Source organism: Mixophyes fleayi, chromosome 7 (genome assembly GCF_038048845.1).
Source record: "Mixophyes fleayi isolate aMixFle1 chromosome 7, aMixFle1.hap1, whole genome shotgun sequence".
NCBI lineage: Eukaryota > Metazoa > Chordata > Amphibia > Anura > Limnodynastidae > Mixophyes > Mixophyes fleayi.
In genome coordinates this window covers 6,096,556-6,370,677 of record NC_134408.1, presented here as the reverse complement: position 1 = coordinate 6,370,677, position 274,122 = coordinate 6,096,556, and the positions used below count along the sequence as shown (strand labels likewise).

At 39.4% G+C, this 274,122-nt stretch overlaps 5 protein-coding genes across 7 annotated transcripts in view; all 5 read left to right on the top strand.

Moving 5' to 3' along the window:
- The window catches only part of LOC142097183 (serine protease 27-like), a 23,057-nt gene extending 5,806 nt beyond the window's left edge, over positions 1–17,251 (top strand). For 2 of the 3 annotated variants that reach the window (XM_075178819.1, XM_075178820.1), the window contains 4 exons: positions 11,660–11,822; positions 12,346–12,620; positions 16,112–16,281; positions 16,859–17,251. In XM_075178819.1, the coding sequence (XP_075034920.1) occupies positions 11,660–11,822; positions 12,346–12,620; positions 16,112–16,281; positions 16,859–17,155 (905 nt within the window). In that variant the 3' untranslated portion in view covers positions 17,156–17,251. Of the gene's footprint in view, positions 1–11,203; positions 11,343–11,659; positions 11,823–12,345; positions 12,621–16,111; positions 16,282–16,858 lie in introns of those variants that run through there. The other variant, XM_075178821.1, reaches the window with a different exon arrangement.
- Positions 17,252–30,653: 13,402 nt separating this feature from the next.
- Positions 30,654–43,887, top strand: LOC142097182 (serine protease 33-like). Its single transcript, XM_075178818.1, has 6 exons — positions 30,654–31,041; positions 33,033–33,062; positions 35,064–35,223; positions 36,169–36,443; positions 38,933–39,096; positions 40,638–43,887. Exons 1-6 carry the CDS (start codon positions 30,969–30,971, stop codon positions 41,067–41,069), a joined length of 1,134 nt encoding a protein of 377 aa, XP_075034919.1. The 5' UTR covers positions 30,654–30,968; the 3' UTR covers positions 41,070–43,887.
- An 8,698-nt stretch (positions 43,888–52,585) lies between these two features.
- LOC142098427 (transmembrane protease serine 9-like) lies at positions 52,586–97,168 on the top strand. The gene is made up of 10 exons (XM_075181275.1): positions 52,586–52,754; positions 56,822–57,026; positions 62,768–63,042; positions 66,626–66,795; positions 71,924–72,121; positions 77,219–77,283; positions 79,942–80,148; positions 83,973–84,247; positions 94,459–94,628; positions 96,875–97,168. Exons 1-10 carry the CDS (start codon positions 52,586–52,588, stop codon positions 97,166–97,168), a joined length of 2,028 nt encoding a protein of 675 aa, XP_075037376.1.
- An 11,005-nt stretch (positions 97,169–108,173) lies between these two features.
- On the top strand, positions 108,174–195,905 carry LOC142097178 (transmembrane protease serine 9-like). Its single transcript, XM_075178813.1, has 9 exons — positions 108,174–108,355; positions 111,468–111,672; positions 176,026–176,297; positions 178,921–179,090; positions 183,242–183,476; positions 185,435–185,597; positions 191,071–191,342; positions 194,291–194,460; positions 195,417–195,905. Exons 1-9 carry the CDS (start codon positions 108,277–108,279, stop codon positions 195,699–195,701), a joined length of 1,851 nt encoding a protein of 616 aa, XP_075034914.1. The 5' UTR covers positions 108,174–108,276; the 3' UTR covers positions 195,702–195,905.
- A 41,630-nt stretch (positions 195,906–237,535) lies between these two features.
- On the top strand, positions 237,536–248,321 carry LOC142098426 (vitelline membrane outer layer protein 1 homolog). The gene is made up of 3 exons (XM_075181274.1): positions 237,536–237,688; positions 244,709–244,818; positions 248,030–248,321. The coding sequence occupies exons 1-3, from the start codon at positions 237,536–237,538 to the stop codon at positions 248,319–248,321; spliced, it is 555 nt and encodes a 184-aa protein (XP_075037375.1).
- The last annotated feature ends 25,801 nt before the right edge of the window (positions 248,322–274,122 follow it).

The following is a 274,122-nucleotide window of genomic DNA, read 5'->3' as shown; positions in this document are numbered from 1 at the left end:
TTCTGTCTTCCTGTGTGACCTGAGGCTTTTTCTGATAGGGACTTTGATTTGTGTTATGCACTGATACCTGGGATATTTATTCAGCTGTTTAGCCTTAAGGAATCTTTAACTCCTCCAAACAACACTTAAGGAGCAATGAGAGATTAGTGATTTGCCAGGAAACAAGGGAAAACACTATTATAATCACATCAACTGGTACTGCAGCAAGACAGCGGATTTACTCAGAGAGAGAATAGGGGAGATATACCTAGTCCCCTACACCCGAAAGGAAAAAACAATTCAATTCAAGATTCTTCCCAAATCATAAAACTGGCAGTTCTGGCCGGGTGTTTATATGAAGAGGGGTCATTGGCATCCACAGAGTTCCTGCAGAGAGAAGAGTTTTTGTGACCGTTCCAACAACTGTTGTAACTGGAGTTTGGAGCAGCACCTCCGATCCGGGTCTCCAGGTGCCCCTCCGAGTGTTGTTGAGCCTGATTTAGGGCAACCTGAGACCAACACTTAAGGAGCAACGAGAGATTCGATATCTAAGTGACTGGAGCACCGCTGCTCTCTGAGGACTGGTGAGCCGGCTGCGATATTGGACTGTTCAGCCTCAAACTATATCTGGAACTTTTATTTCACTGAATCACTTCACTACTCGCGCTCATCTCCCTACAACTGGGACTGTCTGTTCCTGAGGAAATTGCTGTTTGACTGTAATATTGCAAACCTACATATGTTTATAGGGATCTGTGTGATTAGTTTTGTTCTTTGAATTATTGCTGTTTTTTTATTATTAGGATTTTATTATTTAGTTATAGTACAATAAATGAATAGAGTGTAATATTTTACTCATCTTTGTGATGGCATTCTGGATTTCTTTAAATAGATACAATTAACTGGTTGAGTGATGGCTAGCACTGTCTGTCTCTCTTCTTACACTGTGATTGGTGTCTGACTGTCCCTGGAAAGTAGAAAGAACTGAAAGCTATCCTGTTATGGCTTTTGGTCACAGGTTGCACTTTGCTTTGTGTTTCTGCTAATGCAGCCAGCACCTTATTACTATATTCAGGTGGAGAGTTTGTACAGGAAACATTGGAAATGAAACTAGCCAGTAAACCTGCAGAAATGTAAGTCCAGATGCATCCTGTTTCATAATTCCCTGATGTAGTTCCACAACTGGCCAGAAGAGGTCAGTATTGTACACATAAACATTTTCAGTGAATGCACAGTACAACTCCCAGATATCAATCCTCACAATCCATTACTCTTATTTCTCGGCAGACAGCAGGGCAGGGCCAGTAACATTTGGCCAGGGAGATAGACACAATATACTCATGTACTTGGTGCAGCAGAAGGGCCATGGGCAACAACGCACAATATGACTTGCAGCCTCTTAAGTCCTTGTTCATTCTATAAAACAAGTAACAACATATTTTCCACCCTAAATGCCCACTAAACATTATAATACACAGCTCCAGGACACAGTACGAATTCCGCGTAATTCACCTTCTGTATATGGTACAAATCTTATGTAGACCCCCTCCGTATACAGTACAGCTACCTCGTATCCCCCCTCGCTGTGCGGTACAACTCCACCCCCCATATCCCCCCTCGCTGTGCGGTACAGCTCCCCCATATCCCGCCTCGCTGTGCGGTACAGCTCCCCCCATATCCCGCCTCGCTGTGCGGTACAGCTCCCCCCGTATCCCGCCTCGCTGTGCGGTACAGCTCCCCCCATATCCCGCCTCGCTGTGCGGTACAGCTCCCCCCGTATCCCGCCTCGCTGTGCGGTACAGCTCCCCCCGTATCCCGCCTCGCTGTGCGGTACAGCTCCCCCCGTATCCCGCCTCGCTGTGCGGTACAGCTCCCCCCGTATCCCGCCTCGCTGTGCGGTACAGCTCCCCCCGTATCCCGCCTCGCTGTGCGGTACAGCTCCCCCCGTATCCCGCCTCGCTGTGCGGTACAGCTCCCCCCGTATCCCGCCTCGCTGTGCGGTACAGCTCCCCCCGTATCCCGCCTCGCTGTGCGGTACAGCTCCCCCCGTATCCCGCCTCGCTGTGCGGTACAGCTCCCCCCGTATCCCGCCTCGCTGTGCGGTACAGCTCCCCCCGTATCCCGCCTCGCTGTGCGGTACAGCTCCCCCCGTATCCCGCCTCGCTGTGCGGTACAGCTCCCCCCGTATCCCGCCTCGCTGTGCGGTACAGCTCACCCCCGTATCCCGCCTCGCTGTGCGGTACAGCTCCCCCCGTATCCCGCCTCGCTGTGCGGTACAGCTCCCCTATATCCCGCCTCGCTGTGCGGTACAGCTCCCCCCGTATCCTGCCTCGCTGTGCGGTACAGCTCCCCCCGTATCCCGCCTCGCTGTGCGGTACAGCTCCCCCCGTATCCCGCCTCGCTGTGCGGTACAGCTCCCCCCGTATCCCGCCTCGCTGTGCGGTACAGCTCCCCCCGTATCCCGCCTCGCTGTGCGGTACAGCTCCCCCCGTATCCCGCCTCGCTGTGCGGTACAGCTCCCCCCGTATCCCGCCTCGCTGTGCGGTACAGCTCCCCCCGTATCCCGCCTCGCTGTGCGGTACAGCTCCCCCCCGTATCCCGCCTCGCTGTGCGGTACAGCTCCCCCCGTATCCCGCCTCGCTGTGCGGTACAGCTCCCCCCGTATCCCGCCTCTCTGTGCGGTACAGCTCCCCCCGTATCCCGCCTCGCTGTGCGGTACAGCTCCCCCCCGTATCCCGCCTCGCTGTGCGGTACAGCTCCCCCCGTATCCCGCCTCGCTGTGCGGTACAGCTCCCCCCGTATCCCGCCTCGCTGTGCGGTACAGCTCCCCCCGTATCCCGCCTCGCTGTGCGGTACAGCTCCCCCCCGTATCCCGCCTCGCTGTGCGGTACAGCTCCCCCCCGTATCCCGCCTCGCTGTGCGGTACAGCTCCCCCCGTATCCCGCCTCCCTGTGCGGTACAGCTCCCCCCGTATCCTGCCTCGCTGTGCGGTACAGCTCCCCCCGTATCCCGCCTCGCTGTGCGGTACAGCTCCCCCCGTATCCCGCCTCTCTGTGCGGTACAGCTCCCCCCGTATCCCGCCTCGCTGTGCGGTACAGCTCCCCCCGTATCCCGCCTCGCTGTGCGGTACAGCTCCCCCCGTATCCCGCCTCGCTGTGCGGTACAGCTCCCCCCGTATCCCGCCTCCCTGTGCGGTACAGCTCCCCCCGTATCCCGCCTCGCTGTGCGGTACAGCTCTCCCCGTATCCCGCCTCGCTGTGCGGTACAGCTCCCCCCGTATCCCGCCTCGCTGTGCGGTACAGCTCCCCCCGTATCCCGCCTCTCTGTGCGGTACAGCTCCCCCCGTATCCCGCCTCGCTGTGCGGTACAGCTCCCCCCGTATCCCGCCTCTCTGTGCGGTACAGCTCCCCCCGTATCCCGCCTCGCTGTGCGGTACAGCTCCCCCCGTATCCCGCCTCGCTGTGCGGTACAGCTCCCCCGTATCCCGCCTCGCTGTGCGGTACAGCTCCCCCCGTATCCCGCCTCGCTGTGCGGTACAGCTCCCCCCGTATCCCGCCTCGCTGTGCGGTACAGCTCCCCCCGTATCCCGCCTCGCTGTGCGGTACAGCTCCCCCCGTATCCCGCCTCGCTGTGCGGTACAGCTCCCCCCGTATCCCGCCTCGCTGTGCGGTACAGCTCCCCCCGTATCCCGCCTCGCTGTGCGGTACAGCTCCCCCCCGTATCCCGCCTCGCTGTGCGGTACAGCTCCCCCCCGTATCCCGCCTCGCTGTGCGGTACAGCTCCCCCCCGTATCCCGCCTCGCTGTGCGGTACAGCTCCCCCCGTATCCCGCCTCCCTGTGCGGTACAGCTCCCCCCGTATCCCGCCTCGCTGTGCGGTACAGCTCCCCCCCGTATCCCGCCTCGCTGTGCGGTACAGCTCCCCCCGTATCCCGCCTCCCTGTGCGGTACAGCTCCCCTGCAACATCCTAGTAGTTATGATTAACTCTGCCTTGGTATTTAAGGCCCACAGGTGGTGATGTGCTGTGATAATGTGATTGGATATGTGGATTACCTGAGGTGAGCCTTGCTCCGATCTTCTTGTCACTAGACTCTGCGGCACCACGGCAGAGGGGCAGAGATGCTGCCAGACACAAGATATGAGGTCACAAGAAACGGAGAGTTTTGGACAGTCCAATAACCAGTTTTATTCTATAATTTTTTTTAAAAACGTTTGATTTATTTAATAAACTTTTGATTTACTGTTGCTATAAATCTACCCTACTGATAACCAATTGCACGGTTCTAAATAAATTAATAACAACAAATTTCTATAATTTAAACACCCCTATTTACCCACGTAATTGCACCATTTCCTATACGTTATTTAATACCATATCCTATATCAATATTTACACCTTTTCTAATCCATAAGATTTTTTGCTTCTACGCGTACAAAGCAATATGGATTTTAACAATATAACTGTTATATTTACAACACTGTTCTTTACTATAACATTAATATTAGTTAGAATAAACTAGTTACCACATTTATAATGCTTTACGGCTGTTACCCCCAAGTAGTGATTCACTTATCCAATACTCCATTCAAAGATCAAGTGATGGCTCCCAGACATGTCTCTCTTCCACACACCCAATATAAACATTAATTAATTTAGCTATTATCAATATTATCTTTAGTTGGTGCATTTTGTTTGTACGTCGCCTGAATGATTCTTTTCACACTGAATTATAATTGTGGATCTTGGAAGCGGAACAGTATTTTCTTATAACTTATAACTCTTTTGATCTTTTATGTGTTTTTAAAATGCTTAACCACTGATATCCCTTACTTTACTTAGCCTCTTAATACTTATTTAGCTATTTTGAATGATTGACACGAGACATAAATGTGGCAAAATTAAAAGGAGTTTATTTGCAAATATGGTGGTGGAGGATAAGAGCAGTTAGTACGTCATCCGCCAGGCAACCAGGATATCCCAACATTAACCATGGGACATCTGCAAACGGGGGGGACAACCAAAACACATCCTAGGTTCACATATTTACTTAACCAGAACCACCTGTCACGGGCACTACAGAATCCGCAATCCTTCTGGGCCAAAGGAACCATAAGCTGGCCCACAGGGGTGGTACTTGCACCGAGATTATAGCTGTCTCCTCGAAGAGAGACTGATTCAGCATGCCCCCTACTGTAATGTGCGCCCCAACCCCTGGCCATTGACTGCACAGCGTTTTCCGGCAACTCGACATCCATGATCTTCATCAGCAAAGTCAAACATACCAGGAATTGCCCACCGTTGCCATAGAACAGCCGCCTGACAATCCATAAAAGGCACCGGAGTTCAGCCAACCAGGGAGTGTGGCCGGGCAGCTTCCTGAACTCAAGAGAATGTTTTACTCCCCGCTCATCAATCTTATAGACTATACCTACCTTGTGACATCAGATGGGCGTACTCCTCCTCAGTTAAACTTTTGACCACAGAGGACTAGCTACAGTTTAGTGACACAGCCTCAGCTTTTAATTTCCTTCATGCCTACTTCAGCCCTCAATTCTTAAATATCTCGCAATTCTTGAATTATGTCTTTATGTATTGTGTAAATAAGGGTTTTGTTAAATTAGCTCTCTTGAATGATAAGTATCTTGCATTTATTCCATATAACAGAAAGTTACTCAACAATATGAGAGTAGCACTATACATGTATAAAGGTGACATACGTGTCTGAGGTGTAATGTTTGCAGTGGTTACTTATCTGTCTGTCTTTTCTGTTAATCTCTCCTGGAAACACACCGAATTCTCTCTATCGCTAGATAGATTTTACTTCAGCTTCAGTTCTGGTTCTGTTTGGCACTGTACAACAGTATATATAAACTACGTCCAATAATACTTCTTTGTTTGTACTTTGTTTTCTTCTCTTCTTGTAGTTGTTCTTTCTTAGATAACTCTTGTGGCTGCTCTAACAAGCTTTGTAATCTTTATTAATACTTGTGTTACTCACCTGTACCCTTCATTCACGCTCTACTCACCAATGGCGGGCTGGGAGGAATCTACCCCCCTAGACCAGTCGCATAGTGGGCTACCTTGGGCTAAATCACTTGGCTAAAATTTGCCATCCCTCTCCTGCTCCTCACTGACACCTCCTTCAAGTACTCTCCAACCACATTTACTTCCTACTATTAATTACCAACTGCTCACGCTGAGCTCTGCATACTCCATAACTGTCATGGATCATGCCATCTCCTTCCTCCTCTCCTCCCCCAAAGCATATTGGGAATTGTAGTTCTGTATCTAGCTCCGGACGAGGCGGTGCATGTGTATTGTGTCACACTGTACAGACAATGTTAATTACATGATACCACAGTTCCAGGGTATCACACAATCATTGTGAAACAAGGATAAAATGGATGCATGAGCCTCAGTCTGAGGTTTCTAGAATAGTAGCTACTCCCCAATTAATTTGCATATATTCTGGTTCCAAATACGTCACTATGGGAAAGTATCATAAAAGAAATAACATGGATATTTGATATACAAAGAGAATAATATAATGTAATAAAACAATAATATAATATTGCATACCTTATTCTGTGCTGTGCACGTGTGGTGACAGACAATAGGACATAACTAGGAATAACACTATTTCTGTTTTTATTTGTATTTATTTTTTTTACTTTTCCAACTATGTATAGTGTAAACCCACACATATACCTCCTGTACAACTCGTATGTATTCCTCCCTAATACACAGTACAACTCTCATGTATCCCTCTGCTCAAATACAATATAACTGTCATGTATACCTTCAATAATATACGCATGTATCCCTCCCCCTCTAGTATATAGTACAACTCCCATGTATGTCCCCCAGTATACAGTGTAGCAGATGTAGGCCAGGTTATAGGGGGGATTTGGGTCTCATTCGAAAATCCCATTGATGGGCAAAACTTTGACCTGGGGAGTCTGTTCTGAGCCTTCCACTGAATGGATTTGGACGAAAACTTCACAGACTGGTGACTCCGGATCACAGAAGACATACTAGGGGGTTGAGGTCCCGGTCAGACCTCCCATTGATGTACGCTGGCTAGAACTTTAACCCAGGGCGTCTATTCTGGGTCTTCTATTGGATGGATTTGGATGATATCTTATATAAAAAAATGCATTGGTCTGTTTGTTTGTTTGTCTGTCCGTTTATGCATTCGGACATTCCTGCACCATTTGGTATAAAACCAATGTGATGTGCTCCAGTTGGATCCTGGCAGGGTTTTCGGGGGTTAGGGTCCCGGTCGGACCTCTTTTTGGTGTATGCTGGGCAGAACTTTTACTCAGTGAGCCTGTTCTGTGTCTTCCACTGGATGGATTTGAATGACATTAAATATAAATACAAAAACAACACTGGGCAGCCACCTAATGGGTGTTTTGAAAGAGCTGCTAAGCTGCTAATTATTTTTAAAATGTTGACAGTTACATCCAACTCATTGATAACTGAATAACTATAAAATTTAAATCAGGGCAATGCCAGATATGTCGGCTAGTGTCATATAAAAGAAATGTATTCTAAAAGTAACAAAGTTATTATTGATTGTTAGTGCCCACCGAAGAATAAAATGTTTAAGGTGTTTAATAAAGCTTAGTGCTTTTCTTTTATTATGTTTCAACATTTATTTTCACCTGTAGTTGGTGACTTGAAATTATCCTCCAATATGTTCCGTAGGAAGATGCAAAGTAACTCTGAGTGTATTGGTGTTTGTGCTTGTAGCCCTGTGTAGAAGTGTTGGAATAAGCCAGACCTCCCCATGTCCTAGAGGAACCATCACTTTCATTTTACCTACTGCAGTATATACGTAGAATTGGACCTCACCCAGTTTTCGGTAATTTGTATATCCTTGTCGGTGAGGTTACAACACCCTCCTGTATAAGCTGCTAATTGTTCCAGTATCTGAGAGTCTCCAACAACAATAACTGTTCTCCCAGGATAGCGTGTACTGCCGGCAGCCTCTGTGTGTGTGATGTAACTGTCCTATGTGCCTGTAAGGTGCCAGGGCGTGGCTCTGTCTACAGAAGCGGTATTTGCAATATTTTTGCTGCACCTGGTACAATTATAGATAATATTATTATTATTATTATTATTATTATTATCCTAATTTTAGGGATAATTGTGCAGATAAGGTTTGCAAACACCATCTCAGAATAGCATTAACAGAAAAGTAGCATAAAAAATGCATTATGTTTAGAATAATCTAGTAATCATACTATGTATATTTATTTTCCACTAGACACGGTACTTCTATCTTTATACATTTGCTATGGGGATCAATGCTGAATACTTTTGCAATATCCAAATTAACCACATTGCCAATAATGAACGTACAATTTTCACATAGATGCTGACAAGATTAGTTTGATTGATCATTTTTGTGTTGTCTCTGTTATTTATGTCACTACTGTCTGTGTGGTGTTTTTAGATGAATAATTTCAAAACTCGTCATACTTATAGTCTAGCTCGGTGTTCTTCATCCCAGGAGCAGTAGGATGTCCACCGGGCAGGTTCCCCCACTGTATGTGCAGGTTTACTGACAGGTGTTAGTTGGGTGTGGAGCTGACACAGTAGCACAGAGCAATTACAGTTGACATTGTATAAGACCATATCACAAATATCCATAGTGTCCCTTAATATAATCAGTAGTGTCCTTTTATACAATGGCCCCAGAACTGATGCTCTTTCCTCCTGGAACTGTCTCACATACTATTTCAGGGTCTCTCCTCTCTCCCTGATCTCATGCATTTTAGGTGGAGGATGAAGTTCTTACCTGGACACTTAAGGGGTAAAGTAAATGCTCTGCTCCTACCACATCACTTGGGAGAATCACATATATATATATATATCCATCCAAAAGGGACATTACATTTATTTTTAGTGATACTTTTATTGATTTCCACTTATGTCAGGTTCACTGGTCTATAATTTCCTGGATTTAATTTTGTTCCAATTTTAAGTGCTTGTACTACACTTCTTGCCTTGAGGCACTGATCACATTACGTAAATATCTATAAATTTGATTTTATAATACCTTATGTATAACTGAACATAGCTCCTTAAGCACACGTGGGTGTACCAGATGGTTTATCCGTTTTAATCTTGTTTAGTCGTAAATGTAGTTTCTGATGAACTGGACCAATAGTACTTAATGTTTAATTGTGTGCGACATATGTTTCCTGGCATTGTTTCTCCCTTTGTAAATGTATAAAAATTAAACTTTATTCCAGCATGTAAATATTAAGTATCTTTTAGCAACATGAGCTTCAGATGCAACATTCACTATAAGGGACAACATCCAATAAGATGCTTTCATTCCTTCTCTGATGTGCACTAGACGTAAGAAACTTGTTTGTTGCTGTTTCACTTGACATTTTGCATCAAGTAAATGGCCCCTGTTGTTTGTAGTACAGTTACAATTATTGAATGCAAATGCATTCATTGCTACAATTTTGGATAAATTATGCATGCAAGCAGAAATATAAACAAATAAAGTAACAAAACATATTAGAAAAAAGATTTCCTCATATTAATTCCCCTACTTTGTCTATTTGTAGCTCATTGTTAACTGGTTATATTTTTTAGCTATTTCTAACACCCCCCTGGTATTTACCTCTGGATCAGTTACTTTCAGGTTAGTTCAGTTTTCCTCATTTAGCAACAAGATGGTTGGTGATGCTGACACAGGTGTGGTAGCGCAGTACATACAAAGTTGATGAAAGTAAACAGGCAGCACAGTGGCTCAGTGGTTAGCACTTTTGCCTCACAGCACTAGAGTCATCAGTTCAATTCCCGATCATGGCTTTATCTGTGAGGAGGTTGTATGCTCTCCCCGTGTTTGCCTGGGTTTCCTCTGGGTACTCCGGCTTCCTCCCACACTCCAAAAACATACTAGTAGGTTAACTTGCTGCTTACAAATTGACCCTAGTCTGTCTGTGTATATGTATGTTGGGGGATTTAGACTGTAAGCCCCAATGGGGCAGGGACTGATGTGAATGAGTTCTCTGTACAGCGCTGCGGAATTAGTGGCGCTATATAAATAAATGGTGATGATGATGACTATCTCCTTTGTTGAAATGATAACTCAGTGTTATTACATTGCCTGTTTATCTCTCCAGCTCACTTCTGTTTGCTTACACAGTTTGCTACTAGAGCTGACACTCTCACCCTCAGGACTGGGACTTTCCGCCTCTCACCACTGCCAATCTCTATATCAGCATTGGGTCCTTCTCTCTGCTTGGGTTTCCCAGGGACTGACTTGGGGAAAAAAAGGTCGTTCTAATGTAGGTTGAGTATAGTAAATGCAACTTTTGTAGTCCCGCAGAAACACGCATATACGTTAGGAGGTATATCTTTGGCTCCCAACAACCCGATTCAGCCCTGGGTATGTCTGGCTCCTCGCCGTGTTTGGCAGGTTAATGAGTCTTCATCCTGGAACCCTTTACACTCATCTACCAGCTCACTCAGCACCTATCAGTCTCCGGCAGGTGAATGGGATTTTGTGGCAGATGTTACTGGAAGGGACATGACCTTGAGGTAGTGTCAATATAGACCAGCAAAGCTACAGGGTGTTCTGTATACAAGAGGTGTGGATGGGATGATGTAGAATGAAATAAAATGATACCCATAGTTTTCAACTGTAATTTAATTAACCGTAACAAATTAATTATCCTACGCACATCCCTAGTAATGGCCCTGGGCCACCAGAAGTCTGACCACATTTTATTTTCTTCATATGTCTTATAGCACAGTGTTAAGAACTAGTAAAAGTGAGTGAATGTTGTCCAGTGCTTGATGTGAAGTTACCAGGAGTCCATTTATATACTGCTCCTCATGCATTGGATATGTGAATGTGAATAAAGAGATGGAAGACTGTGGATACACAAGATATTAACATGGCATAGACACACACATATACTCATCTAATACAGTGGATCTACCTGTATAGTGCTTACACAGATTTAGTGTTTAGAGATATAGTCCAACACACAAACTAGACACACAGCCAGAGAGGACAATGGAGGTAATTCAGGTGATTAATTGCTTCCTTGTTGCATTTACAATAGACTATTATATAGCTGTTGGTTATTAGCTGTACTAATTAGTATTATGAAAGTTTCCGTGAGAGTTGTGCATTTACTGTTGGGATAACGTCCATCTACCAGCAGTAAATTCTATATGCATCAACAACCCCATCATTTAGCTGGTGGGAACTGTTATAAATTACCATAATCTACCAATACTTTGGGTCACGTTCGGCCAATAGAGAAAAGCCAATGTCCTCTCCCACTGATCTTGGACACCTAGCCCCAGACTGGACTCCTCAGATGGTATATTGAAAAGCACGGGTCACGGGAGGCATCTTTCCAGTACCTTTCTGTAAAGACTTAGTTACTGATGAAGAACATTTTGTTATGACGAATATTGTCTACAATAACCCTGTCCACTTCATTTCAAAGGAGTGTTGGTCTGGTAGGACACAAATAGCCCATTCTACTTGTCATTTTGTCAAGGCATGACGTATTCCATCTGTCTTCTAAACCTACCTATGGCTTGTTGGTATACTATAACAAATTATTACACAAGTGTCTTTGTACCCACTTAAATGCTAACTATTTTCTTCAAATTTAATTTCTTCTTGCCATAGAATGTGGAAAACCTCAGGTGGCCAATCGGATTATGGGAGGGCAGAGTGCGCAGCCTGGCCAGTGGCCTTGGCAAGTGAGCTTACGACTTAATGGCAAACACTTCTGTGGTGGATCCCTTGTCAGTGCAACGCGGGTTGTGTCTGCGGCTCACTGTGTTACAAGGTTAGTTACTGAACAGCATTATATAGCATATAGCAGGAAGAGAGTCCTAGTGTTGTGAGTACCCCGGTAGAGTCTGCTGAGTACAGATGGTGTCCAGTTTTCATAGTCTAAGGACTCATAACCTCTGACATTTTTACATGCATTGTAAATGGGTCTGATGTAACAACTTATTATTTCTAATGTGACCATACACACCGGTATTTTCACTAGTGTTGCTTCATATTGCAGTTTTCAAAACTCATGTATATATTTTTATCAACCTTAAAAAAAAAATGCAAAAAGACAACAGTGGCTATATGGTCATACAATCTGTGTATATGCCCTGCAATCTTTGTGCCTAGTGACTGACACCCAGTCATGCAGAGAGTCTTCAGGTTTAGCAGACAGAGAGTAGGACACTATGAGACCATAGAGAGATTAGTCTCACAGATAGCACACATTCATTTGCTCCATGATTTAGAGCAATGTGCACATTGGCAGATGAATTTTCCTTAATTTATTATTGTTATCATTCTGTTTACAGAAATGTAGTAACAACGTCCTCACTTACAGTCCATCTCGGTACATATCAAATTGACAAGCCGAATCCTAATGAGATTATTGTTGCTGTGAAAAGCTTCATTAAGAATCCTAACTACACTGAAACGGGGTCCCTGGGTGACATCAGTCTGATAGAGCTAGCAACCCCCGTGAACTACACGACTTACATCCTCCCAGTCTGTCTCCCGACAGTCAACGTAGACTTTCCTATGGGCCTGTACTGCTGGGTCACAGGATGGGGGAACACACGATCTGGCGGTATGTATCTCTATAATATAATAGTTATATTATATATGTGCTCTATTTATACCACATGTTCTTCACATTTAAAACACAATAAAGAGAAGCTTAGAATAAAGGGCAATATTTCTGTCTCTATCTGTTGGTTGTCACTGTTATCTACCTGGACAAATTGAGTATTTAATAAATATTTCTAATACTACACTCTTCCCAGTAAGTGATCTACTCTTGTGAGAGGAAGAGCAAGACTTTATGCCCCCAATGTCAGATTCTATTACTTGACTGGATTGATAGAAAATGGTAGAATTAATTTAATTTCCATGCACAATCATTATGACTGGATATTTTCCAGGGGCAGTGTCATTTTGAGAGGAGGGTTTGAGTAAAAACCTCATCACTTCCATAGTTGGAGGTTGTGAGGAAACATGTTAACCCATGTATTTATTATGTTTACAGATACATGGCCTGATTCATTAAGGAAAGTTAAGCAAAAGTAAGCAAGTAAGGCAAAACCATGTTGCATTGGAGGGGTAGGTCAAATTAAAATGTTATGGCATAATTATATTTTGGGTAGGGCATGTCCTAGATCAACTTTAAATTTCAGTGTAAAATAAGCTATCATGTATTTGTGTGCTACATGAAAAACAGCCAGGATTTTCATTATGTGCAAAATAATAAACTCATTTGCAACCCTTGCATTGTAACATGGTTTTGTCCAAAAAACTTGAGTAAGAAAACTTACTCAATTTTTTGCTTAACTTTCCTTAATGAATCAGGCCCACTGTGTTTCATGTTTATACTGATACCTGGTCTGCAAAACAGCTATATCCACTGAGAGAGAGAGTGATTGTACCGACATGGAGCCACGTACTGCCTTTTACATAGGAGCACAAAGTGACTGCTCCAAAACACTACTGATAGCCAGGTTAGGTTTCCAGAGGACCAGCTAGACTCTGTCGGAAGTGTCAGCCATCCAGAGAGTGATCCTCTGCATACCAGCAACAAAGGGGTTAGCAACTGGAGCACTGCCTCGGTAATCCCACCAATCAGTGATTAAGGTAAGAAGATCCATTTTGTGAGCCTAACATCTTCAGGCAGGGCATCTGACATGGAGATGTGCGACACTCAGATACGCTCCATCCTTTGAAAGAGATAGGTTCAGCCAATTGGGTAACTAAGGAAGGCATGATCTAGCCCTGAAAATTAACGACAGTCAATCAGGGAGTCTAGAACTGAAGCATTGTCCTGAAAGCTGAGATGTGAGGACCGCTTAAGAACCATTGACGGAAACAGGGGATTTTGGTGCTTGTGGGCTGAATGCCAAGACTGGTGAGGGGTTATGGCTGACTGAAGAATTGTGGTGCTACTGAAGAACTGCATGGATCTGCAATTCTTCCTTCTTCACATGGATTCCCTGAGAGTCTTGTGGATGTCAAAGCCAGATGTCAGTGAAGCAGGACCACTACCTTACCAGTAGCATCAGAAGAGAATCTTCTGTAGCCTATGATCAAACCCAGAGCAGATACCCCAGGATTGGCTACTCAAACCTTTTGTGTACCCCCTGTTTGTCATATGCTATTTCCTATAATATGACTTTAGCTTTAAGTTCTTTATCTCGATATTTGCTTGGGTGTGAAACTGTGTTCCCAAGTCCACAGTACTAAGGGCGGGTGGTATCCTGACGATAGCCCAGCAAGTGCTGACCTGTCCAGGAGCCTTTGCTGGAGTAACTCCAGACATGCTCTCCGCTAGTTGGCAAAGGTAAATAGCATGTGGTATTGTAAAAGAGATCCATTTTCAGGCGCTCCTATTCTTCCTGAGAATAGAGTCTAGAATATGATGTGGCAATGGTAGTCATTCCTACTATACAGCTTTCTGGCTTTTGTCAAAATCTGATTATGCCATGAATTCCCTCCTTACTGGGCCTCCCCAAAACAGACTGAAACCCCTACAATCTATTTTGCATACTGCGGCAAAATTGATTTTCCTTGCAAATCATTATTCCTCTGCTGAATCACTCTGTATGTCTCTACACTGGTTGCCTGTTTGCTACAGAATCCAATATAAAATACTTTTACTAACCTACAAGGCCATCAACAAAGCTGCACCAACTTACATCTCCTCTCTTGTCTCAAAATATCTCCCAACTCGGCAACTCCGTTCTGCACAAGATCTGCGTCTCTCTCATCCACTCTCATTGCAACCTCCCATTCCCGGTTACAGGACTTTTTTCGGGCTGCACCCACTCTATGGAATTCTCTCCCTCGCACAATAAGACTCTAATCTGGTCTACAAACTTTCAAGTGTTCTCTGAAAACCTACCTCTTCAGACAAGCTTATAATATTCCTCAACCACCCTCTTAACCTCACTACATTACCCTATTACCATCCGTTACACAATTTCACACAAGACAACTACCCCCTGACCAACATTGTTGTGTGACAGGATCATTTAGCTTATGAGTCACTTTTACCTTTGCAGTCTGGCTGGACTGAAATGCAAAATGTATACTTACCCTCATGTGTCAAACTCCCATTGTCCCATAGATTGTAAGCTTGCGAGCAGCCTTCTCACCTCTTTGTCTGCTTTACCCAGTTTGTTTATTAGTTTACTGTGTTTGTCCCCAATTGTAAAGCGCTACGGAATTTGTTGGCACTTTATTGATGATGATGATGATGATGCCCAGGACAGAGCCTTCTTCATGGATGGAACTGTAATGTTTGTTCATATGTTTTCTACTTTCATAATTCTTTTTATATGTCAATAACATTATTTTAAGCTTAAAAAATCTATTCATATTAGTGCTTTACAGTATTCTGCCAGGTTATGATTGCTAAACATTTTCTTTGCTTGATTGTGCCTAGCGCAGGGGAATGTATACCATAGACATAACCACACGGGGGGATACCATAAAACTGTGTCGGCCACGTCCTTGTCACACAGTTGTACTTTAGTACCATTTTGCAATTGACTCCACCCCCCAAATACAACATCTGCCACTGCCCATTATGTCACATATATTGTTTGTCATCACGCTTCAATTTGATTAGTTATGGGGAAAATAAGGTAAATAATGAATCCAGAAGGATGCGCTTGACACACAGACTTACTAGCACCATTATGGAAACTAGTGCTGGTAGGTTTGGTGGACGAGGGCACTGGTCAATTTGGTGTGTTTGAGCAAATTGACCAATCATTGTACCATTTCAGCTCATCAAACACCAAGCTAAATCTCGCCACATTAATTATATTTGATATTATTAAAAATCAGTTTGATCATTGACCCCCATTGCTGCATGGGTGAAGTTATTGTTTGAGTCAGCATCGTACGTGTGTGCCGAAGGCTACGCTATGAACCGCAATCTGGCTAAATTGCCCACTGATCTGGTTTTTCAGTAGTTGAGCTGATTATCTATATTGAATAGTAGCGACATTTTAAGCTGTCTCAGGAAGTGACAGGAATAAGACCCCGTCTGACACACTTGGTAAATTCACTTATTTCTTTTAGTGAGTCTCCCGAGCCCTCAGACTCTGCAGGAAGCGACGATCCCTCTGATCGACATGCCGACCTGTGACAACTTGTATCACATTAAGTCTGGCGTTAACAGTAGCGTCCCAATTATCCTGAGTGACATGATATGTGCGGGATATCAGGCGGGAGGTACAGACTCATGTCAGGTGAGTGTTGTTACATTACAATCTTGTGATACATAAAACTGTTCCTCCCACCAGAACCCCCAAGTGACTCATACAGACTTCTCACACACTATCTGTGAGTGACCACATTTCCAATACAGCTTTTCCAAATGTCGCGGTTACTGGAAATAGATTTCAAGCAGTTGTTGAATTTATCAGCCAGGGGTAGATTTACTAATCATTCTAATAAGGAAAATTGGAGGTGTTGCCCATAGCAACCAACCAGATTCCAGCCATCAGTTTCTAGAATGTATTAAATAAATGACCACTAGTATCTGATTGGTTGCCATGGGCAACACCTCCACTTTTCCTTTTTAAACTGTGTAAGGAGTAGATCATATAAATGTATTGTTTGTACATTTCAAGTAATAAAATACATTTGAATCAAAAGACCAGAAACATTACACAAAATAAAAAGTAAAAATGCCTTCATTCTCACCCAATAACAGGGGACCCTTATTTGGCTGGATAGAGTTATTCTCAATTCATTAGAAAAATGCATAATAATTTCACTCTTTACCTGTCATGTAATTGATTAATTTTTCCCCTCCCATTTTAGGGTGACTCAGGAGGCCCATTCGTGTGTTCTCAGAACGGACAGTGGTTCTTGGCTGGGCTAGTGAGTTGGGGAGACGGCTGTGGAAAGTTAAACCGTCCCGGAATTTATACCCGGTTGACTTCCTATCGGGACTGGATTCTGAAAAATGCTCCAGAAGTTGCTGAGAATATTCTGAATGTCACATTCACAGAAGTGGTAAAGAAAAATGCTTATCTGTCTAGAAGTGCCAGCAACAGAACAATACCTCTCTTCCATATTTTCCCAATCACATGGATACTAGTTCTAATGATCATCTAGTAAGGCTATACTATGTATGTGTTACATGACATTATTAAAGCATAAACAAATCAGATGTGTCTCAATGGTTGTGAGTAGAAATTCTATATCTGGTAATTTGAGGACTGAATCTGAGCTGATCAATCTATAGATTCTAGAGACTAAAGCTGGGTACACAGTACACACTGAAGAATTTTTCCAACCAACCTGTTATCTCAAACAATTGTAACTACAACTGAAGGTCCGATCAGTCTGACGATTCATGAATACACATTTACTTTCAGTTCTGGGCTCTTCATCTGGTCCTTCATCTGGTCCTCTAGTTCGGAGAATGACAGCACAATATTCATTCATTACTGTCACATTATAACAAAGATTAAAACCGCCTTGTTATATCTATCCACATGTCCTAACAATTTTTTTCAGCTTTTGTCACTCTGAAATGAAACATTCTGTCTTAGAACGAACAAATGAATTATTCCTTCTACATCACTCTCTACATTTATTCACTGTGACATTCATCATTAGCATCGGCTGAAAAGAGCCCGACTCTGTAACCTCTATGGAGATCATGAGCATGAGGGCATACACACTACATGTTCAGTCGGTTATTGGTCGAAATATATTAAACAGTGCGACCAACCAAATGAAACGATGATCGACACTTTAGATCACTATACACACTCACACAAAATCTGCCCGAATGGTTGCATGTCTGCTGATTGGCACGCAGATCGGATGAGAAACATCTAGTCTATACCCAGCCTTATGTAAATCTCATGGAACAGGACCTAAATACTTTGATTTGTGAGTAGATCTATCCACAAGCAGAAAAGAAAAGAATTGTGTCTATTGTGGTGTACTACTAGGAGTATTAATTGGTTAATATGTAACCGTTTGATGTGGAAGCTAACCTGATTAAGGTTCATTTTGCATCAATTAAGGTATAAGGTATACAGTATACTTATATTTTGTGTGTCCAATTCTGTTGTCTTCAGAATTCAGCTAGAAGGGGTCAAAAGTCGATATGGTCTGAACAGATGTATTCAGAAGGACAAACTTATTTACCTTTAGGTTTAAAGGACAATTTAAGATAAGATAATTAAGATGAAGTGAGATTTGCGATGTTGATGCATGTTGCTTTTTATCTCATCATCACCATTTATTTATATAGCGCCACTAATTCACATTAGCTACCTTGAGATGGGCAGCATGGTGGCGTAGTGGTTAGCACTTCTGCCTCACAGCACTGGAGTCATGAGTTAAATTCCCGACCATGGCCTTATCTGTGTGGAGTTTGTATGTAGTCCCCGTGTTTGCGTGGGTTTCCTCCCACACTCCAAAAACATACTAGTAGGTTAATTGGCTGCCAACAAAATTGACCCTAGTGTCTGTCTGTGTGTGTGTGTATGTTAGGGAATTTAGACTGTAAGCCCAATGGGGCAGGGACTGATGTGAATGAGTTCTCTGTACAGCGCTGAGGAATTAGTGGCGCTATATAAATAAATGGTGATGATGATGATGATGATGAATCTATGCACAATACAGCTATAGTGGGATAAGCTCCCTGCCAACATCAAGGCATCTCCTGCAAGGGAGTCCCTAGCCTGTAAAAGAAATATACATTTAGGATGTGCCATTTATTACCTTCCCTGAACCGCCATCTTATAAAGCGTACAGCACCCGAAGGGAGTAGTCAGCTCCCAAAAAAAAAACCCTAGAAAATAGTGAAAGAGTATAAGATGCGCTCTTTTCAATTATTTAAATGTTTCCAAGTGAATAAAATCATTTGAAAAAGTGCAGCCAGGACCATTAGAACTACAGTGTATGTGAGACCAAAAGAAAATGTTATCAGTGCTCTAAAACAAACCATATATAAATCACTATGTCTTAGCTATATTGTGAGCAAAATGATACTATTTATGTATATGCCGACACATAGTGATTTATATATTGTTTGCTTTAGAGCCGCTGGACAACATTTTCTTTTATTGTCACATACACAGGTTTTAATTATCCTTGGCTGCCTTTCTGCCTTTTCACATGATTTACCTGCCCTCTGGTGAAGGGGACAACGAGATAAGACTTTCTTGTTATTTCTCACCCGTGAGACTAATTTCCGCAGTGGTACAGTGACCGTATGGCAACTCATCCATTCCGATTTACTGCCAAATCTCGCTGTTGAATGGCTGGGTCCCACTGCAGGGGTGGGAACTGAACTGGTGTCTAAGACAAGTAAGAGATTTTGAGGTTGTTATGGAAAGTCATGGTCCATAAATTAACATTGGCAATATCATCTCTACTTGGGAGCCCTTTGCTCAAGAGGGGCAGGCTGGGTTTGTGGCAGAGAGCCTATGGCCTCTCAGATGTACTATTTGGGCTGACTTGGGACGAGCCACACATGACATCCGAGAGTCGAGAACTGGATGCTCCCTGACCGTGCCAATTGTATTTTATAATAAACACAATTAAAATGACCTCTGTTTGTCTCTCGTGCCTCCAGGCGCAACCATGAACTGTGTGGTCTTACAGTTACTGGGTAACCCAGTAGATGGCTCCAAGCTTGATAGGTGAATGGTCAGCACCATCCTCCAAAGTGTTGACAGTTCCCCACTTGTTGATTACTATCTGCCAATCAGAATGTTGGGAGCTATCTAGTAGGTATGATGGCATCCAGACACAGGCAATCTTGAACTCCAGAGAATCAACAGATGGTGTGGGACACCAAGAGACATCAATATTTAGTCTCTTTATAAGGCCACCAGAGATTTGCATTTTATAGTGGCCTCGAAAACAGGGTTGGCATTGCAAAGTAGTCACTAGTGTGTACTGTGTATTGTATAGTGGCAACAAAAATGCTCTATGTATTGTGTAGAGGTCACTAGAATATTCCCTGTATTGTATATCGGTCATTACAATATTCTCTGCATTGTATAGAGATCAGTGGAATAGTCTGCATTGAATACTAGTCAGGTGGTCTGTGTTGTGATTATAGCTCTTATGACAACTTTTTATACTTCACTGGCTATATAAAACCACAGCTACATTAGAATAACTACACTTGCATGTGTTTTAGTCACGGGAGTACTGTAGAAGATCCTAGTTGCTTGTTTGTGCTTACATATCAGGATAAAAGCTGGCAGTCCTGCCCTGACCCCACATAGCAAATTACTGAATCAATATACTCTATTTTAGGGGTTCTTAACCTATGGGTCAGTTTCATGGGATGCTATGATCCTGTATTTGTAAACTGATTTGGTGCTACCAGCTTATACATTTTCATTATACATAGCTTAAATATTATTTTGCACAAGTTCCATGTTGTTATATTTATTAGCAATAATGTACTTTATAATCAACATTCAAATTATTACACAGAAGTAGATTATTAATGAAAAACCGAACCGTGGCTCACACAGCTGATTCCTCCTGGGTCCTGGATGGTAATGGCTGGGAACATCCTTACACCCATTCCAAACTTCTCCAACTCTAACTGCCAAGTATGTGGAATTCTGGTTTAAAGCTGAGCCGGACGGATGCCGGGATAGCAGCAACAACACTCACTGGCCAATGCACCAGGCTCCGCAACCTGCCTGAGACATGGTGACACATTTCTACTAATTGTACCTTATTCCTGATTCTTCCTTTTGTTATGTAGATATTGTAATCACTGATATTTTCTCTATATAATAAAATCTGCAGCTTTATCTCTGTAATTATGGAACATGTCTACAGAAATTCCCTATCCTGGAGTGGTTTGCCTGAGACTTGTGAATACCAGGGGTGTAACACATTGTTAGACGCCTCGGACAATGTATAGTGATATTGGAGAGCTGCTGGGAGACAATGGATACGACTGCACAAAACACCTTATCACATTACATCAACCAGCAAACTGCTGTCAGACAGAAATGTCCGGGAGGGAATTGTACTAGGGACAGAGAGATGGTCGGTCGGTAAATCTCAAGTGGGATTACAGTCCAGAATAATGAACCAGCAATAAGTGGTCTCTGTGTGAAACTTTGTTACCAATAAGATCTAAGGCCACGAAGGATGGGTGTGCAGGCCGGACACATTCAGGACAACTGAGGGACCAACGTGGAACAACAGTGAGGAGAGGACTGACCAGTAATTTGGTAAGAAAACCACTGTGAATATGTTTGTGGGCCATATAGAGGACAGTGGTAGAAGTTGGGAGTATATGTAATTATGTGTTACTCTTTATTAAAATGTCACTTTAAAGGCAACAAACTAATGTCCATTTTGTAAATGTGTTTCTAGATTTCAAAATAGGACACAACTAAACGTGGTCATAAATTGAAAGACGAGTCGTGATGACCAGAGACACAAATGTTTTTTTTTTTTCACGTGGTTCTTACCTTCAGGACGTGAATGACTCATTTTATGGCAATAATATCACCTAAATTAGATTGTGTAATGGGAGTAATTATTGTATGTATGTTCTTGTACCCAGATGTTGTCATGATTCAAAAACTCAAGATCATGTTACAGGATCATTAGTAAATATGGTGCAGAGGAAAATATATAAATATACCAATAGATAAAGCTGATTCTAATATTGCAAGAAAATGATAAAATGTAATTAATAGAATAAAATGATATAGTATATATATATTCTGGATACTATAGGAAGAGAATTCTATGGTGGTGCATGATGATAGGAATACAACTGGGAGAAGATCTCTGACTTGGCAGATTGTTGTAACTTGACTTCCTTTAATGTCTCAGATTCTGACCTGAAAAGCATTTATCTCTTTGTAACCTCTTATGTCTCTCACATTTATCTCTATTACATCCATCTACCTATTACACAGATATCTCTATAACATCCATCTACCTCTTACACGGATATCTCTATTACATCCATCTACCTCTTACACGGATATCTCTATTACATCCATCTACCTCTTACACAGATATCTCTAGTACATCCATCTACCTATTACACGGATATCTCTAGTACATCCATCTACCTCTTACACAGATATCTCTAGTACATCCATCTACCTATTACACGGATATCTCTAGTACATCCATCTACCTCTTACACGGATATCTCTATTACATCCATCTACCTATTACACAGATATCTCTAGTACATCCATCTACCTCTTACACAGATATCTCTAGTACATCCATCTACCTATTACACTGATATCTCTAGTACATCCATCTACCTCTTACACGGATATCTCTAGTACATCCATCTACCTATTACACGGATATCTCTAGTACATCCATCTACCTCTTACACATATATCTCTAGTACATCCATCTACCTCTTACACAGATATCTCTAGTACATCAATCTACCTCTTACACAGATATCTCTAGTGCATCCATCTACCTCTTACACATATATCTCTAGTACATCTATCTACCTCTTACACGGATATCTCTAGTACATCCATCTACCTCTTACACGGATATCTCTAGTACATCCATCTACCTCTTACACAGATATCTCTAGTGCATCCATCTACCTCTTACACATATATCTCTAGTACATCCATCTACCTCTTACACGGATATCACTAGTACATCCATCTACCTCTTACATATATCTCTAGTACATCTATCTACCTCTTACACAGATATCTCTAGTACATCCATCTACCTCTTACATATATCTCTAGTACATCTATCTACCTCTTACACAGATATCTCTAGTACATCTATCTACCTCTTACACAGATATCTCTAGTACATCCATCTACCTCTTACATATATCTCTAGTACATCTATCTACCTCTTACACGGATATCTCTAGTACATCCATCTACCTCTTACACCGATATCTCTAGTACATCCATCTACCTATTACACGGATATCTCTAGTACATCCATCTACCTATTACACAGATATCACTACTAAATCCATCTACCTCTTACACAGATATCTCTAGTACATCCATCTTCCTCTTACACGGATATCTCTAGTACATCCATCTACCTCTTACAGATATCTCTTGTCTACTTCTTACACAATCTATAATACATCCATCTATCTCGTACACAAATATCTCTACTACATTCATCTTCCTCTCACACAGGTGTCTTGTTGGGTTCCCACCAGGCGCACTCATGAAGCTTCTGCCGCAGTTTCTTCTCACGTCTACCCTGATAATAGGTGAGTGTAAGCAGGTGAGATTTTATTTGAATCCTCTTTGTATGGTTATACAGTCTTATGATCCTGTATTAATAAACAGACCTCTCTGTGAGGTGAAGTGATCTCACCATGATGATATTTTGGTGCCACGGTTAAAACCACTTAAATGCAGCGTGTAAAAATCCCCTTTTTATGTAACGTGGTTAAATAGTAAACTGATCTGTTCCTTCTGTCATTGTGCTTAGAAAACCATTAATGTCCTGTGTCTGAATCTTTTACATCTTATAATACAGACCAGTTCTATGGTTTGTGGAGAAATCGTCATCTTATATAATTTGCATAAAAGAGCTGAAGGATGATTGTGAGATATTATCATAGAAGATTGTTCTAATTTATCTCACTGTGATGTAATATAGGCTCCAGGAAGCATTTCTCGAAGTCTGTTACTTGTCTGCTCATCGACTAAACCCATAATATATCCTTCTTCTATTTTATGGCGATTGCACAAACTTCATAACAATTAGAACAACATGAAATATTATCTTCCAGAAAGCAGTTACAAGAGGAACAAATGGAATCTACTAAAAACTTCCGGGATTTGTGGTGTTGTTTATTTTAACTGGTTTTAATCATACTTGCCAACTCTCCCGGAATGTCTGGGAGACTCCCGAAATTCGGGTCGGTCTCATAGACTCCCGGGAGAGCAGGCAAGTCTCCTGCCTCCCGCAACTGCCTTCCCGAAATGACGCCATTTGCGGTGAATCGTGTCATTTTGGCCACGCCCCGTCCCCCCTCTCCCGGACAGACATTGCCAAAAGTAGGCAAGTATGGTTTTACTATTCTGCTGAAGAGAGGGTCTCTGTGTTTCAATTACAGACAAACTAAATGGGCATCATATAAATGGTTTATCTTCATTTTAGATACTTTTTCCCCTCATTTGTGTGTTTATAGATTGTATTTATTTTTTTTTTTATAGAAAAATAACATAGGGGATATTCGATAAAGCAGCAATGGGCTACATGTGGCCCTTCACCTGTGGCCCCCAGCTGCTTCCTGCTGTATTGTCAGATCTGTTTGTAGTAGCTGGTAACACTTGTGTATAATTCCTGCTGATATGTTATTACAGATAGTGGTCTCTTTCTTTTCTTAAATGTTTTGCTTTAACTTATTACTGATTAAGGATAATGTGCGGCCAACCAAGTTGCCTGTCTGTGACATGGGACATACACGTGTAAGGTACACAATCACTAATTTAGTGTATACTCATTTGTCTGCTCTGAAGGCCATGGAGCTGATGAATACTTACAATTAAGCTTCCAAATACCGACATTGATACTTACACACAGCTAGAGATTAGCAGTATTACAGTGAAACGTCGCACAGAGAGAGTGGAACACACAGTGGAACAGGCTGATTGGCAGAGACAAAGTTCCCAGGATATCATTTTTGAGTTCTCTTTTTGCTTCGCTATTCAACAACCATTTCTAAATTTAAATTTTTCAGAATTTATAGTATATAAATTAGGCTGGAGTGACAATGGGTAATTAATTCTGCTCTGTGGTATGGTTGGGACACGAAAGCTTAAGGCCAAACTCCAACAGTTAAACGCGTTAAACATTGTGGCCATGTGCGGAACAAGGTGAATATTCTGTATGCCCTTACACACAATTATGAGCAGAGGTCAAGATGCAGATTAACCACTTAGTGGCTGGAATGACCAGACCATGATTTATGTTTTATAGAGATGTGAATGAAGCATTTTGTAGTCTATCTAAGTAAACTGTATATTGCTTATTTTGGCGACAGTTACATTTTTCTTCTGGTAGCATACTGGAGTTCATTTTTATTTTATTTTATATGGGGACAAATAGGCAAAAATCAGAAGAATACCCTATTCCAGAGTTATTCCCAAAGCTGCCTTCAGCCAATTAGTGCATCCTCAGAAATGTACCCCAAATTCATACATCACTTGTCCTAAATATAGGAACACTTTATACAAGGTCTGATGAAGTCACCGAGCCCAGAAACAAAGTTATACATTTTATTGTTAGGTTCTTTTTTTATCCTTGGTGTATTACAACTGCAGATGTAGCCAAAATGTGGGGTGATGGCACTTTAGGAAAAAATCTTTGCAGTTACATTCTTGGTGAGATTCATGCAAAATGCGTGAGGTTCACATAGAGCCAAATAATAGTAGTAACTGGAAAAGTGACCTGAATATGTATGTGTGTATGCAGACCGGGGCTGGGATGTTTGGTATCTCCCTGTCTGAAGCTTCACTACCCCCTTTCCTATGTGCATGCTCCTGAGGCTTCGTAAGGGAAAAAGGCCCTACGCCGGCCCACTGTGCCCAGAAAAAAATGAATTGCTGGAAAGCTGACGAGCTGCCCACCTGCCATGCTTACCATGTTTCACTGGCCTGGTGTTTATATAAATATATATTTAGAACTATGCAGATGTGCCGTCTCCCCTTTCTAGAGCAAGTCCCAGTGGCATTCAAATCTTCAGTCTCAGTGCTACACCTAGGAAATATTACATTACCTTGTGTTCAGTGTGCGTGGTTAGGCTACAAGGCCGGCATCACACAGATACCGCTGTCACCGGAGCCTTGTCCTGATTGTCTGGCTCCAGGTTCTATAGACACAGGGCCCTGAACCTCTTTCATTTTGATCTGGTGGGAAGTTTGCAGCTGGTTACACTAAATGACAGATTACTGCACAAAGCAACAAGAAAACACTAAAACTCCAATAACACAAAGCGCTGTCATTAGAGAGCAAACAATTCCTTATGAGTGCTGATGGTCTGAGCTCAACATAGCAAACCAGAGTTTGTTGAGAGATTCCTATTAATTGACCAATAGGAAGCCAGGGATGATCCTGGTGTAACGTCAACCTTTATCTACACACACAGCAAAGGCATGATGAACCAGGGGTACTCTACCCCAGTCCTCAAGTAGTACTAACAGGTCATGTTTTCAGGATTTCTGTCTGTAGAAACAGACAGGATAATTACTGTCCCGACTAAACAGATTGACTCACCTGTGCGTGATTAATGTAATCCTGAAAACATGACCGAGTGTTATACAGTATAGGTAAAACCTCAGACTTAAGAAAAGAGGTCATTTTGACGTTTGTTTGCTTTCCTGAGCTTTAATTTTTGTGGCTTTCAGATGTATTGGGCAAGTCAAACAATGTATTTATAAAACGCTTGTTCCGTGCAACAGATGTGTGACTTATTCAACATAAAGACAAGTTTTGTTATAAAGAGAGAAGATGTTTTCCTTACGCACCATAAAGAGATTGTCTCTAGTTACCGCTCTTTTCATTTACAAAATAAATCCGCACAGATTATGTCAGTAAACACACTGTCCGAGCGAAAACCCAACAATCATACGGAAAACGGTGATCTCTCTATTGTCTGTGGTAGGATTAGTCTCCCCCAGTAAATCCCAGCAATCAGTAAGCTTTGTATGACAGACTCATAGAAAGCTTTAATCATCACATAATGAGGCACAACGACTGGTAAAGACTGCTGCAGAGTATTACTACGCTCACTTAGTCCTATTATTAGCTGCAGAGTATTACTACGCTCCCTTAACCTTATTATTAGCTGCAGAGTATTACTGAGCTCATTAACCTTATTATTAGCTGCAGAGTATTACTATGCTCACTTAGCCTTATTATTAGCTGCAGAGTATTACTGCGCTCACTTAGCCCTGTTATTCACTGCAGAGTATTACTGCGCTCGCTTAGCCCTGTTATTCACTGCAGAGTATTACTGCACTCGCTTAGCTCTATTATTAGCTGCAGAGTATTACTGCGCTCACTTAGCCTTATTATTAGCTGCAGAGTATTACTACGCTCACTTAGCTCTATTATTAGCTGCAGAGTATTACTACACTCACTTAGTATTTTGATTAGCTGCAGAGTATTACTGTGCTCACTTAGCCCTATTATTAGCTGCAGAGTATTACTACACTCACTTAGCTCTATTATTAGCTGCAGAGTATTACTACACTCACTTAGCATTATTATTAGCTGCAGAGTATTACTACGCTCACTTAGCCCTATTATTAGCTGCAGAGTATTACTACACTCACTTAGCATTATTATTAGCTGCAGAGTATTACTACACTCACTTAGCTCTATTATTAGCTGCAGAGTATTACTACACTCACTTAGCATTATTATTAGCTGCAGAGTATTACTACGCTCACTTAGCCCTATTATTAGCTGCAGAGTATTACTACACTCACTTAGCCCTATTATTAGCTGCAGAGTATTACTACGCTCACTTAGCCCTATTATTAGCTGCAGAGTATTACTACACTCACTTAGCCCTATTATTAGCTGCAGAGTATTACTGAGCTCACTTAGCCTTATTATACACTGCAGTCTATTTGTAATGTGGTTTGGATGAGTTAGTTAGCATTTATGAATAACGTTACTTATAAAATATACTGTTCCTAATGGGGCCCTGCCCTGTGGTAGAATGTTTTTCTAGGCACAGCAGTGAATGGAGATCTGCTCAACACATTTAACCCCTTGAGTTCTGATGCTTTTCTCAACCCTGCGCTGAGCATGTTTGGGCTCAACACATGTTTACTGATTGCCAGCTGCTCAAAAACTATCAGCAGGCTATAAATAAACAGGGGTACCATCATTTGAAAGAGGGGTCTTTGTTTTTTTAAACAAGGGTCCCCTCAGCTTTCTACCTGCCAGGGAAAGCAAGATAGAGGCTCTAAAAGAGCTCCCCCCTTTCCTTGGCATCTCTCAGAAGCTACGATCATAATGCTGATAAATCTTGGTGGGAAATGATCTGTCGGGTTTCTTAACTTCTTAAATACAAAGGACGGATGGGACTCGACCTTAGCACTTTAGGGGGGTCATGTAGTTCCACTTGTTATTGGAGTTACCTGGACAGAATCATTTAATTGGTGAGAGAGGTGTTTATAAACACCAATTGATTAAGTTCACATGGTAATAGCTATCGACAAATAATGAGCAAAGTCGGTAGCAGATCATCTTGTACTGGATGGAAAATGTCCTTTTGGAGGGTCTATATGGCTGATAAGGTAAGCTGGGATTTGTAGTGTCACGTCAGCTGGGGAGTCACAGGATGTTTATTGTACTCTAAAATTTCTTCGTGGAAATATAGATAATTAACTATTAATGTTTTGAGGTGAACCTCAGAAGGACAACTATGATCATGGGTGTATGTAAGCAAACCTCACTAATGAACAGTAAGGCTAAGTAAACATTGGAGAAAGTTCCGACCAATCTGTTATCTACAATGATTGTACCTGTGAATGAAGGTCTAACTGGTCGGGTGCTTCATGCATACACACTACACACGATCTACCTTCAGATCTGTGCTCTTTATTTGGTCCTATAATCGTTTATAGAATGACAGCACAGTAGTCATTCATTCCTGTCACACTGATTAACCGCCTCGTTATAGCTATCCACATGTCGTAACGAATCTCATTAGCTTCTGTGACTCTGCAACGATATATTCAGTCTCAGAACGAACAAATGAATTATTCCAGCTACAGCACTCTCTACATTAAGTCAGCAGGACATTGCCGGCATTGGCTGAAAAGATGGAGACTCTGTAAACTCTATGGAGATGGTGATCATGAGTGCACACACACTGCATGATTGGAATGAGATTATTAAACAGTACGACCAGCCAAATTAAATGACAATCGACGACTGTCACTCAACGTGTAATTATACACACTAACGTTATATGTGGTCGAGTGGTCGTTTATAGAGTGATTGGCCCGATAACTGGCTGAAAAACCTCCAGTAAGTACCTAGCCAAAGACTGTGACCCCAGTTTAACACCAACCTCATGCTTAAACCTCAACCTTCCTGCAAGTCTTCTGAAGTGAAAAGCATGGGTGCCTGTATAGTTATACAATAATCCAGATTAGTGGTAACATTGTTCATAAAGATGATTCTGTCCAGACCAGGCTATAATCTGATAGACCATACAGGGCATATGTTACATATCTTTCACATTTTGGTGTGGAATAATTGACATGTCTTTGTAAAGGAAATTTGTGCAACATTGGGGTAGAATTCTGGGGAATATTGGAGTGAGCTGTAAATAAGATATTTGGCTCTTCCTTTAACTGAATGCCAGGGTGCTGGATGTGCAGAGATGTTTTAAGATCCACTAAATAGCACAATAGAAAATATTTTATGATTTAACTGTATCACACCAACCAAGAAACTTGATTTTAAAAAGTGTTTGACTATATTCAGAGCACTTTATTATATCCTGCTCCCAGGGCCAGTACTACCATTAGGCCGACCTAGGGATCCAATGGATAGGGGGAACCTAAAACACTGAGTTATCAATTGGCCACTGACCTGGAGGAGATACCTGTATCTTCTTACTTGTGAAGCAGTAGGCTGCTGCTCTACAATGTCAGTGATGGGCTGGACTATGATGTCACTGCTCTGAGTCACTATCCCAGGCTCAAGGGAGAAAGAGATGTCATCCCCACAGACAGTTTTCAGTGATTCCCAATATGTCCCCTTCGATAGTGAAAGCCATCCTCCGGGTGGTCAGCAAGGGCTGCTGGCACTGGAGGAGTCCCAGTCTTGTTCATTACACCAGCACCAACAGTGGTGTAATGGCATAAGGGTTGGGGGATCAGGAAGAGTTCCAGTGTGGAGTCGTTAGCCTCTAGTGTGGGTTCCTTGGTCTCTAGTGTGGGGCAGTGAAGGCATTTTACTTTACACCCCTAGAGACAACAGTCCTTTGTTAACTAGTCTGAGGCTGGCAGGGCCTAGCTGGGCAGAGGGTCATCTGCCCCCCAAGCCAGTCCCATAGTGGTCTGTCTTTGGCTGGGTCACTGGTCTACCTGCATTTTGTTGCATTTGAAAAGTTCCTAATAGGCTGTTGAGCCGAGCCTTGTCAGTTGGACTACAATTTGCCAGCCCTCCCCTGATGGCCGGCTTTCACTATAGCAGTGGGACTTCATTGTAGTGGGAATGGGCCCAGGCCCTCTAGGAGGATTTTTGGGGGTGGGCATGCTCCATTTTTTCAAATGACTAATTTAACTTCATATAGTTCAATCCCTATGAAATCAGGACCATCACTGAGGTCTTTGGAGGGGAGAAACATAGGTGGACCTGCCAGAGTGAGAAAAATGGTTGTAGTGATGTTCCAGTGAAGCGAGGACAGTATGGCCGATTCTCTAGGTGGTATAAACATTTCTGCAGGTTGTTGGCAACCTCTATTCACCAGAATACTCACCACAGGACAGAGTGTATCACTGGGTGTGCTCATCCTGCTGGATTGGTGATGAGGAAAGGGCTTCATGTGCCCGGGGCAATGGTATGGTGTGAGGATGAATTTCCACTGTGTATTTGGGAGACAATAGAGGTACAGTATAGCTGTGAGGACACGTTCCACCTTCTCTGCATTGTCACAGCCTCTGGGAAGTTTTAGAAGTCAAAACAAAGCTCAGATGCTCTTAGACTCTCAATGACATGGAGAGGAGGACAGAACATAGACTGACGATACAGAAGAAGGGACCAATACTGGGGACAGAGATAAAAATAAAAGGAAAGACATAGGTGCTCCGAGGAGATTACTACTGAATAAATCCGGGAGAGAGGTACATGAGAAGGTCCAGACAGAGACGCTGGCAGATAGTATTCTGTGTACTCGTTAGTGACATTAATCATGCAGAAACTCACATTGGGGATCATTGGCCGAGGACAATATGGAGAAATCTCCCTCTTACTTTTAGCACTTGGTGAGTTGTACAATAATAAATATTTGTTTATTAGTAACTGGACCTTTTAATCAATATAATACTGAATAATGTTAAACAATAAGCTGTGTTAAACCTTACACAGTCAGTGACCAGACCGATTTCAACATTTTTTTCTATCATATTCTATAACGTTTTATTGTCATTTTGGTTGGGTTTTAGTTAACGTCACAAATAAAACATCATGTTTATAAAATACATATAGTTTTTTTTTATGATTTTATCTTAAAACTTAATCAGCGTTATACATTATTAAGGGAGGGAATTTTCCTGGCTGAAGAGAATAAAGAACCAATGTCTGTTTTCACAAGAAAAGTAGGACGAAACAAACAACAAAATATATTTTAGTACATCCTTATTAAAGGCGTTCATAAAACTGTACAGTTATTCCATTGGGGATATTTAAGAACATTTTTGAGATTCCCCACTTGTCTATATTACCCCCTAAATAGTATTGTTGTTATATTTATTATAAGGGATCACAGTTCTCCGCATCGCGGGACAGCAGGGTAACAGAGCATACATAAAACAGGGACATATGTGCAGAATAAAGGACAAGGCTCTATATCTTTACACTTTCTCATGGATTCTCCCATCGTTATTATCAGATAACGGACACAGACACAGAATGTTAATAATCTATATGTCCTGTTATGTTGGTAGCAAATATAGGGAACATACTAATATTCAAAGGAAATTTGACATGTTTTTTTCACATCTTTCTTTCCCTTTCTATTAATAAAAACGTGTTTTTAAATAATGTTTTTACCTCTCTTTTTTTGTATCTAACCTCTCTGGTTCATGTTAATTATGTTTTCATGACACAATTATATGTACAGAATGTTTCTTAAAAGATAAAATAATATATTGTTTTTATACAACACAACTTTCATTCCTGCTGTGTAGAGATGAATAAAACTACGGACAAATTTGGTTTGAATTGATTTTCGCAGTTGAATATTTTTATTAAAGCTTTTTTATTTACTGCTGACTGGATCACTGTACATGGAGCACTAATGCAGTTATTACATCGCTTTATCAATATGTAGCTGACAGTGCTCCGCTTCTGCTGCAATATATAGTCGTTTCATATACAGACCCACATATATGCCAGTAGCAAATAAAAATGGGATTGCAAAAGTTATTATAGGAATATATGTGTGATGTTAAATACTTTTGTGTAAAAAAAAGACAAAAGTATTATAGGAGTGATACCTTTATTGGCTAACCCAAATTTTTTTTATTATACTTGCTAGCTTTCAGAGCACAGAGGGCCCTTCATCAGGCAAGTTTACAAATGAATGACTGAGAGAAAGGCACAACATTTAAGAGCTGTTACATCAAGAAATTTGTACAGGGGGGGGAATACATCATTAAGATAAGATAAAGTAATAAAAGAGAGGTTTTCCTTATGGATGACAGAGTAAAAGTCCTATGAGTTCAGAGGTCTGCACTCTGCTGTGGGGTGTGGTTAACCAATAAAGGTATCACTCCTATAATACTTTTGACGTTTTTGACACGAAAGTATTTAACATCACATAGATTTTTTGGGCTAACACGGTACTGCAATAATAATAAAAAACATATTTTTTGCTACTCATAGGAATATACACATAGAAAGAACAGTATACTATTGGAAAATCTATGCTCTAAACTTTATAAAGTACATTGAGCAATTAACGTACAATAACTGCCACCTGCTGGTCAAAAACTATATTGCATGTAATCTTCTTGTTTTAGTGTTTTAAATCTTTTAGGACAAAAAGGATTTTCAAAAATTAATATTTGATTGTAAAAAAATATATAAAAATGCTTATTTGTAATGCTTATCTAAACGATTCCATAGTAGAGTGAAATATAATGCAAAAATAGGTTAATTTTAACATTTGGTAACATACATTAGATTTATACGTTAAATGTTTGACCTCTATACAGTGTATATTATTTACCTCCTGCTTTCCCTTCTCTTCCAGGCATTGTGCTGGGAACAGCTACATATACAGGTATTTATTTTGTATGGTTTTATCTCCATAATTATCTATCTATCTATCTATCTATCTATCTCATACAAGTATATAATAATGAAACACATGCAACAATTATATTTTTTATGCATGTTGTCCCACTATAGTGTAGACATTTATTTGTGTGGTCATTCAGGACAATGTTTGTGGACTTGATGAATGCCAATCATTTATCCTTTTACTTTACTTGTTGGATGTCTTCAGTTACAGATATTTTACTAATGCTTCAATCCACCTTTGGGATTTGTATATAAGGTGATAAATGTAAAAATGTAATATAAACTATATAAAACACATATACACACAAAAATAAGAATAAGTGGAGTTGAAAACAATGGTACCCTGAACTGAACCTCCGGGTCCTGCAATGAGGTCTACCAGTAGTAGGAAAGACAGCAGTGTGTATAGTCTGACAATAGTGAAGTGCCTCGGTGGTGGTAGAGGAAGACAGATTGGGCAGGGGTACGGGACAGCAGGAAACACTCTGCTCACGGAATGGTTGACATTTAGTAAATCCTGCAGCTTGTGGACCATCCATGTTTGGAAAGCTCGCTAGAAACTGAACCTTCTCAATGATGTAAAACAGAATTATCAAAGCAGCTACAGGTAGCGCAACAGCAAATGCCGCATTAGTACCACTGGTGGTGGCGTCCGCAGAAGGTACTGGAACTACGGCAGATCTATTTCTCTGCAGTCACCACTAACATGGGGATGGAAGAGCATCTGTCTGAAAATCGATGAGGCCATTATTCAGCCTTCTCCCTACTCTTATAAAAAATACACTTTTATACATAAAAATTAACCTTTAAACTACTACCTAAAGGAAAAACTATCAAACAAAAATAAGCAAAATAAAATAATAACAAAACTTATTAAAAGAACACAAGCAAAATACAAACAATGAAGTCTCACTAAAATAACAGTTTGTGAAGTGTATCTTGCTTGAAATCCCTCTGCACATGCCCAGAAAGTGGGAGCACCCCTCTGTGCCTATACTTGCACACTTCTGGCACTTATGCCCTCCTGTGCCTGGAGAGACGGGATGGGGGAGGGAAGGGGCGTGCAAATGCAGGCCGAGCCCCCTAAAGGAGTATTCACGCAATTATGACTCATGCAGACCTGCAGAAACACACACATATATACACCTGTTAGGAGGTGTATGTTTTTGCATGGTGCAAAAGAAAATATGTGCTGACGATGATGACATATCTTAACCAGACACATATGCTGCTGATGTGGCGGTGGACACATTTCTAGGCGCACAAAGTTCTGCATATGTGTTCTGGACACTTTTGTTTTTTAAAGTAAATGACTCCCCTTTTGTGTCCAACTCTGCATCAGCCCCACTGTGTTCTGCCACCTACTGCACCAGAAACTGTAGATGGCCGATAGGAAATGGTCAGGGCATCGTCTCTAATCACTGATTCACTAGTTTTTAGATTATTCCTTGTGATTTGCAAACTTCGAGTAGAAAAATGGATGAGTAGAGGCTAACAGAATAACATAAGACCTATATTCCCCACTTCTTCCTCAAGAATCATTGTAATCGGCCTTGACATCCCGACACACCTTGTGCTGATGACCTTACCTTCATGAGGCTCTCAGACATTTGCAATGTATGGTCTCATCCTCCACTATTTATATCTAGAGGACAATTCTACTATGTCTCCTACAGGGGAAACAGAAGGACTTCCAACAGTAAGAATCAGAGAGGCGTTCTGGCTGTCACTAAGTAATTATTGTACAAGCAACTAACCAATCTATGAGGCTGGTAGCGTGGTGGGGAGGTGAGCTTGAGGGACCACAGACATTTATTGCCTCTTCTCTAAAATATGTACAGTTCAGTGAGATACACATTCAAAAATTAAAGTTCAGCCAAGATTGACATATACAGAAGACGGTTGAAGGCCAGAGGGAGTACATTTGGCTCTGTTTGGTACTTCCGGTGTAGTTTCCAATGCGAGTTCTTTTTCCTTGCAGGATGTGGTCGGCCAGCATTCAGCCAGCGTGTTGTGGGCGGTGAGAACTCCATGCTTGGGAAGTGGCCCTGGCAGGTCAGCATTGTGATAAATAACATCCATACATGTGGGGGGTCCTTAATCTCCAGATCCTGGGTTGCGTCTGCAGCACATTGTGTGAGGTAAGTAATGTAAATCTGTGTGCATTATAGTCTATAGATTATTGCATCTTAACTAAGTCACAATGGCTGCTTCCACCAATATCCGGGGTGTGGAAACAGGACTCCAGGTGAGCAGAGCTATGACACAATCTGCATTGCCTGCATGTCTAATGGTGGAAGCTTTGGGCAGACCTGTTGGCACAGGTCACATCTACAGTACCTATGGCCTTCTAAGTAAGTGTGGCTTGGTGGACAATCTACATGCAGTGTGTGGCCTCCTCCTCTTCCACCTGTAACCTCCACATGACTTTCTGAAGGTTTAAGGCCTCTACAGAGCTATAAGTAGCCCCAAATAAGTGCAGTTTATCTTAGCCCTTTTTAGGTTTTTTTTAATGTCCTCCCCCAGGATAGCTTTGTACAGGAGATCCTTTACCTGGATCACTGTCTGAAAGCCACAGGCACTAAACACAGATTAAGATGACAGCCATCTCCTGACTGGGTGGTTCAGGCACTCTAGGAGTCGGCTATCACTTATATCAGTAGGTCAGGTTTGGTTGCTTTTATCCACCTGTCCTACCGTGTCTTTGGTACACATGAGTTTAGCAAATGACTACTGTTTTTGATTTTTTTTGATTAGTTATTGATTGTCTGACTGAGACAAGGATACTGTCAACCATTTTCATGTTATTTGATGACCGAGTGCACTGTTCTAGTGTAATGTAAATATTCTACAATTTTACACGGTACAAGGAAGGCCCTACTCATGTAATATCATGAGAATTTCCAGGAAAATAAGTTATACAACCAGAATGACAACTGCCCATGTAAACCCTTTAGTTGGGCTGTTTCCCATGTTGGGATAGTGTGTGTTTTATGGTGTCTGCGAGAAAAAAGAGAAAAACTCTTCAATGAATGAATGAATGAAACGTTTATTATATAAGAGATGTGATCTTCTTCTCACCTCAGAGGCACAGATCTCAGCAAATATCTGGTGATGATGGGCATGGTGAACCTCACTCATGTGAATGATGCAGGAGTTATTATTGCACCTATAAAGAATATCCTCATCCACCCAATATACAAAGGAGAAGGAACCAGCGGGGACCTGGTGCTCTTTGAACTTGAGAGTCCCGTAACCTTTACCAGCTACATTCAACCAATCTGCCTTCCATCCCCCAACCAGGATTTTCCGGATGGAATGATGTGCTGGCTGACCGGCTGGGGTCAAATCACGGAACATGGTGAGAGAACAAAATATGGGGCTTCATTTACAGATAATTGTACATTTTGGCAAAACCATGTTTTCTTGCAGGGGGAGCAAGTTATTAATGTGCAGATTTTGGAGCGTATTAGCAGGGAGTGATGTGCATCATAGGTCAGCACTAAATAGCAGTGTTGAAATCTAGCTGACTAGTATTTGTACATGCGAAAGCATTTTCCCTGCATGCAAAAACAAATTTCATTTGCACCAATTGCATCGCAACATAGTCTGTTAAAGTGCTAATTTGTACCCTTTATCTGGGTTTGCTCCTAGCTATAAGAGAGGCACTTGGTGTTTATAAATTAGTCACATATATAATCTGTTGGATTAAACTCTTATTGGACAAAATTATTTTTTACCTTAATTACCTGACTTATTTCCACATGTATGAAATCTATTATCTGAAATGTTTGGGACATAAGGTTTTCCAGATAAGGGACTTCTCCATTATTTGGAGCACTATGCCTGAGCTAAAGGCATTTTAGAAGTAGCCCCTATCTTATACCCACATTGCTGCAGGTATTCCCCTCCTCATTATATTAGTTAGCAGCGCTACTCTCAGTTGTGCTCATTTGGAGGGTTTTGTTTTGCATACAATATGTATTTCTATACTGCATATTTGCACCATGATGCGTATGCATGGATCCTACATGGTTTATTCGTGTTTTGAGAGGCAGAAGAGGAGTTTGCAGGGAAGTGAAGGTTGAGTACAGCAAGGGTGTCCATTCACCACTATCAGCCTATCCTAATCCCATGTATCCGTAGATAGATGATGTATCTCTTGCAGATACTGAACGGCAGGTACAATGATATACAATGGCGGTGAAGACTATCTGCAGGACTATCTAGCTGCTTCTGATTGGCTGATTGTGTGTTGACCTCTCCAGTAGATTGTACTTAAATCATTAACAGCTAAATAAAATAAGCCATGGCTGTCGCTACTCATTATTTGATATTTCCATTTGAACTACTGAAGGAATGATATATGTATCTGTATAATTATATTTAATTTAATTTGTATTTTGCTTTTGTGTTTGTTATTCATTTTTTTTGTATTGAAAATGGGAATTTCACATTTATTAATAACACTGTCCAGACACTACTCTATTTTGTGTATATAACACTTCATTACATTATATACAAACAGCTAATTCTACGCTTTCTCTGTGGACTTTTTATACCTGACATAAGCGACTATGCACATAAATGCGCTTTTTTTTTAAATATAGCTTGTCAAGACTGCTCATTCTGGTGTTTAGCAGAGCTCCTCTTAGTGAATGTAGGCAGTGGCACTCAGTGACCATGTCTGTATGTGTCCCATTCCCCTGCTCATTCTTTTGTGCAGCAGAGCTCCTCTCAGTGAATGTAGGCAATGGCACTCAGTGACCATGTCTGTATGTGTCCCATTCCCCTGTTCATTCTGTTGTGTAGCAGAGCACATCACAGCACTGGGGTCATGAGTTTGATTCCCGACCATGGCCTTATCTGTGTGGAGTTTGTATGTTCTCTCCGTGTTTGCGTGGGTTTCCTCCAAGTGCTCCAGTTTCCTCCCACGCTCCAAAAACATACTGGTAGGTTAATTGGCTGATATTAAATTGCCCTTAGTCTCTCTCAGTCTGTGTGTGTGTATGTTAGGGGATTTAGATTGTAAGCTCCAATGGGGCAAGGACTGATGTGAATGAGTTCTATGTGTAGCGCTGCAGAACTAGTGGCGCTATATCAATAGATGATGATAATGAAGATGAAAACAGATAACATCAGGTAGGATACCTTCGAGTATGAAGCAAAACAGTACTACGGATTAATCTGTTTTGGGCTATTAAACAAACACTGCAATGTGTAAACATGTGAGAAAGGTAAAAAGCAAAAAAACTAAAATTATAATCCAATTTGAGAGCCAGAAAGTGAGGTAAAAAGAGAAATCCCTGCTCAATAAAAGAAAATCTGTTTGTAAAAGTCACGATTCTCAGGTCACACTCTGGGCATCTGAGGCTCCATCCCTCTCGACCAGTAGAGTGAAGAGGAGCCAGCAGTGACGAGGGATTATGCCAGTCTGGCAGAAGGATTTTTAGCGAGGTTGAGGATTTCACAGAAGGAGTCTACTTTGGGAAGACTGAAGCGAGAAGAGTTTATCATCCTGGGTCACTCGGATGCTCAATGTAAACCATCAGTGGAATCTAATAGAACGTTTCTTGAGTTCATTAGTGAGAGGGTGCAGTATCCTTTGCTGGAGAGCAGCCCATGAAAGGTCTTGGTATAGCTGGATGTCATGTTTCAAAGCAAAAACACATACATAAATCAGCAAAATACAGTATTTGTGGTAGACTCAACGCCGATCTACTAGAGAGGACACTGAGCTTTCACAGACTTATTCAAACAGACCAAAATAGCAGTTTGATCAATGTACATGAGTGAGCCAGAAGTACATTAAACACTAATGTATCAATCCATATGTGTCTTGTTTTCCAGTTAACCTGGCCGCACCCTATACTCTGCAGGAGGTGGAACTTCCTCTTATAAATTCCTCTGCGTGTGATAATATGTTCAGTGATGGGTTCATGTATCCTCTTGAAATGGTGAAGGATGACATGATCTGTGCCGGCTACCCCCAGGGTGGGAAAGATGGTTGTCAGGTAAGGATACCTGGCCTACAAGAGGCTAATATAGGGCTAAGTGCTTATCACCTATCTCACTGGTATCTGTCCAGAATGCTGTGTGATACGCAGGAGACCAAGTTTCTACCTAGTGTCCTAAACATGCAAAGATTAAGGGACAACCAATAGTAGCTGACTTCATTACATACACGCTATACGTCACGTTATACATAGACACGCGGAGGGGGCAGTGAAGGTTTCCAGGTGTGCAGTATAACCCCTGCAAACCTAAACTAAATAATGGGCTGTTTAAAATATGAAAATAAGTTGTATTTCTAATAATACTAAACTGTAAGTTCAATCAGGGTCCACAGGATAAACATAGCATTGTGACTTGTCTGTGAGCATAAAAGAAGGATAAAGAAAGAGAAAACATAGGTAACATATGCTATCACATTGTCAATATAAATCTGCTCTTGAAAATGTAATGTATTTTTTTGCTAGTTTGAACGGTCCTGAATTAAATACGTAAAATATCTAGGAATAAAAGGCTATAGCCTATTTTTTTTAAATTAGACAACCTACCACATCAACAGATGGTTATCCTGTGTTTACTGAATCCAGGTTGAGCGGGGTGGGGGGGGGGGGCATCTGGGCATTAGAGCCCTGCAGGAAAGCTCATTACGTGGCGCACTTCAACCAATGTAATAACATGCTTAACACATAGAAATGTGTCACCTGTAATAGGTGCAGCTCTGATATCCCACTCTATGATTATTTGAAGATATAAACAATGCTGGACCAAGCAGTATTTCACGAGACAATCAGAAAACACACACGTCTGTATTCAAATAGGAGCGGACCTAAAGAAATGTCTCTTGTTGAATATGGGTATAGGTACCCGCTGCTCTGACAATACACTGCAGGAAATGTCCAATACGTATGTGTAATATAAAGTCCCAGGAGAAGGCCGAGAAACAAAAATTATTTCAATGGCTGTCACCTGTTAATAAAATAGTCATTAATGACAAAATTGTTAGAATTTTTTTTTCCATTTTTTTTTTATCCAAAAATGTATCACGCTATTAATGTCCACTGTACATAAAATGCATTTTTAGAGTTGCTCCTGTATGCATGTTCTAGCATTCATACACAGCCGTCATCACTAGTAATCAACACTTACACCAAACCTGTAGCTGTTGCAAGTCATACGACAGAAAAACACATAACTTTGAGACGCCCAAAGCTTGAATCAGATGTTGCTGTGTGGACTCGTGTTTGGAACGCCCTTACTGTGCATTGACTACACGCATATGTCCAGGCCCCTCCGCGTTCCAATCCTGAAAACGAAGGCTAGGGTCCATTGCACTCGAAGATGAATGGGATGTAGTTGCATTCACTTGTGTATAGTCCGGTTCTGGGCATGTGCAGAGCGGTTTTTTTTATGCAAAATACGGCACAGATCGGTATTTAATGAATTCCTTAATTAATCAGGCCCCATTTTTCTGTGCAACCTTTACCAGTATATACTCTGCTGTTAGAGCACCTTTCTAAACTTGTATACTTATTATATTTTCTAGGGAGATTCAGGAGGCCCCTTGTCATGCCGGTTGGGTAACTCCTGGATTCTAGTTGGAGTTGTCAGTTGGGGAGTTGGCTGTGCTGAGCCAAACAAACCTGGAGTCTACACCAAGGTTTCCAGTTTTGCACCTTGGATACAGGAAAATGCTAAGCTTAATGACACTGTGACATCTGAAAATAATATTACTGTCACAACTGTCAACATCAACACTTTTACCACAGCCACCACTGTCAACATCAACACTTTTACCACAGCCACCACTGTCAACATCAACACTTTTACCACAAAGAAGCAAACAGAGTACGCTCAGAGCCTCACCCATTCGAAAATCCTCCATGAAGGTTCCACAGGAGCTGAGCTGAGACCTCGCATGTCAACGAGTCTTCTGCTTCTTGCTGTTTTGTTTGGCAGAATACTGGACATTTTGTAAAATGTTCCTGAGATATTGCAAAATTAATGTTTCCACAATGCTGAAAGCTAGAATTTAGAATAATCCTGCATTTCTAAGATAAGAAGTAAGAGACAATAGTCACATTGATATCAAATACTCTATGGTGAGACCTTTTATCTCTGCAAAATAATAAGGAAGAAACTCCACAAACGTGAAGCATTCCCATCAAGCCAGTTCTACAACAACATGATTAGCTGGACACCGGCAGCCTAAGGTCCCGGTTCAGACACCATTTTTGTTCATTTTCATTTAAAATAATTCACATACTTAATAGCAAAATTGAACGGTGTGTAACTATGATTTACTGGTTCAGGATTTCCTCCTCCTTGTGTCTACCAGACGTCTACCACTATATGTCCCCACCCAGCTCCCACATCCATCAGTACTGACTGCAAGATGAGTCACAGACTGATTACACCATGAATGAAGTTAGATAATGCCAGACAAGAGCTAGCTGATGGTAGATGGGTATGGGACCTCCAGGACATAATGTGATTTAAATTTACTCCTTATCTGAGTTCCAATTACAGCACAACTAAACTTTCACATATGAAATGAGGGACTGATATTGTCTCATGGCAGGAACACTCAGATTATATACACAGGGGCAAACGCAGGATTTGTAGAGTGGGGTTTCCACACCACGCCACCAGTGGGCATGACCAGCATGAATGGGGGTGTGGCTATAATATTAGACAGTGCTTGGCAGCTCTCCAACTATTCCTATCCCCATAATATACATGGGCAATGCTGCGTGCACTACTGTTAGGTGCACGCAACACTCCCTTCTAAAGCAGAGCCGTGTGAAGTGGGGGCAGGGTCCAGCCACCTCAATTATACAGTGCCCCAGGCTTGGAGAGGGGTTTCCAGGCACTAAGAAACCCCGCCCTATCGGTTTGCCTATGATACAGTACACAAGACCAACGTTTGAACAAAGTAATCCAACTCGTAATAGGAGCACACACTTTGCTTCCTGCTGAAATTGTCATTTGGGATTAGAAAAGGAAAACTAGTGATTCCTGCCACATAAAAGAATTCAGGCGAAGTTGGAGCATACATTCATCTAGACGGATCGGAGATACATTTTACTGGTAGATATGAGTAATAACATTATAGGGCCTGATTCAAGACTGAGCACACGTAAGTTGCGTGTTTACAAAATTGCAGATCCAAATTCAGGCGTATCTCAAGATACGTTTCCATTCAGATCTAGGTGAAAGCACGCTCTGCCTAAACAGTACTTTCCTACGTAGACACACAGAACACTCTGTGGTATATACACATGGTGAAGTATAATAAAAGGTCACATCAGAGCGCATAAAACTTTAATTTACCATAAAATAAAATAACTTGGCAATGTAATCTTTTATATAAATATTAATCTTCAAATACAATATTTTTTTTTACATTACATAAATATGCTTTAAATGCGTACTGTATATAATGCATCTTTGTGATCTATCTTAGTTGCATACAGTAGTTCTGTGAGAGATAGTTGCATGCATGAGTGTCATTTATATATCAAAGACGATGCCGTGTCAGTCACACTTGCACCTGCCCTGGAGGGACAATTATACAACTGACAACAAGTGCACTACGAGAAACACAAGGCTTACGTCCTTACTATACATGACCTAAATTAGTCCTCCACTTCTTCCCCCATACCGCCTCTCAAGTCATAGGCACTCGTGTTATTTTCATTCAGACATGAATTGCAGGCAGCTGCGTTCACTGGCGTAATGTCCGTTTCTGAACTTGAGCAGAGCTATTTCATGCACGACACTCTACGCAAACTCGCTTCTGAACATGAATCAGGCCCATGGGCAGCACGGTGGCTCAGTAGTTAGCACTTCTGCCTTACAGTACAGGGGTCATGAGTTCAATTCCCAACCATGGCCTTATCTGTGAGGAGTTTGTATGTTCTCCCCCTGTTTGTGTGGGTTTCCTCCGGGTGCTCCGGTTTCCTCCCACACTTCAAAAACATACTGGTAGGTTAATTGGCTGCTAACAAATTGACCCTAGTCTCTCTCTGTCTGTCTGTGTGTCTGTGTGTGTGTGTGTGTGTGTGTGTGTGTGTGTGTTAGGTAATTTAGACTGTAAACTCCAATGCGGCAGGGACTAATGTGAGTGAGTTCTCTATACAGAGCTGCGGAATTAGTGGCGCTATATAAATAAATGGTGATGATGATGATGATAGTATTTATAAAGATAAAGGGACTGATATAGAGTTGAATGTACGTCAGTTTGCATATTGTGAAAGTTTGCACTGTGAATGCCCACAAAGAGGATGAGTGCATAGGGGCCAAGGCAGACTGTATCTGGCACTTGTACCTCCTAACAACAGTAGAGACGGAACGGGGAAGGGGCCTGCAAGAGTAATCTGAGTACATTAAACATTTGTCCACCAAATGCGGCTCATGCAGACTGACAGAAACAGGTATATATGCCAGTTCTGAGGCGTATCTTCTGCACCTGTTAAAGGGCAGGTGTAAGAGGTTGATGATGACTTGGTGTAAACCAGGCACAGATGCTGCCAGACACATCTATAGATTTCTACAGCTCTGACCTTGAGGGGATAAACGCTTTATGTCTAAGTCATTTATTCTGCGACCTACCCTGCATCACACCCAAAATAGCTCTTAGCTCAGTGTTGTGATAAAAGTCTAAAATGTTATTATTTCTTCACTTTTTAAAATGTTAAAAATGTCTGGTATGAAGATGGCCTCATCTGAATGATGTACAATATATGAATGACGTGTGACAAACATTCCTTATTAATTAAAAATGTTAAAAATCACACATGGTGAATTATCTCATAGCTGAAACTCCCCCTTCCACCAAAAATATGTTGTTGATTTGGCTAATTGGTAAAATCTAGTTGTGCATTCTTATAGACAACTACAACAAGCAGGGCCTGATTATGGAATTAGTTTTAAAATATAAAAGAATAGTTGTTCTTCAAAGTAAAAAGAAAACATGAAAGAAAAATGTAGTAAGGTATCAATCTTCACGTGCTCCAATGGTAAAAGCAATGAATCATACTTGGTTGAGCGCTGGAGGATCAGTGAGTAGGGGAGACAAGGACGGCGACAGGCGCAGGAGTGACAGCCCCCTCCACCTTCACATCTTCATCCTCAGTACAGAGCCGGATAAACAATAGGGCTAAAGGGGCTACAGCCCAGGGGCCTCAGGCATCTGGGGGGCCCGCCGGCATTCATCGGGTCGGCTCCGACTGCCACCTGTTCAAGGAGAATGGCAGGCAGCTAACAGCAAATGTTATGCTGTTAGCTGCCTGCAGTCACTGTAATACTTACGCGGCAGTAATCTCCTTACTGAGGAGATCTTGTGAGATTATGAGTCATATGGGGGGCCTCAAAGTACCCTTAGCCCAGGGCCTCCCTTCGCTTAATCCGACCCTGCCTCAGTAACGTCGTTCATGCCTCCATTCTGCTATACATGAGTGAGAAAGATTGCCGGATCCTTATTAAATGCCAAGTTGAGCTGAGTTCTGAAAACACGAAACAAACATTTTCAATTAAGTTTGTTTTTACCTACCATGTATTGACCTGGCGTGGAAGATGAGGGGACAGGTGATTAGCCTAAGGTGGCCCTTTAATCAGACCTTGATAACAAGACAATAAAGCGTTACTCGGCACATAAAGTAGTCACTATGGATGGGTTGTCTCAGACATTTTCCATTTTTCAGACCAAGCTGTTTTATTGGGTAAATATTTCATCACCATACTCTACAGAGATCGAATGTTGCTCTACCAACAGAGAGGAAGTCATTACGGTGTGTAAGTTAGAGAACAGACTAAGAAACAGCAATTCACTTTTACTGCACAAAAAAACATTTCTCCTAAATAAATATGAAGATATTAAGAAACAATGTGTCACTGACGATTAACAGGTTTCAAAATAAATGTAAATAAGAGTAATATAGCAATAAATATGTAGAAATGAAATGATATTGTATGAACTTGTTTTACATGTACGGATACTGAATCAATTATGAAAAACATTACTAAATGATGAATCAGTGGGAGGGACCTGTTCCTGGAGGACAAAGATAGCAGTTGTGTGTAATAGCAATAAGTAACCCTTGTTTTTAGCAGTCAAAGTGTAAAACTCCCTCTTCCAGAGTCTACCAAGGACAAATTCCCTTGTGTCAAATACTCCTAAAACGTTTTTCACTAAACTCTGTAAGGAATTGTCCAGATGAGAGATTTCTCTCATTATGTTACCTAGAGAACACAACACAAGAAAGCAGCTGCTGAAAAACCTGAGTGATTGATATAATGGTCTCCGTGTCCTGTTGTGTGAGAAGCCAGGAAATATGAGGCATGGAGAGTAACACAAGAAAATATCATTCAGAAAACATTGTACAGTCCTGTCCATTCTCATCATTCCAATTTCCCTTTACAAGGCAGCGCCGCTTTAAATTTAAGCTGCGAAGACGCCGATCTCCCGCGAGTTGCAAAGACCGGGGTATGATACATTTACCCCCTGAACTTCGAAACAAAAATGCATCCACAAACTTGCATTGTAACATTTTAACATGTTTATATTTAAGTTGTACGTAATAATTTTTATCTTAAGATACATTCAACTAAAATTTCAGCTGTACAAAATTGTTATAAAGTGGCAAAGCAAACACTTAATGACGATTGAATAACTAGTCTCTCTAATTGCCCACTCACAAAGGTGGTTTCCAGTACATCCAGTAATAATGTTCGTTATCTGCTCAGATTGAGATCTTTGTATTACACGAATGTATCACAATTTACAATCCACCGGCACATAACAGCACAGATCCTAGACCAAGGTAATTACAATCATATGCGCAAACCTTCAAAGAGGGAAGCGCTCTGAACGGTATGTAAATTATGCAGCTCCACTAGTTTCAGATACTTGTTAGTTTGCAAAGGGCTGGGTGGAACACAACCTAAAAATTAAAGTGACTAAGTGTACAATGAATATGTGTAATAGAATATATAATAAAAATGTGCCAAATCGATTGAAAATATGTATACCAAAGGCTTTATGTGTTTGAATATTATGGATAATAAATATATCCAACTAACAGTAACTTTATCTATACTGGGTGTAGAATAGGCATATAAACAAGACACAGCCGGTAGGTAAATGATAAGTGTTTATATCTGTTTAGGAATAAGTGTAGAGTTCTAAGGAGCAGTCACTGGTGAGATAAAAGGAACATGAATCTGATCTTACCCTACTCCTTTCCCTATCACGTTCCACCCCAGGAAGTGATACAACAAGGGTCAGATGCATGTGAATGGTGCTCTCCGTCCTGCAGCATGGTGAGCCTAAGATGGAAGGCAAAAGTGTAGCAAATAAGGAGGCCGCTGTGGGACAAACTTAGTGCAGTGTTGAATAGGCTCCTAAATGTTTCTTGGGATATGGCCTTTCTGATAATTATGTCAGTGGGAAGGCTATTTAAAGCATCTTATTGTCAAATAATTGGTTGGACAAAATTATCTTTATTAAGTATGTTAAAAAGAGGGAATAAAAGCAATAAAAAGTGAAAAACAGTTAAAAGCAACAATAAGTAATGGAAAAATAGCTCATAAACTATAAACATACAATTATAACCTGCTGTTTAATATTGTTTTAGTGTCCCTTTTAGTGTCTTATGGTTCTATTTAGGTTTTTTTTTACCCGATGTATACTTGGGGTAATAATCTTGCTTTAAATTGTGTATCTTGTAACTGACACTAAAAGGGACACTAAAAAAATAAAATAAATTAGCTTCAGCAATAGGGAGATATCTATGATATTAACAAAAGACCTTGTGTAAATATAAAAGAGAAAAAGTTGTCAAAAAAATTTCAACAATTAAAAGTGTTATTTGGACACAAGCACATGCTTTCTAGCTGTAATTCGGCTGAAGGTAACAGGTAAAGATCAATATTTTCCTCCCCCATTCACGATAAATATGGGAGTAATTGGGCTAAACGGGAGCCCAAATCAAACTCCGGGTTCAGGCTGAATGGTGCCAGTGTCTTGAGTTTGTAAATTCATTCTTTCTCAGCTCTTGAAATGACTTCCAAATACTTACCTCCAAATACTTACCTCCCTCCAGTGTTTTTTCACATGTTGGATGCTTGTAAATTTCAAACCCTTGGGGTCTTGTTGATGCTTGATCAATAATGATTGGAGATGCTTTCAGCTGCGACTCCTTTATTTATATTGTTTTTGTGTTCTACAATGTTGAGTGTATGTTTCCTTTTGGTGCATCCTACATACCGGAGGCCATCGTAGCACTCTAACATGAAGATCATGCCTTCTATATTGCAGTTGATGGTGTGATTCATGGTACAGCTCCTTCCATTTGAGTTTGAAGTCTTCTTAATGGAATGTGCAGAACTCTTAATGCTGCTGTTCCTTCAACCTACGCGACTGGAACAATGGTTATGGCCAGACTGTTGTTAATTCCGATTCCCTATAACTTGTGGTGATATACTGCTGGTGAGGATACTTTATAAGTTCCATGCTCTCTCCTATAGATAATCTTTAGTCTCTCAGGAAAGATGGTTTTAATCTCAACGTGCTAATGTTTTTTAATTATCCTTTTTAGCTCCAAAGTATTGCTGCTATCCTCAGTAATGAATATGATTTCCGCTTTCATCTGTATTTTGTCCAATTTATAATTTAGAAGTTCCATCCTGTCCATCTTTTTCATCTTCTCCAGGGCTTCAAGAACATTTTCCTTAATATACATTATCTTAATAAATGTAAGTATGAGATTTTTGCCTTGTATTTCGAAAGTATCTTCATTAGTTCAGTTACTTTTTAATCTTCGGAAATTGTCCCCCAGGAGTTGTCTTTCCACTTTGGGTGTTGATTGCTAGTAGCCAACAAGAAGTTATTGCAATCCTCTAGTTCACATGTGTTCTTGTACTGATTTGTTTGTTTTCTATATAAATTTTGAGATTCAGCAAATTGGCTTGTTCCATGCTTTTTTCAGAGGTGAATTCTAGATTCAATGAATTTGAGTTGAAGTATTTCAAGAATTGTTATAAATATTTATTTTTGCCCTCTCATCATTGTTGTATCTTACCCAGCAAATGATTTTTTATCTCAGTAGGAATTATTAGACCAAATCATCCCATTTTGCCACAAAAAGATTTGCAGGTATCCATTGCCGTTCCTGTGCTCTTTTGTAGAAATCACCCTCCATCCAGAAATAATTGTGTTAGAGGATATACTCAATACCACTCAAGATGAAATTGATTTATCCATTCTGTGTATTGTTCTTTAGGGACCTAGTGAGAGAGATCATGGACCCATGCCTCCAGAACACCCAAACTAAAATGGAAAAGAAGCATAGGAGAGGCACCACAGGCTTGGATTCATATTTGTTCAACTTTCTACTAGCAACTAGTTGCTTAATTTGTCTTTTTACTTTTTTTTGGCTTCACTGTTCAGCCAGACCACAATCCTTTAAAAGACTACAACACACCTGGAGGGAAACTGACAGATATCCATGGTAGAGCCTTGCGATTCAGATTTATGATTTCATTATTTCATATCTGCAAACAATTAAAGGCAGACAGCAATGCAGATATTTTTAATATTTGACTAGCAATTGACAAAAAAAAAAACACCCGTTAAAATATAATTAGCCCGTCATTCTACATTCTCTACATAACTGTTGAACAGAAATTATTGGTCATAACAGTAGATCCTCAAGGTAGAACGTGTGTCAACATTTACACGCTACACAAAGAACATCAACATTCTCCTCTGGATGTAAAGGGGACTATGGACAGGGGAATATTAGCTGTGTTATCCATATTGCTACTTAGTGGTAAGTGATATTTTGAATATGTGTTTTATTACTGGCTTTTATTAATGCTCTCTTTTATTACTGTGGTGTTTTATTCAATGAACTTTATGGATATAGAGCTAAATTATCACATACAGCAAATATAGTTTCATAACGCTTCTCAGAGTAACTTCTAAATAAGTCCAATATTCATTGCTAATATTATTTGTCTTTGCATGGAAATGTTAGGCTTTATGAAACATTAACAATGTGTTTATTTCAAATGAATCATAGTAGAATATGACAGTATGTACATCCCATGGGGTACCAACATATATAACCCCAGAATCCAAATGAGCACACGGGGACATCTTTGGAACTGATACCATATTCTGCTTTACTAGGTCTTTACTAGGTCTTGGGACACACCAATGTAACGTTTGCCTGTTTAGCAAATTATTTGCACCTATATCTTATTCAGGCTTAAAGGTCTATACCTCGCTTTTGTTACTGGTAACAATTAGCTGTTAGAAGTTGGAAAAGGGAGTTGTTGGTGCTAGGGTGAGGTAGGGGTGGTATAAAATTGTTTCTGGGCAGTGGGTAGCATTTATGTGCCACATTCTCCAGTTTACAGTCAGATATTGACCTAGCAGACGTTTTTCAATCTTTTCACTGTCAACGCTGCAGTATGTATATACAGCAAAGGAAGGACATAACACTTGCAAGTCCTTTCTTTGGCGACTCCAAAAACATACTGGTAGGTTAATGGGCTGCTATCAAAAAAAAAAAAAAAAAAAATTGACCCTAGTCTCTCCCTCTCTGTCTGTCTGTCTCTGTGTGTGAGTGTGTGTCTATAGTAGGGAATTTAGACTGTAAGCTCCAATGGGGCAGGGACTGATGTGAATGAGTTCTCTGTACAGCGCTGCGGAATTAGTGGCGCTATATAAATAAATGATGATGATGATGATGATGATGACTTGTATAGTGTGAGAGAAAGTGCTCACAGGGATCATTGCTGCTGCCTTTGAAGTAAGAACCACCAAGAAATTGAAGTTTCTTCACATAAAGGAGGCAATAAGCAATATAAAGATCTCCCTCTCTCTTTCTCTCCCTTTCTCTATCTCTCATTCTCTCTCTTTCTCTCTCTCTCTCTCTCTCTCTATCTCTCTCTTTCTCTCTCTTTCTCTCTCTCTTTCCCTCTCTCTCTCTTTCCCTCTCTCTCTCTCTCTCTTTCTCTCCCTTTCTCTCTTTCTCTCTCTTTCTCTCTCTCTTTCCCTCTCTCTCTGTCTCTGTCTCTCTCTCTCTCTTTCTCTATCTCCTTTTCTCTTTTCTCTCTCTCCCTGAGAAAAGTTCCTCTAATGTACAGGTGGTACAAGCATCTATCCTTCATATGACTTAATGAGCCTGGATCCTTATGATTCCACTAGCTAATCATGTTTGTCTACATGCTTCTCCCACTAAGCACTTGTAATACACTAGTACAGTCCACATTTTACTGTGACTACCTATTAAAAAACATCGTAAAGCCTTCTCATCATACATGGTGAAAAACCAACATATCTGTTTCCTGACATATGATACAATCACATTTTCCATGTAGCACCAAACAGTCATGTTAAAAATCTTCCAGATCAACCTGCGTTCTGCTTTACTTGTAAGTGGGTATAGTTTGAGTGTGAGTGTGGGTGCGCTTCTAACACGGTTTCCTCTACCTAGTAAAACTAAAATACGGTAATACTAGAAATACTTACACTCATGATGCCACCAACGTCACACCCACACATGACTAGCACCGAGAGCCTACAACTCAGCTACCTAATCTCGGCTCACTATACCATCAACGCCATGTCTAAATTTAACCTATCACACAACACTATACCATCAATGACCAATAAAATGTCAACATTTTGGTGCCAGAAAATGGCCCGAGGATTCAAATAGGCGGCGTCTAAAGACGGCCAACCATTCTGTAGACAGAACCCAGTGAGGAAGCCATTACACGTTGTGAAACGGGTTTGGGACCTACCTACCTACCTACACTACAAAAACAGTTAGTAATTTTATTTCTAATTGTATTATATTTAGTTTTATTTCTAATTCTCCCTGTGTTTGCGTGGGTTTCCTCCAGGTGCTCTGGTTTCCTCTCACACTCCAAAAAACATTACGATAATAGCAAATGCAAGGATAATCCAAAGTCACTACATAGGCAAGTAATAGGTTACAAAAAACAAAGTTTCAAGATAAATGTGCTTGCTTGGTTCAGAGGTCAACCCAGGTCATTACACAGATAAATCAGCAGTACCGGCAATTGCTGAATTGGTGGCGCTATATAAATAAACAATAATAATATCTGGGGGAAAACACAGTATAAAAATTGTGGTATTGTCATGGTGGCTAGATATTCTGACACGGTAGTCTATTCCTGAACAGGTTCCCAATACTGATGACCCAATAGATATGTAATTCAACAACAATGATTATAGTAAAATAAATTGTTTTATTATGCTGGTCGCAGGGAACATATGCAGAATTATTATTATATACAGGATCCAGGATCTTTAGTATGCAAACTGAAGCACAAATGAACATATAAAATATAGTAGCATATAGTAGCATGTAACAGGAAATACAGCTGTGGCTATAAGCAAGTTCCTATGCAGGATAATGAGCACTGCAAAGATCTTTAAAATGAAAACTGGAAAATCAAGGAATATACAGAACATGGAAGTGTGCATCAGACAACATAACTATGGTTATTATAAGTGAGGGATGATTAAGCCCGAGGGAAATTAAAAGTTGAGGTGTGTGTTCATAACTTTATCTGTCCCCTCTCTAAAGGGTTTAAAGTGGGCAGGCAAAGGTTGCCTTGTTATGCCCATGTTGTGTCACTGTGGGAGGTCACTTAGGCCACAATATAAATATCCCTGGCTGGTTGTGTTCTGTCTCTTAGTCAGCAGGACAAGTGTTGTACAATTTCCCAGTGTCTTCTTTGTTTTTTTCTGTTTTCCTTCTTTCTGTTCTATGTCCCCTTTCCTTCTTTATCTTCTTACTTATTTCCCTGTATTATTGTTTTCTTCTGTTTTTTTCCTTACATTCCTTCTTTACCTACTTTTCCTCTTCCCTCCACTTCCATTCCTGTCTGCTGCCTTTCCCTGCTCATCCCTATCAGCAGTTGCTGTCCTTGGGTCCCACAGCCCCTTCCTGCTTAAGAGCCCTGCTTCGCACATTGATCCCTTCCCGTTGGTGAGTGCTCTTATGGTGTTCCCTGCCGGTGTACTAACTCTCCTCTTTCAGCGGGTGTTTCCATGGTATAGGATCAGGACACTGAGGGGTCCGTTGACCAAAGGGACCATGCTGGCTTGTTGTATGTAGACTGGCGTCTGGCTGCTGCTTCTGGCCCTGAGGATGGCTCTGTCCGAATGGGTGAGGATGATTTAATTTCTGTTGATTATGTTATACCTGAATTCTCTGATTGCCTCAGTTCTAGCAAGGAGTTGTCAGGGTCGGGCGCATTCTCCAACAAGCTCATTATGGGGTTGTGCAATCATTTTGTTGTGAAAGAAGTCCAGGGGGGGGGTGTCGCTGCGGTTGTGTGGTTTACAGGATTTCTGGATTCAAAGTGGTGCTCTGTGCCAGCCCAGCCATTTTTAGAGGAGCATGTCTGTCTGCGCATGATAGGATTTACAAGGGTCATTACGCAGATATGTTCGCCATTACAGAGAAGTCTAAGAAAATGGTAACCGCGGCTCAAGCTAGAGGGGGTGGTGTGGAAGTCGGTTACAAGACCTATCATATCTGGTTGAGTGGAGTGTATGTTTTTGCTGCCTGCTTCCTGGAAACCAGGCCTCACAAGTACATGGATATGTTTAAATGTATTCATATGATCTTTAAAATGTACATGATGTCTAACCCCAGGACATGGCTGGATTACGTTGAGGAATTCAGGGCCAAGTATGATGGCAACCAAGTCTTCTTCTTGGCTTCAAGGATGTTGAGGTCATGTTGAAGGTTTCCCAGGAGGATAAGGGGTGGTGTGCAAGTTCTTGCGCACCTGTCTGTGATGTGGTGTAGGTCATGTGATAAAGCCTTGAGGAGGGTAAGGCCAAAAGCCCTTAGGCAGTTGTCGTTCAGAAAGGTGGATTCCTGGATTCAATTGGAGAGCCTGGATTGATGGCTTGAACACTTCACGGATAAGGTGGAAGCTGAATTTCTGCTTCCCAGCTTTGTTTCTAGTTTCCACTTGCCAATAATGGGGTCCATTGGGTATTTGTCCCAAAAAAAATTTAAATCAGCTTTTGTTTTTCCTGAGGTGCTGATGGAAAAGATTAGCAGGGAGCTCTCGTTTGGGCGTAGAAGTGGCCCATTGTTGGATCTGCCTTTTCGGGATTTTGCCATGGAGGTTTTTAAGATGTTGGAGGCAAATTTCCAGGTGATGCAGCACCTGTCATTTCCACAGGGAAGGTCAGTTAACAGCGCCATCTGGGGTGATTCTATAGTGTGACTTATCAATCCTTAAAATCTGCTTTGCAGATGGTTAATATTTTTGTTCTGGGGCCTTGCTGGACAAGGTGGATATCGAATCTGCTTCTCTTGTCCTTCCACTGCACCCGATTTGTTCCCATTCATGGGTTTTAAATTGGCCGATGGCTTTTCTGTGGATAACCAGAAAATGCTTGGATACCTTGTTTTCTGTTATTATGCTGCTTCGTTCCCTGGAGGTGCCCATTGCTTATGAAAAGACCAATGGTCCCACTACTCATCTGTCTTATTTGAGCATCTAGTTTGACACAGATCAAGGGGTCTGCAAACTACACTCGACAATCGCAGAGGTTAGGGAATCCCCAAGGCGGTATTGAAGAATATGCAATCTATTTGGGGTCCTTTTAATCAGATTTTCCATTTGGGTAGGATTTTTTGCCGTAAGTTGGAACGGGCTACTGCGGGTTTTACCAGACCTCACTGACGGTTTTCCCTTCCCGAAGAGATAAGGGAGGATTTGGCAGTTTGTGTTGTGTTTCTCCAGGATTTTAACAGGGTACGCTTATAGCCTGAGCCCTAAGAAATGTGTAATTACAGTAAAGAGTTACAACTTTTCAATGATACTGTGTGGGCTATAGTGTTTGGAATGCATTTTGCTGGTGATTGGTGTGCCGCCTTGGCCAGGGGATTGGGTTAGTTCCACATGTACTGGTAACATGGTACTGTTTGAGTTGTTTCCATATGTGGCATTTTAGTTGTGGACGCATAGGTTTCGGGGCAAGCAGATCATTTTCTGGTGTGACAAACTAGGAGTTGCACAGGCCATTAATAAACAAAGTGCATCTTCCCCACGAGGGATAAATTTAGGGGTCTGGCACCAGATGCCGCCCTCATTGTTTCTCCTTGTGCTTCTTATGTCTGGCAGATTGTCAATCTGGCATAAAAGGTTTGGCGGAACTATCACTTGCCACTCGCACCCTGAAGAAGTACAGGACAGTCTGACAGGAGTGGGTCGAGTTTAAGAATGCTGTGGCCTGCAAAGGCTGAGGTTTGCACCAGTGCATGCTTTCTTTCATTTGAGCTAACTACTAGAGCTGGAAGTCCAAGGTGGTGATGTCCTCTGTCTTGACGGGTATCTCTTTCTTTGCTAAGCTCCACGGACAGGTTGATGTTTCTCAGAGCTTTCTCATCGCAAATCCTTGAGGGGTTCATCACAGGAGCAACAAGTCCATGCTGATCAGAGGAGACTCATCAGCCCTGAGATGTTAATGGACATGATAATGGTGGTGAGGAGGTTGCTCATGACACTTTTGAATGTTTGTTGTTTAGCGTAGCATTTACTATGTTGTTTTTTGAGTCATTCCTTGTGAACAAATTGATAGCTCCATCCAATTATGTTATTATTGCAGCTTCGTTTGTGATCTACAAAGTGTGCAAGTATAAAAATGATCCACTAGGCAAGGGGTGATAGGCTACTTTGTCTCTCAAGAGAAATAGTTCTATTTGCCCAGTAAAAATAAGACAGTAGACCTCATGTAGTTGGATAGTAGGCTGTTTGGCATGCATTCATTTCGAATAGGGGTGGCCACATCTGCAGTTGTAGATGCCGCATCAAATACAATCCACCCAGCAGTTGGGAAGGTGGAAGTCAAATGCTTTTAAGAAATATGTGCAGCCTTCTATGCTGTTCTGAAATTTCTGTTCTCTTTTTTCTTCTCTTTCTGCCTAAGGGAGACACAGGGCTTTAGTCGCTTGTTGCTTTTGGAAGCAAGGGCTATGGGATTTTTTTCCCTCTAAAAGTGGGCTTCATTGGCTGTTTGTCTCACAAGGTTTTTTTTCGATAGTTTTACCTTCTGTCCCTTTTCTCTGGCTGTTATTCGCCTACTGTTTGTTCTCCTCCTGTGCTTTGTTTCTAGGATCTTCTTACTTTGCCACTTTTTTCTGTGCACTGTTTATCTGCTCTGCTCCCACTAGCTTGGCCTCCGTTGTTTTTTTATATTCGGCAGCCTCCATTGATGGGATGTTTCGTCTTCTGCAACTGTGCGTTTCATTGTGATTGGCACTGCCCACTACAGGACGCTGGCAGGTTTTAGAGCAGTTTTGTCAATGGAAATTGTTCAGCTGGTAATGCCAAATATTTTGGTAATCCTTCTTGGTGGGAATAATGTTGGCAATGTTAAGCCCACGGATTTGTTGGTTGATTTCCGTCAGCCCAGGAGAGAAGCAGGTTCTAAAATGCTTGGTGTAAGGGATTCCCAAGTTTAACGATAAGGGTGCGCCTGGGTAAAATTGTTCCCCATTTATTGATATCAAGAGGGTAATGACCCTCACTGTGATATAAGGATCATTGGTCCTAGTCGAACTGCTTATCATTTTCCCCTCCACCATAAAATGTTTGTATTACAATGAACGCCTTTATTTGCCAAGCTCTGTTTTTTATTTATTAGTAGATTTGTAAAAGGGGAGGACTTAATAGTATGTGAAAACATTGTCCGTTAAGCATTTTACATCAAGTTCATATATAGGCTGTAAAATAAACAAGGTTTCAGAAGCAGGTTGCAAGCACTGATGAAATTACTGTGAAAAGGTTAATACAATCTAATACCAGAGTGATTCAGAGGCAACGTCAAAACTTGCAGTTAATCCCTTACTAGATTCGATTATTTTTATCATTGAATATTATAGGTTTCAGCGGAAGCATGGTACTGACCAAATATCAATGATCCGGCAGGGGTTGAAAACAGAGCCAAGGTTTAAAGGCCTGCATCAGGTGCTGATCATTAGGCTGGTGAGGAGATTAACTCCTCACAGCCAAATTTGAATTCCAAAATATCTGCACTTCTGAGAAAAACCAGATCCTGCAACAGAGTTCCTCTAGAATCATGACAGGTATAGGGATCATCACCAGCCCCATCATATTATCCAAGTAAAATTGCAAGCAAATTAGTAAAATAAAATGATTAGGAATTATTAAAATGTTTGATCTAAGAGATGAAAATTTTTCAAAAACACAATATGTTGTTCAGTAATGCAAGTGCCCCTTTTTAAAACCAAATGACTACATCTGTTCACTAGTTCAAACATTCCATAGTGTGATAACTGAGCAACTAGTCCAATGCATTAAAAAAATATATACTTTCCATGTTCTTAAACTTGACAGCTTTTGGTATCAGTTGTGGTGATAAGTATCATATATTATACCTTTGAGTATCTTTATTTATACATGTGTTTAAAGTAAACTCACTTCAACAGTATCATAGGTTCTCTTGAAACATCATTCATTGCTCCGCCACATGTGGCGATTGTCTGAGACACATGGACACTGGCTACTGCTGAGCTTATGAAGCACTTATGACAAATATTACCCGATTAGTAAGAAATGTAGTAGATCAATGATAATTGATGAATTATGTAGTGTTTAACTTTCTCTAATAACTTTCATCTGTTTACTCTATTTCAGTTACTGCTCCCAAACTCTTAAAAGCAAATACAACAGCACCAGTGTGCGGCTCCCCAGTTGTCTCCACACGGATCGCTGGTGGTACCGATGCTGTTGAAGGGGAGTGGCCCTGGCAGATAAGCCTGCGGTATGTCAAGCTCCATATCTGTGCAGGGTCCCTGATCTCCAACCAGTGGGTACTGACTTCTGCTCAATGCTTCACATAGTGAGTATAGTAACTACTTGTGTTTGTGCTCCATTCTTCTAGAACACTTTGTTCATCATTCTCGTTATCATCAACAGAAGATTACAGCAGCAGCTGTGTTTTCTTATTATGCATAGATAATTAGAAATTATATCAGTGGCAATAATTTGAACTCTGAAATAGACCTCATCTGGAGTGAAATTCTGAGAACTTCTTCTCTTTATAAAAAGTTACAAAAAAAAGCTAATTTTTCATGGTATATTTTTGTGCATTTTGGTTACCTGGTACCAGATGGTCGACAGTGCATGACCCATCGAAAATCATCCCTGTGTTTTATCCACCTAAAATCCAAGTGATGTGACTTAATGGGCAAGAGCCCCAGTGAGAATTACTGGTACATAATGCAAAGTTGAATTCCTCTTGTCTCTCACCAGATGCAATGGATCACAGAATCAGTATCATGATTCAAGACATCCAATCTGAATTATTTTTTAAAGTGATTACCAACCTCACTTCACTTTAGTGTGAGGCCTTCTCAATGCTGTGAGAACCCTGGATGAAATCCAGTTTCTCACACAAGAGGGCCCAATACACTCTGTTGGCCACAGCCTAGCTATGTGTGATGCCCATGTCCCCTCCATTTCATTATGCTGCCGCTGAACTGTGTGGCAGTGTTGGGACAATACATGGCTAGACTGGAACTCTTTTATGGAGTGCTTATTTCATCCACAGTTCCCACACCGTGACACTTTACACGTGCAGCCGTGCTTAATCACAGGCGTGTATCCTAATTGAATATGCCCCTGAGTATCTGTCCACAGCTAAGGTTCAGAGACTTCCATGGCCATATAGTGCTCAATTTTTTTAACCACTGAGATACTGTCCGAGGGGATGTAGACCTCCACGTACAAGGATGACAGTTCATGAAGTGTTTTATTAATTATATTTTTAATTTAGAAATGAGCATCTGCACTAGGCTCAAGGGCCTAAACTGAGTAGTGAAGGAAGTTTGCATGTCTATTTTTTTCAGAAATGCATCTAATATCATGCCAATGCCCTCTAATTTGGAACAGCGCCACCAGATGTATTGTGAAGAATTGGAAGCCTGGTTACATTCGTAACATAGGTCTGGGAAACCTGGTATCATTTTCTTCACTTCAACATCTATACCATCTGGTGATTATTTAAGCTGTCTCCAGAACAAGGATAGAATGTATGCTTGTATGAACAAAGATCTGATACCAATGTTCCTCATCTTGGTTTAGTTCCAGTTCTCTATTCCGGGCCAAAGAATATTTGGGAAGAGAGGAATACACATACACATTTTCCTCCATACACATTTTTTTGATGTTTAGAGATTTTTAGGTATTTAGACATAAAGTGCCTAGAGGTGACTTTAAAGGAGCAAAAGGCATCAAATGGAGTCAACTCTCTATGGACTGTGTGGTTATTACTATTTCTCATAGTGGCGCCTATGCAGGAGATATGTCCAGAATTTCCAATTAAGGGCATTTTTAATATCAGCAAAAGACAACTCCTCGTGCATCCACCAGTTGGTCAATTCTGATGGGCTCGAGAAGAGACCATTCACTGAGATGTTTGGAGGTAAGCCAAGGAGTGTAGGCTCCTGAAGTTTAGAAATCTTAGGCCATAGGCAGGAGCATGTAAAGGCTGTTCTTCATTTAGGGTCCATGTTTAATGCTCTTTCCTGGGACATGTCCACTATGCATATGAGTATGGCAGAGATGTAGTAGGCAATGAAGCTAGGAACTTGGAGACCTCCTTTTAGTTTGCTTCTAACTAAAATAGGCTCATATGTGAGTCTTGTTTTTTGCACCTCCTCACAAAGTTCCCGACAGCCTTCTGAAACTCCCTAAAAATGGGATACATGAACTGGGAGAGACTGGAAAAGTTACAGGATCTTGGGCATAATGTTCATCTTCATTGTATTTATCTTCATTGTATTTATTCTCCCCTGCCAGGAGATTCTAATGGTTAGGCAGTTCTGGATTTTGAAGTTGGCCAGCAGAGGTGGGAAATTTAGGCTGTATAGATTATTAATATCCTTGGTTAAGGTAACACCTAGGTAACATGTGGGATGCCATTTAAATTGGAATGCTAATTGGAGCCATTTGATGATGTCCTCAGGCATTGAGATGTACAGTGCCACCGATTTCGTAAAACTGATTTTGGAATTCGATAAATAGTCAAATCTTTGAAATTCCTTTATCAGGTTGAGAAGAGAGACCACTGGGTTAGCTATTGTAGTGAAGAGATCATCTGCAAACAAGTCAAGATTGTGGTCCCTCTCCCCAACCCAGACCCCACTGATATCACTCTTTGTTCTGATAATATTCACCAATGTCGGGGTAACAAGGCATGGTGCCCTCATTATCGATCTCTGATAACCTGATTTCCTATTAGCATAATTCTGTCGACAGGAGAGGAAGAAGGTGAAACACAAACAAGATGTTGCAGTTTCAAAATCAGCTCTGAGGGTCTTTTCAGACTGGCCCTTTATTTATACCTAGGGTCCAGCATTAACTGGTTAACAAGTACATATAAGGAAATCTCTTTAGCTCAGCAAATATTTCTTTGCAACAATAATACATATAAGGCAACATCCTTTGTTCAGTACTATGTGGTTTTCCTCCCGGCTGTTTCCTTCAGTCTGGCATCCTGCTATTGTCTGTTCCATAGGAAACACTTGTTTTTCTTCAAGGCGTAGTCCTGCATCTGAAGTATAGTTTTAAGGTATTTCACATATATATTTGTACATCTTAATAACTATTAATTGTTTTATACTCTCACACCAGGGACTTCTTTCAAATATTAGGGGAGAAAGCAAGCAACTCTGCCTCATAGGTACCTAAAGAGCAATGAACGCTAGGTTGGTCTGGAGGGAAGGTATGGGGCAGTAGGGCAAGGAAAGGTGGGTAGTGGAAAGCAAAACAAGCAGGTAATCTCAAACAATATATTAATAAATTGCAACATTAAATAGGTGAAGCATCCTCTATGAGATCATACCGGATGCAGAATGCTACAAGGTCTGGTTGTTGAACAAGTGGAATTACCCAATTGGGATCGGTGGTAGTCATTTTTGTAACTCAATTAAGTCCGACAGGAGATTGACTGACATGAAGATAGCGAATGCTGTAATAATGACATGCAGCAAATACTTCTATTTGCTGCATGTCGTAATTTCAGCAGTTGATGTAAAAGACTGACTGGCAACAATGCAGGCAAGAATACATACCAACACTGGCATTGATGTCAATTCAAAGGGCGACAGTTACATTACTGCTATTAAGGGGGCAATGCGAGGACCCGGCGGCTGTATAATGTTTTTTAGGATTGGTTGGACATAATCCAGCCGCTGCATTGTTGCCAGTCAGTCTTTTATCAAGTCTGTATTTGCTGAATGTCGTAATGACACCATTCACTATCTTCATGACGCTCAATCTCGTGTCTGAATTATTGCTTCGCAATGACGGAATTGAGAGGGAGAATGAGGGTAAACCCAGAAAGTCCTGTAACTATTTGTGTAAAGGCCAGTAAGGCGTTAGCAAAAGGGGTGTGAATCTAACATAGTTTTAGAAGAATTCTCCTTTTCAGTAGGGTAGGTTCTGCATTTCCCTCTGTACGTAATAATTTAGAGCCCTGTCTATTTCTTTGAGCCATTTCTCTGTAGTGGGCAGCAGGGGAGGATATAGGCTAGCTCCTACTTGTTGCCGGTCTTTCAAAGAAACTTTCTGAATCCCAAGGGACTTGCAAAACTCAAGATCTTCTGCTCTCTGTACTTTCTTTCCATTGTGAGAGGCTTGTATTCTCAGCAGAAAGCCCCACTGGAACTTTATGTTACGTCACTTAAGGATATGTGTTAACATCATGAGGAATTAATCCTGCTCCTGGCGTTTATTCCAGGGCAGATCCATAAATAATTGAATCCTGTTTCCATTGCAGACCTCTTGATAAAGTGTACTATCTGCCAGATGAAAGATTACCACATTGTCAGCATCAATCTCCAAAATGTAGTTAAATATTTTTGTTAAGGCATCAATAATACCTTGTCCCTGGATGTCTTCAGAAATCCCCCTCATTCTTAAGTTATTGTGTAAACTCCTATTGTCCATGTCCTTTAGGTGACACTTTATGGCTCTAAGTTCTTGCACATGCAGAGATATAGTGTCATGGAATCTCGCCTGGAGTTTCTCAGAAACTTATTTTTGCTCCTCTAAGACTGTAAGTGTATTGGCAACCTGGGAGGTGTCCATCTGCTGTGTTGAACTAACTGGTTTAACAGTTTTCCTGACACTTCTCTCAAGGTCTGAGAAATCTTGTTTGGTCGTCCGTGAACAGTTGTGGGAAAGTATCTCATATAAATTACTTTTATCTCTTAGACCCATTTCCCTTTGAATTAGCCATCTCACCACTCCTGGGTAAATGCTGTGGAAAGTTATTGGGTAATGTTCGCATGATTGGTGGAGGCACTACCATAGAAGAGGAGAGGTATTGCTGATTTCTGGATTGAGGCAAAACTTCACTTGATTTCCCCGTTTCCTTTTAGTGCTTCTTACTTCTCCCAATACAAAAGATGAGAATGTAAACCATTGCTTCTACATTAGCTAATATTTCAGGATGATAAACGCTGAATAGAGTCCCCAATTTGGTTGTGTTAAAAAATCATATTTAATAATTCAAGGACGTATTTAGGCCATAAAAGATGTTAGAGAAAGAACGACTGTCATAGGAGCTGCCATAGAAAACTGTAATTATTATTTCCACTCATTTAGTTTAGATAAATGTTATACTCCTGGATTCCGCAAGGTGGAATCAGATCATTTGTAGCAGAAATAATTAGAGCAACGCTTAATAGAGATTAATAGTACTGTATTTGGGACATGTGTATAATTTAAGTCAAAACTTGTGCTAGTTAATCAGAAAGAAATTAAAAGTGTTGTCTTCTGTCTAGGGCACCAATATTATAAAGTCAGGTAGATTTGGGACAGGGAATTCCCTGATGTGGGCAGATTTACGTATTCAGCTGTGGGACACAGAAAAAGACATCCACTCAATATGGCTATTAGGCCGCTCCCCCGGAGAGATATATTTGAAACTATTCTGAGAATAATTTGCCTCTTTCCACATCTTCTGCAACACTTTGCCATAACAGATTCAGATCCGTCCCCAACTGCACCGCGCAGCAGAAGAAATTGACCGCCACCAACCCCAGCTCTATTTATAGACCAACAAATTTATGGAAAGCAAATTTACAAATCTACTGCCGATTGGTGATGCAACAGTAGAACTAAAGTATTATCACTGGAACTTGGCAGCTCTGTTAAACGACCTGTCCTGATGCAAAACTCAGTTCACGCAAAATGTTACCTAGATTCCTCTCATCTTAATGATTTATTATTAAATTTTATCATTAACATTAACTTTTCACTATGTTTGTACAATAAAAAATTGCAAAATATCAAAGTATGATTCTTGATTCTCAGTATTATATCGCACTATAAACATGACATATTGGACATTTCATGTGCTGTGAGGTTCTCTTTGCACTTAGTATATACAGCACTGTACCGCCCACTTCTATAGGAAGCATCATGGCGGCCACCAGTCAGCAAAGGTTGAGATTGTAAAGCTGCTGCAAGTCTCTGTCACCTATTTATCCCATCACATGTCTGAATCAATGGCTCATACATGGTGTTTTCATGCATAAGTTGTTTTTAAAATATTGTCTCTGCTTTTCACAGTTCTTCCAATCCACTTGATTATACTGTGAAACTGGGGACATACCAGCTGGCTGTGCAAAACACTCACACGAACATAGTTTATGTTGTGAGTATTATTAAAAATACCTTATATACAGGGGTCAAAAGCAGAGGTGACATCGCTCTGGTAAAGCTAAACAGTCCTGTCACCTACACCGACTACATAATGCCGATCTGTCTGCCCTCTGCCTCAGTCACCTTCCCCTGTGGCATGGAATGCTGGGTAACCGGCTGGGGGAAAATTTCATCCGCTGGAGGTGAGTGCTCATTGGAAGGAGACTTATCTTTTATTTTATGTCAGTTTATCTTTCTTAGCCCTGGGGATTAATATAGTAGACTGTGAAGACAGCATTAAAATGGAATCAATGTATAAATTAAATTGTTGTGAGTGAATAATTACATTTCTTAGCGGTACGGTTGCCACACGTACACGCCATATGCCAGGTCTGTCAGAAAGACAAAATCATTATACCCAGAAATAAAACATAGTAAAAACACAGATGGACATGGTAGTGAGTATAATCATGAATAAACTCTGGTCTGGTTCAGTAACTCATGTGCACATATGTTAGCTGTGTGTGCATGTTTATACATGTAACTAATTGTGAAGAAAATCTGTAGCTTGCTTTATCAAAGGGGCAGGTACAGTGCCAACATACAGGAAATTAATTTGTGGCGTACAATTAAAGATATTGGGCTTGACTCATTAAGGAAAATAGGGTAAAAAAATGAGTAAGTTTTCTCCGGGACAAACCATGTTACAATTCAAGGGGTGTAAATTAGTTTATTATTTTGCACATAAGTAAAATACTGGCTGTTTTTTCATGTAGCACACAAATACTTGATAGCTTTATTTTTACACTGAAATTTAAAGTTGATCTAGGACATGTCCTACCCCAACTATAAATCTGTCCTCACATTTTAAATTTACCTCCCCCTCCAATGCAATATGGTTTTGCCAGGGTGCAAAGTTACTAATTTTTTTGCTTTGCTTTCCTCAATGAATCAGGCCCACTGTGGTAGGAGGCCATGTCAGAGGTCTTTTCCTGTGACCGTACTGATGCTATAAACATAGGGCCTGATAAAGCGTTATGCCATTTAGGTGGTATAAAATATAAAAATTTGCACTGTGCATGTCCTTTGACTGTGCATATAATATAGAATTTTGTGCTTTTCTGCTTTCATTTGCACATAAGAAGGAATTTTATATTTGCTATATTATATCAAGCCAAATAGTGAATGTGTTTTTTGCTATAAAAACAAATGTTAACAAACTTTCTTGTTCTTCTGACCTGGCTTTGTGCATTTGTATGTGTATGTATGTTTGTCTGATGCAAACTTGTTGTACATGTTACATGTGCACAGCTGGAAACACTTAGAGATGTCTCCAGCTCGGTATATGAGCGTCAATGCGCTATTTTTATGGGCAGCATATTTAAACATCATTTCCACCCAACTTGCATCAGACACCGTATTGGACCCATAGAGAGCATCCCTCAGTATACAGGAGACAGCTGGGTCTTTTGCTTTGTTGTAATTAAAGGGCTACGCAAATTTTCTAAACTTTCTCATACTCAAATGATTTATTGGGAAGTATTTCTGACCATGGTTTAGTGCTAGAAACAGGAAAGTTTAAATTATAAAAAGACAAAAACAGTATAATAAAGTGTGTAATACCCCGGGAAACGCTTTGCGTTGTAAGGAGGTGAATTCGCACCTTACCAGGCGAAGGCGATTCTCTTCACAGGTCCGATTCTTTGGATTCTCTTAACACCAGAGAGCTAAGGAGGGTTACAAAAATAAAGATGACAACAGTATCTTCCAAGATAGCTTCACTTTATTCAGACGGAGGGTCCCTGATATAAATTTGGAAAATTCACAGATATTGTAACAATTTCTTAACAAGATAATGTCATTATTAAACCATTCACATTTGAAAAAATTTACATTCACAATACAAGTAACAGTTTTCTTGTACTGGAACTCTGCGTCCCCAGACGAATCTGTCAAAGTAAATCGTTAACCCTTGCAGTGGCGCACACAGGGGGGGTTAATGGTTCTCCAGAAACTCCTCCCCTCCGCTCACCAACGGTACTGTACAGCAGCCGCGGCGCTGTCAAAGAATCGTCCGCAGCAGTGCTGTATTGTAGTATAATACAGCACTGCCGCGGCTGCTGTAGAATTCAGACTCACCGAAATGGAGCTGCTGCGCATGTGCAGCAGTTCCATCTCGCAATATTTTTTTTTTTTTTTTTTTTGGGGGGGCGGAAACCCCCCCTTCTAAATCCTGCGTTCGCCCCTGCCTTGCATAGATAATTGCATTATCTGACGCATTTAAACACGCTATAGATATAGATTTGTCAATATAACCATAGACCCTGTTTATATGAAAATTACTGTACAGTAAATATAAACCTAGACATTTAGCCCCCATTTTATAGTTCAGCACTTTTCTGTAGTGGGGGTGAACGTGTGGAGTTGTCCCTGATTTTCAAGTTACCCAGCTGTGGGGCTGATTGCGAATAAGTAGAACTCCGCAGCTTGAGGTTCAGTAGACTGAAGGAGTTGGTTAGTTCACTAAAGGAAGAGTTGTCCAATAAGAAGAGCAGAGAACCGAGGATTGATCTTTATGGGAAACCAATGGTCTGGTGGAGTGGAGAGGAGGAGTAGTTGGATGTAGAAACAGGGAAATAGCAGTTGGAAAGGTAGGATGTGAACCAGGAGAGAACAGACCTGTGAAGGTCAATAGAGGGAATGGTGTGTAGGAGGAAAAGGGTGGTTAATAGTGTTGACAGTAGCTGCAAAGGTGAAGAGAATGAGTATAGAGAAGTGATTCTTAGACTTGCTAGAGAGGAGATTGTTGGTGACTTTAGTGAGGGCAGTCATGGTGGAAAGAAGGGAACGGAAACTCAATTGCAGCGAGTCAGTGTGGAAGTGAGTGTAGCTCTGAATTTGGCTACAGTCAAGCAACTCTAGTCCTTTGGAAGCAAATGAGAAAAATTGGTCAGTAGTTGGACAGAGAGGCACGATTAATTTTAATAGTAATAATCAAAAAAATTCAGCTGTAATAGTAGTGCTCCTCTCCAACCATTGTCTTACCTTTGATTTGTCCTCCATCAGTGGTATTGAAAATCAATGGCATGAAGAGCTTTCATGATGGAAATTTCAGTATTAGGTCTCATCTGACTGTTTAAGTTAAAAAGTCCAGAAATACTTATCCATATTCTTTAAAGATTTCCGGTTGCAAAAACCAAGACTCTTTAGAGAAAGCAGGAGCAGATAGACATCTGGAAGACACTGATGTGTATATAATGAATGATGAATTGATAGTTGTATTGTCCTGAAGAATAATTATGGTTTTACACATGCCCTTTAATGAAGCCTGGTATGGAAATCTGCTGTGTGATTGCTTGTATGAGCTAGTAAGACAAAGGAAAGAACTATATTGTTACCAGGGGCAGACTGGGCTGGGGGCAGGGGGGCATCTGCAACCCGGTCAGGTCCCATAGTGGGATACCTTGGTCTGGGTCACTGGGTGACCTGCATTTTTATTACTTTAAATGTTCCTAATAGGAGTCTTGCTCCCCAGGCTAAAATTTGCCAGCCCTCCCCTGATTGTTAATATATGAAGTGGTTGTGTGCTGCTTAGTTCAGGTGCACTTCAGCAATGAAGGACTTTCTGAGGGGACCGGCCTTAATCTGAAATACAAGAGATGCCCAGGTGACAATAGCCCTCCTGCCCCCTTGCCAGCCCTCTGCTAAAGAGTTCATTCATTTTTTTTATGTTGCAGTATATTGTGAAACTTCAGTTTTACAGTAACATTTCCTGATAATTCACAGCTAACCTACAATACCCCCAAAACCTCCAGGAAGTAATGACCCCCCTAATTGATTCTGCTACATGTGACGTGATGTACCACGTAAGTTCTGCCGTCAGTACCAGCACCACCATTGTCCAGAAAGATCAGATATGTTCCGGCTACCGAGATGGAACAATGGATTCATGTCAGGTAATTCACAGATCTGTGTGAAAAATTAAACTGTGTCACGTTTTTAACATATTGTACCAATTCTTTCATTTTGCTAAATATTAAAAGTCATAAATATTTTAAGGAAACATATAAACAGGTGACACCTTTTGCTCTCATTTTACTCACTGGAATTTTTTTTAAGCTAAACAACACGGAAAAACCTTGTGTGAAAAATCGAGTTTTGCTGCGTGGTTTTGTTTTGGATCTACAATTACTAGCATGGCACTTTGTGTCCTAGTCAGATTTGGGGGGTGAGGCTGATCCACTCGCTCCAGAGGTCTTCACTCCACACTTCTCAGCATGTCTAGAGGCTGGTACATGCACAGTTATGTCCTGTTTGGGCTTTCGGTTTTGGGTCACAGTATGTGCGGCTCCCAGCCTATGCTCAGAAGAGTAGATAGAGTAGCATTACTGGGCCCTCCTCATTGCCAGGCCCGAAAACAGCCACAGCAGTAATTCTCAATAAGCATGTGGCATGGCCAATTGCAACTAACAGAACAGGGCCTATCACATGTGATTTTAGATGTGAATACAGAACATGTCTCTTGACACATAAAGCCATCTTCTGCACTTTGTAATCGATTTTATTGCAAAACATGAACATTGTGATTTCCTTTAGTCAGAGTTTCAGAGTTGCAATTTCAATGTAGAAATGACCTTGATACAGTTATTCACTTTGAGACCACCTAGGAAACTGCAAAAATAGATACAGGTTTGCAAATTTAGATTTTAATACTTTCCGGGCATAATCTTGAGTTCTACTTATCAATCTGCTGGGTCCCCCAAAGCATCCAATGGACCATCCCTGTTCTGCTCTCTATAACTAATATGATGTTGTTACATGCAAGCAGACATGTTGTCGAAGACTCTCCCCTGCTTTCTACCTGTCAGTATATATTGGGAAAATCCTCGTTCTGGGTGTCCACCTCTGGCACATCCTACATTTCTCTCCCACTATCTTTTGGGGATCCACAATGCTCTGTTCTTGATCCTTTGCCTTTTGCATTGCACGCCTCTTCATACATGAACTAATGTGCTCAACTTCCAGTACACTAATAACACCCAAATATATAAATAATCCAACTGGTTCTCTGCAATTTCCACATGCATGTCTCAACACTATCCAAAGCTCAACATGTCCAGTGCACAGCTTATTATCTTCCCTTACACTAAAGTCACTGCCTGAACTCAAATCCTCCTCACCATCAACAAGATCACAACTTTCTCAGTCTCCCATGTCCACTGCTTTGGTGTCACACTTGACTTTGTCCTCTTTTTTATTCCACACATCCTGTATCTCTCAGACATGTCACCTCCATCTTCAAGATATTGTTAGAATATATAATTTTCTTACCACAGGTAACCTAAGATCTTATACATTTTCTCATCTCCTGTCTCAACTACTATTACTTTCTGCATTCCCCTCATCCATCTGTACCTGTTCAACGCATTGTAAATGCTGCAGCATGACTGGTATTCCTTTCTCGCTGCTCCACATCTGCTGTACTGCTCTACAAATCCCTAAACTGGTTCCACACATCCTCCAGAATCCAATTCAAATTTCCCAACCTCATTACAAAGTACTCAACAACACAACCCCTTCACATATCTAAAACCTCTCTTCCAAATACTTTCTCTTACTCCCTCTTAAATTTGTCTCTCGACTGTGCCTTGCCTCTTTTCTCATAACCACCATTCATTACCGCCTACAAGACTTCTCTTGTCAATGCTAGCCACCTACCTCGATCAGCCTCTCTCCCAGCCTTTAATGGTAGTGTGAAAATCCATCTCTTTGTTAGAGCTTATCCTGCTCCCACCAAATCAACTCACTCTAATGTACCCTTACAACTGTCCCAATATCCACTGTGAGCCACACTCACTCCTCTTCTCTTACCTGTGCCCTTTTCACCAGATCGTAGGCTGAGGTGGAGCCCCATGGCGCATTACAAATCAATAAAATAAATAATGATAATTATGTAATTATGTTTTTGCTTTGAGAATATTCCACAGAAAAACTATGATATTGTAGGAGAAGAAATTACACAATTGTTATGTTACAATTAATGCATACATGCCCCTCAATGTGACTATTAACACCATAGAAAGTTATAACTGCTCATGGATCTATTAGTTTATTAGTTTATTTCCAGCATTATTTACCCACTCCTATAAATGACATGCCCGCATTAAGCTAAAAACTTCTTAATCCACTGAGTTACTCCCAATTAAAAATGCAGATTTATGCAAACCACAGTCATTGGCATCGTGCAACACAGATCAACGACAGTTCTGAACACACTGGAGCATTTTTGCAGATGTACGCATCGGCATCAGAAAATGTACATTTTATCCCAATTTTATTTCCCCCTTGCTGGTTCCTGTACCTCTGTCAGCTTCCTGTGACCTTGGATGAGTTGCTTTGCCTCTCTTGATGCAAACAGAAAAAATAAGACCCGTTGATCATGGAAGATATGAATGACCAATATGTGTATAGTACTATGTGTGAAATGTGCATGCTCTATATAAAACTGACTAACTGAAAATAAAATGCAACATGCTTAGAACCTAGAAACTTTTGATTCGGCACTGATGAATCAAAAATTCCCAAATACGGCTTTATCAAAATATTATACAACTTTGTGTATACCGCATTATAACACCAATAGAGATACGGGTATGTCTAAATGACTGGTTCACTTTCCACATTTATATCTCTCTACTATTCTAGAGACCTTTATATATTCTAATTGCACTTTAAGGGCAAACACATATTGTGAAATGTTTTTTAAACTTTTTATAGGGTTTACTTATCTCTAAAAAGATCCCATAATATAGGAATTAGTAAGAATTTAAACTGTTTAAAATGTAATAAATCTGAGGTTTCTCTGTTTCACTGTTTATGGGACTGTATATATATCTACTATATAAATGCCTAGTGGCGTGTGTGAAAAAAAAAAAACCAAGCTGCAGCGCCACCTGCTGGGCAGAGTTATACACTGACCTATATATTTCTTGAAGGAGAAGTGACAGTTGGGAGTGGTTGGTGGTTGCCGGGGGTGACAGTGGGGAGTTTTTAACACCTTAAGTAGCTTGATGAAGGATGTGGCGATGAAGATGAAGGATGAGGTGATGGAGAAAAATGATGAGGTGGTGACATGTGGACAAAACCACGTTAAAAAAGGGCGCTTGCGTCGGGAAGTAACGCTCTTCCCCTGAGGAGGCCTGGGCTAGGCCCAAATGCATGACAAGAACCTTTTTAACACCTTAAGTAGCTTGATTTGACTAGAATGCATGAGTATCATGCACGGGTTAACATGTATATATATATATATATGTATATATATATATATATATATATATATAAAATTATTTTGGATTTAAATAAAAGAATATGCGATGGAAGAGTTAGCAAATGATGTATCTCTATCTCCTGAATGGGAGGTGCTGGGGATCTTAGATAAATCTATTAAATATACAAAAGGGGTTAAGGAATTGGTTCTTATTAATTCAGCAGTTGCAAGAAAATGTATTCTACAATTCTGGTTGTAATCTCAACCTCCTTCTTTAAAGTTATTCAAAGATAAGCTGGCATATGTACTTAAAATGAATTGGATTGAAGCATCTATCTAAAGAGAAACAGGTGAAAAAAATATTTAATATATTTCATATATGGGTGAGCTATATAAACTCGCTTCCGGAGGAAATCATAATCCAATTTTACGAATGTTTTAGCACTACAGACTGGTATAAATGTAAAGTTCTAAATTATTTGCCTATAGATATGTAGTTAGATGGGGGGTCACGTTGGAGCACTGATATTTGACAATTACAAAGAAAATTTATAATAATAATAATATTAGTATAAGTTGTAAATGGAATTTTGATACAAGTTTGATATATCTGGACTGTATTGTTTTATCGTTCTTTTATTTTTCCTTTTTCTCCTTTTCTTTTGTTTTATAATAACACCATGGGGTAAATGTATGAAGCTCTGATTTCTGCAAGTCGCCGGAAATCGGCGACTTTGCGGGGGAAAATTTAAAGCGGCGATGGCTTGTAATGGCAAGCTTGCCGCAATAAATTTCCCCCGCATAGTCGCCGATTTCCGGCAACTTGCAGAAATACGAGCTTCATACATTTACCCCCATGAAATGTGTATGTTTTTAATGGATATGCATATTATATATATTTGAGTTCAATAAACAATTAAGAATGGAAAAAGAATCTAGAAACAAAATGATGAAGGTCACACATGCAGACATTAAGCAATGATCCAGCCATGTAAAATCATATATAGGTGTATGAAGTGACAGATGTTTTAGAGAGTTGCAGAGTTAGAAATTGGGGGGCCCAGGTGTGGACAAAAATTCCCTTTCTCCCCCTTACTCCATTGCAAAAAAATACATAAGTAATAACATGAATGGCTATCAAACCCTCCAGTTTCTGCCAAACGCTGGGTTACTTGGTCCCAGAACAGTCACACAAGAGCATGATGTGTCAGCCCTGAGGCTTCTCATTGACTCCTCAGCTGCAGATGACTGGTGTATATTTGCTGCTGTAAAGGTCACGCTCAGTGTGCACAAAAAACTGATCATTAAATGAAGTGTTTCACTAACTCAGTCATCACAATGGACAATATGCTTCTCGTTCATCTCCTTAAAAGTGCAGTCGCATCCCCCTAAAACAAACAACAGCAAAAAAAGAAGTGTGCTGCTCCCCTCATGCAATTATTACGAAAAGGGTCCTGTAGCTGAACCTACACCAGCGGCCATGTTAAACCATCACTATTTGTGCGCCTAACTGATGCGGTGCCCCAGTGCGGTTCACTGGTTATGTTGTTTTACAATTCTTTCTTGACCCCGCAGTAAAGTCCAAATCTGTCCACAGACAGGTCTAATAGGCGTTGGCTACATTACCTGTTATATCCTCTTCCTCTCATGAATACTGTACTGTACATCTAGTCATTTATATATAGCCAATAAATGTTAGTGATACGTGTTACCATATAATAAACACAGATCTATTTACAAAAGTTGTACATAATTGACAATATTTTTGTTTTAAAGTCGACCTCATAGTTGTTCAAAATTTTTCTCTGTTGTTATAGGGAGACTCGGGGGGACCTTTGGTTTGCAACGTGCAGGGTGCATGGTACCAGGTCGGCATTGTAAGCTGGAGGCAAGGTTGTGCTCTTCCAAACCGCCCTGGAGTGTACACGCTGACTACAGCCTACCAGACATGGATACAATCATATATACCAGAGATGAGGTTCACAAATGTGACAAATATTCCTCAGCCAACCAGAGTTTGTGGTGGTGACAGCACCAATGGAAGTGTCAAACTCCTGTGTCAAGATCTGTGGACTCTGATCCTTGTTATCATCATCCTAAGTCTGTTATAACCACAAACTTCATATCAAGCAATTAGTTAGCATACAACAATATGTTAGCGTGTCATTAAATGTGTTCATATTCAATATTCGCTAGTGATACATTGTTGTTATTCAGGATCAGATTCAGTACAGTAGTGTGTTACATAGTGTGAAATCAGTGTTATGGCAGTATGTTGTGTAACTGTGCTTCTGATTCAAGTTATACATAGAAACAAAAAATACAATGTATATACAATGAGTCTTTTATGATAAACATAAACTCGGCCCAGATTTCTCTTTTGTGCGTGAACATTTGAAACATGTCTTTCGAAACATCATTAACTTGATTAGCAAATATGTAGTTATGGCAGTGACAGAATCATCATCATCAGCTATTTATATAGCGCTACTAATTCCGCAGCGCTGTACAGAGAACTCACTCTCATCAGTCCCTGCCCCATAGGAGCTTATAATCTAAGTTTCCTAACACACACACAGACAGAGAGACTAGGGTCAATTTGATAGCAGCCAATTAACCTACTAGTATGTTTGTGGAATGTGGGAGGAAACCGGAGCGCCGGGATGAAACCCAAGCAAAAAAGGGGAGAGCATACAAACTCCACACAGATAAGGCCATGGTTGGGAATCGAACTCATGACTCCAGTGTTGTGAGGCAGAAGTGCTAACCACTAAGCCACAGTGCTGCCAGAATGTCAGTCATTTAGTCTTGTTATATGACTGAGTCACATTGAAAGTATCCATGATTCAGCAAGAAGTGATAGTGACACTTATGTGGATACAAATAGGTCATAGCAGATTCAGCACTATCAATAAGTGAGATTGCTGTCACTCACACAATGGTGGAGCTGCTAATTCACAGATATGTGTGATCACTAGAATACACACATACAGTCTATGCAACTGAAGGTCTAAGCAGCTATGTAGCACAAAAGATAGTCAACACATCCATCCCACTCAGTCCTGACTTATCAATGGTAATTTATATAAGTGTGTATGCAAATTTCAAATTTGGTGCTGAGATTTAGCTGAACAGAACCCCATATTGATGATTTAATATTTTCTACTACTGAACTCTAATTTGAGCATCATTACTCTCATTAGTTAATTTAAGATTTAATAAACCATCTGGTTAATTTTGCAATTAGATCTTATCCTATGGGGAGCTTTCATTTTTACAAGAGTAGGACTAATTTTCTTTCCTTAATTTTCTCTGAACATTTATAAAATCTGTGTCTATCTGTCTATGCTGATTTGAGCGCTCATCGCACTGGTTTAAAACACTTTATATTAATGTTGACTTCCATTTGCATAAAAGATTTACTGTATTAGTAGGTTGTCTGATCTAGGTTTTATTTTTATTTAAAAACAAACTAGTATTTATTTTACTTTTAATGTGAGTACATGTTATATTTTTCTGTATATATCGCTTATTGCTTTGTTCTAGCCCTCTGTGTGTTCTGTTTACACTACTGAGCAGTTTACTAATAAAATCCTTCCCACTAAAGTCTTGTTTGTTTTATGTATCCCTGAATTGATGTTAAAGTCAGCTTGGGGCTTGTAAGTGAATATAAAGGCAAATATTGCTCACAGATAACCAAACTAAGCAAAGTCTTCTACTACATAGTTTTAGGGACAGAGTGGGATGGATGTGGGGACTATCTGTTCTGCTACAGAGCTGCTCAGACCTTCAGTTGAATAGACTGTGTGTGTGAATTCCAGTGAACACACAAATCTGTGAATTAACAGCTCCACCATTGTGTGAGTGACAGCAATCTCCCTCCATGATAGGGCTGAATCTGCAGCTAACCACAGGATGTGATGACATACCATGTCTGTATTGTGTGAGTGACAGCAATCTCTCTCCATGATAGTGCTGAATTGGCAGCTAACCACAGGATGTGATGACATACCATGTCTGTATTGTGTGAGTGACAGCAATCTCACTACATGATAGTGCTGAATCTGCAGCTAACCACAGGATGTGATGACATACCATGTCTGTATTGTGTGAGTGACAGCAATCTGACTCCATGATAGTGCTGAATCTGCAGCTAACCGCAGGATGTGATGTATACCATGTCTGTATTGGCTTCTGCCTTATTTGTCGTAATTTCATTACTCTTTAGAGCATGAGTGGTGGAGTTTCAAGAAAGTTTTGTTACATTATACATTGTGTGTAAGTGTAAGAAGCCTTAATTGGAAACAATTAACACAATGGCAGAACTACCATTGGTTGCGCAGGTGCTGTGCACCAGAGTCCATGGAGATAATGTGGCCCACACGGCAGATGCAGAGGGTTGGGGCCCTGCTTCCTTCCTCCCTGCCTCCCTGCACCGGGGCCCACATCTTGCTAGTTCTGCCTCTGGATTAACAGTAAGGTTTTTGGCTATGGAATATCTATTATCTCAAAGTGCAGAAAACAAAAGAAACGTTCATATAATAATAAAAATTCATTGGACACCGATCATATAACAGTTTCCATTGTCTCAGAAAGAAACATTTTCATGATATACTAACGCTGCCATGATAGTAATCTGGGGAAACTGCAATGCAATCAAGCAACATTCCTAACAACCTACTAGCACAAACTAAGTGCTATACAATCACAACAGAGACTTTAACCTATATATTAAATAAACTGTGTATCCAAGTCATATGTATGATTTAAAACAAACCTACCCATAAAGGTCAATGGGTCTATAGAGAGAACCTGACTATTGTACTTGTACATAAAAGACAGTAAATAGCAACAAAGAGCAAAAACTGGAGGCTGAAACCAAATAAGTAATTGAAAGGGACAAAGCATACCTGTACCTGTACGCAAATACTTCCTCTATTGTATACTGTACATAAGATAGACGTGAGTTTCCAAGAACTCAATCTGCATAAATAGAAACCACAAGCCTAGCCCGGTACACAGCAGGCACTGGCACTAAAGCTGTAACATATGCAGGTTTACTCTTCTAATATGGTTACACTTATTTTAAAATATACTTTGTTGTGTTACAAATCAATTATGTACTTATATGGTGTCTGGCAGTAACACACAGAGGTAAGAAACCTGTGGATCTTCAGAGTTTAGTTTGTGTCTCCAAATTTTCATACACGCTTAAATAAATTACCGTCCATAAATCAGGACTGTGCGGGATGGATGTGAGGATTATCTTTTGCTCCACATAGCTGCTCAGACCTTCAGTTGCAGAGACTAAGGGGTATATTTACGAAACTGCGGGTTTGAAAAAGTGGAGATGTTGCCTATAGCAACCAATCAGATTCTAGCTTTCATTATGAAGAATGTACTAAATAAATGACAGCTAGAATCTGATTGGTTGCTATAGGCAACATCTCCACTTTTTTAAACCCGCAGTTTAGTAAATCTAGCCCAAAATGTGTGTATTCCAGTGAACACACAAATCTGTGAATTAGCAGCTCCACCATTGTGTGAGTGACAGCAATCTGACTCCATGATAGTGCTGAATCTGCAGCTAACCACAGGATGTGATGACATACCATGTCTGTATTGTGTGAGTGACAGCAATCTGACTCCATGATAGTGCTGAATCTGCAGCTAACCACAGGATGTGATGACATACCATGTCTGTATTGTGTGAGTGACAGCAATCTCACTACATGATAGTGCTGAATCTGCAGCTAACCGCAGGATGTGATGACATACCATGTCTGTATTGTGTGACTGACAGCAATCTGACTCCATGATAGTGCTGAATCTGCAGCTAACCGCAGGATGTGAGGACATACCATGTCTATATTGTGTGAGTGACAGCAATCTGACTCCATGATAGTGCTGAATCTGCAGCTAATCGCAGGATGTGATGACATACCATGTCTGTATTGTGTGAGTGACAGCAATCTCACTACATGATAGTGCTGAATCTGCAGCTAACCGCAGGATGTGATGACATACCATGTCTGTATTGTGCAAGGAACACGTCCATTAAGCTTTCTGGTAGTAATTTTACCATTAATACATTAGATTGTGGTCATCATTATAATTTTGGGTGAATGGATTTCTGCAGATATGTTGGGTATCATGGGAGTACAGCAAATGTGTGAAGGGTTTATGCTATCATGGTGCAATAGCTGTGTCTCTGCATGATTTCCCAACTAAACTCTGAAGATCCACAGGTAGCTTCCCTCTGTGTGTTGCTGCCAGGCACCATATAAGTGCATAACTGATTATAAGTGTATCCATATTAGAAGAGTAAACGTGTATATGTTACAACCCTAATTGCAGCGCTCACTGGCAGAAGGTCGGTAAAACCCTGTACAGTTATTCATGATCTCCCGCCTTGAATACTGTAACCTCCTTCTCGCTGGCCTTCACCTCACCTGCTTCTCCCACTTACAATCAATCCTGAATTCTACAGCCAGACTAATTCTTCTCCTCTGCCGCACCTCATTTGCTGACACCCTCTGCAATTCACTAGCTCCCAATTGCTTCCCAAACTCAGTTCACGCTCCTTATCCTCACAACATTGTCCCTCCGACCATGTCATCAGATAGACCACTGCTTGGCCATTTTGCTCCACTCCTCCCCCCCCCCCCAACCTACAATGCTTCAAACGTTCCCTCAAATGTCACCTCTCCATTCTTGTATAACATACCAACATGTTAAAACAAGCTAAATCAATTAAGTTCAGCAGCTGTTATTTAATTGGAAACAACAAATCAATGCAATTAACATTTGAACAGAGCTTTAAAAGGACTGAAGTGAGTGCTATCTCATCATCTTTGAAAAAGTTACCCTCTGTGCTGATGAAACGCGTCAGTTTGATATGCTTTACAGTCTTGAATTTTCACTTGGATCATATACTCTTTGGATGGATTGTCATTTCACATTTAATATTTTTTCTTCAAGCGGATAAAGTGCCCTACTTCCTAGCTATATGAGGATATATAAGTTAAACCTCAATCAGCCGAATATTCGGCGTTTTGGAGACTGAACATACTTGGCTGTAAAATATCCACAGGGGATCCGTTCCCCTACAGCCTGAACGTCTTCACATTTACAACAGCACCTTGAAGTTTGGAATACTTAGTGTCACCATTATTTCATCTGATCCTTTACAAGTATTTCTCACTAGGGTGCATTCTAAGATCGTCAATAGGAGTCTCAACAGCGGGGGACACAGTGCCCCATTCTCCACTAATGAGAGGAACAGCGTGTCAGAGTGAACATAATTAGAGATCCGGCACTCTGAAGATCCACACTTGGCTGTAATTATCTACGGGAAAAATGTTCCCTAACAGCTTGCATGTTCATTTCTCTATACTCTACACTTCGGAGCCTGGGTTATATCAAGTTTTTCTTTCTTCTGACCTTTTGCAAATATCATCCAATAAGGTGCACATCCAGATCGGTTATAAGAACTTTACCAGTGGGTGAGACTATAAACAATATATTATTTATTATTCCGCTTTTCCACACAGTTGTGGATTAAGAAACCATCTATTTGCTGCATATTGATACTAAGATCTTAGACCATTTAATCTATGTGTACTGGCCAGACACTGTTATTTTTATATTAGGACAGCTATATTTGTAATCCAAGTGCATTTTCATTTTTTATTTTTCATTTGCTATAGACACATGGGTGTCTTCATATTTGTGGTTTATTGCTATATGTTTTGTGTTGATTTTTTTATACTTTATAATAAATATTTTGAACAAGATCCGCCACCCTGTGTATATACATATTTCTTTTATGATCCACCTCTTGGCACACCCCATCATGTTATTTTGTATAACATACCCCCTTCAAGTATATACACTCCTTCTGCTTCCCGCTCCATCACATCCACTCATTTCATCATGCACCTACTGTCTTACATTACCTCATCCTTCTAGATTGTAAGCCTTTAGGAGCAAAGGCCTTTCTACCCTATGTTCCATATCTTTCATGTACGATCCTTACATCATGTGTGTTTTTATGCTTAATTGTATTTATCTATCTGTTATGATTGGTAATGTTATTATGTTTATGGCATTCACAAATGTCATATATGTAAGACTGTCCTGTGCTACAAAATCGTTGGCACCCTACAATTAACCAATAATGATGATGTTTAGCAGTCTTTTCAATTCTGGTCCCCATAAAGGACAAATTAATGAATTGTGGTGGAGGCTACCAACAATTTAATGATGTAACCATACCTTGTGCCCATTCCTTGCCCCATAATGATGCTCTCTTGGATGAGTTAGCAGGAGCCAAGTACATTTCCACCTTGGTGATAAGTAAAGGATATTGATAGATTCCACTGATCTCAGAGGGTCAAATATAGAACCGTCTCTAACTAGTTGCTGAACAGGAAATATTAGTCACATAAATACAATAGATCAACAAGGTGCAAAGGGTTTCAGTCTTTACACACTACACCAGTAACATCGAGACTCTCCTGAGGACACAAGTGGGAGCTATGGGAACGGGAATCTTAGCTACGTTATCCATATTACTACTTAGTGGTAAGTGACCTTGTGATCATGTGTTTATTCTGTTTTGGTACTGTGTTGTTTTTTTAATGAATTTTATGGATATTGAACTAAACTATCAGATGTATTTTGTACCACATGCAGCAAATAAAGTTTTCATGATACATCCGAGAGTGAACTTATAGATCCAATGTGTCAATATTATTGGTAATGTTAGTTGTCTTTCAATGAGAATGTGACCTTTACTGAAAAATTAGCTGTGTGTTTATTTGAAATGAATCATTGTACAATATAAAAATATGTACTTCCCATGCTTTGTAAATATTCGCTAAATACTTCTCACTGCTTTTGGTAATGATTGGTCATAAAAAGTTTGGAAAAGAAGTTCTCAGAGAGAGAATATATAAATTTCTCTGAGCAGTGAGAAACAATTACCAGTTTACCGTCATATGCTGCCCTGTCGGACACAGAACACACCTCCTCTTTCAATCAGATATTGATCCACAAACACTTGTTCTGAAGCATAACTTGCCAAACCCAAGTCTGTCTACAGCACAGCAGGAGACAAATTGTATAAAAAGAGAACTCTGGAGCAGACATCATCATCATATCCAGCTAGAGTTTATACTACTATACTAGTATAGATCTTATAGCTGCAAGGGTCACACTGCTTTTGGCCGTAGACACGGCTGCAGGTGTACTTCTGCCTGTTAGTGGCACAGGACGTGGAATATATGACTGTGATTTTGATCTATCTGTGACCTGCTATTTACATCAAGTTACCTGTCTACTTATACTGCACGTATCTGTGTGTCAGTCACCTACCTTTACCAGACACTTGCCTCTGATTGCACTAACTGTATTCTATGAATGGAACGGTCTCTGTATCACTCGTTGAATAGTTGGATAGTACTTTTATAACTGAAACTAAGTTTTCAGTCCCTATTATAATAATAGTAAATACCGCAATTGAAATATATGGTCACAATCTGAAGGTTTCATATGTGAAGATAGATGTTTTGTATTAACCTATGATTGTATCTAAGGCTTAATACTGTGCTATGTTCTGGTACACAAAGGCACATGTACAGTTTGTATATAGTATATTAATTCATGTATTATACATTACCATTCTGCAGTATAGTTATATATTCTCTTGTACTTAAGTATTCATTTATTATAGAATATTATATTTCAAACTAATACTAATTCTTATGTATTAAACTTGCTTTGTCTTTACTACCTCCAAAGAATTTTCTTTTTTTTTTCTTTCTTATATTACAGCTTCCTCTTCCTTTTCTTACAACACAACTTCATCCCCCCAAGTATGTGGCACCCTGGTAGTCTCCAGCCGGATAGTAGGTGGTACAGATTCTGTGGATGGGGAGTGGCCCTGGCAGGTCAGCCTGTGGTATAGAGGATCCCATATCTGTGGAGGGTCACTGATCTCCGACCAGTGGGTCCTGACTGCTGCTCATTGCTTTGCAAAGTCAGTAAAGTAACTTCTTGTTCCGTTCTTGTGTTTTACTCTTGTAGGACGTAGACTCTTTGTTCATCATTCTCACCATCACCAACAGAACATTAGAGCCGCTGCTGTGTATATTTATCATACAGAGAGGATTAGAAGAGATATTACTGGCAATAAGTTAAGCTATGGAATAGACAACACTTTTGGTGTTACCATTATTCTTGGTCCTCACCGGGGGTGAATTTCGGAGAATGAGATCTCTTCTTAAAAAAATTACTAATAAACCTGACTATTTGTGGTATATTGGGCATTTTGTGAACTGGCACCAGGTTGGCAACCCTAAAAGACCTCCAGAAACTCTGGAGATCTTATAGTAGATACAGTAGATATACACAGGTATATCACTACATAGTCAAACAGATCAGTATGTTAAATATAAATTTGGTAATAAAGTATATTAGTCAACAATACATATAAACTTGATATATTGTGTTACACACTTGGGGAGGGGCCTTAGTCATTAAGGAGAGCAAGGCAAAAAAAGAGTAGATTTGATTCTGGACAAACCATGTTACAATGCAACTAGTGCAAATTAGTTTAATATTTTGTACATAAAGAAAATTTTGGCTTTTATGTCATGTAGCACACATACTTGATAGCTTCATTTTTATACTGAAATTTAAAGTTGATCTAGGACATGGCCTAATCCAGTGGTTCCCAAACTTTTGTAGTTCGCAGCACCCTTAGAGTCTCCATAATTTTTTCAAGGCACTCCTCCAAAATAATTACAGAGCAGAACTGTTTTATAAGTAGTTGGGTCAAAAAAACATAATAAGTATTTAGGTCAGGACAGAAATACTTATTTAGTTGTATGCAAAAATAATACGCATAGATCCAAGGAAAAAATAATATTTTTATATATTTTTTTCAATTATATTTCTGTCAAAGAATAATTGACAACTAACTCACACTGTGACCTCCTTCATCTCCACACACTCTGCCCCCTCTCACGCTGCCCCGTCTGCCCTCTCACTCTGCCCTCTCTCATGCTGCCCCTCTGCCCTCTCACGCTGATCCTCTGCCCTCTCTCACGCTGCCACTCTGCCCTCTCTCATGCTGCCTCCTCTCACACTGTCCTCTCTCACGCTGCCTCCTCTCACACTGCCCCTCTGCCCTCTCTCACGCTGCCTCATCTCACTCTGCCCCTCTGCCATCTCTCACGCTTCTGCCTCTCACACTGCCCCTCTGCTCTCTCTCACGCTGCCTCCTCTCACTCTGCCCTCTATCACGCTGCCCTGTCTGCCCTCTCACTCTGCCCTCTCTCACGCTGCCCCGTCTGCCCTCTCACTCTGCCCTCTCTGTCGCTGCCACTCTGCCCTCTCTCACGCTGCCTCCTCTCACTCTGCCCCTCTGCCCTCTCTCACGCTGCCTCCTCTCACTCTGCCCCTCTGACCTCTCTCACGCTGCCTCCTCTCACTCTGCCCCTCTGCCCTCTCTCACGCTGCCTCCTCTCACACTGCCCCTCTGCCCTCTCTCACGCTGCCTCCTCTCACACTGCCCCTCTGCCCTCTCTCACGCTACCTCATCTCATGCTGCCCCTCTGACCTCTCTCACGCTGCCTCCTCTCACGCTGCCACTCTGCCCTCTCTCACGCTGCCTCCTCTCACACTGCCCCTCTGCCCTCTCTCACGCTGCCTCCTCTCACGCTGCCACTCTGCCCTCTCTCACGCTGCCTCCTCTCACGCTGCCCCTCTGCCCTCTCTCACGCTGCCCCTCTGCCCTCTCTCACGCTGCCTCCTCTTACTCTGCCCTCTCTCACGCTGCCTCCTCTTACTCTGCCCTCTCTCCTCTCTCACGCTGCACTCTTTCTGCCCTCTCTCACGCTGCCCTTTCACTCTGTCCCCGCTGCCCCCTTCTCACTCTGCCCCTGCCACTCTGCCACCCTCTCTCACTCTGCCACCACTCTGCCCCACTCTCACTCTGCCACTCACTCTCTGCCCCTTTCTCTATGCTTCTCTCTCACTTGGCCGCCACTCTGCCCCCCTCCGCCACTCTGACCCCCCCTTAGCTGCTCTGACCCCCCCTTCACCACACTGCCCCCCCTCCGCCGCGGGCAGCCAGAGGGAAAAGAAAAAAAAAAGAAAAAACACTTACCAATCCGAGCGGCGCCAGGATCCAGCATCCTTCTCTCTCCTGCAGCGCGCCCGACAATCAGTGACAAGCTGCAGGAGAGAGAAGGATGCTGGATCCCGGCGCCGCTCGGATTGGTAAGTGTTTTTTCTTTTTTTTCTTTTTTCCCTCCGGCTGCCCGCGGCACCCCAGTGACAGCGCCGCGGCACCCCTGGGAGCCGCGGCGCACACTTTGGGAACCGCTGGCCTAATCCAACTATAAATCTGTCCCCACATTTTATATTTACCTCCCCCTCCAATGAACCATGGTTATGCCCATGTGCAAAGTTATTTAATTTTTTTGCTTAACTGTCAGTCTAAAAATAAAGCTATCCCGTATCTGTGTGCTATATGGAAAGTATTTTCCTTACATGCAAAATAATATAGTAATTTACACCCCTTGCATTGTAACATGGTTTGTCCAGGATCAAATTTACTACTGATTTTTGCTTTGCTCTCCTTAATGACTCAGGCTCAAATATGTGTAATAGTGGACAGTAATCGTGTGATTCAAATGTGTGTATGTGTATATTTATGTATGTACAGTACATATTTGATGGGTCTGTTATGTGAAATTATAAGTAGAGATGAGATACATTTTCTAAACTGTTCCAAGAAGTATTCACCTCTTTTCGCATATTCAGCAAACTTTCACGGTGGAATTTGGCTTTAACCATTCCTAGCTCCTGACCACCCGCTCACACATCAGACTGAGGTATCTGTCCGCACCCCAGCCCTACTCATGGACTGAAAATTCCGTGAAATGCAAATTTACAAATACAATGTGGAATGGAGAAGCAAAAGTATATTAGTATAACATATAGATATAGATTCTGCTGGTTAGTAGATTAGTGGTCATATTGCTGGAACTTCACAACTCTGCATAACAACCTGAACTTGTACAAATCTCCCGCAAAAGGTTACAATAATGATTCACTATCACTATTCATCGCTAACACTATTCACAATTATGTACAATGTAACAGTGCAAACTATCAATGTATCTCTTCTCCTTGATTCTCACGTTGACGCACATCCTATGGTTTCAACTGATAGCTCTGTCAATGACACAATCTGTGCACTAAATACCACAGTGTGGGAATGAAATATTTGCCATCAACAGGAAATATATTAAGCACAGTCACACTGACTCTTACAAATAGTGTATGATATGAGGCTGCGACGTCTGATTTGTGAATGTATTTATTTAAAAACTGATTATATCATCCTCCAAAACATATAAAGGTGCCGAAAAACTGCAAAAGTTATAATGATATATAGGTATAAGAGTCATTAGGGTAATAACTATAAAATATACAATTTATAATAATAATTTACAGAATATGATTTTTTATAGTTTGATTTTTCTTTTCATTTCTCACATTTCTTGTCACTTTATTTCACACTTTTTCACTGTTTTATCCAGTATAAATGTTTAAATATATATATATATATATATATATATATATATATATATATATATATATATATATATATATATATATATATATATACACACACACACACTGTATATAGCCTAAGAGTGCCCTTAAAAGGAATATTTTTTTTCTTGTGTTGTTACACATTTTTAACCCTGTCACGTGTTTCTATATAAATGGCTGTTACACGTGGTTTTCATATAAGTTGTTTTAAAATATTGTCTCTGCTTTTCACAGCTCTTTAGACCCAAATTATTATTCTGTGTACCTGGGGACATACCGGCTGTCTGTGACGGATAATCATACGACCAGTGCTGATGTTGAGAGAATTATTAAAAATCCCCAATATACAACAACAGGAAGCAGAGGGGACATCGCTCTGATACAGCTGAACAGTCCTGTCACCTACACCAACTACATCATGCCAATCTGTCTGCCCTCTGCCCCGGTCACCTTCCCCTGTGGAATGGAATGCTGGGTAACCGGCTGGGGGACAATTTCATCCTCTGGAGGTGAGACCTTAAGATTGGTAAACAGAAGACAGCATTATAATGAAATCAATGTATAACTGAACTTGTTGGTAATGGCGTAAAACTATAAAGGTTTATAAACAATCCCATAATTATATTCCTGAGCTGTATGGTCACACGCACACAGAATATGCCTATCAGGTTTTTCAGAAATAAATATCAATATACCCAGAAATAAAATATGGTAAAAAGGATGGTGGACATGGAAGTGAGGATAATAATGAATACACTCTGGCCTTTGTTCCTGTGCACATGTGGCTGCTTGTTTCTGCTTGTCGATAGGCGGATATTCTGAGCTTTCCAATTTGCAATGTTAGAGTTGCTGCCACTTCTGGAATAATGGGAATCCCTGTCCTCTGAATTTAATTTACTAAGAAGCAGTCTTATTTCCAGGCACGAGGGTATAGGTACTGGATATGTGGAGAACGTGGTAGAAATATGTAGCAGGAAAATATAAGATTGCAATACCTAATCAAAAATAATACAATCAGTGAACTGGTGTAATCACATAATAATGGCACTGGAACAGCGGAGATGGCAGGAAGTAGTGTGACGTGAGATGATGTTGTGGGGGTGATTGAGGGCTTTGTATGTGACGGCTTTGTAGATTGAGTAGGGAAGGGAAAGCCAATGTAGAGCTTGGCTTAGAGGGGAGGCGATGGTGGCGGTGGAGTAGCAAGAATCAAGATTGATAGCCAGGAAGTGGCCATGAGGAACAGATGAGAGTGTAGTGTTGTCCATGGCGAGAGACCTCATGTGATGAGCTGTTTTACACATGTTGTGCGTTAGGTAGCATTGTGACATCACATAGGCAATAGCAGATAACTGGACACACCAAAAAATAAATAAGAGGGGATGAGAGGTAGATCTGGGCATCATCAGTGTAGAGGTGGTGTTGTATACTCAAGAATTTCATTTTACTACGAGAGGAAGTGTACAATGAGAAGAGCAGAGGACCAACTTTGGAGCTTTGTGGAATTCTGATGGGTAGATGGAGAGGAGAGAAGGAGGTTGAAATAGAGAAATAGCGGTTGGAGAGGTGAAATGTTATCTGGAGAAAACAGAGCCACGTGGGTTAATGGAGCGGAGAGTAAGAGGAGTTGGATGTATGAACAGAGATAAAGCAGATGGAGAGGTAGAATGTGAACAAAGCTATGAAGGCCAATAGAGGGAATGGTGTGTAGGAAGAAAGGATGGTTAATGGTGTTGAAAGCCGCAGCAGGGTCCAGGAGAAAGAGCATGGAGAAGTAAATCTTAGACTTAGCAGAGAGAAACAGTCCTGGAGGAGTGAAGGGGACTGAAACCTGAATGCAGCAGTTTGGAGGTGAATGGGAATTTGGCTGCAGTTGGAGATCAACAGCCAAGGTCAATAGAGGAACTGTCACGGGCACTAGGAGTCTTTACCCAGGGATCACCAGATGGTAGGCTTACCAGAGCAACGTAGATGGTAATAGGGTACTCTGGTAGCTGGGTGATCACGGAACATGAAATGATGGCCGATGAGATGCTCAGGAAAGTCTATGACTAGCAACACTGGTAATAATGAGGTAATGATACACAAGGAACTGTATGGACAAGGACACGTGAAGGTAGTCAGTGGTCTGCGATAGCAAGTTGTACCACTGCTATAGTGAGGTGGAATGTCCAACAGAAACAAGGAGGTGATGAGAGTCAGCGGTCTGCGGGTAGCAAGTTGTACCGCTGTCTGAGTGAAGGAATGGAATCCAAGTGGAGGTATCCAGGTAGTCAGTGGTCTGCGGTAGCAAGTTGTACCACTGCTCTGTGAGAGGATAATGGAACAGGTGATACCGGAAACAGGGATCAGTGGTCTGACATCAGCAAGTTGTACCACTGCATATATATGTGAGGAGGTGCACGGGGGAAGACTGCAACACAGGATATACACAGGCACCTATACACGATCCACAGTAATATGCACAATATAGGTATATATATATGTAAATGACTGATCAGGTCTGCAATCTAGAAAGTCTCTTGAAGTAGTCCAGCACAATGATAACACAGTCAATGATGGGAATAGACTCAGCGGATAGCAGACTCCAGAGAGAACCAAACACAGTCCAGCAAGATATGCAATACACAGCACAGTCAATGAGAAGTATGCATACCGTGGTTCAGCAGTAGCAGTCAGATGGGATTGCAGCGGTACCTGAGCGGCTGGAGGCCGACTGGATAGGAAGTCCCTGGATAGGAGAAGCAGCGGTCTAGCAGGTGCAGCGCACAGGTGAGTAGACCGACAGGGACACGAATCCACAGGAGTCAGCAACACGTGGAACTGGACTCATAGGAAACCCAGGAGAATGGAGATGATCCAGCAGAGGGTAGTAGAAGAGATACAAATCCAATGCTGACAGGAGGGTAGAGGCCAGTGGAACACGTGAAGGCGTGGAGAGTGGATCAGCAGGAGATGGACGATAGCGCTGACCACAGCGGCAGGACTCAGCGGCACACGGAGGTAACCAGTAGCAACCACAGGAACCAACAGCGATGGGAAACAGGAGTGCAGCGCAGGGCCGGAGCTGTAGATCACGAAGTGTAGCAGATGGTAATGAAAAGCGGCAGTCTCGAGGAAGTCACAGCAAAGATGAGATGAGAGTGTAGTGCACGGAGGCAGCGGATAGTAATCAGCTGGCAGTCACGATGTTGAACACAGGCGAGTTGCAAGCAGGAGACTGTAGTGCACAGAGGCAGCGGATAGTAGTCAGCTGGCAGTCACGATGTTAAACACAGGCGAGTTGCAAGCAGGAGACTGTAGTGCACAGAGGCAGCGGATAGTAGTCAGCTGGCAGTCACGATGTTGAACACAGGCGAGTTGCAAGCAGGAGACTGTAGTGCACAGAGGCAGCGGATAGAAATCAGCAAACAGACTTGATGAGAAGCAGGTGAGTGAGGTAAAAGCTGGAGTGCACGGAGGCAGCGGATAGCAATGAGCAAACAGTCACATTGATATAAAATAACGTTGAAGTGGTGTAGAAGACTGTAGTGCACGGAGGCAGCGGATAGGAATCAGCAAACAGTCATGATGATAAAGTTGATGGTAGAAGTGGTATGGAACCACAGTAGTAGAAGTGGTTTGGAAACCACAGGAATCAGCAGCACTGAATACACAAGTAATACAGGAACACCTTCAGAGACTCATGAGGAATGAGACTCCAAGATCAGGCAACGTGGTAGTGACCACAGGTGCTTAATATAGGGAGGTTGCCTGATCTGCCAATTAAGTTAAAGGGGTATACACTGAAGTATAGAAAAGGGCTGCGCATGCGCAGACCCTCAGGATGGTGGACGGCCACGGTTCCTAAATGTCCGGGAAGAGGCACTCACGGTCCGGTGAGTGACAGTACCCCCCCTTTTAAAGGTGGGCACAGAACGCCTGGAACCGGGCTTGTCCGGATTTTTGGAGTAAAACTTCTTCAAAAGGGCAGGAGCATTAAGATCTTCAGCTTTGATCCAAGAGCGCTCCTCAGGACCAAAGCCCTTCCAATGAACGAGGAAGTGGAGGACTCCTCGCGAAATTTTTGCATCTAGTACCTCGGTAATCTCAAAATCCTCCTCCTGATGGACTTGAACTGGCTGCGGAGCTGAGGGAGGAGTTGAAAAACGGTTGATAATAAGAGGTTTGAGCAAAGATACATGGAAGGCATTAGAAATCCGAAGACTCTTAGGAAGAAGGAGTTTCACACATACTGGATTGATAACTTGAATGATCCTATATGGACCAATAAAACGAGGGGCGAATTTCATGGATGGAACCTTCAAACGAATATTTTTTGTGGATAACCAGACACGATCTCCAATTTTTAGTGGTGGAATAGCCCGCCTCTTCTTATCAGCGAAAGATTTATATTTGACAGATGTCTTCTTCAAACAGGTTCTAACCTGAGACCAGATATTTTTAAAGGTCTGACAAACAGTCTCCACCGCAGGAACTTGGGTGGGCGGGAGGGCAGGAAATTCCGGAAAAGACGGATGGTGACCGTAGACCACAAAGAATGGAGTTTTGGATGATGACTCATGGTACATGTTGTTATGGGCGAACTCAGCCCAAGGGAGTAACTCTACCCAGTTGTCTTGATTGGCTGATGAAAATATCCTTATAAAAGTCTCAAGATCTTGATTGACACGTTCGGTTTGTCCATTGGATTGTGGATGGTAAGAAGATGAGAGTGCTAATCGTATGCCCAAGGTTTTACAAAGGGCTCGCCAGAATCTGGACACGAATTGTACTCCTCTATCAGACACAATCTCAGATGGACATCCATGGATACGGAAGATCTCTTTAATGAAATGTTCAGCCAGGATAGACGAGGAAGGCAAACCAGACAGAGGGATGAAATGAGCCATCTTCGAAAATCTGTCCACTACGACCCAAATAGTGTTATGGTTCTTACTAGGTGGTAAGTCAGTAACGAAATCCATACTAATATGGGTCCATGGTTTGGACGGAATGGGTAGTGGTCGCAGCAACCCTGCTGGGGTTCTGCGGGAGGATTTGAATTGCGAACATAATTCACAGGAAGCAATGAACTCTTTGACGTCTCTCCTCATTGAAGGCCACCAGTAACTTCGAGAGAGGATCTCAAAAGTCTTGTGTTCACCGGCGTGTCCAGAAAAACGAGAGGCATGGAACCACGAAAGGATTTTCCTCCTTAGAGTAGGAGGCACGAGGGTCTTCCCAAATGGTAGCGTTTTGGTGGATGAAGCAGCCAGTGAGATACATTTGGGGTCTAGAATGGTATGGTTGGAAACCTCTTCTATATCAGAGGACGTAGCAAAGGCTCTAGATAAGGCATCAGCTTTTTTGTTCTTGGCAGCTGGTTTGAAGGTAATTATTAATTCAAAACGGGAAAAGAAAAGAGACCATCTTGCTTGACGAGGGTTCAAGCATTGGGCAGACTGGAGATATGACAAGTTCTTATGATCCGTGAAGATCGTCACCGGATGGCGAGCTCCCTCCAACAAGTATCTCCATTCCTCTAATGCGGCTTTGATAGCCAGTAATTCCTTGTCTCCGATGGTATAATTCTTCTCTGCGGGTAGGAGACCCCGAGAATAGAAGGCACAAGGGTGGAATTTTTGCTGTTCCGAGCGTTGGGAGAGAATAGCTCCTAAGCCCACATTAGAGGCATCTACTTCTAGGAAAAAAGGGAGTGTCACATCAGGCTGACGAAGGATTGGAGCCGAAGAGAAGGACTCTTTTAATGTTTGAAAGGCTTGAATAGCCTCAGTAGACCATTGCTTAGGATTAGCCCCTTTACGAGTCAGGGCCACAATAGGAGATGCAATGGAAGAAAAGTCTTGAATGAAGCGTCTATAGTAATTGGCAAAACCTAAAAAACGCTGGATGGCACGAAGAGTAGTTGGCTGGGGCCAATGTAGTACAGCATTTACTTTGTCAGGATCCATCTTCAGACCAACTCCGGAAACAATATACCCCAAGAATGGAATCTGGGGTAATTCGAATGAACATTTTTCTAATTTACAGAACAATGAATTTTTCCGTAGCCTGGAGAGGACTTCTGCCACATGTTGGTGGTGAGAAGGCAGGTCCTGTGAAAAAATCAATATGTCGTCCAGGTAGACGACGACACATACATATAATAAGTCCCGAAAAATCTCATTGATGAAGCCCTGAAAAACAGCGGGGGCATTACATAGCCCGAAAGGCATTACCAGATATTCGTAATGCCCGTCTCTGGTGTTAAACGCCGTCTTCCATTCGTCACCGGAACGGATTCTGATTAAATTGTAAGCACCACGAAGATCCAACTTAGTAAAAATACGGGCTCCCTTAATGCGGTCAAATAGCTCAGTGATCAACGGAATGGGATACCGGTTCTTGATAGTAATGGCATTGAGTCCACGAAAATCTATACAAGGGCGTAATGATCCATCCTTCTTTTTGACAAAGAAGAACCCAGCTCCAGCGGGCGAGGTGGAAGGTCGAATGAACCCACGCTGGAGGTTCTCCCGTATATATTCAGATGTAGCTTGAGTTTCAGGTAACGAGAGTGGATAGACCCGGCCTCTGGGAGGAGTCTTGCCAGGAAGAAGATCAATCGGACAATCCCAAGAACGATGAGGAGGAAGACGTTCAGACTGAGCTTTATCAAAAACATCGGTAAATGAAGCATATTGAGGAGGGAGTCCCGGTGAAATAGCTGAAATGGAAGCTTGCTGTACCTTGAGAGGAATGACTTGGGAAAGGCAATGATGGTGACATTCAGGCCCCCAAGACGTGACTTGAGGGGTGCGCCAGTCAATCTGGGGAGAATGACACTGAAGCCATGGAAGGCCTAGGACAATCGGACTTGTCGTAACAGGAAGAATTAAAAACGATATCTCTTCATGATGCAGAGCACCAATCTGAAGGGTTACTGGAGACGTACTCTGGGTGATGAGACCGTTGATGAGACGTGATCCATCGATAGCCGTCACAGTAATGGGAGTTTTTAAGGTAATCATTGGTAGAGACCATTGATTAACTAACGATTTGGAAATAAAATTTCCTGCTGCTCCGGAATCAATCAATGCCTGTGACTCAAAGGTCTTGGTAGCAAAGGAAATAGTCACATCAAAAGCGCAGACTTTAGATTTCATAGACGATGGAGAGGACTCCAGGGACCCTAACTTCACCTCTCCAGAACTAGTTAGGGCCTGGCATTTCCCGATCTCTTAGGGCAGGAGCTGAGGACATGAGTGGAATCAGCACAATAGATACAGAGTCTATTCTTGACTCTTCGTTTCCTCTCCTCAGAAGATAACTTGGAACGTCCAATCTCCATGGGAATCACAGCGGGTGACACTGGACGAAATTGAGGGTTAGAGCGAAAAGGTGTTTTAGCAGAAGTCGTTTTCTCAGCCTCTCTTTCACGAAATCTCATATCAACACGATGGCATAGAGAGATCAAATCTTCAAGTGACGAAGGAAGCTCTTGGGTAGTCAGTGCATCTTTAATTTTATCGGAAAGCCCCTGCCAGAAGGCGGCAACTAGGGCTTCAGTGTTCCACTGAAGTTCAGAGGCTAAGATCCTAAATTGAATGACGTACTGGCCTACAGTATGAGATCCTTGTCGCAGACGGAGGATGCTGGAAGCAGCGGAGGTCACACGACCTGGTTCATCGAACACACTTCGGAATGTAGAAATGAATTTGGCACTATCTTGTAATATTGGATCGTTCCTCTCCCACAGAGGGGAGGCCCAAGCCAGGGCTTGTCCTGAAAACAAAGAGATAAGATAGGCCACTCTGGAACGATGGGTAGAAAAATTTTGAGGTTGGAGCTCAAAATGGACTGAACATTGGTTAAGGAAACCCCTACAAGTTTTGGGGTCTCCATCGTACTTTGACGGAGTAGGCAGGTGAAGCGTGGAAGCTATAGACACCTGGGATGGCAATGGGGAAACGGAGGAAAGCACAGGAGCTTCAGTAGTAGCTGTCACAGTCTGTCCAGATGTACCTTGGGAGGTTAATGACTGATAACACTGAAGTAACAGCTGTTGGCGGGCATCCTGTTGCTCCACACGGCTAACCAGATGTTGCAGCATCTCTTTGGCGGTAGGTTCCACATCTGGGTCTGTCATGGCCTGATCTTACTGTCACGGGCACTAGGAGTCTTTACCCAGGGATCACCAGATGGTAGGCTTACCAGAGCAACGTAGATGGTAATAGGGTACTCTGGTAGCTGGGTGATCACGGAACATGAAATGATGGCCGATGAGATGCTCAGGAAAGTCTATGACTAGCAACACTGGTAATAATGAGGTAATGATACACAAGGAACTGTATGGACAAGGACACGTGAAGGTAGTCAGTGGTCTGCGATAGCAAGTTGTACCACTGCTATAGTGAGGTGGAATGTCCAACAGAAACAAGGAGGTGATGAGAGTCAGCGGTCTGCGGGTAGCAAGTTGTACCGCTGTCTGAGTGAAGGAATGGAATCCAAGTGGAGGTATCCAGGTAGTCAGTGGTCTGCGGTAGCAAGTTGTACCACTGCTCTGTGAGAGGATAATGGAACAGGTGATACCGGAAACAGGGATCAGTGGTCTGACATCAGCAAGTTGTACCACTGCATATATATGTGAGGAGGTGCACGGGGGAAGACTGCAACACAGGATATACACAGGCACCTATACACGATCCACAGTAATATGCACAATATAGGTATATATATATGTAAATGACTGATCAGGTCTGCAATCTAGAAAGTCTCTTGAAGTAGTCCAGCACAATGATAACACAGTCAATGATGGGAATAGACTCAGCGGATAGCAGACTCCAGAGAGAACCAAACACAGTCCAGCAAGATATGCAATACACAGCACAGTCAATGAGAAGTATGCATACCGTGGTTCAGCAGTAGCAGTCAGATGGGATTGCAGCGGTACCTGAGCGGCTGGAGGCCGACTGGATAGGAAGTCCCTGGATAGGAGAAGCAGCGGTCTAGCAGGTGCAGCGCACAGGTGAGTAGACCGACAGGGACACGAATCCACAGGAGTCAGCAACACGTGGAACTGGACTCATAGGAAACCCAGGAGAATGGAGATGATCCAGCAGAGGGTAGTAGAAGAGATACAAATCCAATGCTGACAGGAGGGTAGAGGCCAGTGGAACACGTGAAGGCGTGGAGAGTGGATCAGCAGGAGATGGACGATAGCGCTGACCACAGCGGCAGGACTCAGCGGCACACGGAGGTAACCAGTAGCAACCACAGGAACCAACAGCGATGGGAAACAGGAGTGCAGCGCAGGGCCGGAGCTGTAGATCACGAAGTGTAGCAGATGGTAATGAAAAGCGGCAGTCTCGAGGAAGTCACAGCAAAGATGAGATGAGAGTGTAGTGCACGGAGGCAGCGGATAGTAATCAGCTGGCAGTCACGATGTTGAACACAGGCGAGTTGCAAGCAGGAGACTGTAGTGCACAGAGGCAGCGGATAGTAGTCAGCTGGCAGTCACGATGTTAAACACAGGCGAGTTGCAAGCAGGAGACTGTAGTGCACAGAGGCAGCGGATAGTAGTCAGCTGGCAGTCACGATGTTGAACACAGGCGAGTTGCAAGCAGGAGACTGTAGTGCACAGAGGCAGCGGATAGAAATCAGCAAACAGACTTGATGAGAAGCAGGTGAGTGAGGTAAAAGCTGGAGTGCACGGAGGCAGCGGATAGCAATGAGCAAACAGTCACATTGATATAAAATAACGTTGAAGTGGTGTAGAAGACTGTAGTGCACGGAGGCAGCGGATAGGAATCAGCAAACAGTCATGATGATAAAGTTGATGGTAGAAGTGGTATGGAACCACAGTAGTAGAAGTGGTTTGGAAACCACAGGAATCAGCAGCACTGAATACACAAGTAATACAGGAACACCTTCAGAGACTCATGAGGAATGAGACTCCAAGATCAGGCAACGTGGTAGTGACCACAGGTGCTTAATATAGGGAGGTTGCCTGATCTGCCAATTAAGTTAAAGGGGTATACACTGAAGTATAGAAAAGGGCTGCGCATGCGCAGACCCTCAGGATGGTGGACGGCCACGGTTCCTAAATGTCCGGGAAGAGGCACTCACGGTCCGGTGAGTGACAGGAACTAATGTCCAAAAAAATGCAACTGCAGGTATCCCACTTCCACTACAGAGAAGAGTCTGTGTACAGTGTTAGGTACACTCTGCTAGAGGTTGTATACAATAAATTAAAAATAGGCAGAAATTAATTTTTTTTTTTTAAATATCTATTTTGGCTATTTAAGTGGGAACATTTTAAAACACATATTTCTCTTTGAAGGTACAGTTGCAAAAGCCAAAACTGAGACAGCAGCAGGATATAAATGTCAGAAATAATGTTGATATAGGAATGATGAATTGGCAGATAATTCCTCCTATAGAATAATTATAGTTGTACATATGAGATTTGCTTAAGCCTGGTGGGGAAATCTGCTGTGTGATTGCTGGTAAGGCTCAGGAAACAACTATATTGTTTCTATATATAGTGCAGGTGTACTGTTTAGTTCATGAACTGCAGCAATGAAGGACTTTCACTGGGTCATCACATTAATTAACTAAACAAACTAAACAAGATAGGCCGATGTGGCAATGGCCCTCCTGCTCCTTTTCCAACCCTCATATATAGCTATGTAGTCTGGATCTTCAATCTTACAGTACAATGTCTCTTATTTCACAGTTGACCTACCGTACCCCCGGACTCTCCAGAAAGTGATGACCCCACTAATTGATTATGTTACATGTGATGGAATGTACCATATAAATTCTGTAGAGAGTCCCAGCACCACCATTATCCAGAGCGAGAAGATATGTTCCGGTTACAGAGATGGAAAAAAGGATTCATGTCAGGTAACTCACAACATGGCTGTGATATTTTCAAGTTTTTAGTCTAAAAAGTCAGCAACATTTTTTGTCCATTTTTTTATTGTAACTGTGTAGCTTGTTTTTTTTGTTTATGTTCTTTTTAGAATTCCTTATTTTGGAAGGTCGAAGTAAAGATACATACATTTGTCCAATAGAATAATGGGTCCAAAATGCAGACCTATATACAACGGAAACAGGCAGGATGAAAGATATCAGGAACCATAGAATTACAACAGGGAAATTTAAATTGACCAGTTTTTATAAGGGATACAAGAAGAGAACAAGCATAAAAGAGCAAAAAAGGTGGTTGAAGTGTACGGGGGATGAATGATTAGGAGGGGGGGGGGATACCAGACTAGTAGGGAGAAAGCAATATCCTTGTCATGTTACCATAAATGGGTTGGTCTGTGTAGCTTTTTAACATATTGCAACAATTGACAAATATATGCATTTGCTATCAGGTGTGAATAGAATAGAAAAAAGAACTCTTGAGTACAGCAGTAACTCTCCTTCCCATCCATAGACTGTAAGCTGTGAGCAGGGCCCTCTTACCTTTCTGTCTGTCAGTATTACCCGGTGTTTTATTACTGTGTTTCTTCCCAATTATAAAGCACTACGGAATTTGCTGCCGCTATATACATGTTGATAATGATGATGTATGTAAAAATCTTGAAAAATATACACACAGAATTATATAATATATGCAACAAAGCAACTTCAGAGGTGAATCCACACTCAGTGGTTCACAAGTGCTGGCATCTGGTGGCACATAGTTGAATGTAGTAGGGTTGTTGGCCTTGAGGTTCCCAATCTCCTGAACTTCATGATGTCACCTCCTAGGGGTGGGTGGTGGGGCAGAAGATTGGATGGTCTGAATTTGCCACACCCTAGTACAATTTTTGCATTTTCACTTTTTGTCATTATAGTGACAGAAAGAACCATCTCAACTTTCAATGAAAAAAAAATACTGCTTGTTTTGTGGGTATGTGCAGTACAAAGTTTTGGATTTTACACTACACAAACGGCCACAGATCCAAATCAGCATCAGACCCCTAATGTACTAACATCTATTGCTTCCATATCGTTCAGTATCTTATGACTATCATTAAAAATATTCTTCAAAATATCCACAATAAAATTACATAATTAGTATCGTCATTTTTAAGTTACATCTAACTCATACATACCCTTCAAGGTGACCAATGTAACTTTTACTTTACTAGTATATTTCCAGCATTGTGCGTTCATAAATGTCTGTCTTCTGGACCAGCAGATACTTGGTTTCTTTGTCCCAGACCTGTCACATGAGCACATGATGTGTCAGAACAGGAGCTTCTAATCTGCTGGGGACATCACTGCTGCTGCTAAGTACCTGGTCTACCTAAGGCCTAACAATTCATTAAAACAAGAAATGAATGAGAGTGAATTAGTAAATAATGTTACTTAACGTCGAAATATGAGGTATGACTACACTTCCAGCTTCTGTACCCAGATGAGACCCCATCCAGCATGCGTGTATCCCATCAGTGAAGTCCAAATCTGTCCAAGGAGAGGTCTACTGGGCGTTGGCTGCATAACCTGTTATATCCTCTTCCTCTCATGAATACTGTGCTGTACATCTAGTCATTTACATATAGCCAATAATTGCTAGTTAGAGATACGTGTTAGCATATTCTATTAACTGCAGTGCGTGAACATAACTATTGATTCGCCTAAGTTTCAAAATCACCTGCAAAATAAGCCATCTATTGTTTAAAATATGTGATAATGTAATCACCAGAGCACTAAAGAGACACAAAAATAAAACATTATAATTTCTGTCATCTTCCTGAGACTCCCACAAAACGTCTCAGCACCCCTGATCTAGCTTATCTCAGTGCTGTGTTCACTGACCCTCACTTTGTAGAAACCAATCTGCACAATAACATATTTGGAGTCTCTGTACCCATTTATTGTTTTCTGGTAACTTCTTCCACACTGTACAGAGCAACTACCCCATGTTTATGACTACAGATGAGGAATAGAGTTACAGAATGAGAAGGCTGTCAGTGATTAGATGAATGTAGCTGCCATGTTCAGAGTGGCTTGAACCAGTGTCAGCTATTTTAATGGGAGGCCGGATAGTAAGGTGTAAAATCTAGATATAATTACAAAGCTTGCATATAATTGACAATGTTTTCTTGCGAGGTTGACTTCATAGTTGATAACCATTTCTCTCTTTTATCCCCTAGGGAGACTCCGGGGGACCTTTGGTTTGCAAAGTGCAGGGTGCCTGGTACCAGGTCGGAATTGTGAGCTGGGGGACAGGTTGTGCTCTTAAAAACCGTCCTGGAGTGTACACACTTACTACAGCCTATCAGACATGGATACAATCGTATATATCAGAGATGACGTTCATAAGTGTGACGAATATTCCTCAGCCAACCAGAGTTTGTGGTGGTGACAGCACCAATGGAAGTGTCAAACTCCTGTGTCAAGATCTGTGGACTCTGATCCTTGTTACCATCATCCTAAGTCTGTTATAACCTCAATCTTCATATCAGACAATTAGTTAGCAAACAACAAAATGTTAGATTGTGTGTCTTTAATCGTGTTCATATTCAATATTCAGTAGTGATACATTGTTGTTATTCAGGATCAGATTCAGTACAGTAGTGTGTTACATAGTGTGAAATCAGTGTTATGGCAGTATGTTGTGTAACTGTGTCTCTGATTCAAGTTATACATAGAAACAAAAAATACAATGTATATACAGTCAGTCTTTTATGATAAACATAAAGTGATCAATAATTAATATTCACCTGTGTTAAATATTATAATATTATTCAAAGTCAGATTCAATACTGAGAAATGTGTTACATAGTGTGAAATTAGTGTCATGACAGTTCATTGTGTAACTTTGTGTTTTTAATTGAAATGATTCAATTAAAAACAAAAAAAAAAAATAAAATGTATATAGAGCGTGTTGTTTATATCTGATATACACAAGCTGCCCCAACTTAATTTTTCCTTTTGTTTGTGACAATCTAAAATATATATTTCTTTCTTTCTATCTATCTATCTGATATCTATCCCATAACTCTCTATATATCTATCTAGCTCATACTTATTTATCTCATATCTATCTATCTATCTATCTATCTAACCTACATTATTTACATAACCTTCTTACCACTCTCTATTTTTTCCACACAAGATAACTGCCCCAAGCATTTGGGTGCCCTGGTGTTTAACTACCTACATTAACTGCTCTTCAGCTCCTATATGTCTACCTGTTTTGTCAGCTACACACAATGTCATTATACCCTTTGGGACCTTCCCTTGTCAGTACCTTTTCCATACCACTGGGCTCCCTAAACAACAAAAGAGTAACCCACATACACCAAGACCCTTTGGCTGGAGGGTGGGAGATTATATGACTTTTAAAACTACTGTCTGAGACCACTCCTCCCTATCCAACTACACATAGTTCCACTATGAACCTAATCTCTCCCATTACTTTCCTCAACACAATCTTACTCCTTAAACCTAAATAATACATCTACATATTAAACCTTTACCTGCTTCCCCCCACGTCAGTTATGTACCTCTTCCCCATATCTTCACTTGTTCCAGGGTCTCCTGTGTGGGGGTGCTATTTGCCATGCAATCATTTTGTCTAGAGATAGTATTTAAGATCAAATACATAGTTCATTATTGTACCATAAAATAAATCTATTATAAAAAACCAAACAGATCAGAAACATCACTGCAGATACACAAAATTAAGCTTTGCTGTTCTAAAATTGGATTGATTTAGTGTCGCAAAAAGATTTATTCTACTTCTTAAGAGTTACGAATGATGTTTATGTTATTACATAATACAATATGTATTACGAGGTAATGTTGTGTAGTTAAAATTTCTTTATGCCACAAAATCAATGTTGTGTGTTGCAAAATAGATATTATACTTTCGAAATAATGTGTGACAGAAAATCAATTTTGCAATGCTAATTATTTACCTGATAGTACCACATTGATTTGTATTATAAAATGTAATTATATAACAACATGATTTATGTTTTCTGTTTCTTAAACTTTTTTTTGTGTATGTGTGCACAGAAAATGTTCTAAGCAATTAGCAACACATATTTTGTCAAGTGACAAAATATATCTTTTTTATAAAGCCAAATATATTTTCCCACGGTCAGTAAATGATTCATCATCAATTGTGTAGACAATGTTATTATTTCTAACCAATAGGAATGCAGTTATATGATAAGTGAAAATACTTTCTATATTATTAGATTTACTGTTGAAGTCTGATCACTGCATTGAAATTGATTATTAAATCTCATATGATCACAAGCAATTAAGGCCCTGCAGCTACATGTAGACTTGGTTCTTAATATCTGTATTAAAAAATTTATTTCAGTTGTTGACTAAACACTATCCACAATTTTGCAATATCACCTGATATTATATAATTATTTTATGCACTATATAATTTTATAGGAAAAAGACAGATGGAATGTATAGTTTTTTTGTTTGTGAGACAGCTCAGTAGTAGATATTGGATGTCAATGTTTTATAACAAACAATGTATTACTTTTATACCAGAATGTTAGAGCAATGTGGAATCTTTATCAGAAATAATGTTTGTGCTGCTTATCTTTGTCACTTATTTCACACCTACAAATTTATTTCACTTTTAAAACCTGCTTTGTGAAAGTTCCCTAAGAGGAATGAAACACTTCAGGAGTTGGCAGTGGAGGAAGCTTCATGTTACTTCTTAGGATCGTTCTGGTATTATCCATATACAGGATCGGTATTGGCAGCAGTTTTCTGGACATTTCTGCTTTCTATTTATTTGCCCGCCTAGGGCTTTGCCTGTATAATACAGGTAACAGGAGAAGTCTAGCTGTGGCGATGATTCTTTCAGGAACGGAGGATTATCAGTGCAAACTCCGTCTAAGGTATCGTGAATGTCAAGCGAATGATTGCAAGATTTCTATTTTATGCCCAGATTCTGGGTAAAGATATCACAGACCTTACAGATGTCATGAGATGAGACCGGGGGTTTCAGCGTCTTATTTATCTCATGAATGAGTTTTTAACTTCTATTTTGGACTTTTCTATCGAATTAACATTTGTCTTTAGTATGAACTGATTCGCTATCTTTTCCAGGAAAGAATTAATATTTCCTGTGTATTGGAAGGATTATTGATATCCAGACGAGAAGTGTTTATTTCATATTATGGGAATGCCCTGATCCTTGACTTCTCTTCATATTATATTATTATTGATGAATTTATATATTTACTATTTCTTATGTTTTTAGATTTTTTTTTACTGCTTATTAAATAAGGTTCTGGAGATTCTATATATCTTTATGGAGATTGTGTTAATTTATTATTTATGTACTGTTTTTTAAGGGAAAGTTTCAAGAGCGCTTTATTTTGTGTTGATTTTCTTAATTAGTTCACACTGGCATTTGGACAATGTTCATATCCAGTAATGTCCATCAGTATTACTACAGAAGGGAGCAACATTGTAATGATAAAAAGTGACCACAATAATTGTATATGGTAATTTTTCTATATACTGTACATTCTAGGGCTGATTCCTGTTTGGATGCAACCTGCACGCAAGTTAAATTAAGATTTATTCAGTTCGCAATTACATCAAAGTTTGGTGCCGGACATTTGTGTATGGTGCTGTGATCGGACATGTAGACCATCGTTTTGGAGGTGTTTAGTTAAATGCAAATCGTTTTATTACACATTTGGATTTTTACTGTAGGTGTCAGAATTTTCCGCACCGTTAAACCGTACCCTACCCATGTAATTATTATTTAGTCTATCAAAGGATGACTGCAGTTCCGGTACGTTGGGTTTTTTTCTGATTAGGATCAGACACAGGCAAAGTATAAATGCATTGCGCAAATCAATAATAAAATTACATTTTTTATTTTTCTTTTACGAAAAATCAAAATAACTAAATATACTTTGGACATTTGAGACTTTATTTAATCTTGTGGTGTTTTGATTTTGGAGTAAGATAAAAAAAAATGTGTTACTCTAACTCAACTTACATTTGGCATACATCTGAAATTTCAGATTGTATAATGTTTCTATAATTTGATTTTCAACTAACTTTTTAGGTCACTTTTACTCAACTCAGGTCAAAGGATTTATAATGTGTTACTATGAAAACAGATTTCCAGCTACTGTAAGTCCAGTAGGAAGGACAAAGACCATTCAGTGTTGAAAATAAAAATAAGCTGCAAAAGTTTGATGACTTGGAATAAACTCAGAAACTGCAACAAAATAGGGGATTGAATAAAAACCTGATCCACACATGTATATCATATATTGAAGGAGTGATAGCCTAGGATTGCCAAATACATTTCACAGTATGCAGACCATCCTGAGGACCAGGAGAGCCAGGACTTCAATGTAGCTGCTGTCATGAAAAGCTAAGCATATGGAGCTTGTTAGCAGATACAATGGAGTCCTATGCTTGGGTACCATATATTTGTACTTTGTTCATCTAGGCTTCCATCTACATAAAAATTACCATTTTATTTATTTTTTAGTACATTTATTATATTATGTATTCTTGCAAAGATCTTTGTTCTGCCTTCGGGTGTTAGCTGATATGCATTTTTTTTTAGTAATTATTGAACTACATTGATGTGTTTTTACTATACCACTTGTCCCCTTAATTAGTGTGAGAATCAATGATATGACACAAGTTTGACATGTCCAGTGATTGGCTACATTTGAACTTCGATCTTTAAACATCAACTATAAACATCTTTTGTATTTACTTTACTGGGTGCCAGTTGATAGTGCTGTTTAGCATTAAAGCAGTGTAAATTCACCATCATTTGGAGTTTACAACAAAGTTCTACTAAACTCAAGATGACAGATATATGCCGTTCCTTACAGGGATGGTCATTATAACCACACTACGTTGAAGTCCTGGTTTCACCTAAGATCAGCTGGTCACTCTGAATAATTTCTCTACATATTTGAAGCCTTTTCTATGGTCTACACTGCTCCCTGGTGTCCACTTAAAGGCACTGCATGTTAATCAGCATACTGACTGCTGCTATATGTCTCTGAAAACTTTATGACATCTGGCTATTTTTTATTAGTGGACTTAAATCTATTATTTGGCTAATAATTTGTACTTTAGTGTCTATCTTCCAAGGAACTGGTGTTTATGTTTTGACTTGTACCAATGGAATCTTAGCACAAATTCTCTGATTTCTCTAATTTTCTGTATTATATATGATGTAATAAATTTGATATGAAGTTGTATATATTGAGAGTGTGGTATATTTGTATTGTTGTCCATCCCTCCCCTATCCTCTCACTGTCTGGTCTCCTCTGTTTTCTCTTTGTTCAGCTATTTGTGGGGTTATATTCACATTTAGTGGCTGCACAGTGTGGAGATTATTGAAGTCTGGCTAATATCACTCTAATGTGCCAGTGATTCCCCTATTCATTATTTTATTTATATGTTAAAAAATTAGATTAAGGGTGATTGTGTTATATAGGGCACAGCATGGGTTTGGAGGTTTGATAAATTAGATGCTAGGAGCCCGATTCATCAAGGAACGTAACGTGTGTTTTTCACACCTGGACAGAAGTTGCTCACACATACACCGTAGTCAAGTACAAGTGCATCTGAAGAAACGTTTCCAATTAAACACGGTTATAAGTGCGCTCTAGCTATACGGTACTTGCTGTATGCAGGCAGAACACACACAATGCATATGTGCAATATAAAGTCCTATCAGAACACATGGGACAAAATATATTTAATACATTAACATCTCTTAATACTATAATCATTAATAAAAATATATATATTTTTTATATATATTTTTTACATATATATCAGGATGATCTTAATGCCTAACAAACACATGTTCTAGCAGGCATATACAGCCGTCATCACAGTCACTTAGCACTTGCACTATTAGCCTAGGCTGCTATCAGCAAAATCAAGGGAGCAAAAAATGTAAATTAAAGCAATTTTACATGGTAAATTACAGCTCCCAGAAATACCTGAATTGGTATGTTGGTGCTTGTAGTACTACAACTTCCAGCATACCTGTGGCTGCTAGAGCATGCCAGCACTCTCTGGCAGGGGCAGGCTGGGCTGGGGGGCAAGGGGACATCTGTGATACTCTTCTTTTATCCCATTTACCAATTCATGGGCTAAAAATAAAAAAAACCCTCATACAATGCCAAACACTCATTCTCAACACAGAGTCGAGAATAAGCCTTGTGCGGTCTAACTAATAGAAATAATGTTCTATTGTTACAGTGGGAGGTTCCCACGCTCTGACTTCATTGATGGTTTAATATTGACCATTCTGAATACTTTTAGCTGCCATGGTGTTTGATTTTTGTAGATCTGTGCTGTGTGTACAAGGTAATACAAAGAGAGCTGTTTTATAGAAACGTGTTATCATCATCCTCACTAAAGATCCTACCTCGTCCTTCTACCAACAGATAGGAAGTCATTACGTTGCAGAATTTAGAGAAACAGAGAAAGAGAAACTGCAATTCACTGTTACTTAACAATGAGAAATGTTGTTGTTATTATTTTTATTATTATTATTATTATTATTATTATTATTATATTAGGAAATAATGTGTCCCTGATCTTTAAAATTCTTCAAAATAAAATATGAATAATACAGTAATAAAAATGAAAATATATAACACATTTACATGTCTTAATACAGTTTTTTGAAGACATATATAAATAATAAGGTGTCTATGAGAGCAGTAAGTGTCTCTTGTCTTTAGCAGATAGCCTCCAAAGTGTATCAGTCATGGCAAAATTCCTTCTTCCAAAGTCTACCAAGGACATCTGTGATCATACTGGGTAGAGTTTAAATATTCCGATTTTTCCACTAATATCTGCGTTACAAAGAGAACAGGCCCAATAAGAATTCTACTACAGAAGTGGAAGTTGTTCAATCAATTTATAGGCTCACATCAGGTGCTTGAAAGGGTGGGGCTATCCTAAAAGGAACAAACACACAGAACATTCCCCCAGCACACTGCTGCACGTTTGTTCCTTTCAGGATATCCCCATCCTTTCAAGCACCTGCTGTGAGCCTATAAATTGATTGGGCAACTTCCACTTCTGTATTTGTCTGAGAGGCATGTTGGTGTCAGTAGCTGAGAGGGGGTACTGGTGCTGAACTGCTGTTTGGAGGCTTCTGGGGTACCTCTTTGGTAAGTTAGCTCTCAATTTAAAAACACATATGTATGGCCCAAATATATGGGACTCTCACTGTTTAGAGTTAGGACCACCCTATTAGCAAAAGCGCCGTGGATTGGCGAGTGGCTTTAACGTACATTTGCAACTGTGTACAACTAAGAATTTTGTATTTTTATCTACAGTAGAAATGGCAGGTCTATTGCTGGTTATAGCAGTGTGCTGGGGGTATTTTCTGTGTGCTTGTTCCAATAGGAATTCTACAACTAAATATGAAAAACCAGTAAGAATAACACAATAGAGGAAAGTGAGTTATCAAAACAAGAAAATAAGAAAATAACATGGCCTGCAATTATAAGAAAGGGGGAGGAATGGAGAAAAAAAAGAATACTCATATTTTCCATTAGCGGAGGGATAGGGGAGAATGTACTAATGAAAATTGGAGACAAGTCCCACGTAAATTGGAGAAGTCTGAAAAGAGCAATGCAGAGATACGTATATTAGGCTTCCCACCTTCAAACGATATAGGGTGGAGGAAGATCAAGACCTTTATTCTATCTTCCTTTCCCCACAAATTCAACAGAAGAATAAGATAAAGTATAAATCCGGTGAAGAAGATAAGTAAGAGAGGGGGTAGAAAGAGAAAAATAGTAATATCTTCTTAAGAGGTTTGAACCATTTTGACACTTTTACTGATATATATAGAAATGTTTGAGCAAAATATCTTTAAAACAGTCTTTGCCTCTCAAGAAAAACAGGTGGAAACGTTAAAGAAAATAATATTGAAATATTTACAATAAGTTCATATCGAATCCTGCTCGTAACAGTGGGCTATATTGAAACATTTGGGAAATTTGTATGAGATGATTTAGAAAACAGACAAATTAGACGGGGACACTCCTCCAAACTCAACTGCAAAGAGAAAACTGCTTTGAAGTCATTAATATTAATAAAAGCATCATCATAAAGCGGGGGAGGGGGGTGTATTGTGATCATGAACATTGAGGATTGCAGTAATGAGGTGTTGACATAGTTGAATGACAAACTGGGATTATTTAAAACAAATCCCATTGATGGTATTAAAAAGAAGTTAATCTCTAATATAAAGAATATATGGGCAGCACGGTGGCTTAGTGGTTAGCACTTCTGCCTCACAGCACTGAGGTCATGAGTTTGATTCTCCGTGTTTGTGTTGGTTTCCTCCCACATTCCAAAAACCTACTATTAGGTTAATTGTCTGCTATTAAATTGACCTTAGTCTTTCTCTCTCTGTCTGTCTTTGTGTGTGTGTGTGTGTGTTAGGGAATTTAGACTGAAAGCTCAATGGGGCAGGGACTGATGTGAATGAGCTCTCTGTACATCGCTACGGAATTAGTGGCGCTATATAAATAGCTGATGATGATGATGTTGTCATACACAAAGAGTCATTAATGCAAAAGAGAGGAAATACTTCATTATTCAAAATCAAATAGTTCTCATATTGCTTATTGTACTGAAAGCACATACAAGTTTAAAGGATCCAGTAGGCAGACCCATCCTAGCTGGTAGAAATTCAGTAACAGCAAATCTTTTTCATTACATTAATCATCATTTGCAGCCCTGGGACTGAGGAGGCGGAGATAACAAGTTAGAGCATATATCATTTATATTGCAAACAAACTAAATAATATAATTTGACAGGAGATTTACAGCTGATGTCAGTTACTTTTACTGCATTATTGACCATCAGTTAAGGATTAAGGGCAGTTAAATACTATTAAGACCAGGGTCATTATACAGAGGAACTGAAATTATTCCTACTGGAGAGTATTGACTTCTTACTAAATGACAACTATTTCTGGAACTATTTCTACATACAAAAAAATTAAACTGTAATGGGAACCAGGTTTGCCCTGAATTATGCCAATATGTTTATGGGCCACTGACAAGACTTTTTCATCTGGAGAGCTTGGTGTCCTGGGTCCACTATATCTCTAAAATTATTTTTATCTGAAATAGAAGTGAAGAAATTCTTGACCAACTTTGCTCATATCAAAATAATAATTAATTTGGCATTCAATTAACCTTCAAATATATATATATTGAATTTCAGAAAATATATAATACTATATAAATTCAACACATTTATACAGGCGACCAGCAATCAGTATTTAAATTTGATCAACAATATACCTAGTAGTTAACTAAAAAGGATTAGGAGGAACTGTACAGATATAGATTATTTTCTCCACACAAGCCAAAAACAATTTACTAACTAAGGCTATCAGTCTGAAATTGTGGACAAAGCTGTCAAAGAGGCCAACGGCATATATATATATATAAATTATTTACTAATCATCGACTGAAAAAAAGACTACTAAACAAAGAATGGAATAAGCATTTATCACACAATATAAAAGACAATACTGGGGCATAGAGAGAATAGTCATGAAATATTGGAATCTATTAACTAAAAATCTATCTTTGAAAATATTATCCATGTGCAACTCAACTACTTTTACAGCAACGGAGGCAACTTTAAAAATAAACCAGTGTGGTGTGCTATACTCATTACTTATAAAAGTGGCTTGATCAGGTGAAAATACTTTTAGAGCTTTGGACTTTGATTAACATGAAAGTCTTGTGAAAACACAGAAGTAAAATAAACAGAATTCCCTGCTGTAAAATGAAATAAATATGTATTTAAATATTTTATGACATTTAACAGTAAGAACTGCATTTACTAAGGTGGGTTGATCAGGTGAAAATGTTTTAATAGGTGTGGACTTTGCTTAGCATGAAGGTCTTATAAAAAAACACACAACTGAAATGTACAGAATTCTCCTCTATTGTAAAAGTGAGTAAAATACATATTTAAATATTTTATTACATGTAACAGCGAGAACAGCATTTAATTGTTAGAATGTGATTGTGGCATGCAGAATATATCAGAAGTATAATTACATAGTATTTATTAAAAGGTTATATTAAACAAGTTAACCCGTGCATGATACTCATGCATTCTAGTCAAATCAAGCTACTTAAGGTGTTAAAAAGGTTCTTGTCATGCATTTGGGCCATAGCCCAGGCCTCAACCACCAACCACTCCCCACTGTCACCCCCGGCAACCACCAACCACCCCCAACTGTCACTTCTCCTTCAAGAAATATATATATATTTTTTAAAAATCTTTATAAACACTTTTAACAATTAACAAATTAAATTAACAAATTAAAAACATCTTAGTATACCAAATTTCAGCCCTTTCTGAATTTTTTTCTACACACACACTAAGAATTTAGTAGGTCAGTGTATAACTCCGCCCAGCAGGTGGCGCTGCAGCTTGGTTTTATTTTTTCCACACACACACGCACACACACACACACACAGACAGACTAACACACGCCACTAAGCATTTATATTATAGAAGCTTATATATTACAATTATATTAAAAGCCTTGATAGTCACTCAGTTTATCACATTTTAGTAAAGAACATAAGCGGTTCCGGTGGCTGTAATGCTGGAAAGTTATGGCTGCCGCTGGCATTGCATTTTCTATGTCGACATTGTGACTGTCAACATCACTACTGTCAACAGTCATAATGTCGATATGTTAACAATGTCCACATGATGAACACGTTGACAGTCTGACCTTCGGCATTGTTGTCCCCAAGGCTTGTTTAGAGGACATAGTCAACTTTAGTAAGACCTGAAACAACTAAGTGCAACAAGTAGAGCAGGTGTCGGGGAAGATCCAGGAGGCAGAGCCAAGAGACAGATGGAGTTATCAGTAGTATAATACCTAGGTCACTATGTGTGGGAAGGACAGGTTAACACAGACAAGGGATGGTAAAGGTAATCCAAAACTGGCCCCTACCTATGACCAAGAGACAGGTACGAGCATTCTAAGAGACTGCAGGGTACAGACAATGTGTCCCTCACTCCAGTATTATAGAAAAGTATGTGACAAACGTCAGTAAGAATTAGCTCCCCAAAATGAAAGACTGAACAACCGTTTGCATTACAAATACTGGGGACTGTGTAGGCTGTGGAGAAACTTCACCTGCAGTTTTATGACCGGTGCTTCACTTCTCTTCACTTCTCTGTACTTCACTTCTCTCCACAGCCCTTTACAATAGCTGCATCATACCTCAGGGGAATGACAGATTGCTGTGATGGAGACTAGAGATTCAGATTTATGACGTTAAAAATCATATTTACAACCTAGGAAAGGCCAACAGTAAAGCAAATCTAACTGACGTGTAAATGACAATGAGAATAACACAAGTTAAAATATAACCAGTGAATATATAGGTCGACTGTCGTTATGTAGAATCATCATAACTGTTAAACAGGAAATATTGGTCACATAATTACATTAGATTATCAATTTTGTGGTTCAGTATTACACACAACAGAAAGAACATGAACACTCTGCTGTGGAAAAGAAGATGGACTATGGAAAGGGGACTATTGGCTGCATTATCCATATTGCTGCTTAGTGGTAAGAAAAATCTTGAACACTTGCTTGTTCTGCTTTATTACTGTGTTGAACTTTATGATATGGAACTAAACATGCAACAAATATAGTTTTCATGATGCTTTGCAGAATAGTTTTTACATAAACCTAATTTCCAATATTGTTGCTAATATTAGTTTTCTTTGCATGAGTATGTTGTCATTCATGAAACATTAGCAGTGTGATTATATGAAATGGATCATAGCACAATATGAGTATCCTATGGAGAACCAACATTTATCAGATATCGATCCACAAACACTTGTGCTGGAGTATAAGTTACCAATTCCAGGATGGGGATAATCTCAGTCCAAATTGCCAGTTTTTCTTCCTGAGAATAGATACCCCTAATGTGCGGGTGATACAAACATCTCTCCCTCGTAAGACTTCATGAGCCCAGTTCCAGAGGAAGAAAATCTTCCAGATCAGCCTTGTGTGACACTTGACAGGTATCTCATAGGACAGCATAATTTACTCTTTAATATTAGTCCCTAGCTGCAAAGTCTTGTCATGACTAAGGGATCTATCGAAGAACACAAGTTTGATGTGACAGGGCTCTGGTTTTATATACGGTTGCAGGTGTACTTCTGCCTTTTAGTGGAGCAAGACGTGGGATATTTGACGTTTTTGTGATATTTGTGTGTTTTACACCTACCATTATCAGACAATTGTCTCTGATTACACTGAATTCTATGAATGGTACTGTCTCTGTGTCGCTACTTGAATGGCAGGAAACCACTTTTATGAATGAAACTACATTTTTAGTCCACATTATAATAATAGTAAATAACGCATATAGACACAATCTGATAGTTTCCCGCGAGGAGAGATGTTTTGTTTCATACTGTTTTTGTATCTACGGCTTAATACTATGATATTTTCTGGTACACATATATGCATGAATTATATTGATTAATGTATTATACATTGTTATTCTGCAGAATAGATATATATTCTTATGTCTGTAATCCATGAATTTATTATAGTATGTTATATGTATGGTATTGGATTTTCAGAAAGTGTGTTCAAGTATAATACATTATATATAAGATGGTGATAGGGAACTTATGGATGGGCACTGGGTTTGGAAAGGTAATAAAGCATAAACTAATAGTTAAAGATACTGACACAGCAGACAAAATAGAAATGAAAACTATTAAGAACATCAAAAATCAATTTACAGTAAGAAAAATAAAACTTATAGTATTAGACCAGTAAATGATAAGGTAACTAAGAGTAGTTATTTTAAAGTCCGTATTCACATTAGTGGAAGAAATACAGAGAAATATCCTGAGTAGCAAGCCTTGTATTGAGTGAGTGTGGGATATGGTGTTACAGGTGCACTTATGTTACTAACACATTAAATAAAAAACTATTGGGTCCAACCGTGATGGGAAAGGACTTGGGAATACTAGATGACATAAAGCTGCACAGAGTCAGTCAGCAGCTGCCAAGGTGAATAAAATCCTTAGCTGCATCAGATAGGGGTATAAATGCATTTAATGCAAACATACTAATAGCTTTGTAAAAGTCATTAGTTAGAATATATTTTGAATATGGGGTACTGTTTTGGGCAGCATGGTGGCTAAGTGGTTAGCGATTCTGCCTTACAGAACTGGGGTCATGAATTCAATTCCCGACCATGGCCTTATCTGTGTGGAGTTTGTATGTTCTCCCTGTGTTTGCGAGGGTTTCCTCCGGGTGCTCCGGTTTCCTCCCACATTCCAAAAACATACTGGTAGGTTAATTGGCTGCTATCAAAATTGACCCTAGTCTGTGTGTTTGTGTGTGTGTGTGTCTGTGTGTGTGTGTTAAGGAATTTAGACTGTAAGCTCCAATGGGGCAGGGACGGATGTGAGTGAGTTCTCAGTACAGCACTGTGGAATTAGTGGCGCTAGATAAATAAATGATGATGATGACATGTCACCAAATGAGGGATATTAGAGAGAATTTGGAGGTGGGCAACCGCAGAAATAAAGACAATTACTGAGTGAGATATAAAAAAAAACATTTTTTCTTTTTTTTTGTGGGAAAGTGTCTTAGAGGTGACCTAATAAAAAGAAAAATATATATTTAAGGTCAATGCAAAGATTTGTCAAACAAACTATATATGGAAGTATGCCATACACCCCTTCTCCTGCTGCCTACATGGTAAAACTTTCAAATTCCATTCACTTACATTCCCATCACATTTTTCATACCGCCACTTCTAAATTTCCACTTCAACCACTGCCAAGAACCATACAAAGGACAAGGGGTTAACAATTGTGAATATAAGAGACTGTTCCACCATTAACATAGGGAGGGGTTCTTTGCAGTAAAGGTCATTACGCTGCAAGGCAGTGGTAGAAAGTTCACTAACAGAATTGTAAAGCATTTACAAAGAATTGTAAAAACAATTGGATGCCTTTTATACAAGAAATGGAATCTGTAGCTATATTGATTTTGGGAAATTTGACCTTAATTAACCTGGGACATTTTTGAACCTTTATATCCACAAAATCAATGTAAAAATATTTGTTCAAACAAAAAACATTGCTTAAAAAGATAGTATATTTAAAAACATGTATTAAATTCAGTTTGTTTATTGTCATTTATTTTTTATTTATTAACAGAATTAACATTTACCTCTGAGTGACTTTCCTGCTTGTATATCCTATAGCTGATTTGGGCCCCAGATCCAGACAAAATCCAACAAGTTTTAAACTGCACCAAATTGTTTGGCTCACCTCCACTAGCCCTTGCTATATATGTAACCTCACCTAAATTAAGGCTAGCCTCTCCAGTGAGGCCCATTCGACAGTCTGAAACATAAACATAATAAAACCACGACAAATCTTGGAGCACAGACAGGGGCAGGCTGGACTGGGGGTCAAGGGCGCTTTTGCCCCCCGGGCTGGTTCCATAGTGGACTACCTAATTTTCCTAATGGGCTCCTGAGTCGAGTCTTGTCCCCCGGGCTAGAATTTGCTAGCCCTCCTCTGAGCACAGAAGATGCTGGCAGATAAAGGCCCATACAACGATCTGCACTTTCTACAGAACTTGCTTTGTATTCACTGCCTCCAAGGAATAATCTCTTTAATATCTTATTTTACAGGCTCCTCTTCCTTCTCTCCCATCACCACTTCAGCCTCCCAAGTATGTGGCACCCCAGGGGTCTCCAGCCGGATAGCAGGTGGTACAGATGCTGTGGATGGGGAGTGGCCCTGGCAGATCAGTCTGCACTATAGTGGGTCCCATATTTGTGGGGGGTCCCTGATATCCAACCAGTGGGTGCTGACTGCTGCTCATTGCTTCAGCTAGTGAGTATAGTAACTATGTGTTTGTGTTCTGTTCTTGTAGGACTTTGTTCAGCATTCACACTACTGATCACAGAACACTGAACAGTATTTGTCTGTATTTATCATACTTAGTAGTGATTTAAGATATATCAATGTAATAATTTAAGATATGGACTAGATAACACAAGTGTTAGCATTAGACTGAAAACAAGAAATTCTGAGAACAGAATCCCTTCAAGAAACGTTACTAGCACTTTTCCAAATTTCACTGTATATATTAAAGGAGAATTCCAAGCAGTAATGTTTTTTAAAGTTCCTCTCCTTTCAATAAAACCACTCGGGACCTGCTCATGGGACCACCAACATTTATGGAGTCCTCTCTCCTTACTGTGACTTATGGGGAACTGCTGTAGTGCCTGGATAATTAGTATTCATTACAGGTATGCAGTCAGCGTGTCGTAGAAGATACCTAAATGAGCCAAGGTTCTTGTCCAATCAACTTTCTCAGCACATTCTAACAGCTGACCCACTCTGATCCACAATTCCCCCAGCACTGCCTGCTGAGCAGGATTAGTCAGGCATCACTGATTATGATAACCCCATGAAAAGTGCAGATCTTACTGCTTAATTCCCACAATTATACTCATTGGGGAAAAGGGGTTTTGTTATAAAAACAATATTACTGCATGGAGTTCTTTAACATACCGAGATGTTTCCTTCAAACGTCTAGAGATCTCCTCTATAGACTAGGGATGTTCACTGTGTTTGGTTTTTGCAAAACCACCCTCACGTATTTTGGTCTTGGTTTTGGACCTGTATTTTTAAAAAAACAAACAAACCAAAAAATGCTAAAATATGCTAAAATCACATCATTTGTTTCTTTTTTTGTTGCTATATTATTATTATTATTATTATTATTATTATTATTAACCTCAATAACATTAAATTCCAGTCATTTCCAGTCAATTTTTGTCAAGTGACAAGAACACTGTTACCCCTCTTGTTTCTGTATGAGCAATGGCACTGGAGAGTGACAAGAACACTACTACCCTTGTTTCTGTTTCAGCAATGGCACTGAGCAATGTCACTGGAGAATGGACAGTGACAAGAACACTGTTACCCAGTCTGTTTCTGTGTGAGCAATGGCACTGAGCAATGTCACTGGAGAATGGACAGTGACAAGAACACTGCTACCCCTCCTGTTCCTGTATGAACAATGGCACTGGAGACTGGAGAGTGACAAGAACACTGCTACCCCTCCTGTTCCTGTATGAACAATGGCACTGGAGACTGGAGAGTGACAAGAACACTGCTACCCTTGTTTCTGTTTCAGCAATGGCACTGAGCAATGTCACTGGAGAATGGACAGTGACAAGAACACTGTTACCCAGTCTGTTTCTGTATGAGCAATGGCACTGAATAATGGCACTGGAGAATGGACAGTGACAAGAACACTGCTACCCCTCCTGTTCCTGTATGAACAATGGCACTGGAGACTGGAGAGTGACAAGAACACTGCTACCCTTGTTTCTGTTTCAGCAATGGCACTGAGCAATGTCACTGGAGAATGGACAGTGACAAGAACACTGTTACCCAGTCTGTTTCTGTATGAGCAATGGCACTGAATAATGGCACTGGAGAATGGACAGTGACAAGAACACTGCTACCCTTCCTGTTCCTCTATGAACAATGGCACTGGAGACTGGAGAGTGACAAGAACACTTCTACGCCTGTTTCTGTGTGAGCAATGGCACTGAGCAATGTCACTGGAGAATGGACAGTGACAAGAACGCTGCTACCCCGTCTGTTTCTGTATGAGCAATGGCACTGAGCAATGTCACTGGAGACTGGAGAATGACTAGAACACTTCTACACCTGATTCTGTGTGAGCAATGGCACTGAGCAATGTCACTGGAGACTGGAGAGGGACAAGAACACTGCTACCCCTGTTTCTGTTTATGCAATGGTGCTGGATCTTCTGGGGAGGGAGATACTTTGGGAATTTAAAACCCACGAGATCCAAAGTTGCAACAATGATGTTTTGCCTTGATTCAGATCTGAGGAACTGGGAAAGTAATGAACAGGCTTGGCTCGGCTTGGATTGGCGATGTTTGAGAAGGGGGGTTTGGTTTTCGGGAAAACCGAGCCTGATCATCTCTACTACAGACTCAAGTAGAAAAATGTTTTGCAGTGTAGAACCCTTAATGGACACATATCTTTCACATGTACGGGGTTGGTTACTACTCCTTTCAGATTATAGAGTTCTTTATTACTAGCATTTCTGCAGAGCTTAGTCATTAAGTCAGACACTAATGTGATCTTACCTTATAATCAAAACTTTGTTGGTGGAATTAGGCCTTAACCATTCTCAGACCTACCCATCTGCACCACACATCAGAATGAATAAAATAAAATAAATAAATCCCCGGGTCTAGTCATAGACTGAAATGCAAAATACAGAGCGGGATAGAGGTGCAAAAGTGGATCAAAGATCATATTGTATCCCCTATTCTACTGCGGAACCCAAGTCACGCCAAATGTTACCACAATTGCACTGATCGCTAGTTTTAAAGATTCACTGCCACTCTTTATCATTAACTCTTTTCTCTATTATTGTACAATAATGCAATAACATCTATCAAATGATCACTGTCCTTGACTATCTGTATTACATCTCAGAACAAACATAACACATCAGACATTTAGGGCATAATTCATTAAGGAAAATAAAGCATAAAATAAGGAGTAACTTTGCACTTGGACAAAACCATGTTGCAGGGGGAGATATATTTAATATGTGGGGACAGATGTATAGTTGGGGTAGGGCATGTCCTAGATAAACTTTAAATTTCTCTGTAAAAATAAAGATATCAAGTATTTGTGTGCTACATGAAAAAACAGCCAGTATTTAACTTATGTGCAATATAATAAACTAATTTGCACCTCTTGCATTGTAACATGGTTTGTCCAGAAACAAACTTACTCCTTTTTTTGCCTTACTCTCTTTAATGACTAAGGCCCTTCATGTACAAGGGTTCTCTTTGAGTATATACAGCATAGTATGGCCCACTTCTGGAGGGAGCATGGCAGCCTCCAGTCAGCAATAGTTGAGATTGTATAACTGCTGAAAGTCTCTGTTACTATTTATCCCTTTCACATGTTTATATAAATGGCTTTTAAGTCACCTATTGCTTGATCCTGTATTAACTTTTATATGAATGTACTTAGCAAGTGTGATCATACCTAATAAAGACTTGTGAGACTTGTGAGACTTGTTTAGCAAAGAAAAAGGTTGCAAAATTTATTGAAAATAAATTAAAGTGGTGGTTAATAAAAGCATTGACCAATCAGCTACCTGCTGATTTCCACCAATTACCACCAAATTGTATCATTTAAACAAATTGTTCTCTAGGCAGTGGAGCCTCACCCTCCCTTTTATGGTTCATTAGCTAAGACCTGTAAAAGCAGGGCTCAATAACTCCCCAAGGGGGAGTGTTACTAACAATAAACCTCCCTTTTGAGGAAAGTATTCCACCACCATCCAAATGCATCATTTATGGCTGCTGATTGGCCTGCTTTACCGTCAGTGAAATATATGTAGCCAGCCTTATTCTTATAAAACCTTCCCAGCTCAGGCCACTCCCTAAAATTCCTTCAGATTGGCTGACAAACTGTAAATAGCAAACCTTGGATTATTAACTCTTGCAGGGCACACAACCTTATTTTATTTTTCCATAACCTATATGCCATTGGCCCAATTGCATGCCCTCTGTTATCCTACATAGTGTTTCCATATTTTTTGTTTCTTGTGTTATAAAATATTGTCTCTGCTTTTCACAGCTCTAAAAACCCATATTCTTATTCTGTGTATCTGGGGAAATACCAGCTGTCTGTGACGGATAGTCATACGACCAGTGCTAATGTTGAGAAAATTGTTACACACCGTCTATATACAGGACCAGGAAGCAGAGGGGACATTGCACTGATAAAGTTGATCAGCCCTGTCATCTACACCAACTACATCATGCCAATCTGTCTGCCCTCTGCCTCGGTCACCTTCCCCTGTGGCATGGAATGCTGGGTAACCGGCTGGGGGAAAACGTCATCCTCTGGAGGTGAGTGATCATTCAGAGGTGATTTATGTTTTATTTTATGGCAGTGTATCACTCTTAGTCCTGGGGATTGGTAGATTGAAAACAACATTAAGAGGGCATTACAATATGAAATAAATTGTTGGTAATGTACTAAAACTATAACAATCTTACAACTAACGCCATAATACCATTTCCTAGCTGTATGGTTGACACACACACTTGGCATATGCCTATCAGGTTTTTCAGAAGCAAACATCACTGTATGCAGAAGGAAAACATGGTAAATAAGCAGGTGTAAAATGTATGTCATGCATCAGGCTCTCAGGTCCTGTTACTTACCACTCCATTGTCTTTCTCAGCTGTCTCTGTAGTCTAGAGGCTCTGCTGGTCTCAGTTCCTCCTGCAGGGCGCTGCCTAATCTGTCTTCACTCCAGAATTCCCCTCCAAAACTAGTGCCTGTGCTCCACCATCTTGGATTCAGTCACCTATCCTTGTCAGCCAGTCAGAGTGCTGATTCAGCTCAGCTGACCACAGCCTCAAATCAGGGAATAGCAGTCACTATGAAAGGACTTCCTGGAGCCTAACCTGTTGCCTGTGAAATGTTGATTCCTCAGATGCAAACCTGGTTTCTAGTAGTATGCAGTCTACTCAGTAGTTTCTGTCCAGACAGTGCAGCCTGCAATCCTGTTCCAGCCCAATCCAGCATTCCGGTTCCAGTCTGGTTCTGCATTCAGTTTCCAGCCCGGTCCAGCATTCCAGTCCTAGTCCGGTTCAGCAATCTGGTTCCAGTCTAGTCCAGCAATCCAGTTCCAGTCCGGCCCTTTATTCTGGTTCCAGTTTAGTCCAGCAATCTGCCTCCACAATTATTTTCACTTTGTGTTGAGAGTTACAATGTGTAAACATAGCTGTAAAGAGTTTGATTTATTTGACCATTATTTAAAAAAATAGCATTTGGTTCTAATCTAAGTGGAAAAGTCCAGAAACACTTATTAATCTTTAAAGATTTCCAGTTGCAAAAATGAAAACTTTCTTGAGAAAGCAGGAACATATAAACCTTTGGAGTAATGCTGTAACAAATGGATGAGGAATTGACAAGTGTAACCTTCTGAATAATAATTCTGGTTGTACATATGTCCTTTATTAAGTTTGGTGTGGAAATCTGAGTTGTGGTTGCTGGTATAATAGCTAGTATGATGCAGGAAAAAACTATATTGTTACTATATGTAGTGATTGTGAACTGCCTAGTTCAGGAGTTGTAGAAATGATGGACCTTCTGGGAGACCCCATCCTTAATCTATAATGCAAGAGAAGCTCAGGTGTCAATTATCTAACCAGTCCTTTCCAGTCCTCCTCTAAATGATCATTACTTTTTATTATCTCTATAAAAAAGATAATTTGGAACTAGAAAGGGTTCAGAGAAGGGCGACAAAATTGATAAAGGGTATGGAGTCATTAAGTTATGAGGAAAGGTTAGCCAGTTTAGGCATGTTTACTTTAGAAAAGAGGCGTCTAAGGGGAGATATGATTACTATGTACAAATACATTAGGGGTCAATACAGAGAGCTTTCATGGGAACTTTTTACCCCAAGGACCATACACAGGACACTTGGTCATCCCCTAAGGTTAGAAGAGAGGAAATTTCACAACCAGCAAAGGATGGGGTTCTTTACAGTAAGGGCAGTCAAGATAAGGAATTCATTGCTAGGGAAGGTTATGATGGCAGATTCAATAGATATGTTTAAGAAAGGGTTAGACAAATTTTTAGCGGAAAGATGTATCCAGGGATACGACCGTTAATTAAAATGAAGGATAGTAGTGGATATAGGGTAAAAATAGGACTGCAATATTGAGTCTGGGGGGGTTTTCACAATTGAAACAGATTGGCGGTTGCTTACTCTGCATTAATTTCAAATATAAGTGCAGGATCGCAGGAGATCCAAAATAGGTTGAACTTGATGGACTGGTGTCCTTTTAACCTCATCAACTATGTAAGCTGTATAGTCTGGATCTTCAATTCTACAGTAAGTTTCTCTCATTTCACAGATAACCTACAGTACCCGCAGACCCTCCAGAAAGTGATGACCCCATTAATTGATTCTGCTACATGTGACGTGATGTATCACATAGATTCTGAGGTGAACGCCAGCACCACCATTATCCAGGAAGAGAAGATATGTTCCGGTTACCGAGATGGAACAAAGGATTCATGTCAGGTAACTCACAACATTGCTGTAACTTCATTGAGCTTTTGTCAAAAACAAATTTTACAAAAACATTTTCATTATCACTGTGTAGCTATTCTTTACATATTGCAACAAAATATTTCCTTTTGCTAAATATGAATAATCCTCAACGTTTTTATAAAACATTTTTTAGCTATAAATGGGTCACACCTAATGTGTAACGTCCTTTGCTCTCATTTGACTTCCATTTTTACTTTTTGCTGACACTGGTAATAAATGTTCTTATAAACATCCCCAGCCTTGTCCTCGTATTTATTTCTGACCATACATTTTGTTTAGAAAGAAATAAAGCAAATACTCATTGATAACAGTACAGCACTTGCCATTGTATAAAGAAGAAGTCCACCCAAAACTCACAGTTTGTCTATCCAAGTTGTAAGCACCAGGGGGGTTTACTAAGCATCGGTTCCGATGAACCGACGATTCTTAGCTTTGCCATCATTTTTTTATTTTTTTTTAAAAAAAAAACCATGATCAGCTTTTTCAAGCTGTTTAGTAAAATATACCCCCAAATCTCTAACTGCAATCCAATGGGAAATGAAAACAGAATCCAGTAATGGACAACAAAAACTGCTTGATACAAGACCTTTCATAGAATAATTGTGAGCTGAACAGAGTCAGACAAGCATTCACCACTTGAATGCTGTCACACACAACAACCAATGACATTGCGGCCAGTGGGGGAAACAGCTTGTGATTGGCTAAGAGGCTGTTAGCACTCCAAATGAATTCAGCATCATCATCAATATTTATTTATAAAGCACCAGCAGATTCCATAGCTCTTTACAATTGGGAGCAAACAGTAATAAAACAATACTGGATAATACAGAGAGGTAAGACGGTCCTGCTCGCAAGCTTACAATGTATGGAACAATGGGAGTTTGATGTACAGCGTAAGTGCTACATCATATTGAATATTTTTCTAGCTAGAATGCAAAGACTAAAAAGTATTTAGTTGGCTGTATGTCCAGTCACACAACTATGTTGGTCAGAGGTTTGTTGTCTTGTGTTAACTGTGTAGAGGGTGGTAATAGGGCAACCTCGGTTGAATAAGAGGGTGGTTGAGGAATAATATAAGCTTGTCTGAAAAGGTGGGTTTTCAGAGCCCGCTTGAAGATTTGAAGACTAGAGGAAAGTCCTATTGTATGAGGGAGGGAATTCCATAAGTGGGTTTATATATATATATATATATATATATATATATATATTCACTCTTCACAGACGTGATTATAAATGAGGACGGAGGATTCTGCCTGCAGTATACATCTATTGATCATTCAACCGATTATCTTTATTTATTTATGCTGCTTTCATTCAATAGATTCATTGTTTGTACATTAATTACTATACCATGAGCACCTTTATCCCTATGCTTACCTCTAATTCCTGCCAGCAAGACTTCTTTTGTCCCGTTACCCACCTATGGAATTCCATTTCATGTCCAATTAAACTCTCCCCCTGCCCTTAAATCTGTGTATGCTTTGTGGAAACCTATCTCTTTATTAGAGCTTAAACTAATACCACCTATACTAGCCAGAGTGGTAACCCCTAACTGCCGCAATCGTCTCTCTGAGCCACACTCGCTCCTCTTGATTCAGCTCTGTCTTTTCACCAGATTGTATGCTCAGGTGGAGCACTGTGCCCCATCGCAAATCAATGACATTATTAATAATAACTCTGTAAATATGTAACAGGCGGTGAGTTGCAGCATTAGATGAATGTTGGTGCCATGTTCAAAGTGGATTGAAACAGTGTCAGCTATTTTGACTAGGGCGAGATAATAAAGTGTAACATTTTGCACATAATTGATAATATTTTGTTGCAATGTTGACCTCATAGTTGTTCACAATACCTCTCTATTGTTACTTAGGGAGACATTGGAGGACCTTTGGTTTGCAACGTGCAGGGTGCATGGTACCAGGTCGGCATTGTGAGTTGGAGACAAGGATGTGCCCTTCCAAACCGCCCTGGAGTGTACACACTTACTACAGCCTACCAGACATTGATACAATCGAATATACCAGAGATGAGGTTCACAAATCTGACAAATATTCCTGAGCCAACCAGAGTTTGCGGTGGAAATGTCAAACTCCTGTGTCAAGATGTGAGGACTCTGATTCTTGTTACCATCATCCTAAGTCTGTTATAACCACACATTTCACACCACACAATTAGTTAGTTCACAACACTGTTAGATTGTGTATCATTAAGCATGTTCATAATCAATAATCAACAGCGTTACATATTATAATAATATTCAGGTTCAGATTCAGTACTCACCAAATTGACACATTGGGGAGAATTCAATTTGCAGGATTACTATTGAGAATAACTTTCCCCACACACTATTGCCGTTATTACGGTAATAGTGTGCTTTAATACCGTTGCTACAGTAATAGTGCGCCTTAATACCTTTATTACAGTAATAGTGCGCCTTAATACCGTTACTACAGTAATAGTGCGGTCCTATTACCGTTAGTACAGTAATTTCAACACTGATTTTTGCAAGCAGAAATCCACGTTAAAATTACCATAATAGCGGTAATAGTGTGCCGGCCGTGTTATTCTCATGAGTAAAGCTGTCAATTGATTTCCCCCATAGTGTGACATTAGTCTCATGATATTATGTTGTGTAACTGTATGTTTCTGATTCAAGTTATACATGTAAACAAAAAAACAAAATGTTTATACAGTGAGTCTTTTATGTCTGATATACAGTAAGTGGTCCCATGTGAATTTCTCTTTTGTGTGTGAAAATATGAAACAATATATTTCAAAACACTTTTGACTTAATTAGCAATTATTTTCAAATATAAGGTTATGGTACTAACAGAAGTCATCCATTTAGTCTTGTCTATCTATCTATATCATATCTATCTATCTATATCATATCTATCTATCTATATCATATCTATCTATCTATATCATATCTATCTATCTATCTATCTATCTATATCATATCTATCTATCTATCTATATCATATCTATCTATCTATCTATATCATATCTATCTATCTATCTATATCATATCTATCTATCTATCTATCGATCTTTCAACAGATTTGTCTGTATAAAATTGACACTTACTAACTTGTAAGTCTGAAGAAGAAGAATAAATCTATTTAGAGGCACTAAATCAAATCTATTTTAGAACAGCAAAACTTAATTTTATGCATCTTGAGTAATGCCTCTTTATTTGCAACACAGATTGATTGTATAATAGTCAGCTATGAATGTGTTTGCGCTTACATACATTATCTAGACCAAATGATTGCATGACAAGTAGCACCACCACACAGAAGACCCTGGAACAAGCGAAGATATTGTTACAAGCCACGGTGGTGCCCCTAGACGCCGAGACTCGCTCTGCCCATCTGTACATGTCCCGGCTGTCTCCATGATGACCGGGAAGTCATTTTCAGTTCCGCTCCCACAGTTGCCAGGGCCCCTGTGATTGGCCCTTCTATGTATTAAAGGCAGGGAGGGCTTAGCCTCCATTGCGGTTATAGCATCCACTGCCTGTATGTTGCTGACCTGCTTTATTTCCCGACCTACCTGATTGATTCTCTGTTGTGACCTTGCCTAATTGCCTGTTGCCCTGACCATTTGCCTGGATATTGGATCTCGCTTTTCTACTGTGACCTTGACCTTCGCATGAATATTGAACCTGTTTGATTGCTGCCAGCCCCAACCACTGACCTGTACCATGACCTTCCTTCTAGCTATGGACCCGCTCCCAGGTCTGGCTTCAGCCTCCACCTCCAATCTTCCAGTACCCTATCCAGTGTCCCGGTTATCCTGAAAAGCCTCTACTACCATAGAGATGAGTCCTGGGGGCATCTGAGTACCGACGAACGCATATAGTTCTATGGGAAAGGCAGTTGCTAAAGGTGAAGACCTCTACTAGTCCGGTTCTAAAGGCTTATCAATAGCTGTGAACCTATCAGATATGGGGAAGGGGTAGATAACTGACATAGGGATAAACAGGTAAATGTTTAATAGGTAGATGTATAATTAAAGTTTATGGAGTATAAATGGGGACTGTACATTGCCTAGGTCAATCCGCCCTTCCAACCCCTGTTCTGCCTCTTAAAGACGTAGGCACTTACGTTCATTGGAGTACTTGTAGTGGCAGAGGAACACATCAGGACTTTACTAATCACAGGAATTTTGATAAGTTTGGACTTTGATCTGTAAACATCAACCATAAACATCTCTTGTATTTATTTTACTGGGTGGCAGTTGATAGTGCTGTTTAGCCTGAAAAGGAGTGTATGTTCATCATCATTTGGCCTTTACAATAAAGTGTTACTCAAGTTGCAGATATCCACCCTTCCTTACAGGGATGGTAATTATAACCACACTACATTGAAGTCCTTACTTTCCATTTCCTAAGATCAGCTGTTCACTCTGAATCAATTCACTACATATTTGAAGGCTTTTTTATACTCTACACTGCTCTCTAGTGTTAACTTAATGTCACTGCATATCAATGAGAATACTGACTGCTGCTATTTGTCTCTGAAAACTTTATGCCTTCTGGCTACTTTTTATTAGGAGACGTAAGTCTATTACTTGGCTATTAATTTGTATTTTGTGTCTATCCTCCAAGTAATTGATGTTTATGTTTTAACCAATGGGATGCTGGGTGTATTGCCTTGATTAGCACAATTATCAGACTTCACTAATTTTAGGTGTTTTACTTGTTGTAATAAATGTGATTGACAATTTTATGTTGGGAATGTGGTATATTATAATTGTTGGTCGTCCCTTCTCTATCCCTCTCACTGCCTGTGCCCCTGTATTTTCTCTTTGTCCTTTCTTTTATGGTTTGCAAATTAGACATTAGAAGTTTTTAATTTGGTTTATATTTTGGGGTCATTTAAAAATATAAAACATAGGTTAGGTATTAGTACTGTTAATGTCTTAAATAGAAATATTAAATAAATAATGACATTTACTACATGTTTAATATTACATAAAGAAATCTAGATCAATGTTTTGCTATTCCTGATTTCTTGCCAGTCTCCAGTGTTATTCATATTTATGAGTCTCCTGAACTCTCAGCAACAATCATCTTTACCAGTTCGTTCTCTCTCATGCAATGGAACCTAATCAAGCCAACCAGCTTCTTGCACGTAGCCACCAGTTCTGTTCCAGAGTCACAGCCCAGCCAGACAAATCTTCAGGACACTGAAGTGATGATTATAATGAATAAACTCTGGTCAGGTCCAGCGGCTCATGTGCACATTTGTTATCTGTGTCTGAGTGTTATTACATGTACCTGATTGTGGAGTAAAGCCACAGCCTGCTGTGCATAAGGGGCAGAAATACTCTGTCAACATACAGGAAACATATTTTTGCTGTGCAATTGAAGATATGGTGGTCGCTGGTCATTTCTGAGGACTCTTCCTATAACAATTCTGCTGCTAGAGACTTCGAACCTGATTATAAGTTAAACTTGCCATGTTTGCATAGCATAAGTTACAAAATTGTGCAATGTGCATGCAGATTAATGAAGTAATTAGTGTCTATTAATTGTTTTTTTTATTGTGTATAATTATTTACTATTTATCACTTTTTTTTCAAATTTAGCAGCACTGTTAGTTCTACCCACAAGAATGAAATTGTTATTGTTAGGTTAAATAGATCTTAACAGAAAATAATTACTCCATTTCATTACTGTTTATTATGGGTAATAACTTATGCTAATGTTTTCACTTTTTTTTATTTTTTTTCAGTTTTGTTCACTTGTCAGTATTGTTTTCTTTATATATAACCTTATATTTATTTATATTTTATTTAGTGTCATTAGTTCATTGGTCCCATGTAGAGCTAAAATAATAGTTACACTTGTTTATAATGGAAAAAAGGAAAATATACCTGAAAAAGCGCTATTACTTCCCAGATAAAATAGCTTAGATTACACATTTGCATGCACATGCAGCATAGATGTATGGAAGCCAAAAAGCAAACAGAAATAAAAGACATAGGGTAATATAGTCAAAATAAGACTACAGGATCTGAAAGGAAAGTTCCACAAAACGGGATAGACCCTTATCTAGCATTTAATTACTAGTATTAACAGTATTCCATTAACTGGTTAACTCTTACGTGAGGAGTATTATAACTGCTGCATTATATCATGCCTAGTAGCAATTATCTTTTTAATTATCACAACAAACGTTAACAAACTTTTTTCTGTGCTTATGACCTGGTTGGCTGTATGCATATGTGGGTGTAGGTATGTTTAATGTAAACATGGCGTATACACTACAGATAACTTCAGATGCCTATGTCTCCATTATACCCCCTTGAATGTACATTCTTGCAGGAATTTGGTAAGCAATATAATATAATCCTTCTGCCTAATCTGAGCCAATGGGTTAATCTGCATGTGAATTTTTTGTATGCACAGGTTTACAAAGTCATGCTCTTCCACACATGTCAGATTTTAAAAAATACAACAGATACATAATAAACATAGGGTTTAGGAAACATAATTGGAAAACTGGAGAACCAAAGGGCTAGAAGAGTACATGTTTTATAGTCCAAACCTTGTGAGAAAAGGTGCATCATCATCATCATTTATTTATATAGCGCCACTGATTCCGCAGCGCTGTACAGAGAACTCATTCACATCAGTCACTGCCACATTGGAGATTACAGTCTAAATTCCCTAACATACACACAGACACAGAGAAAGAGAGACTAGGGTCAATTTTTTGATAGCAACCAATTAACCTACTAGTATGTTTTTGGAGTGTGGGAGGAAACCGGAGCACCTGGAGGAAACTCACGCAAACACGAGGAGAACATACAAACTCCACACAGATAAGGCCATGGTCGGAAATTGAACTCATGACCCCAGCGCTGTGAGGCAGAAGTGCTAACCACTTAGCCACCATGCTGAATGCTGGTTGATGTGAAATTAACCCCTTTTGTCATACATCCAACTCAGTATCAGGGCCATAGAGAACATCCTACAGATGCACAGCAGACAGCTGGGACTTTTGCTTTTCCTTAACTAAAGGGAAAGTAAAGGTTCCTAATCTTTTCTCATATACAAATCATTTCTAACATTGGGAAATATTTCTAAACAAACTCTAGAGTTTGCAAAAACAGGAAAGATAGTTTGAATTAGAAAAAAAAACCAATACAACAAATCTGTCCACTAATTGTAAAAGACTAACAGTAAATGTCAGCAATACTACTAGTGCTCAATACCATGTCAACAGTAACAATAAGGTTTGGTAATATACCACCGGAAATAATAATAGGCCATAAAATATCAACATTAATCACTGTGCCCAGTTAAATGTCAGCAGCAACAGTAATGCCCATTATAAAATCACATGAAGAAGTAAAATTTCAGACAAAGTAATACAGTAATATCCAGATAATAATAATAATAATAATAATAATAATAATAATAATAATAATAATATTCTGCAGTACAGTACAGTGGGAAATTGGACATAGTATATGAAATACAAGCAAAATACAGAACAAGTAAAAGAACAATGCAGTGTTACGGTGGCCAATAACCATAAGTAATAAATACTACCCGCATCCAGGAAACCTGAGTCTCTGTGAATGGGACCATGCTGAATGGGTTCATTTGATTTGTATAAATATTTATTGTGAATTTTTTCAATGTACTCAATAATTATTGCAATGTTATATTTTAATAACAATGGTAATGATTTTGTTAAGACTACCAGTTTCAATTGATTGTTTAACCTGCATAAAAGTAGTAAATATATTCAGTAATTCAGCACAACTTTATTTTGAATTTGTTATATTGAATTATCGCAATACATTTTCGCCTCAGTTGTATATTACAGAGCACCTGATTGTCTCAATAATGCAATATGTAATAAAAGCCAATATAGAGGAACTAAATAAGGCGCTATAGGATATGAAGCAGTACAAAGGCTTGTGCATATATTATGATATACCTAATTATAACTGCTGCTCCCAGTTGGCAATCTACTGATGTTGCCCCTTAAATCATCAAGAGAAAAATATATGTATATGGAAGCGCTGATATAGTAGATATATATTTAATAAATGTAATTAAAATCAACATGCAAAGAAAAAAATATACATATAAATATAGGTAAAAACATATAATACTGCCCACAGATTTGTAAACTGTATATATTAGCGATACCGGTATAGAAACATTGCCTGCAGGTTTAATCACATGAGCTCATGCAACTATCCAGGTCCTGAATCCTTAGGTGGAAAAAACAGAGAAAAATTCCTTAATCTAATATATAAAAGCCTAGCGGCATGTGATAGTGTGTGTGTGTGTGTGTGTGTAAAAAACTATTTTCTCAGAAAGGGCTCATCCAATTGACCTGAAATTTGGTATACTGACATTATTTGACAAAAAAATTATAATAGTGAAGTCAGTTAACTTCCATCATCCCCCCTTCCCCCCGTGGGAGATGTAGTAAAGGCTAAATTTACGAGTTGAGGGCTCAAACTCATGTTCGTGAGGTAATTTTACATCATGAACACACATGCTGTGTTAGTGTGTGTGTGTGTGTGTGTGTGTGTGGAAAAAACTACCGGGTGACAGAGTGCTCAAGCTGCAGCGCCACCTGCTGGGCGGAGTTATATACTACACTGACCTACTAAATTCTTAGCATTATATAATATATAAAAGCCTAGCGGCGTGTGTGTGTGGCGATGAAGATGACAAGAACCCTTTTAACACCTTAAGTAGCTTGATTTGACTAGAATGCATGAGTATCATGCACGGGTTAACTTGTCTTTAATATGTCCCTTAGACCATAATTGATGAATAAACATTTGATTTCAACAAACAGTTTGGACAATAGTGTCCACAGTCTTAGATATATAATGTACAGGACACCAATTGATTCTATATGACCAAGATTAATGGGCAGGCAAGATTTTCAGTGTAGCTGCCACAGGAATAAGATAGAATCCACCTTATGTGATTGTACACAAGATATTTGTCCGTAGTGGAAGATGTCAAAGGACACAAAGTTCATGGCAGCCTTATCTCTCCCCAGTCATTTCTCCAAAGAATAGCAATGCCCTCAATCTGAGCCAGTTTTGTTGTAGAGATTCTGACTTATGTGCTTTGGTGGAAATCACTTATCTGAGCTGGAGCGAAGAGAGGATAAATAGATCTCTGTCCTTCCTCTTTCACATGTTAGTCAGCCAACATGCAAGCAGCATTGCTTTCCGGTGGCGGTTTCTGCAGGGAGGGAGCAGTGGAATGTAAATTGTATTCTGCATTCATGTAAAATTGAAGGAAAGATGGACAATAAAGCATGTTTTATCAAATTTACTGGAGAACTGTTATGTTAACTGTTCATTGGACTTAACATCATGTGGAATTATCAGTGTTAAGCGAATATTGAGGAATACAGTGAACCGTGATGTTGCCCTGTGCTACTGGCAACCGCAATGCCTGTTTGACCTGGGAAAAAGGAGTGGTCTGTGTTTGAACTGCTTATTAACAAGGACAGTATGATTATTTACATTTGCCTAATTTTCAATTACATTTGTGTGATATGTGTTAGCAAAGTTAAAGTAACTGTAAATGTTTATTGTATAGTTATAATATTACTATTGGTAGTTATAGTGGTTAGAAAGATATAGCAAGACAGTCATTAGAAGGGAGAGAGGCACCTATTAGTGGTATAAAACTAGTGAGGCCTGTGTATATTGTGTATTGGTTATTAGTTAGTATTGTTCTCAAGTTACCCTTAACCATTGTTTGAGCCAAATAGATACATTTTTGATATAACATCATCTGTGTTATTATGCTTAATTGTATTCATGTATCTGTTATAATTTTTATTGTTTTCATGTTATTATGTTTATTGCATTCATGTATGTCATATCTGTAAGATTGTCCTCTGCTACAAAATCTGTGGCAACCTATCAATAAATAAATTATGATGATGATGGGGCAGCACGGTGGCGTAGTGGTTAGCACATCTGCCTTACAGCACTGGGGTTATGAGTTAAATTCCCGACCATGGCCTTATCTGTGTGGAGTTTGTATGTTGTCCCCGTGTTTGCGTGGGTTTCCTCCCCCACTTCACCACATCATCACAGCAATCTGCCTCCTGAGAGTGCATCACAATAAGCTGTTCCTACAGTAGAGCTCATAACAGCACGGTGGCTCAGTGGTTAGCTTCTAACCACTGGTTAGGTTCTGCTTCTCAGCACTGTGGTCATGAGTTCAATTCCCGACCATTGGCCTTATCTGTAAGGAGTTTGTATGTTCTCCCCGTGTTTGCGTGGGTTTCCTCCGGGTGCTCCGGTTTCCTCCCACACTCCAAAAACTTTGGCTGCTAACAAATTGACCCTAGTCTGTGTGTCTGTCTCTGTCTGCCTGTGTGTGTGTGTGTGTGTGTGTGTGTTAGGGAATTTAGACTGTAAGCCCCAATGGCGCAGGGACTGATGTGAGTGAGTTCTCTGTACAGCGCTGCAGAATTAGTGGCGCTATATAAATAAATGATGATGATGGTAGGCAATCTTCATAGTTCTAGTCCTCATAAAGAATAAATCAATGTATTGTGGTAAAGGCTACCAACAATTTATGATGTAACCATGCCTCATGCCCATTTCTTGCCCTGTAATGATGCTCTGTTGGATGAGTTAGCAGGAACCAAGTACATTTCTACCTTGGTAATTGGATATTGGTAGATTCCACTGACCTCAGGGGCACAAGCATAGTGCAATATCTATATAGTTGCTAAACAGGAAGCATTGGTCGCATAAATACAGTAGATCAAGGTGCAAAGTATTTCAGTTTTTACAAACTACACCAGTAACATTGAGACTCTCCTGAGGACAGAAGTGGGAGCTATGGGAACGGGAATTTTAGCTACGTTATCCATATTGCTACTTAGTGGTAAGTGACCTTGTGATCATGTGTTTGTTCTGTTTTGGTACTGTGTTAATTTTTAATGAACTTTATGGATGTTGAACTAAACTATCAGATGTATTTTGTATCACATGCAGCAAATATAGTTTTCATAATACATACAAGAGCAAACTTGATCCAATGTGTCAATATAATTGGTAATATTAGTTGTCCTTGTATGAAAATGTGACCTTTAATGAAAAATTAGCTGTGTGTTTATTTAAATTGAATCATTGTATTGTAAAACTAGGTACATCCTGTGGTGTACAAATATTCATTAAATACCAATCTCTGCTTTTGGTAACGATTGGTCATAAGAAGTATTGAAAAGGAGTTCTCAATGCTAGAGAGGGCACCCCCTTTTTCAATCAGATATTGATCATCAAACACTTGTACTGAAGCATAACTTGTGAAACCCAAGTCTGTCTACAACACACCAGGAGACAAATTGAACGTGAAAAGAACTCTTAAATTAAAAATTGAATAACAACCAAAGATCCATAGATAACTGGAGCAGACATCATTATATCCAGCAAGAGCTTAAACTAGTATACTAGTAGATAAGCGTTATCCTGTTATTGACTGTATAAATGGCTGCAGGTGTACTTCTGCCTGTTAGTGGCACAGGACGTGGGATATTGACTGCAGTTTCAACCTGTCAGTCACGTACTATTAGCATCAAGTTACCTGACTGATTATACTGCAAGGGTCTATGTGTTTTACACCTACCACTATCAGACAATTGCCTCTGATTGCACAAACTGAATTATATGAATGGAACTGTCTCTGTATCACTCGTTGAATAGCTGGAAAGTATTGTTATAAAAAGTTTTTCAGTCTCTATTGTAATAATAGTAAATACCGCAATTAAAATATGTGGACACAATCTAATGGTTTCATAAGTGAAGATAGACGTTTTGTTTAAAGATTTTATCTAAGGCTTAATACTGTGCTGTGTTCTGGTACACACCCATACATTATATATATATCATGCAGGATCATAGCACGAGTATGAATGTGTGTGTGCGTGTGTGTGTGTGTGTGTGTGTGTATATTTATATACACACACACACTCGCTACAATCACCATCATCGTCACTATTTATTTATATAGCGCCACTAATTCCGTAGCGCTGTACAGAGAACTCACTCACATCAGTCCCTGCCCATTGGAGCTTACAGTCTAAATTCCTTAACATATACACACACACCCACACACAAACACACATACACACATACACACACACACACACACACACACACACAGACTAGGGTCAATTTGTTAGCAGCCAATTAACCTACCAGTATGTTTTTGGAGTGTGGGAGGAAACCGGAGCACCCGGAGGAAACCCACACAAACAGGGGGGGAACATACAAACTCCACACAGATAAGACCATGGTCGGGAATTGAACTCATGACCCCAGTGCTGTGAGGCAGAAGTGCTAACCACTGAGCCACCATGCTGCCCTACAATCCTGCAGAATACATATATTTTCGTATGTATTTAAGTAAAAAATAAAAATAAAATGTAAAGTATTATGACACTAAATGATAATGTAGAAAAATTATTAGAGAAAGTTGATCTTTTAAATATATTCTTAAATCTGTATTTGCAAAACAATGAGAAATACAATGAAATACATTGTTTCTCCATGGTTTATGCCTGTCTAACACAGGAGAAGGTACATTTAAAACTATGTTACTTACACATGAAATAGGAAACAATCAGGGACAACTGAGATGGGAAAGGACTTAGAAATATGAACTTACAGAAAGCTGAGTATCAGCACAATGTCAGGTAGCAGCTGTAAAGGTGGATACAATATTAGTGTGCATAAAAAATAGAGGGATGAGTGCAGGTGATGCAACACTATTATCATTGTATAAGTTACTAGTTAGACCACTTGAGTACGGGGTACAGTTTTGGGCACGCCACTGAAAGAGGGACATAGGAACTCAAGAGGGTTCAGAGGTGAGGAACCCTATTAATAAAGGTGGAATAGAAAGTAGAGATGTGAACCTTTTGCAACAGTACAAACCATGCTGTAGTTTTATTTTCTGCATTTAGGTCCCACAGTTCAGCCACATATTCAGCCAAAGTCAAAAAAATCCTGAACTGTACCAAATTGTTCTGCTCAGCTCCATTTTTCTTTTCTGTATATGTAACTATTATTGAGACAAATGAACCTCACCTAAAACGAAGGCTAGCCTCTCCAGTGAGGTCCATCTGACAGTCTGAGTCATAAACATAACAAAACTAGAGACGCTCACTGACTCCCGTGAAGTGGTTTTGGTTTTGATTTTGGATCTGGATTAGCTTCATGTTTTGGTTTTGGATTTGGTTTTGGCAAAACTGCCCTTGTGTGTTTTGGTTTTGGTACTCGGATATGCTCGGGTGTGTTCGGTTCTCGGGGAACCGAGCCTGAGCATCTCTAAACAAAACCAGGACACATCTTGGAACACAGTAGCTGGAGGCAGTTAAAGCCCCAATAGGGTATATTTATCAAACCTTCTAGAATTGATAAGTGTAGGTTGCCCATAGCAACCAATCAGATTGTAGCTATCATTTATCTAGTGCATCCTAGAAAATGACTGCTATAATTTGATTACAAAACGGTTTCTGAAAGCGCAACAATTACAACAGCATCTGTTTAACAACTGATCGCTGCTGTCTGCAGAGTTTTCCAGCCTCTTACAAAAATATAATATATAAAAAAAAGCTTTCAGCGCTCAATTCAGGGTATTCTATGCTAACAAAATATAAGTAGATCCCAGACATATATATGTAGAATGACAGTTACAGCATATAACTTTTTTTCTAATTGTGCATGAAAAATTCCAGGGTGCAAATGATAATAAAATAGGACCTTGTGGTTTGTGTGCTGAATATAAACTGGTCAAGTGAAGATGTCCCAGCATATATTCCACTTGGGTAATAGTGTTTTTCTCCCCAAGTATATTTGTCCCAATGACACATAGACGAAAGAGATATGAATGTGGTAATAGGACATATTCAAGGAAGAATACATGTGTAGATAGAAAGTTCTTACATCTAGGTAATGACAGATGTTCAAGCTTCTAGATTCTAGCTCTTAATTCCCCGTAGCATCTGTATCTTTTGGTGTTGACTCTGTAGGTGTTTGTTCTATCTTCCCACAGGCTGTTAAGCCCGGCCAGTGATTAGCATTCAGTAGCAGATGATAGACAAAAATAGAGTGATACATTGTTTTCTTATTTTACAGCCTCCCTTTCCAGCACAACTTCATGTGGCACCCCAGTGGTCTCCAGCCGGATAGTAGGTGGTACAGATTCTGTGGATGGGGAGTGGCCCTGGCAGGTCAGCCTGCGGTATAGAGGATCCCATATCTGTGGAGGGTCCCTGATCTCCGACCAGTGGGTCCTGACTGCGGCTCATTGCTTCACAAAGTGAGTAGAGTAACTTCTTGTTCCGTTCTTGTGTTTTACTCTTGTAGGACGTAGACACTTTATTCATCATTCTCACCATCACTAACAGAACATTAGAGCAGCTGCTGTGTATATTTATCATGCAGAGAGGAGTAGCAGTGATATTACTGGCAACAAATTAAGCTATGGAATAGAGAACACTTTTGGTGTTACCATTATTCTTAGACCTCACCGAGGATTAATTTCGAGAATGAGATCTTTTCATTAAAAAAGTAATAATAAACCTGACTATTTGTGGTATATTGGGCATTTTTGTAAACTGCTTCCAGTTTGTCAACCCTATAAGACCTCCAGAAAAATCTGGAGGTCTTGCATCTGTCAGGTACATAGGTCACAGCGGAACTCCTCCTGTTTGTCACCAGATACATTTGATCATACAACCAATATCCAGACTCACTCACATGATTTATAAGATTACCCCATGTTGTATCATTTACACAATCATCAAGCCATGACCAGCCCCATTGCAGTTTGGTGTGGATCCTTCCCTTCTGCTGAGGAACCCTGGATGACATTGACTTTTCTCAAAAGAGGGCCATTCTGCTCTGTAGGCCACAGCCTAGCCTATGTGTGATATCCATGGCCCCTCCATATCATTGTGCTGCCTCTGTGCTGGTGTTATGACATGATAAAAGCCCCATCACCAACAGTAACTATGACTAGGGGCCTACAGAGAAGATTGTGTCCTCTTTTATGGAGACCTGAGTTCATCCAGGAGTCTTACAGTGCAAAGGAAGAGAGTCCCAAGGGATGATCTACACTACACTGCAAGCACTTTTCTATAAAAAGTTGACAAATACCTTTCTGTCTTGAAAGCTGTTTCTTAAAAGCTTTTCTGCAGAGTTTGGTCAGTATGACAAACACTGCTGTCCATTTCTGTATTGTTTGTTTGAGAGGCATGTTGGTATCAGTAGCTGATGGGGAGTGCTGGTGCTATGCTGCCATTTGGAGGCTCTTTGGGTACCTCTTGGTAAGTTATCTGTCAATTTAAAAATACATATCTGTATGGCCCAGAAATAGGGACTTTTATTGTTTAGAGTTAGGACTATCCTATTAGCAGAAGTGCCGTGAAGTGACGGGTGGCTTAGCATATATTTGCAAATGTGTGTAACTGAAATTTCTTCAATTTTATGTACAAGTAGAAAAGCAAATCTTTTACTGGTTCATATCAGTGTGCTGGGGGATTATTCTTTATTGTTTTCCTTGCTGGATAACCCCACTCTTTCAAGCACCTGCTGTGAACCTATTAATTGATTGAGCAACTTCCATTTCTGTATGATGTGAACTTACCTTATACCCAATAGCTGTGAGAAGGCGGAAAACAGAAGACAGTTCAAATAATTCACATCCCTGTATTTAACATCTTAGGGCTAGATTTACTAAGCTGCGGGTTTGAAAAAGTGGGGATGTTGCCTATAGCAACCAATCAGATTCTAGCTTTCATTTATTTAGTACATTCTACAAAATGACAGCTAGAATCTGATTGGTTGCTATAGGCAACATCCCCACTTTTTCAAACCCGCAGCTTAGTAAATCTAGCCCTTAGATTTTATTCAGTCATAGAAAAACAGACTGTTTTGTAAAACAGCAATAAAATATTATTACTATTATTATTATTGTTATTATTACTGTCATATAATGAGACGTTGACCTGAGTACATGATTGTCAGCAAAGTGACAGATCCTCACCCACCATTTGCATTGTTTGCTGTGCGATGCACAGTATGAGTTATATTTATGCATGTACAGAATATCTTTACACATATGTGATGACGGTTTCGTTGTCTGAAAATATAAGTAGAGATAAGAGAAATTTTCTAAATTGTTCCAAGAAGTACCCACCTCTTTCCACATATTCAGCAAACGTTGGCAATGGAATTAGGCCTTAACCATTCTCAGACCTCCCCACTCGCACCACACATCAGACTGAGCTGACCGTTGTCATCCCAGCACTATTCATAGACTGAAAATTCCATGAAATGCAAATTTAGAAATGCGGTGCAGCGAAAAGAAAATCAAGATATTAAAAATACACAATTTATAATAATAACTGACAGAACATAATTTTTAATATCTTGATTTTCTTTTCAATTTCCACAGGGCACTTTATTTGACGATTTTTTTACTATTTTTATGTTTCGCCAAGTTCATATAGGGGTTCATTCTACTGTAGAGAAAAGATAATAATATTTTAGTGCATATCAATAAAAATTGATTTAATATATATTTTGCCTAAGAGTGTAGGAATACTTTTTCTTGTATGTTGTTGAAACTTTTACCCCTGTCACATGTTTGTATATACGACTCTTACATGGTGTTTTCATATAAGTTGTTTTAAAATATTGTCTCTGCTTTTCACAGCTCTTTAAACCCATATTCTTATTCTGTGTATCTGGGGACATACCGGCTGTCTTTGACGGATAATCATACGACCATTGCTGATGTTGTGAGAATTATTAAACACCCCCAATATACAACAACAGGAAGTATAGGGGACATCGCTCTGATAGAGCTGAACAGTCCTGTCACCTACACCAACTACATCATGCCAATCTGTCTGCCCTCTGCCCCGGTCACCTTCCCCTGTGGCATGGAATGCTGGGTAACCGGCTGGGGGACAATTTCTTCCTCTGGAGGTGAGACCTTGGGATTGGTAGACTGAAGACAGCATTACAATGGAATCAATGTATAACTGAACTTGTTGGTAATGAAGTAAAACTATAAAGGTTTATAAACAATCCCATAATTACATTTCTGAGCTGTATAGTCACACGCACACAGCATATGCCTAGCAGGTTTTTCAGAAACAAACATCATTACAGCCAGAAATATAACACTATAAATATGCGTGTTGAAATGGTAGTGAAGATAATGAATAAACTGAGGCCTTTGTTCCTGGACATATATGTTCACTGTATATGTATGTTTCTACATGTACCTGATTGTGGAGAAAAGCCTCAGCCTGCTGTGTGTAAGGGGCAGAAAAACTCTGCCAACATACAGGAAACGTATTTATCTCGTACAATTGAAGATACACTGGTGGGGAGGTTATGTCATTGACCCCTTTTACCACTCAGCTGCTGAGAATATAGAGATCACCCTACAGGGGTACAGCAGACATGTAGGTCTCACCTTGCTGTAGCTTTAGAGTTAAGTAAGTTCTCCAAGATTTTTATACACCAATCCTCATTTCTAACATTAGGAATTATTTCTGACCAATGTTTAGTGGCAGAAATAGGAAATCTAATTTAAATGATGTAAAAAAATTGGGCCAGTCATTGTAAGACCCGGTCATATGTCAGCAGTACTAATAGTTACTCCAGCAATAGTAATGGAAACATAATATCAGCAATAGTCACTGTGTCCAGTAGTATGCCAGAAGCAACAGTAATGGCCATTATAAGGTAGTAGTTATGTCCAGTAAAATGTCATCCATCAAAATGGAAATTTCAGGTATTGGTTCATATTTTGATCAAAATATTTAAGCTTGCAGTCCAGTGGTAAGTCTTACACTAACATCTATGTTTTAAACCACAGTGAAATGCAGTCAGTCACCTCTCAGATATGGTAGATGACATGTAACAAATGGCAACAACAAGTGTTCAATGAGAACAGCCAAAACCCAACTTTGGAGCTTTGTGGAATACTCATGGGTAGATGGAGAGGAGAGAAGAAGGAGGTTGAAACAGAATAATAGCGGTTGGAGAGGTAGAATGTCAACTTGAGAGAACAGAGCCACATTGTCCAATAGAATGAAAGTTACCGCAGAAGGAAAGGGTGGTCAACTGTGACAAAAGCAGCAACATGATCCATGGAGAAGTGAATATAAGACTTAGCAGAGAGAAGCAGTCTTGGGGGAGTGAAGGGGACTGAATCCTGATTGTAGTAGTTTGGAGGCAAATGGGGGGAGAAGACTGTGGCAGAAGTTGGAGTTTAGCAGGGTCAACACTGGGACTAATATTGAAAAAATGTCAATTGTAGGAATCCCACTTCCACCGAAGAGAAGAGTCTTTGGATAGTGTTATGTACACTCTGCTAGAGGTTGTATACAACAAATGAAAAATAGGCAGAAACTAATAAACAAAAAAATTATAATATCCTTTTGAGTCTATTTTAGCTATTTAACTGGGAACATTCTAAAACACATATTACTCTTTAAAGTTACAGTTGCAAAAGCCAAAACTGAGCAAGCAGCAGGATATAAATGTCAGGAATAACGCTGATATAGGAATGATGAATTGGCAGATAATCCTCCTATAGAATAATTATAGTTGTACATATGACATTGGCTTAAGCCTGGTGGGGAAATCTGCTGTGTGATTGCTGGTAAGGCTCAGGAAACAACTATATTGTTTCTATATATAGTGGATGTGTACTGTTTAATTCATGAATTACAGCAATGACGGATCTTCACTGGGTCATCACATTAATCAAATAAACAAGATAGGCCGATGTGGCAATGGCCCTCCTGCTCCTTTTCCAACCCTCATTACAATTTATGTCGATATGTAGTCTGGATCTTCAATCTTACAGTACAATGTCTCTTATTTCACAGTTGACCTACCGTACCCCCGGACCCTCCAGAAAGTGATGACCCCACTAATTGATTATGTTACATGTGATGGAATGTACCACATAAATTCTGTAGAGAGTCCCAGCACCACCATTATCCAGGAAGAGAAGATATGTTCCGGTTACAGAGATGGAAAAAAGGATTCATGTCAGGTAACTCACAACATGGCTGTGATATTTTTTAACTTTTAGTCTAAAAAACAATAAATATCTTTTATTGTTCTTTTTTATTGTAACTGTGTAGCTTGTTTTTTGAATTCTTTTTTTTGGAAGGTCAAAAGTAAAGATACATACAGTACATATGTACAAAAGAACAATGGGTCAAAAACTGTTTACGCAGACCAATATACAACAAAAACACACATGATGAAATATAACAGGAACCATAGAAATACAACAGGGAAAAGAAATTGACAATTTTTTTAAGGGAAACAAGAAAAGAACAAAAATAAAGAGGGGTTGGTTGGTGAAGTGGATGGGGAAAGAAGGACCAAATTTTGCAAAACTTCTGTTTTGATAGCAAAATATGCATTTGCTATTAGGTGTGAATAGAATTAAAAAGAACTCTTAAAGTACAGCAGTGGTAACTCTCCTTCCCATCCATAGACTGTAAGCTTGTGAGCAGGGCCCTCTTACCTCCCTGTCTCTATTACCCAGTATTGGTTTATTACTGTGCTTCTTTCCAATTGTAAAGCGCTACGGAATTTGTTAGCGCTATTTAAAAAAATGTTAATGATGATGATGTATGAACAAAAAATCCTGATTAAATATGCACACAGAATCATATAATATGGGCAAAAAAAAGCGGTGACTCCACAGTCAGTTTTGGCAACTGTCACCGTGTATTTGCACCAACCATTAGGCAGCAACAATTGATACGGCTACTGACAAGGCTATATGCTGCTCGGTGCGGGTCTGAATCCTTATTGTACTTGGCCTATGTTAGACTGGACCTTACCTTCTAAATCCCACATCAGAAGTCGCAAAAGGTGCGAGCAGATCTGCATACGCTTACGGCTTGTTTAGTGGGCTTCTCTGCCTTTGGGCTAAGATCAGGTGTAGTATCTGTCCTAGGAGGGTATGGTGAAGGCCTCCCATAATGGACAGACTACCTTGGTCCTTTGGCCAAAAGCCCAGGATGAAGTGACCCTGGAGTTGTATTAGGGCACGAAGCATGGTACTCCCACTTTTTTGTTTGTAAAAAGCTCCTTTGCCATGGCCTCCTAGCCCAGGCAGGACAATTTTTGTATTGCCATCTGCAAGGCTGGGGCTGTGTCGCTACAGCACTAATTATTTTTCTCCTTGTTTTGTCACTGCACTTATATTTTTGTTTTTCATGGATGGTGGAGTGCGGGCACCCTTATGGGTTCCAATCCCCAAGATCTAGGTGTGTTGGCCTTGAGATCACCACTCTCCTGAACCTCATGATGTCCGGTCTCTTAGAGGGGCAGAAGATTCCAGTGTCCGATTCTGATGCCTAGTCTTGCAGCAAAAGGGTGTCTGAAGACTCTTGTGTCCCTAAGAGACCTTATGGGTCCAGGGGGTCATAGATAGAGGGGCTGTTCCTATTTATAGAAGGGCCTGAATTTTCCGCACCCCACCATCATCATCATCAGCTATTTATATAGCGCCACTGATCCTAAACTTATGTCAGCCACATATGATCTCGGATAAGTTGTTTTGTCTCCCTTGACACTGGCATGGTACCCATTGGACATGGAATGACCAATATGTGTATACCGGTGCATGCTCTATATAACAATCAATAACTACAAATAAAATGCAACATGCTTAAAATGTGAAACAAAACATGGAATATGACTAAGGTCACATATGCAAACAAGCATTGTTTCAGCCAAGTAAAAAATGTTTAAAGGGGTATATAGTGACAGCTGCTTAGAAGCATTTGCAAAACTAGTGATTGGGGGCCCAGGTGCAAACATAAATTCCCTTTCTCCCACTTACTCCTTTGCCAAAAATGACAGTAAAAGCACATGAATGATTACAGTGCCTAGTCTGCCCCCAGAGATGCACAGCACAATATAAAATCTGCATTGTCAGCATTGTCCAGTATGCCCAATGACATTAATGCTCCTTACACTCACCTATGTCAGAGACAATTTGTGAGAACTCACTGGGAGACCAGCAGGGACCAAGCACTCCTATGGTGACTGGTCTAAATCGAGCATTAGAAATTATTTGTAGTCCACCTCCTCCAGTTTTGGCTAGGCTTCTAGGTCCCAGACCTGTCACATAACCATATGATAGGTCAGAACAGGAGCTTGTAATTGGCTCCTAGACTGTTGGTGACATCACTGCTGCTGTTAAGTACGTGATCTACCAAAGGCCCTACAAATGCATTGCAGTCAATACAAAAAAGAAAAGAAAATGCACTGCTCCCCTCATGCACTTATTTCTAAAAGGGTCTTGGAGATGAACATCCATCAGTGCCTATTTTAACCCAATCCTGGTTGTGACCCTGACTGATGAGGTACCCCAGTGCCCTCCACTGGTGGTAGTTATATCCCTGCCCTAGAGTTCCACTAGATAGCAGTAAAGTGCTCTAATGATGGCACTGAAATGATTACAAGATTAGCAGAGCTGTGAAGGTTAGTGACTGACAGGATGATAGAACGGTATGAAATAACATCTCCACACAATAAAGGTTCTTGTAATGTTAATTTTAGTAATCAGAAATAACAATTCAGGAAAACAATAAATGAATCAGAGTGAATTAGTAAATAATTCTACATAACTTCTCTATATGAGGTATGACCACACTTCCAGCTTCTGTACCCAGATGAGACCCCATCCAGCATGTGTGTATCCCATCAGTGTAGTCCAAATCTGTCCAAGGAGAGGTCTACTGGGCGTTGGCTGCATAACCTGTTATATCCTCTTCCTCTCATGAATACTGTGCTGTACATCTAGTCATTTACATATAGCCAATAATTGCTAATTACAGATACGTGTTAGCATATTCCATTAACAACAGTGCGTAAACATATCTCTATTGATTAGCCTAAGTATAAAAATCACCTGCATAATAAGCCATCTATTGTTTAAAATATGTGATAATGTAATCACCAGAGCACTAAAGAGACACAATATAAAAACATTACAATTTCTGTCATCTTCCTGAGACTCCCACAAAACATCTCAGCACCTCTTATCTATCTTATCTCAGTGCTGTGTTCACTGACCCTCACTTTGTGGAAACCAATCTGCACAATAATGTATTTCCACACTGTACAGAGCAACTAGCCCATGTTTATGACTATAGATGAGGAACAGAAGTACAGGATAAGCAGGCTGTCTGTGAAAAGACTGGTGGTGACTTGCGGCATTAGATGAATGCAGATGCAAAGTGAATTTAACCACTGACAGCTATTTTAAAGTAAAGGCCGGATAGTAATATGTAAAAGGTAGATATAAGTAAAAAAAATGCAATTGATATTTTGTTTAAATATCCATAACAATTTCTCTCTGTTGTCACCTAGGGAGACTCCGGGGGACCTCTAGTTTGCAACGTGCGGGGTGCCTGGTACCAGGTCGGCATTGTGAGCTGGGGGACAGGTTGTGCTCTTAAAAACCGTCCTGGAGTGTACACACTTACTACAGCCTACCAGACATGGATACAATCGTATATATCAGAGATGACGTTCATAAGTGTGACGAATATTCCTCAGCCAACCAGAGATTGCGGTGGTGGAAGCTTTAATACTACTATGACACCTATGACTACTAGGATTACCACGAAAAAGCCAATAAGCAATGAAAGTGTCAAACTCCTGTGTCAAGATCTGAGGACTCTGATCTTTGTTATTATCATCCTAAGTCTGTTGCAACTACAAACTTCACACCAGACAATTAGTCAGTTCACAACAATATGTTAGATAGATAGATATAACCTGGATTAATGACAAATTTATCTATCTTTCTATCTATCTATCTATCTATCCTCCTACATTCTTTACATAACCTTCTTACCTCCCCATTTTCTTCATTCATCACAAGATAACTGCCCCAAATATTTGGCCCAGTTTTTAACCACCTCCACTAACTGTTCTTCTGCTCCTATATGTCTACCTGATAGGTCAGCCACACACGATGCCATTATCCTCTTTGGACCTTTACTTGATAGTACCTTTTCCATACCACCGAGCTCGCTAACCAACAAACAAGTAATCCACCTAAACCAAACCTTTGGCTGGAGGGTGGGAGATTATATCACTTTTCAAAACTACTGTCTGAGACCACTCCTCCCTATCCAACTACACATAGTTCCACTATGAACCTAATCTCTCCCATAGTTTTCCTCAACACAATCTTACTCCTTAAATCTAAAATTACTTCTACCTATTAAACCTTTACCTGCTTCCCCTAAGTCAGTTATGTACCTCTTCCCCATTTCTTCATTTGTTCCAGGGTCTCCTGTGTGGGGGTGCTATTTGTCATGCAATAATTTTGTCTAGATATAGTATTTAAGAGCAAATACATAGTTCATTATTGTACCATAAAATAAATCTGTTACAAACAAAACAAACCAGAAACATCACTACAGATACACAAAATTAAATTTGCTGCTCTACAATAGGATTGAATTAGTGCCGTAAAAAAGATTAATTCTGCTTCTTCAGAGTTGCGAATGATGTTTACATTGTTATATAATAGATTATGTATGATGTTATAATGTTTTATGCCACAAAATCAATTTTGTGTGTTACAGAATAGATATTATGCTTTTGAAATAATGTGTTACACAAAATCAATTTTTCAATGCATATTATTTACTTAATAGTACCATATTGATTTTGCATTATAAAATGCAGTTATGTAGCAAAAGGGTTTTGTTCTCTTTTTCTTAAACTTTTTTTATGTGTATGTGTGCAAAGAAAGTTTTCTAAATGATTAAAAAACATATTTTGTCAAGTGACAAAATACATCTTTTTTTTATAAAGCCAGCCATATTTTTTCACACGGTCAGTGAATGACTTCATCATCAATTGTATAGATGCTTTTTATCATTTCTAACCAATAGGAATGCAGTTATATAAGTGAAAATACTTTCTATATTATTAGATTTATTGTTGAAGTCTCATCACTGCATTGAAAATGATTATAGAATCTCATGTGATAACAAACAATTAAGGCCCTGCAGCTACATGTAGATTGATGGTTGTTAATATCTGTATTAAAATTTAAATTCAGTTACCGACTAAACACTAACCGCGTATTTGCAATATCACCTATTATTATATAACTATACTATATAATATATCATTTTATAAGAAAAGGATGGATGAAATTTATAATATGTTTTTTGCAAAAAAATAAAAATAAATTAAAAAAAAACTTTGGACTGTGGAGAATTTATTTAACTTTGTGATGTTTTGATTTTATAGTAAAATAAAAAAAAATTGTGTTACTCTAACCCAACTTATATTACACCTCTTTGGCATACATCTGAAGTTTCAGATTGTTTGCCAGAATGTAAAATTGTATAATGTTTATAGAATTTCATTTTCAACTAACTTTTTAAGTCACTTTTACTCATCTTAGGTCCTACGAATTATAATGTGTTTACTATTAAAACTATTTTCCAGTGACTTTATTTGTATTTTGCAAATAATAAAGAACACTATACAGTGTTCTCCCAGTTAAACATAAATGGGCCTGAGTCATTAAGGAGAATAATGCAAAAAAAAGAGTAAATGTTCTCTGGGACAAACCATGTTACAATGCAAGGGGTGGAAATTAGTTTATTATTTTACACATAAGTTAAATACTGGCTGTTTTTTCATCTAGCACACAAATACTTCATGGCTTTATTTTTACACTGAAATTTAAAGTTGATCTAGGACATGCCCTACCCCAACTATAACTCTGTCCCCACATTTTAAATGTACCCACCCTTCAAATACAGATGATTCACTTGTCCCCTTTATAATTGCACTTATGGTTAGATGGTAGATATTCAGCAGTAGTAAGACTTATAGATTTAAAGAGAATCTTTTCTTATTTTCTCCAAACAGTTTCTCCAAACTAATTAAACCTTTATTTCCAAAGGCTGATAATCAGATGGAATATTCCTTTCACCTGTCTGCGGCTGACAGCAGTCACCACTCCAGATGAACTCCCATGGAGACAAAATAGAAAAGGGAGAGGAATCTACTGCATAACGTTTTGATATGTGGACTTTCAATTGCATTGTCAAGCTCGAATTAAGGAGAACTGTAAACTAATGTAAGACATATTGTTCTATGTGGTGCTTTGCTTCCCCTCCTCAAAGTTAGCAATAATGGAAGTGGCAAAAATACTTGTAACAAAATCCTGTTTTTCAAAATTCTTTTTACATTCTAATAAAATATTGTTTTACAGGAATTCACTTTAGTATGCTTCTATTTTTTTTTTTTACAAAAGCAATGTACATTTAAGATGTTATAACAGTAATTGCTGGTAAATGTATGACACAGGAAGTCTACAGACATTAAACCTACTAAGACATCTACTCTAAGTGGGTCAATTCTCAAAAGAAAATCCCAACATGTAAGCTTAGGTAATATAATTAATTAGTAAAAGGTTTAAAGCCACTCTTATTTAAAACTGGAATCATTTTAATCACAGAAAAAATAATATATATACTGAAGATTTATGTTTTAAAAGCAATCTTATCCATAACAGAAACCATTGCAAGTGTATATATTTGCAAATCTGACCAGTTTAACATGTAACCTATACATCAATGGCATAAGAATTTAGTCCGGCACCCCACTATCACCGATAAGTAAAATCCCCAATATCTAGTTGGGCCAACTGTGTTCACTAAGCCCCTGGGGTGTGTGCCTCCACCACTTGGCTGTTAGCCCCTTCCTGGCATAAGGGGTTAGTTGAACCCTTAGTTTAATTCCTCAAATCTACTAGCTTCAGTAGGCCCCCACTTAGCACTAAAGGGGAAGTGAGCTCATCTGAACTAGACTGAGTGATAATTCTGTAGGTAAACCTCAATCAACATCTACCATCAATGGGATGGGAAGACACGTACTGTATATTGATTTAGACTCATACTTTAGGCTGGTTTACAAAGAAACTACTCAAACTAGGATGTGTGTAGATGAGGGGTAATTATACCATATTGTAACCCCATATTGTGTAGAGTAATGCCTCAAACCAACTCATTTCATTCCAATGATATAGGTTCATTGGGCTGCAAAGCCAAAACCACAGTAGAGACCCCAGCACTAGAATTTAGTAATTTATTTAATTGTGTCATGAGGATGCACTTCAGATCAGCTCTGTATCTACCTTCCACATAAACTGAAATTACATGGTGGTGCTAAGGAGTGTAATCACATCAAGGTTGTTTCAAGGATTACCTATCTGAGAAAATGGGGAGAAATTGGTCTCACTCTAAAATCAGCATTGAGCGTTGTGCAAACGAAAAGCACCATTCAGATAACTATTCTGAGCTGGCGGTTAAACAAGGTGAGGACGGAAAGGATGTAACAACAAGACCAAAATAATCAGGGTCACACTTATGGCCATGCAGCACATTTACTCACTGGAAACCAAATGCAAGAAGTACTCGGGTGCAAGGAGGACTCTTGGCTTTGATGCCATTAAGACAGCATCTAAATCTAATGCCTGTGCAACACAAAAGCTTTCTCCAAAACCAAAACAAGAAGGAGGTTTGCTTAATTTAACTGGTGAAGAACAGTCCAGGTAACCAGAAGTTGATTTTTACGTTTTCTTTGGTGCTTTATAAATAAATTAAATATTAGTAGCAGTAATAATAATAATTCTGCGTAACCCCACACTGAGCTTTGGCTCCCAGCATTATGCCAGTAGATAGTTTTGTTTTCCACCACAGCTCCCCACTGATTATCGCTGAACACCACTGTCATTAATCTCAATGGCTTGGACGTGACTATTTAGTAAATTAAATACGCATCCAAATCCACAATATTGGGGATGTTGGGAATTAATACACTCCAACTAGTGCCATAGTAGGTGATATATCCAAAAAAGTCTCATAGCTACAAAACAGAAATAATACTGAAATGTGACAGCAAAGTAAGCATACAGAATACACCAAAATATGGTACGCTGTTAGAGCTATTGGGGGTCATTTGTTGCTATGCTTGTTTTGCCCATGAGCCTTTATCTACATAATAGATATACTGACATTCATACTACCATAGTTACTACCTATTTTTTGCCACAACTTCTACAATTATAAATAAAGAATATGTCCACAAGATGTGCTTATTTTGTTATTTATCTGATTTATTTAACAAACAATGTATCTCTGTTACTCATATGGTTTAAAAACAAAATATTCTCATTGTATTCCCTATTGATTTTTTTGCATACTACGCCGTCTCATACAATACATATATTTTGCTTTGTATGAGGTTGAACAATGGCATTGCTTATTGGATATTCAAATTGCTTTTGTATGGTTATTAGAGATGTTCACTGACTCCCGTGTTTTGGTTTTGGATCCCAATTTTGCTAAAATCACATATTTTTTATCCCTACATTATTACTAACCTCAATAACATTAATTTCCAATAATTTGGTAACACAGGTAAACATGTAGACTACCATTACAGGTTTCCAGGGCTAAGGGCCCATAATTTGGTTCCTTAATCATCATTTTTGAGGACCCAGAGTCTATGAGCCCGACAATCAACTAGCACCTTCAGCTTAAAAGAAACAATATGGTTTACTTTAGGTCAATTGTATGCAGCTACTGCTTTACTAAGGCAAATCAAAGCAGATGACAGCAACACAGTTGCAAAATCTCAGGAGTTTTGTAATAATGTCACAAATCAAGGACCCCACATATCAAGAGGAAAGGGGATTAAGCTAGGAAATTATAGGTTAATTCTGCAGTAAAGACTGCAGAAATCTTTTCTATCCAAAAGGTTGTAATCCACTGTCCTCTAGAAAATAGTCCAGGGAAAGTCCTTCAGCCCCCTCAACTTGAGGTTGCATTTTTGTGGCAGGTTTTCCTGGTCTACAGCATGTTGCTGAAGCTACAGTGCTGTGATTTGCTCTTGCATTGTAGAAAGTTGTTCTCCAAATGTCAATAATCTATATTCTACACTGGAGATCTGACTTTCAACCTCTGTTATGTGTTTATGGTTCTTTTGAGCAGCCTGCTATATCAGCAATATGTCAACTTCTACCTCATCAGCTTGTGTGAACAGGGAGGACTGCGGAAGTCTAATATTTAGTAGAGATGCTCAGACTTGGTTCCTGAGAACCGAACACACCCGAACTTAACAGATCCGAGTACTGTCATTGAGAGGTACCCTAAGGAGAATTTGAAGGGAGAAAATAGCAGGAGTCAAGCAAAGCTGAAGACACAATGAATATGAATACTAATAGTAGGGCAAATCTATGATTAATAATTAATATACTCAGTAATTATTAGTGAATTATCCAAGTTTACAAATTGCCCATATGCTGCTATATTAAGTCATTCTGTATTTACACTGTATGTATATACACTGAGATATATATATATATATTCCAGGTGAGGCTGGATATAAGGATATAAGACAAACTGTAATTGTATTAAAGGGGTGTCTTTAATCCATTGCAACATTTGAGTATATTACTTTTCCCAGTGGCATCATTTCCCTCATCTGGAATCTATTTATTGTACTATGCATACAAGTAAAAAGTGAAGTACCGAGGAAGGCAACAGGGTAATATACACATGCTATTTAGGAGTGCCAAGCACCTGGATATCTATCTATCTATCTATCTATCTATCTATCTATCTATCTATCTATCATGTGTGTATATGTGTGTTTGTGTGTATCCTCCTTGTTAGTGTGGCCCCTGTCATATGTCCTATTACAATTCCCATAGTTCATTCTCCATTACAACTGCAATTTTTCCATTATCTATTCCAATTCCAATGATCCAATGTAAGTGCGGAGAGAGAGTGGGAGTGGCTACAGAGGACAGTTCGCAGGATAAGAGTAAGAGTGATTACCCCAAATGTGTCAGCTTTTGGAGAACAACATCTGTATACCGTTACAATGGAAAAGAATTTGCAGGAGCTCTTAAATAAAAGGTGGATTTTATCAAGATTTGATCTGGCATCCATGATTATATCAACCACACTATGAACTGTATTGCTGCACTGATAATTACCCAATATCTATATGTTTCCAGAATTGCCCGTCAAAGGTCCGCCTTTGTTACATTTCACCCCAAGACCAGTGGTGGAAGTTGGGGCGTATACTGCGGTATGCCATACCACCACTTATCCTACTGCCTTCATTGTAAAACTATCAAATTCTATTCAAGAAACTGAGATAGACCAAAGGTGTGCCATTATAAACTGGCCTTAAGACATAGTCTGGAATTGGATTTACTGGTGAGTCTTCCATTCTCTTCCGTCATCAAACTCTTCAATTCTTCTATGAACTATGGACAATTTTATTTGCATTACTCGTATGCTGTAAATGCTACGATTGGGAAATAACTATGTTGAGTAGCTTAAATGTAGCTCTCATCAAGAAAGAACTGTAAGAATGCTGCTCATCAACAGTTTCTTGCAAGAACTCAACAAACAGGAACAAGCAAGAAATAAATGAATAGCTGAAAGGAAGTTCTTTGTCACATAGCAAAATATCTCATTTTGGTTACGGTAATCTTGTATACCTCATTTATCGGAAAAAATAAACTATGTAAAGGTAGTGTCTAGAGTTTGTGATAAGCACCCTACTATATAAATCAGCAGCAGTAGTAGACATGACATTTTCTAAACTGCTACATTCATGCACCTGCCAAATTTCGCACATATCAGTCACAGAACTTAACCACCTGGAACTCTTAATCCTACCCCATCCACACCACACAGCAAATCACAGCTATTCTCATGCAAAATAAATGTAGCAAAATGCAAATTTACAAATACAGTAAAACGTGGTGGAATGGCGTAGAAAAAGCCATTGGATTGGCGGAACTCTTCATCTCAGTACAGTGGCCTAGTGGTTAGCACTTCTGCCTCCCGGCACTGGGGTCATGAGTTCGATTCCCGACCATGGCCTTATCTGTGTGGAGTTTGTATGTTCTCCCTGTGTTTGCGTGGGTTTCCTCCGGGTGGTCCGGTTTCCCCCCACACTCCAAAAACATACTGCTAGGTAAATTGGCTGCTATCAAAAATTGACCCTAGTCTCTGGCTGTCTGTCTCCCTGGCTTTGTGTGTCTGTGTCTGTGTGTGAGTGTGTGTCTATATTAGGGAATTTAGACTGTAAGCCCCAATGGGGCAGGGACTGATGTGAATGAGTTCTCTGTACAGCGCTGCGGAATTAGTGGCGCTATATAAATAAATGATGATGATGATCTCTGCAAAATGACCTGTTCTGACACTAACTTTGATTTGTGTGAACTTTCACTGCAGCTTCACACATCTACAAACAGTAACAATGGAAGAGGCCTATATTTATGTGTTTTATAGCAACCTGCAAAGATTATCCATTGTGTATATGCATTTTAGAATACTATAAATGATACGTAACAATAGGTGTCGGTCACCTTGGCTGCTGGACTACTAGTTCTGCAATCTAAATGCTGGACCGTACAACACTATTTACAAGTGAAAGAGATTATTTTCAAGTGCAAAAGTCCAATGGTTTTTTAAACATGCAAATGCACCAAATTCTGCCTACAGACATAGATGCCTGCCTGCATTTTAGATTTGGGAACTGCTCTTGGAAAATGAAGATGCACCTGTGTTTGTAGGATTGTTGGTTCACTTGTAAATGAAAATGGTGTAACAAGCCCCAGTTTCATTACTACATCACTTCTATGTCCAGCTTTCTACCACTTTAGGGATAACTGCTTTATGAGCTTCAACTTTTTGATTTGTATCCTAAGAGGTTTCCTCTGTCTCCTAGGTTGAGCCTTGATCATGTCTTTAAATAAATTATGAGAGTGAGGGGCCATAGAAACTGGCTTTATTAAACTGCATTTGACTTTTGTATAAATTGTGCATTTCACCTGGTTGTAGTATTAGCTGTATAGGCAAAGAAGATAATGTTTGTTCGACTCACACCCCTTTAAGGGTACCACTGATAATGTAATATGTATTGTGTACAAGATATCTGAACCCAGAAAATATAGAGCAAGAAAATGATGGGTGGTACATTCTCAAAGCCACCTTTCTAGGATATGGCATTTAGGATAGTCTGCCTGTTAGAAAATATTTTGATAGGACTATACCAAGGTGTCACCCTCCATACAATATTTTATGATAACAATTATAAAACAGGTGTGCACCACAGGTTAATGGATACTATTTTATTACATATGCACATTGGGAACCAGGCAGACAAATAGTTATGTCAGATGTGAACTTATAATATGTAACAGTATAGACAACCCTGTAATTAGTGTATAAAAGTATGTTAGGCATATGACTGATGGGTACAGGAATATACATGTTTGGTTTGATTAGAAGAGATACTAATTTGATATGAACATAGAAGGTTCTTCCAAGTGGCCATTCTGTGAAGCAGTACAAACTGGGGATAGTGACCAGTGGTACCTGTTTAAAGGAAGAGGACAAATATGTGTGACTATAGTCAGAATCTTCTATGAAACAGAAGGCTTCCCACCAGGGCCGGATTAAGGGAATGGAGGCCCCTGGGCTAAGCGGGCTTCCATTCCCCATGAGGGCCCCCCCCCCCGTGATCCGAGCCACCCCCCCCAGGTGATCCGAGCCGCCCCCTGGCACTTACCTCCTTCCCCGGCGCGCTGTACGCTCTTTACTGAGGAGATCTCGTGAGAGTGAGACTCACGAGATCTTCAGGACTACAGCGCTCCGGGGAAGGACCGCAGTGAAAGTGCTCAGCAGCACTGATCGGGCTGGGGGCACCCCCGCTCCCAACCGATCAATACTGCTGCTGAGCACTTTCAAGGGCCCCCTGGATACCTGAGGCCCCTGGGCTGCAGCCCAGTTAGCCCTATGGTTAATCCGGCCCTGGCTGTGTGCAATGACCTTTACTTTGTAGAAACCAGTATGCAGAATAAAATATTGTGAGTCTCTGTAACTATTACTTTATTATTATTATTATTATTATTGTTATTCATTTTTGTTATAGGGTGCCACAAAATGTCTGCAGGACATTACAGGGACAAGCAATAGGACTTGTATCTTGTTAACTCCTTTGTCACTGTACAGGGCGAGTAGCAAATGGTTATGACTACAGATGAGGAATAGATTTACAGAAAGACAAGGCTGTCAGTGAAAAGACTGATGGTGAGTTGCAGCATTAGCCGAATTTGCCATGTTGAAAGCCAGTGCCAGCTATTTTGACTAGGGCGAGATAGCGAAGTGTAAAAGCTAGATATAATTACAAAAGTTGCACATAATTGATAATATTTTGTTGCAATGATGACCTCATAGTTGATCACAATTTTTCTCTATTGTCATTTAGAGAGACTTCAGTGAACCTTTAGTTTGCAACGTGCAGAGTGCCTGGTACCAGGTCGACATTGTGAGTTGGAGACAAGGATGTGCCCTTCCAAACCGCCCTGGAGTGTACACGCTTACTACAGCCTACCAGACATGGATACAATCGAATATACCAGAGCTGATGTTCACAAATCTGACAAATATTATTCAGCCAACCAGAGTTTGCAGAGGAAGTGTCAAACTCCTGTGTCAAGATCTGAGGACTCTGATCCTTGTTACCATCATCCTAAGTCTGTTATAACCACAAACTTCACACCAGACAATTAGTCCACAACAAAATGTTAAATTGTATATCATTTATTCCAGTGGTTCCCAAACTTTTGCAGTTCGCGGCACCCTTAGAGTCTCCAAATTTTTTCAAGGCACCCCTCCAAAATAATTATTGAGCAGTCCTATTTTAGAAGTAGTTGGGTCAAAAAATTGTAATAAGTATTTAGGTCAGGACAGAAATACTTATTTAGTTGTATGCAAAAATGCCCCCTCTGCATCCAGGCACTCTGCCCCCTCTGCATCCAGACACACTGCCCTCTCTCACACTGCCCCCTCTGCTCTCTGTCACGCTGTCCCCCCTCCTCTGCCCAGGGCCGCCGAGAGGGGGGGGGAGCGGGTACATTTTACCCGGGCCCGGGCTTGCCAGGGGGCCCGGGCCGGGCCTTCGCTGCAAATTTGTTTGGTTTTTTTTGTTGTTTTTTTTTTTCATCTTCCGTTTTTTCATTTTAATTTTTTTTTTCCGCGGGAGGGGGAGGGGGGGGGGGGCGGGGGTCGGTCCGGCAAGATCGTTGGTGGGGGGAGCTGGGACAAAAAAAATTAATACTCACGTGATCGGCGCCGCGTCCCTCCTCGTTCTTCTCTGCACCATTCACACTGACTGTCGGGCGTGATGTCATCAAGTCACGCCCGTCAGTCAGTGAGGAGCGCCGCAGCCAGCATGAAGAAAGCAGCATGAAGACAGAAGAGAAGAGAAGAAAAGAAAGAAGCTGACAAAGGTAAGCAAAGAAATGGAGAGGCAAGAGGAGGAAAGAACAGAAAGGGACAGTACTATAAAGAAGGGGAAGAGAGGCACAGAGGAAAATAAAATGGGAAGAGAGGCACAAAGGAAAATAAAATGAGAAGAGAGCCACAAAGGAAAATAAAAGGGGAAGAGAGGCACAAAGGAAAATAAAATGGGAAGAGAGGCACAGAGAAAAATAAAATGGGAAGAGAAGCACAAAGGAAAATAAAATGGGAAGAGAGGCACAGAGGAAAATAAAAGGGGAAGTGAGGCACAGAGGAAAATAAAAGGGGAAGTGAGGCACAGAGGAAAATAAAATGGGAAGAGAGGCACAGAGAAAAATAAAATGGGAAGAGAGGCACAAAGGAAAATAAAAGGGGAAGTGAGGCACAGAGGAAAATAAAAGGGGAAGTGAGGCACAGAGGAAAATAAAATGGGAAGAGAGGCACAGAGGAAAAAAAATGGGAAGAGAGGCACAAAGGAAAATAAAATGGGAAGTGAGGCACAGAGGAAAATAAAAGGGGAAGTGAGGCACAGAGGAAAATAAAATGGGAAGAGAGGCACAGAGGAAAAAAAATGGGAAAAGAGGCACAGAGGAAAATAAAATGGGAAGAGAGGCACAAAGGAAAATAAAAGGGGAAGAGAAGCACAGAGGAAAATAAAATGGGAAGAGAGGCACAAAGGAAAATAAAATGGGAAGAGAGACACAAAGGAAAATAAAATGGGAAGAGAGGCACAGAGGAAAATAAAAGGGGAAGTGAGGCACAAAGGAAAATAAAAGGGAAAGAGAGGCACAGAGGAAAATAAAATGGGAAGAGAGGCACAAAGAAAAATAATAGGGGGAGAGAGGCGCAGAGTGAAAAAAAGGGGGAGAAAGGCACAGAGGGAAAAAGAAGGGGGGAGAGCAGCATGGAGGGCACAGTGTGAGCATAAGGGGGCACAGTGTAGTTGTGAAGAAGGGGCACAATAATGTGTGTGTGATGGCACAGGGGGCTTTTTGCATGTAGTGTGTGTGAGGTAGGTGGTGGCTAATTAATAGGTGCTATTTTGTTTGTAGGGTGATGGTGAGGCAATTTAATAGTGGGGACTATTAATTTAAGATGGGGAGGTTTGGGGGCTATTGAATGTTGGGGTGATTTTGGGGAGAATGAGGTCTATTTATTAAATGTGACTATGAATTATTTAATGGCAGTGATGCTTGCGGGAAATAGGTATTGCTGGGGCTGTTTGCAGGAAGGGAAATAGGTTTATTTATTAAATGTGAATAGTATTATTTTAATGTTGGGGCTGGAGGAAGGCCTAATTATTAATCGTGGGTGCTATTGATTTAACGCTGGGGCTGGCTGTAATTTTCTAAATGTAGCCATTTTTTTCCAAATAGGCCCTTCAACATTGCAGGATCCGGACAAGCCACAACTAAAGAAACCAGCAGCCACAGGTGGAGAAAGTGAGAAGAACAGGTAGGAGAGAGCAGCACAGTGTGTGAAATGCTGTGATTCTAGTAGGGACAATAACCAGAGTTTGCAGAGGAAGTGTCAAACTCCTGTGTCAAGATCTGAGGACTCTGATCCTTGTTACCATCATCCTAAGTCTGTTATAACCACAAACTTCACACCAGACAATTAGTCCACAACAAAATGTTAAATTGTATATCATTTATTCCAGTGGTTCCCAAACTTTTGCAGTTCGCGGCACCCTTAGAGTCTCCAAATTTTTTCAAGGCACCCCTCCAAAATAATTATTGAGCAGTCCTATTTTAGAAGTAGTTGGGTCAAAAAATTGTAATAAGTATTTAGGTCAGGACAGAAATACTTATTTAGTTGTATGCAAAAATGCCCCCTCTGCATCCAGGCACTCTGCCCCCTCTGCATCCAGACACACTGCCCTCTCTCACACTGCCCCCTCTGCTCTCTGTCACGCTTTTTGCATGTAGTGTGTGTGAGGTAGGTGGTGGCTAATTAATAGGTGCTATTTTGTTTGTAGGGTGATGGTGAGGCAATTTAATAGTGGGGACTATTAATTTAAGATGGGGAGGTTTGGGGGCTATTGAATGTTGGGGTGATTTTGGGGAGAATGAGGTCTATTTATTAAATGTGACTATGAATTATTTAATGGCAGTGATGCTTGCGGGAAATAGGTATTGCTGGGGCTGTTTGCAGGAAGGGAAATAGGTTTATTTATTAAATGTGAATAGTATTATTTTAATGTTGGGGCTGGAGGAAGGCCTAATTATTAATCGTGGGTGCTATTGATTTAACGCTGGGGCTGGCTGTAATTTTCTAAATGTAGCCATTTTTTTCCAAATAGGCCCTTCAACATTGCAGGATCCGGACAAGCCACAACTAAAGAAACCAGCAGCCACAGGTGGAGAAAGTGAGAAGAACAGGTAGGAGAGAGCAGCACAGTGTGTGAAATGCTGTGATTCTAGTAGGGACAATACCAATTTTTGGTGAGTGTTGTGCCCAATGTAAGGTGCAGGCCAAGACTGAACTGTTTCTGTACACACTGCATTCTTTGTATACTACACTGTGGTGCCAGATGTCCTGAAAGTCAGGAGTGCTTGGACATATGTGACGCTCCAGCGAATTGAGAGCCTAGTGATTTTGATGTTAGCCACGCCCCAATGGCGCATTTACCACGCCCCCAAATGCATGAACACACCTCCGAAAAATTTTGCGCCGTCGTTAGGCTAGCCACGCCCCAACGGCGCATTGACACGCCCCTAAATGTATGACCACACCCCCGAAATTTTTTGCGCTTACTCGACTATGAGGGGGGCCCCATGAATTTGTTGTACCCGGGCCCTGAATTCCTCTTGGCAGCCCTGCCTCTGCCCTCTCTCACAATGTCCCCCTCCTCTGCCCTCTCACATGCTGTCCCCCTCTTCTGCCCTCCTCCTCTGCCCTCTCACACGCTGTCCCCTCCTCTGCCCTCTCATGCTGTGTCCCCCTCCACTGTCCCTCTCACACTGTGCCCCTCCTCTGCTCTTTGTCCCCCTTCTCTGCCCTGCTGTCCCCATCCTCTGCTCTCTGTCCCCATCCTTTGCTCTCTGTCTCCCTCCTCTGCCCTGCTGTCCCCATCCTCTGCTCTCTGTCCCCATCCTTTGCTCTCTGTCACCATCCTCTGCCCCACTGTCCCCCTCCTCTGCCCCGCTGTCACCATCCTCTGCCCCACTGTCACCATCCTCTGCCCCGCTGTCACCATCCTCTGCCCCACTGTCACCATCCTCTGCCCCACTGTCACCATCCTCTGCCCCGCTGTCACCATCCTCTGCCCCGCTGTCCCCTCCTCTGCCCCGCTGTCGCGATCCCTCTCACTCTGCCCCGCGCCAGGCGCCAGCCATAAAAAAAGAAAGAACACAGAAACTTACCAATCCGTCGGGCGCCGGGACCCAGCAGCCTCCTCTCTCCCGCAGCTTGTTACTGACATCGATATTAAGTGACAGCTGTGGGAGAGAGGAGGCTGCTGGGTCCTGGCACCCGACGGATTGGTAAGTTTTTGTGTTTTTTTTTTATGGCTGGCCCGCGGCACCCCAGTGACAGCGCCGCGGCACCCCTGGGAGCCGCGGCGCACAGTTTGGGAACCGCCGATTTATTCTGTTCATAATCAATAATCACCAGTGTTACATATTATAATAGTGTATTATTCAGGGGCAGATTCAGTACTCACAAATGTGTACCATGGTGTGAAATTATTGTCATGAGATTATGTTGTGTAACTGTGTGTTTCTGATTCAAATTACATGTGAACAAACATTAAAATGTTTATACAGTGAGTCATTTATGTCTGATATACATATTTTGGTCCCATGTGAATCTCTTTTTTGTGTGTGAAAATGTGAAACATTATATTTTAAACCCCCCGTTCTGCAATTTAAGTTTTAGGCAGTCGTAATTGTCATTTACGTTCGGACATGAATTGGATGCAATTGCGTTCATTGGAGTAAGGTCTATTTCTGAGCATGCGCAGAGATATTTCTTGGAGGATAGGGCACGCTAAGGGACTTACGTCTGAACAGGAATAAGGCCCTGGATGTCAATGTTTAATTACAAGTAATATATTACTTTAGAATAATCCTTTTATACATTTATGTTAGAGCAACATTATCAGAAAGAATGTTCGTGCTGTTGATCTGTGTCACCTATTTCTCATATACAATTTTATTTCACTTTAAAACATAAACCATACAAAGCGCACACGCTGCATTTAGCACTAGCGGTTGGACAATGCTCATGTACTGGAATGCCCGTCACTATTACTGCTCAAAGGAACAACAACAACAACAATATAATAATAATAATAATAATAATAATAATAATAATAATAAAAATTGACAACAATAATTGTACATAGCGACAATACAATACAATACATTAGCATTGTTCATGTAACTGATACAAAAAACAATTAATGTACTAATTAGTTAAATCGAACGATTCTGAAGTTTATAAAGTGTAAATCCAAGCATGGATTGTCACTATTAAATTCAGATTACAGCCTGACAATATGGTGATGAACTGATGTATTTATTGTATAACTCATTGTTAATAAAGTAAATTAATATGTTAATCTGAAGATAAATCAATTTGAATTAGATGGGAATGGCTGTATGTGTACTGGGTGTATATAATGGATTATCATTTAATCTGTCAAAGGATGACAGCAGTTCTGGTAGGTTGGATGTATCAGATTATCTGAAACATAAGGATATTCTATAAAAAAATAGTTTACAATCAAATTTACTTTGAGTCAGTTTAAATTGTTTTACGTTGAAGTTTTGGCTTTCTATCTCCTAAGATCAGCTGTTCAAACTGAATCATTTCATTAGGTATTTGAAGGCCTTTTTATACTTTAAACTGCTCCCTAGTGTCAATTTAAAGGTACTGCTGGTCAATGAGAATACTGCTGCTATATCTCTCTGAAAACTTTATGCCTTCTGGCTACTTTTTATTAGGGGACTTAAGTCTATTGCTTGGCTATTAGTTTGTGTTTTGTAATCTAAGAATGAAACTGAGGAGCAACTCCAGAGTTCTCTATTACGATGTGGCACCCTAGTGTGTGTTTAGGGGTTTTCACTGTCCCCTATCAATCAACAAATATACATATAAATTATACACACCGATGGGCGCTACATCAGATGCTAAATATAAATCTTCCAACATATTCACAATCAATATATACCAATGTATAACACAATAACCACAGTGGGCCTGAGTCACTAAGGAGAGCAAAGCATAAAAAAGAAGCAAGTTTGCACCTGGGCAAAACCATTTTGCATTGGATGGGGAGGTAAATTTAAAATGTGGGGACAGATTTATAGTTGGGGTAGGGATGATCTTAGATCAACTTTAAATTTCAGTGAAAAATAAAGCTCAGGTTTTATGTGATACATGAATTAACAGCCGGGATTTAACTTATGTGCAAAATAATAAACTGATTTGCAACCCTTGCATTGTAACATGGTTTGTCCCAGAGAACATTTACTCCTTTTTTACCTTAATTTTCTTAATGACTCAGCACCAGAATGTATATATTTCATCAAAGTCTCTAGTCCCCAAAAATTACAATAAATGGTGATCATCCATAAACATTTTGTCACACGTCAGACTCTCAGGTTCCCGGCCTGAGGTCGGGTGCACTAACCTGGCTGCCGCTGATCGCTACATATGGCTGTGGCTGCTGCCATGTGCCATTTGGGTCTGTGCATGCAAACCCGATCGCCTTATCCCCTCACCTGTTCCTTCACTGGACACTCAATTCTGGACAGCACTATATTAAGCTCTCCCCATCTCTCTTCTGTGCCTGTTCTTTAAGTCAGCTACCTAGTAGGTGTAGGTGTAGTAGGTGTCATGACTCCCTTGTACTCCTGCCCTGCATTTGTCCCTCCTCAGACTATTACTCCAGAGGCACAGTTATCATCTCCATTGGCCTGCATTTGTCTCTATGCAGACTATCTCTCCTAGTGTATTATCTCCATTATTCCTGTGGTTCTACTGCACAGACCATCGCATCCAGTGTATCCTTCCCACGATCCCAGTGGTATTACTCAGTAGACTATCGCATCTAGCGATTCTAGTCTACCATTCCAGTGGTAACGGTCTGCAGACTATTGCATCTGTTACATCTGTCTCCACCACTCTGGTGATTTGTGCTTGCAGACTATTGCACCAAGGATGCTTCTATACAGTCTCAGCCTAAGTACCTCCAACCATCAGCACACTCCCTACGGATCTCGCCTGGTACTTCCCTGGAGGCGCGCTTCCTGCGGAGGAGAGGCAGCTGAGTCTAAACTTCCTTGCAGGGTGCCCTGGTGAAGACCATCTGCACCGTTAGACTCCGCGCCTTCAGGTGGAGTAGTACCAAATCCAGCAGACCAAAAGGATTCCTCCATCCTTGGACTGGTGCTTGTGACACATATTTTCTTACTAGTTCTTCTTGTGATTTATTTTTTGTTGTGGAAGAACGATATCCTTCCAAGGAGTGTTTTCATGTACTCTAATTTAGAATATACAAATACAGAGCAAATATACAGTGTAGTATGTTCACAATAAAGTGAATAGCAGCACAAATACATATATATATATATATATATATAAATACACACATACACACACATATATATATATATATATATATATATATATATATATATATGAATATATAAGAAAAAAGAGGGAAAGGATACGGCGCCTTCTGGTGTAGTAAATGAAGTAATACAGATTATTACCACAAGAAAATTTTAACGAGGTTCCCACCCGATAGCCATCAGTATTATTTGGAAACCAGATATTGTCCAGGTAAACCAGAGATACTGTGTTGTCCTATGAGAAAAACACCACCTCCACCTTGTATGTGTGTAAGAGTACCAAATATATTAGAATCAACTGCTTATCTGTGGAAGCCAATCATATGAAGCATGGAACGATGTCCAGGAATGAGGTGGGTAGTTCTCAAATATCAGGTACGTGCAAATATAGAAAAAAACACTATATAGTGTAGTAGTTACCAACAAAGAATATATATTGCACCATTAACTCTATATATAATGTGCGTATCAGAACAACAAAGAAATCAGCTTATCTGTATAGGCAGCTTCTTGAACATTTCAGTGACTCCGCTGTTGTTATGACACTCCATGCGATGATATATACAAAGGAAAAATTGCTAGATAGTGTGGTATATTCACACAAAGTATTTATTGCACAAAAACACATATATTATGCGCTCACTTTTAAAAAGATAAAAATGTTGCTTATCTGTAGTCCATGTGTAGTAGGTGTGCTGTCCTTAGTAGTCCTTCTCAGATGTAACCAATAGGATTCTCCACCTGACTTTCGCACAAAAAGTCAAATAAGTATAACTCCAGAGAAGAATCTTAATCCAGGAAGCAGCACTGAGCACAAGTCCACAGTGAATTTAGCCTCAACGCGTTTCGTTTCTCTACAGAAACTTCATCAGGAGAAGTAGAAAGTGTGCTGTTTATTTCTAGTATTAAAATAATGGGTGCCACCATTTTAAAGGTCTGTGTTATGTTTATTAGTGACTGAGATATAACGATAAACATAACACAGGCCTTTTAAATGATTTGGAACCAAAAATAGGCGGATTAGTAATAGACATCAATATGTTATCTGCACACAGAGAGATCTTATCATCCATGGTGCCATCTCTGATACCAGATGTGTCAGGGTTTTGAAAAAGTTTTACAGCTTAAGGCTCTAACATCAGAGCAAAGATTAAGGTAGATAGGGCATAGCCCTGTCTAGTGCCATTATCTATCTGAAACGGAGATAATATAAAACTGTTGGTTAGGACTGATGTGGATGAAATAAAGGACAGCTATGCCTCTCAGAAGAGGGCCACCCATGCCCATGGCTGCCATTGTTGGCGCATGTAGGGCGATTCAAGTTTATTAGATGCCTTTTCTGCATCGAAAGCTACCATGAAGGTTAGAAGTTTTTGCTTATTTGCGATACATACAAGGTCTATGGCACATCTGATAATATCGGAGGCCTGTTTACCATGGATAAATCCCAGTTTGTCAGGGTGGACAAGCATTGTGATTAATTTGTTCAGTCTGCAGCTAAATTTTTTGCGAATATTCGTTTTTAGAGAGAGGTATATAGCTGCTGCAATAGTTTGTGTCACAACAAGATTTAGGGATTAATAGTTCCGCTCTTGGGGAAGCTGGATCAAATTTAGGGCCCATGAGGACAGAGTGGAATATCCCCAGCAACATGGCCATGAGGGAGGGTGATACATTTTTGTAGTAAATAACAGTAAATCCATCCAGTCCTGGGGCTGAAGCATTTTTAAACTCTTTTATCATTTGCTTCATTTCTTCAACAGTAATATCGTTATGTAAGAAATCATTCTGTGTGGAAAGATCCAGTAGTTCAGTTTATTGTCAACTGTACCAAACATACATAAAAGCGTTAGGAATCCACCAGGAAGACCCATCCTAGCTGGTACAAATTCAGTAACATCAAATCTTTATCATTACATTGATCAAAATGTGTAGTCTTATATCATGAAAGTTGGAGCATATATTAAATATATAATTTATATTTTAAGCAAACTAAATAATGTCAAAAGCGTTATATCCTAGTAGGAGCTGATGTCAGTTCCGTTTACAACATTGACAATCGGTTAGGATTAAGGGCAGTCAGACAGTATTTTGATTTGTTGGAGGTTTCTGTGGTGCAGGTTATTAGGAGGTGTTGCATGACTGTAGCAGATAGAGATGGAGTGGTAATAGTATGTGCTCCTGACTATTTTCATGAAGTAGAGATGGTGGTTATCCTGCTCTGGGTCTTTATTTGGACTCTAAATGTTGGTGGGTGTGTTGAAGTATCAGAGTTAGGTGCTTGCACAGTTCTGTGGAGAGTAGGAGGAAGATAGGCTCACCTTGTGGAAATCTGAGGCTTTGTGCAATGTAATCAGTGGTCCAGTTGTATAGCTCTTTTCAGTGTTGTATAGGTCTTTTGTGTGTTTTATATTGTTCACCCTATTTAAAGTTGAAGGTTAGTAGATATTAAATGTCTGTAGCTCACAGTGCTTGTGATTAATTTGCAAAATGTTTATTGCCCGTGTTATACTGCTCACAATGTTTGTGTTTGGTCTTCATTTTAGAACAAAGTTTAAAGCTTAGTCACTCGAAGGCTTTTAATCAGGCTATTTATGGCTCTGGATGTTTGGATGGATGAGTGTGTGGTTTGGATGTAAATTATGGAGGTGTGTTTTGCTGAATTAAAATGAGAGTTGTTAAGCAAGTTATTCTGTAGACAACAGGCAGCCAGTGTAAAGACATACAGAGTGATTCAACAGAGGAATAACGATTTGCAAGGAAAATCAGTCTTGCCGCAGCGTGCAAAATAGATTGTAGGGGTTTGAGTCTGTTTTTGGGAAGACCAGTAAGGAGGGAATTACAATAGTCAATGCGGGAGATGATAAGTGCATGAATTAAGGTTTTTGCAGTGTCTTGCGTGAGATATGTGCAAATTCTGAAAATGTTCTTTAGATGTATGTAACATGATTTAGATATAGAGTCAATGTGGGGAACAAAGGATAAGTGTGAGTCAAGGATTACACCTAGGCAGCGAGCTTGTGGGGTGGGATTTATGGTCATGTTATCAACAGAGACAGAAATGTCAGGTATGCTCTTGTTGGTGGGTGGGAATATTATTAACTAGTAGTAGGTTTGCATCCAGGAAAGCAAACACCATTACCACCCCTTCTCTATCTGCTACAGGCACACAACATCCACACCTCCTAAAGCATTTAACCATGGAAACCTCCAACAAAATCTTAACTCACAGGACCGGAAACCCCTGTACTCTCATCAGGCAGCAACAACCACCACATACTCTCCACTCACAAACGCCAATGTCTGAAAAACCCTCTCAAATACTATCTAGACCAGGGTCTGTGGACAGACAAACTGCCATTATTCCTACTGAAGGGTGTTCCTACTATATAATAACTATTTTTATTTTACTGCGCAATTCTACATACAAAAATATCAGAATTGTGATGAGTGCCAAATTTGCCTAAATTATGCCAATGTGTTCCTGGGCCAGTGAGAAGACTTATTCATCTACAGTAACCATGAACACAGGGAGAGTCTGGTGTCCTGGTTCTAACATATCAATGATATTATATTTATATGGTATGGATGTAAAGAAACCCTTGACCAGCTTTGTTCATAAAAAAATAATCATCAATTTGGTATTCAACGAACCTTCAATGTTAGCAAGAAGATACTTATTTTTTTATATTAAATGATTTACATAGAATATCAGAAAATATGTAATAAAAACAATTTAAAACTGACCAACTGTAACTCCTTTAGGCCAGCAATCATTATATATTGGTTCAACATTATACCTCGTGGTCAACAAAAAAGAATTAGAAGAAACTATACAGATATAGAAATTTCCTTTACATATGCCCAAAAAATATAAGGGAACAATTTATTGGCAAAAATTATGGGCCTGATTCATTCATGAAAGCAAAGCAATAAAAAGGAGTACATTTGCACCTTGTCAAGACCATGTTGCATTGAAGGGGAGGTAAATTTAAAATGTGTGGAAATATTTATAGTTGGGGTAGAGCATGTCCTAGATCAACTTTAAATTTCACTGTCAAAATAAAGCTGTCAAGTATTTGTGTGCTACATAAAAAAGCAGTCACTATTTAACTTATGTGCAAAATAATAAATTAATTTGCACCCCTCGCATTGGAACATGGTTTGTCGAAGATCAAATTTACTCCTTTTTTTGCTTTTCTTTTCTTAATGAATCAGGCCGTATTTATCTGAATTTGTCGACAAAGCTATTAAAGAGGCCAAGGGCATATATACAAATGATTTACTAATCCCCTAATCATACCGAACAAGGAATGAAATTAGCATTTATCACACAATATAGTACACAACACAGGGGCATAGAAAAAATAGTCATAAATCATTGTAAATTGCTAACTAAATATCCAATTCTTCAATACAACATCATTACACAACTCAAATTCTTATACAGCAAGGCGGCCAACCCTAAAGATCAGGTGAAAAGATTTTTATAGGTGTGGACTTTGTGCTTAGCATGAAAGTGTTATAAAAACACAGAAATTAAAGCTACTGAATCCTCTTTTGTAAAAGCAAATAAATATGTATTTAAAGATTTCATTACATGTAACAGTACAAACTGCATTTACGTGTAAGAATGGGATTGTGGGATGCAGTATACTGTACAATAAGAGCACATATCAGCATAGATACACTAGCAGAGCATATCAGAAATATTAAAAAATAAAGAACTCTGATTTTCAGCATTATGGGCAGGTACATAAGTTGGATCTCTAAATATAGTTTGTGGAATTGCTATAGTCAACAGTCATTCAACGAAGAATGAATTTGGTATAAACATGGCAAAAAAAATTAAATGAAATTAATTAATATATTGGGTACTCTACTCTATATCCTAGCAGGTTAATGTGCTTTTTAGGATGATGAAATGTATTTTAGTATGGTATAAATCCATGTCAGTACTTTTTAGTAATACAGAGTAAACAAAGAGAATATCTAGCGCTAAAAGGATTAGTCAAAAGTGAAATAGTATACAGAATGGAGTCCTAATCGCAGCTGTGTTTTAGGGGAAATGTCAACCCCTAAGCAAATAGATACTATCCGAAGAAATTTTGAACAGGGCAAATAAAGAACTCCACAGTATGTCAATGAAATAGTATGTAATCATGCATATATCAGTTAACTAAAAAACTAGTATACAAAAGGAGAACCAACATGATATATACTAAATTTATTTTAAACATTAAGCAATCATTATTAAGAACATATACTAGCCTGTTGTATACTCTAGTAGAGACCACAGTAAGTAGTTAACATATAAGTTTGAAATAAAGTGGATATAAATACTAATTGGACCAGGATAGATACCCAGAGAGTACAGCAATGGGCTAGATGTTAGTAGAGACCATAGAAATTCCCATTTGGGACTGGGGTTTGTTTATTCTCAAATTGGAATTTCTGTTTCCTAATATCATTTTGAAGTTTACGATTAAGTGAAAAAGACAGTTGTTGTCAGCACTTATACTTAACACTGCATATCTGTGTATCTAGCTAAATGAAAACATGAGGTCTTAGTTCATATTTTGATCAAAACATTTAAACCTCCGCAGCAAGGGCACCTCATTATGCAGGTCCTACACTGACCTATTTGCTTTAAACACTATTAAAATACAGTTAAAATCAGATGCACTCACCTCCCAGATATAGGGGTTTACATCTATCAAGGGCTGGCTTGTGAGCCACACACAAATGTGCCTTAAATAGGCTTGATGGACAGCTGCTATGACAACATAAGGCAATATTTTGAGACAAAAACAGAGAAATACATTTTTGGGATGCAGGCTTGAATGTTTTGATTAAATTATGAACTAATACCTTATGTTTCTATTTTGCTAGATACACTCAGTTTTGCAGTGTTAAGGATAAGCGCTGACAACAACTGTCTTTTCATTAAGATTAAGTGAAGCAGTTTTGTATATTTATAAGGTATTCCTTTAAAATGTGGGTGGAGGTCTTGGGATATACTGTACTATATACATATTTGGGGAACTAGATAATTGATTCTTAGGGCACATTTATAAGGTTACACTATGTGAAATTTACTAAGCTACACAAAATAGTTTAAAAACTATTTTCATAGGTCTGATCACAAAGATATCAAATAGCCCAGGTAAGGAAGGGGTCAAGGTCCTATCTGCCAGGAATATCATAATATCATAATACTTCTCTCAAGTGATCATGATGTTCCTCAAGCATGCTAGAGAAAATGATTATATAATCCTGGTAGATGAGGACTGATGTCTCCAGTAGGTTCATAAAGAGGGAATTCCCGCAGGATTGGAAGTCAGATGGCGCATTGCGCAGACTGAATGGCATCACAAGTATTCATAGTGTGTTATAGGCTACCATGCATTTGTCTCTATCTTGGACACAGATGTCCCTCTGATGACTTCACACACACATGGACACTTATAGCACACACTTTCTATGAGTTTGCATCTAACTAATAATATATAGCATAGTATTCTGATTTGTGTCGAATGATCTTCTAGGGTCATATTTTCTGCCAAGCTGAAATCAGATACATTTATTTCTATTACCCAAGGAAGAAATCAGAGTTGTAAAATTAACAGGTTTATGCATGTTATCTCGTAAGACTTCTCTTTAAATACACTGATTTGATTCAATAAATATATTTTATGCACAAATCAAGTTCGACCGGTTCAGGGATGCAAACAGACTTTGCTTGACCAAATGGGTAGCAAAGTCTTCAGTAGGAACTGTTCCAGCTCCAACTAACTCAGAGAAACTAACATAACCAAGTATGGAACCACTCCAGGGGTGAGTAGTGGAAAGCACAGACTAGACACCTGTGACCTCCTATTAACTGACTTTCTCCAGATGGAGTGTTCAGAGTTAGCCAAGATTGAGGGCTGCAGGATCAATCTCTAAAGCAACTCTGGAAGGCATAAGGCAGCAAGCTGATAACAGTCATTTAGAGATGAAGTGGGAAGTGTTATATGACACAATGTATTGCATTTCTGTGAGCATGATAACTAGTGGTTTCACAAGGATTTAAGTAGAACTCCAATCATTTGCACATGAAATCGCGCTGGGAGGACATCAAGTGCAGAACTATACATGGTATCAAAGTACCAATGATGTAGCATCATTAAATAGAGATGGGAGATGTGAAGTCAGTAGCAGTGGTTTCCTGTTTAAAGATGGAGGAAACAGGTAGAAACCCCTAACCTGACATTATGCAAAAGGTAAGAATGGAGAAGCAAAGGTTTGCTTGGGTGAACAGCACAGTGCCACTAAGAGGGGGTCGCCAGAGTGAGTGCTGTGGTCCTCCAAGACACCCCTCCATTGAAATCAATGCAGAATGTCCTTGTTCTCTCACCATGTAGAAAATTGTAAACATAGGCAAATTTGGCAGCCCACTTAATGGATCCAGGCAACTCACAAACTATAGACAACCTGGTCTACAAAAAAGACAAACCAGTGTGTTTTGTTATAGGCTGCCAACAATTGAATGAATTAACCATACCCAATGCCTATTCATTGTCTCATAATGATGCTTTATTAGATTATTTAGCAGAATCCAGGTTAATTTCTACATGTGAGTTGAGTTAAGGATACCAGTAGATTCCATTGACCCCAGAAGGTTAACAATGATCGGTTCTTTAATCCTGTCAGCTTGTTTGAGTTTAGGGTCATGTCTTTTGGATGAAGAACTCACCAACCACCTTCCTGCACCTAGTAAACCACCTGCTGGAGGAGATCAGACAGTTCAACCAGGCTTATTAGATGCCATAGCCAATTTTAGTAAGACCTAAATCGACCACATTCGACAAGTGGCGCAGGTGTTAGGGAAGATCTGGAATGCAGAGCCAAATGTCAGTTGAAGACCTACGGCATTGTGTGAGACATTTTAAGGCAGAAGACGGATGATAGAGGCTAATCAAGACTGGCACCAACCTATGGTCAAGAGGCGGGTGCTTCCTAAGAGACTGCAGAATACTACAGGCAATATGTTTCTGATTTTAGCAATATAGAAAAGTCTGTGACAGACCTCATTGAGAGCCACTCTCAAAATTGATACACAGAACACCCGCTTGCAAGCTTGCATTCCAAATGTTGAAAAGGGCCATGGTTAGTGCTCCAGTAGCTGGATGCTAAGCTACAATAAGGACTTTATTGTACAATCTAATGCATTCCAAAATAGAATTGGAGCAGAAGTGGCCTGATGGGAAGGAGCGACTTGTGATATATTTGAGCAATACAAATTTACTGGGAGGTGGGGTAGTCCACAATTGAAAATGAGTGCTCCATCATTGCGTGGACTGTGGAAAAACTTCACCACTATTTTTATGGCCAGTGCTTTACTGTTCACTGTCTCACAACAACCTTTAAAAATAGCTACCGCACACCTCAGGGGAAACTGACAGATTGCTGTGTTGTAGACTACTGCTGCAGATTTATGACTTTCATCATATCATATCTACATGCAAGGAAAAGCCAACAGCAATAAAAATAAAACCAGTTAAAATATAACTAGTATAACTAGTGAAATTATATGTAGAATGTTACTCTACACACTCATCAGCTGCTGTATAGGAAGTTTTGGCCAGATAACTACAGAAACTAAAGTGATGAACACTCTCCTGTGGGAACAAAGGGGGACTATGGAAAGGGGAATATTATCTGTGTTATCCATATTGCTACTTAGTGGTAAGTGACCTTGTGATCATGTGTTTGTTCTGTTTTATTACTGTGTTGAACTTTGTCATATAAAACTAAACTATCACATACAACAAATTTAGTTTTAATAATTCTTCCCAGAGTAACTCCCACATAGGTCCACATTTCCTGTATTGTTGATAATGTTATTTTTCTTTGTTTGAGAATGTTATCTTTTATGAAACATTTGCAGTGTGTTTATATGAAATGGATCATATACAATATGAAAGAATGAGCGTGTGGCATATAATTGGCTATGAGCAATCTGCAACAGGTATGTGCCAATTATGTGCCACCTTCTCCAATTTCTAGTCAGATGCTGCCCCCTGCTAGGCACACAATGTGCTCTCTTTCTAAAAATTATTCCTGGGAAAATCACGGTCAAAGCAGAAGCACATATTTGCTGACAGGGGAGCACACAACACTTTTCAGTCCTTTGTTTTGTAGGATTGTATAGTGAGAGAAAGTGCTCACAGGGATCATTGCTGCTGCCTTTCAAATAAGAACCACAATTTAATAACATTTAAGTCTTTATACAATATATATACAGATCAGTCACAGGGTCTTTTGCGCCCAAGGCTCACTGATGTGCGTGGGGAGCTACTGTAGCACGAATTGATGAAAATCTTAATGTTGTCTATGATAGAAAGTTGTCAGAACACACAATGCATCTCAGCTTGGTGCATATGTGGCTGCGTAGCCACAGACTGGTAAAAATGCCCATGCTTACCCCTGTCCACTATCAAAAGCAGCCTACAATGGGCACCAGAACTGGACAATGGAGCAATAGACGAAGGTAGCCTGGTCTGATGAATCACATTTCATTTTACATCATGTTGACTGCAAAGTGCGTGTGCATTGTTTACCTGGAGAAAAAATAGCACCAGGATGCACTAATGGAAGAAGGCAAACCAGCGCAGGCAGTATGATGCTCTGAGCTTTGTTCTTCTGGGATTGATGTCCTGGCATTGATGTGGATGTTACTTTGACACGTACCACCTTCCATTGTTGAAAACCAGGTACAGCCATTTATGGAAACGCTATTTTCCGATGGCAGTGGCTTCAGCATAATGTGCTCTGCCACTCTGCAAATGTTGTTCAGGAATGGTTTGAGGAACATGATAAAGAGTTCAAGGTGTTAACATGGGCTCCAAATTTCCCCAGATCTTGATCCAATCGAGCATCTGTTGGATGTGCAGGAAAAAAATGAAGGCCCCACCTCACAACTTACAGGACATCAAAGATCTGATGCTAACTTTTTGGTGCCAGATACCACAGGATATTAGGCAGGTGATTTTAATGCTGTGGTTGATTGCTGTGTATATATATGTTGGCAAGAGCACCCTTCTTATGACACGGGCAGCCCACAGACATCAGTCACAGACAACTTCCAATACTCCCAAGGAGTAAGATATAAGGATAAAATATAGTGTGATTAATATAAAAATAATGTGTCAAAAGACAGATGTGGGTAAACTGCACTCCCTATTTGAGATAACTGATTACTACCAAACAGGGAAGATGATAAGGAAGGAGATTTTGCCGGTAAGGAAATATAGTTTCTTTGGCACAAGTCTAGAAAAGGGGTAAGGTATGAGACTGCAATATTATAAAATTATTACATTTATTAGTATATAATCACTTATTAATTAATTTTCCAATTCTGGCCAGAAATATCTGTATATGCATGAAAAGCTAAATAACATCCATGTAACATAAAGCATGAATAATGCAAGTATTGGTGAGTATACCCAATTGTTCATATAAGTCACTGGTAAGTGACACACTGTCTCATCTAGGTATATAAAAATATTGTAGTCTCATAAAATCCAATATAAAGTCATTTATTTCATATAGATGTAGCAATAATAGTCCCAGATAGTTCCTCTGTAGTAAATGTGAGTAATCAGTTTGCCAGCACAAATCTGAATAAAGTGTAATAAATCACTTACGATTAGAAGCAGGATATGATCCTGCATAAAGTCCTTCTTCTGATCCTCTTTTTTTTACCTACCCTAACATTTGGGGGGCAGTATGTATACTTGAACGAAATCCAGCAGAGTCTAAGTTCTGAGATGCCAACGTCCGCGCATGCACGGTCAGCCTGCACTTGCTCCTGCTGTATTCTCTGACAGCGGACAAGCCACTCGGGGTTCTTCTAGCATGCGGGCTGAATGAATGATGTTTGTGACAGTCAAGGTTACTGACCCGATGTCCGCTAGTATAGTTTGATAGTCCAATAGGAATTGATGTTGTAAGAAGTTGTAAGGCCAACGCGTTTCACCCCTGTAAAAGTGGGGCTTCCTCAGGAAAATATGAATGTAGAATGAGTAGTCCCATAAACAGCGGTCCATTAAATCAGTGTTGTACCACCCACAAATGTTCCGATTGATTCCTGAAGTGAATGGATAATTGGTAGACCTCTGAAGCAGTTCAAAAGAGAAAATGTCCATACTGGTAATCACAGACCAAATTTATAGGTAGTAAAATATATAAAAACAATTATATAAAAGTAGTGTATGGAATAATAACACATGTTAACCTCAGGCATAGCCAACCATATGGTGCATATCTATATATGCATACCTTTCAAAGTAGACCTTTTTGTAAACATAATTTAGTGTCCAGGTGACAAAATTGATCTATTAAATAAACAAATAATACTGGTAAATAGACAAATAATATTGGTAAATGTAGTCATACACTTGGTCCTATGGTAATAAGTAATAAAATGAATTATACTTAACATAATAAACAATGAAATAAATTGATTTTGAAATAATGCTCACAGAATTGCGCCAAAAGCCTACTAAACACAGAGGGTCTCCCATCTAGGTGCTAGCCAGACCAGTCCTGCATAGCTTCCATTGCCAAGCAATTCAGGGTAATAAGGCTATAGATAACAAGAATGGGCAAATTAACATTATAATTATGTAACACCTAAGCTTCTAACAAAGTTCCCAAATCAAAATCAATGTTAAGGGTCTTTTGGGGTCAAAGTGTTCAAACTAATAAATCTATTTTGCCTTCTCCTGAAATGGATGCCACAAAATCTACCCCTCTCCACTTCTTAGATACTTTTCAAAAACCAATGAATTTAAGTGAGGTAGGGTCATGAGTATGTACTTGAGAAAAATGAGCAGACAAACTATGTGACTGATATTCGTTCCTGATGTTGCGCATATGCTCGGCATTCCTCACACTCAAATTCCTTATAATTTGACCCACATACTAGTGGCCACAAGGGCACTCTAGCAAGTAGATGACTCCTGAAGTGTCACATGATAATCGTTCTTTGATGGTATACTCAATACCGGAGGTGTTAGAAAGGAATTGTTTTTGACCAACTTTTGGTCTTTCTGGGAGGATGGCAGACAGGTTTTCATCCCTTAGTAGAATGGACCAGTGCCTTCTCAGAATCCCTTCAATTCCCTTTGATCTATTATTAAATTGTGTGATGAAGTACACCTCTTCATAGTTACTGGTTTTATCTGATTGGATCTGTGCTATCATATGTTTGTTTTAAAAAATTAAGCTCTGATAATAAAGTATGTTATTTTAAACAATATAACTTGTAAATAAATCTAGTCTCTGCACTCATCTTATCATCTCAACCTACAACCTGTCCAGTGGACAATATTCCCTCCCAACTTCTCTGCTCCCTCTCCTCCACTGCATGCCCACCTCTAACTCACTTTTTCAACCTGTCTCTCTCCACTGGCACATTTCCACCCTCCTTTAACCATGCGCTCATCTCCCCAATTGCTGTAAAATCTAAGGGTAATTTCTCCATAATCATTCTCCTGGACCTCTCTGCTGCTTTTTATACTGTTGATCACCCTCTTCTCCTACATACCCTTCACTCCATGGGCCTTCATGACACAAATCTTTCCTGGTTCACTTGCTACCTATCGAACCACTTCTTTAGTGTTTTTACCTCTGGCACATCCTCCCCTCCACTCACACTATCTGTTGGGGTCCCACAAGGCTCTGTTCTTGGTCCTTTACTTTTTTCATTGAAACCTCTTCTCTTGGGGCACCAATTCGCTCATTCGACCTCCAATGCCACCTCTACGCTGATGACACCTAAATCTATATCTTTTCCCCTGACCTCTCTCCTTCTGTACTATCTCGTGTAACCAACTATCTTTCTGCTATCTCCACATGGATGTTTCAACACTACCTAAAGCTCAAGATGTCCAAAACATAACTTATTATCCTCCCTCCCTCCCTCAAATCTCCTTCACTGTCAATAACACCACAATTTCCTCAGTCTCCCAAGCCTGCTGCCTCGGTGTCACACTTTACTCTGCCCTCTGCTTAATTCCTCACATCCAGACTCTCTTTCAGTCCTGTCGACTCCACCTTAAAAACATTGCCAGAATAAGCCCTTTTCTTACTCAACATGCTACCAAAACTCTTATCCATTCTCTCGTCATCTCCCGTCTTCACTATTGCAACCTCCTCCTATCTGGCATTCCTGACACCCATATATCCACACTTCAATCCATCCTAAATGCTGCTGCAAGGCTGATCTTCCTCTCTCACTGCTCCACATCTGCTGCTCCACTTTGCAAATCCCTACACTGGCTCTCCCGTGCTGCTCCCCACATATGGAATTCCTTATCATGACTAATCAGCCAAATCAAGCATCTAAATCAAATATTTAGATGCTCTTTGAAAACCCATCTCTTTTTAGAGGTGACCTTATCCCCGATAGCACAATTCACACTAATGCACCCTCACAACTGTCTTAATCTCCATCCTGAGCCATTCTCGCTCCTCTTGTTTTAGCTGTGCCCTCTTCCACTTAGAATGTAAGCTCTCTAATCAGCAGGGTTCTCCATACCCTTTGATTTCATGTCTGCTTTTATTTTGTCTACCTTGTATGTCCTGTTTTATGTATGTCCTGTTTTATGTATGTCCTGTTTTATGTATGTCCTGTTTTCCCTACTGTACAGCGCTGCGGAGCACTATGGCGTCTTACAAATCTACGATAATAATAATAATAATGATAATGGTAAATGATATTATTATGTTTTGAATGTGAATTCTGTAAATCATTTTGGAATATATCCTTATTTTTGGTGAATAATGATTTCAGAAAGTGACAAAGATAACAATATCTTATACTATGGTGTCCATAGTGGAACATCTCTCATAAAGAGAAAGACAGAGATACCAATATATTTCACAGTTGATCATGCAGTGTCTTTACCACTCCTTCCCTGCTTTCCTATATCTCTTCTCCATCTTAATTGCTATAGTCAAAGTTTACACTGCGCATTCTGGATCTAAACAAAAAGGTAAAACTACAGTACTACACATGTAATATTAAGAATAACACAGCCATACTTTGATCTGAATCAGTGGGGCATCAATAAGAGTAGCAACAGTAGCCACAACTAATGAGCCAATTTGTGACTTCTATATGCTGCATAATCTCAGGGCTACCTTTTTACCTTTTTCTTTACGTCTCCTTGTGACCGCAGGAGCACCAGCATTGTCTATAAAGACTTTCTAAAGTGAAAGTTCCAAGAAAGGTAACTGGTGCTCGTGAAATATCTATGTTTGGTGGGTATTAGGGATGGGCAAATGTGAGGAGGGCCAACTCACACTATACATTGGGGTCCAGGGACCTTTATGTCACAGATAACATGTCAATCCTCAATTCACATTGCTATTGTCTTCACTAATTTTACTGGTCATGCTTCATTCTACATTGTTCATTATTTTTGCTACCGGCTTATCTCATCTGGCTTTACTAATGTTTGCTTTGCACCACAACTCCCCATTTCTGCTCTCTTTCTCTTCCTAACTTTTCTCTGCTGAACCCCCTTCATCTCTATCCTCTGTTCTGCTGACTTCTGCCCATGATCCCTTTACCATGCTATCAAGTGTCTCACATTCTACTCCCTCCCATCCTCTACTTCTTCCTATCCTACCTTACCAGCCGATTCCTCCTTCTTTCCCTTCCCCCATCCATCCATCACCCTTTCAACTACCCTGCTGCAACTTGGAAAGCTTAGTTACTTCACTGCTAACCACATGGACAGCTAAGTCTTCCGTCCCACTTGCTTCTATTGTCCCTCATTACCCCCTGCCTCATGTCTGTCCGCTCTCTTCTCCTGATTGTCCCTGTCATGTATGATGCTAATTTGTTTGATGATTATAATAAAGTCACATCTGTTCTGATTGCCCTATTTTATATGGTCCCGAAACACATGGCTGACTTCTAGCATTTATATAGTTCACAGTATGGCACACTTAGCCTATATTTATAGCAGAAGTGACATGAATAAATGTGAAAGTTTGAAAGTAGAGACATCACTGCTGTAACACTTTACTCTATATATGGAGAACACTTTGTCACATGACTGGTTGTGAAAGTGTTCCGTAATAAAATGCATAATTGTCAGTGAAGAAAAACACACGTAGACAAGAGGATCACCTGCTACATGTAACTTGTTTCTGTTACCAAAGTTATGTATTATAAGGAATGATGTGCCCCTTTATTGTAAAATAAAAAAAGATATTACAAGTCACCTGACAAATGCACTGTGTCTTTAAATGGCCACATAACTTGAAGTGACTTTGAATATCCTTGTATTCTATAGCAAGTTCAATCTATATATTAATGGTATAAGTAAAACCTTTATGAGTGACTTATTTCTAGAGAACGGCAGGTTTGGTTTCTTGGAAACTGAACCCACCCGAACTTTGGGGTTCCGAGTTCCCTCGCGCCTATTCGGATTCCAAAACGAGGCAAAACATCATTGTGACGTCGTCGGATCTCGGATCTTGCGAGTTTTGGAATCAATAAATACCGCCCTCCACGGCGATCTAGCGCCATTTGAGAGAGGGACAGAGAAGGGTTAGGTCACAGTATAGAGCAGGCAAAGTGATAGAGTAGAAATAGGAGGGTGGGTATTTTTCTGAATTTGCACTACAAAGTGTTTGGGGTTTCATATACACCCTTATAGAAGAGCTGCTTTGGTCATTTTTATTAATCTGCAAGTCTTTGCACTTATTTTTTTCTGAATTGCACTACTAAGTGTAGGGTCATACTGGGTTTGCTGGAAATTACAATGGCTCTTTTTAGTGCATTGTCAGGCACCCTGGATTGGTATGTGTCTAATAAAAGCACGCATCCCGGGGGGGTAAGCACTCGTTGCCATGTATTAGCTGTAGAATTACCTTACTTATCCAAGAAACAGGTGGAGCGATCATTACCATGTAGTAGCTGTAGAATTACCTCACTTATCCAAGAAACAGGTGGAGCGATCAAATGAACCATAACTGGTTTCAAGGACAATTCCATCTTGCACCACTTTTCTTTTCTACCACTGCTGTGTGCCAATGTGTCCTAGATGTGCTAGGAACTGCCGTGTGTTGGAGTCATTGCTCTGTCGCTTAGCATCCAGCCAGATTGCTGCAGTATTTGGCTGAAAGTGTATGAAAAGTATATTGTGACCTGTGAGATGGTAAAAATTGAATGGAAATCACTGGAATTTAGTGTTAGTGAGGTTAATAATAATGTAGGTACAAAATAATAAGTAAATTATGTGATTTTAGCCCAAAAAATTTAATTTTGTAAAAAAATGGCTAAACAAAACCAAAATCAAGATACGCAAGGGCGGTTTTGGCAAAAAAAAACCTGAAGGTAATCCAGATCCAAAACCAAAACCAAAACACAGGGGTCAGTGAGCATCTCTGCTTATTTCTATGATGCCGTTGTCTGAGCAGGGCACATCATATACCAATTAAAGGTCTTAGTCTGTAGTTTTGCAGAAAATATTGGCATTGTAATCGGTTGCATCGTTTTGGAGTTATTTTGCAAAACATCCGCCCTCGAATGCATTACCATTGTACTCTGGAAAATGTGACAGTTGGTAAATGACCTGTGTACCGTCTGGAAACTGTGACAGGTAGTGAACTCTCCCTGTGCACCTGCTGGGTGACCTGGAACCTGTGACTTGCTGGGTTGTCTGGAAACTGTGACAGTTGCTTGCTGCCCTGCTGGGTAAACTGGAACATGTGACCTGCTGGGTGGTGTGGAAATTGTGACAGTTATTTACAGCCACATATATCAGTGCATCTTGCGGGAACCATGCCTAGCAATGCAACTTCGATGGAAAAACTTATACATATTTTGTAGTGTACAAAGACTTTTTTTTAGATCATTTAATATAGTGATTGATAATATAGTTATTTATTCATTCTACTTCGTTGTTAAACTTTCTACAGATGTATGAGACACTTGGTCACTTGCTGAATAGGATTTTTATGGATGTTTAATTTTTTCTACTAATTTTCTTTTATTTGCTTTCAGTTACTTCAGTTACCACTCAAAAATCCTTAAACACAACACCTAAATTAACAGCCCCAGTGTGTGGCTCCCCGGTGGTCTCCAGCCGGATTGTTGGTGGCACAGATGCTGTAGATGGGGAATGGCCCTGGCAGATAAGTCTGCACTATAGTGGGATCCATATTTGTGGAGGATCCCTGATCTCTGACCAGTGGGTGCTGACTGTTGCTCATTGCTTCATATAGTGAGTATATTAACTGTGTGCTTGTGTTCTGTTCTCATGGGACGTAGACAATTTGATTACCATTCCCATTACTATTAACAGGACATTGTAGCAGCGGTTCCCTGTTCTGTCCCAATGCAAATAGAGTGCGGAATCGCGAAGCAAAAGCCAATCTAAGATCCCATGGCTGGACCATCACACTTTTATAGAATGACCTGTTCTGACGCACAATGAATTATTCACACAAGCTCTTACTCTACTTTCTACTTGTACAATAGTAAAAGAAAACAATACAAACTATCAATGTAACACTTCACTTAACTCTCAATATTATATCTGAGGACAAACATGACATATCCGGCTAAAAATATTACCGTTAATATGGTAATATCTCGCTGGATTTAAGCTCGCAGCTCCATGAGCTGTGAGCTGAAATCCAGCGAGTAAATTACCGTATTAACGGTAATATTTTTGAGAGGGCGAGTATTTTGCGGAACTCGCTAACAATTGAATACCCCCCTATGTGTCTTTGCACTCAGTATATACAGCATAATACAGCCCACTTCTATAGGGAGCATCATAGCGGCCTCCAGTCAGCAAATATTGAGATTGTAAAACTGCTGCAAGTCTCTGCTACCTCTTTACCTCTTTCACACGTTTGAATAAATGGCTCTTACATGATATTTTCTTATAAGTTGTTTTTAAAATATTGTCTCTGCTTTTCACAGCTCTTCCAATCCATCTGACTATACTGTGTACCTGGGGACATACCGGCTGTCTGTGGTGGACACTCACACAACCATTGCTTATGTTGGGAGAATTATTACACACACCCTATATACAGGAGTAGGAAGCAAAGGGGACATCGCTCTGATAAAGCTGAACAGTCCTGTCACCTACACCGACTACATCATGCCAATCTGTCTGCCCTCTGCCTCAGTCACCTTCCCCTGTGGCATGGAATGCTGGGTAACTGGCTGGGGCAGGATCTACTATGGTGGTGAGAAACGTTATATAAATAATTGTGGGAAATTATAAGGCATTAATTAATATTAAGTAAAAAATAATGCACATCATGCATGCAGATAGAATTTGTGCATCTATGGGGCCACTTATGATGGTGAAACTCTCAGATACTTCTGGTTCCCACAAGGGAACTTGGATTTGATTACCCTAGGTTGGGGCCCTGAATGGCAGTGTAAAGTTGGAAGATGAGTACCAAGAGACTAGGCAAGAAGATAACTGAAGGTAGCCCAAAGTCAGAGCAGATGGCAAAGCTGAGCTGATACCAGGGAAATCCAGAAGAATAATTAAGAAATACCAAATAGAAAGTGAGGACTGTACCGAAATGTAACTGATGCAGGGAATGAAAAATAGCCAAGTTTAAATACTTACCCCAGTAACATCGCAGTTAAGGCGGGTTCTGTATGTGACGTCATACACACATGCGCATGAATAGATGTAATTGTTAGGGTTATTTTTTCATTTTGTAAAAAATAACAGACTAGTGTGTCTTTTATGTGTCATAGATGTACATGCATTGCTTAATACTGTTTTGTAATAGGGCAAATAGTATATTATAATTCAAGTAAAAATGTTAATGCAATGAGCTTGCAATGGTTGCAATCTTTAGTAAAAAATGTATTGGAACAATTCTCTGTACTGCAAATACAAACAATATTGAAGTTCCTATATCGATCAGAATGTATTGTGACCCTATTCCACCCCTACATTGCAACGGATATGCGAGGAACAAACAAGCACAGTGTCTTAGTGGATTGCTCCTTGATCCACATCTTGTCATACTCAGGTGTATCACATAAAACTGGGATCATATGGCAGAACACAAAAAGACCACAACTGTCTCCGAAGATAGTTCCAATAATTCACAATTCAAAATAGTCACTTACATGGTCACATTAGTTATCCCCTGGGGTGGAGTATAAACTGCCGAAAAAGGTGCAGTGACATCTACAACAGAGAGGCTCCGATTCTTAAGCTTATTTAAATTCCCACAGGATTCCTGATAGTAGTCTCCACATGTAGTCTTAGTAATGTTCCTATTTTCAGCAGGTGATGGCCAGGGTGGTAGACAGAGTAATGATAATATACTTCGATCAAACACATTTCATCAAGTAATATAACTAGACTTTATCAGGGAATAGTATTATTAAAAATGCCCAGAAAATCCAAGTATACAAAGGTACTGGGAGTGGTACCAAATGTGCATGAGCCTCTGTTTGATGTCAGCAGCAATTTTATTGCAATCATCTAATATATAAATGCTTAGTGGCGTCTGTGTGTGTGTGAAGAGAAAAAAAAAAACCAAGTTGCAGCGCCACCTGCTGGGCGGAGTTATACACTGACCTACTAAATTCTTAGTGTGTGTGGGAAAAAAAATTCAAAAAGGGCTGAAATTTGGTAGGGCTCAAACTCATTTTCGTGAGGTAATTTTACCTCATGAACACACATGTGTAGCGGCGTGCGTTAGTGTGTGTGTAAAAAACTATTTTCTCAGAAAGGGCTCATCCAATTGACCTGAAATTTGGTATACTGACATTATTTGACAAAAAAAATTAGAATAGTCAAGTCAGTTAACTTCCATCATCCCCCTTTCCCCCTGTGGGAGGGGTAGTAAAGGCTAAATTTACGAGTTGATGGGTCAAACTCATTTTCGTGAGGTAATTTTACCTCATGAACACACATTAAAAAGGCCGCTTGCGTCGGGAACTAACGCTCTTCCCCTGAGGAGGCCTGGGCTAGGTCCAAATGCATGACAAGAACCTTTTTAAGACCTTAAGTAGCTTGATTTGACTAGAATGCATGAGTATCACGCACGGGTTAACTTGTATATTATAATTGCAGATGAAAGTTCTCATGCTAAACCTTGTTACAAAACAGGAAATATTAAGATCAACGGGTTAATTGGTTTAGATGTAATGTATTGTTTGTACGCTAGTTGATGATAAGTAATACATCAATAGCAATTGAAATGGGCTTGAACATGGCCATTCAGTGTCACGGAAAAAGTTAATATGCTGGGCACCCACTTCATGAGATCCCATAAAATGTTGTGACTGAAATAAATAAATTAATTTTAAGGGCATGCTAGAGTCTTAGAGATTAGAAGCTAATATGATAAAGCATGGAAGATCATTCCACAGGCGAGGAGCAGCCTGGGCGAATTCCTAGAGGCGGGAGTGGAAAGAGGTAATCAGTGTGGTAGTAGTAGAAAAAGTATATCAAACACAAACATGCTGGTTCACTATGATCTTCTAAATCGGCGCTCCATTAATTGCCTATATGTGTATATGGAAACTAATGTATCAGAGGGCACTTAGCCATGCCAGCTAGGAATGACATTTTCTTGAGAAATGCGAATATTTACAAGATAAGATGTCAATATAGATCCAATTTTGGTGCAATTTCAGCGTTCTGCTCTAAATTGCAGCAACATATACCTGTCAAGTCGAGCTTGGCACTGGACAATGGTCATTAGATCTTGAGACAAGTTAGTAAAGAGCAAAAAGTAAAACATGTGCTTTGAAGAAGAACTATGATGTTGTAAGTTTGTTGCTCGATACATTCAGCTCATGTAAAAAAACATTGTATGTATTTAACAGTTGATCTGCCAAATCCTAAGACCCTCCAGAAGGTGATGACTCCCCTCATAGATCGGGCCAGGTGTGACCAGCTGTACCATGTTGGGACCTCCATCATCAGCAATGACACCATTATCCTGGATGACATGATATGTTCTGGTTACAAAGATGGAGGAATGAACCCATGTCAGGTAATCACTAAGTTTTATATAACCGGATAAGTGTTTCTTTAAACAATTATTGACCAGTTAGAAATCATTGGTAATGGCGATGTGGATCATTCACAAAAGCAAAAGTAAATGGAGAGTCAACCATAAACACCGTTACCTGTTGTCATTCCCTTCTTTGTGCACCATCACATTTATTTTATGGATGCAAGCACTGATTAGCATGTCAGGTGACTGGTAATGTGCTCAGAGACGTTATTTTCACGGTACAGATGTAACTAATGTTAAAGGGACACCAGGCACCTCATATTGCCAGTCATTTACATGGCAATATGTAAATTATCTTTCCAAGAGGCAAATTTATCATTAGAATTATGATGGTGGTGTTATGATCAGCAGTTGGCATTGCATAGCACTGACGGCCAGCATCTTTCAGTCAGGCGCCACCGTTGTTCCAGCCTGCAGGTGTTCAGGAGTAATCCCTGCATGTCTCAGCCCAAGATGACGCTTCCCAGCCTACTCAAGCTTCTAACCCTTCCCATTTAAAGAGCCAAAAATCAATGTGCGGTACATATTTGATGGTGATCGCAAACAGTCCCGGAATTTCAGGGAAAGCAGCAAGTTTTATTTTAAACTTAGACAATACTCATCAGGCAGGGAGCAGCAGTGTGTTGGCATTATAATTTGCCATTTACAAGGGAACCCGCTTTGGTCTCAACTCAAATAGCCCTGCTCTCCTTGACTCTATCAAAAAATATTATACTGCATTTCCGGGATGACCACCTAACTGCAAGTGGAATGTCTCGGCCCTCAGCAGTCAGTTCAGATTAGGCTTTTCTGAGCAGATCAAAGATGCTTTAATGAAATATCCTGTTTCTGAAACATTAGAAAGTCTTATGCAATTATCCATTAAAATTGATAGACATCTCAAGGAGCAATGTCAGAAAAAAGATTCAGCTACAGGGTTTTTCTTTTGTCAGTGTGTCTCAGTCACTTCAGGGCATCCCTGAGCTCATGCAAATTGGAAGCTCTAAGCTTATTTCTGAAGAGAAAAGCAAGTAGACAAGTAGGCTTTCCTATTGCCTTGATCTAATCCACCAATATCCAGAGATAATAGGCAAGAAAAGAAAGGGGGCTACTAAAGGTGAAGACCTCATGAAACGGATCTAGAAGTCTCATCATCTCAACAGGCATTGTCCTAACAGGTGGTAATAAACCTACTATCTGTTACATGTTAAACATACATAGAGAAGGCTTTACCAGCAAATGGTACTGTTAGCAAGGTTATTGCTGGTGATAGCAGCATTATGGCTGATGGTAACCCTTTGATATATAAGGTGAAATAAAAAAAGCCGTATGTCTTACCACCTAATGTGTTTTCTCAATTACATTTTTTAACATGACTTAGGCTTTTTTAACCACCAGGTGAACTTGAAAATGTAAAGAAATGAAAGGAAAATTTCTGTAATAAACTGATGAATTAATTACTTAATATAAAAATATGAAACAGGTAAACCCTTAGTTTGGTGTCCATTTATTAAAATTAAAAATATACCTTCACGTGATAGTCTAGAGGGATAAAATAAAAACCGTAATACATGACTATAAATGCTCACCAGGTACACTCGGCACACAATGACAGCGATATGAATTGGCCAAGAGAAGTCTTTGCCACGCGCAAACAGCCAGTGTGGGACAACTGCTAGTGATTGGCTGAGCGGTGAAGACGTGACTCCAGGTCATTTCAGTTCAGAGTTATTCAGCGCCAGATGTGCCTAGCGAACAGGTTGTTGTTTAATTTGGGTTTTATTTTAGTCTGTCTGAATTACCTAGTAAAAAAAAGCTCCCATTGACTTACTATACTGTGAAAGAAAATTTTTATTTTTAATGAAATATTGGGAAGTGTTAGACTTCATGCTGCGTGTTTCCATTTTATAATATGACCTGACCAGTCTGTATAGACTGGTTCTGGTTTCCACTTTACCAGAAGCAAGTTTCCCCAATCAAATACAAAAGAAAGATTTTGTTTGTGGGATGAGGATTTCTAATGAGATGGAAAGAGTGGAAATTGTATATATTAAGTGAGAGTCCAAAGAGCATCTGCAGTCCCCAGAAATCCGTCAATTTATCAAACTGCCAGATTTCTATAACCCCTCAGGGGTGTTGTTTTAGCATTTTGAAGTTTTTAGTAGAATTGTTTAAGATATAATGTATGTCTGACTGTATAATAAAATATAGGAAGAAATGAAAAATTTACATTATGAACTACATTTTGACCCTGAACATGTTTTTTTCAAAATGTTTTCTTTTTCAGGAATAAAATAAATTGTTTGCCCAAAAAATGGTCTAATATCACAAATTAAGAACCACGTATGATTGATTTATTTGTAGCAAATACTCACTATTCTATACTAATGGTAGAAAATCCCATTGTGTCAGGTACATGAATGGAGAAGGAAGAGATGAAAGGACTAGGGGGATCATGCTGAGTTGGGTGTATGCCCATTTATGTAGCGTAAAATATGTACTGAGCATGCTCATAAATAAAGGGTATGCCTGAGTTTGTGTACAGATTTGGTCTCATCTGACACTTGTACCACTTTATGCCTGATGAAGCAGAGCTGGTGCAAAGTTTCTCGCTGCCCTAAGCAAAGCTTCAGCCTAGCACCCATGCTCTCCCCATTTCCCAATTCCTAGCCCCTCACGTGCTTGACATTTATGAAATAAAAACAATAACTTTTGCCTCCTACTGGCTGGCTGGTAAGACTGCAGTCCAGAGGTACTGATGTCTGCCGCAGAATGCTGTCCAGGCTTCACTGCTGCCCAGGAGCAGAAGCAGGATTTCTAGAGGGGAGGCTCCAAATGTTAGAACAAAGCAAAGACATGTCCCCTGCTACCCACCAGCTTTACTCACACATGCCCCCTGCCCCCTGCCCACCAGCTATTCTTACACATGCCACCTGTACCCATCAGCTTTTATCACACATGCCACATCTATTCCACTAGCTTTTCTCTCATATGCGCCCCTGCCGTAGATGCCCTAGCCAGCTTTTTTCACACATGTCCCTCTGCCCATAATATTTTAATAAATACCCTGCTTAATGCCACCTCCCCACTATATTTTCTAGCACCTCTCCTCCTATTTTCTCTAGCCCCCTCACATAGTGTTTCCTCCAGCTACTTCTCCCCCACTGTCTCCAGCCCTTTCTGCCCCCCATTTTCTCCAGCCACCTCTCCCCCATTTTCTCTAGCCCCCTCCCATCCTGTGTTCTCCAGTCACCTCCCCCCCATTTTCTCCAGCCCCATCTTCCCCCATATTCTATAGCACCCTCTTAACATTTTCTGTAGCCCCCTCTGCCCCTCCATTTTCTCCATCCCCCTATTCACATTTTCTCTAGACCCCTCTCCACGTTTTTTGTAGCCCCCCCCCTCTGCCCCCTCATTTTCTTCAGCCCCTCTCAAAGTTATCTGTAATCCACCTATTTTCTCCAGCCGCCTTGCAAAATTTTCTCTGGCCCCCTCTTTTCTCTAGCTCCTTCTCCACTATTCCTATATTCCCTCTGCCCCCCCTCCATTTTCTTTAGCCCCTCTCCTTTCATTTTCAGTATATTTTCAAAATTATCTGTTCCTTTTTTCTCATCTACTCCACTTCCTGCTTCTTGTCTTATTTCTTGGAGCCTCTTGGCTGCTCTCCAGTGACATCGTTGTGACGTCATGACGCTGTCAGGACCCGGCGCCAGAGGGATGCGAAGAGGTGGTTCTGTCTTATAGTGGTTTTTTTTTTCAAATTTAAATCAAGCCTAAGAGTAACTGCTTTTATTGCTATAAAAACAAATGATAAATGACCTATTTTTAACTTATTAATATTTTGTGAAGACCAATTTAAAAGGAATGACAGAGAGTCTCCCATTACACGTCATTCTGAGTGAAAACAGGTGATACTGACAGGAAAACAGTGAATGTTCGAGAGGTGTGATGGAGGAAGCAGCAACTCACAGAGAGGAGAGGATGGGGGGGGAGGGGTGATGACTCCCAATACAGAGAGATGATCCTGACATAGTGATAAATAGATGAGACATATAATGGCAGAATATGGACTGCATATTGTATTACAGAATATATATTCCTAAACTGTTGTCCTTTTACTACAACATTTGGACATTAATGTCTTCCAGGGTGACTCCGGGGGACCTCTGGTATGTAAAGTGCAGGGTGTCTGGTATGAAGCTGGCATTGTGAGTTGGGCAGTAGGTTGTGCCCTTCCATACCGTCCGGTTGTTTTCACCCTTGTGTCAGCCTATGAGTCATGGATCCAGGGCTACGTGCCAGAGCTGAAGTTTAACAATCTAGTAAATATCCCCAAGCCAGCAATAGATTGTGAGAAGACCATTTGGAATAATACATCTACAGGTGAGGAGACACAGACTTCATTTTTAATAAACCTATTGAGTGGAAACTATGTTATTATAACTTTTGTTTTAATATATTAAGCTGTGATAATAAAATGTTGCTTTATATTTAGATTGCTTTATTATTATTATTATTATTATAATTATTATTATTGTGAATACTTTACATTTGTATGTTGTAATATTGCCTTATGATTAGGTGATATTGGTCTTATTATTAAATTAAATATAACAACATATTATAGTATGGTCTCCATTGTAGAACATACATCATCCAGAAAGTGTCAGAGATAACAATATATTTTTCAGGTTGTTTATAAAGTGTCTTTACCAGACCTTCCCTGCTTTTTCCATTACTTCTTTATCTTAATTACTACAGTCTATGATTACACAGCACGCATTACACCCCAGAATCTCCTTATTTTTCAAGGTTAACTGCCCATCTATATTACAAAAGTGACATAAAAAAATGTAAAATAGCATGTTAAAGAAATCCTTATAATTGGAGGGTAGCGATTTCACTATGTCACATGACTGATTGTGAAAGTGTTCCACGATGAAATGCATAGTTGCCAGCGAAATATAACACCTCTGGAGTAGACTTGTTCTTCATACTGTACGGGATTGCCCGAAACTAACCCAGTTTTGTCGGGAAGTGAAATCTCTGATAGAGTCCATTACTGAGACTAAATTTCCTCTTGCACCCATTTTTTTTCACCTACCCCTGGGATTCTCCTCGGCTACTAAACACCAGAATAAATTGGCTCACCACGTTATACCTGCTGCCTCCTGCCAAATTGCAGCCGATTGGAAAGACATTCCCCCCCCCCCCCTTTCTTCCCATTGTACTTATCAGAATCTAGCAAGACCACTGCATGGAATTCATGACCAGAATTATTAACAACTCCTCTAAAACCGTGAACAAGGTGCGGGATCCCTGGTTGTCCTACCTTCAATATCGCTCTCCCTTAAATTAGCTCACACAATTCCCTTCCTCCCCCCGTCCTTTTCCTTATCCTCCCTTCACTCCCAGAGCGGTTCCTGCCTCACCGCCCTCTTTCCCCTCCTTTATTTCTTCCCTCTTTTCACTTCTCTCTTTCGCTCCTTTTTTCTTCTCTTTCTATTTGACTTCAATCCTGTCTTCATCCTTCGCTCTTTTTTCTCATTTTCATTTCTACTTAAAACATGAAAAACTCCGGTCATTCTGTTTAAATTCCCACGTTTACCCTGAATACTATATGCTCCACAAAGTATTTTCTTCCAGCAAAACAGGAACATGCTCATTCTTTGCTGAAATCTTTCTTTCATCTCGTCATAACATGAACTCACTCTGTAAATGTAAGAAAGACAGAATGAACGGAATAGTTCTCTGAAAAATTCTACTTTGCACTCATAATATATTTTGCCTTTGAAACAGTATATAGGGACATTTCATGCATGATGGGGATATAAATCTGCCTCTATTTAGATTCATATGTCAGTGTTCAGATAAATGGGCTGCTCATTGACATTTGTTACTCCCACTTACAATCAACAGAAAAAAATATGACAAAAAAACAGAGTGGTCAATGGTAGAACATATACGTAGGTGGGCAGTGCATATATACATCATATCTGACAAATATGCATCAGAAAACAAAATCAGTTTTGTTATCATTGTTATTGGCCAATCTTGTATCATATTATACATTTGTTTCAACAAAACTCACTCCATAAGTAATATAGTTTCTACTCTAATGTCATCACATTGTTCCTACAGAAGTGTCAGATGTCTGAGACACATGGTCAGTGGCTATTGCATTAAAGCACCTATGACATATGTTGCCTGATTAGAAAGAAATTCAGTAATGTATATTTACAATTACTGACTAAAACTTTTTAACCAGTGTTTAACTCAATTATTTTCTTATGCTTACTTTTTTTTATTTGCTAATCTGACACCTACATCAACGTCCCCAGTGTGCGGCTCTCCAGTCGTCTCCTCACGGATTGTTGGAGGCACAGATTCTGTGGATGGGGAGTGGCCCTGGCAAATCAGCCTATATTATATGGGGTCCCCTATATGTGGAGGGTCCCTGATCTCTGACCAATGGGTGCTGACTGCTGCTCATTGCTTCATATAGTGAGTATAGTAACTGTATGTGTTTGTGTCCTGTTCAAGTAGTACAAAGACACTGTGTTTGTTCACCATTCTCACTATTGCTAGCAGCAGCTGTGTATATTTATCTAACAGAGAGAGAGAGATATTACTTCAATCATTTAATCTATGGAATACACAACACTTCAGTACTATTGTTAGACCTCACCAAGGGTTGAAAGTGAACCGGATATATTTAGAAAAAGTTGCTAACAAAGCAGATGTTTTGTGGTATATTGGGCATTTCGGTAAATTCGTGCCAGGTTTTCAACCCACCATGACCCAGAGAAAATCTCCTCTTATTCACCTACAATCTAAGCAAAGTAACAAAACGGGCAGGTGCCCCTGAGAGCATTACTCCCGAGAGGTACATAGGTCACAGGTGAATTTCTCTGGTCTGTCACCAAATACATCACAGAATCATTACACTGGTCAGCACTCATTTTATTGCCAATAATAATAATAATAATAATAGAGTGATGTTGGGGTAACTTTGGGATGCTGATTCCGTATATAATATCGGTTTTGTTTGGGCACAAATTTTTGAAGATAATCGGAAGCCTTTGAAAAGCATAAAACTGCAAAAAAATTAATGGTCAGGCAGAGCCTACGTACAAATCGCATTGAAATTGTCTCAAGTCATACAAAAGTAAAGATATGATATACATAATGAAATTTTATTCTGTATAACAGATAAACATAGTAAGTGATTTTGATAATTACAATTAATGCATAGTAAAACGCTGTTTATATGATTTTCTTTTATGTGGGTTATAAGGATAATCATGTTGGAGGCTCCATCAATAGTCAGCCACCATGTGTCTGTCCCATGTGCCTTGATACCTTCCCTCCATCACTTTTATATCTTGAGGAAACCTCTCAGCTTGTTCCTCACTTGGAGAAACCTTTACTCTCATATAAGTAGCCAATATTTTAAAGATTGTAAGCATGTTTTGCACCACTTATTGATAACAAGTTAACCCGTGCATGATACTCATGCATTCTAGTCAAATCAAGCTACTTAAGGTGCTAAAAAGGTTCTTGTCATGCATTTGGGCCTAGCCCAGGCCTCCTCAGGGGAAGAGCGTTACTTCCCGACGCAAGCGCCCTTTTTTAACGTGGTTTTGTCCACATGTCACCACCTCATCATTTTTCTCCATCACCTAATCCTTCATCTTCATCGCCACATCCTTCATCAAGCTACTTAAGGTGTTAAAAACTCCCCACTGTCACCCCCGGCAACCACCAACCACTCCCAACTGTCACTTCTCCTTCAAGAAATATATAGGTCAGTGTATAACTCTGCCCAGCAGGTGGAGCTGCAGCTTGGTTTTTTTCTGCTTTGTGGTTACCCAAGAAGTTCTTGACAACTGAAACACAACTGCAACAGGAAGAAGCTTCAACACTATTCATAAATGTTGTGAAAGTAGAATCTTTGATATGTTTATGAATTTGAGGGCCATCAAAGATTTCAGATTTTAGTTTTTACATACTTAGTCCAGGGAACGTTCTACAGATGCATTTGAAGCAATTGCCATCTTTGTCCAAGGTCTTAATAAATTTTTTAGTCTGAGCTTGATATGGAATGGTTGGACAAAGATGTTCGATGCACCAACAGTCATGTCTTCTCTTGAATGCCATGTCACTTTTTTCCGATGATTTTGCTTCGACCTAGTATCCCACAAGCAGATGAAACAAATGTACTTCATATATTTACTTTGCTACCCAAGCAAGAAGTTCAACTGACCGCTGGTTGGGTGACCAATCACCTATATACACAAGTGGAATATGCTACAATGATCTGATCACAGAGTGAACACCTAGAAAATTTGCGTGTCTCACCTTCTAGAATGTTCTGGCAGATTCCAATGTGCACATGTTTTCAATTAATTGAGGATATCCATTATCTCAATAACTAGACCCAATTAGATAACACTATTTCATTTTTAAATTTAGCAACCGCAAAATACCCTAAATTCGTTCAAATATCCTTAGAAACTAAATCTTTTTTTGTTGTTGGGCTGTGAATTATCATGATCCAGGACATCCAATCTGAATTATAGGATTTGCCATTTATTTTAAAGGTAATTACAAATCCCATTTCAGCTTGGTCTGGGTCCTATCCATGTGCTGTGGGAACTGTGGATAAAATAGAAAATAAATGTTTTACAAAACAGAGCCCATTCTGCTCTGTAAGTCACATCTTAGCAATGTGTAATGTTCAGGCCCCCTCTACATCATGGTACTGCTTCTGTGCTGGTATTATGCCTTAATAAAATCCTCAGCACCCACAGTAATTATGATTGGTCACAGTGTAGGACATGATGCATAGCTAGACTATTCCTTATGGAGAAGATTGCGTCCTCTTCTATGGACACCGTTTTTAAATCTAGCTGTCAAAGTCGCTGAATATTGGCCAGTTGCAGAAACGGCAGATTAATACAATTACCCCCTAATTACATCCAAGTTTCCCAGAGTGCAGAGGATGAAAATCCCAGAGGACGGTCTTCAGCAAACTGGAAAGCAGTTTTCATAAAAGAAAAAAAAAGCTGACTAAGAGACCCGATTACCCTCATAAATAAAACTTGTATTGTGCCTCCTGTCATGTTAACATTGGCCAGCAATGGAAAGCTGATGTGTTTGCTTATCTCGCCTATCCAAAGCAGTGTGTTGATTCTGGCAATTTTTACAGCAATCTCGGGCGAGTTTGCAAAATCGCAGCTTCGTAAATATGACGATTTATATTCTTAGAATGGGCAAAACTAGGGACGGCGATTTGTAGCGCGTTGATTTTGGTAATATCACTTTACTTGCGATTTGCTATCAACTCGCACTTTCATATATTGGGTTCAGACACGCTCGAGAAAATCGCTGAAAAAGGCAAATCGCAGCTTGATACACTTACCCCATAGACTTGCTATCTCTGCATAATACAGGACTGGGCTTCTCTTTCTGCCAACTGGGGCCTTAGGACAAACTGAAGGAAATGATTGCTATAAAAATTGATGTATACTTTACTGTTGTTGTCAGGTGTCAAGTTTCTACAATTTGCCAGTACAATAGGTCCAATGATGAGAAAGAAATTAAAGGGCTTTTCGTTCATTATTTTCCTGATTCCGCAGCAGCGTAGAGTCAAAAAATGCACAAATAGAACATAAAACAAATACATTTCTTATCAAGAGAACAATTAATAGCAGAACACATAGTTAGAACATAAAGAAACCATTACAAGAACAGAAGTAGCTAAGTACACTACCCTACAGTAACTGCCCACACAGCTTAGATTAGAAAAACAAGTGTGGAAAAACATTTGACTATACAATAAATCTCTTTCATTGTCCAAACAGCAAATATGGAGATAACACATTCTCTTTATTGAAGCAAATAAAAAAACTGGAGGAACTGATATTCATAGAAAATCATCCTATCGATTCATTAGGTGACATCTCTGAGTCACTTGATGCCTAATTAATAATTTTGTGACATTGGTCCCCAGCAAATGGATGGGCTGCATTCTCGTGAATATTGGGTTCAGTTGCTCCAATGTGCGACAGGTGCTCTATACACAAAAATACAAAAGAGCGTTGTCTGTTGAAGAGCCAATGGATCTAGCACATGAGTATAGGTTACTGAATCTTCTTTAACGGTGTCATTTCTCCTGTGATAAAAGATAAAATATTGGTTTGAACTTGAATAAAATTAATTTACACCTTAACTAAGTAAAATCAGAAGCTTGAGAATACCTTATCATTAATTGGTCACCTTGCTATGGGTTCTGCATATTTCCAAAATTCACTGTAACCCAATTAAAGAAGAGCTGCAATAAGTAATGGTTTTCAAAGGCCACCTCCCTTCAAAAAAACCACTGGAGATCCTGCTACGGGACCCCACCATTTATGGGATATTTACACCTGCTGGGAACTGGCCTGAACTGCTATAGTCGCTGGATTTTTATTCCATGCAGGAATGCAGTCAGTGTGACTGAGAAGAAAGTTGGATGAGTCATGGTTTTTCTACAATCAGCTTTCCCGACACATTCTGGCAGCAAACCCGCTCTGATCCACAATACTCCTAGCACTGCCTGGTGAGCATGATTAGTGGGGCATCACTGTGTGTGAATATAGTTCATGAATTGAATCAGATTCCCCATAGTTTTACTAATTGGGGGAAAATGGCCTTGTTATAAAAATAATATTACTGCCTGGAATTCTTCTATTAATTGAGCTGAAGTTTCAATCTTTTAGGAGCACTTCTCTATAGACACAAGTAGAAGATTTTTTTGCAGTGTACATATATCTTCATCATAGAAGGAGTTGGCTTCTTAATTTTTCCAACTATAAGTCTGTTTATTACAAACTTTTGTTACCAGATTAGAGACACTGAGAAAAGTTGGAAAACCAGCGACATTTCATATTCCTTGTTTTAACTTCTCAGAATTTACTCACTGTTATATAAAAAAGAATACATTACATAGCAGTAAAAATATATTATATTACTATCTGATAATGGGACCAGAAACAGAGTACATAATTGTCAGCAAAGTGACAGATCCTTACCCACCCATCTATCTTTGGGTTGGGTAAGAATTTCCATTACTGAATCTGTCGACGGTTAGGCCGTCAACACCAAAATGTGAACAGTCTACGTGTCAACAGATGCATTCTGTCTACATGTAAATGTAAACACTGTTATTGTCAACAGCAATAATGTTGACATTATGTGAGCAATGCAGCCGGACCCACCGACACAAAACAGTGATAAAAAAATAAAATAAAAACACTAATAAAGTTTAAAACTAACCCACCCCCTCCCAAAGCACATGAAAACTTGACCTTGAATTAAGCACACAAAGGGTTAAAATATTTTTTATTTTTTTTTAAAAAAGTGCCCTAATCATATTAACCCTAATGATGCCAGACTAGTACTGGTACTAGAAAAATCAGGGGGACAATAAGCATGGGGTCACCTCAATTTTATTAGAACCAGCACGGGGCTGTGCCGACCGGGTCTGGTGGCATTATAGCAGGGGAACCTGCAGGTAGACTCAGACTCAGCGTCGGAGATACGACTACCCCCTATGCTTAACAGCCTGTTTTGCCACAAACTGGTTTATGCTAAATTTTACCTTGATTTCTTTAATCTCTAGTTTTACAGATTCATTATCACTATTCATCATTAATGATAACATCTCACAATTATTGTACAATAAAACAATACAATCTGCAATGTATCACTTCCGCTTAATTATCAGTATTACATCTCAAGACAAACATAACATATTAGGCATTTCATGTATTGTAGGCTTTTCTTTGCATTCAAAGTACCGTCCACTTCTATAGGGAGCATAACGGCGGCAATCTCTGTTACCTATTTATCTCTTTCGCGTGTCTGAGGAAATGGCTGTTACATGGCGTTTTCATATAAGTTGTTTTTAAAATATTGTCTCTGCTTTTCATAGCTCTACAAACCCAGCTTTTTATTCTGTGTACCTGGGGAAATACCAGCTGTCCGTGACGGATAATCATACGACCATTGCTGATGTTGTGAGAATTATTACAAACCCCCAATATACAACAACAGGAAGCAGAGGGGACATCGCTCTGATAGAGCTGAACAGTCCTGTCACCTACACCAATTACATCATGCCAATCTGTCTGCCCTCTGCCTCGGTCACCTTCCCCTGTGGCATGGAATGCTGGGTAACCGGCTGGGGGAGAATTTCCTCTGGAGGTGAGTGCTCATTGAGTGGAGACTTATTTTCTCTTTTACGTCAATGTATCATTCTTAGCCCTGGGGATTAAATTGGTAGACTGTGAGGATAGGAGTAAATGAAATTGTTGTGAATGAACTACCACTATTAATGAACTCAAACTTACATTTCTGAGCTGTATGATAGCCACACGCACATGGCATATACCTATCAGGTTTTTCAGAAACAAACATTATTGTACCCAGAAATAAAACATGGTAAATATGCAGGTGAACATGGTAGTGAGGATAGTAATGAATAAACTCTGGTGAGATTCAGATGTTCATGTGAATATTTGTTAGCTGGGGCTGTATGTTTATACATGTAACTGATTGTGGAGAATAGTCACAGTTTGCTCTGTGTACGGGGCAGAAATTAGATGTTAACATACAGGGAACATATTTTTGCCATACAATTGAAGATATAGTGGGGAGTGGCCATGTCAGATGACTATTTCTATAACCATTCTCCTACTTCCATAAAGACATAGGGCCTGTTTAGTACAGAACAAGCAAATTAAACATGCATAACATTCAAGAAGAATAAATGCACTAATAGAAAGATATATGCATAATACCAGGTTGTACAGGTGGGTGAGGAGGGAATGGAGAAGAAGACATGAGGAGAGAATGTAATCAGAAGTAGGCCGTGCCAGAGAGCGTGGAATTAGGAGGGAGGAGGCTTTGATGAATAAGGGGACTTCTAGTATCGTTTAAATCTGGTTAAGAGTCTGAATGGATGTGGCACATATCCCGAGGCAGGAGTGGAATGTTATCAGAGAGAAGATAAAGCACTGATCATTGTCAGAGTAGAAAATGTGGACAGTAGGGAATGTGAAGGGAAGTAAAATGAGATTGGAGATATGGAGTGTGTTTGGGGACATTATAAGTAAGGGTGAGGAGTTTGATTTGAATTCAGTAGAGAATAGGGAGCCAATATAGTGCCTGGCAGAGAGGGGAGGGAAGGTGAAGCATCAGAGTCAAGGGTGAAACCCAGGCAATGGACTTGAGGAACAGAGGGGAGTGTAGTGTATTCAATGGTGAGAAGACATTTGGGGGGTTTGGAGACTCTAGATGGGAGCCATGTATTAGTAGGTAGCAGTAGATAGCAGGGATAGACAGCTGACAACAGGAGAAAGGAAATAAGGGGAGAGATTGGTATGGAGATGGAGATTTGGATGCACTGTGGACTGAAGAAGTTGATCAGTTCACTAAAGAAGGTGTACAATGAGAAGATAAGGTGTGAAAAGGAGGAAGTGATGGATGTAGAAACAGAGAAATATCAGTTGGAGAGGAAAGATGTGAACCAAGATAGAACAGTGCCATGAAGGCGAATAGACTGAAGGATATGTAGGAGGAAAGGGAATTAACATTCTTTGCACTTAATAGAGAGAAGACTTTTGGTGACTTTAGTGAGGACAGTCTTGGTGGAGGGATGCGGATGGAAACCCAATGTGTAGAGAGTCAGTGAGGGAGTGAGAGGATAGATAGCTCTGGATGCTGTTATAGACAAGCCACTCCAGTAGTTTGGAGGACAATGGAGGAGGTCATTGAAATCATATTCGGAGAGAGAGGCAGGGTTACTAAAATCACATAAGTACTAAAGAAACAAAATTAAATACATACACACACAACAAATTTCCATTACTTAAACCCACACATTTATATAATTGTGTAAGGAAAACAGTCCTCTGCCCCCACTGCCTTGTCTTCTGTACTACATCAGTGGTATTGAAATCAATGGCATGAATACATTATTGTAATTGGGTCAAAATTATGAGATAATGCTGTAAGTGATCCTGCTTCCACTAAAGAGAAGAATCAATCTACGAATATCAACAATAAAAATAGGCTGATGGAAGATCTAGAAGTGGGAACATATCACCAATATAATCCATGACGGTACTCACTAATTTACCAATATTTTGGATGCATGAACTTCACACTATGGAGGAGATTGAATTCAGTGCTATGTGTCTCCAGAACAGTTTGTGGAGACACGTTGAAGAGATGTTAAGGCTGAAATCTCCACCCATAGAGGTGTGCAGAAAATGAGCAGAGATTCATTGCCATATTATGTGTCAATGTGTGCAGCAAGACATTCAATATGCCCCATATAACTCTAGAGCTATCTGCCTCACATAAGAGATCCGTCTTCTATAATTCTATGGTTCAAATGCAAATATGAAATCAAGTCTTCTTTCCTCTCTCCCGTGCTAACAACCCTGCGTAATCCTGCGTTATTTTCCCCACTCTCCCTTTCTTGTCGTCGTCCCCCGAATCTAGATTTCTATAAAATCTCTAGCAAATGTTTCTCTTTCCATTTAAAAGATTGTTATATATCCAAATGTAGCTCTAATGCTATGTATGATTAGTAAGAAATGATTTTGTTGTTATGTTGAAAATTTTACCTTATCCCCCCTTCCATCGCCCCCTTGTTATCTCTTTTCTGTACACTCCTACCATGTTAATTGAGTAAAATAAAAATAAAAAAATAGAAAATAGTTATGCAAAATTTGGGTCTAATCTGTCTGTTTTAGGGGAAAAATCTTGAAACACTTCTTATTCTTTAAAGATTTACAGTTACAAATACCAGGACTCTCTTGAGAACGCAGGAGCATATAAACATCTGAAGCAATGCTGTAACAAGTGGATGATGCATTGACAGGTGTAACCTTCTGAAGAATAATTTTAGTTGCACATATTTTTATTATTTAAGCCTGGTGGGAAATCTGAGTTGTGATATATTGTTATTATATATAGTGGCTGTTTACTGTTTAGTTAATGATTAGTAGCAATGAAGGACATTCTGAGCGGACCGGCCTTAATACAAGAGAGGCTCAGGATGCGATTACATTCCTGCCCCGTGCCAGCACTTTTATGTAGCTTCATAATCTGGATCTTCAGTAAAATATCCTGTTATTTCACAGTTAACTTACAGAACCCCAAAACCCTCCAGAAAGTGATGACCCCACTAATTGATTCTGCTACATGTGACGTGATGTATCACATAGATTCTGCAGAGAGTCCCAGCACCAACATTATCCAAGAAGAGAAGATATGTTCTGGGTACCGAAATGGAAAAAAGGATTCATGTCAGGTAATTCAACGCATATCTGTCTAAGAAATGTAAAATATATATTATTTTTTAATGTATCTTTGACATTTTTGTTTAATATATTGTAAGAATTCTTTCATTTTAGTAAATATAACAAAATCATACATTTTTTTTAAATGGCTTTAAATCAGACAAACATTGGATGTGGGTTAAAAAAAAAAGGAATTTATTAGGGGGCAATTTGTTACCACGGCATCTGATGGCTGGAAAAGTTGGAAACGCTAAACTCAGTATTTACAGCTAAACCACATGGTGAAACTGGTTGTTAAACATCCTGTTTTACTGTACGGTTTTGTTATGGGTGCTCACTGGGAAGATGGCACCTGCCCGGTTTATATACTTCTATCTATGTGCATGCTGGCATTTGTAGTGCTTCATGTGTGCAGCATGAATGGGCCCCCATCATGAAAAACAAGTGTTGCCCCTTTTGCAAATAATTATTGCCCTTATTAGCAATAAAATAGTATTGCTCCCTTAATATAATGAAAAAAATTAATTTGGCCCCATTATTATAAATTAAATTTTGCCTCTCCTCTGAATCAGGCCCATTGTGTGGGCTCTCATTGGGAGACTGACCGTGACCATGTGCTCCTCTGAGTGTGACCTTCATTGTGACTGGTCTAAGTAGTGCCGTAGACATAATATGTACTCCACCTCCTCTGGCGGCCACCCCTGTCTGAGCCAGCAAATGCTAGGATTGTATGACCAGACCTGTAACATAAATGTATTGTGTTAGCAATAGGGCTTAGAACTGGCTTCCTGTCTGTTAATGACATCTCTGACAGACATATTCCTGCTGCTGTAGATTGTGGTTCTCCTCAGGCCCTGCAACTGAGGTGCACAAACCCACCCCCACCCCCACTCTATTATGACTGATTATTTTAAATAACATATTTTAATAACTATCTCTTTATCTCTATTTCTCTGTTGTCCCCTAGGGAGACTCCGGGGGACCTTTGGTTTGCAAAGTGTGGGGTGCATGGTACCAGGTCGGCATTGTGAGTTGGGGGGACGATTGTGCTCTTTCAAACCGCCCTGGAGTGTACACACTTGTTACAGCCTATCAGACATGGATACAATTGTATATACCAGAGATGAGGTTCACAAGTGTAACAAATATTCCTCAGCCAACCAGAGTTTGTGGTGGTGACAGCACCAATGGAAGTGTCAAACTAATGTGTCAAAATCTGATCCTTGTTATCATCATCCTAAGTCTGTTATAACCTCAATCTTCATATCAGACAATTGGTTAGAACACAGCAATATGTTGGATTGTGTATCATTAATCCTGTTCATATTCAGTATTCCTTAGTGATACATGTTGTTGTTCACAATCAGATGCATTACAGTAGTGTGTTACATACAGTGAAATCAGTGTTGTAGCAATATGTTGTGTAACTGTGTTTCTGATTCACGTTATACATAGAAAGAAGAAATAAAATGTGTATACAGTGAGTCTTTTATGTCTGATACACACAAAGTTGTCCCATATGAATTTGTCTTTTACATTTAAAACTTTGAAACATATCTTTAAAACACAATTAATTTAATTAGCAAATATCTTCAAATATGACATTGTGGGAGTGACAGAATGTCAGTCATTTAGTCTCGTTACAAGACAGTGCTCTCCTCCAATGTCACACATTAAACATACCCCTGATTCAGCAAGAGACACTTATGAAGATGCAAATAGGCCATGGCATTTATTGATCACATAAATTGATATCTATCTATCTATCTATCTATCTATCTCTCTCAAATGTATCTATCTATCTCATATCTATCTATCTATCTATCTATATCTATCTATCTATATCTATCTATCTATCTATCTATCTCCTATCTATCTATCTATCTATCTATCTATATCTATCTATCTATATCTATCTATCTATCTCTCTCAAATGTATCTATCTATCTCATATCTATCTATCTATCTATCTATCTATATCTATCTATCTCATATCTATCTATCTATCTATCTATCTCTCTTAAATGTATCTATCTATCTATCTCAAATGTATCTATCTATCTATCTATCTATATCTATCTATCTATCTCTCTCAAATGTATCTATCTATCTCAAATGTATCTATCTATCTATCTATCTATCTATCTATCTCTCTTAAATGTATCTATCTATCTATCTCAAATCTATCTATCTATCTATCTCAAATGTATCTATCTATCTATCTATCTATATCTATCTATCTATCTCTCTCAAATGTATCTATCTATCTCAAATGTATCTATCTATCTATCTATCTATCTATCTATCTCTATCTATCTATCTATCTCTCTCAAATGTATCTATCTATCTCATATCTATCTATCTATCTATCTATCTATCTCTCTCAAATGTATCTATCTATCTCATATCTATCTATCTATCTATCTATCTATCTCTCTTAAATGTATATATCTATCTATCTCAAATCTATCTATCTATCTATCTCAAATGTATCTATCTATCTATCTATCTATCTATCTATATCTATCTATCTATCTCTCTCAAATGTATCTATCTATCTCAAATGTATCTATCTATCTATCTATCTATCTATCTATCTATCTCTCTCAAATGTATCTATCTATCTCAAATGTATCTATCTATCTATCTCAAATCTATCTATCTATCTCAAATCTATCTATCTATCTATCTATCCAATCATTGATGATCTGCATTAACCAAATACAACATTAACGCTGTTCAAAGACAAGTTGTGTTAAAAACAGTGAATATTGTTTCCGCTGGTTGCAATATATATCAAGGTAACCAAGTCACATCAACTTCCTCCTCTTCTTGGTAGTCATCCCCTAATTATAAACATAATACAAGTTGGAATTTATCAAAGAGCTAAAAATGCAAGAGAGAGGGGAATACATTGCATAAACAAAAATTTGGACGTGTGAGTCACATTGGGACACATATGCCTTTGTGGTACCATCATTAAGTCTGCTCAGTGTGTGTCCTCTCACAATGATGGCACCGTACCGGCACAGTTGCACCCACATGCATGCTGTAATAGGTATGCGGGGGAAGGGTAGGAATAAGCTGTTATTTTACACAGTTACAGGAGTTTCTATATATTAGCATGACTTGTGTATTAAACAATATATACCATGGCTGAGGTTCCCTAGTTCGGAAGCATTTCTGGAGGTTGTGGTGGGACCAATATTTGATACAACTACCACAAATATCCCTGATGGTAACAACAGCAAACTCCTGTGTCAGATTTTAGAGCTCTTATGTTACCGTCATCCTTAATTTGTTTAACAACAAACTATAAAGCGTGATGTGTACACATGTGCAGTGTGTTACGTTGGGCAAAATTAGGGTTATTATAGTATGAAAACATTCTCATTAACACCTGGTTATTAAAAATCGTGATAAATGTGTAACCAGTGGTGAAACTACCATTGGTGCGGCAGGTGCCATGCATCAGGGCCCATGGAGATAATGGGGCCCGCTGCATGGTAGATAAAGAGGTACAGGGGCCCCGGTTCCCGCTTCCCTGCACTGGGGCCCACAGTTCGCTAGTTCCGCCTCTGTGTGTAACACTCCCATGAGGTATAAGTGAAGAGCCACCTTAAAGGACGTGTAGACAGAGGGTGCGCGGGTTCCTGAAGAGAGCGATTTCTGCAAATGTGACATGATCACTTTGGACTGAGTTTTCAGATTTAGGTCTGTGCTTTCAAATGATCCAGCTTGAGTTTAAGCATAAGTGCTTAAGTGTAATATCCTTCAACACTCCGTTGAGTGTTAAAGCTCTCTGTTACTTTCAAAGTAAGGTAACATTGAAATACATTAAGAGGACTTTGGAACTTTATTAAGAAAACTTGTTACTGAGTATATAATTATTATATTCTGCTTGATATGATACAACTGTCTTTTATTGGAGCCTCAGATGGGGTTTTATGTTTTCATGAGCTACAAATACAAATCGTTTATGGAGGTAGAGATGTGTAACAGAAGTGATGTCATGCACTTTCCCCGTGCGCTCTGTAATTCTCCATAATGCATGTGCAAAGTACAAGGCACAAGCGTTCCTGCACATCAATGCCCTCCCTTCCTTTTTTGGAATAAAATAAAACAAAAAAGAAAGATTTATGCAAAATAAAATAATTCACATGAGGTTATAACAGAGATCCGTCTATATAGATAAAAGATAATATCATACTGGTAGCAACGCGTTATAACAGTAATAGTATTTATAGTGTGTTGGTCAATGTAGTCAAAAGACAAAAACATTAAACATTCTTCACGTTATAAAATGCTGATAATGTTTGGGAAGAAGCAGACTTATCCTATATCTATGAACCAGAGAACATGTAGTCTGGGACATAATCTCTCTGGTTATCTGAATATGAATTATGTGCTTCTTTATCACAAACTCATCTCAGAGATTTAGTGACATAAGAAAACTAAAATCTACATCTAAATAGAATTTAATCACATTACATCTAAATAGCACAGAGAGTGATAAAATGATGTCTGAATAAAACATTCCTTTGACTATTTGAAATGGTTAAATATCATAAATTGTGAATTATCTCATAGCAGGAACTCCCCTTCCCACCAAAAAGATAATGTTGCTTTGGCAAATTGGTAAAATCTAAGGGGGTTCATTCAATAAGAGATGCACACTGAGCACAATGTACATTTGTTTTAGACTGCACATAAATAGGGTCTGCGTACGCCCAAATTCAACAAGGAGCAAATGTGAATATACGTCTGGTGATGAATACGGGTCTAGGTCTGCTCTGCTCTAACAGACAATACACTGCAGGATAGGTCCAATACATATGTGGAATATAAACTCACAAAAGAACGCACAGAAAATTAAAAAACTCTCAAATCATTGTTCTATGTTAATAAAATAGTCATTAATGGAAAATATTAAAATATAAAAAAGGTTTTTTTTCTCCATGAAATACATTTATTAATATGTTATGAATGTCTACTGTACTGTACATCAAATATTTTTTTACAGTTGATTCTGATTGCAAACACATATTATAGCATGCATAAACAGCCGTCATCACTTGTAATCGCCTTTTAGACCAGACCTGTAGCTGCAGTAAGAGATATGGCTGAAAAACAAGTACCTGAGAGATGCCCAAAGCTTGAATCGGAGATTAGCACGCCCATACTCTACATTGAATATGGGAAAACGCCCCTTCCACGCCCTGTTCCCTCCCGGAAACCGTAGGTGGTAGTAAGCGTCCTTTGCTCTCGATGATTAATTTTAACGTTGCTGCATTCTGTGGCGTATGAGCCGGTTCTGGGCATGTGCATATTAATTGTGCGTATAATGTGCACAAAATCGTCAGAATAGCTCCTTAGGGAATGACCCCCCAGGTATGCATCTTTTAGACAACTATAACTAGCAGGGCTCAATCTGGCACATATCAATGAACAAATATAAAGACAGCTCTTTCACTGGTTGACATCAGTGCATGGGGCATTTTTTCTGTGAATGTCTATTTTATTTTATTTGAACAAACAAAGAGGTAAAAGAGCCCTACACAGAAACTTACAATTTTTTGGAAAGTAGAAGATTGATAAATTGCTTTTTGGAGTTTCACTAGATCATCATCATTATCATCATCTATTTATTTATATAGCACCACTAATTCCGCAGCGCTGTGCAGAGAACTCATTCACATCAGTTCCTTCTCCATTCGGGCTTACAATCTAAATCCCCTAACATACACAGTCCGAGAGAGACTAAGGACAATTTAATAGCAGCCAATTAACCTATCATTATGTTTTTGGAGTGTGGGAAGAAACCCATATACACACACATGGGGAGAACATACAAACTCCACACAGATAAGGCCATGGTCGGGAATTGAACTCATGACCCCGATGCTGTAATGTCAATAACTTGTCATCACTAACCATTTCAACTATTCCTACTGGTGTCACTTGTCCAAATCAGCTTCTCGCTGCCACCACCAGTCTCCTTCATGGGCACCTGGAACTGCTTACATTTCTGGGTAACATGTATAGCTGCTGCAAAACCCCTTTCCTGGTTAATTACTCCTAACCACTGTCTTTAGGTCAGGACGACTGAGTAGTGGGCAGAGCTGTGAAGCAGAATGCTGGGCTCAAATAAGGGCATTCAGTGAATGAATGAGTTACCTCTAATCTATTGGTCACAGAAACAAAGCAGGAATTTAGTAGTGATGCTGTTTATTAATCGCAAAGTCATTTCAAGAGTTGTTACTTAGCACACAAGACTAGACTGCATGCTTTTCTTTTATGAGCCGAAAGCAGTTCCCACCCCTGTCATAAATAGGAAATATGAGCTGTTCGGACTCTGAGGAATCTGACAGATCCAAGACTTGGGGTTCCTAGTGAAACCGAGTCATGACTTGGTTTCACGCATGAATTTTGGATCTCAAAAACGAGGCACAGTGTCTTTCCCCGGGAATATATTGATGCAAAACTTGCAAGTGTTTATATACTTTCTATATATAGCTCTCCCTCGTTTTCTCATGTGCCATTTTAGAGCAGGCAGTGTGTAGGGAGGATGTTAGCTGCCGGTGCTCTGTTCTGAAAATAGCATTCAATAACAATAGAATAGTTGAGATTATTGTAAAGCAGCTCTGTAGAGATCAGTGCGCTGGAATAGTTTCTGATCAATTGGTTTTAATTTCAATCTAGCAGAGAGTTTAGACAGAGTAGTGGTTACTGGTTGTTATTAATTCCATATATAATAATATTAGTATATAGACTTAGTTAGAGATTATTTTGAACATAGTAGTAGTAGTAGTAGTAGTAGTAGTAGTAGTAGTAGTAGTAGTAGTATTATATTAAGTAGGGAACTACAGTGTGTTTTTGCAGCAGAATCCAAAAAAAAATTCTAGTGAGGGGCAGTGACATCGGAAATTAAGTTTTTAAAAAAACTGTGTTTGGTTGTGAGCGTCACTGCAGTAGAACCCCTCCAAAAAAAGGGTCATTCAGTGACGTCTCTATTTAAAAAAAGGGTGTTTGTGTGTGAGTGTCAAGGCAGCTGCACATTAAAAAAGACCCTATATATTCTACATTTATTTATATTTTTCAATAATTGTCAATTTGTATGACATCTCTATTAAAGAAAGGGTTTTTGCATGTGAGTGTCAACGGAACTGCATACCCCTCAAAAACACTTTGTATTCTAATCCTTTCTATTTTTCAATACTTGTATATTTGTAAAGGATCATTCAGTGATATCTGAAGGGTATTTGCGTGTGAGGGTTTTTTCTGGTCATTTTCAACATTCAGCGACATGTACAGTTTGTAACAGCTGCAAAAAAAAAAGTCACCCGCCATGGCACCAATTGAAGCAAGCCCATTAGATAAATGAAACAAGCAAAAAAAAATTAGTGTAAGGTGCAAGAGATAAAAATGTTGAAATACTACACACACTAAATTTGGAACGTTAGAAAACATGCATCATGGAGAATGAAGAGGCAGTAACAATCAGATGTCATTACATGGACAGAGGCATCAGTAGATATTTAGAAAAGTAGATATCCAATTGTAAATTACTACATAATTTGCTGCTGCTATATAAATAAATGTTGATGATGACAGACAAAAGTGGCCTGCACTAAAACCCAAAAACTTCAAATACGAGTACTAAGTACTTTTTGATGGGCAGAATATTCAACGTTATTCAATAGCAGAGCTTTAAAATACCTTGTTTTACATAAGTGGTTGATTATGCTATGATTACATTAGATGTGGGCCATAATGATGCCCTTGTGAATCAAACAATGGGACTTGTTGGGTGGGTGTAGTGTAAGGATAAGAAATTAATTTAAGTAGCTAAATTAAACAGCAAAATCATTTTAGGTTATGGAGTGTAAAGTGCAAGAGATAAAATTGTTGAAATGCTATCCTCACTAAATTTGGAATTTTAAACAGTATGCATCCTGGAGAGTGAAGAGGCAGTAACATTCAGATGTTATTAGATGAACCGATTCATCAGTAGATATTTAGACAAGTAGATAACCAATTGTAAAGCACTTTGTAGCTTGCTGTTGCTATGTAAATAAATGTTGATAATGATAGATCAAGGTGGCCTGCACCCACACTAAAAATTTCAAAGACTATGCACACAATAAATCTGAAACATAACATGACACGGAGAGGAATTTATTATTAGTAGAGATGAGTGGTCCGAACTATCTGAAATCCGACAAAATCCAACGTTGAAAATCTGAGTGAAACAGAGTAGTGACTCGTTTTCTTCCGCCAAACTCGGATCTCAAAATGAGGCGAAACTTCATTTCTGGTGGAAAAAAATTGCAAAACACATTGTGAGTTTGGATCGCCATCTTTTGTATGCATAGTTCTCTATCATTCTCTCAAGTGCCATTTTAGATCAGAGAGTGTGTAGGAAGGAGGTTAGCTGCGATGCTCTGCTCAGAAAATAACATTTAGGGTGAACCAGGGCAAAGGAAAGCAGTAGAATCCTGTCACTATTGTAAAGCAGTTCTGTAGAGAATAGTCAGCTACTAGAGTTTGCTTATCAATTGCTTTTAATTTCAGTCTTAAATAGACTTTACACGGACTAGTGGCTACTGGCTGTTGTTAATGCATTGCTTTGCATATATACATTCTAAACTAACTAGTATATTTAGAAAAACAGTGTGCTTTTGCCATCAGACTATTAGCAGCAGAATCCATAAAAGAAACACATTTCTTTCTTTTAAAATTGAAAATTTTTCTAGTGAAAGTAATCTTGTGTGGGGCAGTGACAACTAAAATAATTTTGAAAAAAAAAATGTGTGTTTGCATGTAAGATTCAGCAGCAGCTGTACACCCCAAAAAAGACTATATTATAATATTCTAATCTTTTCTATTTTTCAACACTTGTCAATTTAGGAAGGGTCATTTAGTAAAATCTATATTTAAGAAAGAGTGTTTGTGTGTAAGATTTTTTTGAGCGTTTTTCGCCATTCAGCGATCGCATGTAGAACAATGCAGCGGCTGCAAATAAATATGTCATCTGCCATGCCACCAACTGAAGCAAGCTCGTTAAATAAATTGAACAGCAAAAATTAGTGTAATGTGCAAGAGATAAAAATGGTGAAGTGCTACACATGTACTAAATTTGGAACATTAAACAGCATGCATCATGGAGAGTGAAGAAGCAGTAACAATCTGATGTCAATAGAGGGAAAGAAGCATCAGTAGATATTTAGAAAAGATAATACCATATTGTAGAGAGCTACCTAATTTGATCTTGCTATATAAATAAAAGAGGATGCTGAGAGATGAAGGTCCCCTGCAGCCATGCTAAAAACCAGCTAAAAAAAGACCTCGCACACAATACAATACATTGCCAGAGTATTCATCGGTTGCCAAGAGCATGGTTTTCATTATCTTGCCGCTATATAAATAAATGAGGATGCTGAGAAATGAAGGTGGCCTGCAGCCATACTAAAAGCTTTCAAAGACTATGCACACTATACATTTCAGGAGTATTCATCGGTTGCCAAGAGCATGGCTTTCATTACCTTGTTTTACTGAACTAAATTTGGAACATTATATAATATGCATCATGGAGAGTGAAGAGACAGTAACAATCAGATGGTATTAGATGGACAGAGGCATCAGTAGATATTTAGACAAGTAGATACCCAATTGTAAAGCGCTACCTATATTGCTGTTGTTATTTAAATAAATGGGATGCTGAGAGATGAATGTGGCCTGCACCTATACTAGAAAAATTCAAACATAAAACACACAATATATTTCCAGAGCATTAATCGGTAGCCCTGAGCAGGGTTTTCCTTCCCTTGTTTTACCTATATGCTCTGTACTGTAATGCTGCCCTTCTGAACCAAACCAGGGGACTATTATTCATTTATGGGGAGGCAGGGCTGAAAAATCATTCCCCCGGAGGAAACTTCATCCAACCCTGACTAAAAGGGACTTGTCCAAGACTTGCAGCAGAGGTGGTCCCCAAGAACCAATGTATATAAATATGGATTTTATATAAATAATATTGATATGTTCTGTCAGTTAAGTCTAAAAATTATGCAAAAGAGACAGTTCAGATAGGCCAATAGTTGCCCTTCCCACATATGTAAATATGTAAAATACAAACATTGATGCAGATTTGGTTGCCCAAAACATGTCTTGACAATGCAATTGAAAGTCCACAGTCTGAGAAATGAAGAGGACAGATTTTGGCCCTGAAAAATGAATACATGTATAGATGGAGATATGATTGTTAATGATTTATGCTTTGTGATGGATTTAGAGAACCATAAAGTATAGTTAATAATTTTATAAATTAAATTGGAGAAAGCAAATGCTAAAATAACAGATTTACAAAATTCTTCATTAGGACGACAGTGGGCAACTACAGAGAGCGAGATTAGCAGACATTTAAAGACAATGTTAAATGGTGGAATTCAAGATGGCACTGTCCTTGGAGTGAGATAGATATGTGCTGTAAGGCTGCCCTTCTAACTCAAACCATGGGACTCATATATATTTATGGGGAGGGAGAGCTGAAAAATCATTAGCCCGGGTAAGCTTCATCCATCCCCAGCGTAAAGAGGACTGCCCGAGACTTGCAGCAGAGACAGTTCCCAAGACGGGGTGTGCTCACTCTGACGCAAAGAGCAACCGGGACACCTCACATTGCCACTGCATCCTAGCTAGTAAAAGGCAGCTGGGGTGCGTGGCTTTAATTAAATTAGCAAGCAGAGGTTATTAGATGGACAATGGTATGAATGAATACAGTTAGACATTTTGGAAAGTATATAAACGAAGGTGGTCTGCATTCACACTACAAAGGTTCAAAGATTAAGCACTCAACACATTGCCAGAGCATTCATCAGTAGCCAAGAGCAGGGCTTTCCTACTTTGTTTAATTAATATGCACTGTACCATAATGACATACTTCTAAATCAAACTAGGTGACTTGTAAATATTTGTGGGGAGGTAGGGCTGAAAAAATCATTCCTCGGGGTAAGCTTTGTCCAGCCCCAGGGTAAAGAGGACTGCACAAGACTTGCAGCAGAGGCGGTCCCCAAGAAAGGGTGTAATCACTCTGAAGCCAGGGAAACCGGGATACCTCACGCTGCCACTGCATTCCGTCTAGTAACAGTCAGCTGGAGTGCTCCGCTGTATTTAAATTATTGCTGCCTTCTGAGTGGACGTGGGGGGCATGCTCTTAGCCCCATTTCTCCTGTATCTGTGCTACCTGTTCCTGCTCATAAGCTTTTAAGTCCTGGGGCGTCCAAGTACTTGTGAGTGCGTCCAACTCTATGGGAAAGGGGCTGCTATAGGTGAAGACCTCTCCTGCTAGTTCTAAAAGCTTATGACAGTTACTAGGAAGCTTTAACATCATAAAAGATTATATCCTGGGACTATATTCTTATGATCCCGTCCCAATTTTCACCAAATTTGGCCACAGTCTGCAGCGATCTGTCTTAATGAAGGATTTTGTAACTTTGCCATCATTGCATTTGTTTTCTCTGATTCAATTAAAAAATTAATAAACTGCATAGTGTTGATATCTCCCTTTCATTGCACCAAAACCTTATTCGCATGTTCAGACTTACTATTACTGTAACTGAATAAATAAATAGCCACACATATGTAAGTTTGGCAAAAGGTCACAGTTTTCATTTAAACAAAAATGGTGGTTGAGAGAGCAATGCGAGTCAGCTAACAACTAATAGCAAAACCAAACAGGGGAAAGTCAGATTACACCACTGGTCCCAGGATATAATCCTTTGCTATGTGATGGCTTCCTATTAACTGTCATAAGCTTTTAGAACTAGCAGTCAAGGTCTTCACCTATAGCAGCCACCTTTCCCATAGAGTTAGACACACTCACAAGTACTCAGATGCCACCAGGACTTAACTCAACTTAGTAAAACTTATGAGCAGGAACTGTTAGCATGTAGATAGGAGAAATTGGGCCAAGAGCACTCCCCCCCATGTCCACACTCGGATATACAGTGTAAAGGATAAGCGCTGACAACTGTCTTTTTGTTTTGTATACATACATGGGCATTTATATTGCCACGCAGCTGGTACCATATACAATATGGGATATACACCAAGTGCAGGCTTATTGCCAAGCAACTGGTACCATATATAATGTGGGATATACCAAACGCTGGCTTGTTTTTCCTCTGGTTTTGTATCAGAGTGAGTATACCCCTTCTACCTCTGCTGCAACTCTCGGGCAGTCACCGTTACCCCGTGGTTGGACGAAGCTTACCCCGTGGCAACAATGTTTCAGACCTCCCTCCCACATAAATGTTTTTGAGTCCCCTGGTTTGATTCAGAAAGGCAGCATTGTGGCACAAAGCATATAAGTAAAACAAATTAAGAAAGCCCTGTTCTTGGCTACAAATTAATGCTCTTGCAATGTAATAGGTGCCCAATCTTTGTAGTATTGGTGTAGGTCACCTTCATCTATTTATTTTCCAAAATGTCTAACTCTATTTATTCCTACCACTGTCCATCCAATGACCTATGGCTCTTACTGTAGCTTCACTGTCTATGGTGGTTGCCGTTACATTCAAAAAGTATTGTGTGCCTAATAATTGAACTTTTGTAGTATGGGTGCAGTCCACCTTCATCTGCTTACTTTCCAAAATGTCTAACTCTATTCAATCATACCATTGTCAATCCAATGCCCTCTGCCTGTTAATTTAATTACAGCTGTGCGCCTCGGATGCCTGTCACCAACCGGGACGCAGCGGCAGTGTGATACGTCCCAGTTGCCCTGCTGTCAGAGTGAGTAAACCCCTTCTTGAAGATTGCCTCTGCTACAAGTCTCGGGCAGTCCCCTTTACCCCGAGGTTGGACAAAGCAATGATTTTTCAGCCCTCCCTCCCACATAAATATTTACGAGTCTCCTGGTTTGATTCTGAAGGGCAGAATTATGGCACAGATCTACCTTACTTCAAGGACAATGTCATCTTGAAGTCCACCATTTAACATTGTGCCCTGTTATCATTGTTTAAATGTCTTTCCTGTCAATTTCTCAGAATGTGGACTTTTAATTGTATTGTGAAGACATGTTTTGGGCAAACAAATCTTCATCAATGTAAGAATTATACATACTTGCATGTTTCGGAAGGGCGACTATTGGCCTATCTGAACTGTCTCTGTTACATATTTCTTACACGTCACTAATAGAACATATAAATATTATTTATATATATTCGATATTGATGCACATGTCTTTTGGGGACCACCTCTGCTGCAAGTCTCGGTGTCACAAAACGTACCTGCTCCACACTCCTGTGCTGCTGATTCATTCTGCCGCTGTGTAGAGGTCTGTACTTCCTGGTTTGGGTGGTCACATGATTGTGGCTGGGAGGTGGCATATTCAAACCTGCAGATTATATAAAGCTCACTCTGACACATGTTTTATATGTGATAATAAATTGGTATTTTATACAATTGCCTTGGATATTTCATTTTTATCTATGAATTGATATATATTCTAATCACTTGATACACCTTGTGTATACTCTTCTCAGCCATGTATGTTTTTAATATTATTTAATATCATAATAATAAGGGGACTCAGACACTATCCTGTATACAGCTGAGGTTGGAGGTTTCATGAGATGTTAATATATTTAACTAGCTCCAGGTGATACTGTTATGTTTTTGGTTGTTCTAATAAGTGTTAATTACCAGGGTGCTTTCATATTCAGTGTATACTTTGAAAATGGCTGATTTAACATGTTGTATAGATGTGATCAATTTGTATCCACTTTGCATCTCACAAATTCAATGGAGTGTGAATTTGTTTACTCTACTATTAATACAAATATGAACAAAGGTTTCCTAAGTTTGGAAACTCTTTTAAAAAATGAAGTGAGACACTGGTGGGATTCTGTATTTTTACAAAAGCACATTGAATTAAAGAAAGTTCCCAGAGGTCTAAGGATTATTAAGAAGCCCTCAATATATGGTAATCCAGATTTGATGGCCGAAAGGGAAGAGACCCTAGATAATTGTTCGTTAAATTTAATACGGATCCTGATCAAATATAGTTAAAATAAAGTTAAAAAAACTATTTAAGAGATTGAGGATAATAGAAACAATTTGATGCAATTTAAGGATAATCCAGATTTCTCCTTTACGGATAATAGGATTGATAGACGTGTGGAGCAATATGAAAAACAAATTGTGGGGAATAAAAAACAGAAACTTTCTAGAGATTTGTAAGATTACCAGAATGGAAGAATTAGGACTTGTAACAAGAAAAGTTCTCAAGGAAAGGTTGATCTTGACAGGGAACCTATTAGAAAGTATCAATATACCAATCAACAAGGGAATTGGTTCTCCCCTTGGAAAGGGCAGACAAGAAAGAAAAGTTCCTATTATGATAGGGACAGGATTGATTCTGACACAGGGTCAATTAACTCTCCATCACTAAGAAGTGGTTATAGAACAAGAAGAAAAGATAGTTACAACCAATTAGGGGCTAGACCCAAACATCAAAGTGATAACCTACAACATGATTTTTTTTAGAGAGGGAAGATGTATGGGCCCAACATCTACAATGGGATCGATACCATGTTTTGGCACCCAGGACTCCGAAAAGATTAAAAGACCAAGAGGCAAGAGAGGGGGAAAAAGAACCCAAAAAGATATCAACTTGCATAAATGATATAAAATAAATTTTTAATCTTTCTAGTAAGCCTCTGAATGTGAGTCAACTTAAACTTTTGTCAAAGGGACTTAAATTTTCCTCAAGCGCAGAACCAAATTTGTTTGACCTTTTTACGGAGTTAAATAGATACACTAGATCCCTCTGTAGGCAACGTTATTCTTCATCAAAGAAATTTAAAAAAGGGCTGGAAAGAGGGGAGCCCAATTGTGCTGGATTCTGGGGACTCAGTTTTGCTGGAGAATCTGTGAGAAGAAAAAATTGTAGAGGATGTTGATATTGAGGATAAACCCATATTTGATATTGCTGGCCATGATAGATATGACAAAATTTTTAAAAGAAATCTGAATTTTATCCGGTCAATCAAAAATGTTTCCCTATTCAGGTGTTTTATCAGAACACTTTGAAATATTTCAAGGCCCTATGTAATAATGGTGGTAAGAAGACCGTGAGGAAAAAGAACCTGTCCAGATTAGAGAGGAACGCCCTCAGAGATTTGCAGAAGGACTCCTCCCTTATCAAACAAGCAGATAAGGGGGGTCCTCATTTTAGATAGATTCTGTTAAAGAGGCAATGAGACAGTTACAAGATCCTGTTTTTATTGTGTATTAAAAATTGATCCCACCAAATTATTTCAGGAACAGTTGAAATCACTTTTGGATAGTGCTTTGGTCGAGGGTGTCATTATGAAGGATGAGTTTGGCTTTTTGTTTCCTTTACATCCTATCGCTCCCATTTTTTATTATTTACCCAAGATCCATAAATCCCTTACCCATCCACCTGGGAGAGCCATTATCTCAGGTTTGGGTTCACTTACATCCAACCTCTCTTTTTTTGTAGATCACTATCTCCAGTAAAATGTCACTGTTCAAAGATCTCACATCAGAGACACTATGCACATTCTTAGATTAATACAGGATGTTAAATGGAGACCAGGATTGTCATTTTTAACTTTAGATGTACAAGCCCTTTACACCCATATCCCTCACAAAAAAGGGTTATAAGCTATTAATAATGTATTGGAAAGTAATGGACAAGCTAACGCTAATAATAGAAATTTTCTTCTTGAGGCAATACATTTTATTTTAACCTATAATCATTTTTTGTTTAATTCCACATTATTTTTACAGGTGATGGAAATGGCCATGGGTACCAGGTTTGCGCCGAGTTATGCCAACCTCTACATGAGGGTGTTCAGGGAGCGCCACCTGTGAGCAGGCCATTTGGGGTGAACCTGGTGCTTTTTGGCTGTTATATAGATGACTTATTCATCATTTGGTAAGGTGGGTATGATTTGGCACTTCGATTTGTTGCGTTATTGAATTACAACCTTTTTAATTTATAATTCACACATCAATTTAGTTCAACTGAGATGAATTTCCTGGATGTCACATTCTCAGTGAAAGATGATCGAATTAAATCTACTAATTTTAACAAACCAGTAGACTCCAATGCTAATCTTCCCTATAATAGTGACCACTACCGCTTCTGGATTGACAACATTCCAAAAGGACTGAGGAACAGAATCTGCAGAAACTGTACGAATGATGAGGACTTTTAGATTCAGGCAAATCTTATACAACAAAATTTTATAGAAAGAGGTTATCACCAAATATTGACTGAGAAAGCTAAACAATCTGCACTGAATAGGAAGAGAGATGATTTACTAGTTCCTAGAGATGAACAGACAAAGGGGAGAGATGGAAATTCCCCATTAGTTATTTCTAAAGTTAATAGTAAATCATATAGAGTTAAGAAAATCATTAGAGATAATTTTAAGATTTTAACACAATATAATGTTCTACGAAATCGGATGGGAGATAAACCCAAAATTGTGTTAAAGAAACCTGTAATCTGAAGAGCCTTCGGGCTCCCAGTTTTCTTAGACCTCAAACTAAACAGATCATAGAGAAGACATGGATACCGATCAGACCTAATGGTTGAAAATGGAGTGAAAGGGGTTAAGTTAATTATGAAGGGACTGAATAAAAAATATCACAATTTTTAGTTACCAGTTAGGGTTAGGGATAGGTATAAGAATCTATGTCGGTTGAGGCTATGTAGATTTTTAAACTTCAGACTTTATTCCCAGAAGGTCTTAATGAGATGATTGAATTTAATGAGTGGTATCAGTAAGTGGGGATTATGAGTATGATAATGATTTTCAAGTTGATTTATAAGGAACAACAATATGTAAATGTTATATCTATGAATGACGATTGAAGTTATATACTGTTTTTTTTTCCCATCCATATTTCAGAATAGTTAGAATGTGGTGACAGAAGTAGAACACACAAGTATGTAAAAGGATTATTTCAGCAGGACTCGTTGCTCCTCCATGCCTGAGCTATACAATTGAGTTGAATTAGGCTACAAGTGTGAAAGATTTTCTTTATTTACTCTGCCATGACTTCAGTCTCTGGGAAGGAGAGTAGATAAGCACATCCCTGAGGAAGTCTTTTTTCAGGATGAAGGTCAATGGGAAAGTCGCATGTGTGATGAAGTGCCAAGGTCTCAGATTGTTGTTTAATAAAAAAAAATTCAAAAGTTGAATATTGCATAGGAAGAGGTAGAGTAACAGCCATAAACTACGTAGATAACACATGAAGAGGAGCAAACTTATGTAACCAGCGAGATATACAAGCAGACCCTATGCTAGTAACTAGTTGGATGACCAATCCAGATGAAGAGAATGATGTTGAAGCCAGTGAAGGCCCAAGATAACAGGACTGATGGAACAAGTTAACACTAGAAAAGAGATCTGTTCCCGTTGTTAAGCTCCCACTTGAAAAGTTGAAGAAGTTCAATGATGAATGGTACCACTGGAATCAATGGCAGTAATAACCACTGAAACTTCCAGAAGAGAGGTTGGAAGGGACCACTGGTTCGGCAGAGTGAAGGAGGTGAAGTTCCCTGCAGTTCCAGAATCGATGAAAGCAGAGGTGGTCTGAAAGCCAGAGAAGCAGTGGATAATAACAGGGACGGGACAGATGTTAGGATTGAGAGAAGCAGGAGAGTGCTTGAAAGATCTCCTCTCCTGACAGGTTAGGACCTGCAATTTCCTGGATGCTTGGGGCAAGATTCAAGTAGATGACCAGAGTCAGCACAATAAAGACAGAGATAATTCTTCAACCTCCTCTCCCATTCCTCCTTAGAGAACAGGGAGTGAAAAAGTTGCTTAAGTTCATCAATGGTAACTGCTGTTTGGAACCATGGTGCTGGCTTAAAAACTGGTCAGAGGATTGGTTTTGACTCCAAAGTTCTTTTACCAAAGTTCTTTCACAGAAATGGATGTCCACACAGAGAGATCAATTCACCAAGGGAGAAATTAAGCTCTTGAGAGGCTATTGCATCCTTGATGCAATGCGACAACTCCACCAAATCCTCATTATTCCATTGTAATACAAAGAAAGAGTGTGAAATTGTATTACATTTTGACCCACAGTGCATGATTCCTGGTGAAGCCATAGGATGCTGGATGTGGCAGAAGAGGCATGACCGGGTTCATCAAAAATTCTGCAAAATTAAGCAATGAAGGAAGCACAGTTTTGGAGTACCGGGTCATTTCGTTCCCATAGAGGAGAGAACCAGGCTAGAGCTTAGCCTGAGAGCAGAGAGATAAATAATGCGACCTTCACCTTTTCAATAAAGAAATTATGAGGAAGTATTTCAAACTGGATGGAACATTAATTTAAAAAACCTCATCAGATTTTAGAGTCTCCGATGTATTTAGAGGGTGCGGGAAGCCACAAAGTGGATGTAGGCTTGGGGGCAACCACAGCAGCAGGAGGTTCAGCTACTGCCGGAGGAGGAGGATTAGCCCAGATAGTTTTGAGTTCATCTAGCTAAGTAGAGAGGCCTTGAAACCATTGCACCAGCTGAAATTGAGTATCATCTTGTCTGTCTACTCTGCCCAAGAGATATTGTAGAATTTCCTTGGGTGACGAGTCTCCTGCAGAATCGATGTGGATTCTACATGAAGACATCTGTCAATTGCAGAGTCCGTCATTTGGGGAGGAGAAGGGAGGAACAAATACACCACGTCAATCTCCTTAAACCTTGGTATGTTGAGGACCCTCTCCTTAGTTTTTAGGTACAGTCATTGAAAGGTCTGAAGTTCCCATAAAGCCAGCTCTATCTACAAGTCAAAAACAGAAGACTGAGAAAATGATACGCCAGAACAGGGATGTCTTCTCTCCCATGCTTGACTCTAGGAGGTTAAACAGCAAATCCCAGTACAATGCCTACTCTATGCTATGGGTGGACAAACTGGAAGAATATCTAGCTGGTAGTAAACTAATTGGTTACTACAGGCAATTTGTAATCCATTTCACCACTAGAGCTGCTCCAATTACAAATATTTTAAAGAGAACTTGTCTAGATCTGTCAGCCTGGTCTGACTCTGCAGAGGCTGCTTAGTAAGATCTTCGCTTAGCCCTCTGTACCTCTTCATTGCTATAAGCACCTGACTTTACCCATATATTCTTCCTCCAAAACCGATGCCTCCGGAGTCGGTTTAGGCGCAGTCCTATCGCTGGAGAAGAATGGAATCGAAAATCCAGTCTTGTATCCGAGTCGGAAATTGCTTCCGAGGGAACAAAAATATACAACCATTGAGAAAGAATTCCTCACTATAAATTGGGCCACATAAGCTCTGTGCTATTATATTTTAGGCAGATGATTCTCATTAATACCAGATCATGTGGAATTGCGGTAGATGAAGAACAACTTGGAGGTAAATGCCAAGGTAACACACTGGTTCTTACCACTGCATCTTTCAGATTTACAGTAGATCATTGACCAGGAATTTTGCATTGTCAAGAAAATTTGCCTTAATCTCGGAGACCAGACCCCCCCTACTTGGTGACCCTGGGGAGAGAGATATGTGACAAACTGAGTGGTTTTCCACAGGCCTCTAAGTGGGGATATAGCTATTCAGGTGACATTTTGCAGGTCAAGGCTGTAACAGGTTTACACACAGTGCACCTAGTTTAAAGATATACAGGTGGAGGACATTTATATGACAAAAAAAAATAGCATAGAGTGTGATTTAACTTACATATTTTTAAGTGGTTTAGAGGTATCTTGTTCCACAGCTATCAATAGCTCACAGGGCATGTCTGCAGTGAGACTAATCAAGTTGAGCACCTGAAGATAACTCCTGTCTAAAGACCATTTGAGATCAGTAATTGTTATGACAATAAGAGAGGAAACAAAATATATGGGCAAGCAAAGGTAGAAAATAACAGATTATAACAGCACTTGGGATAACCATGAATGGATATCATCTGCTCATCAGCTCACATTCTTTACCAGATTCTTTCTTTGTATAAAGCAGGGAGGCTGGCACACTCCTCATAGTGGGTAGAGTGGCGCTGGTCTGTGACATTTTAGGCTTGAAGGTGCCGACTGCTGCCTCTCCGTGACTCTTTCCTCCATTCCACTCAGTGTAGATTTCCCACAGAATAAATAAGAGTACTGATGTAGTTACATTGTGTCACTCATTAAGTGTTTTAGGTGCTCTCTAAACCCTGGTGCACTAGATGACCATCTTGAATAGCCTAGTAGTAGCGTATGCCCGGAGAACCTGGTAATAGAATGAAATATGTTAAAAAAATTATCTCAATATAATTGTATGTTCGGTAGACCATCCATTCCTGAAATTCACTGTAGTCAACATTTCAAAGTATCCAGTTAATTTAACCTAACAAAGTGGTGATTTTGTAAAAATGGTACAAAAACTGTGGAATCTCAAAGGAAGCAAAGTTATATTCCAATGAAGTGCGGTGATGTTTATTCTGGACCACAGCCAAGCAACAGTTTCAGTTCATTGGAATCTTTGAATAAGGAGAGGGTTGACAGCTAAAATGTGCACTAATATGGTATTGTCTGAGTTTTATTGATATTATTCTATGTGACAAACTATAGTGCCTAGAAAAACTGCCCTCCACCCATTGCTGTACTCCTTTAACAGTCACCTCACTGTTCAGTGCCCGGAAGATCTCAGTTCATGATCATAATGGTGCAGATCACATCAGCTTTCATTCTCCTTTCTCTTTTCTCAGCAGCATACAGTTATGTCCAGGCTAATAATGGAGGTCCATGGGGTGACTGGGGTCCAGTTGAGATGTGTCCACCTGGTTATAAAGTCAATGGAGTCTCTATAAAGGTAAGTCAATGAGATAAGTCCACGTTGCTGTGAAGGTTGGAGAGCAGTATGAAGGGAATGGGGCAGAATTCAGAAGAAGATAATGCCATTGATGGATAACACTAAATTGTGTAACAATAAGTGTAATTATCATACAACAATGACCTACAGACTCTTGTAACAGACATTAACTGCCAGTGAGTGAACAGTCAGCTTCATGTCTCTTAGTACAATATAAAACCTTTAAGCGTTGGGTATGACAATAGTTCGAGGCTACCAGATGTAGGGGACCTGCATTACCCAAGTGGAAAGAAATATAATAAAAAGTGATATGCAACAGCACTCAAGAACTATCTTATCGAAGACACCTGCATGACTTTTGAAAACAATTTACTAATTATCCATGGATCAACAAAGTCTATAATCAACATCATGAAACTATCTGGTTTATTTTCACATGAAAACAACATTTATTATTTGTTTTCAAAAGACATGCAGGTGTGGGGTCTTATTAAGGAATTGATCCACAGAATATATATATAGGAAGATATGAGCATACAGGCAACGAAATGTTTAAGACATTGTGATTAACATCTTAACACAACACTGAGGAAGAGACGCTGCTTGCAGCCTCCGTGAAGGTGCCAGCCTGCCGTGCGGCTTATCTTCACCATCAAGAATCACACACAGCAATTTTAAAATCACATTATTTTATTAACTTATCACTTACACATTTCTTTGCTTTTAATCTTCAAATATTTCATTTATAATAATCAATAAAAGTTATATTTTAATTAAAAAATGTTTTGGTTTACATGCAAAACACGGAATAACCTATTTGAGAAAAGACTGTATTGTGCACCAGACTTAGATCCAGCTTCTTCTGTTCTTCTTTCTCTTATTGAAGAATGGAGCACTGCATGTTTATAAGGGCTTTACCCCCATTCCCCCTCAACCTCCAACTGGCTGTCGCACCCATTATACTCAAGATATAAATTCTGGTTGAATCCAAATACAAATGGTTCTGCACAAGGTTGTTGGCTAGAGGCTGATAGGACAGCTCTGCACACGGCCATTTATTATTTAACCTCTTGAAGTTCTAAGCCTGGGAGATTATGGATACTAAGGCAAGAGAACACGTACCTCCTGAACATAGAACCCCACAGGACTACTACTTCCTAGTCAGACAGTTGGAGTGGGAGAGAGTTACATGTTGCTCTCTGGAGATATATCCAACAAGTTTCCTATTCTAAGCTATATTTTTTATTATACTTTACAGTTATTTATCTGCTCATAATATTATCGAAATCAATAAAATAAATTGTGAAAAAAATATGCACTGTTCCAGATCTTTACATGGACCAAGCACTGATCATGTTTATCTTCTTATCACTACAGATGGGGCTCCTGGGGTTCTGCGGTAAGATGTAGCAGTGGCTACGTTGTGTCATTCCAAATAAAAGTGAAACCTCCTCAGATTTTTGGAAATGACACTGCTCTCAATAACATCAAGGTTAAGTGCTCCAATGGGGAACAGCTGGAGCTGATTGGAAGCCCGTGGGGATCATATGGTTCATGGAGCGGCAAATGCAATTCTGGAGGGTGTGGTATTCAAACTAAGGTGGAGCTACATAAGATAAGAAGAGATGATACTGCTGTTAATGATGTGAGGATGTATTGTTGTGATGAGTGAGAATAAATCATCCACAATTGTCTATCCAATCATTCTCAATGTTGCATATCTTTGGTGGATAAATAGAAACTCTAAGATTGTGCCAGATAGATATATGAATATATATATATATACTGCAACATTTGTGGTGTTTATTAAGCTCCAAAATAAATATAAAAATGTAACCAGAAATATCCATTCTCCATATTGTTTGTAGGTCTCTCTGATAAACTGTCCTAACTTATGTGAAAATAATAAAGTTGAGGTGTCATTAACAAATGTGGAAGAACAGAGTAAAACCTGCATCTTCCAGCCTTCTGACACAATGCACCTGTTTCATCACATACATGCATTGATTAGTGAGGCAATACGGCATCAGTTGAATAAGGATCAAAGTGTCGCCGCTTATGATTAGGGGTGTGCACGGGGCACTTTGAGTGTTTTGGGTTTTGGGTTCTGATTAGCTTGAGGTTTTGGGTGTGATTTGTTTTGCCAAAACACCTGACGAAAGGTTTTGGTTCTGGTTTTGGGTTCTGATTTATTTTTAAAAAAGCATAAAAAGCGCTAAAATACATTATTTTGTTTTTTTTACACTCCTACGCTATTATTAACCTCAATAACATTCAATAACAATCATTTCCACTAATTTCCAGTCTATTCTGAACACCTCACAATATTCTTTTTAGTCCAAAACGTTGCACCGCGGTAGCTTTCTGGACTGCGTAGTGGAGTGGCCCTGGTACCCAATTTGGTACCGGGGCCACAATACCTCCTCCAACTGGTCTCAATTCCACTGCACATATGGCTGCTCCTCCATCCTCTGCAGCATATAGAGGGTGGAGTTCTAGCGTGTCAATACCTCTTGTTTTCGATCATGACAGTGCATTTTAATTATTTCTGTATTTGCCCCCAACACTGAATGTAGTTAAATATCTGATACGCATCTATCTGGACTGCCTAGTGGAGTGGCACCGGTACCCAATTTGGTACCGGGGCCACAATATATCACCCTCAACAGGTCTGAATTCCACTGCACAGATGGCGGACACCGGATGGACGTCTAAAACCAACATAGATGTTAAGACCGCAGTTCCTCTGTTTTGGGACTGCACAAACAGTTAACGTAGTAATATAAATGGAAGTTACTATTTTTTTGAACTACAGAAAGAAAGAATGTAGTAATAAAAATGGCAGTTACTCTTTTTTGAAACTACAGAAAGAAAGAACGTAGTAATAAAAATGGCAGTTCCTCTTTTTTGGAACTACAAAAACAAAGAACGTAGTAATATAAATGGAAGTTACTATTTTTTGGAGCTACTGAAAGAAAGTATTAATAGAATCGGCAGTTACTCTTTTTTTGAACTACAGAAAGAAAGAACGTAGTAATAAAAATGGCAGTTACTCTTTTTTGGAACTTAACAAGAATTATATAATTTTGTTTATTCAGAAATGATGAGTCTCTCTATTAGAGTGTAATGCCCCTTAAAACTCCTTTAAATAAAATAGTACGTATTCTAGGAGACCCTGTTTATATATTTAACTTGGTTCTGCAAAAATATGCATGAGGATCACTGGACAGAGATCTGTAATAGAGCAGCGATTAAAGTGGCCTGATTAAAGGTCATGTAAGATCTTAAAGCACTCACAATTATATAGAGACTCTATTCTCATTAAAGACACTGCCTAATGTGTCTAAAAGTTGGCACTTATATAGCGCTTGCTTCACTGGGTGATGTGAGCAAGCGGAGTGTGTTAATATGGAGAGACCCTATCTAAACATTACCTATTTTTAGTGACAGCTGCAAGAGTGAACATAGTGTGACTTTGAATTGAAATAGTACTACCTATTTTTTTCAACCTAATTTTTTTATTATTTTTTTAAATTGTTTTTGGATAATTTTTTTATCATTTTTTTATTTTTTTTATAATTATTTTTTTATAGCTTTTTTATAATTTTTTTTTAAAATCTTTTATAACTTTGGAACAATTTAGAAATAACAATAATTAGCAGAACAGAGCACGGGACACAGCACCACTGGAATCAGCAGGACACAGCACTGGACAAAGCACCACTGGACTCAGCAGGACAGAGCACAGGACACAGCACCACTGGACTGAGCAGAACACAGCACAGCACGAGAAATAGCAGGACAGAGGACCACTTAACACACCCTCCCTCTTCCCTGATCAATGCCCGAGTGAAGATGGCGGCGGCAAGCGGGGAATTTAAAGGATCCGAGTATCGCGAGATCCGACAGCGGGATTATGAGTCAGAGCCTCGTTTTAAGTTTCGGAATCGGCGGGAATACCCGAACAGTGCTCGGATCTGACTCGGATCCGCGCTGTTCGGGGGGTTCGGATTGCCAGAATCCGAGCCCGCTCATCCCTGCTTATGATAAGCAAAACTGGCTGATTGTTGTCATGACATTCAAATCCTAACACAGGGCTTCAGGAATAATGAGCCTCACTCTGCCCATGACAACAATAGATTTTGTTTTATGCCATGAGATATATAAGGAAATGTAAATGGTGGAGACTGAACATATATAGTGGTCTCAATTTAGGGGTAATTTGTAGGGCATTTCAGCTCCTGTTATGGAAATATGGGATGGCATATGAAAGAAAACCTAGTGGGCATTTTGGGTGGCATGTGAGAGAAAAGCTGTTGGGCATGTTTGAGAAGTTAGTGGGCATGGAATGACGTGATTAACAACTGGTGCACAGAGGGTGACATGTGAGATCTGATGGAATATGTAGTGCAAGTGAGAGAAATGCTGGTGGGAATTTGTGAGACGTAGGTGTGCAGGAGTGGAAAGTGAGAGAAAAGCTGGTGGGTTGCGATGACACATGAGAGTAAAATTAGTGGACATATGAGGTGGCACGTGAGAAAAAAGAAGATGGGCAAATGGGGTGATACATTAAAGAAAAGATGGTGTGTTTATGGGGTGGCATGTGAGTGAAAAACTGCTGGGCATATGGGGTGGTATGTGAGTGAAAAGCTGGTGGGCACATGGGGTAGTATGTGAGAGAGTATCTGGTGGGCAGATAAGGTGGCATGAGAGAAAATATAATGTGCATTTGGGGTGGCATGTGAGAAGCAGCTGTGTAGGGGGAGACATGTTAGAGAAAAGCTGGTGGGCATTTTGGGTTGCATGTGAGAGAATAGCTGGTAGGCAAGAGTGAGTGTTAGAGATAAGCTTCTGGGCATATGCAGTGCCATATGATAGAAAAACTGGTGGTCATGTTGGGTGGTACTTGAAAGAAAAGCTGGTGGGTATGAGGGGTGGCACATGAGAATGGCTAGTGGACAAGTGGGGTAGCAAATGAGAGAAAAGCTGCTGGACATATGGGGTTGCAGCGTACAGTAAATCTGGTAGACATATTGAGTGGCATGTGAGATAAAAGTTGATGGGCATATAGTGTGCCACATGAGAGAAAAACTGTTGGTCATATGGGTGGACATGAGAATGAAAAGCTGGTGGTTATAATTAATGGCATGCAAAAGAAAATCTGAGATGGTGGGAAAAGGGTGACGCAGAGGCTTCAACCCCAGGAAAGGGAGAAGTGTGGTCACAACCTGTCCACTCTTAGACCACAGAGCAGGTAGGTCCCCTTTTATTTGTATAATTCTAATGCACCTCTTTTTTATTAAATGCGCTAGTGCCCTCATGATTGGTGTAATGTGTATGATCATGGTAATGGAATCAACTGGTTTGAGTACAATAAATCACGCTTGTCTTGTCATGCCAGGGTATGCTATGATTTGGCTGTGCACCCTGCTGATTTAAGATTTCCAAGGCAGGGTGTCGACCTGCTTCCATCTTATTCTATCTAGGAATTTATTTACAGCCATTATTGTGACCAATAGGACAGCATAGTTTTACTTTTGCCATTCAGTCACAATGTAACATCTTTAAGGAACACTGATCAGATATAATATTAAAAGCAAATATTGATGGAATGTTTAAAGTAACTGGTGGTAAAAGCAGAATCAGTCTAATAACGTTTCTGCAACCCTACAGGCATATTTATGTCTTCAGTGCTCTTAGATGTTACTTATGTGTTTAATACTGTTTTATTTATGTTTAAAAAAAAAACTCTTTTCAATACTATCAAGAGGCTTAAAATCCTTTATAAATTCATATTTTTTACCAGGTTATATATTCTACTTTTTATCATCTCATAAGAAAAGCAAAGTATTTTCCCTAGCACTACATTTACAATGTTCATACTACAGTTACTATGTATCATTTACACAAATAAAGAAAAGTATTACGGAAACAGTATATTACACATGCATCCATAGCTATTATCATCCTGTACATTAATTTCAAAGGTCTTACAATAGATATGTTATTGTAATATAATAAAGAACATATTGAATAAATAATTATATATTCGCCAAAGTTCAATAACTAAAAGTTTCCACTTTAAATATAGACTGTGTATGTGATTATGTAAGATACATCTGTCATCTGATAAACCCTGAATGAACCAGACATCTCTGACATATTTTGATGCAGTTTACACAAGCACAACAATTGAGCAATGTTGTAATATAGGATTTCATGTGTAAAGAGTATGTAGGAAATGATTATAGACTTTACAGCTGTTTATTATGTTTTTGTTTAAATGTTACTGAATGATCATCATCATCATCATTTATTTATTTATATAGTGCCACTAATTCCGCAGCGTTTTACAGAGAACTCACTCACATCAGTCCCTGCCCCATTGGGGCTTACAGTCTAAATTCCCTAACACAGACAGATAGACACACACACAGACTAGGGTCAATTTGTTAGCAGCCAATTAAGCTACCAAAATGTTTTTGGAGTGTGGGAGGAAACCGGAGCACCTGGAGGAAACCCACGCAAACACGGGGAGAACATACAAACTTCTCACAGATAAGGTCATGGTCGGGAATTGAACTCATGAACCCAGAATGATGTCTTCAATATATGGGTCAGCGTGGATCTCTTGTTAGATTAGGAGGTATATTTACTAAACTGCGTATTTTAAAAAGTTGAGCTCATTTCCTATAGCAACCAATCAAATTTTAGCTGTAATTTTGTAGAATGTACTAAATAAATGATAACTGGAATCTGATTGGTTGCTATAGGCAACATCTCCACATTTTCAAACCTGCACTTTAGTAAATATACCCCAAGGTCTTTATTGGCTGGGAACAGCTTTAGAGTAGAATAATCAATTCCTCTACTGTTACATAAATTGACTGGTACAGAATCCCTCAATGAACATATCATTAACATGATCCTCCATCCTTATATATGGATCAAAGGCACAATCATTTCTGTTCTTTTACATCACAAGTCTTCCCATTGAAGCCTGAAATGCATCCATCATCACCAGACATGTCCCTCCGATGGAGCATGGATTCTATACACATTCCGTTATAATAATCGTGCACGTTGCACCTCTCTATCTTGAATGACAGCGGCACAATTGTGTGTAACAGACAGAACACTGAACACCATTCAGGCAAGGATTGCTAGTACATCGGTCCACTTTCTTTTCACAGTTGCATCCTACACAACATAATGGACAATGCCAGGTATAACTAGCACCCATTTCTTGTTCTCTATATGTACCACTATTAAAGCATGGGGAATCTGCACAATGTAATACAATGTGATCACAGCGGCTTCCGTAATATCCTCATAAATATAAACACATGCATGAAGCTACCACCATCCCGGATGACTGTCACATTCATTCATCTTCTTAGCAAAATTCACTACAGTAAATCCAGATTGGCAAGAACATGTTGCTTCATTTTTATAGGGTTTTACACAGTGCCCATTGTAGTCTCTACCACAACTGCACCTTGCAGGCACTCTGCTCAGAATGAAAGGTCAAGTAGGTGCGCTTTGACCACCGCTACTTCGAAGGGTAGTCAACATTTTAGGTCTCTTGATGTGCTACTCACAGAGCTGACCTGCTCCCTCTCAGACAATGTCAGCCTTCCCCCAATGCGTGCATGCTGGGTGGCTGCAGAAATATCAACTTCCGGGATGAGCTGCAGGAAGGCCTTTTTATATTAACACAGCCATAGTTTATATAAGACAGTGCTGACACCTTAATAATTTATTCTGTGAAAATACTACATTTCGCAACATGACCAGAAGTCACAGTGGAGTGAAGACGGAGGTGTCTTCATATAGGCTGCAATGGATATCGTGTACTGGGGTGTCATGGAAGAAGTTTCTGGATCACCTCCAGATCCCAGCCATGGCACACAGGCACAGACTAGCAGATCCCAGGTATGGCACACAGACACAGACTAGCAGATCCCAGGTATGGCACACAGACACAAACTAGCAGATCCCAGGTATGGCACACAGACACAGACTAGCAGATCCCAGGTATGGCACACAGACACAGACTAGCAGATCCCAGCTATGGCACACAGGCACAGACTTGCAGATCCTAGCTATGGCACACAGACTAGCAGATCCTAGCTATGGCACACAGACTAGCAGATCCTAGCTATGGCACACAGACTCAGACTAGCAGATTATAGGTATGGCACAAAGACACAGACTAGTAGATCCTAGGAATGGCACACAGACACAGACTATCAGATCCCAGCTATGGCACACAGGCACAGACTTGCAGATCCCAGCTATGGCACACAGACACAAACTAGTAGATCCTAGGAATGGCACACAGACACAGACTAGCAGATCCCAGCTATGGCACACAGACACAGACTAGCAGATCCCAGTTATGGCACACAGACACAGACTAGCAGATCCCAGCCATGGCACACAGACTAGCAGATCCCAGCTATGGCACACAGACTAGCAGATCCCAGCTATGGCACACAGACACAGACTTGCAAATCCCAGTTATGGCACACAGACACAGACTAGCAGATCCCAGCCATGGCACACAGACACAGACTATCAGATCCCAGCTATGACACACAGACACAGACGAACAGATCCTAGCTATGGCACATGGGCACAGACTAGCAGATTATAGGTATGGCACACAGACTAGCAGATTATAGATATGGCACACATACACAGCCTTTCAGATCCCAGCTATGGCTCACAGACACAGACTAGCAGATTATATGTATGGCACGCAGACACAGACTAGTAGATCCCATTTATGGCACACAGATACAGACTAGCAGATTATAGGTATGGCACAAAGACACAGACTAGTAGATCCTAGGAATGGCACACAGACACAGACTAGTAGATCCTAGGAATGGCACACAGACACAGACTTTCAGATCCCAGCTATGGCACACAGACACAGACTTGCAGATCCCAGATATGGCACACAGACAAAGACTTGTAGATCCCAGCTATGGCACACACAGACACAGACTAGTAGATCCCATCTATGGCACACAGACACAGACTAGCAGATTATAGGTATGGCACAAAGACACAGACTAGTAGATTCTAGGAATGGCACACAGACACAGACTTGCAGATCCCAGCTATGGCACACAGACACAGACTTGCAGATCCCAGCTATGGCACACAGGCACAGACTTGCAGATCCCAGCTATGGCACACAGACACAGACTAGTAGATCCTAGCTATGGCACACGGACACAGACTAGCAGATTATAGGTATGGCACAAAAACACAGACTAATAGATCCTAGGAATGGCACACAGACACAGACTATCAGATCCCAGCTATGACACACAGACACAGACTAGCAGATCCTAGCTATGGCACAAAGACACAGGCTAGCAGATTATAGGTATGGCACAAAGACACAGACTAGTAGATCCTAGGAATGGCACACAGACACAGACTATCAGATCCCAGCTATGGCACACAGACACAGACTTGCAGATCCCAGCTATGGCACACAGACACAGACTAGTAGATCCTAGGAATGGCACACAGACACAGACTAGCAGATCCCAGCTATGGCCCACAGACACAGACTAGTAGATCCTAGGAATGGCACACAGACTAGCAGATCCTAGGAATGGCACACAGACTAGCAGATCCTAGAAATGGCACAAAGACACAGACTAGTAGATCCTAGGAATGGCACACAGACACAGACTATCAGATCCCAGCTATGGCACACAGACACAGACTTGCAGATCCCAGCTATGGCACACAGGCACAGACTTGCAGATCCCAACTATGGCACACAGGCACAGACTAGTAGATCCTAGGAATGGCACACAGACTAGCAGATCCTAGGAATGGCACACAGACTAGCAGATCATAGGAATGGCACAAAGACACAGACTAGCAGATCCTAGAAATGGCACACAGACACAGACTAGCAGATCCTAGGAATGGCACACAGACACAGACTAGCAGATCCTAGAAATGGCACACAGACACAGACTAGCAGATCCTAGGAATGGCCCACAGACACAGACTAGTAGATCCTAGGAATGGCACACAGACACAGACTAGTAGATCCTAGGAATGGCACACAGACACAGACTAGTAGATCCTAGGAATGGCACACAGGCACAGACTGACAAGCACATACCCACTCCGATTCTCTGCACTGATCATCACTCCCTGTGCAGGAACTAATGACAGCCCACTGTCTGAAATTATATCTGTTATGGGTGCTCTACTTCAGGATCACAGAAGCATGTTTAAATTTCCCGACCCCATCTCAGTGCAGTCAATAAATTAAGTGATGTCATGAAAGGGGAGGAAAATTTAAAATGGACATTCTAACAGCTGCTCTCTCACTGCACAGAGGGATTAAACTTTGTCTAATAATGGTATGGTACAGTGTGCCCCCAGCAGCCCCAAAACACTAACCAGCCCCCCTGAATATCACAAATGTGAGAAATTCCTCCAGCTGACCAAAGAAAATCTATAAGCGAGGAGATGTCAGCCATATTTTTACTCTCAAGTGAAGCCAATCAGAGTACAGTATATCCAGCACAGTCTACCTGACATGCACAGTGCTTTAAAATCTCCTATTTAGGATGGGGGCAGATTTTACCAAAGTGTACAAAAACGAAACATGTCTGAAAAATCTCACCCCCTCAAAGGCACTTCACTAAAACAATAACGTTCTAACAAAACGCTTCGGTAAAAGTTAAAAGTTTTCAGGGGGTTTGGAAAGTGATGTAGTAATCAATCAGATTGTTGTTATCATTTATTTAGCACATTCTACGTTATAATCTGATTGGTTGCTATAAGCAACATCTCCATTTTTCAAACCCGTGGGAAATTCTCACCTTGATACATTTACCCCATAGTCTTAAACTGCCATGTACATGGAGTTCCGCTTTTTAAAAAAACAGAAAAATGTTTTTGACTTTTAGCAAAACAGGATGTGACTATACCTAACGTGTAATGTATTTTTTTTCCCCCCTGAAATTTGGCATGCAGCAACCAAAACAGGTTCTCCATTGTCAGCTTAATGTCTCTATTACTTCATTTTGTTATATAAAGTCTAATTATGAGCTCAGGGCATTAAGTATTCGTCTTATGATGGTCTATTCTGGTCTTGTAAACTACTGTCACCTGGAAACCATAGTGTGTAGCAAAATATTTTTTAGACAAATACACCGATCACCCACAACAGTAAAACCACCTGCTTAATATTGTGTAGGTCCCCCTTGTGCCGACAAAACTGCATTGACACATTGAGACAATAACTCCACAAGACCTCTGCGGGTATCCTGTGGTATCTATCATCAAGAACCTAGCAGCATATCCTTTAAGTCCTGTAAGTTACAAGGTGGTGCCTCCATGGCTCTGACTTGTTTTTCCAGCACATCCCGCAGATGATCAATCAAATTGAGATATATGGAATTTGGAGGCCAAGTCAACACATTGAACTCTTTGTCATCTTCCTCAAACCATTCCAGAACAATCTTTGCAGTGTAGCAGGGCGCATTATCCTGCTGAAAGAGGCCACTGCCTTCAGGGAATACCGTTACTATGAAGGGGTGTACTTGGTCTGCAACAATGTTTAGATAGGTGGTACGTGTCAAAATAACATCACATGAATGCCAGGACCCAAGTTTTCCAAGCATAACATTTCCCAGAGCATCACAATGCCTCCATTGGCTTTCCTTCTTCCATAGTACTTCCCCTTGCCATCTTTTCCCCAGATAAATGACGCACATGCACCTGTTCATTGTCATGATGTAAAAGAAAACGTGATTCATCAGACTAGGCCACCATCATCCATTGCTCTCTGAGTAATAGAAAAAAAGGAGCACAAGCAGCAAATTCAACAAACAAATTGCATAAATATTAATGTAGAATACAGCAAAATGAAAAACATGGGAAATGACAGCAGTGTGTCAATGGCTATAGTTTAATACTACACTATTGAAATTACATTCTACATACATATGTAAAACATATTCAATGTATGGGATAGGAACATACCGCAGGACAGATATATATGAATAAATAGTCTCTCACTGCACCTGTAGGATCTTTGATGACAAAAGCGGAGTATGTAGGATGTTTTCACATTTTTCTCCATAATATATAGAACATTTGTGGGTAACATTCTGTCCTATGGTCTGTTCTGTGGTATGTATTTATCCTCTCAAAGGTGCAGCATATCCCTGTATAGCCAGTACAGGTATATCAACTGTCGAGGACTTTGCAGATGTTTACCAAGAGATAAAAAAACTTTACCTGGCCTAATTATTTAAACTGCACCCAATTGAACTTCCGAACGCAGCGTTGGGGATAGTGTCAATCTCCACTAATTTGATAAACTACAAGAAAATATACACAGCACAGAGGGGAAGATACACACAGTGTATACTAATTCAAACAATATAAAGAATTCATCCAAGGCCATTACAAATGTAAACCATTTTATTACAATCCCATATAAAGTACACACATAATATTAAAAGCAATACAAGAGGCAAATACCCCACAAGATATAAAAAAAAATAACAAAATACGAAAACAGAATCCAATATGTAAACTAAAAACCTCTCTAAGAATAGTATAAGCGCTGGGACTCCTTGTGTCCAAAAGAACTTCCACATTATTACAGTATTTCAATAGCCCACCAAGTTAGAGTTTCTCAAGCAAATACCGCCAATTTTGAAAGTCAAGCTGGCTCCATTGCATCCTGTGATCATCCAATCACAATTGATAGACAAAATGTAATTGACGATTCTTTTGAAGATAACACCGAAAATAGATCGAATCCTTTATAATGATTTACGAGAGTGGGATGTTTGTGAAGTCTTGCGTGAATATTTTTTATCAGACGGGAGCTGCTGATTTTCACTTTATGAACAGCGATTTTAACAGAATTTTCTTTTCCCGCTGGTGAACATTTTGCATGCCGTTGGTCCAAGTCATTAGTGAGTCAATAGTGAGAAGATTCATCATCAGCAGCAGATATTTATATAGCGCCACTAATCTGCAGCGCTGTACAGAGAGCTCACTCACATCAGTCCCTGCCCCAATGGAGCTTACAGTCTAAATTCCCTAACACACACACACACACAGTCAGACTAGGGTAAATTTTGATAGCAGCCAATTAACATACTAGTATGTTTTTGGAGTGTGGGAGGCAACTGGAGCACCTGGAGAAAACCCACAGGAAGAACATACAAACTCCACACAGATAAGGCGATGATCGGGAGTCAAATTCATGACCCATGTGCTGTGAGGCACAAGTGCTAACCACTAAGCCACCGTGCCGCCCAATGACTAGCTATGCTGCTCGCCAAAAACTTGCAAACTCTTTTGTGCTCGCTGTAAATTATTTTCTACAGAAGACAGCATGTAGTTGGCAACGTCTGATTATTCAGACTGCAGGCATGCAGAGATTTAACCCGCTATTAAAACCGTGTATCTCATGCAGCTTCTCTTGAAAAACTAATTAGAAGGAAATTGACAGGAGAACAAATAGACAAATTTGTTGTAATTCAATATGAGTCTCAAAAACAGTATTGGCATCAAATTATTCTCAGAATTTTAAGTACCATCAAGCTGCTTTCATCAAGACTCCTTGCATTTCATGGAAATTATTAAATTGTTAGATAACAATGGAAATTATTTGGGATGTCTTGATTTTTTGGCAGAATATTATCCATTCCTTGTTGAACACAAACAAATAAATAAGAGAAATTAAAAGATATAATAAGTGGGACTTTGGTGATGCTGAAGATGCAGCTGCTGGATTTTCACCATCAAAAAATGTCTTATAATTGACCAATTATTGACATCTATAAATCACAGGCAATCAGCATACAGTGTCATTCCAGATAGGTTTGGGTTCCTTACAGAACTATGCACTTTATCATCTGATGACCTACATGCTAAAGCCAGTGCACTAATTGAAGTATACTCCGAAGTTCTTGGCCCAGAGTACGCTGATGAAGTGCAAATTAGTTTATTATTTTGCACATAAGTTAAATAATGGCTGTTTTTTCATGCAGGATGCAAATACTTGATAGCTTTATTTTTACATTGACATGAAAAGTTGATCTAGGACATGTCCTACCGCAATTATCAATCTCTCCAACACAACATGGTTTTGCCAAGGTCCAAAGTTACTTTTTTTTTGCTTTACTTTCCTTAATGAATCAGGCCCAGTGTGTTGTATACACACCTCTACTTCTTCTCCCCGGTGTTATGTAAGATTATGTAACACTAAAAATTAAAAAATTAAACTTACAGTAAAGGAAGGTAAAAAGCAATATAAATTACAATAGCAGAAACCAAGTTATATCACGAGATATAGATAGTTAGATAGATAGATAGATAATTTTTCTGTAACAATAGACCCAAAAGCATTGGAAATATAGTAAGAATTAAGAGTTAATGACTCATTTGGTGCAGTCGGTGTTTGTTACTACATCCAAACAGGATACCGAATAGACGGATGTAGCTGTAACAGTAGCATGAGGTATATTGCATTTGTCTTTTAATATTAATTGGTAACACGCACTGCTTTGAAATATTAATACATTTAAATGGAAGCATTTTAAATCTAATTTATTTTATATTGCGATCCTGATAAACAAAGATATACAATTTACATTTTAATGCAACTATTATGCAACCTTATGTCAAACACAAAGTAAAAACTTAAACTTACAATAAAGAAAGGTACTCAGCGCTCCACGTTACAATATCAGAAACAGATTTATCTCCTGAGATAGATAGAAAGAGAGATAGATAGATAGATAGATAGATAGATAGATAGATAGATAGAATTGGGAAAAATAGATAGATTAATAGATAGATAGATAGATAGATAGATAGAATTGGGATACATAGATAGATTAATAGATAAATAGATAGAGTTGGGATACATAGATAGATAGATAGATAGAATTGGGATACATAGATAGATTCATAGATAGATAGATAGATAGATAGAGATACATAGATAGATTCATAGATAGATAGATAGATAGAATTGGGATACATAGATAGAGATAGATAGACAGAGTTGGAAAAGATAAAAAGATTATTCTATAACAATAGATCTCGAGGAATTGGAAGAATAATATGAAGACAGAATTAAGGTTAGTTAATGACTCTCATTTGGTGCAGTCGGTGTTTGTTACTACATCCAAACAGGATACAGAATAGACGGATGTAGCTGTAACAGTAGCATGAGGTATATTTCATTTGTCTTTTAATATAAAATGGAAACACGCACTACTTTGAAGGACTAATACATTAAAAAAGAAACATTATAACTCTAATCTTTTTTTTCAATTTGAATTATCCAGACAAACACAGTTACACAATTTACATAAAAAAATCAAAATGTATGCATTCTTATTTCAAACATATAACAAAAACAAACTTAAAGAAATCTACTAAACACTCTATATTACAATAGCAGAAACCAGGTTATATCCTGAGATAGATAGATAGATAGATAGATAGATAGATAGATAGATAGATACATAGATACATAGATAGATACATAGATAGATACATAGATTGGGATAGATAGATAAATAGATAGATAGATAGATACATAGATAGATACATAGATAGATAGATACATAGATTGGGATAGATAGATAAATAGATAGATAGATAAATAGAGATAGATAGATAGATAGATATCATTTGGATAGATAGATAGATAGATAGATAGATAGATAGATAGATAGCTAATACAACTTGCAATAGACAGATTAAGAGTAGAGATGTTCACTGACCCCCGTGTTTTGGTTTTGGATCTGTATTAACTTCGTATTTTGGTTTTGGTTTTGTAAAGACTGCCCTTGTGTGTTTTGATTTTAGTTTTGGATCTGTATTTTTTAGAAAAATTACTAAAATATGCTAAAATCACATATTTTTGCTTTCTTTTTGTTCCTACATTATTATTAACCTCAATAGCACTAATATTCAGTCATTTCCAGTCAATTTGTAACACCTCTAAGGGCACAATATTATTTTCATACACTTTCGGACAAAGACTGCAGCAAGCTGGCCGGATGCTAAGTGACAGAGCAACGATACAAACACACGGTGGCTCATAGCATATATAGGAAACATTGTCATACTGCAATGGCAGAAAAGAAAAGTGGTGTAAGATGGAATTGTCCTTGGGACCTCCCACCCACCCATATGTTAAAAAGCTTTAACAAACTCACACAGAAACAGGAGGAGTAGCAGGTACAGTTAACAAAGTAAGCACTTCAGCAACAAGCAGTGCCTTTTTTGTGTATTAAGTGCTTGGTTTGTTTGAGCCCCCCACAAAACAAGCTAACAATGGGTTTAAGGAAGCTAAGCTAACAGTGCTGTCAATGAACAGTAAGACTGCAGCAAGAGGCTGGTTAGAGCAATGGCACAAACACACAGCAGTTTATATCACATCCAGGAAACATTGTCAGTGCCACACAGCAGTGTCAGGAAAGAAAAGTAGTGCAAGATGGAATTGTCCTTGGGCCCTCCCACCCACCCTTCTTTTGGATCTTAAAAAGGACAAGCAGAGTTTAACAAACCAATCACTTTAGTGACAAGAGGTGCCACTTTTCTGGATAAAGTGCTTGGTTTGTTTGGCCCCCCACAAAACAAGCTAACAATGGGATTAAGGCAGCTAAGCTAACAGTGCTGTCAATAAAGTCTACAGGGGAAGCATGTTGTTGTCATCATCTTCAGCCTCATTCTCACCCTTATTAGTGTGTTCATCATCCTCACACAATATTAATTCATCCCTGCTGGAATCCCCCATTACAAAAGTCTCCATAACAAAAATGTAAAAAAAGCTTTTACCTTTTTAAAGTAAAAAAACCCTTCTCTAATAAAGGTGAAACTTTACTGTAGAAAAACATAACATTGCCAACATGCCCTTCTACCCGAAATTAACCATTCCAGCATCAGCTAGCTACCTTCTCTCAGCTAGATTTCACCACCTGCAATCTACAATCTCATCATCCTCACCCTCATCACTGTGTACATCATCATCACACAATAATAATTCATCCCCTCTGGAATCCACCATTACAGAGGTTTCTGTGCTTTGATGTAATTTCTGGCAAAGGCCTTCCTCGTGGAATTTGTATTTCATTTTGATGAACTTCATCTTTTCCTCATTTTTTGAAAATAGCCTCCTACGCCGATCGCTGAAAAGGTTCCCGGCTGTGCTGAAAACTCTTTCCGAGTACAAACCGGTGGGTGGGCAGGTTAGTTATTGCAAAGTGAGTTTGTATATAGGTCTCCAAATTGCCTTTTTTTCCTCCCAGTAAGTAAAGGGACTGTCTAATGTGTCTATTTCTATGCTGTCGTTAAAATATTTCTCCACCATTCTTTGGATCTTAATAGTAGGATCAGATGGAGCGACAGCAGAGTTGCCACGATTTTAGGGCAATTCTTTTAGACCAGACCAGACCAGATGTGAATATGTTCTGCTGACTCATCTGCATCATCCCTGGGTCTCTTGGAAAAGCTTAGTTTTTTCCTAGCAGCTGTAGCCTGAGAAACTGAAGGAGGGGCCGCCGTCGAGTCAGGTACCACTTCAACTGTCAATTTGCTCACCAGGAGCTCATTGCTTCTCTTGTGATCTGTGGCAGTTGGAAATAAAGAGAAAACATAGCTCTTAAACCTAGGATCAAGCATAGTCAGTAAAATGTAGTGATCTGATTTCAAGATGTTGGTAACTCTTCGATCCTGGCGAAGCAAATAAATTACTTGATCTACAAGTCCGACATACTTAGCGTAATCGCTTTGTTTCATCTACTCCTTCAGTTTCTCAAGCTACTTTTTCCAAAAGTCTAATTAAGTGAATCACTTGGCTCAAGCTAGCAGTGTCTGATCTCACTTCACAGTTGACTACTTCGAATCATTTCAGCACCTTGCACAACACGGAATGTGTTCTCCAATGTGCTGGACTAAAATTCATTCCCCCTCCTTTCCCAATGTCATGGCTTGTGGAGTAAGCGTGAATGGCTTTTCGCTATTTCTCCATCCTCACAAACATATAAAGTGTGGAATTCCACCTTATTACCACCTCTTGCTTCAGTTGGTGGCAGGGCAAAATAAATTGTACTTGCAGATGCTGCAATCTCCTACATGCAGTTGCAGAATGACGAAAAATGTCCCAAAATTTTTTGGGCCACAGACAGCATCTTCAGCATGTCCCTGTCATTTTTCAAAAACCTCTGTACCACCAAATTGATTGTGTGAACAAAACTGGGAATGCGATGAAATTCGCCCAGCTGTAATGCCCTCACAATAATGGTGGCGTTATCAAAAATGACATATCCTCAGGAGGAAACGGTTGAGTCAGCACAACATTTTGACATTCAGTCTGGTCTAAAAGAATTGGGCAAAAATCATGACAGCTCTGTCGTAAAATGAACTACAAATTCCACAAGGATGGCGATTACCGGCAATTACATCAAAGTACAGAGACTTCTGTAATGGTGGACTCCAGCGGGGATGAATTAGTTTTGTGTGAGGATGATTTACACATTGTTGAGGGTGAGGATGATGACAGTGTAGATTGCAGGTGCTAGGATCTAGCTGAGCGAAGAGAGCTAGCCAATGCTGGTATACTTGTTAATATTTTGGGCAGAATGGCATGTCGTCAGTTTTATGTTTTTTTACAGTAAACTTTTACCTGTAATAGAGAGGTGTTTTTTCTTGAAAAAGGTGAAAGCTTTCTTTTTACATTTTCGTTTCCCTGACTTAAATCATTATGCTCTTGAACATAGGCTTCAGCACATGACATAGAGGAATTAGTATAATCATGACTGAGACTGGAGAGTGACAAGAACAATGTGACTGGAGACTGGAGAGTGACAAGAACACTGCCACCCCTCCTGTTTCTGTATGAGCAATGGCACAGAACAATGTCACAGGAGAGGAAACTGATAAGAGGAACACTGCCTTCCCTCCCATTTCAGTGGATTCCTGACCGATTTTACAGTACATTTGAGAAAAGCATTGTGGCAAGATTTTATGCTTTTCCTGGAATATTCTATAACAAGATCCCGAAGAATTGGAAGCATAATAAGAAGACAGAATTAAGAGTTAATGACTCTCACTTGGTGCAGTCGGTGTTTGTTACTACATCCAAACAGGATACAGAATAGACGGATGTAGCTGTATCAGTACCATGAGGTATATTTCATTTGTCTTTTAATATTAATTGTACATACGCTCTACTTTGAAAAACTAAAATATAGAAATAGAAGCAGTGGTGCGTACAGGACATTTAAGGAGGTAGTGAGCAACCTTGAGGATTAGAATAGTCAAACAAACTAAGATTAGGGCAGGCTGAGGTTAATGCAAATCAATTAAACACAGGCCAGCTGAAAACTGCAGGATCAAATAACAATCTGGGTCAAAACAAGTAGACAAAACCAGGTCAGGAAACAATAGCACACTAGATCATGCAGGAACTATCGCCAACTCAGGTCAAAGCAGGAAAGGCCTTTTAAGCCCTGAGAGACCAATGAAATGTGACCAGCAGCTAACCATAGGCTGTGATGACAAAACATATCTGTATTGAGCAAGGAACTAGTCCATTAAGGCTTTTACCTTAATGATCGCAATTTCATTGCTTTTTTTAGCTTGAGTGGTAGAGTTTCAATAGCTTCTTAAATTATAGTTTGTGTGTAAGTATAAGCAACCTTTATATATACAGTATATCATACTTGCCAACTCTCCCGGAATGTCCGGGAGACTCCCGCATTTTGTGAGAGTCTCCCGGACTCCCGGGCAAGTGTGGCAATCTCCCGAATTCTGCCCACTTCACTAGGAAGTGCCCACTTCCTAGTGAAGTGGGCAGAATTAGATCCCAAACGCCGCAATTTGCGTCATGACGTCACAGGGGGGCGGGGCCGAAATGACACGATTTGTGCCGCCCCGTCCCCTCACGCCCCCCTCCACTGGCTGGCTCCCGGAAGGGAGCTGAAGTAAGTAGGTAAGTATGCAGTATATATTTGTATGCATATATATATATATATATACTTACATATATAGTGACAAAGAGTGGTTTGCCATAGGCCTATAAGCGAGGAGATACACATTTGTACAGCAGTGCACCTAGTTTAAAAATAAACAGGTGGATGACATATGTGTAACATATATATCACTACATGTGCTTTTTTTTACCCATTTCACCACAGGAGCTGCTCCGTTTACAGACATGCTAAAGAGAAGTTGTCCAGATCGATTAGCCTAGCCTGACTCTGCAGAGGCTGCTTGTCAGATATTTGCTTTGCCCTCTCTTCCTCTTCAGTTCTACAAGCACCTGACTTTACCCAGAGGTTATTCGTCAAACTGATGCCGCCGGTGTTGGCTTAAGTCCAGTCTCACAGCAGGAGAATGATGGATCAGAAAATCCTGTCCTGAATCTATGTCTATAGTTACTTCCAAGGGAACAAAAGTGTGCGACTGTGGAAAAGAAGCACCTTACCATAAATTGGGTCACAGAAGTACTGTGCTGTTATCTTTTAGGCAGATAAGTCTCATTAATGCCAGATCATGTATAATTGCGGTGGATACAGAACAACCGGGAGGAAAATGACAAGAGTGTGAAGATTGTAAAGAATATATATATATATACATCTATACATACATATATATATATATATATATATATATATATATATATATATATATCCTTTTATTTGGCAAAATGAAAAGATGAGGTATATATATAAGGGCATATTCTCTCTCTTAAATACTATATGGCAAACTTGTGGTCGCATCATTTTGGATATAGATCCAGTCACCAGCGTACATACTGGGATCACAAAACCAGGAAGCGACTAACCTGAAGAAGTGTTATTGAATACAAAACGGATGACTGTCTGGCTTCCCATTCATTGACTGTGGCTTCTATTTATTAAAAAGTGTCTTTCTATAAGCGACGATTGATACCCAGCTGGCCAACGATACTGCCTGGCACTGATAAAAATAACCAACATAAACGATTTTGAAATAATGTGTTTGTTTAAACAGTTTTAGAAATACTTCAATTATGTGATTTCTAGATTTGCACTTGATCTGAGTATATGAGTAAATGGTTTATTTACCAATAAAATAAACATTTTAATTATTTTGTTGAAGGATTTAGACACTATTTTATTTAAACATATTTCATTTTTATAAATATTTACTGTGTATCAATTAATTATACAGTGCTAGACAATTGTCTTGTAAGGAGGAAGTTGTGCAATAATCTCCAGAATGACAAAACCAAATTCCAATTTATCCAACTTCATACACCTTGGTCATTGGAAATTACAAGTTATAGGATGGATAAGAGATCAGTTAGAGTTATGACAATAAGTGAGGAACCAAAATGAATGGACAAGTAAACATCGAACCCCAAATAACAGTTTATTAGCAGCACTTAGATCAACCATGAATGGACATCATCTGTGCTCATCAGCTCACATTCGTTGCCAGAACATTTCTTTGTATGAAGCAGGGAGGCTGGCACATACTGGGTAGAGTGGAGGTGGCCATGTGATCATGGGTTAGACGGAGCTGACCACTGTCTCCACATGGCTCTTCCCTTCATGCCACCACTCAGTGTAGAGGTACCACGAGATAAATAAGAACACTGAAGCAACATTGTGTCATCCATTCAGTGTTTTAGGTGCCCCCTAAACCCTGGTGCCCTTGACGACCATCTAGATTAGCCTAGTAGTAGCGTATGCCCTGATTGACAGCCATTAAACTCATGTATACTAATAAAATGATCTAAAAAAACTTGAAGGACATCCATGCCTGATCTCCACTGTGGTCAACACTTCACAAGTTTCCATTATATTTAACCTAACAATAAGGCAATTTTTTAAAATTGGTATGAAGAGTGTGGACTTTGCCCAGCATCAATATTTTAATCTCAAAGAAATCAAAGTTATATTCCAATGAAGTGCGGTGATGTTTATTCTGGACCACAGCCAAGCAACAGTTACAGTTCAGTGGAATCTTTGAATACGAAGTGGTCTGACAGCTAAAATGTGCACTAATATGGTATTGTCTGAGGTTTATTAATATTACTCTATGTGACAAGCTATAGTGCCTAAAAATCTACCCTCCACCCTTTATTGTACTCCATAAATAGACACCTCACTGTTCAGTTCTTGGAAGATCTCAGTTCCTGATCACAATGGTGCACATCACATCAGCTATCATTCTCCTTTCTCTTTTCTCAGTAGCTTACAGCAGTTATGTCCAGGCTAATAATGGAGGTCCATGGGGTGACTGGGGTCCAGTTGAGTTGTGTCCACCTGGTTATACAGTCCAAGGAGTCTCTATAAAGGTAAGTCAATGAGGTATGTCCACTTAGCCTGGGATAAGTGTGATGGGAATGGGGCAGAATTCTGCAGAAGAGTATGCCATTGATGGATAACACTAAATTGTGTAGCAATAAGTGTAATTATCATACAACACTGACATACAGACTCTTGTGTACAATAAAATGTTTTAGACATTAACTGCTATTGGGTCATAGAGCTTAAATAATTAAAAATATCAAACATAAAAGATTGATTTACTCTAACAATCAGAAATTTGTTAGAAGTGAATTATATTACAGATACAACAAGTACTTTTAGAGATAATCTTTTTACAATGTAACCCAGAGTTTCTGGAACATTACATGAGACAATATCACATGCTCAATATAGACACCTCAAATATCTTTATTTTAGTAACAGTATGAGAATGTTTTTGTATATTGTTTTGTAAACGTATAAAAATGCTTCATTTTTATACTTATGTTTGCATATTTTTTGAGATATTTCTTGGGAAAAACATAAATAAATAAGTTATTTTCAATTTACTGTAAGTTCCTGTTTGTGATTAGTTGGTAGTGAAACATTTCTGATACTTTATTATGTAGACCAGTGGTTCCCAAACTTTTGCTGTTCGCGGCACCCTTACAGTCTATAATGTTTTCAAGGCACCCCTCCAAAATAATTACCAAGCAGTCCCATTTTAGAAGTAGTTGGGTCAAAAAAACATAATAAGTATTTAGGTCAGGACAGAAATACTTATTTAGTTGTATGCAAAGATAATACACATAAATCCAAGGGAAAAGAATATTTCTATATTTTTTTTCCAATTATATTTCTGTCAAAGAATAATTTACAGCTAACTCACACTGTGCCCCTTCATCCACCCACTGTGCTACTTCATCCACACACTGTGCCCTCCTTCTTCTCCACACACTCTGTGCCCTCCTTCAAATCCACACACTCTGTGCCCTCCTTCATCTCCACACACTCTGTGCCCTCCTTCATATCTACACACTCTATGCCCTCCCTCATATCCACACACTATGTACCCTCCTTCATATTTACACAATCTGTGCCCCTGCATCCTCTCACTCTGCCCCCTCTGCATCCGCTCACTCTGCATCCCGGGGGCCAGGAAGAGAAAAAAAAACAACTTACCAATCCGGTGTTGCCCAGGACCCAGCATCCTCCTCTCTCCTTCCACTTGTTACTGAATGGTTTTTTTTTTCTGAGTACTGGGGTTGAGAAACACTGGTCTAAGCAACCTAGGCATTTAAAATCGTTTTTTTGTTGTATATATAGAGCATCTGAAAAAAATTAATTGCCATAGGGTTGGGCCACGTAAAAATCAATTGAATATTATGGACAACCATAAAACAGTAATCAACTTACATAGTTGTTCTTAAATCTTAGCAATTTCAGTCCAATATATGTAAATATTAGCAATATTGTCTGAACAATGATTTTATAATCTTAGAAATGTTAAATAAAAATTTAATTTGGAATAATATCTATTAATATAATCAATAATATCTGTTCTTCTTCGCGTAGCCCTCCCTCTTTCTTAAAGATTCTTCATAAAATGCATCAGTGCAGGGCCGGATTTACTGCTAGACTACCAAGGCATGTGCCTAGGGCCCAGCGGTTCTCAGGGGGCTCGCGGCAAAGTAGATGGGGGGGCAAGGGGGGAAAAAAATTGCGGCCCCTCCCCCAACTCGTCCCCCCTTCCCCCACGCAACTCGCGCAGAGGGGGGCGAGTCGGCACCACATGACAGGTGCTGTCCCATGTGTGAAGGGAATGAAGACAGCACAGCGAGCGCGGATGGAAAAAGGTAAGTTTGGGAGGGGGTAGTTTATTAATATAATATGTGAATGTGAGGGACCAATGTATGTGTATTATGTGTGTGTGAGGGGCCAATGTATGTATATTATGTGTGTGTGAGGGGCCAATGTATGTATATTTTGTGTGTGTGTGAGGGGCTATTTGTGGGAGGGAAATAGGTTTATTTTTTAAATGCTAACACTATTAATTTAATGTTGGAGCTGGTTGGAGGGAAATAGGTTTATTTATTAAATGTGTATACTATTAATTTAATGTTTTGGTTGGAGGGAGGCCGACTTATAAAATGTGGGTGCTATATTGATTTAACACTGGGGCTGGTTGGAGTTTACTAAATTTCATGTACCCTTTTTTTCCAAATAGGGCCTCCAACATTCCAGGATCCAGACAAGCAGCAACTGATCTAAAGACACAGCAGCCACAAGTGATGAAAGTGACGAGAACAGGTAGGAGAGAGCAGGACAGTCTGCCAACTATCCTGAATCTGGTGAGATTTATATTATGAGGAGATCTGACTTGTTTAAATGTTGCACTATGGGATTCATGCAGAAGACTGACATATTAACATGATTATTACATTCCAGCACTTTTTCATGTTTCTGTAGGTAGAGGGCTGCAGTCAGTAACAGTAATGGTGGACGGTCTGTGACGTGGTAGTGATAGGAGACTGCTGTTTTTTTAATACTGGGCTTGCTGACCCTTAACTGAAGTTTCTTGACATGTTAAATATGATTAATGCCTAAGTTTAGTTAAAGATAAAGTACAATTTGTGTGAATTGAAAGGTAAGCAGTGGTGGAAGTGGGGTGTATATGGTAGTATGTCATATTGCTACTTCTCATACTGCCTTCATTGTAAAATAATACAATTCCATTCACTTGTTTACATTCTCATTACATTTTTCATACCGCCACTTCTAAATTTCTACTTCGACCACTGAGCTTAATATTCATTGTATGGAGTGTATGACCAGTATAATTAAAAATTCTGTTGGATCCTTTGACAAAATATGGGGTCCATGGTCATTATACTTTAACTGCTGGGACCACAGTGTGATGTAGTGTAATGATAAAGGAGAGCACAGTGTGATGAGAGGGACAGTAATGAGGGGCCACAGTGTGATGCAGTGTAATGATAAAAGAGCGCACAGTGTGATGAGAGGGACAGTAATGAGGGGCCACAGTGTGATGCAGTGTAATGATAAAAGAGGGCACAGTGTGATGAGAGGGACAGTAATGAGGGGCCACAGTGTGATGCAGTGTAATGATAAAGGAGGGCACAGTGTGATGAGAGGGACAGTAATGAGGGGCCACAGTGTGATGTAGTGTAATGATAAAGGAGGGCACAGTGTGATGAGAGGGACAGTAATGCGGGGCCACAATGTGATGCAGTTTAATGATAAAGGAGAGCACAGTGTGATGAGAGGGACAGTAATGAGGGGCCACAGTGTAATGATAAAGGAGGGCACAGTGTGATGAGAGGGACAGTAATGAGGGGCCACATGGTGATGCAGGAGGAGCAGCGTGATGTGTGGCGGCACATAGCTTACCCTTCTACTTAACTATAGGAGTATATGCTATGCTAGAAAATATAGTGCTATGGATTGGTTCAGAGGGGGGGTCCAAACTGATATCTTGCCTAGGGCCCCATGAGGTCTAAATCCGGCTCTGCATCAGTGGAGCGTAACTCTTCTAATTTGTAGACTATGTAATGAAGTTATTGGTGGTAACACCCTTCAATATTCAGGTATAAATAATATCAAGACATAATAACAATTAACTGAATAAGAGGGAATTAAACAGAAAATTTAAACAATTGCAAATCTATTGGTGTGTAAAGAACAAATAATACGGTATGTTTACAAAATTACAACCTTCCCTAACAGACCTTTTAGAGGCCTTACCCAATTCATAGCCTTCATATCTGGAAAAAAAATGTCGACTTGCAGTCAATGTACATTAATATTTCATTTTTCTATTATACACTTCTGAACAACCTTCTCCCTGTACATTGTGCCCCTTACGTTGGATCCCATTATTACAAGATCACAGCTGAAAATCACAGGAGAAGAAATAGAAGACTTAAATCCAGTACATTAATCCCGCCCTAGCGATACAGCCTATAGTGTATGTGCTGCTTCTCCTGATGTAACTAGCTGCTATAATGAGGTAGATATTACATTCTGGAGGGTAAAAACCCCAAAGAATCATATTTTGAAAGCAGAAGAGAAATATAGAGAAAGGGTTTTCCAGAAGTGGAAGAGACCTTTCCTTCCACCAAGCACCACTTCCAGCTATTCCCCAAAATATTACCAGTATCTCAGACATTAGTTAACTGATAACCTCCAAGGGCACAGTCTGCTCACATCAGCCTGAACTCAAAAGATTTATTACACATGAGGTAGTGTAAATCATAATTGAAATATTTAGCAGAAATGTCGCTGAAGTAGATTGGCTGCTTCATCTAAAATTATTTTGGACATGTTGAACACATGGGATAAATGACATTGAGAGAGGTTAGAAGAGAAGAGGTAGATTTGTGTGTCATCTGCATACAGCTTGTAATGGAGGAGCATATTAGGTCATTGAGAGAATATGTTTAAAAAGTGGGGCAAAGAGAAGCAGTGGGCCCAGAAAAGAGTTACGAGAGAATCCAAGAGATAGTGGAAGCAGAGGGGGTTTGTGTCAGTAATAGAGACACTGAAATAGTGTTTACAAGGGTAGTAGATGAACTAGGACGAAAGAGTATGCGATGGTCATAGGAGGAAAGGACAGAGATGTGCAGGAAGATGAGGAGGGAAAAGTGAACCTTTGACTTTACTATGAGTAGATCATGGGTCACTTCTCCCTCCTCATCAGAGAGGACAGTCTTGGTATATTGAAGAGGATGGAACTCTGATTACAGAGGGTCAAGAAGTTAGTGATTGGAGTGAAAATGTGTAATGCAATTATACAAAAGCTGTTCAATTCGTTTGGAAGCAAAGGTTTGGAGGAAAATGAGGAGGGGTTGGAAAGAGAAGTAGATTCAAGAGATGGCTTCCTGAGGATAGATCTGAGCACACGTTTTAAAATGGGAAAGTGTCAGTGAGGATGAACAAGTTGAAGAGGTGAAAAGGTGAACAAAGTGCAGGCAAGCATTGCAGGGGAGATAGAAGCAGTAGAGTTGGAAGGAAATGGGGTCAATAACAGGGGTTGAGAAATAGTGTGTGAAGACCTCAACATCATTAACAGAAAAGGAAGACCTGCATGTGGGTTAGTGAGTGGAGAAAAGGTATTTGTGGGATTATGGATATAGTGAGATTTCTTGACCGATGGTGTCGATTTTGCCTTTGAAGTAGGTGGGGATGTACTGGTTAGTGAGGGAAAAAGGAATGCGTGGTACAGGTTTGCAAATGAGCAAATTCATGGCGGCAAAGAGGCGACAAGTGTGGATATTATTGCTTTAAAGTAGATTTATTTGGGAAGAGTAAGGATGGAATATTAAGGAGAAAGGATAAATTTGTAGTAGAAAAAGTATATATTGAAACAAGATTTTCTCTCAATTGGCATTTGACAACAGAGGAGCACATTTAGACATGGGCGGTTTGGAGTAACAGAAGTAGGGTTTCGATTAACGGAGGCTGAGACTGAGAAGACAATTGGGTCAATGCCGTTTAGGTATGGATGTTTGTGCATAGATTTGGGTGTAGGTGCTGGTCAGGTAAATGGAAAGTAGGATGTGATTAGAGAACAGGAAGGTTGAGTTGGAGAAGCTGGAAATGGTGCAGAAATGGAAGAACATGAATTCCAGGGAGTGTCCACCACAATTTGTTGAAGGTGGTGTCCTCTGGAAGAGACCACAGGAGGAAGTAAGGATGAGAAGTTTAGAGGTGGCAAATTTGTCACTGAATTGTGAAAGTTGGTCTGATTGGGTGATAGATAACAGCAGCATGGAAGTGGAGTAGAGAATAGAGATCTATGATGATGTGAGTTTGTTGCAGACTTATCTAGCTTTCCAGAATGCCTAGGAAAGTGGAGAGCTGAGAATAAGGTTGTAAGTACTGGAGAAATTAAGTGGGTGTCTAATGTTGTGGTTATTCTGTATTTTTTTTACGCTAAAGGTCAGTGGCTTGTAATATGCATGTAGAGTATATATCAAATTGAATATGCTGCATGTAGAACTTTTAAATCTGTTGGTGAAAGCATATCCGTGACTAGTTGTGTTATCTTATTGCTTCTCATATGCCCAAATACCACACCCCATCATTACACTTGTTTCTCTGACCAAACATGTTTCTATCAAACTCCGACTTAGTTTTCCTATTCAGCAGTTCAGCATCTTTTGGGAATTCTGATTGGGTGCTGCAATTAATCCTGTACCTTCAGGTTTTATATCTTTTTCTGTGTTTATTTTTAGATTTTATATGAGGTTACTTTGTACAGGTTACTTATTTAAATGCTGTATTTTCTCAAAGAAAGTTTCTAATATATAACCAACACAAGCAAAACATTGAAAAACAAAATATAAAAAGACAACTCATAAAAGATGGTAATAACTTTCCTTCTGTTCTAGTATAGTTTTGTCACAATAAGATCCCATGTAATATCAGGGCTTGGCAGTGATTTCCACGTGTTGTTGAGATCCAGGACATACATACATAGATAACACACAGTAGGGAGTGGGTGTTCCGCAGGTGTGATATAAATACTTGGTATGACAAGTCCCGTCCTTTCCAAGATAAGCCTCAGTTTTAATTTTAATTGCTCTTTTTATTTCCTGCAAATCAAATTTCATTTGAAAATATAAATGTTTTTGTTTCCCTTTTTTATTTTGTCTTATTTCCAGAGTTGTTCATTGGAAAACACAACATTAAAAAGGAAATGCTACATAATGATTTCAGTACATATTTTGTAGCACTTATCTTGGTTATTTAGTTTGTCTTCCAATACTTTTTGGAGAAAACATGTTCCTGACTCATTGGTAATTTATATATAACTCTGCTTCTCATTGGTCAGTGTAATTCACTGCAGAATCCTCCCAGCTATGCACAGTACTGAAGGATATTGTACCATGTCTCCTTGGTACTTTGTCGCTACTCTAGATGTATAAAAGTCCATGTATACAGGTGCAGTGCCGAACTGATTCACATTTTGTGCATGTGCAGTTATTTAACTGTATTGTACTTTGCGTCTTTTTTCTAATGTAGTCCTTCACTATTCTGATTAGGTGGAACAACCTCTGGGAAGTAGTGAAGACGATACAGCCGTAAATGGAATCCGTTTCCATTGTTTTGACAACAATAATAGGGAAGCTACCATCCAGTCCACCGTGGCCCAGTGAGTGACCAGTCAGCTTCATATCTCATGTTTATATTCATGCAACTTTTCTTATACAGTAGTTTTCGATGCCAGCTAAACAGAGACTTTTAATTCACAAATGTCTCTTTATGTAAAGAATCTGTTCCTGAGATGAAGAGGACGATGACCCATCTGCAGAATATGCAATAATAATATTGGAAAGAAAAAGGGGCACTTGAGGAGGGATAGACAAGTAGGGCAATGATGATCTTGCTATGTTATGGAACTACAGTACATTCATGTATAAATAACTGTATTAATTAATAATTGTCATGTAGTATAAAATGACAAGAGAAGAATTACTCTAAGGTCAAATTTATCTATTTAATCAGATGACCCAGACGTTTCTTTACTTATTGGCACTATGACGATTGTGTGCTAAAAGGGCACTACTCTCTATGCAGCATGGTGGCTAAGTGGTTAGTACTTCTGCCTTACAGCACTGGGGTCATGAGGTCAATTCCCGACCATGGCCTTATCTGTGTGGAGTTTGTATGTTCTCCCCGTGTTTGCGTTGGTTTCCTCCCGAGTGCTCCGGTTTCCTCCCACACTTCAAAAACATACTGGTAGAGTAATTGGCTGCTATCAAAATTGACCCTAGTCTTTCTCTCTCTCTCTCTGTATGTTGGGGAATTTAGACTGTAAGCCCCAATGAGGCAGGGACTGATGTAAATGAGTTCTCTGTACAGCGCTGCGGAAATAGTGGTGCTATATAAATAAATGGCAATAATAATAATAATAATAATGCACCAATGTACAAAGAAATGGTTTACTTGAATTTGCCCCAAATTGTATAATCTCTATCGCGGTACCTAAATACAAACACAATTGTGAATATCTCATCCCATTCACAATCAAGTCAAACACATGTAAATTCAAATAGCTTCAGTGAGATCAGTCTCGTGTTCCCAACGTTTTAGCTCTTACAAATATCTGTGTGCCTTCGTTCGCGATTTGCTCCCCAAATCATTAGCGATGACATATGAAACAAAAGGAAAAAGGAGCCAACTTAGTTCCGTTTGATACTTTAATCATAAAAGCAAGTATTAAAAACAGTTACACAATTCTGCAGTATTCAAAGTTCCTTGAAAGGTTTCGTTCATCAACAGCCCTTGTCCTGTCTCGCTCTAACTTTCAAGCAGTGCACACTCCTCAGTTATACCTTCCAGACCCCGTCAGATAATCCCGGCTGTTTTAGCGAACAGTTTTGAAGTTGTGTTAGTGAGGCAGCCAACGCCATTTCTCTACGCGTTTCGTCAATAGTTCACTTCGTCAGGTGATTTTCTCATTCTTCCAAGTGAAAGTTTAAACAGTGCTAGGAGCCAATCAGCTTCTGCTAATATCGTTCACACTAAGTAGCAGAAGCGCGATTTCCAGAGTTCATTCATTCGTTCGGAATCTCATTGTTTGAAAGTATTATTGTTCTGAAATGATCATGTAATCACGACACATTGGTATAACTATCCTGATGCTGGTCTACATTGCATTATAAATCATTTACGATCATAATACACAGAGTTATAGACTTTCTAGCACTATTTGTATTATGAACATAAACAACCCATTGAAGAACGAATAACTGAATACTGAATATAAAGTGAACGAAGTCCTCACGATCTTCTTCAATCAGCACTGATGGTGCTTCAATTAATGCTGAGTAACCAATGTATTAAAAAAAAAACATATAAAACAACATAGCGTGATTCTGTATAAATATTTTCTCAATATTCCTAAAACACAAATTCTATTTCTCCAGTGAAGTGTTTTCTTCAATTATCTCTCTATAGGGAGTGTACTTACTAAACACAAATGTGATAGGTGCCGTATATAAATATATAGGATGAATTTGGTGGTGCTGTGATCTTCTGCCATCACCACCTCTCACCCATTCAAGTTGTGTTTAAAAACGTTTAAAGATAAAAGCGTTACATATGCAAATTATTTAGAAGTTTCTTTCTCATTAATATGCAGATGCATTCATATCAGTTGTGACGTGAAACATAAAAAAATAAAACAATATCTATTGTGATATCATTTAAATATGTTTTAATACACCAAAGATAAAACCAAGCATAAAAACAGTGGTTAAAAAAAAGACTTCTTGGACATAATAAAATACAGGTGGATTCTTACCAGATTGAAAAGATGTTAAGCATGACACATGACTTTGTAGATCCCAGGATATTCACAAAGTTGCATTCTCCAGATAATACATCAGCCTTGGAGGTAGTATTGCTTTATGCCTTCTGAAGTCTCCAGGCCTTCTCACCCAACGCGTTTCAACTTTTTAGTTTAGATCTTTTTCAAGGATTTCAAAAAATTTTCATGAATGATCTATAAAGCAAACTAGACCAGCATCAGGATTGCATAGTTATAGTTATACCGATGTGTAGTGAATACATGATCCTTTCAGAATAAAAATATAATGTCAAACAATGAGATTCCAAATGTGCAATAATCATCTGCAGATTAAAGTGATGTCCAGCTAAAATGTCCAGTGGGAAACATAGCAGTTTTTATCCACACCTCCATCATTACTATACTGCAATTGTCTATTCTGGTTGAAACAATCCATAAAAAGTCAGAAAGGATAGAGTACTGTAAAGTTTATGTGTATCAGGGCCTTACCTCCCCCCCCCCACCACCACTCAATCACCAGCTTGCTGCACCTTCCATAATCCTCATAATATCCATAATCCTCAAGGTTACAATCTAGTTGAATCCAAGCGGTTCTGCACAAGGTTGTTGGCTGGAGGCTGATAGGACAGCTCCGCACTGGGCCATTTATTATTGAACCTCATCAAGTTGTGAGCCTGGGAGATTATGGATACTAAGGCAAGATAACACTTACCTCCTGGGCATGGGACCCCCACAGGACTACTACTTCCTAGTTGGTGACAGTAGGACATGTCACTCTCTGGAGATACATCCATATTAGTTTGTCAATCTACAGGAATGTCAGCAGTTCCCTTCCCTGAGCTATTACTTTGCTTATAATGGAATTGTTTAGTAACTTTTATATTCTTTAGCTTTCCTATTCCACACTATATTTTTTAGTATATTTTTTACTGCTATTTATCTGCTTATAATATTATAGAAATCAATAAAGTATTTTGTAAAGAAAATATACACTGTTCCAGATCTTTACACGGACCAAGCACTGATCATCTTTATCTTCTTATCTCTACAGATGGGGCTCTTGGGGTTCTATGGTAAAATGTAACAGTGGCTACGTTGTGTCATTCCAAATAAAAGTGGAACCAAATCAGTTTGTAGGAGACGACACTGCTCTCAATAACATCAAGATTCAGTGCTCCAATGGGGAACAGCTGGAGCCAAAGGGAGACCCATGGGGATCATATAGCTTATGGAGTGGCAAATGCAATTCTGGTGGCTGTGGTATTCAAACTAAGGTGGAGAAACCTCAGGCATTTGGAGATGATACTGCCGTTAATGATGTGAGGATGTTTTGCTGTAATTAGTGAGAGCAAATCATCCACCATTGCCTGTCCCATCCTTCCTAATTTTGCATGTCTTTGGTGGATAAATAGAAATTGTAAGCTTGTACCCTTTAGTACAAAATGGAGAATAGTTTATAATGCTCAAAAATAAATAAAAAACAAAATCTAACCATGAAACTACCATTGTCCATATTATTTGTACGTCTCTCTGATAAGCTGTCCTAAGATATAAAAAAATATTAAAGTTGAGGTGTTATTTACAAATGCTTTCTGACATGACGCACCTGTTTTATCACTCCTTGTATCACTGCTTGTATCACTGCTTGTATCACTGCTTGTATCACTCCTTGTATCACTCCTTGTATCACTCCTCATGATAAGCAAAGCTGGATGATTGTGGTGAGGACATATCATTACTAAGACGCAATATTAGCAATAATGAGCCTCATTCTTCTCTTGACATTACATTTTGTTTTAGGGGATTAGATATAATAAATATGAGAGTGCTGGTGTAGATATCAATTCCTGATTTATTAATAATAATAAAAAAATCAATCAAAACACGTATAAAAGTGCAATTAATAAGTAGAAAAACTCTCCATGTGGCAAGTAATGGGTCTTCAAACAGCAGCTCATCCAATTCAATGTTCACATGAACAGATAAAAAGTCAAATTGAATTTGCCAAGACTTTAGACATCTCCATCCATATATAAGCAATTTTTTTATGCTATCCACCTGATGTAAATTGATAGAGTTCCTATCAAATGCCTCCCATTGACTTGATGTAGACTTTTATAAGGTAATGCACGGACAAGTAAAACAGCAATGGACAAAATCCTTCTAAGGTAACAAATGGAAAACAATATGAAGGTAGACACTCCTTATTGATGGAATGTAAAAAGTTTGCTATACCTTGAACTGGTGCCAGTATGAAAATCTTACTAGACAGATTGAAAGCTGAAACTCTGAATAACACAATGGATCCGATGGAAACTTGAAAAAGTGGATATGATCTTAACATGCCGATATGAGACATCACAGTCCTCTGAGGAAACTGCCCCAGAAAGGTGAGAAATGCGTTGACGTCACTGAGAGCAGTTTGTGTCAGCGTGTTCAGATCATATAGCTAAGAAGGAAAAAAAGTGGTCTGCTTGATAAAAATAAATAAAATAGCACATTTTCAAAATAAATAAAAGGCTATAACAAATATGATGACTGCAAGAAAACCTTAAATGAGTATTTTAAATTTAGATGTCAAAATTGGATCACCTTCATTAAAATTATACAAATACTACAGTGAATTAAATATAATATGGACACATAACAGTTTAGTGAAATACAAAATACAGGGGAAGGAGATGCTAGAAAACATTGCTTTGATACATAGGTGACTGATAATAAGGCTTTGTGAAGTAGATATAGCTTTATAATAAGTGTAATTTAAAAAAAAGTATACAGATGGCTGGTAACATTGGAAAAATGGGTAAATGGGAAACTAAAACTTTGTTTTATTGCTTGGTGAATCGTGGGACTCTGTGGGCTGCACTGGAACCCTCTTGGGGATTGTCTTCTTCAGTTTCAGGTTGGTCCTCGATGTCGTCCTCTTCCTCCTCCTCTGAAATGGCAGGTGTAGAAGATTCTGTGGACACTTCATGGAGTATTCTTCCACTTCTTCTTCGCTGGATGTTTGAACACATAGCTCTTCCTCTGGCTGTCTAGAAGCAAACCTCCTATGATCCCTAGACATTTTGTCTATCTAAATAGTTAACAAAATTAAATAACATTGATGAGTGAAAGAAAGATTGCAAAGCAGTTGTGTTTAAATACAGGCCTGAGAAGAGAAAGGTGTAGCGCTCTCACTACAGTTGTATTATGCATCACCCCATAAAATATTGTACAAATGGAAAAAAAGAGAGGGCACAATATAAAGAATTGTTGTGACTGAAACATAACTACGTGATCATATTTGACAACAAACAAGGTTGAAAATAAAAATGTTAAATAATGCAGAAATCTAAAAGGTATCAAAATCAAAATCAAACAAATAAAGACACGTCAGTAATAGGCACAATGTTATAATGTTATAGCTCTCTCTTGAAAGTAGGCATTATTGGAGCCACATAGACTGTGGCACCGATGCTGGAACAAATAGATGGATCTTACTCTAAGTGTCCCTGGCAAGATGTTCTTGGCCTTAATTCAGTCCCCCGGTTTTGACTGGTGGCTAGATCCCCTGTAACCTCATTCATCTTTGCCGCGTGTGGAATGCGGAAGCACATCAAAGAGTCACAGGTGGATGGTGGCTGTGGTGTATCAAAAAGTTCTCAGAGTGCCTCAACGCGTTTCATCCACCTAGAAGACTTTGCGAAGGATAGCTACACAGTGTAGGCGAGGCTATAAATAGTGTGCCTCCTTGATTGAGCAATATTTCCTTTAATTAATATGAATAAAAAGGAGAACTGACTTGACTAAAATAGAGAGACAATGAAAAAAGAAGATCAGAGTTACTTTATTATTAAGTTGTTTTTTTTTTAAATAACTGTGGTTTTAACGAGAGGTGTGCTTTAATTATATTTTACATTGGTACACTACAGGACACAGTGGGCCATGAGTTTCAGGGCATGATGGCACTTGTGGTTCCCCAAGTGCCAGCATGTCCTAGCAGCCATGGGTATGCTGGTGCTTCTAGTACTACAAGCACCAGCATGCCCAAACTGTTCATGGCAGCCTGGGCTTGCTGGTACCTGTAGACCACCAATGTAAATTATTATTTAATTATTTTATTTTTTAAATATTAATTACCCCACACACATTGTCCAAGGGTGTGGTAACAGCCCTAATGCTGTCAGAATGGTCCTGGGTACCAATAGGGCCTACATTTTTTTGCATACCCCAACTCCCTAGGGAATCCAGCCCCGTTCTGACCAGTCTGGGGCTCGTTGACATCATCGCAGGGGGACCCCTTGCTGTGGGCTACCCTGCTATGGTGCCACCAGCCACAGCTGGCTAAGCCTAGGTCTGTGTGGATGAAATTAAGAGGGACTCTATGCTGTTTGTCCGCCTGATTTTCCTTGCAGTGTGGCTGTCAGCAGTTTCCCTGTTGGCAATCACACTGTCAGTATTTTATTGGTGTTTTCTTAATATTCGTATTTAGACTGTCAGTATTTGTCAGTATTATTTCCATCTGTATTTTCACCGTCGTAATTATGACTACCACCACTTCATTTATGCTATCGTTAAATTACAATTATTTTTTTTAAACATACTAATAAACACCTCTAGGTTTGTGGAAAATGATGTCTTAAAGATCTATCAATAATTCAAGAAGGAATTCACCATAGAAGATCATATAGAGATGACATTACTGTTTCTATGAGAGCTACACTGTCTTTTCAATATTTGACAAATATGTGAATATTTCATAAGGGTGGATTATAAAAATTCAATTTGTAACATAATGTTAGAATAAAATATTTCACATATGTGATATACTATTTGTGTAAAAGGGTAGTTGTATTGTTTTCTAATTTGGATTTTGGCTAGTTGTCTACATATATCATTGTCTCCTAAATTCAAGAAAGATCTATCTGTACTAATTAGAGTAGATAATTAGGAGATGACAATGTAGTGTTAAGCTTATAGAGGTACAAGACATACTGGCTTATAGATATTTGCTGTTTAATTTAAATGTAAAGTGTGGTTATGTCCGTAGTAGTTTCACAGAATGACATGTAACCCTTATTTGAAATAGAGGTAATCTATAAATGCTTACAGTGTACTCCAATAGTTTTTATTTTAAATCTACAACATTTTTGAAAACTTATGTACTGTAACATCATAATTATTATTTCAGATTAACCGATATTTACAGACATTATAGTAGCTTGTGTAACTTAATATCACAAGCAATTAGGAAGTTTTTCTATTCCTCTGTTAAACAGAATGTATTAAGATGTTAAAACTCCATTACGGTGGGTTACTAGGGGCATTTCAGACAAGATGTTTGCAAAGTCTTTTGTCTTATATATCTCTTGTGTTAAACTAATTAGCCCAATACTATTTCATTTTTTAAAATATTTTTCCCTTTGTGTACTCAGTAGATAGTGCTTGTCTGTCAGACTTGCCAATTTTGTCTGGCTCCCTCCGGGAGATCACTGAAGAGGGGTGTAGAGGAAAGGTGGAAGAGGGCGGTTCTTCACGAATTGCGTCATTTTGACCCCGACCCCAGTGATGTAATGCCACTTTGGGTCTTTTTACACTGGTAAAAAGACCTAATGCAGGCATTACGTCACTAGGGGCGGGGCCCAAATGCCACCATTCACAAAGCCCCACCCCCTCAGCCCATACACACCTCCATGTCGGCTACGATGCGGGAGAAATGCCAGGTCTCCCAGGATTCCGGGAGACCTACCCGGAATTCGGGATCTCCCGGACATTCCGGGAGAGTTGGCATGTATTATTATTATATATTATTAATATTTATTTATAGGGCGCCACTAGGTATCTGTAGCGCCGTACAGGGACAGACAGAAACACGGTACAGGGTGAGACAGCATGGTACAGTTAACAAAAAGCTCAGTAACTCGGAAGCTCAAAGTACAGCTAGATGAAAGGTGAGAGCCCCCGCGGGTAGAAGGGCCTCACGGAAGAGACAAGGAGCTGGAGAGCAGAGTTAAGGTGGTGGAGAACAGGAGGAGAGGAGGCCCTGCTCGATGGAGCGTACAATCTAAGGGGAGGGAAGTATGGACAGAGATGCAAGGGTAGGAGGAGGAAAGGGGGAGAACGGAGGCAAAGATGGAGAGGGGGGAGAGGAGAGCGACAAGGAGGGAGGTAGGTGGGAGACAGGAAGGAGGGCAGTTAAGTGGGGGACAGGAAGGCTATAAGGAAGAGGTGGGTTTTTAAGGCCCGTTTGAAGCTGGACAAGTTGGGTGAAGTTCTGATGGAGCGGGGCAGCACGGGAGAAGTCTTGGATGCGAGCGTGGGAGGAGGTGACCATGTATGACTTATGTATTTGTTCTAAGTAAATTAGATTAATTCAGAGCCTTCATTGTAGTGTTTACCTCATAGAGGGCAGGGCCGGACTGGCCATCTGGCACTTCTGACATTTACCAGAAGGGCCGCTGGTTAGATGGGTTGGTCCGGGTCCTGGCTCCCCCCGGGTCTGGCTCCCAAACGATCCGGCTCCCCACCGATCCATCTCCTGGAGCTTCCGATGCTCTGCACGAAAACTGCATAGTATCCCTTTTGTGCGGCTGCGCAATGTGACATCATGATGCAGACGTCGTGATGTCATGTGCAGCCATGTAGGAGCTTCTTGATGCGCGGCTTCGCTTCTGGGTGTGCACAGTGAATGTCGGCAGCCTGCTGAGGTAATTGGTTTATTAATGTGTGTTCGTCCTTGGTTATTAGTAAAAAAAGAGTATTTTTTTGTCATTCCTTTCGGGGGAGGACAATGACTGTAGGAGGGGTGTAAGGAAATACCTGCAGGGGGGATAAGTAAAAATGATTGCAGGGGGGATAAGTAAAAATGATTGCAGGGGGGGGGCAATGGCTGTAGAAGGGGAAAATTAAAATGCCTGCAGGGGTGGCAATGATTATAGGAAAGGGGTAATGAATATACCTTGCAGGGGGGGAGTAAGGAAAAATGGCTGCCGGGGAAGGGCAATGGCTGTACAAGGAGGAAATAAAAAATGGTTGTAGGTGGGTAGTTAAATTAATTTTGCTATTATTAATTAACAATTTTTTTATCTATACATATATTGTTATAGACATATATATATATATACATATATATATATATATATATATATATATATATATATATATATATATATATATTATCAATTATATACATCCTTATACAGTTTATTACACGCAGCACTGTTTTACTTGTGTTTAGATGCGTGGTATAGTTAGAGGGAGCGCAGTAGTCCATTTTAACAGCTGCAGTGGGAAGTAATAACTATTTTGGAAGTACACAATTTTTTTTTTGTGCATATTTGAATTTATTCCCTGTTTGAAGTTTTTATTGTGGGTAATGTCGAAGTGATAATTAACAAAAACCCTATATTACCAATTAGTTCAATAGGATGAACCAATAAACTTGAATTTTATATGTCTGTGCTTTTAAGAAGGAAAGAGTATTAAACTTTACTCTATATATTACACAATAACATATTACATAATAAGAACAACAAGAAACAGTTTTTTTTCGTATATTTCCATTATTTCACAATGGCTGGACAAGGCCAAGGACATTGTTGCTTAAAAAAAGGTTGAGATGACCCATCCAAGAGCCCCTCCAAGAACATGTCACTTTAATGATGAAATGACAGCTTTGACCTGGGTCAAAGGTTTGGTTTGGCAAGTACAAGTAATGCTTATGGCAATGATAGAGACGTAGAGTGCCAGCAATGATGTAAGCTGAAAAGGTTTGTTTTTAAGCAATAATGAGTAACATTTTCTATAAAAGTATGACTTAATCAAATATAGATTGTCAATTGAGACCCTGGGCGTATGTCTGCTTCATCCAGTATGGCTGTATCTATGCAAAATATCTTTTTAATAAAAAATAGAAATATTATATTTTGGAAACCTGCTCATCTCATTTATTATTTAAAGAGAAGAATAGGAACAATCTTATACAGTAATGAAAATACCTGCAGGGGTAATGAAATGTCTTAGGGGATATGTAAAAAATAGAGCAGCTTTAGGGGGCATGATATCTTTATTGTGTGACGGTTACATGGATGCTCTCTGTGGTCTCAGCGATCACTAAAATATTAAATTCTAGTGAGATGGGGCTGGTAGAGGTTAATATTTGATTGACCACAAATGTTCAGATATTGCTTATATATATGCTGTACAATGGGGTAGTTTTTTCTGGACATAATGGAGTGTTTTGTTTTAACTAAAGGGCCTAATCATTCAGGGTTTGTTAACATTTTGCATTATAATACAATTTTTGCATTTTCAATACAGGACTCCAACTTTCCACAAGCCAGCGAGAGGACAACAAAGCTGCAAGAGAGAAGAGCCAGAACAGGTAAGAGACAACGGCACAATCTGTCTAAATTTGAATGCTGGCGAATACTTATGAATATTCATATTTAGGAATATTAACTAACATATTTGTTTCAATTGCTTCACTATTGTTGGTTATGCAACTTGTTTAACACATTGTTGGTTGTGCAGTATTTGTGCTGATTTAGACTTTTAGTGTATGCTATGTGTCGGATTAGTTATTTATTTTAGAATGATTTTTATTTTTTCGTTTAGAATTTACGTCTGTTGTGTTAAATTATATGGGCCTGAGTCAATAAGGAGAGGAAAGCAAAAAAAGAAGTAAGATTGCTCCTAAACAAACCATGTTACAATGCAAGGGGTGCAAATTAGTTTATTATTTTGCACATAAAGAAAAATACTGGCTAGTTTTCATGTAACAAACAAATATTTAATAGGTTTATTTTTACACTGACATTTAAAGTACATTAACATGTCCTATCCCAACTACAATTTTGTCCCCACATTTTAAATTTACCTCCCCCTCCAATGCAACATGGTTTTGCCAAGGTGCAAAGTTACTTCTTTTTTATACTTTGCTCTCCTTAATGGGGCCCTATATGTTTAATTTTTGCAGAGAACCATTCCATTCATTTATTCTGTTCTAGTGAGTTTAATCAAATTTATTTTTCTGTCTTGAGTTGGGACATACAGCAAGGTCCTCTATTACAGCTACGACTTAATTTTCCAACTGGAAAGAAGTAAGCTCAGTGCCGGAATTTGTTCTTTTGCTATATTTTATTGATTCCGATAAGCAAATAGTAAATCTAAAATATAACTTTATATAGGTATATTGAACATAGCCTGAAATTACCTTCAAGTATTAAAATGATCCTAAGTGACTTATTTAGAAATAGCTTAAGTGATATATATGTAAAGGAAACAACATTTATATCACTACTCACCCATACTGGAGAAATTAGAAGCAATAACTAAACCGCTATATAATTCAGTACAATGTTGTATCCTTTAGATATTGCTTAAATCTATTCTTACTGTGTGATTTCCAAATAAGTCTCTTTGGATTACTTTAAAACGTGAAGGTAATTTCAGTCTATGTTAAATATACCTAATAAAAGTTACAGCACACATGACAGCAATAATAAATGGTGCGTTAAAAGTATCGGAATAACAATAATTACGCGCACTATTACCATAATACCGGTAATATTGCGCAGGCTTCGTTACTTTTTCAAGTAACTCGGCCAATTGAATTTCCCCCCATGGTTTGTTTACATTGCAGTAAATGGGTACTTTATTGCAGTTCTGAGCAATGTTTGTTTTACATGTTACTTTTATATGTTATATAAAATACTTAAGTTACTTTTGGTTTGGTGCTGTGGCTTACGTATAGTATATATTGTGATTCAATAAATTACTATGGTCATGGCTTCTCAAAAAAATTCCTGTCTCTTCAGGGGGAAGTAGTATGTACACATTATACATAGTATTTTAACAATAATTGTTTTTCAAACAAACATGGCTTTGTGTATTTTCCCGGTGCGCCAGGTGCTTTGCACAACAAGGGAAATGAGCAGGGAGGGCAGAAGACCAAGTGTAATGCGTAAGTTTCATGTTGCACTGCACCAGCAACGCTACTTCAGTGTGCAACAATATCATGCATGGAGCCCACAGCAGGTGGGCCTGTGTGTTTTTAAATGCCAAGGCTGATTTTTAGTCCCAGTCCAGCCCTGATAGAGGGATAATACAGACTGCCTAGGTAAATGATTGTGTGAACATTCAATGTTACCTATTAATATTTTGATGTGATTATCATTATTATTATTATTATTATTATCATCCTTTATTTGTTAGGCGCCACAAGGTTTCCACAGTGCCGTACACAGTGCAAACAGTAGACTATACAGGGTATAGCAGTACAGAACAATAAACAAAAAGTACCAATACTTCAGAAACTCCAGGCAGGCTGATGCAATAAACACGGAGCAGAAGAACAGGTATGGAGACAGGAGGGGAGGGGTCCCTGCTCATGCGAGCTTACATCCTAAGGGAGGGTTAAACAGACCAGGCAAAAGAGGAGCCAGTTGAGGCAATGGGAGAGAGGGGAGAAAGAGCGGAGGAGATGGGGATTAAGTGGATGGGTGGTAGGCTTTGAGAAAGAGGTGAGTTTTGAGTGCACGTTTGAAGGAGCACAGAGTAGGAGAGAGGCGGATGGAGCGAGGGAGGTCATTCCAGTGAAGGGGGGCTGCACGGGAAAAGTCCTGGATTCTGCAATGGGAAGAGGTGATCAGAGTGGAGGAGAGGCGGCGGTCATTGGCCAAGCGCAGGGAGCAGGCGGGAGTGTGAATGGAGAGGAGGTTAGAGGGGCAGTAGAGTGGGAGAGAGCCTTGTAAGTGGTAGTGAGGAGTTTGAAAAGAATTCTGTAAGGGAACGGGAGCCAGTGTAGGGCAAGGCAGAGAGGGGAGGCAGAAGAGGAGCGGCTTGAGAGGTAGATGATTGTAAATCTACACATTTCCTTCATTGCTATAATCGTTATTTACTATAACTACCCTTAAATTACTAATCTTCTAGCATAAGCTATAAATGAGACAAGTTGTATTCAGCATTTATATAAAAATATAATTAGGAATTAATATGTTATAACTGTATTAAAAAGTATTCTTTGGTGTTTTATGTATGTTTTTTGTAATTTCTTATTTAGAATTAGTGATGTTCACTATTTTTTTTTAAATGGATTCCACAAATGTTTTGATATATACGTATTTTTATTTCTTATTTAAAGCAATAACATTACATACTATTAAATCTCAAAGAGTACAGTGCTTATAACCAAAAATTAATTTAAAAAAGCGTGCACAATATGCCCATTTATACACAATTTTCATATAGCATGTGCAACACCACGTAAATCCAAAACACAATTTATTTAGCCATATATCATAACAAAACATATGTTATCACTGTAAAATATATATACAAATATAAATACAAATTCAAATACATGTCACAACACAACATGTATAATGACAAACTCAAAAAGTTGGAGCTCAAAAATACAGTATCTAAATAATACTCCTAGTGAAAATATACAAACATGGCAGAATATATAGTATATATGTCCAGATCCTCTGTTGTTAATCTGTGTAATTACGCAATGAATGGCTTCAGATTTAGCACTTATCCACATAGACTAGTTGTAAATGTAAATAGAGTTGAATAATAGCACAATCGTTACTGTCCAGCTGATATAAATGTGCTCTGAATAGATCAACGTGTGGTAACTAAAGACTGTCTCTAGTTTATGCTCTTTATTTGTATATGTTGATCACTATGACTAATAGATTTTCCACTTGAACTGCAGGTTATTCTCCAGGTTATAACACATATGTCCATTATACATTTGAGTGCACTCTGTACTGTAACAGGTAGATTTACTACTCACAGACACCAGGATAATATGGCAGCCTCCCCACTCTGGGTTTGAACCACATAGGCTCTAATGTTCTGCAGTAATGGTGAGACACTCCAGCAGGACCCTCCTGGGCATGGCTCTCCACTGTTTCTGGGTGCGCAGACTCCTAATTCAGAGCTTTAGATGAGTGAGTGAATAGCCTGGTGCAAAGGTGCCTGTAATTGTTAACGGTCATGTAAAAGTAACTTGTCCTGAAACCTGTGGATAGTAGACGCAGCTCTGTCCTCCAAACTTTAAGCCATTGTCAGTTCAATATAAGGTTGCATTAGTGAATCATCTATACAATCAAAATGAACTCCTTACGCGTATCGTTATAAAATAACCTCATCACAGGAGAAAATTACCATGTCTAATATTAAAGTAATTTCATTGTCATTCCAATAAGCATTGTCTAAGTGATTTGTGTGGTTCCAAAGCACAAGCGATTTATTTAGCAAAAGCAAAAGTTTGGCAGTTCTATAAACAAGCATAATACAGCCGATACCAAATACATACATACGCTGCGCTCTCTGCTGGATCCAGCTAGACAGTCCTTCAGTCCAGAAGACTGTGGACATATACACTCAGTGGTACAGAGAAAACAATACATATGATGTGGCTTGCTTCTATAGGACCAGGCTTCAGGAGGGTACAGTGTAATGCAGGTCATAGACCAGTCAAACAAAATATCCAAAGGTGGGGGTCAGCTCTCCAAGGGATGCACTTTGATTTTCCCCCTCAGAATCCAGTTTAAACCAGTCTATTTACACTACACAGACAATATCATTCTAGTCATTTATTCCCTACAACCTATAACTACCATACGCAATGTGCATTCTGTTTGGCGATTGCACTGGATGTCTGCGAATAAATTGGGGATTAGTATGATACTAAACATGACATACTTCCCGTGACCTGAACTTAAAATATCACTAAAGTGTACATATAACCTTATAATATATAACTATAAACCAAATAACATCTGCTCATAAACGACTGTGGAAAGGAACAATTATAAATATGAAATATATAAAAAAATGAATGTGAAAGTGTGAGTGTATGCATGCGTGTTTTATCGTGCGATCGCACCATGACACGTAACACGTGGCGCACTGATCGCAATTGCACGGTAAAACAATAATACTCAATATATTTTCTTTCATCCAATTTTACGACTTCGACACTAGAGTCACAATTAGAGTGTGGTTAAATAAACACATCAATTAAACAATCAATGAATTAAGCGATTCAGGTGGTGTTCACATGCTAAAACAGATATATAAAAGTTAACCCCATTGTAGTCCAATGCCTTAGCATCATAATATCATAATATTAAATACAATGAGAAATTTCCGTTAATGAACAGGAATACAATTAAAAAGTTGGAGAGGCAATTATAATAAACAATGTTTTTAAAAACTGAAAATGGTTAATTGTTTTCATAAAAAAAGACTTTAGATATAATTTGGACATAATGAAACTGAGGGAGGGAGAGACATTATAAAATCATTTATACTTGGTTAAACCAGACTCTACGATCCTAAAAAAATTCAGAGGTAGGGACATGGACAAATAAAACGCTGAGATAACAGTGTAGTCCAAACAGTGCAGTCCAACCAGCAAAGGAAGGGGTTCTTTACAGTAAGGGCAGTCAAGATATGGAATTCATTGCCAGGGCAGGTTGTGATGGCAGATTCAATAGATATGTTTAAGAAAGGGTTAGACAAATTTTTAGCGGAAAGGTGTATCCAGGGATACGACCGTTAATCGAAATGAAGGATGGTAGTGGAAATAGGGTAAAAATAGGACTGCAATATTGAGTCTGGGGGGATTTTCACAACAGATTGGCGATTGCTTACTCTGGATCAATTTCAAATATAAGTGCAGGATCGCAGGAGATCCAAAATAGGTTGAACTTGATGGACTGGTGTCTTTTATTAACCTCATCAACTATGTTACTATGTTACTAATCTTTTCTTAATGTTCATTATGGATTAAATAATGTTTTGTATATAAATAACTAAAGTCAGAAGAATGAACATAGTGTTTATTTTCCCTTCAAAATGTATTTAGTCATCTAAAAGAAAATATATTTATATATATATATATATATATATATATATATATATATATATATATATATATATATATATAGGATATGCTCTGTATCAAAATAAAGAGTATATCTTTACAATTGAGATATATAGATAATACTTCAAAGAAGAAGATGATAACAGTAAATTTGTTAATAATATATTAGAATAGTATGAGGAAGGAAACTATAGTGATGTTCTTTATTAAACTCCAGATGATGTCCATGAAGTCCTTAAATTACTTAAACAAATATAAAGAGTCCTTGAAATGTTCATGTAGTTGCAAATGGCAAAAGGTAAATATTTAATTTTATAATACTGTTGCTAAAACACATGAATCCGTGAAAAATTTTTTTTTCCTTGGAGTATTTCATTTTGAACGTCAACGAAATCGTATGTAGGCAATTCTGTAGCGTAGTTTATCAATTAGCTAATTTCAGCATTGCTTGATGGACACTGTATTATTCAACATTGAATGCAATTCTTTAAGATCTGCAAAAAAGTAAAACAGAAGATTTTTTTATATGAAATGCTGAAGTATAAATATATATTGTATTAAAGACAATTTGTATCTTCTTCATGATAATGAAAAATACTAAAGAGATTTTTTCAAAATAAAATAAAGACAGAAAAATGAACTTTATCAATGGCTATAAACATGTTAAACAATGTGAACTTATTAAACATTGTAAAATGCTCTATGCCAATACACTTGTATTCTTCAGACAGTCATGTTGATTTAATCCTCAGTGTTGTCAAGTCTTTGGTTTTCATTCATGTAAACTATTCATGGGTGAAACAAACTGAACTGCATTAGAAGATAATAGCCGAAATACAATAGTTTAAATAAAAGCTAACTTTATAACGTAATAGACTCACATATCTGGTTTGTCTGGAATTGAGGCTGTACTTGCATTGCACAGGCGGAATGAAGAAGACTGCTTGTGACCCTCAGAAAATGGACTGTACAGCATCGCTGTGACGCTGGGGTGGAGCTGATCATTGATATATTAAAGTTTATAAATATTAGGAGAGATTTTTTTTTTAAAAGATTCCAAATTGTGGTAATTACCTAATTAGATGTTGCAGTTGATTTTTTCTTCAGAGTTTTCTGGGCTATTTTAATTAATGAAAATTTATGAAAAAGACAAACCAAAGTTTTGGAATTTTTAGATAATACTATAACTCAGGAATGTTTATAGGATTTCATTATTCATGCACAGGTGTGTTAATCTATTTGTCTAGGTCTGTTGTTCATGTGAACAGACATCATAAAAACTTGAGCTGTTGTTGGTACTTTAGGACTGGAGTTTAGAACCCCCGTTATAGGTCAGGGTAGTGTTTAGAAAAATGTTATGTGTTAGCTCAGTTTACAGTTTAAGGCCATGTGAATTTTAACCTTAAACTATTGAAACTGTATATATTATAATTTGCTATAAATAAAAAAAAAATATTTATACACTTTGAGCGAGAAAATAATATAATAAATAATATATTTTACCTTCTACTGATGAGAACTTTGTTTGTACATGCTTTGTTTTTTGATCCTTCAAAAAAAGGTCTAAAATAAATTTGATTGTTGAATGAGTTAACGTAATAAAAATTAACCAAAATATTAAAAGGTAATTTTGGGAATTGGGCATTATATTTTTTTTCAATAAAATGTACAGTATATGACATCTATATAAGGTTGGGATTTTAAAATAATATAGGGTGTATTGTAGGAACACATAACTGATTGCACATCTTACTAGAAGACATAACAGGCACTTTCAAGGTTTAGACAGTCAAAGAAACTTATCACTGTATGTGATTTAATATTTTTAATAAATCTGTTATCCGGAAGGTATTATGTTAGATCCTCTTTTTTTCTGTTGTCTCTCATACACCATCTGGGAGAATATGAGATGCTATAAATCGGAGGAGACCTCTATTGAAGGAGAAAGTACCTTCTGTGTGAACTTGTGTTCATGTAAATGTAGTTGATACCCTCATATTTTTGTTACTATTTTCTTCCCACATGTGGAGTCATTAGGATTTACTAATGAAAAGCACTCTCTTATATTGGCTCTTTTTGTCAGTGATATATATCCTGCATTTTTAGAATTAATATTAATCCTGCCTCTGTTTCCATCTTTTACATATATGGTTATTGCTTTGGAGATCTTATTGCGGAACAGATGAAATAATTGGTATCATACCAACTAAAGAAAGAGCTAAAAGTGGATTCATATCCTGAGAATTTGATCACATGTGGAAAAGAAAGACTGTCACATTTTTTTTGCATACTCTTTCCTAGTGGTAGCACGTCTGCCTCACAGCACTGGGGTCATGAGTTCAATTCCCGACCATGGCCTTATCTGTGTGGAGTTTGTATGTTCTCCCCGTGTTTGCGTGGGTTTCCTCCGGGTGCTCCGGTTTCCTCCCACACTCCAAAAACATACTGGTAGGTTAATTGGCTGCAATCAAAAAAATGACCCTAGTCTCTCCCTCTCAGTCTGTCTGTCTGTGTGTGAGTGTCTATAGTAGGGAATTTAGACTGTAAGCTCCAATGGGGCAGGGACTGATGTGAATGAGTTCTCTGTACAGCGCTGCGGAATTAGTGGCGCTATATAAATAAATGATGATGATGATGATATGTTATACAGTATGCGCCTTTGATACCTTCTATATCTATAGTAAAAGTAAGTTCATCCAATGTGTTGAGATGATCCCTCATCTTCTCCTGCCATTTTTTTAATGGGATCTGGTGTCGTTCCTTACAATCTGGCAGACTTTTGAATCTTCTTGTTTGTGGCCTTCCTACAATCCCGGAATCTCTTCTTGCAGGTTTCCACAGTCCTAGTGGTGTTATTTACCTTTATGACAGCTTCCAAAATGGATGTCCAAACCGTGTTCTTTGATTGGGGAGTTGTGTGGAGAGCCTTCGAATCAAGGATCCTATCATAAGGTGCAATACCTTTAATTAGGAAATAAAAAAAATTTAGAAACAAAAATATAAATCTTTTACATTTTCTATAGTAAGGAAACACATTTCAATGCATAAATAAGCTTTAAGAGACAAACCTTTTTTTAAAAAACAAACAAACAGGATAAATCTGTGGAAAACACAAACAAAATTGAAAATGACGGTATATTTCTGAATTTAATTGGTTAATAAGGAGTTACACCATGATGTAACAAAAAAGAAAAGCAGGTTCATAGTACAGAAGTGAGGAGCAAGTACAAACAAGACAGAGCTAGGCAAAAATAGGGTGAAACAAGAGTAAGACACATGGCAGACTACTATTTGATTACTTAGGTTGTAAAAGTGCTAAAGAGTCATTAAACCATTAAAAAAACAAATCAACAACTGCAAACAAATCAAATTGCAAATAGTATTAGAATTCAATCAGCATTTTGACTAAAACCATAGAGCCTCTGAAAAAACTATTTGTCAGTCTATTTATTGCTTTGGTTGCTAACCGAAAGACCACACCACAAAGTTAGATTTATATTAGTCAGCCCCCTCTCACTCTTTTTAAGGAAAATCTATTTTACTTGTTCTGGATGGATTTGGTAGAGATCTCCATGGTCAGGGGCTCAAGAACCGAGTGTTTCTTAACTATGTGATCAGGAGCAAGCACAGGATCTCTAGAGGGGGGGGATCCAAATGTCTGATTTTGGAAAAAAGCAAAAACGAAACAAAAACAAACTTGCGGCAATAAACCGGCAACAGACACTTTGTTGTAGTAAAATTGTATAACTGTAAATAAGAAGTTTGGTTGGGCCACAGAGTGTAAGACGGAACCTAACAACTGGTGCAGAAGAAACATACACACAACATTTTTTCCCCCAGCACACTGCTATAGCCAGCAACAGATCTGCCATTTCTACTGTAGATAAAAATGCAAAAGTCTTTGTTGCACACATTTGCAAATGTATGTTTAAGCCATCCAACTGGTGCAGAAGCTGCTACTGAGCTGCGTTTGCGCCACTGTTTCCACTGACGGTTTTTAGGAAAATTTGACTCCGATCAGGAAATTTTCATGAAAATCCAGGTAATTCTAACTAATTTTATTATTTTAAGCTTAACTTCATCATCATTTATTTATATAGCGCCACTAATTCCGCAGCACTGTACAGAGAACTCATTCACATCAGTCCCTGCCCCATTGGAGCTTACAGTCTAAATTCCCTAATATACACACACACACACATAGACATATACATACAGACAGAGAGGTAGAGACTTGGGTCAATTTTTGATAGCAGCCAATTAACCTACCAGTATGTTTTTGGAGTGTGGGAGGAAACTGGAGCACCCGGAGGAAACCCACGCAAACACAGGGAGATCATACAAACTCCACACAGATAAGGCCATGGTCGGGAATCAAACTCATGACCCCAGTGCTGCGAAGCACAAGTGCTAACCACTAGGCCACTGCGCTGCCCAGTAGCCTAACTTTCGAGGCTTATGGCGGTGTATGGACAGGGGTGATTTTATCCAAATGTACAGCATGGGAATGACAAAGAGAAGTGGTACTGTGCAGTGTACATAAGTAAAGCATGAACATTACGTAAATATAAGTGGTACTGTGCAGTGTATATGTGTACAGCATTAACATTACATAACCAGAGGTACTGTGCAGTGTATATACATTCAGCATTACATACAAAACAGAAATTAGGCAGCAGTGCTGTATTCAGATATGAAAACTAGAATTAGAACAGTAAAATGGGCATACATGTAATAAAGTGTTACATAAAAAAGAATGAGGCATAAACTAAGAGGCATATTAATGTGAGCACAGCTTTAAATACATTTTTTAATTCATTTAAACAAATTAATAATACTCAACAAAACTAATATTAATCTCCTCTAACACTCAATTAAACTAAACTTTATTAAACTTAGTGTTATAGTTACTCACCCAGTGCTGCACACCAGAGAGCAGATGATAACAGGTCATTTACTGTCTGCATGTTTTATATGTCAGGCAAACACTAGAGCACCATATAGAAAACTATAAAAAAATGCACTAGAGATAAAAGTGATGGCGTCCATTTTGTCGAGGCCAATGTTTAAGAAAAGATTATGCATATGCTCATGGAAATGTGTCCTAAACTGCAGACAATGTGTTATAATACATTTAATATACCTACTATCTGGGAGGTTCCATGAGTAGAGAAAGGGGGGTTTCTGGGTAACTGGAACTCCCCACACCCCTAAGTGCTCCCCTGGTGGGAAAGCTCTATAGCTATTCTACCAATTCCCATAAGAACACAAATTCATAAATGCCTCCAGCATACCACATGGTATTCACTCCAAATGGTAGCAGATGACCACTATATTTACCTTTAAGACCCCCCTTCCTTTTGTGCCAGCCCCACTCCTCCAGTCACTGGGTTATAAAAAAATAAATGTAACGAGAGACATCTAATTGAGGTTGACAAATTACATTTATTGAGTGTTTTGAGAGCTACCATTCTATTCTTAGATTGTTACATAACTTTATTATTCTATGTTGATTGTTCTATATCTATATCCTTTCAGTTCAATACTCTGTTGTATCTGTATATGTTACAAGCTGATATATTCAATTTCACATGTATATATTTACAAAATGCTATTATAATTTTTTCTATTTCTTCACAATATGCTTCCAATAAAGATAACATTTGAAAAAAACAACCTAATATTTACAGTAATAATGTGAAAATAAGATGCCTTAATAAAAAAAATACAATTACAATGGATGCAAAACCAAAATGGAGACAGAACTCTAGATTGGACTACAACATACACGAGCCTGGGATCTGAGCTATCATTGCTTTGCTAGATAGGTGACATTAAATAGGGATCTTTAAAGTAGCATTTTTTAAATTATTAGGGTTAGAATTACAACTGGCTATAACGGAGGCTGCTGATAAAGAAAAATCTAATTAACACTTAGTTTTCTTCTACTGTGAATTATGACCCTCAGTGTACAATGCTGGAACCCTCTTCTGGATCGTCTTCTTCACTTTCATCCTAGTCCTCCATCTCCTCTAACTCCTCCTCCAGGATGGCAGATGTTTCAACCATTGTGACGGTTCAGAGACAATACGGCTCTGGTCCACTTCATCATCAATGGAAGGTTGACTGCGTAGATCCTACTCTGGCTGCTCCTGTGGAGAAAAAACCTCCTAAGCTCCCTGGTCATTCTGTCTAATTGAACAAATTAATATAATAATGAATAGAATAAAAACAGTAAAAATCATTGCTTTGAAAAGGCAGCTGTGTTTTAATATCAGCCGGTCACAATAACCAACAAATTTGACTTCGACATTCAGCTCTCGGAACCTGGGTCAGAAAAAGCCAGACACACCACAACAACCAGCAAGCTCAGTGAGTTTGGAGAAATTGCAGATTGGCTAATGTCGGGAGGGGTTTTTATTAGGGCTGATGTGAGGAGCGAAAAAGTAACAATATCATGAAAAATCCTGTTGCACTGATTGGATGGTTCAAAAAGATATTTTTATTATGGCATCATAGTGTTTTAACAGAGGTAATGGCAGACTGAAAAATAATGATAATAGCAAAAAATTCACTATGGGTCATACAGTGTTTCATTACTGGTAGTCCAAATGATAGAACTTTAAATTCTGTACAGGCTGTCAGAGTAAGAAAACTTTAATAGATTTACTAAACTAAAGCCAATGAAATCTTCTTGGTTGTCAGTTACTTTACAGTAATAAGAATAGGCATGGTCGTGGGATTTGAAGAGGAGATATATGGTCGCGGAAAAATATTTTTCATTAGTTGCGACATAACAGTCACATAGATTTAGTGCATCTTTCTACAAACACAGGGCTAGAATGATTTGATTTATGTCTAATGATATACTATTACAACAAATTATCACTAAGACGATACAAAACATGGCTGACAAACAGGAGCCATTACTGTATGCGCATGCGCTGTAATAAATTGTAGTTGCCATATATCTTTTACATATTCATATGATGTCAACAATTTACCCATTTAAATGTCGACATTTTAAACCTGTTGAACATGTCATGTGTCAAAATTTCATAGGGCGAAATTATGCATGTGTCGACATTAGGTAGTAGACTTTTTGACCGTGTCGACCATGTCATGTGCAAATATGTTCGATATCGAGATTTTGCATGTGTAAACATTAGTTATGTCAACACTACTACAGTATAGATAATGTGACAATGTCACTTGTTAACATTTTAGATGTCAACATTTTGCATGTGTAGACATTAGGCATATCAACATTTTAAATGTGTAGACATGACCGTGTCGACGTTTTAACCTTGTAGACATTATCTCTGTTGACATTATTATGCAGACATTTTAAATGACAACAATTTCATTATAGCCATTTCAACTAGATCCCGTTTATCTGTTATAACCTATAGTGTAATCATTTAAAAAGATATTAATTAGCAGGGAGTGTATTAAGTGTAAGTTAACATCTGCTATGATAATGAAGTAGTTTAGCCTTTAAAATCCTGTGTAAAACATTTTTCTTGGCTTGCAGTTTAATTTTGAACTGCTGGCTCTTTATGTGTGGTTAATAAAAACATCTTGGCAAGACTATGTTTTTCCTGGATTATTTTATATCAATAGACCCCATAAACATTGGAAGTATAATAAGGCTTAATTAAGGGTTAATGACTTTCACTTGGTGCAGCCGGTGTTTGCAGATTGTCCTGGTACTACATCCAAAGAGGATTTAATATAGCAGGATGTAGCTTTAGCAACAGCATAGGTTATATTTAATTTGCCTCTGTTAATCTTAAATGTAAACACGCACTACTTTGAAAAACTAATACATATAAAAGGAAGCAGGTAAACTCTCAGATTGACAATTCTTTGATGAAGAGCCAGTAGCTGCATGGCCAGAAACCATTACAGTCAGCTGTGCCAGCAACGTCACATTGTCAGGGAATGTTTACCGGTATCTGTAAGAAGCTCACATTATACACAAGGGAGCAGAATACTATGGTTCAATGAACCAGAGGAAAAATACCACGATTGGTATATCCAATATTATATATGGTACCAGATGCATGGCAACATAAATGCCCATATATGTGTACAAAAAAAGACAGTTGTTGTCAGTATTAAGGATAAGCGGCCCCCTCTCCTGCTTGTTTTATCAAGACCCCTCTCAGAGTGGAGTTTACGTAGATGAAGGAATTTGAAAAACCCGCCCCGGCAGGCGAGTCATGTGACCCGACACCCAGAAGCGCCAGACAGCAGTGCGAGTAGGGACGACTCTGGAGCAAGGACGGGTAAGTCTCAGACACTTGCGCCCCTGATTTATGTATTAGGAGAGACAAAGATGGCGACATGCGTAAGCATAAGAGCCCCCTCCACCTTCACATCTTCTCCCTCAGCAGCACTCGTTCTGCTATACAGTTCTGACTTTAAAGAAAATAAATTGAATGACAAAGATTACTGTGATCCTTTTAAGAAGCCAGGTGGAGTTGAGCTGTAAAAGGCATGAGGCACTGCAGGGCGCAAAATTTAAGAAGTGTGTTCTGATATAAATCTTGAAGGTTGGTGTAGCCTAGGCACACTATACATTTAACAAAACAATGCGCAGAGGGAAACCATCCATAGTACATTAAATAATAATTTAACAGACTAAACATAATAATTCAAAGTCCGACCTCTACTAGTTTATAGATCACACAGTTAACTTAGAAAACCACATCAAGTTAACTTAAGGACACTGAGTGAGAGTGAAGGTAATGTCCAACGTGAAGTAGAACTGGGCTCAAGAAAACAGGGCAAGGGAAGCAGGCCTAGAAATACAGTATCTATCCCGACTTCCTCCACTATAAATTCATCCTTTCATCTTACAGCACTGTTCTTTCAATTGCCAAACAAACATTCTTAAAATCTCTAATATCCAACCAGTCTTCCAAGCCATGTTGCCTCTTTGCCACCTTCAACTCTCTTCTCTGCCCACCTGCACCTCCTCCCCCTTCCTCCCTCACTGCCCATGATGTTGCCATCTATTTCAAAGACAAAATCAACACCATTTAAATAGATATTTCCTCATGCCAAATTCCACCCACTCCACCCACCTTTACTTACCCTCTCCAATCCACCTTTAATTCATTCTCTCCAGTAACTGAAGATGAAGTCTCTGCACTCATCTCATCATCTCACTGTACAACCTGTTCCTTCAAACGTATTCCCTCTCAACTTCTCCTACATACCCTTCACTTGATTGGTCTTTGTGACACAGTTCTTTGCTGGTTCAATCCCCACCTACTGAACAGCACCTTTAGTGTTTCTACCTCTGGCACATCCACTCCTTCACTGCCATAATCTGTTAGGGTCCCACAAGGCTCTGGTCTTAGCCCTTTACTTTTTCATTGAACACCTGTTCTTTTAGTGCACAAAATCTCTCATTTGGCCTGCAGTACCACCTTTACACTGATGACACCCAAATCTATATCTCTTCCCCTGATTCCTCTCTTTCAGTATGATCTCTTGTAGCCAACTGTTTTTCTTATATTTCCACATGGATGTCCCAACGCTACCTAAAGCTCAACATGTCCAAAACAGAGCTTGTCATCTTCTTTCCTGCAAGAGTAACCACCTGCCCTCAAATCTTCCTTACTGTTACTAACAACACAATTCCTCAGTCTCCCAACCCTGTTGCCTTGGTATCAAACTTGAGTACACTCTCTGCTTTATTACTCACATCCAGACTCTCTCCCAGTCCTGTCGACTCCACCTTAAAAATATTGTGAGAATACATCCTTTTCTTGCTCAACATGCTACCAAGTTACTGAATGTGAGATTTGAAGGTGAGGGAGGAGTCAAGGATGATCCCTAGGCAGTTTACTTGAGAGACTGAGAAGAGGGTAGTGTTTTTAACAGAGAGTGGGGCAGAGACACGGGAACCCTACAATGAGGGAAGACAATTATATTTGTCTTCAAAATGTTAAGTTTAAGGAAGTGCTAGGACATCCAAGATGAGATGGGCCAAGAGACAGCAGGAGACACAAGAGACGAGGGAATGGGAGAGGTCAAGGGAGAAAAGATAGGTTTGGGTGTTATCAGCATACTGGGGGTTAAAGAAGCTGTTTAGTTCACAAATGGAGGAGGTGTAGATGGAAAAGAGCAGGAGGTGAAGAACAGAACCTTGGGAACTCTGACAGGTAAGGGGAAATTGGGGAAAGGTGGAGTAGGGTGTACAGATCGAAAAAGAGCCGTTGGAGAGATTAGGAAGGCTCCCACTGTAGTTCTGCCACTGGAGAGATCCACAGCATCACAGCACCAATGTTTGTCATAATTTAATACTTTCCCAATTTTTGCCATATTTTAATATCTGAATGCGTTCTTGTTCTATACACTTTTTTTTATTTATATAACAAACCTGGACCCGAAAGCCCATGTCCAGGGTTCCAGTTTCAGTGCATGTGCTCAAGCAGACAAGCCAAATGGTGGACCAAAGACTGGCTGGCAAAGTGGTTAGACTTCTATTACTGCTGCAAGCCAGCTTCATCGGGGAGCTGAGCATCACTCAGCTACCTCAGTTAACTTTAAATGGTAAATAGCAATGACATAAGATGTTCTATCACTGAAATACACAGTGATAGAAAATCTTTGACTTTGCCTTCTTTTGCTAAATAGACCCCTGAATATTGGAAGTATAAAAAGAAGATTCAATAAAAACTTATATTGGAGTGTTACTGAGAGGATTGAGAGTTACTTTCATTAACTAGCAGGTGTTTGCTAAAGATCCTGGTACTACATCCAAAGAGGATACAGTATATTAGGATGTAGCTTTAACAATAGCACAGGGTGTATTTGTTTTTTTCTCTGTAAATATTAAATGTAAACACACACTACTTTGAAAAACCAATAAATTTTAAAGTGAGCAGCCTAAATTCTCAAATTGACAATCCTTTGAGGAAGAGCCAGTAGCAGCATTGCCTAGATGATAATTCATTACAGTCAGCTGTGCCAGCAAAGTCACGTTGTCAGGTAAGGTCGTCCTGTATGTGTAAGATGCTCACATTATAAACAAGGGAGAAGAAAATTTAGAGTTCAATGCATTGCTGCATGTCCCAACCCTGACCAGCATGCACCACCATGCAAGCCTTCGGTTTGAGTAAGTGAGTGAGCAAAGGGTTTGTGAGCAATCAAAGTGTATCTTTAGAGCAACACACTGTGGATGCATTATCTGTGCCTAATTGTGTTAGTGTGTATACAGTCATGGCCAAAAGTTTTGAGAATGAAGTATTGGTTTTCATTAAGTTTGCTGCTTCTGTGTTTTTAGACCTTTTTGTCAGATGTTGCTAAGGTATACTGAAGTAAAATTACAAGCATTTCATAAGTGTCAAAGGCTTTTAATGACAATTACATTAAGTTTATGCAAAGAGTCAATATTTGCATTGTTGATCCTTCTTCTTGAAGACCTCTGCAATTTACCCTGGCAGCTGCTAATCAACTTCTGGGCCACATACTGACTGATGGGCGCCCATTCTTGGCTAATCAATGCGTGGATTTTTGTTTGTCCACCTGTTCTCTTGAGGATTAACCACAAGATCTTAATGGGATTATGGTCTGGGGAGTTTCCTGGCCATGGACCCAAAAATTTAAAGTTTTGATCCCCGAGCCACTTGGAGGATGCTTTGCTACCATTCTTTATTCATGGCTGTGTTGTTAGGCAAAATTGTAAGTGAGCCCACTCCCTTGGCTGAGAAGCAACCCCACACATAAATGGTCTCAGGATGCTTTGCTGTTCGCATGACACAAGACTGATGGCAGCGTTCACCTTTCCTTCTCCGGACAAGTGTTTTTCCAGATGCCCCAAACAATCTGATAGGGGATTCATCAGAGAAAATGTCTTTACCTCAGTTCTCAGCAGTCCAATCCCTGTACCTTTTGCAGAATACCAGTCTGTCTGAGATGTTTTTCCTGCAGAAAAGTTGCTTCTTTGCTGTCCTTCTTGACACCAGACCATTCTCCAAAAGTCTTCACCTCACTGTGCGTGCAGATGCACTCACACCTGCCTGCTGCCATTACTGGGCAAGTTCTGCACTGGTGGTGACCCGATCCCGCAGCTGAATCAACTTTAGGAGACAGAACTTGTGCTTGCTGGAAGTTCTTGGGCGCCCTGAAGCCTTCTTCACAACTATTGAACCTCTCTCCTTGAAGTTCTTGATGATCAAAAACACCAAAAAACATACTAGTAGGTTAATTGGCTGCTATCAAATTGACCCTAGTCTCTCTCTCTATTTATGTGTGTGTGTGTGTATGCTAGGGAATTTAGACTGTAAGATCCAATGGGGGCAGGGACTGATGTGAGTGAGTTCTCTGTGCAGTGCTGCGGAATTAATGGCGCTATATAAATACCTGATGATGATGATCCGATAAATGGTTGATTTAGGTGCAATCTTACTAGCAGCAATATCCTTGCCTGCGAAGCACTTTATGTGCAAAGCAATGATGACTGCACGTGTTTCCTTGCAGATAATCAGGTTAACAAAAGGAAGAACAATGATTTTAAGCACCACCCTCCTTATAAAACTTCCAGTCTGTTATTCTAACTAAATCAGTATCAGTGTGATCTTCAGCCTTGTCCTCGTCAACACTCTAAACTGCATTAACGAGAGAATCACTGACCAGATGTCAGTTGATCCTTTTGTGGCAGGGCTGAAATGCAGTGGAAATGTTGTTTTTGGGATAAAGTTTATTTTCATGGTAAAGAGGGACTTTGAAATTAATTGCAATTCATCTGATCACTCTTCATGACATTCTTTAGTATATTCAACTTTCCATCATAAAAAGTGAAGCAGCAGACTTTGTGAAAAATAATATTTGTGTCTTTCTTAAAACTTTTGGCCATAACTGTAATTCCTAAGAAACATGAGGGGCCTGAGTCATTAAAGAACGTATTTCTGTTCTTTTATGTGTATCATATACAATTCCCTTCTGCGCATGCCCAGAATGAGGACATTCCTCAACGTCAACGAAAGCAAGTCTGCTGCGTATGCGAACGCAAATGACATTTGCGACAGCCTACAATTTCGGGGAGTGAACAGGGCAGGGAATGGGTGTGTGCCCGTACTCGATGCACATTATAGGCGTGCCAAACTCAAGCAAACATCACAATGAAGCTCTGCATGTGTGAAAGTTACTTGTTCACAGTATGCAGTGGTTAGTACCTGTCAAACATTGTTCAAGGAAGGACAACTGGTGAACAGGTAACATTGTCATGGGGACATAGG

Bases quoted from the DNA above. Each gene is read 5' to 3' on its own strand.
- LOC142097182 (XM_075178818.1), top strand. From the start codon at position 30,969: ATGCAGAAACTCACATTGGGGATCATTGGCCGAGGACAATATGGAGAA. The intron at 35,224-36,168 runs GTAAGTAATGTA...TTCTCACCTCAG, and splicing joins TCTGCAGCACATTGTGTGAG to AGGCACAGATCTCAGCAAAT. The intron at 39,097-40,637 runs GTAAGGATACCT...TATATTTTCTAG, and splicing joins GTGGGAAAGATGGTTGTCAG to GGAGATTCAGGAGGCCCCTT.
- LOC142098427 (XM_075181275.1), top strand. From the start codon at position 52,586: ATGTTCGCCATTACAGAGAAGTCTAAGAAAATGGTAACCGCGGCTCAA. The intron at 52,755-56,821 runs GTATTCATATGA...ACTCTATTTCAG, and splicing joins GTACATGGATATGTTTAAAT to TTACTGCTCCCAAACTCTTA. The intron at 63,043-66,625 runs GTGAGTGCTCAT...GATAATTCACAG, and splicing joins GAAAATTTCATCCGCTGGAG to CTAACCTACAATACCCCCAA.
- LOC142097178 (XM_075178813.1), top strand. From the start codon at position 108,277: ATGAACACTCTGCTGTGGAAAAGAAGATGGACTATGGAAAGGGGACTA. The intron at 176,298-178,920 runs GTGAGAAACGTT...TGTATTTAACAG, and splicing joins GGGCAGGATCTACTATGGTG to TTGATCTGCCAAATCCTAAG. The intron at 183,477-185,434 runs GTGAGGAGACAC...CAACGTCCCCAG, and splicing joins TTGGAATAATACATCTACAG to TGTGCGGCTCTCCAGTCGTC.
- LOC142098426 (XM_075181274.1), top strand. From the start codon at position 237,536: ATGGTGCACATCACATCAGCTATCATTCTCCTTTCTCTTTTCTCAGTA. The intron at 237,689-244,708 runs GTAAGTCAATGA...TATTCTGATTAG, and splicing joins TCCAAGGAGTCTCTATAAAG to GTGGAACAACCTCTGGGAAG. The intron at 244,819-248,029 runs GTGAGTGACCAG...TTATCTCTACAG, and splicing joins ATCCAGTCCACCGTGGCCCA to ATGGGGCTCTTGGGGTTCTA.